The sequence below is a fragment of the Carassius carassius genome, chromosome 32, assembly GCF_963082965.1.
Source record: "Carassius carassius chromosome 32, fCarCar2.1, whole genome shotgun sequence".
NCBI lineage: Eukaryota > Metazoa > Chordata > Actinopteri > Cypriniformes > Cyprinidae > Carassius > Carassius carassius.
In genome coordinates, this window is record NC_081786.1 from 15,076,531 (window position 1) to 15,334,581 (window position 258,051).

Consider the following 258,051-nt stretch of genomic DNA (forward strand, 5'->3'; position numbering starts at 1 on the left):
AAGGACATATGTAAATTCTCCTTGCAATGTTATTCACTATATTATTAACTTAGTCAGTAAAATGTCCATTTACGAAAAATCTCAATAAAAGGAGAGTTCACTCAAAAATGCTGATAAAAATGCTTTCAATTCAGTTTCCTCATCCCATGTCTGTACAATCCTGTATGAATACCTTTCTTCTGTGGAACACAAAAGATGCTATTTTGAAAAATGTCTCAATTATTTTATGTTCTACAGAAGGAGGAAATACAGGTTTGGACTTGCATGAGGAAATAAGTAAAGGTGAGGAAATAAGTAAATGCAAAAAAATACAAAAAATAAAGAAAGTAGGTCATTTTAAGTAATTTAGTCCCTGGCATTCCCATACACTGCAATGTTGTTTGAGTAAAATGGTAAACAGCTAAAAACTGTTCATGTACCATTAAAAATGACAGCTAGAATGCTAAATGACCAATGAGCATCCCGAACCAGAACTTTAATATATTATAGTGTGCATGTATATACAGACATATGTGTAGTATATTGGAAACCACAAATCTTTTACATTCACACCATGCATATTCTATAGTTACACCTGGAACTGTTTTGTTGTTATTGTTTAATTTTGGAACATTTTGCCTTGACACCTGCTCTGCGGATATTTTCTTTTCACTGCTTTTGGTGCAAACTGTCACAACAGCCTTCACGTTTAGTTTTCTCTTCCGGGCCTTTGGGTGGTGTCTCGTTGCATTCAGTTATGAATCCAGATGAATTTATTCCAGTCCCTGCTTTGTTGTTTTAAATGGGTTAAAAGTTGAAAGATGAGCAAACTGTCATGTCAGCATACTCCACCGGGGCAGACAAGGAGACGAACCTGCCTGAAAAAAAAAATGCCTGTTCAATGAGGCCTCAAATTCCAAAACAATTTATCACCAGATTAAATATCCCTGAAGAGGAGAAGGACTTGTCCATGGGCTGTTTGTAATTCAATGCAGCAGCAACATTGTCAAGTGCCAAGGCTGAACTAAGAGACTTATTACTCCTCTGTGACAAGTTTAGCCCCCGGGTGTCTGCAGAAAACCTCTCGTTACACCTAAAAAGTAGCCCCCTTGTAAAAGCGTTGTCTGCGAGTATTTAAAGTGATTATCGCACAGTATTTACAAAACATCCCATCAGAACAGTTTGACATTTGACCGCCTATTTTGCTGATTGTGTACTATAGAGGTGTCATGGTGCTCAAAAAGAGCTCTTTGGAATGTGTACAAACTTTGGTCAAAGTTTAGGTTATCATGTAGCACTCAACAGAAATGAAGACGTGCTAAAAGAGAGATAAGACGGGAGAGAGAACATTCTCTCCCACATTCCTTACCTGCACTTTGTGGTGAGGAACCAGTTCACTGACACATGATGAATTAGCTCGCTCATTACCAAGGACAGGAGTTTTTCTTTCTAAACAGAGGAAAGGGCTTAGAGCGGCAGCTTTCCAGGCGTTTGTCACTGACTTAATGACTCTGTTGAAATGTGGAAGTACATACTGGTAAAACAAATAAGCTAACACAGGCAACAAAACGCCAGTGAGAACTGAATGTGTGTGTCTGTAAGTGTATGTTTGTTTATGTTCACTGCATACTAATGCTATATATATATATATATATATATATATATATATATATATATATATTTCATGATATAGTAACAGCTTTGTCATCTTTTTTTTTATATAAGATTATAATCATCATTTTTAATGTCAGTTACATAAAAAGTAGTTGGTTATTAATATATATAAAATAATATAAAAAGTATTTAAAGAAAGTAGAATTTATAATTGTATGTAAATTTCATCGTCTTCCTCCTTCTTCTTCTTATTTATTTTTTTACAAGTGCTTTTAAGATTGTTTTCCATGATTTTCCATGACTTTCTTAATGTTTTTTTCTCCTAAATATTTAAGATAAAAAAAGCTATAGATAAAACATTATATACTTTTTTTCTGTAGTCCTCAGCATATTGTATATGATCTTTTCGAATAACTCTCTTATTAACTACCTTTGCTTTTCTAAGAGTTTATAGATACTAGAAATAAGTCTCCTTGGTTTTCAATCAATGATGTTTCATTTAACTTTAGGCTGTGTTGTCGGTTATCGTCTAAGTGGATAGATAGAGATCTTGTTGCCTTTATACATCAATAAGATAATGTCACAAAGTCAAAAGTTGAATCAGTCAAATGTAGTTATCAGAAAATAAGGAAAAGGAAAGTAAGATAACAACAATATCTGATTTCCGAAGCAGGAATGTTTCATAACAGTCGACATTATGCGCATGAATGAAGTCTATTGTCTTGAACAGGCTCGAATATGACAAACAACTCCGTTTTATCAGTTCTAGTAGTCATCTCAAAGACGTGTTTAGCAACAATGCATGTCAGGATCACGCAAGAGAAGAGGAAACAGTTCAAATATACCATGCATCTGTGATATCCATCTGTTTAGAATTAGGCTTGGGATTTAGGAGGCGGTCAGTCATAATATTTGCCTATCTTGGACTTTTTTCTCTGGAAGACCTCCCCCGCTCCGTCCTGGGAATCGCCCTCCATTTGCTACTACAAATAAACTTTGGATTCATTCACCAAGTTTGGTGACAATTGGATGTAAACTGTTTTCATCACTTTAAAGGGAGATTTGCCTCCTTGCCTCTCTAGTGAAAACACCTTTTGACTTGAGCCAACAGTGCAAATTATCGAGGAAAAACAAACATTCTGGGAGGGAGCGGACCTTTTTGTTCCGCGCATAGATACGGATGAAAAGCCCCTGTTTTGGCGGATGAAGGGATGTCATGGACATGGTGTACACACCTGTTATTCCATCTCTTTTCCACTATGAATGCCTTCACAACGACAAAGCTGCTCCATGCAAAAGACACCACCCTTTCTTTCGTCCACTGTCGTGTTTTCTCCACAAGACTGAATAAACCCCATTAGCACCTTTAGCGTAATTATATCCTCTCAGGTGTCGTTTAATGCCTTGACTTGACAGGTTTTCAAGTCTCCCTGTCATGTTCTAGAAGGTCAGATCCCTTCATCTGACGTCAAAGGATGGGGCATTTACATTTCGACAAAAAGACATAAAATAACAGTAACTCTAATGATCATTTCGGTGTTTTAAAGTGTTTGGGTGTGGCCCAAGAACACATGTATCATCATACAGACACACACACATTGTTCACCTGATCCCAGCCCTTGTTATGGTCTTTGTTTCCCCTCCTCTGAGAAAGAGCCCCAACAAACCGTGTTTCACCTGCAGAAACACAATGTAAACAAGTGACTGATGGCTTCTAATAATGAATGTAAAGAGCCATTGTTCTGTGTGGAGTCATTGCTTCGTGTAAAGATTTAGTGTCGGGCCTCAGGGTAGCTACCTAATGCTTGTCTCACTTTTCCTCATAAACATCAAAGAGAGCTTGTCTTCAAAAGTCACAATAAAGCACATAGGTAGAGCCCTGGAGTTTGCAGAGCACTCATTCAGCAGACACCCACCCGTGACATTGTGCCGATGGGTAGATATCTTAGATGTCAGGGGATGCCCTGCGTGGTTTGCTCCAAATGAACTCAGCAGATCTGACAAATCCCTAAAGGAAAGGAAAAGGATGTGTGTTTGTTGATGTGAGGAAGGCTTGTCTTTTGTGAAGGTAATTATCCAGTGTGCAAACACAGTCCTTCAGTTGCACTCTGAGTACAGATGTGTGTTTTGTTTGTCTTGTTTGTGAATATGTAAGCATCTCCTAGGGGAAGAAAAAAAAATCAAGCCACAGGCCTCAAGGTCAGAAGTTCAGCCGTGATCTCAGCCTGATCATGATATGATTTCAAATTGATGTTTGGGGGTGGGTTTTTTTTCAACTTCTGGCAGTTGTATATCTAGGGGGTTGATTTCTACTGAAAACAAATTGTAATTATTTTTTTCATACACAAACACACACACACACACACACACACACACACACACACACACACACACACACACACACATATACACACAGTGGCATGCAAAAGTTTGGGAAACCCTTTCAGAATCTGTGAAAAATGTAATAATTTTAACCAAATAAGAGAGATAATACAAAATGCATGCTGTTTTTTTTTTTTTACTTTCCTGAGTAAGATATTTTACATAAAAGATGTTTACATACAGTCCACACTACAAAAAAAAAAGATTAAGAATTAAAAATAACCCCTTTCAAATGTTTGCAAATCCTTGGTGTGTGGTTACCTGGATGATCTATGAGTTTTTGTGTTTTTTTTTGTGATACTTGCAGTGTTGTGCCTGAACGCGTTCATTGAACGATAGTTCATGAACTCGTTCATATTTGGGCGAACGTGAACTGAAAGTGCCGTATTAATGCCTGATGAACGTTACTGTGAACTCGTTCATTCTGGTGTCTGTGAACGGCACGCTCTCTCAGGTTAACTTCGTTCAATAGGGTGCCAGATTTCTATAGAGCCTTCCAGGCGAAAACCCGGCTAAAACACACCGTAAACGGGTCTTAATATGTAGCGGAAAAACACCAATCTGGCAACACCATGCGTGACGTGTCATCAAAAAAAAAAACAGCAAAGGACAGCAGTATATAGCAAGAAGGCGTATGATCATTTAAAAGAATTTTATGATGTTTATGACAAGGTCGGTGAGAATGGGAGACAAAGCATTAAAGCAACAATGGGGAAATGCTGTCTCCTCAATGCTAATGTAAACCCTGGTTGGATAAGGATTCAAAATTGGATATGAAGATGAAATCTGACGCATAGCTTCATTGTCAAAACTGATAAAATAATTGCCGTCTGTGATTCTATATGGGCTGTGGCAATAATTTTGAAAAATAATAGCTTGCAGCAACATATGGAAAAAAAGAACTATGAACTAGTTCATTTTTGGAACTGTGAACTTTAGTTCAAAATTTTGTAGTTTGAACTATGAACTGAACTAGTTCATTTTAAAATTTGTGAATTGAACTTTGAACTAGTTCATGTAGAAAGTGAACTTTCCCAACACTGGATACTTGTTCATGAGTCCCTTGTTTGTTCTGAACAAACTGAGCACTGTTCTACAGAAAAATCCTCCATGTCCTGCAAATTGGTCAGTTTCTTCAACATTCACTGATGCTTCAGAAGGAAACATGATGCATTAAGAGCCGGGGGGTAATAACATTTGAACAGGATGAAGATGTCCAAATTTTTCTGAACTTTTTTTTGTTTTTTTTGTATAATTTTTTTTTCCACTTGTACATTTAGGGTGAAAGCTTTGTGGATTTGAAGATCAAGGTCAATTGTACTTAATTGGTTTTCTGGGAAACATGCAATTATCTTCTGTTTCTTTCGAAGGGCAGTACTAAATGGAAAATTATTTTAACAAATTAAGAAAGATTTGGACATCTACAACTTTTCACATTTTTCAGCTGTGTTGGTTATTATTTTTTGGGACCTTTAGTTTTTTTTTTAGGATTCTTTGATAAAATAATAATAATAATAATAATAATAATAATAATAATAATAATAATAATAATAATAATAATAATAATAATAATAATAAGTTTATTCAAAATAGAAATGTTGTGTTGCAATATACCCTACTGGGGTAAATACATTCTTTATTTCTTTGCAAAAACATTATTATTTCAATCAAGGATGTGTTAAATTGATTTTAAAAAAGTGATAGTAAAAGATTTCTGTTTCAAATATATGCTATTCTTTTTAACTATTCTTCAAAGAATCAAAGAAAAAAGAATCACAGGTTCCAAAAAAATATTAAGCAGCACAACAGTTTCAGCACTGATAATAAATCAGCATGTTAATGATTTCTGAAGGATAACGTGACATTGAAGACTGGAGTAATGACTGATGAAAATTCAGCGCTGCGTCACAGAAATAAATTATATTTTAAAGTGTATTAAAGTAGGAAGCCAATATAAGAAATTGCAATAATATTTCAGAATATACATTTTTTTTCTGTATTTTTGATCAAATAAAGTTTTGATGAGCATAAGAGCAAAACATAAAAAATCTTACTGATCCCAAACTTTTGAACAGCAGTCAATATTTGTTATTTTTGTTGTGTTATATCATGAAGAATTCCAATATTTATTATGTAAAAAATATATTTATACGTTTCACAAACTACAACTCACCCACACTGAACACTTTTGCTTCAATTAAGTTTTATTGAAATCTAGTTTACTTATAAAGAGAAATCAAAGTAATTATCAGTTGATTATTTTTAATTCTACTTCATTTCCAATGAAGCTGTAGCTATAATAATGTGTATTTATAATACATAAACTGCAAAAACTGCCCATCAAAGCCATTTTATTCTAAAAAAAACAAACAAAAAAAAGTAATTTCCAAAAAAGTATGCTATTAAACACAATACATATTTTGAGGTGCGGTAGAAGTTTTCATTACTTTTCATTATGTAAATAAATGTCATTGCATTGTGTTATGTTTTAGGGTTAAAGCAATGAAATGCTGTTGGTAATTTCCCACATTATCCATTTTATACTTAAATCTGAATTTACTAAAATTTCATGCACTGTTGCTTATTCGTTTTGATTCCTTCTAAATATATTCACAGTTTGATTGCTTTGTTTAATTTTAGTTCAGTGTGAGTGGACTGCATTTATAGGGTATTTCTCTCACTCTTTTAGAGAAGGGGTGTGGACTCTAAATGCTGTGGAGGTAAAAACTGAGGTCGTGAGAGCTCACCTCTAATATGTGCTTTGGAGGACAGTTGGCTGTGGGGGCTACTGGTATCCGTGGCAACCACTGATAAGGATCATTAGTGGGGTCACTGGTTACTAAGGAAACCCATGAGGTTGTCAGCAGGCGGGGGGCAATTGGTCAGATTCGTGCTTCGGGAGCACAGCACATCCTGTGAAAAGACAGACTAGAGGTTAACCATAGCGGAGAATGTGCTTGTTGGGGGTCAGAGATACTGTCTCTGGTGAAACTGCACCCCTCTTGGAAGGAGTGCCAAAAACAAAGCTCTAATAAGTAAGCCCCAACAAGCAGCACACTTGATACCATTCTTTGTGGTGGTCTGTACCTGTCCAGGCATGCAGATGAAAACACAGGTCTGATATGAACTCATGAGCAGCCCTGAGCGAAACATATATGTTAGGAAACTATTAAAGTACAGGGGCGGTTGTGATGATTTTTTATTTTTTTTTATTACTTGTATAATAGGTATTTTGACTTGACCTGCCTGCATCCCACGGGAAAATGTTATTGCATACAGGTTGCTCATTCAAAACTAACTAAACTAATCAAACTAATGTCTTATTGAAGTACAGTTGTTTGTTTCAGATGAATCTCTTAAAATTAGAAAACAAATAGATACAAAGAAGAGATAAAATATAATTATAAAATAAATATATATTTTTTTAAATAAATGAGGTCTATAAGGAATTTAATTAGAAATGTTTGAGTTGATTTTTTTTTTTAATTGCAAACGTTTTATGTTTATTTTATCTGAGCACAGTTTCGGACATCATTGAGACCATTTTTGAAACTTCTGAGGAGACACATATTTTTTTTTTCTTTCTGGAATTTAAACACTAATGTTAAAAAAAAAAATCTTACAGATGTTTTACCTGTATTTTGAATTTTGCATTTCATAGAGTTGTGTATACGGTTAACAGAAAAAATGTCTCACAAAAATCTTGAATGTATCTCTGTTTATTTATTTATATTTAATATGTACATTCCCCATTTGCCATTAGTTTATTAGAATATATATTTTAGCAATTGCGTTAAAGGGATAGTTCACCCAAAAATTCTGTCATTAATTACAATTCCAAACCTGTAAGACATTTGTTCATCCTCACAACATAAATTAAGATATTTTTTATTAAATCCGACATTATAGACAGCAACGCAACTACCACCTTCAAGGCCTAGAAACATAGTAAGAACGTCATTAAAATAGTCCATGTGACATTATTGGTTCATCTATAATTTTATGAAACTACAAGAATATTTTTTGTGCGCAAAGAAAACAACAATATTGACTTTATTCAGCGATTTCTTTTTTCTGAGACAGACTGTCACCATTAGCGAGAGTATCTTATTTTTTATTAAGAATTTTATATAAGACTAAACAAGAAGCATATGAGTTTTTTAACATTGAGTTTTCTGTACTAACAGTGATGTACTATAGTGCAGCACTGTAGTTTTCGTCAGGGTGCAAGGCATTCATCAAGCACTCTAGACCTTTTTTTTTCTATTAATTTGAACCTTGCATGACACAGAGCATGCAAAGTTTCCATGGTGACGGAAACCACTGCTCAGCATCTCCTCTGTAAAAAGCCGCAGTGATTGACATGCGTTGAATACTACTAAAAGAATGTAAGGAGGACATGTGCTCATTAGAATATGCACATAGCATTTACCCTGTGACAACTCCCTGATGTGTTAAACCACAATTTGCCTCAAGTTGGGAAAGAAACAGACTATGTTTTTAAAACACGCACCCACCAAACTAGCCATACGTGATAAGAAAACTGATTAAACATATCTAAGCCGCTGTTTAGAATAACGACGCTCCACCGAGACAATTGAAACCTTCTGTAAACGCATATTACAGTGCCACAGCTAATAATAATTTTTACAGATTGTTGACAAATACATGTAAGGTGTTTGAACTGACAGCATTATTATAGATTTGTGACACTGCCTCTGAGAATTTGAAACAGATTGCATTGTCAGAAGTGTCATTTCTGTTAGCTGGATCGCTACGGTGGCTTTTATACCATAAATCCCAGTGTTCTTTGCAATCACTGTCATGACAACCTCAGCGCCTATGGCCATGTCTGAGAAATGGCCCCTGCTGACTGCCATCTTGTCTTTTTTTTTCCTGGGGGACAAAGACTGTTGTACCTTTCAAGGGTGATTCTAGGTGTATCCTGTTTCACTCTGCGCTCTCTCCCGCCCATTTGTAAAGGCAAAGATCATTAGCCTCTTAAATTACGTTCCTCCTTCGCTACATTTTCCAACAGCCCAGTTCTTCTCCTCTCCATCACAACTAGACAAATTAAACATGCTGCAAATGAGATGCTGTCTCACCATCCACACCATCTCATAGTGTTTATTTTCATTCAATAGCTGGGGTTATTCTAAGGTCTCTACCTCAGCTAATCTTTTAAATGGTTGCTTGTCTTTTAAATCTGGTTTGATACGACCCTCTGAAATGCCACCCACATAAGGAAACAAAATCGGTATTTGAGTGATCCGCTTAACTTATAAACAGTGCCGTGTTGAGAATCACCTAACAACCCTTTTGATTAAAAGAGACGATGATGTTTCGTGAAACTTTAGCTAAGTGTATTATGTGTGTGTGTAAAACCTGGCTATATAAGCTTATTGCAAAACTGAAGAATTGTCTGTCTTTCAGTTCTTGAGTTTGAATTTGAATTGGTCACATTCCACAGGAAGCTGAATTGGATTTTTAATGAGAATGAAAGGAAGTGGAATTTACTGAATTCTACTGCAAGTCGGAGGAATTCAGCAGCTAATGGTATTCGGGGAAATGTAAATTAAGTTCAAATTTCATTTGTTCATTCAGTAACACTTTAGAATTGGAAACACATATTCAATATTAACTAAGAGTTTTTCCTCAATAAAGTCATAATTTGCTGCTTATTAATAGTTGGTAAGGTAGTTGATAAGTTTTGGCATTGTGTCATGGTCATACAGAATAATAAACAGCTAATGTGCTAGTAATATGCATGCTAATAAGCAATTATAGTTAATAGTGAGAATTGGACCTTAAAATAAAGTGTTACAGTTCATTTGTTCAAATTTCAAGACTTGAAACTTTTAGACAAGACTTTTTCAATCCACCGTCTAAAGTTTGTCTTTTAACCAATCTTATTTTCTGTTGTTAAAAATTATGTTTACTGAAATTTTATGCATTTCTTTGAATTTCAATTCATCTTAGTTTTATCATTTAATTTAATTCAATTCATTCTTTATGTTTTTATTCATATTGTGTCAAATTCAAATTTGAATTGCAATCGGTTCCTAAATTTTTGAATTTACAAAGTATTAAAATTTAATAATTAAATCAATTAGTTCTATTTCTGACCATAATCGTCTAGTGGAAGGTTTTTTTTTTTTTTTTTTTTTTTTTTTGGCATTTTAAATTTAGTGAAAATGTATTATCTCTTGGAAGCAAACAAATATATTTTTATTATGATAATGTAAAATACAATCACTTTTTATGTCGTGCAATTTTATTTAAATTTTTTTGTAAGACATTTGTTGTCATTATCATGCTGCTTGATCTTACGATCCAACCATCATCCAACAACAGCTCTTTAACATTTTAGCAACCATGCACTTCAGTTAACCATAACCCTGCACATCCATCAGGAAACTTAAATGTGATTGGTTCTACCCTTTGTTTAGTGCAGCAGTGCACACATTACATTGCTTTAGCTCCCATGCATCCAGCTGCAGACCATAATATTGCTGCTATTTTTTGAATCACACCAATTTAGGTTTTTCATTTCACAGAGGTGCTGTTCAATTAGTGGTTTGTTTGGCCCATAGAGGTGCCACTTATACTTATTGACTGTGCCTGTGCAGTCCTGGGGTCAAGTTGTTTCAGTTGGTGATGCCAAGGCAGGTGCTAAAGATTAGTGCCGCCAAGAGTGTCTGTACCTTGAGGAGGCAGTGTTTTATTTGCAAACTGAATTGTACTAAGACGTATTCAACACAAACAGTCGGACACTGTAGTAATACTGAAAGGAATTTTTTGTTTATATTTCAAGCCGGTAATCTGGACTGCTATGAAACCAGCCATAGCTGTGAAACCATTTTACTTTTCAAAACAAAACCAAAGATAACATGATGTGTGCGAACAATCCCTAAGCTTTATAATACTAAATATGGGCTGTTTTGCCACAGCTTGTATTTTGCATGCACTTCTTGGATGTGATTTGAAGTCCCAGCGAAAACATTTTCAAGATCATTTGCATTTCTTTTTGCAGTCTTTTTCGTGTTTTTTTTTGCAGGTGAAATGTATGTTAAAACACATGTAAATTCTTAACTCTATCTGTGCATGGCAGCACAAGCTTTCAACAAACAAGCTTTTAAGCATATGTACAGTGACACTAAAACATAAAACACCACTTTGTGGGCACGGTATTCTGTTCTCTGAGGTTAGAGAGGGGACCAGGTGCTCTCTTCTGATCAGATACTGTATTTCTCGTTGAGGCCTGAGGGAATAAGGCTAGCCTTTGACTATCTACTGGGAAAATTATAATGAGCTGCCAGTTATGCTCTCTTGAGGGTACAACATCTTACCTGTGCCGTCTTCATTCTGCTGATTTGTGATGTCTAAGGAGGATGTGTCACTCTTTGTAGCTCACAGTAATCGTGTGTGTGTGGACAGACACACTGATGTTCCCCCACAGATTTGGTTATTATTTTAGGATCTCTTCAGGTCTTTGTCAGTGTACTGTAGCTGCGTACATACGAAACCTCAGCAAAGTTGTGAGCTACAGTAAAAATAGCTCAAATTAGGCTTTAGAAGTATGGTTTTACTGTTTGGAGTTTATTTCAAGATATTAAGAGAATCATTAGACTCTTTATTGTAATCTTTTTTTAAAGGGATAGTTCACCCAAAAATAAAACCGGTTGTCATTGGGTCACATTGTTCTAAACCTGTATGAATATGATTTTATTATTTATACATACACCACTGGTCAAAAGTTGAATAATTAAAATTTTGTGATGGTTTTAAAAGAAGTCTCTCATACTCACCCAGGGATGCATTTCTATCAAAAATACAGAAAAACTGTCATATTGTGAAATATTGTTATAATTAAAAATTATTGTTTTCTATTTTTATATATTTAAAAAAATAATTTATCCCTTTGATGGTAAAGCTGAATTTTCAGCAGCCATTACTCCAGTCTTTAGTGTCACATGATCCATCAGAAATCACTCTGATATGATGGTTTTGTGCTCCAGAAACATTTCTAATTATTATTATACAAATTGAAAACAGTTCTGCTGATTAATATGTTTTGGAAATGTTTAATCCATAAGACATTTTATTTATTTTTATTTATTTTTCTGTGTGTTTTGTTTTCTACAGTTTTGTACCCAATTCGATATCCTTATGAGTTTTTTTTTTTTTTGCTTATTATTTTGGTGGATTGAAAAAAAATGTTTTATTGATTATTTAAATATATATAAATTATATTACAATAATATAAAGGTCAGTGGAGTGTGCTATTGTTTTTGTACCCCATTAAATTTCAGTATATATCGGGGAAAAAAAACTGTGCTGATAAATAATTTGTGGATTATTATTTATTCATTTATTAATATATATATTTATTTATTTATTTATTTATTTATTTTTGCCCATACAGTAATGAAAGCCAGAGGAGTTTGTTAAAATATTCTTTGAAATATATATTTTTCCAGGAGTTCCAGGTTTGGAATAATATGAGGGTAAGTAAACAATGCTTTTTTTTCCTTCTAGTTTTTGGGTAAACTGTCCCTTTAATTTCTTGGCAGTGGGGAGAGAGTGGCCCATTCTATCATGTCTAAAGAAGGGATTTGTGGGATTTGCCATCATGGTTTTGCTAATGAGCACAGAAGGAATTGAAAAGTGAGAGGCATAGATAGGGCTAGTGCCCTCAAGCCATTCTGGAGCGGTGGGGATGGGTGGGGGGGCTGCCTTCTTGTAGGAAGTGTGTGAGCTCATTGGAGTAGATCCATCCTCAGCGCTCTCTGTCCTTTTCTCTGGGTGGATGGGTTTAGACCTTGGCTGCTCCATGGCCCTGAATGACAGGGTCCCTCTCACACGCACAAAGCCAACAAAGCTCCCACTGCCCTTCCCACCCCTCCTGACCTAGACAATGCAGGTAAAAAAACGTCACACATTCATCAGAGCAGCCTTTACCCTCATAGGTCAAGCCCTCTTAAGCCACTTGTTCCTCCTGTGTTAACAGCAATTAACTAGAAATGAACCAATTTACAAACAAAATGGACCGATCGTATAGGAAGCGTCCTATCCGAGTGCAAAGGGTTGGTAGTTTGGATCACGTTGTCATCCCACCTCATTGCCCTCACTCTCCCCAAAAAGAAAGGAATCCTCAAGCTGTGGAGGAGTGTAAATTAGTTTTCTCTTTCTTCTTCTTGGTTGCTTCCAAAAGCCAACAGAACACCTCTCACCCCATTCCTCCTGTAATGAGGAAGGCTGTATAAAGCTCCCCGAGTCTGTAAAGGTGCCATGTGTTGTGTAATCCCCAAAAAATAAATAAATAAAAATAAATTCAATTTTCTTGCATTTTGATTTCACACATTACATTATTTAAAAATAGTAAATCCATTATAGGTTCATATCCTTTTTGTAAATCTAATCAAAATGTATTAAATTAATTCTAAATAAAGATTAAAGTTAGTATGAAAATTAAATGAACTTGCATTAAAAGATTTCATTTGCATAAACCTTCTATTTGATTTTTCCCTTAAATTATTTATTTTATAAGCTCAGTCAATGTAGTGAATTCATAACACTTAGTGCCAACGATTAAGTCACATCGCTTTAAAAACTGCGTCAAATTACTTTATCAAAACCTACATAAAAACAATTAAATATAATCAGAGAAAACTGACACACCAAGCTTATGATATGCACATATTTAATGAGAGCCCATATTTTGAGTCACCGCACTTGCTTTGCTTTATATTTGTATGCTTGGAGTGTTTGAGATCATTTTAATTGTCACTTCTTCTTTTTTTAAATTAATGTTTGCATCTCGCAAGTTATTGCAGAGCTGTTTCCCTCAGAACAGTAATGTGTTTGTTATTTTTGTGCTGTCTTTTATTGGGCATTTTTAGTCTTGTCCCCTATCCCTGAAGGTGGATCCATACGGCTAGCATCAGGAGTGTTGCCAAAACACCTATCAAGATTGACAGGCCAAACAAGTGAGGCAAGCGATGTGATGCGGTGACCGGAAAGATGTGTTGAAGGCTGAAAGAGCAGGTGATGTCTCGTCTTCAAAAGCAGAGAGAGTGTGGACTGTGGGAAAGAGAGAGGGGAGGCATAGATCCTGATTTCGTTAGATTTGAAGTGTGAATGTGTTCTTGGCTCAAGTTGTAAGGCAGTTCACTGCTGTCATATTCCGACGCTAACCACTAAATAACTCCAGCTTGTTGTGGTGAGGGGACATCTCCAGAGAGGCTATTAATTTTTTACCTCCTGGTTTCCGCTGTCAGCAGGGCTGAACATAGCATATGCAACTGAAATGTTCACTTTAGAAGAGTTAAGAGGCTAATTATTCGATTTTTAACATCACCAGCATTAGATTTCTCATGGAGTTCGATATATATTGATGAACAGGTGGTTTTTCATGAAGCAAATCACTGGAGAGCTGTTTTTTCTTGTCCTCCAGCAACTATGTAGAATATTGGGATCAGGAATGTTGCTTTATAACAATAGTAAACCTTTTGAAAATAGTGATATTGTAGATAATTGAATATTCTGGCACAGTTGAGATTAAAACTTTTCAAACACTCCGCTGGGAATCACCTTCCAAACAACTAGGTAACAGTTTCTTCCCTGTCATTCCGAATGTGTGCGCACAAACTGGGGATTGTTATTTTCAGGATGAAAAAAAAAAGAAAAATGTGTGCAAATATTAAAAATGGAAAATAGCACACACTCATCCTCCCAGCTCCCACGGGGGCAGGGTGATATTGGGCACACCACTCTGGTGTCAATTTATGCAGTCCATGCTTCTGTTGCCTCGATTCATTAAGATGATTCACGCTGCTGAAATGCTGTGAGGAAAGAGACAGAGTGCAACAGGGAAACATTAATTACATGTGACTTAATTCTCCCTACTCTTAAAAAAACACCAAAAGTGTATACGACCGTGTTTTACATTTAGACCGAATTCTTAGAGGAATACAAAGCGATAAATAATATGCCGTAAGGTGTTTTGTGGGCTGCATCAAGACATATTTCATGAATTTGCTGCTTTGCTTTAGAACGCCAGTTCAGCTGTCCCAAAGGATTGCTCTGTGAAGCTGTGGGGGAGAAATCAATGCAAAACTGTTTGGAAAAAAGGAGTTCATAAAAGGAGTTTCTTAGAATACAGTGGAGAATCTAATTAGGATCTAATAAACACAGTGTATCAAAGCCCACCACTGAGAGAGCAATGCAAATGGAGCTGGAATTCATACCAAACCACTCAGACAAATGAGCTCTGATCAATGAAAACAAACATCAGGAGGAATCGTTAGCAATATTTCAGCTCCAGATAAAAAGCCCAAGACACTGTCTTATACAAGTATTATGGCCATTTGTCCATTTACAGTTTGTTTTGCTTTCTGATCAGGTTACAGTCTTTGCTCCTCTTCTGCTTGTTTAGAGTCTTTAGGATAAATATGGTAAGAGTGTAGATTATTACACACACATATATATGTGTGTGTGTGTGTGTGTGTGTGTGTGTGTGTGTGTGTGTGTGTGTGTGTGTGTGTGTGTGTGTGTGTGTGTGTGTGTGTGTTTGTGTGTGTGTGTGTGTGTGTATTTATATAGACACATACATACATACATACGTACATATATACATACATACATGCAGGTATATATTTCAAATGCTTTGTAATTATTATACAATATTTTTAAAAACAAATGTGAATCAGAAATGTTTTGTCTGAGTTTTTTGTTGTTGTTGTAAGAAATCTTCTACCATAATGTTTGTAAGCTCCTCTCATTGTTGAACTTTGGTGTGTTTTTAAAGCATTTGCACCAAAATATTTATCTACTAACTCCTTTAGTATTTACATACATAGTTAGATATACAGTATAATATTTGTATGTAATTATATCACTATTAATATTATTTACTAATTCTAAATGTATACTATACTTTCAGGTTTACCTTTCGAAATGAATGATTTTGAGAGACTTCTCTACTGCTCACCAAGGCTGCATTTATTTGATTAAAACTGCATTAAAACAGTAATATTGTGAAACATTATTACAATTATAATAACTATTTCAATATATTTCGAAATGTAATTTGTTACTGTGCCTTCAGTGTCTCACGACTCTTCAGAAATCATTTAATATGCTGATTTGGAGCCCAAGTAACATTTCTTATTATCATAAATGCTGAAATAGTTGTGCTGCCTAATGCCTCGAGAATATTTTTTTAGGATTCTATATTATATTATATTAATATATTAATATAATACACTTTACTATAGTAGTATATTACTAGCTTGGATATAATTTCTTTTTGTGCTTTTTCTTTTTTTAAAGCTAATTCTCTCGAAGTGCTTGTCCTTGGTGAATTTGGAGTGGTGTCATCATAATTGCAAATAATTGCCTAAATATTTTCCCCCTGATCTCAGAATAGTCTGTGCTTTAACTCTCTTGACCCCGTCTTTTTTATTCATTACTTTATCACAAGTAACAATGTTTTGCAATGTTTGGTATCATCCTTCTTCTGTTGCATGATAAATTCCTCCTCTGGGATTTCGAGCTAATACTCTCAAGCACAATCCAGCCCTCAGCCTGCTCTTCTCTATCAACAGCCACTTGTTCAAATAATTAGAAAGCAATATCTCACTTTACCTCCTTCTTTTCTTTCAAAACTTCTTCCCCGAGCCTGTTGCTCAGTGTCAGCCTAAAGTCCAAACCTCGTGCTGCCCCAGGTGTGCCCTTTCAGTGTTTCTTCCATCAGCGTTTATGCTAAAAGTGCACGTTGAGGACAGGATGGTTAACAACACTGTGTCTGGCCTCTCTGTGATGTTTAAACCTTGAAGGTCTGCAGCCAACCATTAGAGCTCAAAATCTGACCTAAAATCTGACCATCATCCTTATTATAACCTCAAAATGCAATGAATTTCCTTTTTTCTGTGCACAAATACAGAAAGAAAGAAAGAAAGAAGACTATTAAGGTATCATCCAGCTGGGATTTTTCACCTACTCTGTTTTTGCTAGACTTTGTCACCCTCACACTCTTCACCTCTCCAATCAGCCAATCCAGAAGGTCCTCATTCTTCATTGCCTTGTATATAACATCTGCCTTCTAAGGCTAAAGTTGATTCATCCATTGCACAGAGGTCCAATGTTTAGATGGGAAACTGGGCAAACTTACTTTCAATGCAAAAAAAAAACATGTTTGTCTTTTTGGCATTTTGTAGAAAAGTAAATGAGTCAATCAAAGCTCATCCAGGACAAAATAGTAACAATAACAGCTTTGGATTGGATAAACATTTTGGTGGAAGATTTGGTGGAGTCCAATAAGTTAACACAATGATTTATTAAGCCTTTTATTCATGCTTTTTTTTTTTTACAAGCACCAATAATTTCTTAACAATCAAGTAATTAAGTAAAGATGATGTCATTATTAATGAGAAAGGAAATTCACCTTTAAGAATGACTTGAGAAATTTTAAATAATAAAACAAAATATGACATGAACAGCAACCATAATAATAATACTGACATCTAACCAGAGCAACTTGAATTGTAGAGTCATAAATTACCAGTTACATGGCTGCAGCCATTTGTATACATCTAGAATGATTCAAACGCTTGTATACTTTATATACTGTATACTTCTCCACACCATATCTGCATGATAATGTTATGTATGCTTGACTGCTCTCAAAAGCAACTCCCCCAGGAAAAAATATCAACCACAAACAATTCTTAAGCACTTTGAGAGCAAGAAAATCTATTCCACTTAACAAGCTGCTCGATTGTTCAGCTACAACTATTGTCCTAATACTTTCTGCTCTGGTTAACAGCGCACCGTTTCAGATCTTTGACTTCTAAAACATGACATCTTTCAGCACGAAAGAAATTCTCATCACTCTCCTGCAATTCGTGACAGTTTTAAAGGCTTAAACGATGCTAATGTATGCCCTCCTTCGCCGTGTGAAACCTGAAAAATGGAGTGTAACAAAGCAAAATGTCTTTAAGAGTCCTGTAAAATAAAACATATTCCTCTTACAAAGGATCCTCACGGTACTTTGGAATTACCACTTTCCCAAGTAAAAAGTGACTCTGGTCTGCTAAGGAACATGGGAATAAAAAAAGAGAAAGTGAGCGACCAGGAGCAAAGTGTTTTTTGGCAAAATTCATATCTCTCAGAGCCACTGAAATATGTAAAACTAGCAGAATGTCCAACATCTTGTGAAACAGATCTAAAAAGTATTAGCATAATATAAATCTTCAATAGAACTTGCACTATAATCTCATCTCCGATCTTTCTCATGCATTGTTTGCTTCAATACCTGGTGGATTACACTAATGGACAAAGCAATCTGTCAGTGATATCCTTATCTCACAGCTGTTCCCAGGTCAGTCAGGGCAACCAGTTGAGTGGTCAGTGATACACCACTCATGCAAGCTGCAAGGGACACGGGCCCCGGGACATGAGTCCTAAAACTGCTCGAATATCGCCCTTTCTGACCACCTTATCTGTCGCAAAAGAGTAAGATGAATTTGGACATCTACCTAAAAGCACATCTGTGAGCCTGGAGAGTTTGTGTGCATTTTTGTTTGTGTATGTGTGTGTGTGGAGTATCACTGAAGAAATGCATTGCCTCAATAATCATGCACAATATTTATTAAACTAATCAGAATTAGTGCATGAACAACATAGGATGATAATATAAATAATTAAACGCTACATTCAGCAGTTCCATAACATTGTTTAGTTGCATAACAACGAATCTTGTTCTTTCAAGATGAGTTCCACAAAGATTAAAACAGATAAATATTATTATTCATACATGTTTGTAGAAGAGCAATACAAAAAAAAAATCTGCTGTTTTGATACAATTAATATCGACTAATAATAAACCTTAACGGGATATTTCATCCAAATAAAATCATTTACTTACCCTCATGTCATTACAAACCTCTATGCCTTTCTTCTGTGGAAGACCAAAGAAGATATTTTGAAGAATGTTGTTAACCAAACAGTTTTGGTTTCCATTGACGTCCACTGTATGGATATAAATACATACACATCAAATTTCTAAAGAAGAAGAAAAATGACATGAAGGTGTACTAAATTATATTATAATTTATTTATTATATAATTCAATTTTGTATATATTTGTATATTTATATTATTTTGTAAGTTTTAGAAAATCTGTTTTGTTGTTGACACATACAGTATAAATGTACAGTATGTGATAGAAAGTTGATTTATACTTCATTTGTACACTTTATTTGTATTTGAATACACTTTAAATGCTCATGTAAGATAAACATTGTGAATAATTTGCAAATGTGTGCCAAAATGTTTGAAAATCATGCTTGCTGATTTTACTAATCTGTCATGAACCATCAATATAAATAAAATTTGTTTTAAAATACATTTTTGCTCCAGTTCTTTAATATTTATTATGGATAAAGAAAATGGTTAAACAGAGATAACCTCACATTTTTATTTATAGCAAGTATATACAACAAATACAAAGCTCACTCATATAAATCACCTACTGTTAACCCCTGGCAAATTACAATACATGCTGTTATGATTCATCCATCAAGATATTTATATTAACCATATTTATATAAATGCAACATTCTTAAATGATAGTGTCTGAGACATCGTAAATGTTTATGCACGGCAGCATTGCATGAAAAGCAATGCTAACAACCTTTATCTTACCAGTACAAAGCAAAAACCTCATAATCCATTTTTATGTGAGTTCTTGGAAACTGAAACATGTTGGACAACCTTTCATGTACTCCGTCTGTAGACAAAGCCCGTTATTTTTAGGTAGCCTATTATATCCGTTGTTTTCCATATTTTACACAATTACAGGCTGACTCAACTGATTTAAGACAAATGCTTTGAAATGAAAGCTCAAAACATTCATTCTGTCCTCTGGTGGGATGCACAGTTTTTCAATTACAGGCCATTGTTGCTTGTTTGCTTGCCTGTTCATATTCTTACAGTTGGTAACAGTAGGCCTAAGTGTGGCTGTCAATGGTGTCATCAGTTTTCATAAATATTCTTCTCTGTATAGACACTCGTGCTAAATCTTTTGCCTTCGTGATACTAGTTACACCTCTGAGATGTCAGGTATATATGAATCTGTCACATAGGGCCTTGCAGGTCACTTAATTACTCTCTAATCAGATGTATTTCAGTGGCTGAATGACAGATGTACACTATTCTTACTGATGTTATTCCATTAGTGGTCTTTATGACATACTGGTCCCTCCTTCCATTACATGCAGCATATGATTGTCATTGCATGATAACCGCACAGGTGCTTTGTTACTGTGGTGCAGGTGCTTCTTGTGTGTTTGCAGCAAGAGTAATGATCAGGGCTTTGCAATAATTGCAGACAACACAGCATCAGTTCACATACACATAAAATGCATTCTAATAAAACAAAGCTTTTGATGATGTTCCACTTGCCGCATGTCTTCTATCCACCCTGACCCAAACTCTGTTGAACCCCCTCCCCCTCGTGACCTCACAAAAACTCCAAACGCATTTGATTCATTATTTGTCTCTGCTACTCGCAGATTAGCTGTCTGAAAACAGACACGCATTGCGCGGGCCTGGTGTATTGCAGCACATCTGTTTTGAATAAAGACTTCTCCTGTGGTCTCGCAAGACTCCCTGGATGAATCCAAGCCTAATTTTCAGTATGACACCCTGAGGTATCGCTTACTGGGCTTTAGCGGTGGAGCGGCGGCTCTTTGTGGCCAGCAGGTCGATATATGAGAGTGTTCCTGCTGGAGCTGGGCACAGGCGAAAGCAGTAGATTAAGATAATGAGAAGAGTGAGGCTAGGCTTTGTGTCCCCTGAACACATTCAGCATGTGAGAAGGTGGTATGTGTAGTTTAGCTGTTCTGTGTTAGAACGATGTACCATGGAGGGACACCATTGTGTACATTTGCAAATTAAAAGACAGGACAGATTTATTGGGAAACCATGCATGTGTCTCCAGACCCAAGGATGTAGCTAACCAAAGGTAAAAGTTCAAGATGAACTCATGTTGATTGACCACAACATAAATTTGGGGGGTGTTGGTGTTCCCCTCAAAGTCTGTGGAGAAAGGAAAGATGAATATTAAATCGAGTTTAATACATGATCAGAAAACATTGGTTTATAATCATTAAAACACATCTTATTAATCGTCAGAACCTTAAACCATGAAAATTAATCATGGTTTTATTAAAGTAAAATTGTAACCATGTTTTTGGCATATTGACTAACATTGTTTAACCACAGTTGTACTACAAATACCATGGTAAACTATGGTTAGTGTTGCAAAACCATTGTGGTTACCATGGTTTATAGCCTGACAATGTTCATTTGGTTTTATTTGTAGTAAAACCATGGTTAATTTTTGTAAGGGAAATTTGCATAGTATTTCGAAATGGATTTCTGTTCTTGTTTTTATGTTCCAGGCAATATAGAACAGGAATAAACCCGTTGTATTTGTACACTTGACTCGAATAAACGCCCAAAACAAGTTCCACAGCTCATAATGTGGAACCTAGGTTCGACTCTTGTCAGTGTACGTCTCGCCAGCTGAAATAGCAGTGGTGGAAGGCTATTTCTATTTCAGCCGACCACGACAAAATCCAGTTCAGTGGAGAGCAGCTCTCCCTCGTTTTCCGCGAGTCGACAATCATCGGAAGCGCGCACAACTTCGTAAGTGAGGGGCTGCCAGCTGCCGCGGCGGGAAAGAGCATGTTGCCATGGCAGCCGCGTTCGGAGGAGAGCTGCAGATTGGCAGGAAAAAGCGTGTCAACAATTGCCCTGTTGCAGCGCGAGAGAGGAGCCGCTTCGTAGCCCTGCACTCCTGACGGCCCCGTGCCTCGCGCCTCAGCCACCCCATGCTGTTTAATATTATCCATTCGCAGAACGTGATTGATCCTGGACCGTGTGGTAAAGATCAGCAGTCAGAGACTTCCCATTTTCTTTGCTCAAAACTCTCCAAACAAACATAACTGCCGCAATTAGTAAACAAAGGCCTGTCTCAGCGCTACTAACGCTTAAACGCGCGGGCAATTATAAGCGATCTTCGCCACGTAGCTACAGTGACAAACTGAAGACTGCGCAAAAAAAACACACTTTATTTTGTCGACTTCTGATCGAATTTATCAAGCCATTGTCAGTTTAGAAACGGCTTATGAACGAGTCCACAGGACCAACTCTCTGCTTTCCAATTCACAAGGTGTTCACTACAGCACACTGAATGCCTTCGCGGCGTCATCGAACACTTGATTAATAGAATTTATCATAGAATTTAAATTCTAATAGGCCTACATGACTGTTGTAACGTTGTAGGCTATTTGAAAACCAATGTGAAGGGTTTATTTATTTATTTATATTAATGTTTTTTGTTAACTGTTACTGCTTATTATTACAGACAGGAAGCTTTTGAAAGGTCGTCCCAAGCGAAAGTGAGCAAATTAATCATTTTACAAAGGGCACAGATCTGTTGTAGTGCATTCCGTGGTCACGTATGAAATTCTTTTTGCGGTTTATGATCACGTGGTGCCGGGTGACGCGTTCATTTTGAAAATTTGAGATGTTATCTTTAGGGAAATGTTTCATAGGCTACACGTTGATATTTTATATTTTTGACTTATAAGAATAAGTAAACTTGATACAAAAAAAAATCTATAACAATTGTAAAGAATGTGTGCACATAATTTCATTTTAAACTTTTGAAATAAGTGATTTTAGTGTCTTCATCTGAACTGGCCATAGCTTTAAAAATGTCAGGTGGTGCGACCGGGATCTAGCTATCTTAAAATTAATTAATTTCCTTAAAAAACAATAACGTATTTAAACATTCCCAGTAATTAAGGTGTTTAGAAACAAAGTATTTGCAGTTTTTTTTGCGTTTTGTAAATTATGTAATATTTTTGTTCTACAAATTATAGAATTAAAATAGATATAAATAATTATTTACAAAAAAGCGAATACTTTGTTTCTAAACTTCAAAAAATGTTAAGCATGTTAAGGAAATTTATTTTAAGATAAATCATGGTATCACCAACTGATATTTTTTATTCGTCTAGATGAAAAACAAAACAAACAAACAAACAAAAAACACTAAAATCACTTAATTTTAAAATCTAATATGGAATTATGTGCACACAACATTCTATATGTTTGAACAATTGTAATGGATATTATTTTTGTACTCTAAAATACTTCTCAGGAACTGCACAAACAAACAGTAGCCTAGGCTATACGTTTAAATAAATTGGAAGTAGCAACGAGATTATGAGGCAAAATGTGATGTCTACATTATAATAGGCTAGTTGAACATTAATTTATTAATGTTATCAAGGTAACAACAAACAAACGATTAATAAACAAACAAGTAGGTAGGTAGAGGGGCGTGTTTTGGTCTGTATCCTTAAGTGCTCCCTTAATGTAGCTACTACTAACTTAAAGTGATATGCCCATTTAAGTAGGGCATGATGCTCATTTTCGACTGGAATTCGCCCAATGACATACAGTATGGTACTGTAACACTCACGCCCAGCGCATAGAAACTAGGCCTACACACAAGGTGAATTCAGGTGAATCAAATGCCAGTTCACTTCGCAAGGCACTATGGGGGATTGGGACGTACCCAGAGAAGGTTGTAGTTATTTTCTCAGTAGTTTTTCGCTCACATTGTCCTTTTTTTAACGGACGTCCTGTTTTATCACGAACAACGAGGTAAAATAGCAATCTTCTTTCCTTTCTTCTTTCTGTCTTTATTTTGCTGTATTTGTTCTCTGAGGTCGATGAAACCAAACCCATCGGTTAATGTGGGCCTATTCATCGACTCCATACACAATTGCTTTGAAAATTGTCAAAAATATTTTTCATAAAATGCTGGCAAAAAAAAACAAAAAAAAAAAAAACAACCCGAATGTGCTCGGTACCCTGCAATCATTCCGGATTTTTGCACCTTATAAACAAAGACGGGGGGATTTTTCCTTTGTGTGCAGACAAGTGCGACTTATTTGCCATACACCTCGTGTCTTCCTGAACACTCTCGGTTGAAACTGTGAATTTGCTGTCATCGGTCTAATCACGGTGGCATTGATTTTTTGAGCTCTGGAGCCATATCTGCCCTAATAGCCAATTGACTGGTCTGAGGATGACAGACTGTTGATGTTGTTTATTTAAAGCAAGGCAAAAGAATATGAATCATAATTGCTATAAACAACAGCAGCATGGCCACGGATCAGCACGCAGAACTGTTCGGGTGAGTAATTAAGGCTAAAAAGATGCATAGCATGGATATAACACATGTATAAAATGGACACCTGTTTAAAGACACAAAAATAATCGATAGGCTACATAGAGGCTAGGTGATGAGAGTGTAGGCAGTGTGATCATCGACGGCGCTTTGTGCAGAATTGATCCGGACCGCAGCCTGAGAGTGGCGCAGCGGGGCTGCCGTTTGTTTAGTAAACTCCCATGAATCCAACTAGATAATTGCTCTGTGAAATTGGTGGCGAGGGCAGCTTGGGTTCCGGGTTCCATGTTCCGCCCACCGAGAGGACCGAATGAACGTCTGCATCTCTTTATTTTCTCAAATTATCAGAAAGCATCGCAGCATGAGTACGAGGAGAGATTTGCTATTTGTTTCATGAGGGAAGAGGACCGCGCGCAGGCCGTTGTGTGACTGGCCTTCGAGCTCTGCTCCTCCGTGTAGAGTCTTTGTGACGAACTTTGTGAAGATGTTTATTGACTGTTTATTGTATGAAAAAAAAACACGCACACACATACGGAATAGCTGCATCCTTCCGATACCTCCATCCATGATTGTGTCCTCATTCATTCAGAGAATCACACAGAGCGTTTGTTACACTGTTGGTTTATTTTAATTACTCGTGCACGAACTATTTAATAACTTTTCTAATAGCCTTCTCGTCTTTTTGTGTGTGTAACAATAGATAGATAGATAGATAGATAGATAGACAGACAGACAGACAGACAGACAGACAGACAGACAGATAGACAGATAGATAGATATATAGATAGATAGATAGATAGATAGATAGAAAGTTATGGCATTCTGTTATTATCTGTAGGCCATTCATTGCATCATAAATTAGGTTTTATATTTGGATGGATCATTTACTGTGGTGATAAAATACATTTAGAAATAATAATAATAATATACATGTAAAATATGTAATATATATCATATATTTTTATATTTACATTTAATTTAAATATATATATATATATATATATATATATATATATATGCCCACTTTGTATTTAGTGTCTTAACTGCTGCACCTCTCTCATTTAAATAATCATAATTTGATACAATGCATTTATTGTTTACCTACCTACACGTTTTAACATTATACTTATATTTTTTAATACGTATTATTACATAGGTAATTAATTTCTGTAGTTGCATCTATAATTATATTATCTATAAATGTAACCTTTCAACCAACCCTGTCCCACCATAATCTTAGCCATATCCTTCCTCATTGGTAGAAATATTTGGATTTTGATTTTACAATAATATACAATGTTGTTACTATATATATATATATATATATATATATATATATGCCCACTTTGTATTTAGTGTCTTAACTGCTGCACCTCTCTCATTTAAATAATCATAATTTGATACAATGCATTTATTGTTTACCTACCTACACGTTTTAACATTATACTTATATTTTTTAATACGTATTATTACATAGGTAATTAATTTCTGTAGTTGCATCTATAATTATATTATCTATAAATGTAACCTTTCAACCAACCCTGTCCCACCATAATCTTAGCCATATCCTTCCTCATTGGTAGAAATATTTGGATTTTGATTTTACAATAATATACAATGTTGTTACTATATATATATATATATATATATATATATATACAGTACAGACCAAAAGTTTGGAAACATTACTATTTTTAATGTTTTTGAAAGAAATTTCTTCTGCACATCAAGCCTGCATTTATTTGATCAAAAATACAGAAATAAATGTAATATTGTGATATATTATTACAATTTAAAATAATTGTTTTTAAATTTATTATACTTTAAATTATCATTTATTTCTGTGATGCAAAGCTGCATTTTTAGGATCATTATCACATGATCCTTTTGAAGTTATTCTAATATGATGATTCATTATCAAAGTTGGAAACAGTTCTGCTGCTTAATATTTTTTCAGAACATATGATACTTCTTTAGGATACTTTGATGAATAAAAAAAAAAAAACCTATGTTTTTAAAATATAAATATTTTGTAATAATATACACTACTGGTCAGTAATTTGGGGTCAGTAATTTTTTTTCTTTCTTTTTTTTAATAAAATCAATACTTTTATTCAGCAAGGATGTGTTAAATGGATAAAAAGTGATAGTAAAGACAATATATTATTAGGATATATATTATTAGAATTTTTTTTTTTTTTTTGAATAAAAGCAGTTCTTTTTAACCTTTTATTCATCAAATATATTAGACAGCAGAACTGTTTCCAACACTCATAATAAATCAGAATATTAGAATGATTTCTAAATGATCATGTGATAGACTGGATGTTGCATGTGACACTGAAGGCTGGAGTAATGATGCTGAAAATTCAGCTTTGCATCACAGGAATAAATTATTTTTTTTAAGAGTATTCAAATAGAAAACTATTATTTTAAGTTGTAATAATATTTCACAATATTACTGTTTTTTCTGTATTTTTGATAAAATAAATGCAGGCTTGGTGATTAAAAGAAACTTCTTTATATATATATATATATATATATATATATATATATATATATATATATATACTTACATTCTGAGGCATAACAGTTTTTTCACACTTTTCCATTATGATGTTTTCTCACCTTAAGAAAGCAACGCAAACCCTCATTATCTCCTCCATGATGTATTAGTTGTCTTTCAGTCAGACATGTGTTGTTTACTTTTAAAACTGTAGACAATAAAAGACACCCTCAAGATGATATCTCTGGAGACCTGTAATGTCTACAGTGAGTGAAGCCTTTGGGTGTTGAAAGTGTGCAATCTTAAACCTCTCATATCACATGGGGGAAATGCGCTATGGCTTGATAAACATTTTTGTTTTAAATAAATGCATGAGATCTCTCAATTAAAAAAGCTGCTGTGACACTGATCCACTGCATTCCTTGTGTGTGTGTGTATGTGTGTTTACCTTTGTTCTAAGTTTCCTTACGTTTACAAGCTGACAAACACAAACACACACACATCTGATATTATTTAGGCATCAATCTCATTTCTGTCAGCAAACTGGCCAAATGTTGGGAAACATTTCAGCAAATACAGAAATCTAGAAGCTTCAGAGGTCATGCAAAGGCTTTTCTCCCCAAAGGAATCAACGACAACAGATATGTTTTTATCTCCCAAAGTAACAATTTACTGGGTCACAGTAGATCAGCATGTTTCCTCCTTTACAGCAAAAACATTAGCAACAGGGGAATACTGTCTTGACAACAAACAAAACGTCACAAAACATTGCTTGTAAAATATTTTTTCTATTTGAATTTAAATAATAAGATTGTCTAAAGGGGGAAAATTTAATCTCCTTATATAAAAGGATGCAAAATAACAGTCTAGGTTTTGTACAATGCTTCTGTTTTCTTTTTCTTTCTTTTTTGTACTGACAGCAATTTAATCAAACTGTGACTTCATGCCCTACTATTTGCAAATTGTATAGCACCTCTAAAACATAAAGGCAAAACATTTCACAAACAAGTTACATGGACCTTGATTACAACTGTAAACATTCTCAGCATGGGTGAGTAACGCATCACAGGGTGGATTCAGGCTACTGCAGCACACACTGCCAGACATCTAGGAGGAAGACAATGACAAATTTAAGACTGTTATTTCTCTTTTCAATTTATGCACATCCCTCTATCCCCCCTCCCCTTGCCTCTTTGGCACTAAAAGAAATGGTGACACAGTAACACTAACAGATGCCAGATCATTCATCATAAGGCAAGATAACAGTAATATAGCTAAATTTACCTTATAATAAAAAAAGAAAAGAATAACATACGCTACTAAAATGATACTGAGAGCATATTGACAATAGCAAATGTAGGAACAGAGCAAAGCAAAACTTATTCAACATCTGTACAATTTAAAATGAAGATAATAAAGTATAGACGAATTGAAACAATTTGAATTAAATTGGGCATTTATTAAGTACACAAAATATTTTGATCAGAAATTAATAGGACATTATATAGGATATCCAATCTATATTCTCAATAGCAGATATAATGCAACAAGTTAATGTAGAATCATACAGACAAAAAAAAAACATTCAGAGTCATATGATCGCTGCATTGATGGATAACTCAAAGAAATTATATACTTTTTCAATTATTCAAGAAGTTTACGAATTTAATTCTATTTTGTCAAATCTACTTTAACTAAAATAAATAAAAGGGCATTTAATCACTTGCTTTTATTTTTATTATTTTCTTGTAAAATTAGTTTTCTGTCTGTATTTTCAACAAATAACCTTTTCAAAGGTCTGTTTTGTAATATAAAATAACTCTCAGTGAACCTTAAGCTAGTAATAATATTTATTGCCAAATAATGCAGTGTTTTTCTGCACTGCTGAATAATGATCATATAATTTAGAATTGTACCGATGATAATGAGACGATGTGCGATAATTTTCTGCCAAGGATACCAAAAATATTTAACCTGATGCTAATTCAAATAGAGTTATATCCTTCACTATTTCTGGCACAATGCACATTTTAAATATATCGCCATAACCCGTATACGTATATTTATACATATCACTGATTGAGCTTGTGCAAGTTTTCATAGCTTAAAGATTATATCCTCGTTATATACTGTAGAAATGTCATTTTCATTCAGTACTATGATTTACTTTCTAATACTGAATTCCACATTTGTGTCCAGTGTCTATGACCATATGCCACTCTCGACATCATAATAGTCACGTCCAAATAATAAGTGTGAATTAATCTCTCTGTCATCCTTCTTTTTTTGTCTCCCTCCCTTCCTCTGGTCCTTCTTGAAGTGCAGTCACTCTGACGAGGATGAATAGTGAAAACTATTCAACGAGTCACGGGCTTGTGCACAGAGCATCAGGGGGACAGAGTTGAGGTCAATAGGAGGCACCTTAAACACCCTTATTTCCTCCCAGCCTCTGAAACTCAAACTCATGCGCTCTCATTTGGACAACCTAATTTATATGAAACTTCAAACTAAATATGTCGCAATTCAGTTTACATGTACACTGAGTAAATTTTAACTTTAAACTAAAGCACACATTCTTATTTACTTAGTGTTGCAGAGCCTCACACCACTTAATACTGCCATTATTGTTTCTTCCAAATAATCTCTCTTGTACCTCAAAGCAAACAGACAGATTTTCTCACAATATCAATACTCGCATTTCCCCCTTATACCTTTATTTAACCTGGGAAAACTCTTAGAGAACAGTTTCTCTCAGTGCCCTGGATGGAGGAGGGGTTAAGGGGACCAGAGTAACATGATGCAGCACTCAACTTGGGGTTAAGTGCTTTGCTCAGGTGCACAACGGCAGTACTATACACTAGGACCCTTCTCTTGCCCATTCATTCTCTCTGGTGCCCCACTGGGGAATGAAACCCATAGACCCCCAGTTTGTAGTTGGTAGTGTGCTCAGCTAGCTATCCTATATAGACACACATGCTCCCTCAGATCTCTGCATCTTTCCTCCCAATCCGTCCGGTGGAATTTCCCTTGATCTCAGTCAACAATGCCTCACAAATTAGAGCGCAATTGGTTTGCAATCTCATCTCAAGTCCTTGTGCCTAAATCCTTTGGGCCTGTCTCTATAACATCCTCAAACAATCAGACATCTTAACACATCTTTCTGTATACAATCTCCTGCGGGTTGGCAACAGAGCAGTTTGCCTTGTTTGTTGAGCAGCCAAAGTCTTCTTTTTCTATCAGTATAAAAAGTGTCCCCTCCTCAGAAAGCAATGCACTGATGAGATACTCGATGGGCACAGATGACCCACATCTATCTGCTATCTTTGGAATGATGCCACAGCCACCATTTAGAGTATTGTCCATTCATTGTATTTCACAGATGTAAGGATGATCATCAAGAGCAGTGTTACATGCAGCCCCCACAATTTGCATATCATTCGATCAGGATCTCATATGCCATTATTTACTTAAAATAAAGACAGCAAGTGCAAAAACATAGCGGGACACCATTGCATTGCTTAGTGGTAGGCTAAATGTAATTTTTAAACATGAAATCGATAAGGGAAGGTAAAATAATAAACAAAGAGAACATCTGCGTAACTTTTGTAATTTCACGAATAACGAGTAGGCTAAACTCTTTATGGTTTTACATTAAGCAGAACAAGAAAATACAATAGGCTATATATATTTATGCTTATTATTCACTCTGTAGTTCGTGTGAAGCAAATGTAATTTTTTCTTCACCATCACATAAGATGTCAAAGCATGCGTCGCGTGCCACTAAGGTCTGGCACCTGTTCGTTGCGACTTATATTTGCGTATAAGCTGTGCGTGTGTTCAAATGAAATCTGATGAAAAATTCTCGCTCGTGCACATGTTGTAAAATATTATGGCTCTAACAAATCCGCATGCATTTGCATCCGAAATTGACAAAGGAATTAAATTAGCCGAGGCACCGTTTTCCTCTCTGGTTAAGTTGGCTGTCTGTCAGCAGCGCCGTGTTCAAGGCATACTGATACAAGAGGTGGGCGCAGGGCTGTATGAATAGTTGTACAAGATCAGAAAGTAATCTTGATATGTTTAACAAGCAGCCCAAAGCGAAGTCTGATAAATAATAAAGGAGCTTTTAGTGGATCCAATTTATGAAACATTAACTCTAGGGGCATAATGGAGTAATTAGTTTTATCTCACGTTGGATGTTATTGGACACTGCGCCGCTGAATGAAAACTTTTATTTTCAGGCCTAACTGTAAAGACAACGGGGAGCAATTTTCTGCACCGGGAGAGAAGGGTGGTCTTTAATGCTGCTGGTGAAATCTGGATGTTCAGGTAAAACACAGTGTTTATGCAGTACTCCCAAAAGTGTATCAAAGTTCTGATCCATGGAAATAAAAGAAATGTCAAACAAAACAAGTATTAGACTGCATAAAATAAAGTATGGACAAGGGAAACAGGTGAGGCTTTGTTTAGGTGGCTGAGGTAGATCAATATCTCGGCTTGCAGGCCAGGAATCTTGCCCATTTTTCTCTAGCACTCTGCAGATCAGCTTACGGCTTGTAGACAGACTGTCGCCTATACCTCACTGACAGACAACCTGCCTCACCCCAAAAGACGGAATAGAGAAAATATCTTCATTCTCTCCTGAAGGAACCGGTCGAATTAGTTCGTCCAACATTTTTTTTAAACAACGTATAGGAATAGATCGAGTGAAATAGTCAACGTTGTCTGTGCTCCTGTAAACAGCGAGGAAAGACACGGCTTTGTAGCTTTATACGCGTGTTCATGATGGGACAGTCTTTAAGACCAGGCCCATCCTCCTCTGGGCCTCCTCCGCCTCCACTGAATAACCAACATAACATCTTCAGTGTTTGTCTAAAACAGCCTAAACGTTGGTTTTAAAAATAATAAAAAAATTTGATTAAAAAGATTTTGCGTTCAGATTGAGTCTTTCAAGACACCATGGCGTGTTGTCCGTTGTCCACCAGCAAGGGCGGAAGTCAAAAGAATCAATAAATGCATCTGTGCTCGAAACGGACAGCGAACGAATCTTCTTTCTCTCTTTCTTTGTTTCTTTCTTTCTTTCTAATATTTCCATTGCTTTTGTAATGTTTATTTTGAAGATGGATTAAAGATCTTCAAGGCGATCTAGCTACCATTGCATTAATATTATTAGGCTATTATCATTATAATTATTATTGTTATTGTTGCTTCGTTATATATTTTTTGTTGTTTGCTTTGTTTTTTTATTATTGTCCAGCAGTGTATCGCCATTATCTATTTCTATTTTTACTATATTCGTTTTGTTGTTATTCTGAATTTCCCACAATTTCATTAGGTATTAGAATTATTAAATAGCTAGGAACTGGCACTATATGATTTAATAGACCAATTTGTTACAAAGGCTTTATTAAACTCCATGTGTCTATGTGTTTACACAGTCAGGATCGCTTGTGAACTCTCCAAATTATAATAAAAGGAAGTTATAGTATAGTATAGTATATATATATATAATTTTGCCTACAAATTATTTTTGACTATGAAGGTTAGTGTTGCATTAAAATAAACAGCATTTACTCAACAACATAACGCTGTGCACACATACTAGCCTATATGTTCATAGAAAAAAAAGAAAAAAAAATCATTTGAGAATAATGTCTAATATAACAAGAAGCTCACACCGATGTGACATCACAAATAAGAGCTTGTTGCATTAATCCATCAGTCGTTTCAGAGGCGCGAGTGGGAATTCATTACAATCTGCAGTCCTTGTAAGCCTGTTGGTTCCGTCTCGGACACCCAACCCGCACTGGGAGTTTGCAATTTGATAGCACGAAGGCTGTGATTCTCCACGCATTGTCTCGAGGCTGCTTTTGATAGATAGTGCTTTACAACTGAAGGAGTGATGTCAGGTAACAAGAAGAATTTTGGCACCTGTTGGTAACGTTTAATCCTAAAGAAAACTTTTGTTTAGGCTACTTAATAAATAATAAAACCGACAAAAGCATAGTGGCAAAATAACATTGGTGTAATATTTAAAGTAATAATAATAATAAAATGATTTATTTAATATATATAGTTGTTGTTCATTAGCTTGAATGAATGTTATTACATCATGCCTCCCAGGTGGTGTTTCCTTCTTGAGACTAAATACACCAGACTAGACATATTGCTTTAGCGCATGTCTTTTATGTGTCACACAACTCTCCAAAAATGGTTTTGAGGTCTGTTTTAAGAAAGAACAAACGATATTAAAGCTCACACTATCACAATTAATAGTAAAATAATTCGGTTGAGATAGATAGATAGATAGATAGATAGATAGATAGATAGATAGATAGATAGATAGATAGACAGACAGACAGACAGACAGACAGACAGACAGACAGACAGACAGACAGACAGACATATCCCCCCGAGGGTAAATGTAAGCGCAAAACAGCAGAAACATCAAAACTACATGATATAAGAAATATTTAATAGCTATGTGCCTTTGGCGTTTAACAGTTTTGCAATACCAGAATATATTTGAGAAAATAAAGATAAAAATAAATCAATTAAAAAAGTTACAATTAAAATAAATACATACACACATACATACATATTGTATCTTAACAGGCAATAAATTATTAGTCACCAAAAGCTGTCTACATCGTTATAGTTACAGCCAATGAGGTGAAATGACTTATACCTTATAAATGACTTGACGCATACTCCAATTGAAAGCTTCTATTTCCCCCATTTTACTACTATTCTGATCTTGTGAATTATATTTCCGATCAGGTGAGACAGCAATCGGCTATTGCGCGAGAAAATATTGGCAAAATTATGAATTTAAAATCTTTTATTGAGAAAAGATTTCATGTTCACCAGCACGCGTAATCTAAGATGAGAGATTGAGAGTGGGGACAAATATAGAAATAACGGAGAACTGGGGTGAACGCACAGGCCAAGGGACCCAGAGCGCAACTTTAGGAATAAAACTTTTTATAAAACATTAAATCATTAAAATGAAACAATTCACAACTTTAATGACTTTTTTATTTTTACTTAAACTAAATATGATGCACTTGCTGCTTATTCCATTGGGGTTAACGTCCAAACACAAATAGTCTCTCAGTGGAGACTTGCCCCTCCATGGTGATTAAAAACCGTAAAAAAGCAAGAGTACAATTAAGACCAAAAACATACAAGGAATTAAATGAGTGATACTGCTCTTCTGATTGTAACCCTTCTCATAGTCACACCTTTGCCTGCTTACAAGAGAGTAGCATTTTTTTTCGCCACAAGATACAAAAAGCCCCAGTCTGATAATATGATAACAGATCAAATTGGAAAATTAGCTTAAATGTTGTATTTTAACTAAAAATAATTCGATATAGAATTTTGTCAAAAGAAGTATAAAAATATGTAGGCTATTTTAATTTGCGATATTGTCTCTGCTTGATATGAAAAGCTTCTTTATTATCTGCTTGTCATAAAAACGACACGCCTTTAAAACACTAGGATCATCATCACTATAAGTATCTGGAATAACTAGAATTCTGTATACAAAATTCCAGAGAGACAATGAATTAGGAAAAAAATTTGCTTTTAAACAATATAATTTCATCATGGTACAAGTTGTTTGTTTAACTCGACAGTTCACTTCACTAAGTCGGGAGCTTTACACACTCATTAAAACGATTATTCACGATCTGTCGAATGTTTTCTTTCACTAAGCAAATATTTTAATATAGACCGGGATATACCACAAACCCCATTCCAAAATAGCATGTTGACTCAAAGACAAAGAAGATTAGCCTACTTGGTCTAATAGGAAAGTAAATCTAGTTTTATATTGCTAAAGGAAAAGTGTATTTTTTTTGTGAAAAAAATACAAATAAAAAATCATGGAGCTGTATGACACGATAACCTACATTTGTACTCACTGTTCTGACAACAGTGTGATTTTTATTTATGGTTTTATAATGATTAATATTTTGTTAAAATGACTGGTTTTAATGTTACTGATTTATCGAATAATGATAATAATAATAATAATTATTATTATTATTAAACATTCCACAGCTTATTTGTGTGTTTTTAATTGTTAAAATATTAGAATGCTGTTTAGTTGGGGCAACTTTCTGTATTAGCTCTTGTGGGGGTTTTTCACAGCTTGTAAATGATATTACAGTTCCTCTTGCCACAGGGAAAACTAAGTTTACAATAGGCCATGCATTTTGCAAAGATATGAAGTTAATGTCACTACAGATCTGCGTCATTCTAGCGCCCTCACTCTGCCTGGCTCGTATTACTCAAAGAGAGGAAACGTCCTTTGCATTTTACAAGTATTGTAATGCTTCAGAGTTGGATCAGCTTCGTTAAAGCTTCGTTTCACCACACCATTATCTGCGAATTGGTCAAAGGGAATAATCAGTAGAACTCTGAGTTATATCACATGTTCTAATCTGGCCTCTCCATATGGTTGTATAGAGACATTTATATGACAACTCATACCAAGCAGCAAAATTAAACTATATGCGCCAAGGAAGGATTTTTTAAAATAGTAATTTCATGTGCAAATAGCCGAACGGAATATTAAAGCACAAGATGTCGCAATATTCATAACAGTTTTGTATGAAGTGTATTGGAATAGCCTAGTTGATCGTACGTGTAGCACTTTTAGTCACAGAGCAAATAATTATTTCAGTGTCATTTAATGAGCATATCAAAATGATTTAAATTCGGTTAGTGACATAATTATTTATTTTATAATTTTTATTGTAGCCACATATTGTTTTATATTTACTATTTTGTTGAATACTTCATTTTTAGCAGGATACTGCGGTATTGGGATGCTGATGTGCTTGCGTGCTGTCCCCAGATCCCCCCGCAGTGTCTCTGTGCTTCGGGGTAATAGGCAGAAACCACGCCTTTTGTGTAGCCTGTGACTAAACCCTGCTTACAAGACCTTGTCAAAAGACACAAAGGAAAAATAACTATTATTTCAAGGGCATCGCTTCATTAAGTCCAAGTACAATTCAGTACAAGCGATTCGTCCTAACTAGGGTCCACAGCGTCGAGCCGAAAATGATTCCCTTGCAGATATCAATTATTGGTGCGATTCTAGGCCTCGTTTGTGCTTCAGGTAGACTGGTTGTAAATCTTTGTGGGTTGAAAACTGACACTGTTGACCGGAAGCAGATGCAAACCAATTAAATAAACTCATAGATCAAAGATCATAATTTTGCAGTAACTACTTCCGACTAAAAATGCTTTGTTCGTGATGCTACCATTATTTAACACCCACCACATGCAAGCTCTGCTTTAGCCTACTCTGTTTGTAATTACAAATGCTGAATAAAAGTGTGAACATAAAATAATTACAACTGAAAACATTCAAATGGAATTTCAGCGAAAATATTTCGTATAAATATTACATTTAAATCATCATAATTATTTTGCAACTGTATAAATATATATATGCACCAATATGCAGGTTAAAAATAAAAGGATTTTGCATCTCAGTAAGTATAGGCAACACCAAGCTAAATTATCGTCATAAGTATATAGCCTAGACTATATATATATATATATATATATATATATATATATATATATATATATATATATATATATACTTTATTTATATATATATATATATATATATATATATATATATCTTTTTTTTTTTTCTAGTAAGAGAAAAAAAATATTATGCTTCTAAATTTGACCTCTCCTTTTTTTGCTTTTGTTTTTGAGTGGTCACCCCGTTTAACATTTGAGCGATAACATCTTGCGAGGAGATATTGAGTTCCACCGGTCTATTGTATAAAGCACAGAGGTTATTGCATTACGTTTGGAAACATTTAGCAAAACGTCTCTTTTAAAAACATGAACAAAAATCCCTTGACTTCAAGTGTTGAAAGCTAAGTTGTTCTGTACTACAGCAACTAATGAAAAACAAGAGCTGACAGTGATTATGAAGTGTTGTGCATTGCTTTGTATGGCCTCTACAACCAGGAGACGCTTGTAATAAATGTGTAATAAGCTACAGCAAACTAGTAGGCTATTTCAGAACAAAACAAAATAAAGGAACCCGAAGAAATGGAAGAATTTGTTGTTCAGTCACATTATACAGGTTTGTTAGGCCTACGATAGTAATATAGCCTAATAATATTTTAGTATATATCGACTTTCATTATTTGCTCTTTTTATTTATTTATTCATTTTCTGTATCGCTAAAAGAGTAAAACAACCCAAAATATTTTGTGTGTGTGTCATTTTTTTCGTCCCCCTTTCCTAAAATAAATATGCAAATTTAAGTTTGTAACACCTTGCAGGCCTGGCCTTCATGTAGGCTATACCCTCAGACTGTCGTTTAAATGTTTTATTAAACACACTATGCTAATCAGTATCTTGTCAGACAGCTACTATAAATGCTAGCTCTCCAAAAAAGACAAAATGTTCGTAATAAATGTACTTAACCTACTTTTTTTTATTTTGTTCTGTTAACAGTTTAAGCGACAAACACGGGGCATAAGACCACAAAATCACAACCATGGAATTTAAAGACGACATAAACAATCACTCAATATTTTATGAGGCATTTACTCAACACGGGTTACACGTTCGCAAAGTTAACCTATAATTTCAACAGGTATTGACATTTCACTAATTACAAAAAGAATGTGACCTGCATGGTGGTGACCACATACAGTAAATTTGCAAACACAAGCTAAAAGCATTCATTACGTCTGTCTCCTTCAGAACTGTCTGTAAAGTTATGAATACTGAAAACAAACTATATTTTGTTGATTGATACCCATTCTTTGGTCCACAAAGAAACTGTATTGTTAATATATGTATAAAATGCACTACAGATGCATTATTCAGTTTGTATTATTAAAAGAACAAAACAACAAGGAGCCACGGATTTGAACGGGCATTGTGCACTTATAGAACATTTATTTAAAAATGAAAATAAAACTTTGTGTTAATTTTTGAAAAATCTCACCCACCAGTGCTCATGACGTGATAATACTGCAAACATGATGACTGGAGGTTGTTCTGTAACGTATTATATATTTTAACATTTAAAATTAGACAAAACTCCAACCACTATTTAAATAAACATTCGAAAGTAATCATACTGCCTTTCCCCCCCAAAAAACAAAAAAAAACTATGCTTAATCCTTTTTTTTTTTTTTTACTCTGGTCACATTGCACGTTGCTGACAGTGGAATAATAAACAGTTCGGCGACACTTGACGTTTGTATACAGTCAGAAATAAATGCATAATAATAATAATAATAATACAAAATACCTGGAATTCGGCTTGCATTGTCCGTTCATTCTCCTTATTTTTTTTAATTTATATATTACATTGTAAATTGGTGTAAAATGTTCACTTACAGTCTGATCCTGTGGATGCTAGTTAGTGTATAAGTGGATTTGATGTTGACCCTTGATTCTGATGTGTGAAGTAGTCAGAAAGTCCGCTGGAAAGTCCGGAGGAAAAACTAGTAAGGGAAGGCCTTAAGGAGTCACACGCGAGAGAGGAGGCCGTTTGCGGGGAGGAGGAAGAGGCGGCCCGGGAGCTCATGGACGTGCTGCTCTGGGAGGTCATGGATGGGTGAGGGACGTGGGGGAAGAAGTAACTGGTCTGGCCCGCCAGCAGGTTCACTGAACACGGATTCAAAGAGTACGTCCCGGAGCAGGGCACGGAGAGCCCACATGGCACAGAGGCGGCCAAAGCGGCCGCTGTGAGGTGGTGTGTGGCGTACGGAATCTCTCCATTCACGAGTCTGTCAACAGTCAAGCCATTGGAGGCAGGGAAAGAGTGATTGCTCCCCAAACTGTTTTGAGTCAACATTGTGCTATAGGACATCGGATGACTAGGGTAAGCCGAGGACGTGCCGTTGTAACTCAACGCGCTGCTCGCCCTCGGATGGTGGAGCGAGAGGAACGGCGACATGGGCCAATATAAAGAGCCAGCTCTATCCATAAATGTCAGTCCGGTGGAAGTTAGCCTCGCGCCCCTTTTAAACGCCAGCTTTGCCCTAGAAGTGGTCGATCTCCGCCGAAGTTTGCCCGTTGTGCCGCCAATGAACACGTCGTCGCTGGAGGGGTCAAGCATCCAGTAGTTCCCCTTCCCGGGGTCATCGTAGTGCCGGGGCACTTTGACAAAACACTTGTTCAAACTCAGGTTGTGTCTGATGGAATTCTGCCATCCCTGCTTGTTCTCCCGGTAATACGGGAAATTTTTCATAATGAACTCGTAAATGCCGTTAAGGGTTAACCGCTTCTCCGGACTCTGCCGAATAGCCATCATAATCAAAGCGTTGTAGCTAAAAGGAGGTTTCTCGTACTTGCCGTTTTTCTTGTCGCCTTCTTTGCCTCCTTCGCCCTCCTTCGAGTCCCGTTTCTCTTCCTGCTTGTCCTTCTCGTCCGTGCACGAGGAGTCGTGGGATGAATTGTCACTTTTAGCGCAAGTGTTCTCCGACTTTTGCTCCTGTGCTTGGACAGGTAAAGGAGTCTTCTCCTCTTCCTCATGCACCACTCTGTGGTGCTGGTGGTGTTGTTGGTGGTGGTTGTCGCTTTGCACGGCTTCGGGAACCAGACTGTTTATACTGAACGATGATTTAGGAATCATTTTGACTTCTTTCCTTTCTCCCATATCCAACATCACAAGTAAAGACAGAGTAGCAACAACCAGCAGCAGCAGCAGTTGGACTTCAAATCTCAAGCTCTGGCAGACTCCTCTAATTAAAAAACACAACAACTATTTCATGTTCCTTAAAAACACGTCGATATGAGACAGCTAGCTACAATTAATTACGGAGCCACAGACACTAAGCTGTAAAAAAATAGCTTGAACCTTTTTAGAGACTGCAGCCAACCACAGCAGCATAAGTATTAACCGCGCAGCCAATCACTGAGCAGTTCTTAGCGCCTGTTTCAGTGCGTAAGGATACACAAGATCCACCAATGCTTATGCCCAGTCAACAATGGCTTTCATTTCCCCCAGCAAACTCCTAAGGAGAAAACAGACCACATAACCTCAATCAATTTTTTTTATAATTGTAGAGTGCTGTTTCAACATATCCATGCGTCCTCAATTTGTTTTCATACCGCAGAGGGAAAAACAAAAGGGACTAAAATGTAGCCACAAAAAAACAGGTACTACTTCCTGTATCGGAAATATATGGCTTTTTAATAAACATGAAGCTACAGCACATAGCCTATGTATAACATTAATTGATAACCTTATACTCGCTGAACAGCGACGGAAGATTTGTAGCGTTTGCATTAAATACTGATCCTTTCTGGCGATCGGCTATATTTAGGCTATACGATGTTATAGGCTATAGGCTAGTACTTATTCGTTCTCGCGTATATATCACATTGAAACTGTTTTTCCTAAAAGTGTCAAGTCCGTAGCTACATGTAGCGATATAGGCTACTTAGTCACACGTTTAGACAGCTAAACGATTCTGAACATAAACTATATTGTGACGTTCATCCACATAGTAAAACGCTCAAGCATCTTTATTTCTAGCGTGTTAATAATAATGCTACTAAGCACTGCCATTAACAATATCATATCATCAATTACGAGCGAGGCAGTTGATAAGAACAAAGATATAATACGAAAGCCTACACTTTTTTTTACTATTAATAAATAGGCTATAATAATAATAATAACGCAAGTAGATGATCTTTTATTTCTGGGTACGTTTATAGATGATTAATTTAAGGTGATAAACCTGAACGCATGCATTTTTATTGCTTTAGCTATTTACAAGACATACGATAACAAATAAGCTAAATAAAGATGGTCTATTATGATCAGAAATGTCCGCATACAAACTTCTCGCATGAATGGAGGAAATATAATATTTAGGATGAGAGTAGGCTATTTGTTATAATAATTTAGAGAAAACAAAGAACTCCCAAACACAAAACAATGACTTTATATACCAGAATAAAAGTAGTTAAGGCCCTTAATATTTTTATTTTTAAGAAATAGATACAGTCCAAGATAGTTTTAAAATAAAAAAATGATAAATAAAATCAATCTTATTAAGGACGCAAGAATAACATCGAGAATAACGGCAGCAATTAGTTGCTTTATATTTACGGTTGATGTTTGTCTAGTAATGGAAGGGCTCATATGTGTGTATTTGTGCTGGGGACGTTGCAGGGGGGTTGACTGAACAACAGACACACGCATTCACATGTGCAAACAAATCGTACACACAGACACACGCAAACAAACAAACAAGCGTAGCTACTGGATTGCCACAAGTGAGAATTGTAATAATAAACTCAGGCCTGCCTATAAACATATAGTTTCATATATATACATTCAAATCAGTCAAAAAAATTATTTTACCAAATTCAGCCTATCATAGAAACATAAATAATATGAATAATAATAATTAACATTCTATTCCCCCCTCCTAAAACTGTTATTATTATTTATGTTGTGTTTGTTTTGCATTATTAAATAACCCTTTATTTCCCATACTCTAAAAGTGACCAAATGCATTAACCCACACCAATATGTGATGTTAGCCCCAGCTTATGCGATATTATTTCATTTCAAAATGTAACATTTATTCAGATATTTTATAGAGAACATACCAAAGGATTACTGGTCGACATTAACTGTTTGTTGCATAGGATCATATTTTTTTGCACTGCACACATTTTTTTTTTTTTTGCATCCATACATTAAACTTGATATCCAACAAAAACATTCAACTCTGGCACAAGTTGCACAGTCGACTATAATCATTGTGAATATGACATCAGTGACTGCATATATTTCAGACCATTTGTATCAACACACATCCCACATGTTGCTTTTAATGTACTTTGATAAAGCTATTGACCCTTCCAAGCCGAAGAGAAAATAACAATTTGAGCGGATGATGCTGTGCTCGATCATATCAGGTTGTTTTTATAAATGACACATGTTTGTAGCCCACCTTCAGCAAACAATAATGTCTCTTCGTCACTGTCTGACTGCGACTGAAGTGCATCATATAGGCGGAAAAATCAAACTGATTAGAAATAGGTAGGCTATGCGTATAATGCACAGGTTTACAAACTTTCCTCATTTGATTATAGTTGCCCACACATTTTTCTTTAATTAGCCCGTTTTCACTATTGAGAGCTATATTGTTTTAGGCAGCCCATATCAAACATGAGCTTTCGTAGCACTGCAAAGTTCATTTTGGTTTGCGACGGGCCGTTAACAACATCATCTGGTTAAATTACATAAATATGGCATATTATTGTATCTAATGTAGTCTATTGTGTTTGATAAATTGTCATAAATAGCCTATATTAATCGGACAATTTTATTGTTGCTTTTTTATGAAGCCCTGATCATATTATGTCAAAACTATGGCCAATTTTGGTGCTAACGAATTTTAAAGTAAACGGGGATGGGATATTTTAATATTTAGGCTATTTATTTCAATATTTGTTTATCTGCATTTAACTAACATTAAAGCATAACATACTGAGGTTATGCCTGCAACAATAGGCTAGGCTAAAGTAAAATATTGATGGTGCTATGAGTATGAAGACAGTGTTTGATATTTTCTGAAATGTTTAATGAATTTTTTTCTAATAAATAATGTCCATTAATATATTTATTTAGACTATAACACGTTCCCAATCTTTAATAGCAGTAGCCTACGGTTGTGTTGATGATACTGGGTTAATAAAGTTTTGCATAGTTATGTGGGCTCTTCTTAAAATGACTGAAATGTTCATGAACACGTCGCTCAAATAAACACAGTTGTCACTTACCTTAGCAAACATACGCCTGTGTTGAAATGGGATCTGAAACAGGGAGGTAATCCTGCACAAAGTCAAAGCCGTCTTCTGGAGCTTGTCTTTATAAGAGTGCCCTCTAGCGGCGAGGGACAATTACAGCACATTCTTCTCTTGCGCTGTTTGGGTAAACTCGCTGTTTTTTCCATTATAACAAAATATACTTTATTTTATTTTTTATTTACAATAGGCTCCTAAATAAAACATAAAATGACACAACTCATGCAAATATGCATCTCATCGATCCAGCTAGAGAATGATTTAAAGTAGGCTACAATGATTATTCTCTTTGTAAAGACAAAAAAATAGGTAAACGAATACATTTAAAACTTAGTCTACTTTTAGGCTTAATTTCCTCTTCAGTCCTTTAATTAACTAAAATCTTGAGAATCTAGCTACTCTTAAATGTTTTTTTTTTTTTTGCAATGTTGTGGCCTATAGGCTATTTCATTGATCGAGATATAATTTTGCTGTGTGTTGCTAGAACAACATATAAGTACATAAATAAAAACAATGAGAGATGTATTTATTCATTATACGTTAGTGTTCTTGCCAAAGACGAGCACACTGACAAAAGAAAAAAAGAAATTGAACTCGTGAAATGAATCGCTCGTAATCATTATCATTCTGTTCATGCATTATTGTTGTGCGACGCATACATTATAACTAAGTTAATAGCTTATGATAGACTAATAATAATGTTTTATGTTAAAAAAGTTGTAAATTCTCTTACTGTTTATACAATAATAAAAAAATATATAATTTGTTTCTGAATTATCCCTAATATGATCAAATGTTTAGAAACTTGAACACGGTGGCTTTATGTGGAGTAGATATTCTCAAAGACGGAGAACAATGTTTTTTCATAGTCTGTAGCGCCATCATGTGGTAGGTAACTAACAGCATAATTGGGCTATTACGAGGAAAGCCCTACAACACTATCAAATTATTTATATGATCTGATTGTATATAGGTTACGATATGCAAAAGTGGGACCAAAGGTTTTTGATAACTTAATTATGGAGCACAGATAATGCTATTAGATTTCGTTTTTTTTTTTTTTAGATAATGTAATAATTGTAGACCTGTGAATACAGTAAGCACTGTTTTAGCTTGCTTTTTGTTCTTATTTATTTTATAACAAAGACACATACAGCAATTATTAATGACAGTAATATTTGATTGTTTACTCGGGTTTAAATGGTAATAATCATGCAACCTTTTGTTCCATTTTACCCACTTTTCAACCCACCCTACATAGCATACATTTTCATCAGCACTAGAATCTTGAAATTTAATACAATCAGAAGCGAGCACATTATTATTATTCATATAACAAATATATATATATATATATTCATTTATGAAAAAAAAAAAAACCCTGATCTGATGGATTTTAGTTTTTAACATTTGCATTTTAACATTTAACATTATTTGTGAAACATTTATTTAGAATATATCTTGGAATTCTATACACACAAACAATTATTTATGAGCGATCATTGCACATCTGTAATCACAAAAAAGTTATTGATTCTACCAAATATGGATTCTATCAAATAATAACAATAATGTATAATATTAGATTCAAATATAAATAGCCTTTAAAAGAAGTAAATGTTCAACTACTGCCACTTCAAGGCAGAGAAGGTCAATCTGTGATGTAAAAATCATTTTTTGAAAAATTTCATAAAGGTGCTCCTGTTTTTGGACTTGTCCTTGGCTCCATTCTCAGCCTGGTTTTGTGGTGGAGGAGGTGGGGCGAATGGTGGGGGTTGGTTCCCCTGTAGACTTCTTACACTTTGGGTCACACTTACTGAAGAGAAAAAAAAGTTTTTTATTTGTATTTTTTTATGATGATTCAGACAAACCAGTGACCATCTATAAGATAAATAAAGCTTTATCCATCACAATAAAAATACATTTTCATTTTGATTGACCACCTCGTTGCATTTGAAAGTAATTTATGATCACAGTCCAAGCCTTGATACTACAGACCAATTCCCCTTCAGCCACACTTTGAGATGCAGGACTCATAGCAGGTATGGGGTCTCACCTGAGTCTTGGCTCTCTCCTCCTTCAGGATAGCGGTGTTTGTTGTAATAAGTGTGGGGAGGTTTAGGTGGTGGCTCTCTCTCTGTCTCACAGCTCTCTGTGGAGTCTTCTGTTAATACAAATCCACAGTAAGTGTTAAGCAGAAGCACACACATTGGCACACATAAACGCACAGAAGTACTCGGGCTCTGTTTGTTCTCTCACCCTTTTCCTGGTTCGACTTTGTGGTGGAATCTTGTGTGTCAGATGTGTCGGCTGGCACAGACTCACACTGCTCTGTGCTTTCTCTACTTGCTTCTGTGTTCATTCTGTGTGGGGACAAACATGACAATCATATGAGCATGTGAGAAAACCGAGTTGTCCAGTAATCTGATTTATTCAGCAACTGATAATATGTAAATGGGTCAACACAAATTACATGATAGAGGAACAAAGAATTATTTAAGTGAAAAACCAAGAAGTCAATAAAAGTTTCAGTTTAAAGAATTAATAATGTCCAGCTAATAAAAGTGTTTATATTTTCCTTACACTTTTAAGAATATGCAATCTCAATCAAATAATGACTCATTGACTCAATGACTTAAATATTAAATCTTTGGGTTAAAATCATGAGACATTTTACAATCTGAGGTAACCTTGCCTTGTCATAAAAAGGTAATATTATTTCATAAGTAATTTACTGACCTTGACATACCGCTATGGGGGCTTGCAAAACCCCTTTACAATGTCATTTCCTGTGTTTTTTTTTTTTTTTTTAAGGTTCATATACATTGGTTGCATCACACCCACCCCCGAAAATAAAATAAAAAAATAAATAAGCAGAAAAGCAGTTTTGATAATATGAACACCACTGTTCATAGCAGGGTTAGTACAGTTTTTTTTTTTTTTTGTTATTAATAGAATTAATACTTCACATACACTTATATACTTAAAGTGACAGTAAAGATATTTGAAATATTATAAAAGATTTGTATTTCAAATCAAAGCATCCTGAAAAGAAATGTTTGTTAAGCAGAAAATCAGACAATGTTGATTAGGATCATGTGACACTGAAAACTGGATTATACATTACTTTATTATGGATTATAGACATACTGTAATTATTTAAATTCTTTTAAATTGTAGTGATATTTCACAATATGTACATTCTACTGTAATGATCAAATAAATTGCCACAAAGCTGGTAAGCATTAGAGGCATCTTTCATAAACATTAAAAAATCTTACAGACTGCACACTTTTGAATGGTAGTATGTTTATGTATCTATATATATATTTATATATTTATATATGTATATATATATTTACAACATTATTGTTGTCTATATAATTTTACCCAGGACTTTCTGAGGACACCGTTGAATTTGTGCAGCTCTGAAGCTCCTCCAACCACTTTTGCTTTTCTTCTTGAGAAGAGGCGGCAAACAGATAGTGACTGCCATCGCTCAACCTAAACCAGAGAGTCAAACAGATTATAGATTTGTTTTCATCTGACACGTGAGCAGATGATCCTTTCACAATGGCAGGTGGTGTGAATCATAACTCACATGATTTTGAACGTGTTCTCTTTTCTCCTGTAGTACGGATTGTCTTTACAGACTGCTTCAGCCAATGTGATCGGTGGCCAGCGTGTAGAGTTCTGCATCAAATGACATGAATTAAAGTGGAAAATAATCAGAGTCCACAAAGTCGACCACAAAAACATCTTCTTGAAGTGATATAATTATTGTCATCATGTGGTGGACTCACAGATGCATGGTCTGGATATATAGTTAATTAACAATAAACATTCCTTCACTGGCGTGTCTAGCCAAGTGTGTGTGAGACCATGTGTGTGTAGACCCATACCTCACTGGCGGCATCTTGGTCTTTAAACAGATAGAGTGTCTCCTCTTCCAGTAGTGCATAGACTGTTTCCCAGTGATCCAAGCCCTGATCCAAACCAACAGATCAATGTTACACCATTAAGGGCTCTTACAGAAACAAAACCACACTATAAACAAAGAAGTGGAGCTAAGGATGTCAGAGAAAGCTTTTTAATCAATATCACCATTGGTGTTGGTTGGAAAGCTTACTTTATTTCCTCCTTGCTTCAGTTTAATCTCCAAGGTACCCTCTATTTTGGCACGTCCTGCTCTGATCTAGAAAAGTACACAAATTATAGACCAAAAAATGGTGGAATCTAAAAAGCAAGGCACTTAAATAGCATATACCTTGGTGACAACAGTCGTCCCTATTGGAGATTCGTAAGAAGTGGATGATTGTACTTCTGCCTCTGAAAGGGAAGATGGAGGAGATGACTGAGGTTTTTCTGCTGGGGTGGATGAAAGAAGGCTTTTATCCTCTGAGGTTTGGCTGTCCACCATGTCTTCATCTTTGGTGGGTGGCTCAGGGGGTTTTGACGTAGGGGGACTCAGTATTTCTTTATCCGAGGTTGATGGTTTCAGACGTCTAGGAATGATCTTTGGTTTAGTAATGACATCGATGGAGGGTTCGTTCTGTCTCAAAGTATCGACCTCATCTTCAGATGTGGTATGGTCAATCTTGGGGGCATTGTGTAAATAATGGGGTTTGTAATCAACTCTGGAAATTTCTGAGGATGATTCTGGGCTGTCTAGAACAGAGGTGGATGGTTTTTCGGGGGCAGTTATGGTATCACTGTCGCTGCTGCTGTTTCTCCTGAGGCCTGATGCCACTCTTGACACCACAGAGGATTCATTTTTACCGCTGCTGCTTCTCGGCGGGATGGCAGACCTGGCTGTAGGGACTCGGGAGGGTGTGGATGAGTTATCAGTCATGCCATCGCTGTTCCTTAGGACAGGACTGGTCAGCGAGGGACGTGGGGGCAAAGCTGGTTTCTCAGATGGCTTTCGCTTTAGGGAAGTTACATGAACGGGCTTGTCACTACTGCCACCGCTCTGAATTTCTTTGATTTTCTTTTCCCTCTGAGACACCAAAGAAAGAGCAGAGGAATTAAAAAAGGTGAATCAAATCTGATAAATGTGGATGTTTGTATCCTTAGTTCTGTTTTTGAAACACTTTTGCAAGAAGTGATGCAAATATGCAGTTAAAAATCGAGAGTAATGATGGTATGAGTGAGCTATTTTATACTTTTACCTGTATTCTTTTGGCTTGAAGGGTGTTAAATCTCTCACTCTGAGCTTGAATCATGGCCTCCAGATCCTCCTGCTTCTTCATCAACTCTAAAACATCTGAAACGGAGTCCTGTCCACACATTCAGTACAGTTAGATTTGATGAAGCCGTTTTTGAAGCTAAAGCTGCCTACATATATGTAAACATTTTTCCCAAAATCTTCCCACCCCATATTCCTCTGCTTTGAGCGCGCTCTCATAGTTGTTGAGCCAGTGCTCTGCCTGCTCCAGCTCTCTCTGCAGCTGCTGCAGTTCAAGGTCTTCCTGATATTGATCTCTCCTTTCGGCCCATGCTTCCAGCACTCGCACTTCCAGGTCCTGAAGCTCAGCTAGACGGTCCTCCAGCTGCACATACATATAGTGATTTCACATCATTTTTACAGGTTTATTGTAATCTGCTTTGACCAACATAATGCTCTTATAAGTAAGTTCACAGTGAATACTGTACATGTGAATCAGGTTTCGTTGTTAACTAATACGTTTTTTAAAGCATCTCAGACTTTCAAATTAAATCTGAACCCCCTGAAATGTGCACATGGACTGGTGAAACTAGCGCCAACTCGTCCTGACTGAAAATCAGGGCAAACGATGTGTATTGTATTCCAGCCTTTAGGCGTGACTGTCATACCTCGTGACTCATGAAGTTCCCCTCTTCCATCAGACGTCTCCCTTCATTTTTAACCATTTCTGATTTGTCTAATTGCCTGTCAATCTGTGTGCGGTACTCTTTGTGTCTTTTAATGAGCTGCTCCAGGTCTTTAACCTCACCTCCAACCCCCTCCCCTGTCACTAGAGACAGTGTCTCCTTAAGCCAGCCCCTAAGACACAATCAACAACATCAATGTAAACAGCAGAACAACACATGGAAAACAGCGAGAGAGAGAGAGAAAACATTGCATACATCAGCTCTCTCCATTCAGTCAGATATCTCTGAACAGCCTCTGCCTGTTGGAGTCTTTGTCTGCGCTGGTTGGCCTTTTCCAGCAGGCTCCTCCAGATCTCCTCCACCTCCTGCAGCCTCTCGCTCAAACTGTCCCTCACTCGAGGACACTTGCGGACCAGAGCTTTGCCTTCCTCTTTTCGACGAGACACGTCTTCTTCTATCACTGCAAGGTCTCTCTGATGAAACAGATGGTTATACTATTTTAAAAATCCACCTGTGGTAGCTGAAATGTTTTCAGTTGAACATTGGCTGCTATCAACAGGTGCGTATGAATATTGGGTACCTCCAAGCCTTCATGTTGGCGGATGAGAGCTTGGACACTGAGCAGGTCGTATTCCTGCTCCTCAGAGTCCAGAGTCACCTCTTTCTCATTCATCCAGCTCCTAAGCTCATCCAAGTCATGGTCAAACTGGTGAACCTCTCGAGCGGAACGCAGGTTCTGTCAAAACATTTCCTTTTAACTCTAAGAAGTGGCTCAATTTGCAGTATCACTTCAAATAGAAACAATGAGCTGCCTTAGAAGAGTCCCAGTTGTTGTATATTTTTAATATTACCTCTGCTCTTGCTTTTATGGCCTTATTTAAATCCTCCCAGAGCTTGAGTAGATCTCTCTCTTTCTGCTGTGCCTCTGATGACTGCACCGTCTGCTTCAGCTTTTGGACTGTACTCAGCTTATTCTGGCCCAGAGTGCCGACCTCTTCTGCAAAATCCTCAAACTTCTTCTGCAGTGCCTAACAAGAGCACAAGTTGATTTAAAAACAATTTTGATGATTAAAATAGTTCTTACAGCTAAGAAGATTGTAAAACCTGACAAGTGCTAAGTATCTTTTTATAAGTTACCATGATAGAGTTACTGTATATGAATATAGTATGACTTCTATTCCAAAATCAACAAGAACATATTAATCATAAAACTGTATAGTGTTTCTACTCTCTATTTTTGAGCCAATCTTACCTCCACCCCTTCCAGATCTTGACCAAAGTCATCAGACTCTGCTGTGGTTTTGCGAGAAAGCAGCCAGTTCTGAAGGTCTTTGGCTTCTCTCTCAAATACATAGAGACTGTACTGATTCTCCAACTCTGTGCGACGTTGAGCAGACAGCTGCAGTAGTGTCTCAAATCCACCATGCATATCTTCAAGGCTCTTACTCACTAAATGACTGCAAAGACACATTATAAATTCAAAACAGCATTATTTGAAGTTTTCAAATTCAAAGCTACCATTCAAATTTGGGGTTGGTAAGGTTTTTATATATTTTTTAAAGAAATTAATACCTTTATTCAGCAAGGATGGAATAATTAGATTCAATTAGCAATTAGCTCAATTAATCAACGCTATCATGACCCGATAACTGCACCTGTTGGGATGTTGGGTCTTTTCTAGGTCAGAGCCAGTTTTCAGGAGTGCTTCTACTTTTCCACGCTGGCTTTCCAGCTCCAGGTCAACTGTGTCTAGTTTCCTGAGGAACGCTTCAGTGGCCTCCTCACTCTTTCCATAGTCCTTGGACTCTAATACAGGCCTCTGCTCCTCCATCCATTGCTCCAGTTGGGAAACCTGGGTCATTGTGAAGAGACGTCAGACATCAGATTAAATAATATGTATATGAATCAAATTACAGTGTGAACGGGTAACACACCTCTGAGAGAAAGTTCTGGATTCTCAGTGCTTGTTGAAGCAGGCGATCTTTATTCGCTGACTCTTTTTTCAAAGTGTCAAAGTTCTTCTTTAACTCGGCTAGTTTTTCACTGATCTCACGTGATGCAAAGTGTCGTCCTCGCACCAGGTTTTGTCCTGCCTCCTGCACAGCCATTATTAGAGGCATTCGGCTCTCAATTTCCTGCATCATAATCTATAGGAAAAGATATAAGCTTATCAGGAATGGCTCTTTGTGCTTGCTGACGAGTCTTGTAACAAAGCAAAACATCAGTTTAAACATGCATACAGTAAGTATTCCTGGACCAGACTAACCAGATGTTTTTTGACTATGGCTTGTATACTCTGCAGGGAGGTGCCCCAGTCTTTTGTGGCTGTGGCCTGCAGCTTGTCCTGAATCCACAGCAGCTCATCCTCTAAGTCCCTGTAGAACTGGAACAGCAGCTGCCATGACTCCAGAGTTTCCCTGCGGGCCTGAAGCGGCTCAGCCAGCCCATTATACCTGAGAGAAATGATTCAACATCAGTGTTTTCCACTCAGTCTGTCAATCAGATGAAAAAAAAAACATAATACCACATGCTATGGAATTACATTTAGTATGACACAGCTATTATGTGGCGTTTTAGATCATTTGACTGACATTTCAAAGCTTATGCACATTAAAGTTTAATCTTGGAACGTCAGTATAGCTCTTATCAAATAATCCACGTACATAAGAGCTTATCAAATCATTTACTTTCTTCATTATCAGTTTTCGTGACCACAGGATTTGGACTGTGGACTTCTACCACATTTAAACGTCATTCAAATCCATGTGAAGGACTCAACTAACTTTCTACAGTAGAATGAAATTGGGGCTGTACGAAAATGTACCTGTTAACCACCTCCCAAACCCTCTGCTGTATATTTTCTGCAAGGAAGTTGCCTTGCGAGCTGAAGGCTTTGGCTGTGTCCACCAGCCCCTGGACTTTCTCCATGTGTGCATCTACCATTTCCTCCAGACCCTGCAGGGCCTTAAGCAGCCTGCTAACTGAGGCCAGGTCATTACCGTAGTCCTTATTCGCCATTTCAATCTCTACTGTCCCAAGCCACTCCTCAATATCATCCAAAGAGCGCTGGAACTGCAACGCCTACAGGAAAACCAAGTTATTCAAGATGATATTTCAGACCAGCATTAGTAAATCTGAATCAGCTTTGTCTGAAAGTCATGAAGATATGTTGGTGTATCTATTATTCATTGTCAGGGAACAATGTGTAAGCAGCACCTCTACGTAATATCATGAATATTCAGGAAAAAATCGTTTTCATTGTGCACTCTTATGCTTGGAGCTTGAGTTTTAGCATGCTGTACCTGATATGCTTGCAGAAGACGTAACTTCTTTTCCTTGCAGTTGCTTAAAAGCTGGTCCCAGCTATCATCAACATCCTTTATTCGTGGTTTTATCTTGCCTTTAGCAGGATGACTGGAAGCTAGCATATTATCACCCTCCTGAGGAAACAATTCATGTTTTAGCAGTGGATGCTCCTTTAAGTCTGAATTACACGCATACAAAAAGATGAAGAGATATTCAGACATTCTTTAAGAGTTCAATGCCATACATTTATGAGTGTCTGCACTCTGTTGCGGTTGGCCAGTATCTCTGCCTCAAAGCTCTGGTGTTTTAGTAGCTTAGCCTGCAGGTTAATAGGATCTCTCCAGCTCTCATCAACAGCCACAGAGTTCTTCTCATTCAACCATGAAGAAACCTGTACAAAAGAGAAACTGACTTTGTAAAAGAGCTATTGATGTGTAAAATCAAACTGCGTACAATAGGTCAGTGTCATCTCTTTATGTTTCACATTTAGCAGGAGCTGTTTACTTCACACACCTCATAGCTTCCTTCCAGGAATTTCTGCAGCTGTAAAGATTCTTCCAATGCTTTTCGTCTGGCTTTGCTCATTTCCAGTATTTTGTCCTTCCTTTAGGAAAGGAATTTTACTTTTAATATTTCTGATCTATAGACCTTTGTGAAAAAGAAGTGTGCTTTATTGTATTGAATGTGCACTTGAAGTGTACTTCAAAACTTAAAAGTACGTTTGTACTTTCAGATAATAAATTGATGCAATAAAAGGCCATTTTGTAATAATATGATAAATAAAAGTTGCACTTCTTGATGATGCCAAATGAAAGTATATTTTTAATAATTATGTTTTAACAATCTTTTGTCATGTTTTAAAGTAAACTTATTATGATGGTGACTTAGGCATATGCAAAGTACTTAATATTTTAACTGTACTCAGTTATTTAATATTATATTTAAAGTTATATTTTAAATGTACTAAATCGAAGCTTCATCATTGAAAATGTGTAATTACAAATATATATATAAATACATAATATACAATAGAAATGATGCTAAAGTATATTTTAGTTCACCATAAATGCTTGTCAGCACACTTGTCAGTACACTTCATCAATGTTTCAGACATCAGAATTAATTATAAAATTACATATAAAGATATGTATATGTAATATGTAATTTATGATATGTCTTAAGTGGGTTTTCTTGGCTCACTGCATACCTGAGCAGAATAGCTTGAATCTTCTTCTTGATGTTATCAGAGTCATAGTGCTGTGCCTGTATGAGCTGCTGAGCGTATCTGTCAACCTCTGCCACCTGCTCCATCTGAGCTTCTAGAGAGTTCTCAAACAGAGCGTGCTTCCTCTGAAGAGCCTCCACTTCTGACACTGAACCCTGCAATGACAGTGTGAAACACCTTTCTGCATCCATTTTCAAAGTTACAGAGGCAACAACCAAGGGCATTTTGTTTTCTAGTGAAATGTTACTCTGCCTTTTAAATGAGGTCAAAGAAATTGATCGCTTACCCCAAGATCTTCATTGATCAAGAAAGCCTCCCTGTTACTCATCCAGCTCTCAGTCTGGTCAGCATAGCCCAGGAATATCTGCAACCAATCGATATCTCATTATGCGTCACACAACACCTCACAGAATAAACAGAACCTCAATGAAGCAAAACCACCTGCTGTTATCTTAAGTCACCTGGAGCTTCAGAGCTTGATCTAGAGTTTTCTTTCGGTCCTCCCAAGCTTGAGAAAGCTTTGTTTTGGTGTCCTCCATCTTGCGTAGGGCTTCTTGAATTTCTGCTGAGTCGCTGTGTCCGGACTTCACAAGATTTTGTCCAAAACTCTTAACCGAATCGATACGTTCACTGCGAGCATCAATCTCAGCCTGCAATCATTAAATGTTGATATAAAACATGTCTGGTATCATATAACATTACAGTACATCATCGTATGTAAAACATTATAAATTACTGTATAATTCACTGTATTATAAGTCACTGTAAATGAATTCATTTTAGCATTGTATTTTGTGACAGAAGAAGATAAGAACATACAAAACAACAGCAAAACAGCTACATAATTTAATAATGTATATACATTTCAATACCTTCCAGTTCTGGTGATCTAGTATGAAACTCTCAGCTTCGGTCTTATTCTTAGGCAGGCCTTTCTTCACCATCTCAGCACTCTGCTTCAGGGTCCAGTCCAACAGGAGGCGCTGGTTAGCTTTAAACAGCTGCAGCTGATGAGACTCTTGCAATCGTTCCTTCCTACCAAAACAAAATATATTCAAATAATTTTCTCATTTAATGTATATTTTAAATACATTTCACCATGTTACAATATTTAAACATAATATTGTTATTATAATTATTACAATAAATTACGAATATAGCAACTAATGGTTGCATACCTTCGTTTGATTTCCTTTTCTAGCTTCACTAAGGCAATGTTGACCTCTTCCTGCTTCTTTCTAAGTTTGTCAGCCAGATCACAGTGTCTCCTTAACCGATCTTTAGTCTCCTTCTCCAGGGCCTGGTTTTACAAATTGAAGCAATTATGTTCTTTGTAACCCTTCTTTAGTGAGTTTCACAAACCCTCACTCTACAGCACATAATACACCATGAATGCTTTATTTAAAGGCTTTTGTACAAACAGCAGTTACTAAACTGGAAGGTGCTGAGTTTTTCTAAAAAGCTTTTAACCACACAGCCAGCACGCACAATAGATACTGTATAGGAAGTGCTACCCAAAGTGCAATGATTAATATGGATGAATGTGTTCTCTTAGTTTAACAGCTGTCCAGTCTACTCACAGTGCCTCTCTCTTGAATGACTCTGGTCTCCCTCTCCATCTCCTCATGCCTGCGAATAAGGTTTTCCACACTCTCCACATCCACTCCACAGCCCTGTCCCTGGAGCAACAGCATCTGTAACCGAAAAATTCAATCAAATATGTAATTCAGCTTATGGCATTAGGAATATATTTAAAATATAGTTATATTTTTTTTAAATGAATTTCAGTTTTCTCACAAATTATGTTCAAAGCCATGTAATCTGACAGCTATACAATTTTCTCTCACCTTCTCTCCAGCTCTGTCCCGGACTTCTTCTAACTCTCGAATCAAGGCGTGGATCTCTAGCGCTGCCTCCAGCTTCCGTTTATAGCTGCTCAGATTGCCATAAAAATTACTCCATCTGTTGGGAAAGTGACAAGAAGGTCAAAGCAAACAACAATATGCCAGATATAACAGAGGATGAGTGTATTTTCTTAAATGAACATTGGATCTCAGTTGAAAGGAGGATGTACCGTTCATTTAGCTGCTGCCTACGCTTTCTCACAGTCGCCAGCTCATCACAGTTCTGTCTCTCTAGCCGGGCTGCCAGAGTGTCGATTGTCTTGATGTGAGCATCATCAACAGTCACATCCTAAGGGGTGAAAGAATGTTACCGCACCAGGCAATATGTTGTATACCGCTGTTACAAAACCTACAAAATGTAGATTTTCTTTGTAAGGTTCATATTTTCCGAACACCAGACTTACTCCAGAAACTGAGCCTCTGAATTCACTGAGCCTTTTTAGCAGCTGCTGACCATGTTCATAATCCTCCCCAACATCGCCAACATTTATCATCACTTCCTACACAGAAAAGAAACCGAGGTCAGTGAAGCCAAGCATTAATTCAGGGTAGGCTATACCAGCACTTTATATCAAGGCATGTTTTCAGCATTTTGTTATGGAATGGCCTCATTTATTTACCTTCTGTCTAATCCACACTTCAACCTGTTCCACTTTCTGCAGGAACTCAAGAAAATCACGGTTATCCTCAAGAAGTTTTCCACGGGCTGCAACCGCTTGCTTCAGATCTTCCCAATGAGAGATCAGCGCAGAGACGGTCTGCTTTATCTCCTTCGATTTTGGGTGACGCATGGTCACAAGCTCATTTCCAGCCTTTTGATAAGTATGTGACAAACTATGTTAAATATATTTATAGGTATAAATATAGGATTATCTCTAACTGACTACTGAGTCAACTTGTGACTTGGGTACAGCGACTTACCTGCTGGACAGATTCAATGATATTTCCATGGGCCAGAATCTCTGCTTCAAACGCCTGATGCTTCTGCAATATCTTCATTTTAGTCTGAAGATCGCTCATGTCTATTTTGGAGTCTTGTGTTTTATTCATACGGTCTGTGATCCATTCCTCTTGCTAAAATACACATGAATATCACAAAGCAACCAATTAATTTGTTTGTTTCACTTTGTTTAAGATCACCAGGGCTGAAAATTACAAGTACCGGTAATGTACCTCTGACACATCTCGGTTGAAAATACAGAGAAGCTTTGAGATCTCAAGATCCTCTCTGCGTTTATCCGACAGATCTTTAATGTGCTCCCTTCTCTCCTGGAGAGCTTTCAGTTTGTTCTTAATGTTGCTGCTTTTTTCTCGGTTCAAACCTTCTGTCCTTAAGCGTTCTGCTGACTCCTGAAGAGCCACCATCTACATGACATGATAAGATTCATTCATCTATACTTAATCTGAAAATGTAATGTGTAATGTGTTTGATACTTCAGGCCATACTGTAGGCTGAAGACCAACCCACCTTGTCTTCCTGAGAATGAAGAAGTTTTTCAAAGGCTTCATGGCGTTTGATTAAAGTTTCTACATCATCCACTGTTGTTCCCAAACCACTGTTCTTCAACTGGATCTTCAAAGAAACAGATGTTGCTAGCATTAACAGTCTGAATAAATGTCTAACTACAAACTTGATTCTGAAATGCTTGTGAACTGAAATGCATGTGATACTATATGTATATTTATATTAAGCGGTCACCCGACCAGATATTTCATACATGCTGAAATGTAACTCAAAGTGACTCCTGGTAGTTTATAGGAGCACTAACCTCTTGGGAATTAGTGATCTTTTCCATGTACTCAGTGTCTCTGTAAAACACCTGCTCCAGATAAGTGCTCTCCAGCCGTTTCTGCTTGGACTGCCAGTTATCAGAAAGCTTCTCTTTCTCTTCTTGCAGAGCTTTCAGTTTCTCCTGGATCTTATGGCAACACAGGATGTTTAAACACATATTTTTTATGTATTTAGAGTTTATATTTATGTCAATTTAGTTGTAGTTTAAATCAGACATATTTGAGTTTCCCACCTCTTTAGGATTAGATGTGTCATGCTCTAGCAGGTCCTGGCCCATGGATTCAGCCTGAGCATATGTCTCCTCACGTGCCACGATCTCAGCCCATAGCTGCTGGTGCTGAAACAACTGCAAATCGCAGGTGGCAACATCTCGGATGGATTCCTCTGCCTTCATCCCACTCAGCACCTGCGAGCACCAGAGGGAGTAGTCCTGTGCCTGCAGATCAAAGCAATATAAATGTATTCAAAATGAGTTTCAACCAATATTTTGGAATTTTCCAACAAATCAAAAGGAGTTTAAAATCTTTAACGTATGTCAAAGTACTATGAACTGGGTGTTGCGTACTGTGTTTAGGAACATGTAGTGGTCCTTAGCTGACCGCAGCTCCTCCTCCCTCTGCTCCATGTGCATTCGGAGACTTTCCCAGCTCTCCACCACCTCCTGCTGCAGCTCCTGCAACCCCACTCTCAGCTCAGGAGAGCACATGTCCAGAATGGCATCAGTTCCGTCCAACAGCTCCTGCAGCTATGAAAGAAATCAAAAAGTTTGAACAGCCTGAGAACGAGCTTGTAAATTATGTATTTATTAACTTTTTTTGCTGCAGCAATTGTTTCTTAAACCCTTTTTTTGTTAAGGTTATCTCTCTCTTCTTATCTTAAAATAACATGTATGTTTTTAAGTTTTCTTATATTGATTATGCTTATGTATGATGTTGATTGTTGTGTAATCCTGCTTTGGGTACCGGGAATGATTGAGGATGTCTTTAGTTTTGTATATTTGTGTATGTACATGTTTTGTATAGTTGTTTTGTTTATCTTGTTGTAATATTTTTTTTTGTGTGTGTGTTTTAGAACCACCTTGAAAGTTATAACTAAATTACGTAAGCTCTCATATGCTGTCGACCAATCAGACGACAGGGCGGGAAAAGGTTCAAGGTCAAGGCGCGAAAAAAAGACACAAACTCATAGGAGCAGATATAGGAGTGGGAAAAACACGGGGGAAATTATCATTTGTGCCGAAGAATTTGTCAATTATAGTATTTCAGTATTTTGGACAATGGAGTCAGGTAAATCGTTTTCCAGCACTTCACACCACAGACAGAGAAATAGGCAAGATAAGGAAAATATCTATCAAACCCTTACAGATACAAACTGAACCAGCAAAATAAATAAAAATCCATCACTTACAAGCAGAAATCCGAGTGAGGCGAGCTCAAAGAGACATAACCGAGTCATCACTTATTATTCACACCCTTTATGTCGTTATTTAAGGGATTAATTTTCACCACAAGTCCCCTGTTCCTCAAAAACTATAGCCTATATAGGGCTATATAAATATTTATATAATAATTCTAATGCAAAAATAAGTTTGTCGAAATGGTAGTGGATAGTTGTATTAGTATGAAACAATAACTTAATAATTTTTCCCTTTGCACAAAAGCATCCATGCCACCCACTAGGTGTCAGTATACTGTAAATTCAAATAGCCATTTCACCAATGCAAGACACCTGTAATGTAATGAGTGCTCTCACATCATACCTGTTGTTCTGTTCCTGCCAGCTCATGGACAAGAGCTTCATGTTTCCGTAGCTGAGACAGCACTCCCCTCAGATCTTTGGCAATGTCATCAGGAATGCTTTTGTGCCTCTCCTGGTACAAGATACGTGACATGTGAGCACCAGGGCAGATATGTATTATCGTATTATTTAACAGCATGACTAAAAAGCACAGCTGTAGTGGATACCTTTATCTGTCTTAGTGCATCAGTCAAGTCTTTGTAGAATTTGTGACATTCCTCAGATTTACGTAGCATTTCTTTACGATCTTTAGATAAATCCTGCAGCTCTTCCCATGATTCTCTGTCATAAATTAGACTTCATGTAAGTATGAACTGCAAATGATATCGGTAGACTGTAAAATTATGTCACTACACAGATCTGATACATCACAAACAAAAATATTTTTATTTGACAAATATGAGATTCCAGTATTTATTAGTTTGTAATATTTTGTTTCCCCTATCACATGCCGTTACCTGAGTAGATTCTGTGTTTCACGGATGAAGCGGCTCTCAGGATGATTACTTTTGATGAGTTTGTCAGCCAGCTCTTCACAGGTGTGCATCCTCTCCAGTCCCACCTCCAGCTGCTTTAAGAATACCTCAAATCTCCCACACAGTTGCTGTCATGAAACAAGAGGTACTTAGATCCAAAAGCACAGACAACATGCATATCTGATACATGTTCAACTTGATTAATCATATTGAAATGTGAAGAATTTTATGTGTTTAAAATAGGAAATTAAGGTTTCAAATATAAGATGCCAAGGAGCCCAAAATATGATAATTTCTAGGGTCAAATAGTATGTTTGAAAACAATTAATAATAAGACAATAAAAGAAGAAATATATACAAATCTGAGAAGTAAGTTTGAAGACAACAGGTTGTAATAATTGGCTTTTATTTTTTCACTGTGCTAAAGCCTTAAATGTTAAAATATTAAAAGGCATAAAATATTATCTACAAAATGTTAATTTATGTTGATGGTGTATTTTTCTTATACCCACTATTGAATTAATGTGGAGGTATAAACTTATAAAACAAACAAACGGATTTGTTTATTAATTTTGACTATTAAGACTGGCTTTCATTAGCATGTAGTGTAACGATTAGTCCCTAGATTTCTGACCAAACAAATAAAAAATTTGTATCAAACTTAGTAAATGTTTTTAAAATTGTGTTATAAATATTTAATTATTATCCTAGCTAAAACTATGACCACCATAAAATACATTGCCATTACTTTTTTTTTTGACCCTTTGAAGGTAAAAATACAGGACAATGAAAAATCATTGGACAAGTCTGCAACAGATCAAAAGTCTCACCAGTGCATTTTCATAATCACTCCCAAAGTCATAAGAGGAAGCAATCTGTGTCTGCTGAGCAATCCATTCCTCCAGTTCAGCAGACTCACGCTTAAATTCATGTAGATGTAAAGTCTCTCGCAGCCTCTGCTCTCTGTTGTAATGAGATATGTTTGTTTTAACACAGCAAACCAACATGAGGGTGTTTACTTCTATTAATTGTGCTGCTTTATTAATGATAGTTATTTTACCTGACTGTCGCTGAGTGCTGAACCTCATTTAGCTTAGATTTAATGTGGTTGTAGGGCTTGTTCAGCTCCTCTAAACCCCACACACGTACAGCCTGCTTAACGTTTGACTTGAGTTCATCTACTTGAGCAGCAAGTACCTCAATCTGCCCCTCCACTGTCTGAAGAAACAAACCAGAATGTGTTAAGGTTATGTGTTAAAACCTTAAGCCATTGCATTAGTACAAGCCAAAGATTACTCACCTCGTGCTGCTTTATTAGACTCTGCGTAGCTAATTCAGTCTTGCCATAATCAGTGCTGACCAAAGCTGATGTTTCTGACAGAAGGGCTTCTAGCTCAGTGCAGTCAAGCAAAATCTGAACATCAGAACGATAAGCTGTTAAGATGTTAATGGCTTGAATAATTACTTGATCAAAAAAACTGCAGACACTCCTACGCTTTTACCTGCTCCCGTGTAACTGCTTTGTTAAGTTCCCCAGACCGTATCTCACATAACTCCTCTAAATCCTCCCATTCTGCAGTCAGTTGCTCACACCTGTGCTGCACCTCCTGACCATTCCACTGATTGGACCGGGCCATGGCTTGTCCTCTGTCCAGTACTCGTTGCAGGTACTGGCTGTGGCCATTTACCTCTGCCTGCAGATCCTGGAGTAATTTGAAAGTTTTAACAGTTCTAATGAATACACCTTCACTCATGAACTTTACAAGGAAATGTATAGTCATTTATGTAAATTTATTAAAAATATTTTTGTATTCATACACTCAAATCTAATTGCACCTTGTGTTTCTGAAGCAGGCTAACTGCCCCTGCCAGAGATCTTTCATAGTTTGTAGTATCAGCTACAGGGTGATGCTCTGATATCCAGTTTAGCTCTAGGTCAACATCATGGTAAAAGCTATATAAAGCCACATCTGCCTCTAATTGGCTCCTGCGATGATCCAAGGGTTTCTGTAGAGACTTAAATCTGGCAGTTAAAACAGAGGTAAAGGTATCTTAAAGTATGCAGATAAAGCAACAGTTTTGTATTGATTGACCGTGCATATACTTAGAATTGATCAGTAATTTATTAACTATTATTTCCCTAAAAACAGGAAAATTCATGCAGGTAGGTTTTGATGAAAACTGAGTACTAACAGTTTCAGGTAAGTGTCAGTCTCCCTGAGAATGCGTTGAGAGTCAAAATGGTTGGTCGCTAGGTGTTTGGCACGGGTGACAATGGAGTTGATTTTTTCTGCGAGTTCTTGAGCCTCCTCCTCCAGCTGCTTGTGCTCCTTCAGGAGCTGTCTGCTTGAACGAAGGTCATGACCCCTGATTGCATTCTGTAACATTCTTTCAATTGCCTCAATCTTCAATTTTGCGTCCTGAAAATATGCAGATACTTTATAATAATGAGAGCACACTTATTTTTTCTGTATAAATTGGTAATTTTAACTGATTTAATTCAATGATACAAATTCACATAAGAACATATTTAAAACCTAATACTAATGTTTCAGTGTTAAAAAAAAAAAATCCTTCATTGTTGTCCTTTAGTAGTCAAAAGAGTTTAAGTACCTGAAGCAGCTCCATGAGTTGCTCCTGCTGGCCGGCCTGTCGTAGTTTGTCTCCTCTTTCGGCCATCTTCCTCTGGAGTTCAGTCCACCTTTTGCGAACCTCTCGAGTCTTTCTCTGTATGCCCTGGCTGTTGAAGTGATCCTCTGCTAACATCTCCTCTCCAGTCTAACCACATAAAATCCAATAATCAGAATGGACCAAAAGCATGGCAGAGTACTTACTGTATGTTGCTTGAGAAATAATAAACAATACATGTCATGTGGTGCTGTACCTCAGTCAGTCTGTCTACGCGGACTTGATTGGCCTGCATCTCTTTTTCTGCCGCCTCGTGTTTTTTGAGCTTGCGAAGGATGTTGGTTGGATCTCTGTATGATTCGTCCTCAGCAATCTCAAATTTCTCCTCCATCCACAGCAGCATTTCCTCTGCATCTCTTAAAAATTCCTTTGCAGGGGAAAGTAAAGTATTTTAAAGCACTGTAGTTGTTAAGACAATTTTCTTGTCTGATATATAGCTACTAACACATTTTAACTTCCATTATTCACAAATTATGCTGTCACTTTCCAAAACAAACTGAAGGTCTACCTGGTACTTTTTTGAAGCAAGTAAATCAAGCCTCCTTAATTTACAACTTTCTTTCAGGTTCTTGTATCGATCTTGAATGACCTTTGATCGCTGTTGCATTCTGGAAAGGTGTAAATGCCAGAGTGAACTAAAATAATATCACTAAGAGACAAACAATTATAATTATTTACTAATAATATTATAATATGTAAAAGAATACACTCACTCTTTGGCAGCAAAGTTACGCTTACTGACGAGCTCCTGGCTCTTGTCTTGAAAGAGGTAAATGGATCGCTCTAGTGCCTCAAGCAGAGCCTCAAGCTCTTCTTGTCGGCCCAGTAAACTGTGAACGCTGTCCACAGAGTCCTGTACAGAAATTATGCATTAAATCTTCACAAATGTGTATCTCTTGCAACAAAATGTACTTGGAGACATGAAATGGATTAATTTAATGAATTTATTACAATAATAAAAGAAATTAAATGACACAGTATTATTTTTTTTTTTCATTTACCCCCAAGTCTCTGACTTTCAGTCTGGCTTCATGACCAGAAATGGTGGCCTCTATGCGATCTGCTTCCATATTCAGCTTTTGAAACTCCAGTCCTTGCTCAAGCCGTCTGTTGCGACTAGACCACAGTTTGTCCAGCTGGCTCCACTCGTTATCCAACTTAGTGAGTGTCTGCTGAACATCTTTAGCTCCTTTCTCTCCTGATGCTACCTCCAGAGATTGACCCAGTTTCTCCATATCTTTCAATCTGAAATAATGTTACTGTCAATCATAGGCACTAAATACGGATTACAAGATTACACCAAACACAACTAACTTTGCTCTCTGAAGTTTAATCTCTTGCTTCAGATCAAGGTTCTCCTTCAGCAGGGCTTGAGCAGATGCCACATCAGATCCAGTGTCCTCTTCCAGAAGGTGCTCCTTTTTTGCCTCAGCCCATAACAACAGGTCTCTTGTCTCTTTCTGAAAGAATTGCAAGTGTCGGGCTTCCTCAAGCATCTTTTGTCTCTGAGTGGCTTGGGCTTTCAACTGCCGCAGCAGGTCTTCCAAACCACGTACTTCTTCCATGATAGCGGCACTCTCTGCAGGACTACAGTCCTGTTTCCTGTAGCATATCAATGTGATGTACAGTTAAAAGACATATTTATGATTGATTTGGTTTTACCACTTTATACATAACATTGGACATTCTCCTGTAAGCTATTGTTGATGAAGGTTACGAGTTGTGCCAAGGTTAGAAATAAGATGTGCCAAAATACATAAGTGGTATTGCAATAATTTTGTAGCAAAACGTACATCTTAGCCACACTTTTAAGGTATTCTATTTTCCTTTCCAGGGCTTCTATGTCCCTCTCAGCTTGGGCTTGTCTGTGTTCCTCAGCCTTCAGGGCTGATGGTGAGCTCCCCACATCAGGTGTGTCAAGCTGGACTAACTTATCCTGGAGCTGAGCCTGGACTTCTTGGCAAGTCTGCAGGAACGATTTCACATCAGCAGAGCTAAGCAGCTCATGAGCCATCTCATCCTTTAGTTTCTGAATGTGTTCCCATCTGGACATGCAAAGAAACACTTTAAGTACACAAAAGCATGGTTGGATGGCTGCACAATGCTAATTTTGGCCTTCGTACCTGCGGGTTACGATTCCAAGCCTAAGCTGAATCTCTTTTTTCTGACTGAGCTGTTTTTTTACAAGCTCCTCTCCAAGCTTGGTAATATCATCAAGCTGCTTTCTACCACTGGCAAGTTCAGTGAGAAAATTCTGTGTATAATATTGAGAAAGAAGTTAATGGTTTTAAATCAAAATACCACCATGTTATCCAAAGAACACAAGTAAATCTTATTGAGTTACTTCTCCAAGCAGCTTTGAATGGCTTTGAATGTTGTAAAGAATTCATGATGACTTGTGTTATTCTGCTTGGCATGTGTTTTCAACTGACCTCATACTTGGCTTGTACAACCTCTAAGTTGTTGGAGTTGGAGTTAAAAGTGTTGAGGACATTCTCCTTGTCTCTCATCCAGGACTCAAATTCCTCACAGGCATTATAGAACCTATGTAGTCGAGCAGTGTCATCCAGTGCCTTATTTTTTGACTGATAGGAGAAAATGCTATTTAAATGCCTGAAAAATGTTTAAAACCATCAAAAATGGTACAAGAGTAAAGGCAAAACATGAATATTCACCTGTGCTAAATTATAAAGGCTGTTGAAATCCTGTTCCAGACTGCTTTGTGTGCTCTCTATTGTGTCTTTTTGGAAGTGTGGGTCAGGTAATGATGAGGTAGATATTTCAGCTGTGCCACGCCGCATAGAACGAGTGCGGCGAGGTCGGCTAACATTCTTTTTTGGACTATCAGGTTCTCCATTTGTAGGCTCAGGTGGTGCTTTCTGCATTAAATTGCATAAAAACAAGCAAGCAAAAGCTGTCTAGTAGATGCAATTTAAAGAATGTTTATGACTCATAAGATTTTAAACTCAAGTAGATTTTAAAATCGTCTTACAGAAGATGGCATTTCCCTAATAAATGTGGAAGATACAAGCTGCTCAATTCCTCTGCTGTCTCGAAGAAGAAACTTGTCATCTTTTTCCCTGCTGACAATTGTCAATATTTCTCCTCTTTCCCAGGTACATTTAGGACCTGAAAAATGGTCAAGATGAGAAGAGAAAGAGGAACTGGGTCATTGTACACACAAACCAAACCAGTAGGAATTTTTTTTTAGCACTTAAGGATGCTGTTTACCTCTATATCTGAACCTAATCGTTGCTTGTTCTTGAGGCAAAGCCTTGCTAAGGACTTTTCCTCCTTTGTGAGCTTTTTTATTCGTCTCATCTTCACCGTCTGATGAATCACTGTAGTGGACCATTCTACTCTGCTGGGTTTCAGTCTTAAATTGGTTAAAAAATGTGTCAGTGCCATTGAAGCTTTATCAGTAATTTCTACTAGCAATGATTCACATTTTTTTCATGGATTTCACCATTACCCTTCCTGAAGCAATATTGGAAAAATATTTAGACAAACTATGTGCTGTAATTGCATTGTAAAATATTTTTTCTTCTGTACATAATGGTTTATTTTGGTTGTTACTCACAGTAAGAGGAGCAAGTTGGGCAGCACTCTTGGCCTGCTCGCCCAGCCGTTTAACTTCTGAGGCATATGCTTCCATTTCTTTCTGCAGTCTTTGGTGACGCTGAAGCAGAGCAGTAGTGCTGGCCTCATCCTTTCCATAATCCTCATCAGTGAGAAGTGGTTTGCGGTCATCAAGCCATGAGCTGGCTTCAGTAACATCTGCAAAATACTGAGGGGAAGTAGGAATGGCATTTAGAACACATCTTTATACCAACCTCTGCTTAATCTCCTGAATCATAATTTCTCACTTTATACATAAAGGAACCTATACATAGCTGAGTTTATACCTGCTTGATGACATTGGCTGCATGCAGCCTGTTTTTTCTGATGGTGACTTGATCTTTAAGCTGCTGCCATTGTTTCTGAAGAGTCCGAATCCACTTTTGGATGTCTCTTTCATTGGGGTGTCTGCCCTTGCACAGCTCTTGGCCTCTGGATAAAACCCCAGAGCACAGTGATTCCTGTGACTGAATCTCTGCCTCTAAAGCCTGCAACATACATAGCAATTTTTGCTAATCTTAGCAGCTCTGATCCAATCACACTGAGGTTAAGCAATGTTGGCCTGTTCTCCCTTATACTGTAAAAGTGCTTAAAAGAGCAAGCAGTAGTCCATAAAAGTTATCAACAAGCACGTAACTGTTTGAAATATATCTAAAATGTAGGCAGTAATGGGTTTCTTCAATACTACAATCTTCTATAGTATCTGAAAGCCACATACCTTGTGGTTCGGAATTGCCTGCTGAATTTGACTGAGGTCTCTCCCCAGAGATGCTGCCTGTAAGAGGACCCATTTTTCATAGATCCATGCTTCTACTTCTTCACAATCATAGAAAAATTCAAAGAGCTTCAGCTGTTCCTCCAGAGCTTTTCTCCTTTTTTTCACAAAAAAAGATCATGTTATTGCTGTATAGTATATTTGCACAGTAGTTTTTTTTTTATAAAACAGTAAAACTATGCTGAATACAATCCTGTCTGTATTTCTTATGGTTAACTTTTAAAACACAGTTTAGCTATACTGTAAGGATCTTTAAGTATATATATATATATATATATATATATATATATATATATATATATATATATATATATATATATATATATATATATATATATATATATATATATATATATATATATATATATATATATATATATATATATATGTATATATATGTATATATTTATATGACGAGTGGGGTGGGGCTGAGAGCCGTGGGAACGGATCGAGGCCGGTGGAGTGATTGGGAAATGAGCGACACCCGCTCCACTCGCCGGTCTCGCTCCGTTCCCACAGCTCTCAGCCCCGCCCCACTCGTCACTATATATTTGTGTGTGTATATATATATATATATATATACTTTTTTTTCAATTTGTACTCATTTTAGAATCTTACAAAATTTTAGTCTCACAAATGTCCACAAACAAAATGGCTTCTGGTATAATTAGAAGGATTTAAAAAAGTTTACCTGTTCTTGCTGACAACCAGCAAAGAGTTGTACTGGCTGTTAAGATCTATAACTCCTCTCTCGACTTTTGTGGCACCTTTGTGTTTATCCTTTAAGGCACTGCCACTCATGGCATTCAGAGTTTCTCCAAGTGAGATTATTTGGGTGTCTAGTAAGTCCTGCTTTTGCAGTAGGGCTACCACATCTGGCAGCTGTTTTCCTAAGTCAGAGGAATCTGCCTGGGCCTAGGAAAGCAAGATTATGCTCAAGTGATAATGCTCAGTGGTAATGTCTGAGGTAAAAATGATATATATATATATATACTGTATAGGACATTTGAGTTGTTCACCTGTAATTCCCTTAGGTCGAGAGATATTAAATCAATATCTCTGAGAACAGCAAATGTATTCACAGCATCTCCAGCATGTTCTCTCTGCTGCTGCAGAAGCTGCTGCAAAGCTTTCCATCGGTTCATGATATCCATGTTCCTGTCACATACAAGATATCAACCACATATCATCTACTATTACTGCCTATTAAATGCTTTCACACCTATAAAGGGGTTTTACTTGAATAATGTTATTTTCAACTTCCACATTCCCAAAGATCAACAAACAGGAAATTATATTTTACTGTGCCAGCATTAGTGGAAATGTTTTACTAGAAACTTATTTTTGACATGTCTTTCCAATGCATTTTAATCGAACATTACAAACCGTCACAGCTCACATCCATAAGTGATTACGAACTACCTACTATTCTTTGCCCTCTCACCTGCGAATCACTTGTGCCTTGCTGTGGTAGTTCTCTTTTTCAATAACAGCAGCCATTTTACTTAAAGCACGGAAACGCGGTTCACGAGCCAGCACATCCGCTCCCAGGGCCTCTAGTTTGCGAGATGCTGTCTCAGCCTCCTCCAGTCTCTGCAGACCTCTCAGGTCTTGTTGTTGGATCAGATGCAGAGTGTCCTCCAGGTAGCTCTCCCTCAGTGTAGCCTTACGGTCAAACTTCTGGGCCAGCTGTTCCAGCTGCTCCAGCCGCATCAGCGCACTCTGGAGGGCTCTCTCTCGCAGGTGTTCTGCTCGCTCTAGAAAGGTCCAGTTCCTTTCGATATCCCCTAAGGTCTTGCCTTCCGGAGGAATATAGTCCCACTGGTTATTTGCTCTTAGTTTGGTTCGCAAGTTGAAGAGGTGGGCCTCGATAGCCCCTCGTTCCTGGTACTTGGGAGGCTTCTCAATAGTGCGATATGTCTTGAAGGCAGAAACCAGATGCTGCATTTCTCGCAGTGAGTTGGGGAAAGAATGGTCATTGAGCTCCATCACCTTGGTCTTGATCCAGCGTAGCAAATCAGACACCATGCTCTCATACATGCGCTTCATATCATCCAGCTCTTTCAGAAGGTCCACAATCTGCAGGCATAGATAAACTATATATTTTAGAAAACACCAATGTTGAAGCAGATGAATGAAATTCAAAAGCACAGATTTTATATAACAGTTACATCAGTACTAAACATTAAACATCATGATTTAAAAAGTAAATAATAACAGAAATAGACTATATTTTGATCACAAGTTGTATTTCTTCGAAGGATGGGTGATTTGTGAGCATTTGCTCAGCAGCTACACTGACATCTATCTACTTAATACACACCTTTCCCACTTCTGGAAGACTCCTCTCCGGCTCAATAATTGTTTTTCTCATGTTCTGCCATCGCAGCCACTGACTGCTGAAATAGCCACTGAAAGCCATTGTCATCTAGTGTCCCAACAGCGTCACACCTAAAAGATGGCGGTCTTACCATGAAATGAAATTTAGAGTCTTGACATCTCAGAGCCTGGCCGGGCTCAACTTCGTCCCATCCATCCATATATCCAACAAGATCTCTCTGTCATTGTTTCATACACTTTTGTGACAGCTAACACTACTCCACAGCTGTGACCCATTCAACACATACCGGTATTTCTATTCACACTTGTAGACATGGTGGTGAGTGAAAGTGTCATACTGCACAGGAAGAACAGTACACTTCACACCCCTGTTTCTCTCCATGTGTATCCTGCCAGCATGTTAATGGCATCGCCTGAACTCTGAGCTCATCTTTGCTAGATCAACTCCTCCTGTCGTCTAAAGAGCATCTGAGGACGTCTTCCTCCATATTGTCAGCATTATCCGAAAAGCTGTTTCTTGACTACTCAGTGCAGACAACTAACTTTCAAGTTTAGCAGCATTTACTGCCTAGAGTTTACACTGATCTGATTAAGCCCAGGGCTCCTCCTTCTGACCCACAGTCAAATCCACTAATCCTAAAGGGTTTGAGATTAGAGTCCTGATTCAACACCACAGTAGCTGCAGTTCATTCTTTCACAAACAGAGTGCACCAGTGTTTAACATTTCCCGAAAAAGCTGTAAGGACATGTTTATGTGACATTGCATTGTCTCGGTGGACCAAATCAAAGAGTGTATATCTTTTGTTATAATAATCACATCTACTCCAAGCCCAGTCTAGAAATAGACACCCTAAGGAAATACATCTTATATCACTAATAACTATTTTGCCATTGGTAATAGTGCAGTTCATAGTATTACTGCTACTACCACTTAGTTAACGTCTGTGTAAAAGCAAGTCAGATAATTGTTTATAAACACATAAATATTAGAAATGTATTGTTGAAAACACCTTACAAAGACTGTGCACTATGTAGTACTGAATTCTGGATTTAGACCATTAAACAGTTTTTCACCATTTTTGTGTTCAGTATTTTTCGGGCATGCCTAAGATAAAGTCTTGATGATGCAAAGGAGCCACTGAGCATGGGTCCTCCCCAACACAATAATAAACTTGTTCGAGATGCATCTGCGCTGTGCAGACCAATCGGCATATGGCATTAAAGTACCACTAGATCCATAAGAGAGCAAATGTCTCTTTATGCTTTTTAATTTTCACGCATCTCGAATAAGCCTAATAAGTAAAGTGCATTAGCGCATGGTTCACCTGGTCAATCAAGAGTTACTGTCATTACTGTTAGTTACTACAGTCTACAGTTTGCTAGCTAGCTATGCCTTTGTCACGTAAGTGCATATTACCAAACATGTCTGGCTGTGTAAATTCATTAAAGAGGGAACATCTATTCAGGCTGTAGTGGTATTTGACAGTTGAAAGAGGCATGGTGTGGCTGGTATGACGCTTTTGAGACACTAGACAGCTATCCCGTGAGTGGGCATGGTTCAGCACCAACATTGGACAAGCCCCCAGCGTTTGAGAGCAGAGAATACTGCTCATTTTATATTATTTGCTTGCCTTTTTTCATTTGAATTTCCTGGGTGGTTGATAACACATTTTTCTGTGAATTGACAAACTCAGAACACATAATTAATATTGCTTTACATATACTTTATGTAAATTGCCTACATATGTCGGGACACTCCATCAATATAACTTTTTAAATATTTTTCTGCCTGTATTATCACCAGGTAAAAAATCAAGTCTAATTGAATAGAATTGAATACCTCTTCTCAACAAACTATAACTAGACTATTTGAGGTATCATTCATGTTTATATTGTCCTACATTGTTTGTAATAAGGCACTGAAGTCTAATATTCAAGATCTATTCAAATCCTTCATATCTGAAAAAAATTTACCATATCCTTTCTCTAAATGCATGTTATTGATCTTATAAAGAACAATTCATCCAAACATGCTGTACTGAGACATCTCTCTGGTGTGTTCTTATGTCCCAAACCACACCCCTTTCTTACGTCCGACTGTAAGTTTCTATTCGGATCTGCCTCCATCCAATCAACAACTGATGCCCTTGTTCTGCACTTTTTTCTTTACAATAATCTGTTTCACTTGGATATACACCACAATATGGAAGAAAAGCTTCCCATTGCATTTTACATTACTTCAAATTACATGTCAACTAACCTTAGCTATCCTCTTCTGGATAGTCTGACCTTGCTTCATTTTGGAGAAGTAGTGATAGTACAGGGAGACATAAGTCATGATAGACTTCTCATCAGGATGGGGCACCATGACATCTTCCACATCCAGTAGTTGCATTATCCCAAACTCATCCTCTGCCAGAGTGAAAGCATGGGTGAGGCTCCGCATCGGATCATCCTGGCGTAGTCGGTTGTAGTCAAAAAGATCAGGCCTGGAACAGTGTTATCAAAACATCATGAGACTGAAGTAGTGGAAAGGGAACATAGTCAAATTCCGTTCCTTATCAAAAGAGAATGCTATCCACTGAAACACTACCGATGGGCATGAATAAGAGCATTAAAGGCTAGTCCATCTCTCCAGCTGCTTGAGAAGTCTTGCACATTTACATTGGCGTAACCGGCAGTCTTACGCTGACACCATATCAGTAGAGCTTCTTTGGCAGAGCGCTGAGCACCACTGGCATCACCACCAGCCTGAAACCAAAATAGGATGTGAACATACTGATAATTGCACTTTTTGCATTATAAAACATTTATAGAGGCCACTTGCAAGGCCTTACCTCAACAATATTGATGGCTCCAATCTGGAAGCGGAGAATGATTATCCAAATTAAGCCCAGGATCAGAGTTCTGTCTCCATCCACAATATTTTCTGGACCAATCAGATCGACTCTGATCTACAGGAAGATGAGCAGAGTCCTACAATCATTCCATTTTTCAATTATTCCACAATTTAAAGATGTTACATAGTAGAAGTAATACTTTTTAAAAGGTACATGTCAGAGATTTGCACAATGTATTTTTTCCAGAGTACCTTGGTTTTAAGGAAATTAATGGCAATGCTGTTATTTTCCAGACAGTGAACTCTTAGGGTGCGTCGACTGGGAGTGGGCAGTTTCTCCCCAGAGATGAGCTCCAAAAGTCGCACGAGATGTACACCAGTTCTTAGATCAGTATATACATCAGTCAGGTCAACCTTTTCCTTTAAAGTGAATGCACATTAAAATAAAATTACACACATTTCCTTTACACCCAAGTATATCAAACTATATACCAAACTATAAAGTGGGAAGACATCAGCTAACAAGCATGTTGCAGGAAGTGATATACATGTTCTTATATCCTATAACTGCATTTGCTTTATGCATCATAGGCAGTTTGAAACAAGCATGAAATCAGCAGCTGGCTTTGTTTTACCATTGTTTTTGGCTAATTGCCACTGTATTCCACTATGACGTGACTCACTCACACTTCTCTCAGTAAAGCCATCCTGCTCTCAGCTTTCAAGCAAGAGACTTGCAACCACTCCCTAATCCATGTGTTGTGGGAATCTGATGTCTGTCAACAGATCTGCTTATTGCCTCCAATAGGCTCTGCTTACCCAGAGAATGAATCGAGGGAGCTTAGAGCTTAGAGCACACCCTGCTTCTCTGGTGGGCCTTCAGAGAGCAATGATAAAAGTAAAATGTGCTTGCAATTACTGCAAACCGTTTTGCAGCTTTCATAATTGCTTTTAGCTAACTTGCATGTAACTGATAACCAGCTAGTACAAGAGTGGAATAGATTTTCTCAGAAAGCAACATTTAGGTTTTTAATGATAAGTCTGATCTTTTATAATAAACAAGTTATGAACAGTGTTGTTTGATACAGAACAATACACAGGAGCAACTGAGGAAGGGGAAAAGGAAAGGGAAATGTTTAAAACACATTTTTTTCAGACAGCTGCCTGTATACAGCTATTAATATATTTGTGTGCCCTAACAAGCCAAGGAAGGTTGTTGTTACACCACTTGTCTGTTTTAACATCTTCCTGCTGTTAGTGTTTTATGTAAGTTAAGTCTCTCAGTTGGTTCACAATACAATGGCAATAAGTACGAGAGGAGGTAATATGTAACCACTGTTAAATATAACACTCAAAAGGAGACCAATAGAGTGGAAGAATCTGGGATAAAACAATTTTTTACGATGACAGTCAAGATGGTATTATTTTCTTCCTTCCTAAAACTAATATTGGTGATGTTGATGTAATACAAGGTAAAATATCTTTGTTTTTCCCTCCCCTATTCTGATCTGTAAAAAACAAAAGGTTTACATAACAGTGTATAAAAATTAACTATTGAGGTTTCCTTTGTCACTTTGCCAATTTCTCTCACTTTCCCGCTTTCTCTCATCATTATTGAATTCAATCTCAGAGTCTGTATACAGAAAACAGATGTCTAACTTGTTTAAGTAAGCAACTAAACGAACTGTGCACTTATCATGAGACAAGTACATAAAGTGTGTGGTAATGTAGTGGACAATGATAAAATTATTATGACCTTAACTGGGTTCAAGGGTTCACAACTAGAGGCAATCATGCTGGAGTGAGCATATCATAAACTAAAGTAAGTCACAAGAATAGAGTCAGGATTACTAACGTTAGATATCATCAAAGTTATCTTGATATCTTGTTGTGTATCATAATTTTTTGTGTAATCAAATTGCTGTGTCGCCAGCAGATATCACTGATTGAACTAAGTGGATTATTAATATATTTGTAGATAGACATAGCATACATTTGAAATGTAAGCTTTAGTTTAAGTTTTGGTGCTTAGCTGTGTCTCTGATTGTAGATCTTGTTGCCTGAACTAGCCTTGAGGTTCAGGAAGGCTTTGGATGGACTTATTCATACCCCATTCTTTGAGAAGACACTGTTCATCCATTTTGTGTAGGTCTTCTTCTGTACTGTCATCCGCTGTTCCTGGAGCTCTCGGAATCGGCCATCCGACTCCTCTCCATCTCCCTGTTTAAACATCTCCTGACTGTGTTAGTCCCTGAAAACAACACATGAAAAATGCATGTAACTCTTTCAAAAATACAAAAACCAGAGACCACAGATTGTTCATTTACAATAAGTGGCTGCCCACAATGAGTTTAAAAATTAATCCATACACATGATTTCTAAGGCCTTTAAGTTTCGATTTTTGAGCTCTGTCGGTAAGTTAAAATAAAATAGGATAGTACCAAGAAAATGTCACTGTGAAAGTTAAATATGACTCAAGATATGTAATTCTCCATTTATAAATCAACTTTGTTCTCTTATGTTTGAGGAAGTGAAAGCATAAGGGCAATCATGCCTCTCCCGCTGACAGTATAATTATGTACTTCTAGTCTGACTTTACACACATATTTAGATGGATCATAAAAATACCTAGCATTTCCAAATCAGGTGATAAATTGAATATATTGTGATCAAGGATTACAATATTACTTTGTAAACTGGCCAACATTTCTCTTAATACTTTTCAAATATAAATTATTTATTCAAATTCAAATGCTATGGTGCTATATATATATATATATATATATATATATATATATATATCGACAAAATATATTTTTATATCCATATTTATAATTCAGTGAAACAGACATTTGTTTGAACCTAAAACAAATATGAACAATTAAACTGTAATATTACACATCTCTGTAGACAAACTTCATTTCATTTTTGCATAATCTGTATTTTATGTTTCTAAAATGTTGCAATTTGTAAATCCTACAACTATTTGAAACACTTGCAAAAAGTATTACATTTGTTAGATTGTGATGCGCGCGTAATTCAATATTTTTCAAATTCACTTACCCTTCTCAAGGTTTGTTTTCAGCACTTAAGCACAGTCAATGCGTATCAGAGACTTTCATTATAGGCAAAAATTCATGATTTGAGAGTAATCTGATAAATCCTCTTTAAGACTGATCAGTGTTAAGGAACTGAACTGAACTTTGATGCTGTTTTAATGGACTGAAAGGGAGGGTACTTCTCACTCACCTGACCATGTACTACATGAGGGGTAAAGGTTGCAGTCATATTCAGTATTTCATACAATTCAGCAGCACACGCCTCTCTACAGGCCCATCCAGGAACAGCCATGCTAGTTGTATATGCAAATTGATTTGGGGTTGAAAAAAACGAAATTACTGTAATTTAAAAAAAGACTGTTCAAGTTTTTTTTTTTACGAATTTCAAAATAAAGTCATTGAGAAACAATACATTTTCATTTGAATTAGAAACATTTATTACGTTCCCTCATTTCATTTAAAATGGTATATAAAATTTGCTAATTACATATTAAAGTATAGGAAGCACCATCAAACACCTATATAAATGTACTTAAGTGTATGGGAAACTTCAACAGAATGGCTTTAATCACATTTTACAGTAATCTTAACTTTACCTGCACATAAACACAATGATTTTTTCATGTTTAAAAGCCTTAAGAGTAGGCCTCATGTCAATTAGTTACAGACTAGTTCATATAATCCATCTCTGAGCTGACAGAAACAATCTCCGTATATAAGTTAAAATGTACATATGGTTATAGTGACAGTGTTAACATACATAATTACATTCATCTGCATATACGGCATAAAGGAGTTTCATAATGACTTCATAATTCAATAGCAGTTATTTGCGCCTCAGAAATATAAACACTGTGTTTAATTCAATGTTGTTTCTTACTGTCATTGTATATAACATTATTGTTTGTTAAATCTTTATATACATAAAGTTTTTTTAATTTATTTTTTATTAGAAGGCAGATAATAGAGTTGGATGGCAATCTTTCCAGACTGACAATCTCAAAAAAAGTAAATTAGTAGTACTGAAACACTCTTGAATACTGAATTTGTAGAATGTTTTTACAGGATTATATTTTAAAATGTAGATGTTTCCCATTTCGGTAACACTTTAGAATAAGGTTTCATTAGTTAATGTTAGTTAACTACTTTATTTAAAATGAACAATCCTTCTACAGCATTTCTTTATCTTAGTTAATGATGATTTCAACATTTACTAATGTATTATTCAGATCAAATGTTGTGCTTGTTAACATTAGTTAATGCACTGTGAATTAGCACAAACTAACAATGATTAACTGTATTTTCATTAACTAACATTAACAAAGATTAATAAATACAGTAATAAATGTATTGTTCATTTGTTTGTTCATGTTAGTTTATACATCAACTAACATCAACTAATGTTGCCTTATTCTAAAGTGTTACCCACATATAAACTAATTTAACTCTTCACAATCTATGTAATGTCACTGTAAGACAGAAATATTATACACAACAAAAAACTTTGGCAAAAATCAGAGCTTTCCAGTATAATGCTGTTATAAATTTGTACATTTAACACCCAGTGTAAGAAAAGAGTATGTAGTATTCTGTGTATGTATTATTGAACATAGTTTTAATTGCATCATGAAACACTGAATTAATCTCATTTTCTCTCTATTTCAGCATTATGATGTAGTTATATGAAAAGTGTACATTCATGGAAAAAAGACTATATTGTGTTTCAAAATTAATTTAATTGATATTCCCACTGTCAAAATGAGTGAAATTAATAGATGCTTCTGTGATAGTGTCACGTATGTGTTTTATTTTTGGCGGCTGTTATGCATACTTAACTGAAGTTGTTATTTATTATGAAGTACAACTGCACTACCATCAATTTTTGAAATAACACATGGTCAGGGACAAAATTTAGAAGTAATCAATTACATGGGCTATAATTTTAATATGTATGTCTTTCAAAAGTGTGCACGTATATTCAAACACACTTAATCTTGAGCATGTGAAAGTCACAAATGCCTGCTGATGAAAGATGGCTTAACCAATAAAGCTCCATCCCTTTCAATGAAGTAAGAATTAAGTATTCAAAGGCCACTTTGTTCTAGCAGCTGGCTGATAAATATGAAGATATGAAGATGATCAATCCTCCTGGTGGTTGTACAAGATGTCTGCAGTGGGGTTCTTCCTGTGCGATGGAGGCACTAGGTGATTTGGTAGCTCTGTAGGAAGCTCAAATCCCTCTAGTTTTACTTTAATAAGATGCTGAGCCAGAGCAAATTCTTCATCATCCAGCATGCCGTCCTTATCACAGTCTGCCAGCTTCCAGATCTTTCCCAGTACAGTGTTGGGCAGACGAGAATTCATCAACTCCTTCTTGGCATTGATGCCAGTCACCTTCCCATTGATGGGCATCAGTGTGTAGAAGATTTCGTCGTAGCGATGTTTGTCGCGACTCACAATCCAGTCCTCAGTATCAGCCCCTGCACTGATACCCTCGCCATAACCATGGCCAAAAGGCCCGTCGGACGAGTCCTCAAAGGCTCCACCCATTACCACCGGAGGAGGCTGTTTGCTTTCTTCCTCTCGGATCATGTTCATCAGACTTGAGATCTTGGTGGACAACATTCTGTCCACAGATTCAATCAACTTCACCTTCAAAGAAGGGAACTTGCTGAAGTCGTAGTGTAGCAGTTGCTCCTGCATGTTAGCAGATGTGAGTGACAGAAGGAGACATTTTAATGTCTTATTAAAGTGTCTGTAATAATATAGCATAAACAACTGAAACACACTGGGTTAGAGTTTTTGTTTCATAATTCATTATTTTTTTTATAATGTGTTTAAAGATCATGACTGAAACATTGATTTAGAAAGTAAGGCCTTAACAAATGAGGCATCCAAGTACTGAAGTTGTTATTTCAGTGATATGATGTCTAATTCTGGAGTGAATCAATGTCACCTACAGTCTATTAAGAGCATTGCCTTTATCTTTCAAGTGCTGCCTGGAAGCTGTTAGGTTGGAAAGTTCACTGAGAGCATGTGTGCAGTCAGTAATTAGCAATGGTATTATAGGTAATGACTGCTGTGTCATTCTGTATCAAACCAACCAAATTTCAGAAACTTTTCTCAATATTTTTTTCTGAAGAAAGATAAACATGTATAGTGATGACAGTCAATATAGCTTACTATTTTTCAGAACCAGATTCACAGGGGTGTACAAATGACTTTAGAAAGAAGGCAGTATCATTATGTTATTTTTACACAGAGATTAGTAGGTCTGTTAGTAAAATCTGTTGACTTTAGCCGTCTTTGTTGCATTATATGCCAGTGGTGACCATTCAAAAATGGATAAAAGCACTTTTCAATTTTTTTCTCCAAAGTTTGCATGCCTGTATCTCAAGAAGTACTAAAGATATATTAATGCCTTTTTAGATTTTGGGTCTCAACAAACTTTCCTTTTGGCATCTTCATTTTTAAGGCCCTATTTGGTTTACTTCCAGGGATATTGAAATCTCAATATGGCTCAGGAGTAAAATGTTAAATTGTTTTCAGTGGTCAAAAAACTGAATGTGGGTCACTTTGCATACAAATAATACTTTATTTCTTTTAAAGAGGAATGTCTGAAGAACAAATATTTTTTGTTTTCAACTTTTTCATCTATCAAAACAAAAGTATCTGTATGCAAAGGAATTTTTCCAACAGACCTACCAATCTCTGTGTAAAAGCACAATGCTGCCATCTTTCCCCACTGAATCTCAGGTGAAAATTGTCATTTTAACCCCCGCTACAAAATAGTGGATTACTCCGTAAATAGTCATCAATGATATTTAATATTTTGGCTTTCCTCACTATACATGACCACTGGTTGAGTTGACACGGAATGACCCTGCGGTTTGTTCATAGCAATTGAAATTCTGCATGCTTGTACGTTAAGTAAATGTGAAAGACCCGAATGTGTTGGAAATTTTATTAATCCAAGAACAGCTAGTGTCTCTCTAAATAAAACAAACACCCTGGTTAGTTGTGTTTAGTTTGTAAGCATATCTAATATTTACCCATGTTCCATAGAGACAGGCCAAGTCTCACCTGCATTTTAGTGACTTTAGGAAAATCTCCAGGTGAGATGTGGTGCTCTCTCTGCAGAATCTGATAGATCTCAGGCAGGTGGGCAATCAGCTCTTCCTTTTTCTTCTCTTTTCCAAACAGGGAAGGCATATCCTTCTTCAAGTAGCTGATGATGTAAGCATGCACCTATAACACACACAGCAGATTATCTGTAAATTCATGAGAAGATATGGTGGATCTGTGCTTCTAGAATAATGTGTACTGGTAATATAAGCCTACATTTAAGATTGATTACAAAAACAAAAGAATATAGGCATACATTTTGAAAATGATTTTAATAATAATAATAAATGATATATTATTGTTTATAATTATAATAATAATCTTATTTTTTAGCATTATTTTTTAATTTATGACATACAGCATAAGTTTAAACTAAAAATTATGTTTAAAATGAACACCTAAAAGTTACAATCCAATTAAATTAATTGAAGACCTCAAATTATATCACAATGCATTATGTTTTTTAATGTTACAATAAAATAAACAGGATCAATTTCACTATTATTTTACTATAGACAGTTTTTTTTCATGACATCCACCACCTGATCTCTATCTCTAGAACGGTTACATAATCAAACACCATCTTTGTGTTTACACCTTGGAAATGTCCTTGCCAAAGGAACATTCAAAAGTATTTACACAAACTTTTTCCTCAAAATAGAGGAAGTACACCGCTAGAGAGCCAAATTAAGACTGGGCTTTTCCCTTTTAAGACATGTTTATTCCTCTTACGGATGATTGGCGGCTTGAGGAGGACAGGAAAGGCGTAAACATGACGAGTGACAAGACTAAGTGGGGTGGAGAGGTTAGGAAAAATAAGGGCCGTGCTCTATCTAGGCCCGTTACACACATTCCTTTGTACCATGGAAAGGGACTTTTCTGGGCTTTTCCAGGAGATGGAGAAGGCATTTAACTGCCTCACATGGCTTTACCATTACAGGAAGGCATGCACAGGGCTTCAGGATTCCTGTTTGCTGGGTGTGTTTAGAAAATATTGCGGAAGAGATAAGACGCACTTTCTGTCATAGTTCCATGAGTGAATTGTTTATATGTCCATATTTAAGTGCTAAGGCACAACCAGGTTGGGTTAAATGGGGCTCATGTGGTACAGTGTGTAAGTTTAACAGTGCACACAGCCAGAAACAATAGTAGTTGAACTAAGGTCAAACACAAGACAAAATAACAGACAATGAGCAGCGATCCTGGAAAGTTTATAAGGCAGATTATTAATACTTATTATACTTATTAAATATTAATAATTATTTCCAAATAATATTAATACATCAACACTTAAAATATTGATATCTAATATGTATAAACATTATTTATAATTAACTAACTTTAACGAAAAAACTAAAATAAGATTAAAATGATAGAATAGGCCGATAGGTATATAAACAGAATACCACTATTACTATACAATAAAATTATATGACAAATCTCAGGCATAATATACAGCATTTTATGCATTTAATTTTAACATACATACAATAACATAAACAACAACTAACAATTTTTTTTAAGTGTCAAATTGCATTTCTAAGTGGACTGCTAAGTTGTAATGTTAAAAACCTTTACCTTAGCAAGCCGAGCTCTTTTGACGAGGTCATTCAGCTTCCGCAGGGCAGCGTTGCGAGGCAAACTCTGGATATCTCTGAAGAGATCTTGTGTTTCAGCTTCAAACAGACGCCGGTTTTCTGCATTTTGGAGAGGTTTGGCCCAAAAAGAACCGAGATAGACCCTCACTACCTCTGGAGTATTGATCACCTTCCCCAGCGACCACATCAGCGCACCATAAACTCGCATCATCTGCTGAGTGTCCACCTGGTCAGCCTTGTTCAGCACCACACGGATTTTGTCATCCTGCCCACGGAAAGACTTGATCGCTTCAGAAAACTCATCAGATATGTCTAGCTTATGGGCGTCAAAGAGGAGAATGATACGGTCCACTCGCTCTCCAAACCAGCGCAGAACCTCTGAGAAATCATAGCCTGTGGGGGAAATAAGTCAATAGAACAGAATTAAAATGTACTGCATTGCCCTGCTTGTTGGAGAAAACAGATTGAGTGTACTGCATTCAGTACACACTATAGAGATACTAAAAGTATATTATTATTATTATAAACAAACAATCTTAAAATATAAAATACAAAGATCTAAGACCAAACTTCACTCATGGAAACATTACACACAAACAATTCATTTGAAATTGCTTTTTCACAAATGGAAAATGTGTTCAACTGTTAAAACTTCATGAATAAATAATGGTTACTCCTCTCCTTCTGTAGCTGGAAGAAATGGGCATAGAAAGCGAGAAGGACATAAAGATCAGCTTTCAAGCCTTGTGCACAGGTCACTGATCTGTCATAACCTTGAGAACCTCATAGAGACAGGGACACCTGTCTGACAACTTCAGTTCTCATTCACATATATAGATTATTATGAAACCAGTGCAAATTCAGATTTTAAAGCAATGAGACCTGCTTATCCAACCACCCAGCAGTCATGAGGAAATTACACTGTTCCAACAACAACGGCATGGATTACACATTGCTATAAAAATTTAGCAAAAAGCTCTGCCAAGACTTCACAAAGGAGGAGCTCAGTGCCTAGAGTGTGGGAGCCATCAATGCAGTTCCATGTAAAGCAACTATGTACAGAATAAGGACTCTAAATTAACTTTTTATTCTAACTCAAAAAAAAAATGTATTAAACAAAAATGTAAGTTAAAATTTACATAAATGTAAAGGGAACATAAATGTATAGTCTCGGCTAATATACCAAGTTGCCGAGTTCAGTTTAATTGATCCTACAGTGCGATGATAACATTTTTAAAAGTACAAACAGACTAAACTTCATGCATTATAATTATAAAAATCAACAATATATTGTTTAAAATTGTAAAAAAAAAAGTAGATGGTTGTTGCATGTCACACCAGAGGTTGTCAACTTACCAGCATTATTTCCCATAAATATTTAATCACTTTAATAAAGAGCAGCCTAAATATAAATATGCTGCTCATTTATAAAATTTTGAAACTGGAAAGATTTAAAGCGGGCACAACACAAATGTCTGGGTGTAAAATTCAGTAATTTTCACATTTAGAAATATTCAGTCGTATTAAAAATGGAATGGGATTAAAGCATAAGGTTAATGGTGCATCGTGAGATGTGTCAGAGACGCTAACGTAAGAGGAATGTAACCTCAGCTGAGAGGAGCTAAACAGGAACAGATGTGGAACGCCCGTGCACATTGTTATCCCTCATGGCCGAAGTGCTGTTCTACATTTGTGCCACTAGGCCTAATCTGTAGTCTGCAGACCCTCTGAGTCTGCGTACACCCGCGGTGTACCTCTGCTGCTGTGCATTTTCATAGATAACACTTTGTGCAGCATCAACAAGCCTATGTCATATCTCATGATTGTTAAAAATTTCTTGGCCAGGTCTCTGCCTTAAAAAAAAAAAGTTAAACAAATCATGTAGCAGCTTGTTTTGTTAATTGATTAACTAGTAACACATAAACACCAGCTACATGCTGAGGTACCAACCAGTATGCTGATATAAATCCTGAAGTGTATTTGGCAAGCTTAACACATGCTTTTAAAATGAGGAAAAAGATAGTGAGAAATGCTGACTTCATAACACCACAGACCCATCATGGTTTCCAGCGTGTCTGCTGGTATCATTTAATGGGTGACAGGGAGGGAAACGACAGGGGAAATGTATAATGAAACAGGCCATATCTGGTGACTAAAAAGAAAACTAATGACTTAAGCATTATGATTGTTCCTTATACTGGGAACATGCATCACACTAAATGGGAAATTTTCAATGAGAAATAACCACATAGACTCCAGGGTGAAGAATTCTGCCAAGGCTAAACAGCAGATTTCATATTGTTATGGTCATGTGACATTATTTTCCCTTTACTAAGCATCCAGTTGTCACTAGGTTTACCTTGACAAACTGCTCTTCTCTGATTAAGCATCTTTGAAGGAGTACTTCAGAGGAATCAGGTATATTTGATGGTGTCTGATTTTTCATTTGATATCCCACTGCATGTGTGTGGCCATGTGACAGAGTCTGGCCTTTGTTTGTAATACAATACTACAAAGACTAGAGTGAGCAGTCTCCTGTACAGTAAACACTGACCTCTGCTTATGCGCTGCTTCTCGCCAGACAAGATCCCTGGCGTGTCAATGATGCTAATGCTCTGCAGAACTTGGTTGGGCATTTGTGAGCAGATGAACCTGGTGAGACAGATGGAGAGAGTTCATCACCTCATGTTATCACCGGAAATGCTGGTAGTATCACTACATTTGGTGATTGACTCATTTGATCTGAGTCATGGGAAAATATAGCAGCTGAGAAACATTTTCTCTTTAAATTGTTTCAAAGAATAAAGGTAGAAACAAATAATAAACTACAGGAGAATAAAATTCCAAATAAGTTAAAGCCACTTTATAAAAACAAAAGGAGACTAACATGCTGTATATTTAACTTCAGATTAAACAGGGCTTACTAAATAAATAAATGTGGTCACATTTGCCATTGCTCTGCGAAATTTCACAGAAACTGTACTTCATGTATTGCAAAACCACTAACAGTGGAACTTTTTTGCCCACAGATTTTTGCATATATTTTGTAAATATGACCACATATTAACAGAGGCAAACTTTCTATATATTTTTTTATTTGCATCCATTCAGAAGACATGCATTAATGCATGAATAATATTCATAAAACTAATATTTAATCTCCATGTGAGGGAATATTATAGTGATGTTAAGATTGCAACACTGTCCCAAGTGAGTTGAAGGATGTCTTTTTTTTTTTTTATAAAACCTTAGAGGAAATTGTAACATCTGTAAGCAAACATCACCTGTCAGCTGCAGAGCAGAAGGACACGCTGAGAAATAGAGGAAGAAGCATTTGACCAAGTTTCATTTTCAAGTAAATTACAAATGCATTTTATTCAAAAGAGCCAGTATATAAAAGCGAGGAGAGAATAAGTAAAAGAAACTGCTGTGCCCATACGTGTTATCATATGACGCACAACAGGGTCCACAGGATACAAAGTGTATTGTTTTGAGGTTCCTTTGGAGGAGAGGAGATGTTCTCTGTCAAGTGTGCCTTTGACCTCTGTAGTGGTGACTGTGAAAGAAGTACTTACCAATTTCCCTTCCACATAAATATCCAGCAAACAGGAAAAAAACCTTTGTCTAACTGTCTAGGTACTAAAATTAAACATTAAAACTTGTGGAAGCTCATGCAACAGCTATAGTTACCTAAAAGGAGAAGTAACCAAGCCCCTTTACACAGTTTTTGAGACACTTTGTGGAAAAAATTTGCCTGTAATAAAAAAGCGGGCAGCGTGAAAGGAAAGGAAGAAATGAATGAGCAGCAGAATGAGATGGGTAGAAAAACATCTTAACCTGTTAAGAGTGTATAATGACAACTGCATAGCATTGTGACATAATATATAGTGTGAAAGCATGGTCTTAATATAGTCTTTTTATAGTTAAACTGTAAATCTTAAACTGTACTTAGGCCATTCCAGACAGTGTTCCATATCCTATACCACTGCAAAAGCAAGATAATGGAAAAATCCTTGTTTTGGCAACGACCCGGGCAAGAGGGACATCCGTTTCAGAATGTAGCGAGGACGAATATGTGCCCACATCCTAGAATTCCCTGCTGCATGCCATGATGTCTAACAACTTTCCTCCTTGCTCAAGCTTGACTGAACACTGGAATATGGTGTTAATTGATTCAGCCCATTTTCTTCAGAGGTGTTGAATAGGTTAGATCACCCAAAAATAGGTAAAAGTGCACTAGTTTTATCTGCAAGATCAAACTTGTGCTTTATATGCATTTATAATTTACAATGACTTGGACAATCTTTTACACAGACTTTTACAGTCTCTTTTAAAGCATCCAAATTCAGGTGGAATGGGGTTTTGGTGGAGGGACAGAAATCTCTGTGTTCATTAGAATATCTTAATTTATGTCTCAAAGGTAAATGACAGTCAGAGATGACTGACAGTCTTCAGTTTGAAACAACATGAGAATGTGTAATTGGTGACCAATTCCAAGATTTAAATATTTTGAGCAAGCAAAGAGCCTCTGAGTAAGATTGTATTTAAGACACTTGATTGAAGAACTAGTCATAAACATTGGAGCTCAAATCTAAAGAGTAGGGATTGGGCTCTTGATATTTACCTATTTAAGAAGGCATTTCCAAATGCATTGAGCTTGCGGAAGGGTTTCTTGGGGTCAACAATCAAGGCATTTCCAGGAACAATCCCCTCGTTCTCATTGTACATCACAGCTATGAATCCATCCGTCGTTGGTTCAGGGCCAATTCGCATTCCTGGAAAATCTTGCTCCAGAAGATACCTGGAGGAGGAAGAGGTCAAAGAGGTCAAAAACACTACTTGGTTAATTTGAGTGGCATGATCATGTGACAGCACAGGCTAACAACAAAATGTCATGGTTGGGTGAGAATAAAAATGAATGGAACAAATGCTGCAACAATTTATTTAAAATGCTACCCAATAGCCTTTAGGTTGAGACAAATAAACATCAAGGATCAAAGCTAAACAGTGGCACTTAACCTTTGGACAAATGCTAGAATGTGAAAACAGACCTATTCATTAGTCTCACTCTTCCTGGATCCCTACCACATCCTGCCAGAGGATGAGAATGTGTCAAAGGTTGCCAAGCAAAGAAACACACATGGCTTGCGTTGTCATTAAAATCTATCAAAACATAAGGGAACTATGAATCGGACTGTATTCATTGTTAAATATGGCTGAATTACTCCTTTTTGTGCATGTGTGATTTAAGAGACATGAAAACCATTTTACGAGGGGAGGTGAAAAAAGCAATACAAACAGAAGTTGTCTCTCAAACTCATATAATTAGCAACTTCTTATTCATTCAACTGCAATAGTGTTTAAATATTCTTAAATATCCATCATTTTCAAAAAATGACCTTATGACATTATAAATGGCTGATTTGGTAATAAGCCAGTTCTAGTTTGAGAGGAGTTCAACATGAAACAGTTATTGGATTTTCTCATTCATTCAGAGACCGTCTAGAATAGGAGCTGATGAGCAGCAGCACAGACATCAAAGCTAAATGGTATTGACCTACAGTGAAAAGCCAATAAGAAGTATAATGATGCTTTTATGAGTTGTTTACATACTGACCAGCCTTCTGCACCTTTTCACAGATGAATGGACTATGTGAGCTGGCATGAGCTGTTTTTACACACACCCCTTGCCAGGGTTTGCAGCAACCACAAAGAGCTGACTGTACTGAACTTAACACGTGTACATGCTGTTCTTTGGGAAATTAAATAAGTACGTGAAAAATAAATTCTCAATAAATATACATTTCATGCGTTTCTTGACTTGCCAGACATTACGATTCATTCAAGCTAAGAAAATTGACAGAAAAGTATACTGCTTAGTGTTTTGCTGACACACACACACACCTATATGTCAGAGCCATGCATTACCTGATGAAAGTGGTCTTCCCTGTGGAATACTGTCCGACCAGAAGGACCATAGGCTTGCTCTGGAAGTCCGCCTCCTCCAGCGCCGGTGAGTGGAAGTCATGGAAGAGGTAGGTCTCTTCCAAAGGCAGAAGTTTTTTAGTATAAAGACTCTGAAGTCCTTCAATCACTGTTTGAAACATGTCTCCCTCCTTGTTCCTTCCACCCTGTTCCTTATTTACCCAAGTGAACATGATGCCGTTCCTCGCAGAGCTCTTTTATACGTGATGCAACCTTGGTTCCCTTTTTAAATGTGAGGAATTTAAAACTATCCCAGTTATTTTTTTTTAAATCCTTTCTTTTTTTTTTCGTATTGGTGTTGACACTAGCCCGTCTACCGGCCTCTGCGCGGACTGTCCAGCTGTGTGCGTCGCCGTGACCTCACCTGTATCGTTTTATGTGACGCTCTCTTTCTCGTGACGCTGGTGTGAATATTCATGAGCTGGAGAGTTCCCGCTGCTGAGGGCGGCTTGTCAGGGTTGTTGGGGCGGAGTGGCTGCTGCTCACTGCTAGGACTTTGGTAGGGACCAAATTGCTGACATGGAGAAAACCAAAATCCGCAATTTAAGAAATGAAATGCTTACTCAATGCCATCCCGTCAATGCATAATATAAGCCTAATTGAAATAATTTTTAAATAAGTATTTTAAAACAAAATTTGACCGAGCAGATAAGCGTATTAACAGTATATCTGTTTTGAACAAATCCTTTATGGAGTGCCGTAATTGTACGTTGTTTCACCGAGACCGAAATTCCCCTTTATATTAGCTCAGCAGACAGCGGGAAGTCAGGCTTGTACATTTACGCCACCTAGTGGTTAGTTATGAAATAACAGTATTCTGTTTTAATACAGGCCAAATAGCAATTATAGAAACTCACGAGGTTATGGGCAAAAATGACTCCGAAGAGTGACCTAAAAAAAAAATTCCCTGTTTTTTAAATCTGTCATCTAATATTTTATAAATTTCATAATATTTTATTCTAGGCATTTGAGAAATATTGAGAACAATAGAGATGTTTAAAATGCTCTTTGCTCCTTCAAAAGGCATAAAAAAACATAAAAATGATATACATGTCAAAATAGGTTTGTTGTCTTGTTGTCAGATAGGATGGGTCTTAACTGTTAATAATAATTACCTCTAAAAAATCTGCATTGTTTATTTCCAATGCAAAGGTTATCAGATTTTCCTAAATACTTAATGTCATTAGTCAGGTGTAAATTATTGTTTAGACCTCTTACATATAACCTGTTATTAAAGAAATAATACAGATAAATGATTGTTGTTGTTGTGGTCTTGTTTTAGCATTATCTCAAGATGAAAAAGCTAATTTTTGACCAATAGGAAATAGATATTACAGGTATTGACCTGTTATAAGACATCGGAGGAAAAAAAATAATACACTGCTATTAGTCTGTGAAAAAAAAGTTCTAAATTCATACTTTTTCTAGCAAGACATTTACTTAAATGCACACTGAGGAATAAAAGCAGTCGCATAGCCTAAGGTAAGTTTCAGTTCCCCCGAGGTCAAAAATAAATTAAAGTACTTCAACTTGACACATCCATAAAAACAGAATCCAGAATATTTTCCAACAATTTTATATTGATATATTTATACAGATATTACACATTCAAACAATACTTGTGCAAAAACCATCCCTACCATGAAAAATGATCTGGATTATTGTATGTGTCTCTGGCAGCATGGTTGGACGCATTTATTTTAAAAAATAAAGATACAAAACACAAAAGGACAATAGATTCTGATGCATAGCATCTATTAATTAGAACATTACAAAAAATAATGTGTCAAAGTGGTAAACGCAGAAAAGGTTAAGTCATGTAAGAATAGGTTTTACATGCATAAAAACTGAGGTTTTGCTTTTTGACAATGGAACCCTTGCAGGGTCACTGTTTAGTGCCGATGTAGTCCTTCATGAATGCTCCATAGTCAGGTCCTTTATATCTACTATACAGAAACACGTCCACCCCTGCCCACAAAAACAAGACTTTCTAATCCCAAAACTCCCGTCCACATCAACTGTCCATCAACAAACCACTACAACACAACAGATGTCAGTTCCATATTTGCATATTGTACAAAACCACCAATACAAAGCTTGTCAGGATTACCAAAGAGGAAGGGTTACCTTCCAGACTTAAAAACCAATATAAGAGATGATCTTTAGCCTCAAACGCATTCATACTCATTGAAGGCTAACATGAAGATGAGTGTAAACAGCTTGATTTTACTCTGGGCTTGATGTTAGTCAACCAATGCATCATCTAGGCCTCGACATTAACATTCTTTGGGTTGATTAGAGTTGACGTATTACTCTTGACTGCATTTTAGAAGTGGCTGACATTGGAGATTCATCTACTCAAACATCCTCCAAAAGGCAGTAACTATCTAGGCCAGCAAGGCACTGTTGTTTCCCGAAGAGCGCACCATCTCTCGAGCACAAGCTGACGGCTCGGACTGTTAGAAATCCAAACTCAGCCCTGCTCTTCGAAGTCTTGGCTGGGAGGGCTACATGACTTGATATTATCGCGACCCAGCGGAGTTGATTTCAAGGGTCCGGGAGGTCGGAGGTGTCTACAGTCACCTTAATGAAGATGGTGTCGTCTTTGATGTAGGTTCCGTTCTCCAGGACAGTTTGAGCCACAAAGAGTGGACAGCCCGAGGCGATGTTCATTTCAGCAGTGGGCCGGCGAAAGCTACTGCTATTTGGGTCCGGTTTGAAGGCATCGCCTAAGTGTTTCCTTGCCGGCCCCTGGTCCATTAGCATTAATGTTACTTTCTGTTTGAATGGCCACGGCAGCAAGGCATCGTATTCCCCACGCATGACCACGAAGAACAGCGAGAGATGGGTGCCTTTACCCATTCCATCCCCATTCAGATAGACGCGGGCACACATCTTGTAGCCGAAATAGCCCGTGTAGAAGGGCTGACTGTAGAGCGAGAGAGTTTTTGAGGCCACGGCTTCCTGTTTCCGTCTTTTGTAGTCACGGATCTTCCAAATGAGCGTACCGTTAAAGCTGGCCGTCTCCAGCACCTGCAGCTTCAGGTCCATCTCCGCCAGGCGGATGTCATGGACACTCATCAGGTCATCGTGACGGGAGAGCTGCTGCTCTAAGGAGCCTGGTGACAGTATTGAAATGTGTTTAAAACAATGTTGTGAACTTGGTATAATGGATAATTACTGAGGTGTATATGAAGTTTTCTTACCCAGCGTGTGAGATCCAGAACTGGAACCAACACGACCCGGGTCGAGAGAAGATACAATTGAACGCATGTTCTCCACGGAGCCTCTCAGAGCCTCCACCTCCTCCCTCATGGCTCGCAGCTCCCGCAGCTCCATCTCGACCTCAAGAAGTTTCTCTGAGTGAGAGCTCATCAGCATCTACAAACATAAACACACGCAAACATATAGAGAAGTGTTTTAACCACACGCTGTAATATTTCATAGCTGAGTCCTTGGGTTTTGAAAATAAAAAAGAAATAAAAAAAGGGTTTAAAATTTAGATTTTAAGTCATGAATATTAATGCAATTATTTTGAACATGAAAATTCATCAATAAAAATGTAACTAAAATGAATACTTATTTAATAAATTGTATAGTACATACTTTACCACTCAAAAGCTTGGTGTCTAAAATACTGTTTTTTAAATTCTCTAATGGTCAGTAAAACTCCATTTATTTGATAAAAATACAGCAAAAACAGTAATAGTGTGAAATGTTATTATAGTTTAAAATAGAAATAAATTAAATGTTGAAATATATAAACATAGAAAACGATTGTGATGGCAAAGCTGAATTTTCAGCATCCATTACGCCAGTGTCATATCACATGATCCTTCAGAAATAATTATGATGAAGAAACATAATTTTGTGAAAAGCGTGATATATTTTTGTAATTTTTTTTTTTACTTACAGACATGTATTTTGCATTGAGGTTTTACATATTCATTGTCATCTAATAGCAGGAAAACATGTTTTTTATTATTATTATTAATACCAATAATAGGAAAAAAATGGACATTTACGAAAACACTGCACTGAAAATCACTGTACACTGTATCATCATAAGAGTTTGAGTAAAAGTTTGAACTGAAAAATGCACATGAATTTCAGAACTTTGAATATTTGGTATGTCCCCGTTTTGGTGGTTATTTAAAAAATGTTCTAAAGAGGATCTTCAAAAGGAAACAAGAAATCTAATAACCTTTTATACAAAGGTTAAGGGAACTATCCCTTTATTTGCCTAAAACATGGTAAATGTCATTTTACCTAATTTGAACATTGACAAATTTTCGACAAGAAATTGAAGGGTTTCTTAATGTTTCTTTCTTTTTATTGTTCAAAATCCAAAAGCATTAATTATTACCAGGTTTAAATTATATCCAACTTTGAGCCCACTGTAGAGGGCCTGTTACAAAGCAAAGGCATTAAAACGTAAAAGCATGTGTCATATTGCGCAGTACAGGAGACTTTATACAAATAAGGAGTTATTATTAGCTTCACCAAATGACACGAAAGAAAATAAAACCACTACTTGGTGACAGCTCTCACCTGCATGCTGACTAGCTTCTGCTCCAGCTGCCTGTTCTTCTCTCTCATCTCCTCATACTGAGTCTCAACCTCTGCGAGACGACTGCTGAGGCTGGGAAGGACTTTATAACGCTCCATCAGCTCGCTCTTAACATCCTCTACCTACACACAGATTAATCAGCATACATGTTTAAGCTGACTACATGCATGGTGGAAATATGAATAGGAAAAGGCATATTCATTTAGACACCGGAAAAAAGTTTCTGGTTTCTGATATGTTAAATGTAAATGTTTATAAGTGTCTACCTTGGCTTCCAGCGTGGTGTTTCTGGCTGCCATCATTCTCAGGTGCTCATACGCAAAACTGGACTCATGTTCCCTCATCGCTTGATTCAGCCCCTTTAAAATCATTCCAATTTGAATCAACATGGAAGTACTATACAAATGTATTTTAAATCAATGGCTGCTCAAGAACACCACCTTAAAGGAGCATCCGTAGCGAATAAAGGAGCAGGTCACTTGAGCCTTTGGACAGTCATGCTGATGACTGGACAGCTATAGGAGAAACATTCATCCTAATTAATCTGCCTTTATCATTCACTTACAATTGAAATCACTGTTCATGTGTTTAAAAGCAAAACACACGTTAGTAAATCTAAAGTAATGCTCAATGCACTCCGAGCCTACCTCACTTCTTAGAATGGAAGAAAACGAGCAGTGATTAGGGCATGCTACAGGAAACGCAGGACAGACTGTATCTTTGTGTTTCTGTAAAGAGAGAAGACGGTTAGACTGAAATGCACTAAAACATACTGCATACGGACACACTTTCATGGTTCAAGACGCTCATGGTTAAAACAAAACTGTTAGTGTGTGGAGTAATAATGACAGGATCGACCAAGTGGAAAAACAGATAGCGTTCTTGAAATGAAAACATACATCGATCATTCTCTAAATGACAGTCATAAACATAACGGGAGATTCCCTCAAGTTCCCTGTACAAATGTGAAACTCAAAGGCCATGGGACATTAATGGCAGAACACAGGGGAATACTTCTCATAGAGGAACTGAGATGTCCACTAATTTCAATCAAGGAAAAAAAACTCAAATGATAGCTAAAAAAAAAAAAAAAAAAAAAGATCTCACGAATTTCTAAGTACTTTCCATTAGATTTCAGGTCCTTTTTATGGGAATTGGGGGGTTTTGGGTAATGCGTGTTACCTGTAACTCGGTGAGGGCCATCTTGTGATTGCAGAATTCACAGGTGATCTCTCGGTGTTTGCATTTGCGGCTCAAGTGCTCAGACATGTCTTTCCTCATCATCTTCTCCTTACACTTTCCCAAGGGGCATGGCACCTCGAAGTACGGACAAACTTCCAAGTGGTCCTGTTCAAACGAGAGAGACAAAATTTTAATTTTGTGACCTTTACCAAAAAAATCTCTTCTTAATTAGAATACACATGGCATGTAATCTATCAATAAAACTACATTTGTCCATTCTCACACTTATAAAATGATATGCAAGTCTGTGCTCACATTTCTCTGCGCTTGAGGCAGGTTCTATTTGGAAGGAATTTACCATTTGATATGTAGACCATTGTGTTTAAGAATCATATGACTTACCATGACCTGCTGTAAACTCATTTGTTCTTTACATCCATTTTTCTCACTTCGGCAGTAGACCTTCAGAGCCATAATTTCCCTATTGCAGCAAACATCCCGGAATATCTAACGCCATAAGAAAGAAAAAATAAGCTGTTACATGGCCTGTATAACAGAGATGTGTTGTGTGCCAGTTACATGGCCCACATTACTTTCACTTGGAGCTGTGAGAGTGAGATTTAATATGTAATGGAGTGGGTGTGTCCTTGTAGGTTTTAGCTTCACTTTCTTACCTTATCTTCAAAGAGTGGTTCTAGATCAGCTGGACAAATTGGGTTGGGCTTACTGAAAAAACAGAAAAAGTAGTATCCAACTGTAAGTAAAATGTATTCGTAGTTCAAATGACCTACATTTTGAAATGAAAATAATGGGAATAGCACAAGTTTATTTTGGAATGCTATTTAGATCAGTGGTTCTCAACTTTTCCATTTGTTTGTGATTTACTCAATAAGAATTAAGGATACACATTTAAATAATTCTACTTAATAAAATAGTTTAAAGCTGGGCATAACTAGAAAAATCTATATTTATTATAAAAATGCAAAAAGTTGTATAATTGTATTCATTTACATGACTTTTCCAGGTCTAGAAAAAAAAAGTTGATTCAGGTTTTTAAGACAAAATAAACCCTGTTTTTTTTTTTAGCTTACATTCTCTCATTTTCGGAACACAAATTAAGATGTTTTTGATGAAATCTAAGAGCTTTCTGACCCTGCATAGACAGCAATGTAATTGCAATGTTCCCAGACCCAGAAGAGTAGTAATGACATCTGTAAAACTGTCTGTGACATCAGTGGGTCAACCGTAATTTTACAAAGCTACGGGAATTATTTTTTGCAAAGAAAACAAAAATAATGACTTCATTCAACAATTCTTCTAAAAGAAGAAAAGACTTTAACAACTGGTGTCTGGTGTCTATTTAAATGTAAAGAAGTGTGAACTTAAGCCGGTTAAAGAATGTTCAGTGGCATCTTATTGTAACATTCTTGTCAAAACAGAAGTCAAATACCTTCATTCTTCATATTCTTAAAGTAAGTAAGAATCAACAGAACAGACATTTATTACATTTTGATCTTATTATTCGAAATACTCATACAAAATAAGTTAAATCAGTGGCTTTCAAGAGATTTATCAGAGCAGAGGGTATATCCCGGCTAACTTGTACAGCTATGGCTCTTCACGTAGATAATAAAATATCATAGGAGATTGATAAGATGCTCTTTAATTTTGTTAGGAAAAATAGGATACATTATATAAGACAAACTATTTTAATGAACTCATATGATAATGGCGGCCTCAACTTCCTGGACTTTACGGTCAACTGGATTAGACAATTTGTTCAATATCCAGCCTCTATTTGGAATATTATTCCCTTTCATGTTTTATCCAGTCTGTGTGCCGTACATTTTTGTTCTTGTTTGTAACTTTGATAAACAAAATACCACTGGTGCTTTTCTTGCATGGAATATGATTTACAAACACAACTTTTCACAACACCGTTACATTATTTGGAATAATCTTACAAAAACAAAAGTCTATTTTCTTAGAAAACTGGTTTCGAAATAATATTTTTTGGGGGGTAGATCTACCATTTAATTCAGGTAGTCTTCTTTTTAGGGAATTCATAAAAAAAGTAATTTTCCATAACGCCAAAGGAATTTTTATTTGTTTTTGGTGCGATTTCTTCTAAAATATGTTGTTTAAACAGCAAAAAAAAAAAAGAGTTAATTATCAGCAACTTCCATGCCTTTCACCAAATCACTCCCCTGTAGGTAAAATATGTTTCTGCTGTAATAATTATAATAGATCAATAAGAGCCCTTTTCCTGATTGATGTTGTTACGGAACCAAAAGTAATTGCATATTTTAATAAATTTGTAAGTGAGAAGCCGGAGACAGCTGTTCATTTATTTTGGCACTGCCCTTATGTGTATTTTATCTGGCAAAATGTACGCTCTTGCAGTATGCGGTGTATGCTCTTCTGTGTCAGACGTGCTGCACAGATGCACTGTTTTCATACAAATCAAAGTAAATACATGTAGAAAACGTATCCTTGTGTCACGGCTGACACAGAAGAGCGTACACAATTTGCGCTCAGTGGATATTCCCCAAAATGGCACTACAGTGATGCGGAGAGACAATTGTTATTTTAGTTTTCTTCGTGTACAAAAAGTATTCTCATCGCTTCTTAATTTTACGGTTGAACCACTGATGGCAGATGGACGATTCTGACGATGTCTTTCATACTTTTCTGGACCTTGACAGTGTAACTTACTTGGCAGTTAATGGGACAGTCAGTCATAAGCCCATGGTTTTCATCCAAAATATCTTAAATTGTGTTCCGAAGACCAACAAAGCTTTTACGGGTTTGGAACGACATGGAGGTAAGTGATTAATGACAAAATTTTCATTTCATTCATTCAAGTCTTTTTAAGGCCTTTTATTAGGAAATAGTTATTCAAGACTTTTTAAGGACCCGTGGACACCATGCAATCATATTTAGCAACACTGTCCCACTGTACTCCTGACAATAATATTTATTTTCATCAATCAGATCACAATCAAACATTACTTTACCATATTAAAATCCAGGTGTAAATGCACCCAAGACACATTCGCATTCCAATCAATGAAACAAGATTTGCAGATGGTGAGGTATAGTTTCTAATCACATTCCATGATGTTTTTATTTATTTTTTTATGTTCTTTCAAAATGGTAAAATAACCTTTCAATATTTTATCAGTTTTTTCATCTGACCTCTCATTATTGATTCCAATGAACAACATGTCTATTATTTTAAAATCACCCATCTATTTCTCTGTTTAAAAGCTTTATGTTTTTCTATTTAACCCCTACTAGCATACAGCATAAATGAAATAGCCATTTAAAAAAATTTGTGCAGTTTTCCATTTTGCGCAAGTTAGTACTAAATCCAACCGAGATAAAGTATATTCAGACAGGATAAGAAATTTGTTGGAAGCTTTATGGAAATAAATATTTGATATCGCTTGGCATATGGCACTGCAGCTGCCCTATTATTACAGCATTTGTATGAAGCTCACTAATGAACCATTGCCCACCTGAGCAGGTCTGTGATGCAGCTCTCGCAGAAGCGATGTCCACACTCAGTTTGGCGAGGGGAACAGAGCACAAGCCTGCAAGACTCGCAGCGATACTTGGCCTCGGGCGTCGTGACAAAGTGGTCCCTAAATCCACCATGCAGGGGAAAGAAGCCTGGCTCTGCCCTGGGCCGCTGGGCCATGGAGGGCATGGCAAGAGATGGAGGACGCTGCTGCAGGGCAATCTGCTGTTCCACATTACGCCCTGCGGACATGACCTGAAGAAAAACAGACAGGTTAGGATCTAAACTCTACACCCATAACATGAACATGAGAGATATTGAAATGCTGAATATCTCAGTTAGAGGAAAAAGTTCCCAATGACTTCCAAAAACACAACATCGTGAAGGAAGAAAAAGGATAGCCTACTGTCATCTTTGGCACATTCAATTCTTTCTTGTTCAGATTGAAGCTGTCAAGAATTCTGTATTGTCTGGGAAACATTATTGAAATATAAATGGAATGGGTTGGTGTCTGATTGGATCCAGACCCCCTTGGCTAACACCAATTTGTGGCCGCCTCGCTACCATTGTTTCCAAAACACAAGTGCTGTTAAGTGTTTAGCAGGAATACTGTTCCAACTTTATGAAGTCGGAAAAGTTTGATGGATTTAAGGCGTGACTACCTGAAGCCCCCAAAAGCTTTTGGACACTTAAGACATACTTAAAATGTCAGCAATGCATCAAACATCAAAGTGGCACTGCAAACAAATGATGCTTGACTTTCAGTTGTCTAACTTCACTCCTGTAATTACTTTTACCAGTCCCAAGATGATTTTATTGGATGAATGAGTCAGTTCCTCTCAAGTTCACACAGGTGTCCTTCTAGAAAAACCACCGGTGTAGTTCAACACATCAGCTGTGGAAATTTATGGAAATGCTTGAAATTAGCTTTGCAGACAAATATAAACTGCCCATGTTAAAAAGAAAAATCAAGAACAAATAATAAAAAAAAAAAAACAAATCAATAAATGCCAGTGCACAGCATATAGGTACTCCTTCAGATGTACCATTACACTGTGGAATATAAATATATCATTCAAAAGTTTGGCATCAGTAACATATTTTAATGAAATTAAGAGTTTTATTTAAGGACACATTAAACTGAACAAAAGTGACAGAAAGTACATTTATAATACTTAAAAGAAATGCTTTTCTTTTGAACTTTCTGTTAATCAAAGAATTCTGAGGGGAAAAAAAGTCTATCACCGTTTCCAGAAAAAAATATTAGGCAGCACAACTGTTTTTAATATTGATAATAATAAGCTAAAATGCTTAGCTTTGCCATCACACGAATACACTGATTAAAGGAATAACATCACAGGAATAAAGTGTATTGAAGAAAAAATATAATACGTAAAATGTATTTTTTTATATATATATATATATATATATATATATATATATATATATATATATATATATATATATATATATATATATATATATATATATATATATATATATATATATATATATATATATATATATATATATATATATATATATATATATATATATATATATATATATATATATATATATATATATATATATATATAAAAAAACTGTATGAAAAAAAAAAGACTTGCAATGAACTTGAGTGTACATGAAAATACATTTTTATTGCTTTATCATTAGGTAATAAGGATACACCAAAAATACAATTCTGGCCAAATATACTGTTAAGTTGATAAATGTCAAGACAATAACTAGCCCAGAAATATGTTCACAATTAAAGAAAATTGATATCAAATATATATCAGTAATATCCCTATTCACCATCTATCATTGTTCTACACTTATTTATTATTCAATAAATGAGTTCATTTTTATAAAAAGTGGATTTATCTATATCCACCTTTACAAAAGCAGTATTTTCTGACACACAAAACCAAATGATTATAAAACAACGTCAGCATTTTCATTTCATATTTGCGTATGCAAAACATGACTGCAAAGTAAGTTATGACTGAATCATCTTGACTGCGAGTAAATGACGAGTGCGTCGTCAGACCTATTAACCTCTTAAAAGCCGTCTGACATCACAATGGCTTGACGTCTGCCTCTCTGCCTGTTTCACATCTCAAGCCAAGGTCAGACCGATAGAAGTTAGTCATCTTCTCTTACATTTTCATATTCTAATACTTGCCACAAAGGCGCCACTTAAACAGTGTGCATACATTGCCACATCAACAACTCCTGACCGGCAGCTCTCAAACTGGGAAATCCCTTCATAACAGGCATAGCTCTCTAGCTCTAATAATATCTCCCCTATAAGCCAGCTACACAGCAACCACACATGCGGGAAGGTCCCGGCTCCACTGCTGAACGCTGCTAGAATTCCTTTAAGCAGAGGATACCACAGTTATTCCACAAGAGTGACTGGTAGCCACCGCACATGCCTCCTCTCCAGAACAGAGACTTTCCGACACAAAAGGAAACTGAAATTATAGCTATTTATGGTACATGTTTATGAAGGTAGGTAAACCTCACAAACAAATATTTTCAATTGGGAAATTAGAGCGGTTATAGATCAGTCAAGACGGTTTGGCCTAGCATCCAGTGACAAACATCTGCTCTTCACAATAAAACTTTAGTAATGTTGTTTGCTGAGCCTTATTCGAGGTTACAAATCTGAACTAATTACTAACACCAAGTAGTAAACTTCAACAGGTTACTCATCCCACGCAGACTACTATGGACAAAACACTACCTTAAATTGTGAGGCTTGTTTAAAGCAGGTGTGCTATGTATTTTTCAACCAATCAGCTTTATGATTAATGCCTAATGAATGACAAAATGGCTGAAAAATCCCATGAATTTACACTGAAAAACAGACTCGAAGATTAATTAATTTTTTTTTTTTTTTTTTTTTTTTTACAATTATGGCTGCCAACAAATATGTAAAAAAAAATATATAAAAAATTATATATATATTTTTTTTTTTGCCATCATGCTCCTGTTTGGGCAAACATACAATTTAAATGTCAAATATATTTTTAAATATACTTAATAAATGTTTAGCATTTATTAATTAATTATTTAATTAAATTATCTATCCATCTATGTCTATAGAACTTTTTTCATTTGCAATTTATTGTCATTTATTACTATTGCACTATGTATTTAAATGTGTATGGGCCTATTTTTATATTATGCAATATAATTCAAATATCCAGTTAAAAAAAAAAAATCGATAAATCCATGATGTTTCCAAAGTCACTGAATAATAATTTCAAATAATCTTTATCTCAGTGTTGACCAAAATAATTGTGATTATAATTGTTGCCATAATAGCAACATGCCAAAAAAAACATTCAAACTTTTTTGGACAGGCACTAATTTTTTTTTTACTGATTAATGCTTTGTTGCCCAGATAAATGGTTTTTGGGAGTGTTTGGACAGCCATGTGCGATGCTCACACACAGTCACACCCAATTACATTATTCACACTCTCAGCAAGAAAAGTTCAATCCCATCTGACGTATGCAACACGTTACAGCCTTAGTGACGGTTGGGTGTTTCACAAACGCTCTCCACGGCCCAACATGCCTTTTGTAAAATTACGACGAAAGTAACTCAACTGATTTGAGCTCTATCTTTACTGGACATTATCACAGAGAAAAATCCAGAGTCACTCACGAAAACAAAGTGAATATTCTCAGTTAGTTGTGTTGGAAAGTTCAGTGTATCTCGTCCCTGGTTTTGTGTCTGTTTTACTTAAGGAACAGGTATTTCCCTATCTCTTGTCTCGTGAGGTCAAAAATAAAACTAACTACCAACAAGTGTGGATGAAACTGTCCCTGAAATAAATACACAAAAATATCCAACTACACAAAAAAATAAAAGAAATATTCAGAGTAGAAATAAAAATCCATGTACTGGTGGCTGACCAGAATGTGCAGTTCTCTAGGGATTTCCAGGAATATTTAAGGGGCTTTTTCATTTGCTGCCTCATCCTTCTCTGTCACTGCTGACAATACACATACACACCCACACCCACCCACACACACAAGCACGTAAACACTCATTAAGAAAAAAAAAAGATGTTAGGCAGCTGCTAGTAAACTATTGTTTATGGCAGGAATTATGTGACCTTATCCAAATGTAAAAGAAACTAAACAATTAATTAATTGTATAAACAAAAAATCATATACAATCAATCATTCAATACAAATTCAAAGGTTTGGAGCAAAAATCTTGGATAAATAGTTTTTTTTTTATGTTTCTGAAATAAAATCTCATATGCTTTTATATTTGATATTTGATCAAAAATACAGTAAAATAGTAACATTGTGAAATACAATTAGGGATGGGTATCGTTAAGGTTTAACGGTATTACTACTCTTACCAATACTGCTTAACGGTCCGGTACTTTAACGGTATTCTTATCGGTACTTTGTGCTGTGTTACTTTGTGTTGTGTTAGGCAGTTGAAAACTTTGCATTTCTCTGTCTGCACATAATGCACTTTTGAAAGATGCTTTGACAGATTGCACTTATGACAACCAGCATTGTCTGCATCAACTCTAGTGAAGTATAACCACACTTTGGAACGTTTTACTGTCTCCGCCATTGTCACTCTTTGTATTAAGCAGGAGTTTTCGTACTGTAAGGGGCCGTTCACATATCGCGTCTAAAAATGCGTGGAAAACGCTAGGCGCGCCGCTTTCTGAAATCCCCCCCCCAAAGCCTTCGGGCACTTGCGCTCCTGAGGAGTCTGCCGTTGCTAAGCAACCATGACGTGCTCTCTCCATGAAGACGCGGAAATTTCGGCAATGGATAAATGGATTTGCAGCTCTAAAAACTGCTTGCAGTAGCTCTGCTACTAAATTAATTTAAAAAAAAAAAACATACAGCTATCAGCTGTTCCTTCATCTTGGCTGAGCTTTCAACATTGTTACGGAAAAGGTGAGGAAGCTACATGACCTGCGGTGCGCATGCGGCATTCTGAAAAGTTGAGATGTTTTTAACTCGATGCGTGTCACGACCGCGACGCTTCCATTACGAGTTCGCATACCGCGGTCCTACATTTGAAATAACGAACTTGAGCGCGCAAAAGACGCGATATGTGAACGGCCCCTTATGCGTGTGTGTGTGTGTGTGAGACTGACAGCCTCCACGGCGCGCATGAGAGATCTCGCAGATCTCACAGACAAACTTAATATGATCACACATTAGAAATGTTTGGTGAGATAAAATGTGCACGATAACATTATTAAGCAAAAATACATAGAACACTAATTTTTTCCCCCCCAGCACCGAAAGCAGAACCGATACTGTCAGATCTTACTGATACTACGGTCTTTCATAATTTAGCCCCGGGGCCATTTTAATATCGGGTTCCGGTACCCATCCCTAGTTACAATTTTTAATAATTTTCCATGTGAAAAGATTTTAAAATCTAATTTATTCCCATGATGGCAAAGCTGAATTTTCAGTAGTCTTCAGTGTCACATGATCCTTCAGAAATCATTCTAATATGCTGATTTGCTGCTCAAGAAAAAAAATGGCATCCAAAATAAAAGTAATTGTACATTATATATGCATGTGTACTGTGTATATTTATTATGTATATAAATATACACACAGATATAGTATATATTTTGAAAAGGTTTACATTCATATATTTATATGTTAATTTCCTTATATTTTATATTATATATAAACAACATATTTTTCTTAAATATATACATGTACGTTATTATATTTTTATATAAGAAGTATACACAGTACACACAAATATATTGTATATTTGTGTGTACTGTGTATACTTCTTATATAAAAATATAATAACGTACATGTATATATTTAAGAAAAATATGTTGTTTATATATAATATAAAATATAAGGAAATTAACATATAAATATATGAATGTAAACAGAAACTTTTCTTTTGGATCCAATTAATCGTTTGACAGCAGTAATATTATCGTTTTCAATTTTGAAAATAGTTGTGCTGCTTAACGTACTTGTGGAAACCAGCATACATTTTTAGGATTCTTTAAATGAACACAAATTTCAAAAGCACATCATTTATTTGAAACTAATTTTCTGCAACATTAATGTCTTTACTGTCACTTTTGATCAATTTATTGTGTCCGTGCGGAATAAGATGCAGTCATATATAAATAAATAAAAAAATCACTGACCTCAAACTTTTAGTTTAAGTTGCTTCATAGCACAGTTGAAGTTAACTTAATGGTGAAAAACTACTTTTTTTTGTGATCTAGTGAAATTTGGACCTAGTCTAAGACATAAAAGGATAGTTCACCCAAAAATCACCCGTTTACTCACCCTCGTGATCCAAACCTAAATGCCTTTATTTCTTTTGTAGAAAACAAAAGGAGATGTTTAGCAGAATGTCTAAGACTCTTTTTTCCTTTCAATGAATGACCGTTTTACCATTCTCTTTCAAATTATAGAGAGAGGTTTAGAATGATGTTAAGTAAATAAGGACAGGATGTTCATCTTTAAGGTGAACTGTTGTTAAAAATTTGTAAAATTTAGAGAGGTATGTCCCAAAAGCAAGATGAAGGACAAAAATGTGTCTCATAGTATCGGTACATGCCACTTAAAACCAAGAACGAATGAGACAAGACTAAGCAATGTCTTAGCAATGTCCATCTCATAAAAAACATAATACCAGAGATAGCTACAGGTGAAAAGTGTAACACGATACATTTCAGACTGTTAGTTTAGAGCTGAGGAGCGTCAAGGTAATACAGATTCTTTGAATGTATTTGCACTGCAGAAGATCTCATAACAAAAATGAAAGAGAAGTAAGAAGGGGAATATCACCTCTTTCTGGGCTGACCTTTTACTAGAGGAAGACATGTGTGACTACTATAGATCACTTACAGGAATAAAACACCATTTCAGATATGAACATATGATGAAGATGTGATGGGTAAAAAGTAATGGGGTTACTTTATGTGAAAATGCAAAGGAAGAAGTTGGGCTTATGTCATCTTCTCAGCCCCCTTCTGCTTTCAGAAGATCATCTGCTCCAACTTCTGTTGAAATCAGGCCCCAAATCTGTTTTTTATAGTGCATCACAACACTTAACTGTGTTATTCTGAGAGTGAAACTATGCTGGATTCAAACAGTCTCAGTTTTGATCTGCACACAGCAGCACATGTTGGACTGTTTTAGATTTTCAAACTGCTTCTGTCTGCTGGGTATGTAAATAGAGACAGACTGAGAATCGGTATTTACACTTTACTACTTTGTCAGTCATCTTTTTATTGAACATTGAATTTACTGATATATTTAATATTCTTCTTCTTGGTACAACATAACACAATTTACATAACAGTCACCACACGTATCCACATCTTGCAGAAAAGTTCAATAGTGCCAAACTCCCCACATAATAGTTGCTTTGTTTTTAGCATTAAACTTAATTACATTTAATTACAACTCACAAATCTAAAATCAAGAGCTGAAGTTTATGCACATTATTGTTCAAAGGCTTGGATTCTGTATGATTTTCTTTGAAGAAATTAAACTTTTATTCAGAAAGGATGCATTAAACTGATCAAATGTAAAATGTAGAACGTTATTGCAAATGAATGCGGTTCTCTTGAAGTTTCTATTTAAAGAATACTTAAAAAAAAAAAAAAAAAAAAAAAGGAATGCATCATAGTTTCCATAAATACTTCTGTTTTCAGCATTGATAAGAAATGTCTCTTGAGCACCATATCAGCATATTAGATTTCTGAAAGATCACGTGACATTTAACACTTGATTAATGCCTGCTTGAAAATTCAGCGTTGCCATCAAATAAATAAATGACATCTAAAAAGTATATATACTGAAAACAGCTATTTTAAATTGTAATAATACTGTAAATAATTTTAGCAAATAAATGCAGCCTCGGTGAGCAAACACATTACAAATCAACGGTAATGTATAAATATATGCGATTATTATTAGCTGAAATTATTTGTGTGTGTTTAATAACCTATTTCAAATTCTATGTTTTATGTTTGTGTGTTTTTTTGTAGAAAACACTGCAAAATATATATATATATATATATATATATATATATATCGGTTCAAATCTACATTTAGGTTTATCATCATATTTTCTGTGAAAAATCAGTACTGGTGGATCTACATTTAAAACTCCTTTCTGATTAGGATGTGATATGCAAGACAGAAGTACACCCATTCTCTGTCTCATAATGCATCCAACAGTGGAATACAGTATGCCATCATGGTTTTTTCCATCAGTAGCGTAACGTTACAGGCCTAAATCATGCAAGAATTTTGCAAGTTAGGTATTGCCCCCAAGGAATAAGATCACAGAAGATTAAAGAGCAGAAAAACATTGAAGATCACACTGTATGAAGGTTATACAGGCTTTAGTTTAAAGACAATGAGCTCTTTCTATACAACAAAGCCAACATATAAAACGTACATGTGAAATTTATAGACCTTTAAATGTAAAAAAATCACGATTGTGCTCATAATAAAAGCAAAAGTGGAAAGTACACCACATACATGCAAAGGTGAGAGGGTCTTCTACCAATAATGGCAGCACAATCATCTATCATGAATTTGTAAAGCAGCTGTTAGCATGTTGATAGCCTAATGTGTTTCACAACTTCAAGAATCAGAGCCCAAACGATCCCCGTTTGTCCAGGAGACAGTAAAGAGAAGCAGGAGAAGCTCTCGGATCAAAGCAAGACACACTTTGATTACTGAAGGTGAAAACATAGACTTCGGGTTTGTCTAATCTTATCTTTCACTAACATGAGCTACACGTTATATGTGGATCTGTGAAATTGCCATCAACTTACATGAATCAGTTGGTCAACGATGTCGTCCGATGATCCAACCGTGTTTCTCTGAAGAATTTCACCAAAAGAGCCACGGATGGTCCACTCATATGACAGACACACCGAGACAACAACGTCCAAATTTACGCGGCCACAGCTCCGTCCTCGCTTCTCAAACAGGCTACAACGGCCTTAGGATCAAATCGGATCATTTTGACATCAGAATGTTCCAAAAACGACTCGGTTGAGGTACACGAAAAGGTAGAGAAGCCGCCACTGTGGCAGTGTGCTGTTGATATGAAGTCTAGTGACTGGAAAGCCCCCTTGGTCTGACTTCCTCAGGAAATCCCCGTCATGAAAAAAATCGTAGCTGGTTGTAAAAGGACGCCATAGAGAAAGAACAGGCTGCTATGTGCTGTTCGGCCGCTGGGTGGAGCCTGTCACCTCAGCTGCTCTTATCCACGTGTTTCTTTCTATTAGGTGATGAGAAGGGTCTGTACACGCTTGGATGAACTTTGATGCATGCATTACTGCTCAAACACACAGACATATCGAGTTGAATAAATCTAATCGGATTCTGTCCAGAACAACACCCGTAAGACACTTGTGATAACATTTGATGGAACTACGTGTGTGTGTGTGTGTGTGTGTGTGTGTGTGTGTGTGTGTGTGTGTGTGTGTGTGATAACCCACTATATGGATTAATATATATTAACAAAATATGATAAACACAACTAGATTACTAACAAAAAAAAAACGAATTCAGAATTGTAATAAAAACTATTGGAATCTCAGCCATACTAAAATAACATCACTATCACTATTATTAAAGTCTTCAAATTATAGGTTTTTTTATTATATCAATACAATTATTACAATATTTTATCACATGTATCAACATCAACAAATATTTTTTCTTTGCAACATGGCAATGATTTTCTTTTTCACATTACGAGACCTCTGATAATACACCGAATTGTAGTAACAATATCATGCAATGTAAATAAATCCTAATTTTTTTCAAGCAAATCTTTTTTTCTTCATTTTGTGATAAAATACGGTTTTATTTTTATTTTTTATTCATCCATTTTTGCCAATTCCTTTAATACTGAAATCCACCAATAGACTTCCAAGCTTCTCATCACAAATAAAAATGGTAGCACTTTAGATTAGGGAACAATATTAACTAAGTGCTTATCAGCATGCATATTAATAGCATATTGGCTGTTTATTTATACTTATAAAGCACACATTATAGCCTAATTCTGCATAACTATTGTAAATCCCTTAACGCTACCCAATACCTAAACATAACTACAACTACCAATAAGCAGCAAGTAAGAGTTTATTGAGGGAAAACTCTAGTATATAACATTTAGAGTACGGTAAGTAATATAAAGTGTGTTACCACTGCAATTTAATATTTAAAAAATTAACAGACTAAATATAACAAAATGTGATGTATAGAGATTGAACAACACTCAATGCATTTGACAGTATAAATCCCTTAAGTTTATTATGACTAATGTGACAAACTGATTACATATACGGACCACAGTCTAGGACCACATTAGCTCCCACCCACCCACACACGCAGACACACACAACTTCACCCCAACCATGTACATTATCTGCACGCATAATCAGTTTAAAAGGAGTTCACACATGTAGGGTACCATTACAGTTATTAGAGGGAAAGATTTGGTCGAAAAAAGTAAGAGTGCATGTATTTTAAATAACTTCAAATTAAACAAACAAAAAAAAAACAATATGAACCCATCTAACATCTCCAAACACCATCATAAATTAGGATTTGTGGAAAAACACATACAAGCATGGAATAGTAGTAGAAATTTAGATGTGCTGCCATATTTTGAAATTCTTACCTACACACGGCGATCCATATATGCTTAGACACCCCTAAGAGGGTGAAAAGCTAGACCTTGGCATGAACTGTTCATGCATGCAAAACACAGTTCGAAATAAGATTAAAAAAATCCAAGCAAGAACAAAAAATACTTCCCATTCTGTTACAACACTCTGCTGTGCCTGTTCTCACAGTCAACAGCCTCAGCCAAGAAACCTTTGAGATAAAATGCATTTCAAATACACATGTACAAGGGTCCATGATTAAACGGTATATATTATGACCTAATACTAAACCAACTCACTTAATATAAGAGCTGCAAATCATCTCATATTTAAAAGAATAATATTAAAATTGGTATTAAAATTATTGAAATTTCATCTACACTGGCATTTCACAGTTTCTATACAGAGCAGTTCGTATAATTCACGTTTTATGCAAATAAATAGCTTAATCCAACCAGAGATCAACTAACCCCCCCAAACTATTTTAAAATAGCAAATCATATATCTAGATATTATGCTACAGCAACAAAAAAGTAACTGGAAAGGGATGTTGGACTAGGACCAAGTCAAAGTCCTATGTGCATATCAAGAAAGAGAGATGGTCAAGTGATATTAAACTCCTTTAGACTCCTTAAGAGATCTTTCAAGATCACAATTCTCTGTCCAATGATGTTGGGATGGGTATATGGTTGTTTTGTTCCCCCATAACAGACCAATTACCATTTGTGGAGAATATAACTGTTGGAGCACCAGACTGGTAGAGACCAGACAGGAACTCTACTTCTGTTGGCAGTGATGATCCTAGTTCCGTAGAGTAGCTTGGTGACCTGTGAGAGTCCTGGGTCCAGTAGAGGGGTGGGAGTCAGAGGGACCAGGATGGGGGTGGGGGTGGGGGCGGGGGAATGTCCATTGCGAAGAGACTTCACTTGAGGCAACCGAAGCCTTAATGCTTCTTATGCACAGCTGTGATATTAACTGATCTGAGCTCATCTGACCACTGATGGAGAACTCATGAAACTGAAGGGTTCTGTGTTTCCATTGCCGTTGGTTCCTGAAAATGACGATTTGATGATTAATCTCAAATGACACTGAAAAACCAAAACCAGATGCAGGAAAAAGAACTTCAATTAGAATGAGAATTTCCAGCCTGACTGGAATCTAAAGCCCTTTAACTAAGAGTTACTGATGGGAAACTGACCTCTGCCTGGTTTTCTGAAGGCCCCGGGGTGGTTCCCTCTTCAGATGACACTTCCATCTTCTCTTCATCCAAACCCTTCCGTCCTTCCACTCCGTGCTCAGCTTCCCACTCCTGCAGTACCTCGTCCAGGTTGAAGCGCCGCCGGTAATTCACAAAGAAGTTTTTCACTTGAACCACAGACTTGTTTCCGATCACATCAGAAATGGCTTGGAAATCCCGCCCGTACTTCCTTATAGCTGAGAGAGGAAACCAAGGATTGTCCAGAATTTCACTACTTTAAACTTGCCGTTTAAATAATCACTCATTATCCAGTAAGCCCTGCAAACATCTCAGAAATGTGGCCAAAAATACCTTGTACTGCAAGCAGCTGTTCTTCTGTGGTCCAGCGGGTATTAAATTTCTGATTAGCCTGAGGAAATCAAAGCACATTTACTGTATATCCTCATAAAAATGGCCCTCTATCAAATAAGTGTGGTGGAAAGTAGTCATAAAGAATATTATTACCTCAGATGGTTTAAACTCATCCACACCTGTGTCCAGCTTTTCTCTGAGGGAACTATTGTGCTGTTTAATGCTCTGAATCTGTAAAAATAGGTAAGTTTTTAAAAAGTTTTCAGTTTTAGACAATCACATACTTCAAAACTACATTGCTCTCTGTCAGATTTACATCTAGTTCTACTAATAGTCTCAATGAAATGATAGTGCTAATGAATAAAATGCTAACCTGTCGTTTTATAGTGATGAGCTCCATATCCAGCTGTCTCAGAACACTAACTGCTGCCGGGCCGCTGCTAGACATTGCCGCCACATCATCAGAGTTTAAATGCATTCCTTTAGGAGGTTTCTTCTTTGCCCGGTGTAGGTTCCTCCCAGCAAGTCCCTGTACTTCTTTCTTAACATGCATTGACTTTTCTGCAAGATTTGCTGGCTGTAAAAAACAAAAAACAACAAAAAAAAAACATCGAAAATAGAGCTATTTAAATCTGTGACTGATTTCAACTGTGCTTATTGATGTAGATTTACTACTAATGTAGAGTCAATGAGCATTCCATATTAACAAAACAATAGTTTATAAAACATTACATTTACATTTAATCATTTAGCAGATGCTTTTATCCAAAGTGACTTACAAATGAGGACAATAGAAGCAATCAAACCAACAAAAGAGCAATAATATCTGTGCAGTGACAAATCCCGGTTAGTCTAACAATGCATTCATCCATTTTTTTTTTTAAGAAGTATAGAAAATAGAATAGAGCTAGTGTTGGAAGGTCAAGTTATTAGTTTTTTCAATAATTAAAAAGAGAACAAGCAGATAGAATGGAAATACAGTACAGACCAAAAGTTTGGAAACATTACTATTTTTAATGTTTTTGAAAGAAGTTTCTTCTGCTCATCAAGCCTGCATTTATTTGATCAAAAATACAGAAAAAAATGTAATATTGTGATATATTATTACAATTTAAAATAATTGTTTTTAAATTTATTATACTTTAAATTATCATTTATTTCTGTGATGCAAAGCTGCATTTTTAGGATCATTATCACATGATACTTTAGGAATTATTCTAATATGATGATTCATTATCAAAGTTGGAAACAATTCTGCTGCTTAATATTTTTTCAGAACATATGATACTTTTTTAGGATACTTTGATGAATAAAAAGTAAAAAAAAAAAAGCTACGTTTTTAAAATATAAATATTTTGTAATAATATACACTACTGGTCAGTAATTTTTTTTTCTTTCTTTTTTTAAAATAAAATCAATACTTTTATTCAGCAAGGATGTGTTAAATTGATAAAAAGTGATAGTAAAGAAAATATATTATTAGAATATATATTAGAATTTTTTTTTTATTTTGAATAAATGCAGTTCTTTTTAACCTTTTATTCATCAAATATATTAGACAGCAGAACTGTTTCCAACACTCATAATAAATCAGAATATTAGAATGATTTCTAAATGATCATGTGATAGACTGGATGTTGCATGTGACACTGAAGGCTGGAGTAATGATGCTGAAAATTCAGCTTTGCATCAAAGGGATAAATTATTTTTTTAAAGTATATTCAAATAGAAAACTATTATTTTAAGTTGTAATAATATTTCACAATATTACTGTTTTTTCTGTATTTTTGATCAAATAAATGCAGGCTTGATGAACAGAAGAAACTTTTCAAAAACATGAAAAATAGTAATGTTTCCAAACATTTGGTCTGTACTGTAAATAGAAATACATATTTAGTACTGTACCTTCTGCACAACTGCGGGTTTTGAATCTTGTTTCTCAGGTCCAGACATTCCCTTAAAAAAGAACAAATATATATTTTTTTTTTTATGGAGGTAGATGGTCTATAAGTTAAGTGAAGAAGCACTTACAAAAGTTAATATATCCAAATAAAATAAAATACGTAAGTACATGTAGTTAATTACTATTACGCAGTGCTTAAATGTACGATTATGCTGTAAGAAGGGCATCATAAAATAAAGTATAACCTTTAGTATTAAGTATTAAAGTAAGTAAGTAATAAAAGGATTTTATTTAATATATAGTTTCATTTTAATTTAAAATCATCTTATTATGTTAATGCATAACTGAAAAGTTGTAAAAAATGTGCAGAAAAAATATCCATTTAGATTACCTCTTTCTTCTCATCCTTATTTGGCTCAAATTCTGCATTTCCTGGAGAGATGCAACTATTTACTTCATCATCACTACACGAAGAAAAAAAAAGGATTAAAAGTTTCAAATATGACATTTCCCTTTTGTAACAATGACAACATGTTCTAAAAATAGATCATGCTAGCATTCCATGACACCAGCAACTCATCTTTGATCAAGACTTTTAAAACAAACAAAAAAAGACACACAAAAGGAGACAGCAAACATCCTATTAATAACTTCATGTCCTAGCTGACCTCTCCTCTCTGTCTCTCTTCTGTTTGCGCACATGGCGGTCCATCACACTCGTTTTACTGCGCGTTTTCTTCCACGAGTAATAGAATCTAACCAAGCTTGCAATTGACTTGTCTGGAAGCTGAAACAAACAAAAAAAACTTGTCTGTAATCAAGATCATAAGTGATGGAAACATCTGACATACCATAAGGATACATCATTATTCATGATCAAAGCTGACACCGATCCATTTGTAACAGTCAAAGTGAACCCATTTGGTCTTTATATGCACCAATGAATATCCATTAATGAGCTGGATTTCTGAGGCTCCTTATGATTAGTTGTCACTTCAATACATGAAGATGCCGCTTCTCTCAATTGCATGTTTTATTTGAATGTTGAGAGAGGTTTCAGCCATCTCACTCACCATCTGCTGGATGCGGTGAAATGTCTTTCCATGAAAGCTGAAACCTTGTTCAAACAGCACCTTGTCTTCAACTGTCCACTCATCTGGAAAAGGGGTGAAGTTGGGGAGATCTGCCAAAGATTTCTCAATGTTGTGTTTGTGCCAAAACAGCATGCCCAATGCCTGTTAAACACAGAAAGCCACATCATGAGACTTTAATGGAAAGAAACAAACTATTTGAAATGTCGGACTTTAAAAGACAACTTCTGTTTGACACTGTGAAACTGTAACTACAAGAGAAATTTAATTAAAGCAGCAGGGCTCTGGACATTTTGAGACCATTTTATTTGCCAGTGTGACTAAATTTTGCAGCCGTTCGCACTGGCGTACCCACATCATAAGTGCTGCCATTTCTGTTGCATATGAGGAACATCAAATGCCAAGTGCATTTGATCAGAGCAGTGCTGACTATTTAACGCAAACAAATTTGTCCATGCTCAGGATAACTCTTATTAAATATTGGAATTACCTAAGATTAATAAATGGTTAGAAGAATTAATGAACTAATGAAGCCCTAATGTAAAGTGTGACCAAACAATAAAGAATCAAAACACCTTAAACAATATCTAGGGCATGTTGTAGTCCAGATTAGAATGTAAAACACTTTGAAAATAAATAGCCTATTAAGTCTAAATATTTAAGTATTTGGTGCTGTGATGAACACCATAGCAAATACACAAATCTGAATGGCTGTTTAAATACGTTTCAGAAAGGAATATAGCAAGTAGTGGTCGACCGATATATCACCAAGGCCGATATATCGGCCAATATTTGGCCTTTCAAATATCGGCATCGAGAGCTGCACATGGATGCCCAAGAGGCATTTCAAAGATGGCCGCAGAGTGACATGATTTGTCTCAAAAAAGAGACTTTTGAGCGACTGTGCCTTCATCCAGATCGTCTCTTACACATTCTGCCGTGCTCCTCTCATCTGTGTTTGTTTACATGAGAGAGCACATGCATCATTGACGCAGCATACAGCGGTTGTGCACTGTAACCAGTGGGAAAAGAATTCTTAAAATGCATTCCAAATTCGTAATAATTTGTAATAGATAATTATTCTTGGTATTTTGAAGTGCCCACAATAACAATAAAATGCATTAATTATTGTGAATTATCGCATTCCCTAATAAATACCGGCACATCTATCCAAGATCTAATGAAAAACATTCAAATTCTACACAGAATTCTGTTATAAACAGTTAAAACAGCACTTACTGTATAGAGAAAACCAAAAGTAGTATTTCTAACTATAGTGTTTTGGTGGAAATAGTCGAATTTCATTCGATGCATGACCTTATGGATTTCAGGGTTTGTACAACCTTTTGAAATGAAAAAATTCAAGCACTTAATTATTAACTACTATCCAAATTATCCAATTTTATTTAATTTTTAAAGGGATGACCAAAATATACTTTGTGGTAAACAAACACTTAAATGTAAAAAGATCATCAAATTACCACTATAACCTGCAGAATGGGGACTTACAGGCTTATTAGTCATTAATTTTTACTTTTTGCTTAATATTTTGAAATGATAAAATATAAAATCATCAAAAAATAAAATTTTGTAAAGGTTTGCTCTTTTTTTTGTGTGTGTGTATGTTGTAAAAATCACAAAGTGTCATGAAAAACACAAACTTTTCTGTTTGTGACAATCACACAAATCAGGAATGCTCCTATAAATAAATCACTGAAGTTATTGGTCAATCCTGCATAATACTGCAGAAGAATAATGGTACATTTAATAAGATTTGAGAGAAAACTAAGATTTTGCATGTTACTGTTGTTTGGTACCACCCATGCTACCAAATCTGCTTCTGGTGCCACCATCTGTAGAACTTAATGGCGCTGGTGACATTGCTCTCAAAAGTTACTCTGGAGCCCTGTGCAGTAAAAAATGTTCTACCTTATCTTACGAGTCACAATAGGATACATCAAAAGAGCATTGAATTACTAATTGAAACAAATCACTAATTGAACCTACAGTGTCTATAAAAATATCTGATTTCCTTTATAAAAAAAAAGAAGAAGAAACACAACAAATATGCATAGCTTTCAAGCACAATAATTTTACCTGCTCCATATTGTACCCATGTTTTTCTTTGGCTATTGCAATGTACTCATCCACTGCAACAAACAAGGGAAAAATCATTAGAATACAACTAAAAATTAAATCATGTCTAAAACTAAAAACCCTTGAAATATAAACATTTCACATATAAAATACATTTCTTTATAGACTGAATGACATATCTTATACAAAAAAAGATTTCCTCCTATATTATAGCCTTCTCAGTGCTATTGCATGCCTGACTTAAATAAGATCTATTTTGCCCCTTTTTATAATATGTATACAAGTCTCAGGTATCCCTAAAATGTGTCTAAGGTTTCAGCTCAAAACACCCCACAGATTATAATATTTCATAATTTGAGTGGAAGCAGAAACTCTTTAAATGCAAATGAGCTGCTGCATCCCACCCCCTTTTCCAGAATAGGGTTGTGCCTTTACAGCTCATAGATCCTCTGCTTAAAAATGTGTTTGACTTTTGAATTATGTCTATCGCACTGAAATCAAGCATTTTAAACCATATTGTTTTAAACTTCTTATATACGGTTTTCTGAGTTCACATGTACAGAAAGCTGCTGTCACACAACACACAATACTAAACCAAGTTCTCTTTCATGTCTTATACAAACGGTCAAACACACACAAGTTTGTTAAAACACAAGTTACAAAAACAGTCATTTATGTCTGTGAAGGTAAACAGTTGGGAAAGAAATTGCATGTTTATATTAGATCGGTGTGGCAGCAGCGAAATATACAGCAAATCAATAAATCCACTGCTCTCTGTCTACTCTGGAAAAGCATACTATAAAACTACTAATATTCCTGAACTGATGCGTATCGCACGATTTATTAAAAAACTAAACAAAAAAAAAAACAGAAGGTATTATACAGTAATCGTAATCCAGGGTTTTATTTTGAACAATGTGTTTCATTGGCTGCGTCAGCACAAGACTGCATGCTCAAATGGATCAAAATTTTGTGAGTGTTCACTTTTTTTTTTTTGCATGAATCACACAACATAATTGTCTGAACAATACCACGGTGTACCATGGAGTGCCAATATTTACATGAAAAAAAAAATTGTCACATTTATAGAGCCAATTAACATACTCATAAATGACTCACATTTGGCCTCTGGTATACTTGGATTTGGAAACCACACCAGCATTCCCAAATTATCTCTCTCTTGGCTTGCCTTTGCTACCTCTGGTGAAAAGAGAGAGAGACAATGGTGGATTAAACAAGAATGCATCCATCTATTTTAATTTCAAACAAAATCAATTTTAATACTAATAGCTTTTTTTTTTTTTTTTTTTTTACACAAAGACCTTTCCCTACAGAGCATCTAATAAATCCAAGAAATCAAATATTTTGACATTTAAGTAACAATAAAAATTAAATGTTTAAAGTTTGGGGAAATTAAATATAAGTTAAATGATAGCAGAATAACATATTTCTTTTTTTTTTTTTTTTTTAAATGCGGACCTGTTTATGATGCAGACACATCAGGTGCTCATTATCATCACCTCATGTTTCAAACAATAGTCAAGTTTTTTTTTTATTCCATATTTTGTTTTAACCTCTTTTTCATAAAAATGTACCACTTTCACTGTAGGTTGCCAGCGAGACTAAATAAATAAATGAATATTATTCTTGCAGAACATGAAGTGCACTAAACGGACGAACTATTCCGGGCAGTGTTTGAGGCTATCACGCCATCCACCCTGTGTTGTCAAAGAACCTTCCAACACTCAAAACAAAAGCCACAAACCAGAATCATAATCAGGAACAACTGCCTGATACTGCGATCCAACTCGCATCCCGCCCGCACCTTGTGAGTGACAAAAGAAAAAGTCAAATGAACTGAGTGCATTCATCAGAAGTGTATGAACTTGTGAAGAGCGACCGAGGCTACCACCATGACTTACCATGCTCGTCATCACTTGAGGAACCCGAACTTCCTTCCTCCCATGAATTGTTACTGTTCCCATTTGAAGTAAAACTTTTGGTCGGATTATTCACAGAGTGTCTGCCCCTTCTTTTACCCGATATCTCAGTGGTGCCCTTCTCCAACATCGCAGGCATCTTGACAACGAAACGCAAAGGCGCTTGAAGGAACTTGGGCTCGCTGGCTGCTAAGCTAACTCAGCTCAACTGCTCTGATCGGAAACAAATAACACCGTCCTGCACTGACGCAAACTCCCCCAACTGGCAATATAGATTTATGAACACTCAAAAAGGTGCACCGAATGCATAATATTTCCCCCAGTCTCGTTAATATGTAAAGTTTAGCTTTGGAGACAGATAAAGCACATACGGCTGCAGTGCTAGCAGAGAGTGCGGTTGCTCTAGCGTTAGCTCGCTCGCTCTCTCTCTCTCTCTCTCTCTCTCTTTCTCTGATTGACCTGCTTTAGCTAACGTCAGTTCCTCTTCAAGGCAGAAATTCAAAGAACTTCTGCAAACAAACAACCAAGCTAATTATTTCCCCAGACCAAGCGTCGAAGCAGCGTTTGTCTAGAAAACATATATGTGCATGAAAATCAACTTCTAGACAGCCACAATTCGTTGCATCAGCTGGCACTCCGTACTTGTGGACTAGTTTAGTGAAAACCAGCAATGCATCACTATAGCAAAAATATCCTCTTTATATTTGATTGTCTTGATGCTGTTTTGCAGCATACCATTAACCATCACACTGCTTTATAAAACTCAAAATGAGTGAGAGTTATCATCCACCGAATTGAGTCATATAATAATAATAAAATCATTTAAAATTCTAGTTTATCTTTTTGGACAAGAAACCCTCAAGTGTCTGGTTTGCTCAACAAGTTGAAAAACAGTTCAAATAAAAATGAAAAAAAAAAAAAACCTAACGTATTTTCTAGACATAGTTACAGCCTTGCATTTTTGTCCACTGACTAATATGTTAAGTCTTGTTATTACATACTAGTACATAGGCTATTTGTGACCCTGGAGCACAAAATCAGTCATAAGTAGCACAGGTATATTTGCAGCGATAGCCAGCAATACACTGTATGGGTCAAAATTATAGATTTTTCGTTTATGTTAAAAATTATTTGGATATTTAGTAAAGATCATGTTCCATGAAGATATTTGGAAAATTTTCTACAGTAAATATATCAAAACTTAATTTTTTGATTAGTCATATTGCTAAGTACTTCATTTGGACAACTTTAAAAGTAGATTTTCCCAATATTTTTATTTTTATTTTTTGCACCCTCAGATTCCTGATTTTCCAATAGTTGTATCTCTGCCAAATATTGTCCTACCCTAACAAACCATATACATCAATGGAAAGCTTATTTATTCAGCTTTAATAAAGTTTGTATTATGTAAAAAAAATAATAAAAAAAGGACACTTTTGACTGGTTTTGAGGTATAGGGTCACATTTATGTGACACCAGATCTATTCCAATTGTTACTTAGTAACATTTATTTTCTTACTACATACACATATAGGCTATAGGTATTTTTCTATTGAAATCAGATTAAAATAAAATCGTAAGACTACAATTATACTAGTAACAACTGGAATGCACAATTGTCTAAACTACTAGCACTAGTGTCTCTTCAGGCTAGTGAATATTGATACTAACACTGGAATAGAGTCTAGTAACCATTTGAATAGTAACTAGTTACATAAAAAAAAGTTATAGTGTGCAATGAATATTTAATATTGAATTGATATATTCTAGTCAGTAATGGATTGCTTACTATAATATTAGTTATTACAGTATAGCCTATTTGGAAGGGATACATGTAATTTAATGTGATGCTCATATACATTCTGGCTGACCTGAGCTACATCTATCCAAAGACTACTAAGCCATCAGGATATCTGTAGCATTACACAACCTTTATCATGCCAAGTCTACATTGTGTTTCTTTGTGTATATGGTGGCATCCAGTGTTTGGGGTAACGCATTACAAGTAACTTGAGTTATGTAATCAGATTACCTTTCTTTCAAGTAACTAGTAAAGTTACACATTACTTTTAAAACTTACAACAACATATTACTTGTTCAAATAAGAAACACAAGTTACTATGTTTACCATATATTGATTGAGATCTCTCTTGTTTTACGTTGAGAGAATTCGGGAGTAAGCGCAGAGTCATGTGCATTTGCAAGTTCAAGTTCTAGACTAAACATATTTACTCAATTTACCTGCTCAAAAACAAATTCAGTATTCAGTATAAAATAGTGAAATGCAAACTCCGAATATTGCACAAAAATTGCAATAATCTGTTCAAATCTGTTAGATACAAATATACTTTATGTATTAATTCAACCATACAGATAAGCAAAAACAACTGACAAATTACTTTTCATAAAAGTAACGCAAATATTTACTTTTTTTTAGGGAGTAATAATATTTATAAAGCATTACTTTTAAAAGTAACTTTCCACAACACAGGTAGCATCTCAAAACAAATTGATATTTTTTATTGCAGATGTGGTGACATTCCTCTGAGACCCAAAAAACAGCACACAGATGCAAATTAATTTGTGTAGTGTAAAATGTATATAACAATATTCTGAATAATTAAATCTAAACACCTGTCAATTCCAAACAATATAATTTTAGCAGTAATATGATTATACAGTATTGCTACCCAGGCTTTAATTACATGTTGTTGGTTGTCATATCTGATTACGGTTCATCTGATCACCTGTTTGGAGATAAAGTGATAATATTTTAAACAGATTTAAGTGTCCAGGATTTGCAGAAACCGTTTGTTTTTCATCATCATCATTAAAAAGTAGCGATAGTCCAATATTTAAATAAGGAGAAATTATTAAATGATAAACAAACCATCATAACAGTTATCTGCTAGATGGCGCACGTGTTCCACATTTCTGTCATAATTTTTATGAAGCTCCATTTGAGTACAGTTTAGTCTGATTGTCGACCAATTTTATACATTTTTATTTAGACATATTTAACCCTTTAGTTCTTCAAAAATCTCTTACCTTCAAACCTTCAATAAATAAATAAATACAATTCTTAATTGTGCATATATACAATTATATGACCCAACGTTCACCCATAATAACGTTTACAGAATGTCATAATAAACAGATCAGGTAGATCACCCAGTGCAAGAGCGCATGGCTCGGTCTGTGAAATAACAATACTCGCGCTGAATGTACTGAATGCGAGGGTCACTCGATAGCGCCCAAACACACGCACACATGCCTTCTACTACACTAATAAGGAGAAGTTGGAGGCACTTCGTACCCTGGTGACGTGCGCCAGCGTCCAATGGCAAAGAGCGCAGCGATAGGTGCAAACCAACTCGGGCTGCCCATCATATATAAACTCTCGGCTGAGTTTGTAGTGGGGTTTGAAGGCGGGTTTGAAACGGTTTTAGACAGTATCGTACGAGATTACTGCCTAGTTTTTTCATTTATTATTCTGCCTGGCCTTCTGGTTTACGCATTTATATTCTCACAGATGGTTCAGTAGCTCTGCCTGCACTGAATATCCACGTAAAAGCCTTTAAATCTTCATTTTAAATCCAAACGGTCCCCCCAAAACGTTTATTATAACAGTGGAACTCACGATGCCTTTGGATCTGGGGATGTACGAGAGCCGCGCGGATTATAAATCCCAGAAACAATGCCAAAAATCCTCTTTTGCATTTTATCAGGCTGTCCGGGACCTGTTGCCGGTGTGGGTCCTAGAGGACATGCGGACAATGGAGGTGTTTCACTGGGAAGATGACGGACAGGCGTGCGCGTACTCCCCGTCGGAGGCGTTTATGTACGCGCTGGTACATGATCACCAGCAGTACGCGCGTTATTTACTCAACAGGTTCTCCACCCGCGCGCTGGAGATGCCCAGCAGAAGCTTCTGCTGCTGCCAGGCGTCCACCACACCGCACTTGGCCATAGCCGTCCGCTACAACCGCATCAACATCCTGAAAATGATCATGGCCACCATTAAAGACCTCACAGACTGCGAGAGACTGAGCTACCTGAACCGTCACGGATGCGTCCACACCGACGGGAGCAAAACCGCGCTGCATCTGGCGTGTGATCTGGTGCGTCCCGAGTGCTTGGCACTGTTGCTGGATCACGGTGCGTGTCCTTACGCAACGGACCTGACAGGGAACACCCCCCTGGACTGTTTACTCAACCAGATCTGCCAGAGTGACTTTGACATGCGGGCGAAGCGCATCTGCCTCGGTTACCTCATTTTATTCATGCCCACATTTCTCTTCCGAATGAAGAGACAGTTGCAGGAAAGGGGAGATGTGTGGAGGGCGCTCATTGGAGAGCAGGCCTTCCAGTGGCTTTCAGGGACATCGCCTCCGTCTCTGTTCGTTCAGGCCATGCAGAAGCTCAGCCAGTCCATTCCCACAGATCAACTGGACTCGCTGCCGGACTTTCTGAAACCCCTGGACTTCAGACTGGATCAAGCTTAATGTGCACAACTGGAAATCTAACTAAGTACACTGTTTGACTCAATTCTTTCTTGAAATATTCAGGTTTGAGTGTATGTGGAAAGCTCTGTAAATATGTGAAAGACACTGTAAAATTATTAAAATATATATGTTTTTGCATCTGTTGCCTTGGAGCTTAATTTGTCAGTTCCTTCAAGGTGGATCTTGGGGTTTATGAAACAAAAATCCCAAGACATCCTCTGTCTTCACATGAACACTTAACAAATGTCTGAACATATAGGCTATGCTGATCTTTAATAGTAAGACTTTCTTCATTTTAGGATGAACTAAATAACACAAATGAAAACATTTGCAGTAAGAAATATATATATATATATATATATATATATATATATATATATATAAAAATCTAAACCATCACATTTGAGCTTCTGAGTTCCAAAGCTCCTCTTGACTTTTTTGCATGGGACAGGCAGACAACTTCATGGGATCCTTTTTAAAGACAAAGGGTTCTTACGTATGCTGGGAACTTGTTGGTTTTTTAAAAACTATTTGATTTGATTCATAGGAAAAAAAAAAAAAAAACAATTTGAAAAGTGTAAATTAATATCCATGCATTTTAAATGTGCCTTTATATATTGATTTCAAGCATTTAAGCATATACATTAAGCATCTGCACAGAAGATAGATCATGATAAACATACACTACTGTCCAAATGTTTGGGTTTGTCGAGATTTATCAATAGTTTCAAAAGAAGTCTCCTGTGGGCTGCAACTATTTGATTAAAGGTACAGTAAGACATTACAATTGTGAAATAGTATCATAACTTTAAAATAACTTCTTTCAGTTGTGCTGCTTGATAATTTTGTGAGAACTGATACCATGACATTTTTTTCAGGATTCTTTAATGAAAGAACAGCATTTATTTAAAACAGAAAACTTTAATAACATAAATGACCTTACTGTCACTTTTGATTCATTTAAAAGTATGAATTTCCTAAAAAAAACAAAAACAAGAACATTTGAAGAGTAGTGTAAATTCAAGTGTATCTGAACATTTGGAAGTGTACATCATCTGTAATATCAGATTGTTGCAAATAAAGCACAAAATGCAGAGACGCTTTCTGTAAACGTTTTATTTGTAAGTTTGTCATGACTAAGCATGGAGTAAAGAGCGCATATTTTAATATGGGAGTTCACATTTAGCTGCATCACCACTTAAACCACACTGGCTTATCATTACATGTCCAGTGTAGCACATTTATCACTTACAATATGGTCTAAGTGCACAACTGAAACTAGTGGGGCAAAACAATGGCAAATGTAACAATAACTAAAACAACTTGCAGCAATGCTTACATGGTCATTTAAATCGATCTGCATATGATGCATTACTGAGGTTTCAAAATCTCAAAGAGGAAGATTTACAAACACTTCACAGTCAGACACTAAAGAGAGAGAAGAGAAAATGAAACATCGGACCAAGCACTGAATTTTTATTTAGTTATCTATGATAGATTACTCATCAAGATGCTTTCTTTATATGGACGTATATGAAGAATGCTCGTCCAGCATTAATATACAGTATTTTTCTATGATAGATTCTATCAACCAAGTAGTAAGTTCAAATAGTTTCAGTTTTAAGAGTTATGAGTCAAACCATCCTTTTAAAATACCTCACATTAAACTCCAAAACGTCACTAAAGTGTAGACAGAGGCAAGTCAGAGACCATGCTCTCTATACGACTCACAGATACGTGCCAAAAGCTACCGTGATTTTACTCCTGTCAAGTATTTAACAAGGTACAAGTGTATTTACAGATAAAGCCGAATCCCTTCTTTAACTAAAGCCAACTTATGCCTAGCTCCCTTTCACATAACAATCAGATAAAAACACACACACAGCCTTTCCAAATGCCCTCATGTTTGTTAGTCTGAACTATATTGTAGCATATATTTCCTGTTCCTATAATAATAGAATGTGTTTGGTCAAATAAGCGATATTTACATAATCTACCCCTTAAAGCAGTAGATCATAGCTATAAACGGATTAACATTAAACATTTCCCTATTTTGTGAGCAAAGTGCATTAGTATACACTACCATTCAAACATTTAAGGTTGGTATGATTAAAATGTATTTTAATCTTTTTAAATGAAAGTCTCTTATGCTCAACAAGGCAGCATTTATTTGATCAAAAACACAGTAAAACAGTAATATTCTGAAATATTATTACAATTTAAAATAATTGTTGTGATTGCAAAGCAGGCATTACTCCAGTCTTTTGGCGTCACATGATCCTTCAGCAATCATTCTAATATGCTGATTTACTGCTCAATAAACATTTATTTTTATTATCAATGCCGAAAACCGAAGTGCTGCTTAATAATTTTGAGGAAACCATGATAGATTTGGTTTCAGGACTGTTTGATGAACAGAAAGTTAAAAGGGAAATAAATATTTGGGATCTTTCGAAACATTAGAAATGTCTTTACTGTCACTTTTGATCGCTTCAATGCATCCTTGCTCAAAAGTATGAACATCTTAAAAATAATAGAATCTAAAAAAAAAAATCTTACTGACCCCAAACTTTTGAATGATAATGTATAAACGGAACCTCCTTCTTAAATAAACATGAGTTCAAAAATAACCGATCTAACCGTGTATGTGGATATTAAAACGTAATAAATAATGGGCTAGATAAAACAAAATGGGTAAACAATTTCAGTTCACAAGGTATTTAAAAAAAAAAACTAAAAATAGTGTAACATACGTACAACATGACATGAGTAAATGATGACAAAATGTTCATTTTTTCAGGTGAACTACTCCTTTAAGAAGAAATGAGTAAAGTGCCTAGAAAGAAATTTCACAAACAGTGATTCTGGGATGATTTGACATAATTAGTGGCATCTAAATCACCTCCCACTCGTCCTCCAGCTCCTCTCCACTCAGAGATCCCGCATGACCATGGTTTTGGCTCCTATAGTTTTGAAGGGTCTTGGTAAGGCGCTGGTTGAGGGCACCAGTAGGAGCAACTGCCCACAGTTCATCCATCAGGGTCACTGCAAAAGACAACTCCATGGTCAGTTTTTAACATTTACATGTGCAGATGTTCATTTACTAAGGAACCGGTTTTAAATACACACCTGCGAGCCAGCTGACCAGTCCTGGGATCTTCTTCCAGTAGTCTCCAGCTGGGTTCTTCTCTGTAATGCCGTATCGACGAGCCACTTCACCATTATAAAGGCGAACCCAAGCAGTCCTCATACTTAGAACCAGTTGACTTGCCTGTAGTCCTACAATTTTGAAAACAAAAACAAAAAAACACAAGCTTGAACCAACGACCAACGAGTTCCTGCTCTAATTAAACATCTATGAAAATGAGTTAAATAATAATAAAGTCGGAATACAAGAATAATAAAAACAGCAGATGAGATTATGTCATGAAGGTATACCAGGAATGTGCTCCCAGGCAGTTCCCACAGGCATCTCCTCAGAAAGGCCGACACGCACATGCACATTGCCTCTGTTGTCCAGTGCCCACAGCATGCGGTCATTAGGACTCGTCTGAATTTTCACCAGATGAAGGCCAGCAGGCTGCTCAAAGAGAACATGAGAATAAGAAAAGTGCATAAGGTTGGTGAAATAATCACATGGTGTATTCCAAGGGCAAAATTATCCCTCACTGGTCATGGTAGGAACGGTTCAAAGTTTTTTTTGTTTTTTTTTACTGTAAACAAGAATTTTAGTATGCAATCAGTATTCAGGCGGTCCGATGCTTTTTCTTTACAATTTGAGGACATCAAACTAGTATTTTCAAATGAATTATGATAAGAGTTTGATAACGGTTCAAAAGTTTGGAGTCGGTAAGATGTTTTAATGTTTTTCAAAAGTCCCTCTCTTGCACATCAATACAGTAAAAACAGAAATACTGTGGTATATTATTAAAATTTAGAATAACTGTTTTCTACTTGAATATATTGTCAAATATCATTCCTGTGATGGTAAAATAGCCATTACTCCAGTATTCAGTGTCACATGATCCTTCAGAAATCAATCTAATATGCTGATTTGCTGCTCAAGAAATATTTGTTTTTATTATCAATGTTGAAAGCAGTTGTGCTGCTTAATATTTTTGTGAAAAAACCTAATATGCTTACTTTTTTTTCACCGTTGATTTTTTTTTTTTAAACAAAAATGTATTTTCAGTTAGGGCTGCTCGATGAATCGAAATTAAACCCGGAAAGGCGATAAATCTCGATTAGGCAGAAACTGTGATTGTCATGCATATTTTTCAGTGAAAGACGGTTCTGTGATCAGATGTAAATCTCCATCCAAAAGCCAGAGGGTGCTCTCGCACTGAAACTCTAAATACGTCTCGCAGACGAAACCCAGGAAATCCTTATAGCGGTTGCTGAATAAACAGAAGTTTTAACCGCTTTCATTAATTTAACGTGACTAATAAACACACGACTACGACAATATATGGTTTATTGGAGTTTGTCGTCTTATTATTATTTTTGTTATAATAAAGTATATAATAATGCAATGCTAATCGACATAGCCTTTATCACTGCTTCGAATACAATGTAATATTTTGCATGCCTTATTCTGTCTAAGAAGCCAAACCATCTCACAGAAGGATTTATTACACTCGACTGACGTTATGAAGTGAGTTCAGAATAAAAACGTTATTTAATGTGGTATTTTCATGTGCTTTCAAACTGGAGCAGCATTTACTACACAGAGCCATAGTTCACTGACAGGCTAAGCAAAATCGTGTTCATAATCACAGAACAATGTCTTTGATTTCATAAGCGCTCAATTAAATCTCCTGCGATTATGAACACGATTTTGTGTAGCTTGTCTGTGAACTACGGCTCTGAAAGCATGTGTTGGAGATTTTCTACTAATCCCAAAAACCGGCTTTACTGACAAGATACGCATGACAATCACATTCAATTAATCGTGCAGCCCTATTTTGATCAATTTAATGTATTAAAGTATTAATTTCTGACCCCAAACTTTTGAAAATTAGAGTATTTAACTGGAGGTAAGCTTGTGTATGAGCTGAAACGGCATTAGAGTTAGGATTTAGCAGACAGTACAGTCATGTCATGCTTGTTTACCTGTTCAGGAGGTTCGATGCAGATCCAGGCAGGAAGCATCATGCTGGGGTTCAAAGGTTGAGTTCCGACCCGAAAATACACCATTCCATTACTATCACATGCCCAAACATTCTGACCACCACAAGACAAACTCAGAAACTTCACATGTCCTGTGAGGGAGTAACAGAGAGAGCAAAAGATGAGAGGATGTCCCATGTCACTATGATATTCCAGTGAAATATGACTGGATAAAGTTAAGGGAAAATACTTCGAAACTAGCACACCTTTTATTAATAAACCATATGATTGGTCATTCATGTGTGTCAACTACATGAGTTAAATGACACACGTAAGTTTTGAAAGGTTTATTTTGTTCTGGAAATTTCTTAAATGCCTCACTGTGCCTGGAAATATTCACAATCCATCTGAGGGTGACTGACAAAAAGGACTGTGACTTTGTGCAGGGTGTCCGAGTTAAGCTCTACTACACCATACATCACATCTAGCACCATTTCACTAATGTATACGTCAAGGACATCCAGGGCCATTTTCCCAGACTCTTTAGTGTGCAGTAGGACTGTGGGGGGAGTCTTGTCTGTAAACTATGATATGATAGGGAAACCTTGAAATGACATTTATACGTCATAAGGGCTTTGTTGAGGACTTAGATAGCAAATCTTAACATAACATGTGATACACTAGCACACATTCTCTCCTTTTATAGCTCATATCGTCTGCCTCACTTTCATAGGCATTATTCAATATATATATATATGATCTAAACACACTATTTAATATTTACACTACCGCTCAAAAGTTTGGTAAGATTATTTATTCATGGAAAGAAATTAACACTTTTATTCAGCAAGGATTTATTAAACTGATTACAAAAACATTTTCAACATTTATAATAATGAGAAGAAATGCTTCTTAAGCACTAAGTCTGAGTAATAATGCTGAAAATTCAGCTTTTGCCATCACATTACATTTTACAATATGTTAAAACAGAAAATGCTTAATTTAAATTGTAACAATATTTCACAATATTACAGATTTTACTATATTTTTGATCAAATAAATGCAGTCATTGTTGATCATAAGGAACATATTTAAAAATCTTCCCAACCCCAAACTTTTGAATGTTAGTGCATAAAAAAATTATACACAGAACATTTAAGATAAAAATTAAGATAAAAGTATTTACATTTTTGCAGGTTTTCAAACAAATAACAGCTAAAAAGAATGGTTAGAAAAATAGATTTTTTTTTACATGTCAACTAGTTCAATATTTTTTTGTATAAAATGTATCCTTTTTAAATGTATTTGTTTAAATATAACGGTCACCTAAAGCAAAACTGAAAAACAGAAAACTTAAAATGCATTTTTTCTACTATTGATGTGTTGTTGCACATTCATTCGCTGGGTTAGATAGAACAAAACACACATATCTACCAAATCAATGCAAAAAAAAAATGTTGTGAGGGCTTGATGAACACATTAATGAAAACAAGAGATACTTAAATGTCGTCACACCCGTGGCCTTTGGCCACAAGAGCTCTTTACATACTGTGCTGATTCATTACCAATAGAACAAGATAAAGCAAAGCTGACGCTTCAGTTCACTGGATGGCCTTTTTCTAAGCCATTAGTGTTTTCCTGCTGTAGCGTTTTAAGAGATTTCCTGAAACGAAACAACTCATTGAGGACACGTAAAACAAAACCAGTTACATGAGACTCATCTAGACTCTAAAGAACCAGTATTTCAAGATGCTTCATTAAACCTGATGAACTCCAATAACCCTCTCTGAGACTTGGTCCATAGGCCTGAGTCTAAAAACACTAGAAACATCATGTGCCCGTCTGTACCCGATCTAAAAATGCCCATAGATCCAGGACTTGCCCAAGACTCTATCTCATTGCCACTCAAACGAAAACAACCCGAGATGGACAGGGCTACAGCTGTTCCATCACATGGCTTTGCCTATTTGTGTCTCCATCCTGTCACATCACAAACACACGCACACACACACACTTGTGCTCAATAAACAAAATCCTTCCACTCACAGCACTGAAGTGCAAGCCATGTAATTAAAATATGTCTTATGTAATCAGATTAGATCAGCCTGCATTGTCATTTTAGCAGAAAGCTGCATTAATTGCATTTGGGAGAACTTGCTTCTTGACACCAGATTCACTGATTAAATGTGTGTTTAATGCATTCCTAAAGCCTAATCACTGCAAAATTCAATACTAAAGGACTGATCTCTTCATCTCATGACCTTTGATAGTTAGCTTACCAGCTTTATTACAAAACATGTGTTATGCAAGAACCACCTGCTTGAATTAAAAATATAAACAGCACCCCTAGCAACAGGTGGTTATGATACATAAAACCATGGCTTGCAATTTAACCTGCTGGAAGCTCAAGATTCCAAGAAATGGAAATTAAGACACGAAAGTGAAAGATATGTGTGTTTAGTAGGAGTATCGCTTCTGTGGAAGTGGGAGTGGGCTGGTTATGCGTGAATATGACAGAAGTACGTCAGCGGCAGACCATGTGGACAGCCAGGAGACATGGTAATCTGAACTAGGAGAGGGTCCTCAACAAGGTATGCCCAACATGCGTCATTCTGTCACACATGACCAGTGTATACGGCACTTGAGACCTTTAGGAGCAGCGACATTTGAGCACATTATTTAAATCATGTGTCAGACACATCATCATAAGGACGACTATTAAGTAATGCATATGTGAGAAAATGCAAACAAAAATGGATTTAGCAAAAAAACATGTAATGAGAATGTGGAGTGCTTCATTTTCATGAACACAATGCCACAAATGCATTATTATATTAATTTCATCTAAATGTTTTTTTGGCATTCTCACATTACAAGTGCTTAAATTTAGCCGGCACGTGATCCACTGATAAATCCATTGTCAATGGAAAGAAATTCTCTCACCAAGCTGGCTGAGGTCCAGCAATGTCCAGTGCATTCCTGTGGAACAACTTGCTGATAAAGTGCGGATGTGGACACGACCGAAGTGATCCAAACCCCACAGAGCGTCACGACAGGCAGAGAGCTGCACCATCTCTACGTCTGGGGGAAACTGTATGGTGAAGGGCCGCATCTGGAGGTCTTGGTCCCAAATACAGAACAGGTCTTTCCTGCTCTGACCTAACCACAGGAAACTCCCTGTAGAGACATCAGTGAGATTTTAATTGTGTATAATAATAATAATAATATTGAATTGCTTTCTGCATGACAACAGATCTCTACATTCTGCACGATCTCTACATACCCTCTTTAGCTGGAACAGCAGAGGAGAACACAAAGGCCCATTTTGTGGCAGAAGCTGTTCCTCTGGGTACAATACTTTTCCAAAATGTTCCTGCATTAAGATAAACATCACTATAAAATAATGACATTTTCAAACAGAAGAGCATATTTCAGTGATAAGCCACCATGATTCCCCATGCTCAGTGCATCATACCAATGAGGCTGCCTTTGGCAACGTGAAATTCATTGCGTCCAGAAGCAATCCACACGCCACTGGTGCTGACACTGATGAGGCTAGGCTGGCACTGGGAGTGGTGGGAAAGGAAGGCCACGCGCAGACGTTCAGCTACTCGCTCAACTGGAGCTCTGGTGGCTGAGGCGACAGTCTGTGTAGCCTGGATCAGAGTCTGGAAAAGACTGCCCTGATCAAACACCACATAGTCTGTGATGCTCACCTAAATGAAAAAGTAATAGACAAAAAAATATGGTCATTGTTTTGGAAAATCTGAACCATTTCTGCTAGGAAGCATTAGGAATAATTAGCATTTTTACACAAAATGTGTGATTCATCGACAGTAAAGGTGTTAAACACACTGTAGAAGATGTGTATGTTACATATATGTACCTGCCACCAGTGGTCATCTTCACCCTGGGGGTTTTTAGCCGTGACCCCTGTTCTGAACCATAAGTTTCCACTGGTATCCAAGGCCCAGACTGTGTTATTCTCACCCAAAGCAATACAGATGGGTTCCAGACCTTGGCTCTCACTATGGACACACATAATCACATATCTCAATGTTTACATTTATTTCTACAGCAAAAGCTAGCATAAAAATGGTCATTTCATGCACAATATACATCAACAACATGCTTTGAAATACATTAATTAACAAAGCACAATGTTGGGGTTGGCAGGCCATAAATCAAATATGCATAAATCAAATTGTCAAACTTGTGTGACATTTATATAAACATATTTAAACATAACTAATCTATTGAAAACATATGTATACTTTACATAAATACTATACATGTACTTTAAACAAACACTTTTTTTACGTTACACATTCAGTACTTCCGATTTGCAAAATAAGGTGGACAAAACTCTGACACTTCATTATGTGCCAACTTGATGTAAAATCTTAGTAAATCCAGTCCGGAACCATTGTTTTATTCATTCACTAAAGTGAATTTGCTATCAGCTATGAGAAAACCACGCTGGCAAACATACCTGACGGTGTCATACTTCCAGTGCTCCCCCTCTGCACAGTAGCTGCTGAGACCCTCTCTGTAAAACACGCCCCTCTGCTCGCTCAGTGCCCACACCACACTGCCCCGTGCTGCTATCTGCGCCATCGGACACGGACAGTCCACCTTCACTGACCGCGCACATGGCCTGTCCACACTCAGCCCTGAAGACACACATGGAGCAAAAGTATTCCAGCTGATATATGCATATTTTCATGGTTCCCAATGAAACCACAAACTGCTACTAGTGAACATTTTTTGTAGTATGATCACAGTACTAATGACTTCAAGTGGACTGGTAGGGGTCATAAAGGGATGAAAAAGCTTTAACAGAGCTCTACAGTAACGGCAATGGCCAGCAGGAGTTGACTATGCTTTTCAATATTACATAATACCAAAGCAGAGCCCAGCCCAAAGTTACATTACTTTAAAGCAAAATAATTTGTGACAGCAGGAAACACCCAGAATTGCAAAATCTTCCCGATTTTGTTCGCTATCGCTTTTCGTTTTAATCATGATATATCTGGTTTTTTTAGCAGTTTAATAGTGTTTTAGGGTATAAATAAAATTTAAATAATAGTGAGACCTTCCCAATTAATTCGGCTGCAAGGGCACTTTGAGTTTCAGCGTTCCCATTTAAGTTAGCCTCAGGTTGTTTTCGTTACCTGGGAGGTATAGTAATGAAGAAACACTTCATTACAGTTTTTCTTTTCCTCATTTATAATAACTCTCTGATTGAAAACCACAAAGTTAAACTAGAATAGCAAAAACAATACCACACGTGATATGATCTATTTTGTCAGTTAAGAGGAAAATGAAAGTGTCATCATTTGGTCACACACCCATATTAAGTATTTTCTTTCTTTTATGCAACATAAATGGATAAACTGTGGTTGCTTTTTTTCCTTTCCATTACACTGCAGTATAAATAAATTTATACCATTTCTGTTACATTGGACAATTAAAGTCACATGGAACAACATAAAGGGGAGTAAATAATTCCTGAATTTTAACTTAAAGGGTTAGTTCACCCAGATAGCAAAATTATGTAATTAATAACTTACCCTCATGTTGTTCCAAACCCGTAAAGACCTTTTATCTTTGGAACACAGTTTAAGATATTTTAGATTTAGTCCGAGAGCTCTCAGTCCCTCCATTGAAGCTGTGTGAAGCCTTCGGTTTACCCGCTCTCATAACACTAGCACAGAATCAGTTCAGAATCAATCACCAAAAGAATCAGTTTGGTTCAGGCGCTCTGTGTGTCAGTCTGCTTCATGCCGAATCACACATGCGCAGTATCATCAGCTCCTCGGTTCTTCTTATCTGGCTCGGCTTGGTGTTCATCTTCAGTTCTCTCTTCACAGCAGTTCAGTCAGTGTACTGTTTGAGTGCATGCATTACTCCGGGATATTGGTTTGTTTTAACTCAGAGGGAGTGTCAGCCACATTAAAAAAGTTAACAGTTTAAGTCATTTGTGGATTAATGCGTATTAGAGATGCGAACCGTCTAAAACGATTCAGTTCGATTTGGTGAACTGAATGATTCGTTCGCGAACCGGATATCCAGACTGCTTTGTTTTGAACTCTCTCACACAAAGGACACGGAAGAGAAGACAATGCTGAATAAAGTTGTCGTTTTTGCTATTTTTGGACCAAAATGTATTTTCGATGCTTCAAAAAATTCTAACTGACCGTCTGATGTCACATGGACTACTTTGATGATGTTTTTCTTACCTTTCTATGACATGGACAGTATACCATACACACAGTTTCAATGGAGGGACTGAGAGCTCTCGGACTAAATCTAAAATATCTTAAACTGTTTTCCAAAGATAAACAGAGGTCTTACGGGTTTGAAACAACATGAGGGTAAGTTATTAATGACATAATTTTGCTATCTGGTTGAACTAACCCTTTAAATACAGTGAGTTATTTTTAGTACATACAGCACTCTCTAGTGGTCCAACAGTGAAATACCATCTCTCTCTGTGGTCTTTGAAGTTAAACTACTTTCTTCTATCCCTGCTAAATAAGCAATGAGCCATTTGTTGGTTAATTTGAAGTTAATTTTGTTAGTTAATTGTAAACACTCAGGCTCTGTGCAGCTATCAATACACTGCTCTGTTCATTTGAGCATATTAAACGTTTCAATTAATGTTGTGAGTTTGGGACAGGACTATCCGCTTTTCCAAACAGTGTTCGGGAAACTCGTTTGAAAATAATAACTTGTGCAATTCTGTTAAGTGACATCAACTATGTGCGAGTTATATAGGTATAAAATTTTATGTATTAAAAGTCGATACAGATCTGTGCTCAATTTAAGCTTTTCAGGGTTATTAAGTAGAATAATTGTAATGTGAGATCAGTATGGTGTGTGTTGTTCTCCCACACCTGTCTGTATGTACAAGTCTCCATTAGTGCGAATAATCCAGGCTGTGTCATCACCAAGTGCTACAAACGCTGTGTCGTCCAGGGCTTTGTACCAGTGTCTTTTCCCCTTGATGGTGACTTTCCCACAAGCGTAAGCAGTCATGGTCTTCTGCTCCACCTTCCACAGCAATGAGCCTAAGAAAACACATCAGCACAGGACAACGCTTAGTTTAGAACACCAAAAACTAATATTTGTTTACACCGTTATACTTATTTTATAACAAAACAAATCTATACCCCTTACCTGTTGGGGACAGGGCCACCTGATGGACATTTTCCTCAAACTTCTGCCAGCTCAAGCTACCGTTAGGAAGAGCACTACAGAAAAGACCTCCTTTAAAGTCCAAACACCAGACATACCTGTCCGTCACTACTAGACTGAGGATGCCACAACCAGGCCCACTGTAGCCCATCCAGCTTTCAGCCAACTTCAAACAAAGAAAAGAAAAAAAAACGAGATTAAAACAGAGAACACATGACATAAATATAATTTCATATGCTGATTCTCACAAAGACTTTTAAGAAAGTTATACTGCTGTTCATATTTTTACAGTATATGACAGTTAAGACATTTATAACGTTACAAAAGATTGCTATTTCAATTCATTGCTATTGTTTTGAACTTCCATTTATCAAAAAACTGTCAGGGTAAAGAATAAAATAAATAAATATTAGCATAACTGTTTTCAACATTGATAATAACACGAAATGTTTCTTAAAAAGAAGATCTGCATCTTAGAATGATTTCTGATGGATCATGTTACTCTGAAGACTGGAGTAATGGCTGCTGAAATGTGACCCTGGAGCACAAAACCCGTCTTAGGTAGCACAGGTATATTTGTAGCAATAGCCAACAATACATTTCATTGGTCAAAATTATCGATTTTTCTTTTATGCCAAAAATCATTTGGATAATAAGTAAAGACCATGTTCCATGAAGATATTTTTTAAATTTCCTACCGCAAACTAATCAAAACGTAATTTTTGATGAGTAATATGCATTGTTAAAGACTTAATATGGACAACTGTAAAGGCGATTTTTTAATTATTTTAATTTTTTGCACCCTCAGATTTCAGATTTTCAAATAATTGTATCACGGGCAAATACTGTCCTATCCTAACAAACCATACATCAGTGGAAAGCGTATTTATTTAGCTTTCAGATGATGTATCCTTATGACTGGTGTTGTGGTCCAGGGTCACAAATTAGCTTTGCCATTATAGGAATAATAAATGTCTTTTTTTCTATATTTTAGAAAAAAAAACATTTAAATTGCAAAAATATTTCACAATATTATTGTTTTTACTGTATTTTCATCAAATACATTTCTGAAAGGTAGTGTATTTTACACAACTATATAAATTACACAAGTATCTTTCTCCTGATCTACTACAGCTCTCTTATCTATTAGTTGGTTAGCTCTCTAACCTGGTCAGCTTTGAGGAGCTGCATCTCTTCGTCCTCGTTCTGCTCAGCAGACGAGCTCTGCAAGCTCAAGGCGTTCAGTCCGTCCCCAAGACTAGCACTGGATGGCACTCCATGTGCGTAGATGTCCTCCTCGTCACTAGATGGCGTTGGCTCGGGTTCCGGGGAGTAACCCAGCGGCCTTATGGGATCATAAGATAAATCCAAATGAAAGTCTCCATGTAAACTCTGATTAAAATGTTCCTCCGAATCCTTTAGGGTGTCTTTGTTCTCCTTCACATATTCCTTCATGATGTCTTGCTCCTCAGCTGCCTGCATGTATGAGAAGGTACATTCCAGCAGCATGTCCACGTCAGGCGTAGCTGCAATTTGCTCGTTTTCTGCAAACACGTTTTCACTGTACACCTGACACACCATGTCTTGTAGTGACAGTGAAGTAGGGCAAGGCAGAAGGGTCTCTGCTGTTTGCTTAAGTGGATCCTGACGAGGCTCTTCGCTCTGTAAGGGTTCGGGTGGGCTCAGAATGGGAAAGGCATCAGAATTGTGGGATTCCCCACAGACAGAACCGTCCTGGTCCGGTGAGCCGGCACTGTGCAGGTCGAGGCTGCTGCAAAGGAGGCTGGTGTGGTCTGAAGGAGGCTCGCTCATGGGTGTGTTTAGAACGTCACTGCTTGCACCTTCCTGGCTGAAAGCGCTCTCTGACCAGCTGTTGCGCTCGTTGACACGATTCCCACTATCTGCAAGTATGTATGGAACATCAGTGAATGGAATATAATCAAATTTACACACCATATCATGTGATACTGATCCGCTTACCATGCCGTCTTCTCTTGCCTTTCTTCTTCAGCTTTATAGCCTTGACCACCAGCTCCTGCTGGAAGTCTTCTTGGGTGATGGTGCTGTATCGGCTGGAGGAGAGCTCTGAGGCCTCTGTGGTGGAAAACATGCCCTGCGTGCTCTCCCATGAAGTGATGGAGCTGCTGCGGCTGCGGGACTCCACTGTACCCAAACTGGCCATCTGCCGCTCTAAGTTCTCTTCCACCTCCAGAGCCTCTACCACATGACTGAATTCCTCAGAATTCTGCTCCTCATGAACCTCCTCGGACTCCTCAACCCCATCATGCACTTCATCTGAGTTAGGACTGGCTTGAGTCTCCTGCTCTGTAATAATGGGCATGGTCCTGATTGGCTGAGCCATTTCAACGGAACCATTAGGAGGCAGCAAAATCGTGGGTGTGGAAAGAGGAGATGTAAAACGGTAGGAGTGGTCTAATACTGAGAGAGAGAGAAAAAAAACATAAGAAAGATATGTATGTGAGATACAATGGCCCTAAAAGGAATGTGGACACTCAAGCAATAAATACTTAATAATGCATTTCTAGCTAAATGTATATTTAAAAAAAAAAAAAAAAAAAAAAACTTTTTTTTTTTTTCCTCACATTCTACTTAAGTCAATGGGGACCAGCAACTGTTTAGTGTTCACCAATCTTGAATATACCTTCTTCAGTGTTCATCAGAAGAAAGAAATTCATACAGGTTTGGAACAACTTCAGAGTGAGTAAATGATGACAGAATATTAATTTTTGGGTGAACTAGCCTTTTAAATTGATCAAAAGTGACAATAAAGACATTTATTATGTTACAGGAGGTTCCTATTTCAGATAAATGCAGTGTATTCAGATAATAATAAGAAATGTTTCTTATGCATCAGCATATTAGAATAATTTCTAAATTACAGTTTAAAATACAAATGTGAAGTAAATAAAATATGTAATATTTTAAAAATAACATTATTTTGTTTTATTTTTAATCAAATAAATGCAGTAATTCCATACCAATTGACCCTAAATGTAAAAGCAGTAAAGTAAAAACACTCCCATTTTTAAACTGCCAAGGGCAAAAGATGCTTTTCCCATCCCTTAATATCTGAGTACTGCTGATGGAGCAAAGTGCATGACTAAAACAACATCAGTACTGCAACTCACAGTTGGAAACCAATCCCTCAGGGCAATTTGAGATCCGCAAAATGTCCCGATCTCCTTTCAGAATGAAGATTTCATTCTCAGTGCATGACACAGACACAATATCTCCACTGCTTTCCAATCCTCCAATGATGACCTTAATGAGCAAATGAAATAAGTGAGAAAAACAAAACAAATTAAGTTTGCATTGGAAACATTTTTATTGTATATAATTAAGATTCAAGGCGTGCATTCTTACTTGATTGGTAGAGTCCACAACATAAACACTATATTCGTTCCAGCTGAGGACCCAGCCCTCCTTCAAGAAGCAGCTGACCATTCCCAACTGTCTTTCTGAAGGTCTGTAGCCAGCAATGGGGCCTGAACGAGGGAACAGCTCAAACTGAGGTATATCCTGATTAAAAAGTGGCTTTAGGACATGGGTCTCCCCGACACGTCCCCGCACATCCGTCCTCCACAGACGCAACCCTGGCCTGGCTGCATAAACCACCAGATCGCTCTGCTTGCACAGAGCTGGCTGGAAGCAGGCACCAAACTTGCCATTGCTGTAAAAAGAAAGCCAGATATCAAGAATTCAGCAAACACTCAGTGCAGCAATCCTGACAATAATAGACATACTTTCGGGTGAAGATGGACTGAGGGTTCCCTCTCGAGACGGGAACTCAACATTACGTCAGCTAAGACGTATATGGGAACTCCTCCCTTCTCCACTTTTGCTGAAATCTTATTGGCTAATGCCAGCTGAGGGGCAGCTGGCCAATTGATGCGAAGCATGCAAATACTGACAGGTTCGCGGGCAGTATAAATTGCATGGGCGCGAAAATTACGTCAGAATCTCTTTCTTCACGCTAGGAGTCTTATCTAAGTCATCGTGGAAGTTGCAATAGAGGACTACTCACCCTGTTTTTCCTCTCCGCATCCGATGGCTGCTAATGCTAGATTCGGACCTTCACCAGTTCTGGGTGACCTGCCTGGGATTCTCACATGGACCACACGTGCGCCCACTGTGCCGAGCTGCCAGTGCGCGCCCTCAGAGCCAGAGTGGCTCGGAAAACAGCGGGAATGAGGCCCACTGCCGCCAGCGAGCCGCTGGTGGGCCCTCCCTCGCCCGAAGACGAGTTTGACGTCGGCGTGGTGGGCGATAGCTTCCGCCCCGCGAACTTCGTCCTCTTCGGAGCTGGCGAGGAAAACGACTCCATGTCGCTTTCGACGTCGGAAAAGGTTTGGACCTCTCAGTAAAGAGGGATCGCCCCGACCAAGAGGGCCCTGCAGACCTCCAGGAGGAGCTCGTCAGGGTCTTTGGAAAGGCCGTCACGGAGCTGGGTCTCGCTTGCAACGCACCTGACGAGCCTGTGAAAGGTAATTGGACTCGTGGCTCCTCCAGTCGAGCTGCTACCAGACGGCATTGAGGCATGCAAGAGCTCGTGGTGAAGTCATGGGCTGCACCCCAATCGGCGCGCACCCACTCTGCTACGCAGGCCATGTTCACGCACGTGGATTGGGCGGAAACCCTCCCCCCGTCGAGGAGACTGTGCACCTGTGCCCGTCTCCCTCTGCATTTGGTTCTGACCACAGCCTGCCTTCCAACCCGTGCGGTTCACGGCCCTTAGACGGACAAAGCCTATCTTCTGAGGGAAGGCAGCTTCTGCTCTTCATGCCAGGGCAGTACTCAAGGTGTTTCAGGCAGACGGCGGCACAGTAGCGCTGACGTCATCAAGGATCTGCGCGCGGCAACTGATCTCGTGCTGATGGTTACTAAGCGCTCTGCTCAGCCGTTTCATGGGGCTCATGGTCGTCCTTACAGGCACCTATGGCTTACCCTAGCTGTCCTGGAAGACGCGGACCGTAGGACGCTCCTAAACGTTCTAGTTGCTCCCTCCGGCCTCTTTGGTGACGTCATGGAGCTTTTCTCAGAGACGCAGAAAGCGCGCCAAGGCGATGAGCCACGTTATACCCCGTCGCTCACTCCAGTCTTCATCTGCGAGGTTCCGCTCTTATGCACCTCGTCAGGCTCTAAGACCAGCTAAAATAGCCCACCGTGACACCCCGCTCTGAACTGGACGCTCGTTTCGGCCGAAACCAGGAGTGGTAAGAACCTGGGAGGAAACGTCAGGGTCGGTTGAGGACCCCGCGCAAACCCATGATTATAATGGCCTCTCGATGGCGCAAGAGTGTCACACCATTACGCGTCGCGACCCGCCCTCCCCCCAGTGCTTCCAGCCTCGCGGGGGCGGGGCCCTGGTCATAATAAGCCATCCGTGGCTGTAGAGGTAACGCATCCGCGGTGTCATTTCATGGACGGTAGGAAGGCTATCCCGGGCGTTTCACCGTGGATACTGGGAATATTCACGATGGATATTCTCTCTAATTCAAACGCAGACCTCCCCGCTTCAATGGCGTGGTCCCGTCACTGACTTATCCCCAGAACCGTCCTGTTCTGCGACAGGAAGTTCTCAGTCTGCTCGATAGGGAGCGATAGAGCGAAATTTCCCCTCCGATCGAGTGGAATTCGCATGTTGAATTATTTGGATGATTGGCTGATTTTAGCCCACTCAAGAGATGTGCTATCAGTCACGTGAAAACAATGCTTCGCCGTTTGGATACGCTGGGACTGCGTGTGAATAAGCAGAAGAGCGTGTTTTTACGAGTCAGACTGTAACATATCTGGGAATATGTTTGGACTCGATGGCGATGCGAGCCCATCTCTCTCTAGAGCATTTCATCGACTCTGCGCTGTTTCAGACCGGGCAGGTCGTTTACACTGAGGGAATTTCAGAGGCTTCTGGGACTGAATGGCTGCGGCTTCTTCAGTGCGCCATCTGGGTCTGCTACATTGCGGCCGCTACTGTTTTGGCTGTAACTCGAGTTCAGCCGAGGACGTGGTCTTCGGTCCACAAACACATACGGTCATTCACAGTTGCGTCAGCACTCTGAGACCGTGGAACAGCCCGGATATGTTCAGCCCAGGAGCTCTTTTCTCTACGAACGTGTCTACTTCAGGCTGGGGAGCAGTGCGTCTGGGCGTACCTGCCTCAGGCCTGTGGTTGGAGTCACAGAGAAGGTGGCACATAAACCGTTTGGAATTGGAAGCGGTGTCCTTAGCCCTGCAATCCGTTCGGTCGAAATTGGAGCGGCAACTTGTACTGATTCAAACCGACAACACGTCTGTGGTTTCGTACATCCAGAGCTCTATTCAAACAGGCAGCGAGTCTCCTGTTGTGGGCGGACCGACACTTAATCTCCATAAGAGCGTCGCACATCCCCGGTACTTTGAACCGTGGAGTGAGCATGCTTTCGAGGAATGGGATTCCTCAAGGAGATGGAGGCTTCACCCAGGATCAGATCTAATGATTTGGGAGGGAGGAAGTGGATTTGTTTGCCACGAGCGAGAACACACACTGTAAGACGTTTTTCTCGCTATCTCACTCCCCCCTGCCGGGAGATGCTCTGACATCGCGTTGGCCGGAAGCCAGGCTTACACGTTCCCTCCGGTGAAGATTCTGCCTGTGTTGGGCAAAATCAGGGAGGAGAGAGCGTCAGTTATACTCGTGGCCCCGAACTGGCCGAATCAGCCCTAGTTTGCGGACCTGAGAGAGTTAGTGATGGCTCCCCCATGGCGAATCCCCCTCAGGCAGGACCTGCTGTCTCAGGTGAACGGCACAATATGGCACCCCAGCCCCGAGCTGTGTAACCTTCATGTGTGGCCGCTGCGTGGACCATAATAAGCGGGACGCTCTGCACTCACGAGTGCTAAACACACTTACAGAGACGCGAGCACCATCAAACATTCGCTGCTACGCACAGAAGTGGGGAGTTTTCACAAATGGTGCAAGGACATTTATGTTGACCCGGGGACCTGTTCCGTGTCGGATGTTTTGCGCTTTCTACAGCACAGTATGGATAGCGGGAGTTTGAAACCATCCACGCTGAAGGTGTATGTGACCGCTAGTGCCGCTTTTCGTTCCCCGGTTGACAGGCAAGCAATCGGTAAGCACGCTCTGGTAATCAGTTTTCCCAGGGGAGCAAGGAGATTGTGTACTTTATGGCCGCCCTCTGTGCCGCCGTGGGATTTAGCTCTAGTTTTGAGGGCTCTATCTCTTACTACCCTTCGAGCCCTTAGCTTCGATTGCGGTTAAGGAGCTTCCCTGAAGTCTGCTTTGCGTTTGGTGAACGATATTGCATCGGTTTCGGACCTGGCGACTGTAACGTCACTCTCCGGCCGAGACCGGGTTTCGTTCCGAAGTCACTCAATACACCGTTTTGTTTCCCTGCCCGCCTTATCTGTTGAGCCGTCAGCCTCGCGTGACGCTGATACTCAGAGCGCCGAGACCCTGTTAGGGTTTTACGGATGTATATGAATCGCTCGGCCACCTTTCGTCAGTCAGACCAGCTGTTTGTGTGCTTGGTGGATGTAATAAGGGACGTGCTGTTTCTAAACAGAGACTTTCTCACTGGATCGTGGACGCTATCGAATGCCAGGGGAAGGATTATCCCCTCAACATCAGAGCTCATTCTGCGAGGACAATATAAATGCTTCCTGATGGGCCTGGTCTAGAGGTATGTCGGTCCAGTATTTATGTTTTGCTGCTGGCTGGTCTTCCCAGAACACAATCGCCATTTTTTACAAGCTGGATGTACCCTCTGTAGCGTCACATGTACTTTCGGTGAGTTAAGTTTTATTCATTCTGTTATAACCAGCTATACAGTAGTTACCATGGCTGCTAACTCTGTGTTATGGTTTAAATGGTTTATGCAGTTGTCACCGCTAAGCTGTCGACTCTGTGTTTACTCTCAAGCTTGAGTGCTTTTGTGTTGTGTCTGCCCTGTTTAGTGCGGGCTTCACATTTATTGCATGAAGATATGCAAATTTCGTTAGGGTCGGAGCTGATGTCTCATTGGTCTAGTTCCGCCTATCAGATGCAAGCACTCTTAGCGACACGGCCATTGGCTAGAACTGTCCTGCTTATGTGTGGGGGTGATTAACTCTGTTCAGGGCTTATCTTCACTGCTCTCACGGCGGGATTTTATACAGTTCCCATATACGTCTTAGCTGACGTTATGTTGAGTTCCCGCCTCGAGAGGGAATGTCTCCGGTTACTATCGTAACCTCTGTTCCCTGAGAGGCGGGAACGAGACATTACGTTAGCCGCCATGGTCGCTGTTTGATCAGCTGTGCTAGCGTTCAGTCATGATTCTGACGTAATTTTCACGCCCATGCAATTTATACCGCCCGCGAACCTGTCAGTATTTGCATGCTCCGCGTCAATTGGCCAGCTGCCCCCAGCTGGCGTTAGCCAATAAGATTTCAGCAAAAGTGGAGAAGGGAGGAGTTCCCATATACGTCTTAGCTGACGTAATGCCTCGTTCCCGCCTCTCAGGGAACCGAGGTTACGATAGTAACCGGAGACTTTTTGTACCTTTTACGTGGTTTAGTGCCCAGCTGATGATGCGACTGCTCTTGGGTGTAGAAGAGCGTCGAGCGCTGATGGGAAGAAACCAGAAGTACTTTCTGACTATATTCCAACTGAACTATTGCTGAAGGCTCTTCAAAGAGGATCACTGGATTACACACTCCCTAAAAGACCAATGTGCGCACAAACAGAAACACACACACATATTCAGTCATTAGACAGTAAAACAAAATCAGATTTCAGACAGACAGAACTATACTGTCAATCTAACTGCAAATATCTGAAATACACTCAACTGACTGCTTATAAAAGTCTTACTTGATCCAAGTCCACAGCAGAATAGACCACCCTCCCTTTATCATCACCAGAGAAGAGCTTCATGCCATTAGCACTCCATGCTAATGCAGTAATTGTGCTTTTGTGTAAGCCAACAACATCAAACCTTCTCAGCTGTAATAGGACAACAAAAATGAGACACATGGTCCATTGACTAATAAGATTTATTAATCAATAATCAGATTAATCAGATTATCAATTTTCTTGTAGGGACACAAGAAACTGGCTACTTTGGACATACACAAACCTTAAATAATGTTAAAAGCTAAATAAAATAAATGCTTGATCGTTTATCTTCTAATTACACAGATGGAAAGTAAAAATATTGTATTATATAGTCAATATAGTGTATATTGAGTTTAATTATAACTAATCACTTATTTAATGAAACTCTTGCAACTTGAAAGCTGTAATCAGAGACGAATTTGTACCTGTTTATTTCTACCAGGCAATGGTGACACAAGCTGAAAGAAAGCAACCCGGCCCGATGCCGTCCCGACAGCCACAAGATCATCGAAACAGCTCAACAATTTCACTGCAGTTATGGCCTCACATTTGCCCTATTAAAACAGATTATAAAAGATATATTGTATAAAACACTACCTAACCAGATGAGATCAACAGTGAGTGCTGCGGAAGAGTGAGGAATCACTAAGCAGACTTACCTCTAAATTGTATTTGTTCATTTGGCTTACTCTCCTGCAGTACAGGTACAGCATGCCGATGCTGCTGCCAATGGCTATATAATCACTGTTGCTATCCAGTGCAGTCAAGTAGACCAGGACCGAACGGAAACCTTTCTGGACTTTAGCAGGGATGGCATTGAGAAGGTAGTAGAGAGGGCAGAACTCCCTCAAGGGCAGTTGTGCAGGATGGGTGGCCATGGTCATGGATCTGTGCTTCCACTGATGATGAAATCTAAAAAAGCCAATTTCAAAAGTCTATTTCCAAGTACAAGATTATAAAAGTTATAGTTTCTGATCATAATATAAAAGTTATTATGAAGCTTTATTCTTTTATTGCTTAACGTAATCACGTGGTGTACAGTCAAAAATACAGCTAGTCATTGATCTTTCTAACACAACGCGTTGACACTTTAAATATCAATAGCATCCAAACATCTGAATAGTTAAGTAAACTAAATAGTGAACACACCAAAAAGATAATATTAACAAGCTTAACCACGCCTCAAATTCACAACATAAGAGAGCATCTTCTCCCATTTTACAACATTACAAAGGTCTCATCGTGTTAAAGAAGCTAATGCAGGACAGTACGCGTCCAACTGATTTATCTGTGGCCTAAGCACTTTGAATAAATATCAAAATCCAATAACAAAAGAACAGTCGTTTACAATTTGCTGTAAGAGACGTGCATGTTTCCTAGTTAGCGAACTCTACGCGATAAACCACCTGAGCTTTTCAGTTTCCACAAAACTTACCACCGTGAAAGGTTCACATTGATTATGAACAGTAAAATTTTTTATAGTTTAGATGAGGGCGAACTGTTGACATTTCTGCTGCTTTGACAGATAACGTTCTCTCTTGTTGACAAGCTCGTGTTTTTCTTCGTTCTGTTCTGGGTTGAAACAGAAAATGAGCTCCAGCGACACCTACAGCAGCGGAAGTGGAACTCACGTCGCTTCACTTCCTTTTCAGAATCAGAATCAGAAGAGCTTTATCAAGTATGTTACACACACAAGGGTCTTGTATGATGCTTGGATTTATTGTGTTTGTGTTTAACAATGATAACGCCTGCTTGAAGATGTTTGATAAACAAACAAACTCTGTGGACTGTATTTACATGAATCCGTTTGGAACTTGGTGTTTTAAACCAACATAGGTCTACAATTCTCATTTCTGCAAAACGAGAAGGAAATCATGCACAGCTAATGAAATTATAGCCTATCATTATTGTATGGAATGACAACACTTGTTGAATCACCATTATTACAAAGGGCAAAGGTCAGTCTGTATTTCATTAACTCAGATAGGCTATGCACTCAAATTTAATAGACCATACTCTCCTCTGCTTCAGTTAATTATCTCTTTCTTCTTGAGCATTCATACAAAACATTATCTATTACAACTGTTTGGGCCAAGGATCTTAATGAAGATGAGCATGTTTTATTTTCTGATCAGGTATGGGGTATGTTTAAATTGTCTTCTAAAAAACCCTAATCCCCAAATGATTTATTGGAAATTGCTGCATAGGGTTTACTTGACTCCAATGAAACATTTTAATATGAACCTGTCGTCTTCTCCTAAGTGTAATCTTTGTTTGCAAGAATCTTTAGGCACGTTTTTGCATTTTTTTTTGGGAGTGCCCCTCTCTCACACCTTTTTGGACTCATATCATATTTGTTGAGTACTGAGATATGTTTGACTCCACGACATTTTTTCATGAATGACTATTGGGACCTCACCTTGTCCAATAAAGATGTTTAATGTTAGCTGCTCTCACGGCAGCAAAATAATTGCTAGTCAAGCGTTGGAATCCTCCTCACACAATGGACAGACAAACCTGGACTGTGTATTTGTTGGACATTATTTCAACTCTCAACTTCTCATATACTGTAAATGGATCTAATTTGAAAACTGTAAATTTATGGCATTCAGCTTTTAATGTTATGACAGCTTTTCTAAATTTGTAAAATCTTTGTAAAAAATTATTTTATTGTTATTATTATTTAAAGTTTTCCAGGGTGGGGTTGGGTTCTACATTTGCAGATTTGCTATAAGTTTTATATTACTATTACCAGAAGAAAATTCAATAAACAGATGTTAAAAAAAAAAAAATATATATATATATATATATATAATAATAATAATAATAATAATACTAATTAATAGGCCATAGAAAAAGACAACTATGGATCTGAAATGGAACAAACAGTAACATTCACAGACCATGTATATATATATATATATATATATATATATATATATATATATATATATATATATATATATATATATATATATATATATATATATATATATATATATATATATGTTGTATATATATAAAGTCTGTTGAATGGACTGTAGACTGGCATTATTATAATGCATAGAGCACCGCATCTTTTAACTGAGCCTGCTGGTCAAATACATAACAGGAAGACAGGATCAATACCTTTTTCAATCAGTATTTAGTCATAGCATGATCATGTATTCTACTTGACTAGAGCATAATGTTGTATGCCTAATAAAATATAAGAAAATGTTTATCAATTATCAATATAGCCTAATTATTGATTTCATGGACACTGGATAATGCCATGTAGTCACAATCAAATCTATTTAACAATTTCATCTATTCCTCAGTCCTTCACAGATAGCAATTGAGTCTGGGCCAAATATGGCTTACATTAAACAACTCTGGCTTTATTTTTTTCTTCCTCACAGACTTGTGTCAAGCAGCAATAAGCATTAAGTAGATCTCTGGGGTCTGGCCAATCAAAAGAAAATACAAAAAGGCTTCTGTTTGGCTTAGTTGAATATGGTCAGCCAGAAAAAGAAAATAGTTGGCTGAGATCTGGATTGGTTAAACAGTCAGAGATTGCTGGCCTAGCACTGGTGTCCGCTATGGACAACAGTCGGGGCCTAATGGTTAGAGAATTTGACTCCTAACCCTAAGGTTGTGGGTTTGAGTCTTGGGATGCCAATACCATGACTGAGGTGCCCTTGAGCAAAGCACTAAACCCCCAACTGCTGCAGCATAAATAAAACGCGCGCGCGCGTGTGTGTGTGTGTGTGTGTGTTTGTGTGTGTGAACTTTGGATGGGTTAAATGCAGAGCATGAATTCTGAGTATGTATCACCATACTTGTATGTCACATTATTGAGGGGAAAAGACATGAATACATTTTAGATAAAAATAATAATTATAATATATATAATATATAATTATTATTTTTATCTAAAATGTATTCATGTCTTTTTCCCCCAATAATTTTTTTTTTAACTCCCCATATTTTCGCTGTTCGGCCAGCATCTAAAATAATAACATTAATTTGCAATGTCCCATATCCAGAGGACATATAGATGTGATGACCGACTGGGGAAAATGTTTCCACCATAAAGGAGCGTGACGCACGGAGGGCGCATCATCATCATCTCACGGCAGGCACCGGCGCTCGTAGACTAGTGAGGAGGGATCATCACAGACACTATCTGCACAGCATCCTAAACAACACTCAGCACTGAGCACTGGATTTTACCGACACTTTACATGAACCTGGACATCACACTGGTAATACTGCAATTATTACTTTGCAAAATAGAGTTCATTTATCATTAGCATTGTTTTTCTTCAGTATAAGGATGTTTTACGACGGTTTCAGTAACGTTCGTGATAATGAGTTCGAAATAATTCATTCTCTCAGCATCGCACATTTCGTCGTTTACTTAAATTTACGTAAACACGAAATTTCGTTAACCTGTTTACGTTTTATGTCTTTGTGTTTACTCTACAGTACATGCGTTTACTGTAGGTAGTAATCGTAAGATTTGTTTATAAGGAACACGAGTCAGTGGGTTGCGTTTCAAAACCTATTGAGCTGCCTGTCTAGACAGCATTTTGCGTGCAGTATTTTTCAGCTGTCTTGTACCGCACCTATGTTGCCCCAAAATGTTGCACACGCCTAAGATGCTCAAAAAATGTTGTAGCTCTTACACATATATATTAACCCTTAAATCGTTTCTGTAGCCTATACTAGGGGATGCGTAAAGAATTGAATTAAAATGATGAAAGTAGGTTTCTAAAAATTCTCGGGCCACGTTAATAATATATGCAATAAAACATGTACTACCACATTGATCTGAAAGTAATATGGCAACATCATTACATGTTATTTTCATATTATAAACTGACAAAAATAAAAACAATATTTCGAAGAACAACATAAAACATAGGAGTTCTATTATGCAGGAAATTGTCAGAATCCTAATTCTATGTTTTATTTTAATTATTTTATGTTCCTGCACGTTTAATGGTCAAACAGGGAGGAAGCATAGTGTTATTGCATTATTGGATCAACATCCTGTATTTACATTAATGACATATAGATTAAAAGAGTTGACTGACCTTTTCGTCACTTGAGTTATTCCTTTATGGAACATAAACAGTTGCATAAGGCAATTCTCATGAGTCTGTTTGTGTGGATGTGATGTTTGGAAAAAGAGGCCGATAGATTTTGCCCTGAGGGTGAAGCAGAGAGTGATGCCATTTGTATACTCATCTCCATTCTTGCCACAAATACGTTAGAGCCATTGTAAAAGATGTTTAGATGTGAAAACTTATAAATGAACAGATTGTATTAAATTCAAAATATTATTTAATATTCCAGAATCAGCCAGATTCCATTAAGATCCTTCATTAAAAAGAATTATTAAGTCTAAGGTCAAGTAGAAATAATATACAACTAGACTTTTTATAATGTACTCTTTGTCTTTTAAACTGTACTTTTACTCCAGAACCCAGATTTTCTATTATCATGTGGTGACCCACTGCACTACACATACTGAAGCAAACAAAATACCTTCATAATCAAATATTAAAATGTATTAACACTACTACAAACATCACAAACTCAACAAAAACAAATAAAACTTTTTTTATATATATTTTTTTCTCAGCGTTTAAAAAAAACTGCAATAGCTGTAACAGAATTGTCGATTTAAACAACATACCACATTCCTTTTGCACTCAAGACCCTATCAAAATAGACCTGCAATCCATTTTCAGCTGGGAATGACTGTGATCTACAGGCTATATTAAACCACACATCCACTAGAGTAATAGTTTCCCAAAATCCAGATTATTCATTGATAACCATTTTTGCAAACATCTTAAGTCATAAATCTTTCCATCCCTTCTCTTACATTTGAATATTTTCCAGCTTTTAGCCTTTTTATCTCTCAGAGATTAAAGCAAAGCTGTTTAAAGTCTCAAAAACATTCCATAGAAAGCACACTGTGTATTTGAATCCTGTTATTGCGATGAATAATAAAAAAATGGATTTAGGAAAATGGATTTTAATAGTATGAGCATAACTCATAGATGCATTCTTCTGAAGTTTATGCAATATGTATAATATTGGTCTGATATGACCTTGTTTCTGGTAGAGAGAGAGAGAGCACAGCCAGCAGGATTAAAGCGACATGCGCTTAAATGGAGATTAATTTCAGAATTACTTGTGCACAGCACTCTAATCTGAAAACTTAAGATGTTGGTAAACTCTCTGGTTTTAAGACCCTCGTAGCTGACAAGGCCAAGAGGTCAGTATAAATGAAATGGCAGATTTAAATGATTGTTCTCGTTCCATAATAAACTCAGGTAAGCAGATATTTCACAAGAACCAAATGCCTCCGACCTTTTCCACTAAACTGATTATGTTTCAGGTCTCTTATCGATTTTATCTTATTATAGGACATTCGATTGCATGTGAGTAATGTGAAGTTGTTACAAATCATTTTGCTTCTAGAGATTCAGCCAAGATTATGGATTTTCGGTCTATATCGTTTTTAGGAGTTATCCATTACTGATGTGGTAAACCACATTTGTGAAGGTTAAGTGAATTTTAGATAGATAATTTATAGAGTATATGCACATAAGAAATTAACAGAAGTAGAAGCTCTCATGGAAGAGGCTTTTTACGATGCATCAGCATTTGCATTTGTTCTGCATTACATGCATCTTGAAAATAAACGCTGGTAGTCCCGTTCTTGCATAGAGGTCAGTTATAGTGCAGAGTCAGCCTTCTGTGTGCTGTTCAGCATCTCTCCATGCGCAGCTAACACCTCCATCCAATCTGTTTCCTGTGTTTGAAGAGACTACATGGTTACTTGGACCCATGTTAATGTTTACACTGCAATCATTTTTGCTCAGAGAATTTATTAATTGATGTCATGAATGAAAACCAACACTTTGATGTCCAGAATGTGTTTTGAATGTGCTGGTGACACAAAAATTAAACACTGAGAGGTTCTGGCTGTAGTTTTTGAAAATTCTAACACTATTCGAGTAGGATGTTATTTTGGATTGTCTTGAAAAGCAAAAAGTCTTAATGGACTATAAGCAACAATCAGTAAAAGGGAGGCAACATCCTGGCTATAGATCTAAAGCCCCTCGATTAACAGAGGAAGTCTATTGGATTTGAAAGCTAAAATCTCTTCCTGTTTTGTACTCAAAGGCCCTCTTAGAGACTGCATCTCTTAGAGACAGAAAAGTGTGTTTTGTTTCCCTCTGCAAATGAGTGGGAAAATGCGTGTCTGAGATTTATGTAAAATATATACATAATACTAACAAAGAAAAGTAGTGGCTGGATTATATAAATGTTACAGGCACTTCCTCCTGTCTTAATTCATCAGTGGTGCTCTCTTCTCCCATTGTTCTTTATGCAAACCATTAAGCACCAACAATATGCATTCAATTCCCATATGAAAGATCTGCAGAGCGCAGCAACATGCATTTCTCAAGGTCACAGCATGTATTGACAGTCAGATCAGGTTTTACTGCTTGAGATGCTGCTTGTTCCTTGTAGTGTGTCAGTATGTTGTTTCTTCTTTCGGGGGAGTGTTTCATTTGGTGTTGTTTGCATGATTTTTTTCATGAGAATTCGTCATGAAGTCCATTGACTCATACATTAGAAACAACTTCCAGATGGCCAGTCTGTGTTGACTGAGCAGTGCAATCCACAGTCAGCTCATAGGAAGATCATGAAAAAAATAAAGAATGGTTGTATATCTCAAATAAGGATTTCATGATATGCACATATTCTGTTTAGCTAAATGAAAATGTATGTCCATCCAGAAATGAGTTAAAGTCGAATTAATAGTAAAGTGGACAGTAACCAGATATACTAAATTAACCTTAATTTAATGTATACGCATATGGCTAGACAATGTCATTATTCACAATAATGGTACATGTAAAAATGATGTTGCTGTTAGAGCCTGAGTAACTGTCACTTGGTTTTGATTGACAATGTTCTTGATTTTATTTGCATTCATGTGATCCGGTCAGGGCCCTGAGATGACCAAAAGTGACTAACCCAGTTTTACACAGTATATTATGACCAGGGTTGTTACTAAAATTGGTATGGGTGGGATGCTTTTCCTCCTCGCCCATAATGATCAGAGCTTTTGCGCTTTTGCATTCTTTTAAAATGCTTTATTTCTTATTTTCAGATTTATCAAAAAATTATAAATAATTGAACAAGTGTGAAAAAAAATACATTTATAAATACAAAATAATTAAATATATATTAGTTTACTGTGGTATGATATGAAATGCTTATTATTTGCTGCTGTAGAGTCAACGCTTAATTACAGCATCACTGGTTAAAATCAGTATAGGTATTTCAGACTATAATAGTCTACATTAAAAGGTGTATTCTGTAGATAAGTTTAGCTATGCATGCTCTACTTCAGATTGACAGTTTTCCAACAGGAGTAGATCTTCTCAAACTGATTTCTGGGTGACAAATCAACTGGCCCAGTTCTAAAGGAGAGATTTAAAATGGATCTTTTTGATTCTCTCTCTTTCCACAACCCCCTCTGCCACTGCCTGTCCTACACATTTTATGAGGTTTTTAAAAAAGAAGACAATTCTCTCTTCTAATGTATCCTTATTCCTTGTTCTTTGCAGGCAGTGGCTTTCTAAGGATAGCCCACTCCAAGAGGACAATGAAAAAACCTGCTCTCATATTTTATTGAAGGACAGAAGTGCCTTCACAGATATCATGACTCCTGGAGACCTTCTGGAAAAGTATCATAATAATTAATGTCTCCTCTCTTGAAAGCTATGGACTGAGAAGTTGCCTCGAAGTGAGACATATTTCAAATTTGTGAGTATGCTTGTGTGTAAGGCTGCATTAATCCTTCATGTTTTCTTTTCTAATCTCTATAGACAGAGTTCATAAATGTTTAGTGGGAGGTAGATTTTCTATTTCAGTTTAGAAAGGATTAATATATGAAATCTCTCTTCGGTGGTATTGAAAAAGTTACAGGGGATCAATCACATATCGGCTATGTGACAGGTTTTCTATGTTGGGTGATTTGCTGGACATCTACAGTATATATGCAGTTGTCTTATTACCACTCACTTATAAACCAAACCACATTAATTTCTAATTGAATATTTCAATTATTCATTTAAAGGGTTAGTTCACCCAAAAATCTAAATTATGTCATTGATAACTCACCCTCATGTTGTTCCAAACCCGTAAGACCTCCATTTATCTTCGGAACACAGTTTAAGATATTTTAGATTTAGTCAGAGAGCTCTTAGTTCCTCCATTGAAACTGTGTGTATGGTATACTGTCCATGTCCAGAAAGGTAAGAAAAACTTCATCAAAGTAGTCCATGTGACATCAGAGGGAATTTGTTGAAGCATCGAAAATACATTTTGGTCCAAAAATAGCAAAAAAAAAAAAAAAAAACTACGACTTAATTCAGCATTGTCTTCTCTTCCGTGTCTGTTGTGAGCGTGTTCAAAACACTGCAGTTTAGTGATATTCGGTTCGCGAACAAATCACTCAATGTAACCGGATCTTCTTGAACCAGTTCACCAAATCGAACTGAATCGTTTGAAACGGTTCATGTCTCCAATAAGCATTAATCCACAAATGACTTAAGCTGTTAACTTTTTTTAATGTGGCTGACACTTCCTCTGAGTTAAAACAAACCAATATCCCGGAGTAATTCATTTACTCAAACAGTACACTGACTGAACTGCTGTGAAGAGAGAACTGAAGATGAACACAAATTAATTCTGAATTTACACATAATCCCTTTTTAGATATAAAAGTGCAATGATATCTGGAGTAGAATGTCTTGTCCTACTTCTCTCAGTTGCTGCTGGTTGTGTGCGGTAGATGGTACCGCATCTCCAGAGGCCACAACTTTCTGGACCATTAATTGAAATTAATTTTAGATTTGATCATGTAGAGGGAAGATTCTTACTGAATGGCATGAGAAAAAGATTGATGGATTTAATATAGGTTAATTGAATGTCTTGTGAAGCCTTTGCACATTTGCAGAATTTTGTCAGAAAAAGTCATTTGTTCGGAATAGTACTGCATTATAAATTCTTAAAACTATAGTTCACCCAAAAGTGGAAATTCTGTCTTTATTTACTCACCCTGATGTCCTTCCAAACCTTCGTTCTTCTTCTGTACTTTTGATGAAATCCGAGAGCCTTCTGACCCTGCATTGACAACAATGTAATTAAAACGTTCCCAGACACAGAAACGTTAGCAAGGACTTTGGTAAACCAGTCAATGTGATACTTTTTGTGCACAAAGAAAATAAAAATAACTTAATTCAACCATACTTCTCCTTCAGGTCACCCTAGGGCACCATTATGGAGAGTGCATTTCTCTGCACGTAAACAAGGCACAGCGCCTGCGTGTTCTACATCAGCAGCATCACACACATGCATTGTTTACATGCAGAGGTAATATCGATAGTGGTGAAAGACGTGAGAAGATGGAAAATGCTGATTTTCAAATAAAGTTAGTTGTCAGTTATATACTCTTTTTCCAGGACACTCAAATAGTTGTTTGTTGTTTTTTCTTCTTATGTGCAGCCATGATGGTCCTGTTTCTAGTTTCAGCAGCTCTCATTTCAAACAGTTCCTCTCATGGAAACCTGACAACAGGTATATCATGTTTTTAACTTAAAATTATTCAGAAACATGTCGACACGCAATCTGTACCCAGAACTTTAATTTCCATAGAATTGGAATGTCTGGAATTGGAACGTTTCACATTTTAAAATATGAAAATGCTTTCATCTGCCAAATTGACTAAAGTTATATCCAGTTTTATCAGGTTTACGTTCAGAATTCCATGCATTTTCATTCTTGAATAAAGCCTGCATATTCCATCTGGGCCTGCTGAAAAGCCTGTTGAGAATCTTACTTCTCACTTCCATTATCTTTCTCTTTGTTCAGAGTCTCCAGCGCCTCAAGGCTCACATGTCTTAGCCTCAGGCCTCGTCACCTCTCTCCTGCTTGTCATCTTTCTTCTTCTCATCGCCTACATTCTGAGGTAAGATAACACACATACCCCAAAAACGTTCTATCCTAAATAACACATTATACATTATATGCAGAGATACAATTATATATATATGAGAGAACAGCCCTTCTTTTGACCCCCACTGTACTCAGCTCTATGTTTTATAGGTCTGGCCTACAGTGTTGCCAAGTGCTGTGATTCCATTCCTTTATTAAACCTCTTAGGCCCACTAGGCCTGTACAAATATCTATTGATAGGGATTGAACTTCCTATTCTCGCTACATGAAAATTGCAAATTTGTCCAGGCCAGAAATTTCTTTATCAAAAGGTTCCATTATTATCATAACATTAACTCAGCAGTTTCAATGATAATTATACCTTTAATAGATTCACTTTCTCTAGGGCTCCTCGACATGTTGTTTGTAGTACCTACAAAAAGTGTCACCCCTCACTGTTCCTACCTGTAGAACTAACACTCGTTCCCCTCTAGTGTTCTTCTGTAGTTGTAAGTGAAGTGCAAATTACCTTAGTTTCAAACTGATTATATAGAAATATATATATATATCAAAATATTGAGAAAATCACTTTTAAAGTTGTCCAAATTAAGTTCTTAGCAATGCATATTACTAATCAAAAATTAGGTTTTGATATTTTTACGGTAGGAAATTTTCTAAATATCTTCATGGAACATGATCTTTACTTAATATCCAAATAATTTTTTACATAAAAGAAAAATTTATAATTTTGATCTATTTTTGGCTATTGCTTAAAATATACCCCGGCGACTTAAGACTGTTTTGGGGTCCAGGGTCACAAATGTGAAAGCAGTTGTGTTTGTGGGTCAGTGAGTCATTTTCTCTCAGCTGCTCTGAGGAATAACTAAACAATCTCCCATGAGAAAGAACTTTAGATTTTGGTGTGTACAGTATTGAGAACTTTTGTCATTTTTAAACTTTTTGTTTTGTTCTATCTCTCTGTAAATGTCTTACTTCAAAATCTCTTTAGGTTTAGAGAGCAAAGGAAGGATCTTGTCGTCTCGGTTGACAAAAAGTTGCCAAATGGCTTTTTGGAAGATCAAGGTACGTTTTTATTTGTCAAATTTTTTGCTGCCATTTTGTCTATTTGTACCAAGCCTACATTTTCAGAACAAATCTTTTAGAACTTGGAATCTGCTTGAGAGACATAAAACAGTAACTGGAGAAGAATGACTCTCTTTCAGTCTGTATGTTTTTCTTCTCTCTCTGTCAGAACAAACGTTGGTGCTCCTCCCCAGATCACCCTCTCCATCAAAGCGTTATTTCCCCATCCCTCTGGACTCCTTGGAGGAAGAGTTTCGCCTACGCATGGCAGATGATGGCAAACTGTTCAGAGAGGAATTTAATGTAAGAGCTTAGACACACACAAACTTTATCATTCTCTGCATGCACACTAACTCCATTTTGTTTTCTTATACTCACATAATGTTTCTTTCTTCTGCTGCTTCTATTTTAAAGTCTTTGCCTTGCGGTTTTGGCTGTGGTACCTTTGAAGCGGCGAGCAGGGATGAGAACAGAGAAAAGAACAGATATCCCAATATTCTGCCCTGTAAGTGTTCCACACACTTGCAAACTTTCCAAACACTGTGGAAGAGCTTGTTTTGTGTCATTTAGGTTTAGTATAATTTTGTAATCGTTATTGTTGGACTTTGAAAGGAGGAAGTTGGTCCCTAGAGTTTAATAAAACACATCATTTCATTCTCAGATGACCACTCAAGAGTGCTGCTTTCACACATAGATGGATATATGGGCTCCGATTACATAAATGCCTCTTATATAGACGTGAGTACTTTCTCCATGCTTTTGAAAAAGAAAAAAAGAAGTAGGAATTAAAGTGATAGAAGTTCATACAAAAATGGAAATTCTGGCATTAATTACTCAATCTCATGTCTTTCCAAAACTGTAAGACCTTCATTCATCTTCAGAACACAAATGAAGATATTTTTGATGAAATCTGAGAGCTTTCTGACTCTGCATAGACAGCAATGCAAATGCCACATTCAAGGCCCAGAAACGTAGTAAGGACATATGTGACTATTCTTTCAATTTTTGTTTTCTTTGTACACAAAAATATTCTCGTAGCTTCATAAAATTACGGTTGAACCACTGATGTCACATGGAATATTTTAATGATGTCCTTGCTACCTTCCTGAGCCTTGAACTTGGTAGTTACATTGCAAGGTCAGAAAGCTCTCGGATTTCCTCAAAAATATCTTAATTTGTGTTCTGAGGATGAGCGAAGGTCATGGTTTGGAATGACATGAGGGTGACAACATTTTTGGGTGAACTATCCCTTTAATTCCTGTGATCTTATACAGTATGTATATTCTTATAAGACTTTAATACTTCATAAATAACACATTGTATAATGCCTGTAAAGCCTTGTATCTTGACATTGCACATGAATGTACTTTGCTGAATCTCAGGATTGATTCATTGATTTTTCCCATAGGGCTACAGAGAAAAAAACAAATTTATTGCAGCTCAAGGTATGCACAAATATTTTCCCTCTTCCCATTTGTAATAAACATTAAGAAGGTAATTGAATCTATCAAAAGCAAACATGTTCACCTCAAGTGACCTTTCATTCATCTATGTTTAGATTTCCAAGATGTTTGTCTTATTTTCAGGCCCAAAACCAGAGACAGTGGGAGATTTCTGGAGGATGGTTTGGGAGCAGAAATCTGCTACTATAGTCATGTTGACCAACACAAGAGAGAGAAAAGAGGTAAGAAAAGACGTCTTACAGACGTTTAACATCTAAATAGAGAAAGTTATAAAAAAAGGGGACAATATACATTTTTTTTCAAAACACTACTAATAAATTGCAGTAATCAAGTATTTGGTTAAATATGTGTGATGTCTGTGTGTGAAATGTAGGAAAAGTGCTATCAGTACTGGCCTGAGCAGGGCTGCTGGATCTATGGCTGTGTGAGGGTGGCAATGGAAGATGTCACAGTGCTGGTGGACTACACAATAAGGAAGTTCTGTTTGCAGCATGTGAGTGGTCATTTCCCTTAGAAACATTACATCATCAGTAATCAAAGGTTCTGCATAACATACTGACATACCAGTACAACTATTCCTGTAATTTAGTTACTTAGTAATTTAATGTCATTTTAACACCCTTGTGTAATCAGCCAGGCAGTATTTGCTAATACAATTTAAATATATATGTTTTTTGACTTATGCAAGCTGGTGTGATTTTGCAGCATGCTGCTGATGGCTGCAGACCTCCAAGGTTGGTCACTCAGCTGCATTTCACCAACTGGCCTGATTTTGGTGTACCCCTTTCCCCTATTGGAATGCTTAAGTTCCTCAAGAAAGTCAAGACTGTCAACCCTGCCCATGCTGGACCAATTATAGTGCACTGTAGGTAAGACTGCAGGCTATTCTTAAAATATATTCACCTACAAACTAAGGGGTCATTCACAGAGAATGCGTATTTCCATTCCACAGTGCTACTTTTCCATTGTTTTTCTATATACTGTAAATACATTAGAAGGACGAGTTTAATTATTTTTGTCTTTTGCAATATCCCGCACATGACTTAATCGGAGTCATTAGACATCTTCAAGAATCGAAAAATAAAAATACATCTCTTCCATCAAGCACTTATAGCACTTGTGTATCATTGCTCTTTTGTTGATTTCGATTGCTTCCATCATCCTCGTTTTTAAGTCGCTTTGGATAAAAACATCTGCTAAATGTCTAAATGTAAATGACAGTTTTAAATGTAAATAAAAAAGGTGTCTTGAGATCTTTTGTTTTCCCCATTCCACTGCCTGCATTTCACTTGTTTCAGAGCAAAAACATGTTTTGTGTGTAGAGTATATAATAGAAATGTGCAACATACAACAGACTATTAGATCTATAGGGATGCACTTGTGCATGTTAATGAGTTATGCGCTATTTTATTGGGCGAAACATTTGAAATCATGAACATTTCAACCACAACAAACAGTCTGAAATGCAAAGTATGCAGAAACAACCACCAACGCAGATGTCTTGAGACTCAGCTGTTAAACACCCCCCTCATGTGGGATTGTTACCACCTCAGCCAGAACCACAGACTTTCCCACTTGTTAAAGTGTGAATAGTCGCTTATTGCAGTGAAATGGCCAACCTCAACTTTTCCTGGTATGCTGTATGGTAAAAACCTGCAACATTCACAGCATTGTGAATGTTAATATCAAATTGATCCCATGTTCAGGTGGACTGAGATAATTATCTAGCCCAAAATAGTAATTTGATTTTCAAATAGTAAAATGAAAACCCAGCAGTTTTTACTACGTTATCTCATTATCCCTCATTTCATGCCCTACTTCACATCTCACGACTCATTATCTTTCTGTGTAGTGCTGGGGTTGGCAGGACTGGGACGTTCATTGTGATTGACGCGATGATGGATATGATGCATGCTGAAGCAAGGGTGGACGTGTTTGGCTTTGTGTCCAGGATAAGAAAGCAGCGCTGTCAGCTCATTCAAACAGACGTAAAGGACTTTGTGCAGTCCTTCTTCTGTATTTGACTCATTTCAGCAAAGACTGGCCACTGATTTCTTCTCTCTCGCCCACAGATGCAGTATTCATTCATTTACCAGGCACTTTTAGAGCATTACCTGTATGGTGACACAGAGTTAGACATTGCTTCTTTGGAAGGCCACCTCCACAAACTCCACAACACACACACACAGATGGACCGAGTGGGTCTGGAGGAAGAATTCAGAGTAAGAACCACATTACACACATTACAAGGATTTGCTAAGCAAGAGTATGGAATCATCTCTTGATTTACTATAAACATAAAATGACAAAAATAAAAAGTTATTTTTAACACATTGTTTTGTTTGGAATCTCCTAAGAAATTGACTAATGTCCGAATAATGAAGGAGAACATGAGAACCGGAAATCTTCCCGCCAACATGAGAAAGAACAGAGTACTGCAGATCATCCCATGTGAGAAGAGGGATATATATTTATAGATACAGATTCAGAACATTTCAGTGCTTTTTCTTTCTTTCTTTCTTTTTGTAATCAATATCCTGTCTTATTACTAGATGACTTCAACAGGGTAATATTATCTATGAAAAGAGGGCTAGAATTCACAGACTACATCAATGCATCTTTCATAGATGTAAGTATATGTTTCATAAAAAGTTAAAATATTGACTATAATAATAATACATTTATACATTATACAATAAAACAACTATTGGCTATGTTTACATATTATATTATTATCATTATCACTATAAGACCACATGCCACTTGACATAAATAAGGGCTTAGGATAAAAGCATTTGTACAATATATATATATATATATATATATATATATATATATATATATATATATATATATAAACAAACAGAGCATTGGGAAATGTACTCATGACTTTACCTTTGCAGGGTTATAGGAAGAAGGATTATTTTATAGCTACTCAGGCACCTTTGGCTCACACTGTGCAGGACTTCTGGCGCATGGTATGGGAGTGGAAGTGCCACTCTATTGTCATGCTGACTGAGCTGAAAGAGAGAGAGCAGGTACAGTTTAATGGTTTATATTTATCTTTTTATTATTTATATATTAATTAGTGCTGTCAAACGATTTATTGCGATTAATTGCATCCCAACTAAGTTTTTGTTAACATAATATATGTACGTGCACTGTTTATGTATTATGTATATATAAATACACACATACAGTAAATACTTACATGTATATACATTTATATTCTATATAAATATAATTAATATATAGACATAACATATTTTTCTTATATATATAGAGTACATGCATGTGTTTGTATTTATATGTACATAATAAACAAAGTATACACACATATATTATGTAAAAACAAAATTTATTTTTGATGACAGCACTAATATTAATCAACATAAAGAAATGTCCAGTTACTCTTCCACAATTCCATGTCATGTCGGACAACTCCCACTCCAGGAGAAGTGCGTGCGTTACTGGCCAGCAGAGGGCAGCGTTTCATTTGGAGATTATGTACTGGAGCTGAAGAGAGACACACTCTGTGAGACTTTCAGCATTAGAGACATGCTGCTGTCATATGCATCAGTGAGTTAAATGTGCAGTGAATTTGACCCTTTTATGCTTCAACACACGCTTCACTTAGGAGCTTCCTTTATTTTACACAAATTGAGGCTAAATTGAGCTGTTTGCAGGAAAAGCAGACCCGTCTAGTCAGACAGTTCCACTTCCATGGTTGGCCAGAGATTGGAATCCCATCAGACGGAAAGGGAATGATTGATATTATTGCTGCAGTGCAGAAACAACAGCAGCAATCTGGAAACAACCCTATAGTGGTGCATTGCAGGTGCACATACACTCTCAATCACTCGTTCACTTACACACACACACACACATCATATTGTTAAATATAATTTTTTTTCAAATTGTTCAACAGCAATTTTTTGTAGAAACTCTTTAAAACCTATCATAAAAGTATGTTTTGTATTTTTGTGTGTGTGTGTGTGACATCAGTGCTGGTGCTGGTCGGACCGGAACCTTCATTGCCCTAAGCAACATCTTAGAGCGGGTCAAAGCCGAGGGGTTACTGGACTTATTCCAGACAGTGAAGAGTTTACGCACTCGGAGACCACATATGGTCCAAACTGTGGTAAGAATGCAAAACACTGTGCATAATTCACATAGATCTGATGGATTCACTGTTATGTAACAATATGAAAAATAGTAATAATAATAAAATAATAGAGTACATGTTTTGGCTTTTGACTGAGTGAATTATGATATAATGTATTTCCATTTGTCTTTTCAGGAACAATATGACTTCTGCTACAGAGTTGTGCAAGATTTTGTTGACATCTACTCAGACTATGCTAATTTTAAATGAGTGCAGCTTACCAACACACATTTATATTATATTTAGACTGAAGAATATTACTGTGGCTTAGTGACACTCCATGCATTTGACATTTACTATTCTTGTTATACATGCATGCAGTAGGGTAATATTTTGGATATGACCAGACTACAGTTGCTTAACCACGTCATGTCTTTTGCATTAAGTTTTTGTTACATTTGTGTAAGTATTAAGTATGAAATATGTTTTTAGTTCTTTTTAATATGACCATACTATTTAATTTGTACATTAACGAGTTTATTTTTTTATTTATAAATTCTGTTCACGAAAGTTTGAAGCATTCCATTCTGAGTATTTGTTCCTTCTATTTATTTTCCAGCTTGCTTCCCAGAAAATTTTTGCATGGGTATTTGTGTGTACTAGTGTACTAAAATGAATTTAGATACTTCCAAATTTGAAATGTATAGCAATTCTTGGCCAGACTCTAATTTGCATCAGCCCTGATAAGTCACTAGTTGTACCATATACATGCTCTTCACCTTTCACATCACCTTCATAACCTGACTGAGATGTCCAACCACTTAATGAAACTTTAGGAGGCTTTAAAGTTTCTGTGATGATAATGCTGTTTATTCTTATGACTTCATAAGCCAATCAAATACCCAAGAGGCTAAAACTGTGACGGAGATAAGGATATGGATTAAGCATACAACGTTCAAAGGAAATAGTAAAATCCATAATGATATTTGGTTGAGGAATTAATAGATGCCATTTAGGGTTTAGTGAAACCTGTGAACTAACAGGAATAGTTTTCTTTCATTATTCCCTACAAACACGATACCTTGTGTTTTGGTCTGCTTGTTTGAACAAGGTCAGTGCTGAACACTGTGCTGTCACTGCAGTGTTACTACAACAGGGTGAGAAATTCTGGAGAAAATGAGGAAAGACGTATGCCTTAATCCCGAATAACACCATTTTCTGCAATAAATGTTTCAGTCAATACTTGTGCCTGGGTGTGTGCAAATTTCTGTCTATTATTTTACTATAGAAAGTTAATATAAGCAGTTTTTAGTAGTTGCATGCATAGTAGTTTTGCAGGTTGTAATACACATCATTTTTGCAGTTGATATTGGTAATGCATAGTAGGTTTATAGTGCACACTCTAAAAAATTTGTACGGTCAGTTGTTTTTACTTACAGCAGTCTTTACCCATAAAGAAATTAAAAAATAAAATAAAAATAGGCTACTTGAAACTTTTCATGTTCACTTAAATGAACCTAATACTTTGTAAAATCTGTTTTATTTTACATCGACTAAGTCACCTCGCCTTGAGCACACATGTAAGTCACTAAACATATTACTATGCTAATTATTATTAGTGGTCAATTGCATGACAGCTGGTCATGGAAGGATTGTGGTACTAATAAGTGGCGACCCGCTCCCTGTAGATTAAAAAGTGCCTTCATCTCATACTAGTGTATTTCAGTGTACATGTCCTTTTATATTGTAAGTGTTGTTCATTTCTTTATTTGTAAAATCTTAGTAAGTAGCCAAAAAAAAAAAAAAGTAGCCTATACCTTTAAGACTGTGTAGATGAGATGTTCAGCTTTCTCCTCAAGACACACTGCCAAAACACTGGAACACTGGGCGTGGTCTGCGTCCTGTGTCAGGAATGACGCCGCTCGATTGGCTGACGCTCTGATGAGTCCACAACGTTCTAGCATCGCTCTATGGCGTCCACAACACTGAACGTAGCGTTCCCAAGTCCCATAGGCTACAGAAAAAGGCCTTTGATAGTTGAAGGCCGTGTTTTGAGTTGTTTATTAAAGCTCTGAATATGGAGAACACTGTGTACGAACAGTTCCATCTCACACGTCCTTCTCGTGACGCATAATTTATCGCTGGGTCGTGAGGAAGATTAAAGAGAATCTTGAGGAATCGATGCACAAACTGGATAATCAAATCGCGTGTAACGTTATAACTGTTCGGAATTAGACGATGGCTGGAATTGGGAACAGTTCAACACCTGGAATGGGTGACATCATCCAACTGAATGTCGGAGGAACGAGGTATGCTGACGTCATAACTTCTTTACGCGAACTCGAAGTCAAAACAGTTTTATTTAAGATCAAAGGTTACGTCAACGTGAAGAGGATTTTGACTTTCATATGACGTAATCAGCGTTACGGTACACAAAGTGTCTCCGTTAAAGGCCCGTTCACACCAAACACGATAACTATAAAGATAACGATAAAGATATAGTTCTAAAAATCATTCTCAATGTTAAAGAATAGCAGAGTCCACACCACAACTATAACGATAAAAGCACAGAGAAATGATATCGTTGGAATCACTTTCAGAACGATTTTATTTTCCTGATGAACGATAAAACATTGCCAACCAATCGGAATCAATCCTGCTGTAATGAGCTCGAGAATTTAAAGCAGCAGACGCGCGTCCGCTTAGAATACACAGACAATATCGTTCGCTGGTGTGGACGCTAATATCGTTATCTTTATAGTTATCTTTATAGTTATCGTTCTTGGTGTGAACGGGCCTTTACAATGCCTTAAGCTATAAAGCACATAATTTTGAGCTCAGACTACACATCTTGAACCACAACTATTATTGCGTTAATGGGACTAAGTCTTTTCAGTTCCTTATTTCATCCTCAGCTTCCACATGCTTGACTACAGTCATCATAACCTCCAAAAACCCCTAAACTACCATCATAATTAAACATACATGTATAAACAGAAGAAACACCCTAATAGAAGTAACAAATTCCCCCGTAATAGCATGGTTACATAAGTTAATATAATAAAACTGTGCATTAAAAATATTATAAATACACGAACGCTTCTTACTGTAACAATAACTGTAAACTGGATTTTACATCAGTTCTAGCTCACTGAGTGAAATAAAATGACTTAAAAAATTTATTGTATCATTAATCTTATCTACATATTTTCAGATTTAGCACATCAAGGCAGACTCTGACATGGATTCCTGACTCATTCTTCTCAAGGTAAGATAAGATTGTCTGAAGCAGGGCCATAGCATGTTGTTTTTCTGCTCTTTTTGTGTGTGTGTGTGTATATATATATATATATATATATATATATATATATATATATATATATATATACACTAAACCTCTATCCATTCTTCTCTGTCCATGTATTTTTGTGCTCAGTTTACTTAGTGGAAGAATATCAACACTTCGGGATGAAACTGGAGCTGTGAGTAGAAGTCCTGAAAAGTAGTTTTATCTACTTTTTTTTTTTTTTTTAATGAAAGCATACCAAAAAAAGTATATATAATAATAATAATAATAATAATAATAATGAATGAATATTGAATAACCATGTTTTGTGTGTTCTTTGTTAAAAATAATTTAACTGTTTTCCAGAAGCAAACAAATTAGAAATGTATCCAGGTCTGAAAGTGATCTTTTTTTTTTCTATAAGATATTTATTGACAGAGACCCAACAGCATTTGCACCCATTTTAAACTTTCTTCGAACAAAAGAATTGGACTTGAGGTGAGATATAACATATGCTTATTTGTTATCCATTACATATCCCAAAAATATATAGTTTATTGTGTGTAATCCCCATACTTTCTCTGACAGGGGGGTTAACATAAGTATCCTTCGACATGAAGCCGAGTTCTATGGTATTACCCCCTTAGGTATGTAATAGAAAAAGAAATGTGACTGAATTAGGTGCAGCACCTAATTTATGCATGTATACTTCTTACCTTACATCTCTATTTGTCACTGATATGTTTAGTCCGACGCTTACTGCTTTGTGAAGAACTGGAGCGATCGTCATGTGGAAGTGTGTTGTTTCATGGCTACCTCCCTCCACCAGGTAGGTTGAGAGTAGATCTGTGGAAGATAGAGAAAAAACAGTCACCGTTTCCTCCTCTGTGCCAAATATAACAGATCAGGATGAGGCTGGTATCTTTGTCCTTCAGCTCTCCCAGCGCGGAGCAGTGCCGGAGAGCAGGGTGCAGCTGTTGCAGGTCCAGAGGAGCGCTCAGGCCCCAGTGGCGCAGAGGGGGGTTACCCTCGTTCTTGCCCTCAGTCTTCTCTCCCTGGACCTTCTGGAGCAGATGGACCTCGAAGACTGGGTGAGTAAAAACCGTGCTGTTACTTCTGTGGTTACACTGAAACTGAGACATTTAAAGATGCTGTGCAAAAAAAGATATATTACATGTATGTAGGGTTGTAACGATATACCGGTATGACGATATACCATGATATAAATATGAACGATTATCATACGGTGTACATTTGCTTATCTACGGTATTGAGAGAAAATGACAAACACAGAATCTAAAATGCGCCTAGGCAACAATGTTCAACCTAAGGGGACGTTCACATATCGCGCCTAAAACACGTGGAAAACGTTAGACGAGCTGCTTTCTGATTTTTTCCCAAAGACTTCTGGCACTTGCGCTCTTGAGGCGTCTGCCGTTGCTAAGCAACAATGACCCGCTCTCTCCATGAAGACAAGGAAATTTCAGCAATGGATAAATGAATTTGCAGCACAAAACATTGCTTGCAGTAGCTCTGCTACTTGATTTATTTAAAAATGGCAATCCATATACAGCTATGATCAGCTGTTCCTTCATCTTGGCTGAGCTTTCATCGCGTCGGAGCCTGGAGCACACGTATATTCTAGCGATTCAAACTTACATCGCAGTCTGTTCATTATCAAAACAAAATACAGTCAACTAAACATTTAAAAGGTTACAATGGTCAGTTTAAATAGACCGTATACCGGTCCTCTCTGCTGTTCCAAGGATGTTTTTGCTCATATGAAGAGGATCATCTTTTCTGTGTATGTGCAAATGTGTAAGTAGTTTACATTATAAATAATAGTTTAACATTCAGATACATTTTGAATATGGAAACATTTGGATTTGTGCCGAATGAGACATGAGCAGTAATCTCCAAATAAATGTAGTCAACGCCGCGCTCGCTCGTCCTCGTCTGCACGCATGCGCTGTCATGACCTAATGCACTGTATGCTGGATTTTTAAAAACAAATAGGCTAGGCTTACCGGAATGCAAAAATTCTAAATCTGACATTTTCTAGAACAGAATCCAGCAGGATCAAATTAATGTGAGCAACAGTGTTTTGCTGCAGCAGCGCCGATGGTTGCGGTTCACTTAATGCATAGCGCAGTCACACGCTCGCCACAGTTACATTTGGGATCATTTTATTTTAAATGCCATAATGTCAGTTGAAAACATTGCAATTGTGTTTTAAAATACAACAACGAGCACCAGAAAACCATTTAAAGAGGCGCGTTCAGCGGTCTCCGTGCGGGATAGAAAAGTCAACAAAGTAAATTGATCTCAAATGTATGGCGCTCTCTCTTCATTTTATAAAATAATCCTAATCACATCTATTCATTTTATAATCCTTCTACTAGCATTTTATTCAGACTAAAACCCCCTTTAATTCAAGTGAGAAAGCGTTTTGTGTGTGTGTGTGTGTGTGTGGCTTTTGCACATCCTGTCATGCCAGTGACTGCTGCCTGCAATAGATCCATTTTGCAGCATTATGGTTAACGATTAATAGAGAAATTGATTGTTAATTTAAACGACAATCGATTATGGAATTAATCGATATTTTGCATCCCTACTTTCAAACATTTGTTCAACCCCCCCCCCCCCCCCCCATAAAAAAACAGTTTTGATTGTTTAATATCATATACCGTGAAACCGTTTAACCGCGGTATTTTCTGAGACTATTATCATACCGTGAAAATCTCATACCGTTACAACCCTACATGTATGTATGTATATAAAAATACTTAAAGAAGATAAAAGAATCACCACTGACTATGAATATGATCTCACATATTTGTGTTAACAGTTTTAATAAACCATGTTATAGAATACTTTCATAAATGTATTGTGGATTTTGAAAGCTGTATTAGATGCAGCAGTAGAGAGTACAGAGAACATTAGAACTGGGTTGGTTGTAGCTGTCTCAATGCAGACTGGAGAATAACATGTGCTCCATTCTGGTATGGGCATGTGGGGGGAGGGGTTGGGGTGCCATGAAGACAAAGTAAACCCCTTATAAGCAGTAGTGCAGTAGGCAGGGTGAGGTCATCTTAAAAGGCCTTTTATATCCTCTGTGCCCAGTGAAGTCATGTGAGAAGAATGATGAAAAAGAGATGGAGAAAACAAGTTAATGGACAGGCCTCCCTTTTATAACCATTTTTATTGCATTTTGGTGCATTTATTTATCACAGGGCAAATGTACTGAGCCAATATCACAGAGAATTTGGATAATAATTTTATAAAATTAACAGAACAGGGGAAAAAACATTGTTGTAATGGTACAAAAAGAAGTGTTTAGCAAAAAAAATAATAATAATAATGTCCAAGTGCTCACATCCAGTAAGCAAAAAGCTCAATGTGGGTGCTCCACCAAACAAGAATTTGAACCAAAAATTCAAAGTAGGCAGACAACAGCTACAGAGATAGAACAATATGTATTTATGTTCTCACCACAGGTGACGTTTAGACGCTCTTCATCAGTCAGATTTTTTTCTTCTATCTCTGGAGCTCTGGTGTGCCTACTTTGATTTTTTGGTACAAAAAGAAAAGTGACAATAGCCACTAATAACAGGCAACAGCCAGTAGATATAAAAGGAAACCAAAATAAAATTAAAAAGAAAATAAATAAAATAAAAAACACCAAATGAGCTTATTCTGTCCTAGATGCGTGTTCCATCTACGCAACATTGACAGATAGCTAACAGGAGTCAGAAAAGGGCAGACGCAGTAGTAAAGTTGAAAGTTTTACTGTTTTGTTCTTTCCTCTTCTTTCTCTTTTTTTGTAAAAAGCAAAGCCTTTCCGAGGCACAAAAATGTAAAGAAAACAGAGAGATGACTTGTTGGCCCACCGCACGGAAAGAAACTGGAACACAGCGGCTTTTTCCTGGTTAACCTCTAACCCAAGAGTCACATGACCTAAACCAACCACTAAGAAAATGGTTTACAATAATCAATTTCTTTGTTATAACACCAAACTGCCACAAGATGGTGCTAGCAAATAAAAAACAAATGTGTGTCATGACACTCCCCGCCTGGTATTGTTTAGATACCACCATATAACCTGAGAATGTTCACATAATACCTCACAAATATCAGTCCTCCGTTGGCATGAGCTGAACTGTTTCCGATATAGGTCTGAGGAATGTCTTGATTGTCCCATTCCTTGCAACTCTTAGTTCAACCGTTCTGACTCTTTTGTCACTGCTAGGAAAAATCTTGGTCACAAGAGCCAAAGGCCATTCATTGCGCTTACTTTGAGTATCCTCAAGAAGGACAACATCGCCCTCTCTTAGATTTCATCGTTCCTTTTGCCATTTGCTTCGGCTTTGAAGCGTTGAGAGGTATTCACGCCTCCATCTATTCCAGAAAGTATTAGCAAGATGTTGCACCCTTCTCCATTGCTGTCTATGGAGATTGGTTTCCTTGAAGTCACCTGGAGGTGGGAGGAGTGTATGACCCTTTTTAAGTTAGGAGCATGGGTCTGTTGAAATAGGAACAAGGGGTCTTGAATTGACAATTCCTGTAACCTCTGCCATCAAGGTAGACAACACTTCATGTGTCAAGCGGGAAGGACTGATCTGTTGGAGCATGGAATCTAGTATGCGCCAGGAGACTCCTATCATCCGCTCCCAGGCTCCTCCCATGTGGGATGCGTGAAGTGGATTGAAGACCCATGAACAACCCTCTCCACCCAGGTACTTCCTCACACTAGGCTCTTGAGGATCATTTACCACAATTTCCAGCTCTTTACAGGCTCCTTCAAAATTGGTCCCGCAATCAGACCGGATTTGTCTGGCAGGACCTCGTAGAGCAAAAAACCTTCTCAAGGCGTTTATAAAGGTGGATGAATCCATACTGTCAATCAGCTCAATATGTATGGCACGAATACTCATACAAGTGAAAAGAACAGCCCATCTTTTCCTCTGAGCTTGTCCTCCTCGCGTGCGCCTTGCGACAACTGTCCAAGGTCCAAAAACATCAAGACCGACGTGCGTGAAGGGAGGTTCAGTGCTCAGGCGATCAATGGGCAAGTCCGCCATCTTCTGCTCAGTTACCTTCCCACGAAGCTTGTTGCATATGATGCACTTGTGTACAATGCTGTTGATGCGCTGTGCCTCGGGATGTCATCTCTTTTGGCGATGCAGGTGAGCTCTTCTTGGTAAGCTTCCCTCTGAACGCTCTTGATTACAACTTCCTCTGCTTATAACAACTCTTTCACTGTACGAGGCTTAGCACAGTAGTGCCATGAGCTGCAGGCTCTTTCTATATCATCAGACAACTTGTAAGTCTGGGCGACATGTATGAGAAAAGCTATGGCTCTGACTAATGACCTCCAAGAAGAGAATCGCTCAAATCGTTGACATTCAAGATGAAAATCATCGGATACAGTAGTAGCAAGAGGACGAACTTCTGTGTCCAACTCTAGCCCGAGGAGGTCAAATTCCCTCTCCTCCAGAGACAGATTCTGATCTATTTGCGACAGGAAGGCAGGTCCTGTAAGCCAGGTGGTGGTGCCCAACAGAGCTGCAGGAATGGAGCGGGTGGCATGATCTGCAGGGTTATGCTTAGTAGACACATAGTGCCATTGCATTGGGTTTGACACTCTGTGGATACGCTGCACTCTGTTGGCTACGTTTACATAGAACCATCTTGTCTGGTTATAGATGTACCCCAGGACGACTCTACTATCCGTGTAAAACTCCACAGCATCTAAAGTGAAGTCCAGCTCGTTTGTGATTATCTCTGCTATCTCTGCAGCTAAAACCGCAGCTCCTAGTTCCAGCCTGGGAATGGTATGAGCAGCTTGAGGAGCTAATTTGGCCTTCCCTAATACGAACTCAGTGTGGCATGCTCCTTCGCCATTGATGACACGAAGATATGCCACTGCTGCAATCGCTTTGACAGAAGCATCAGAGAAAATGTGGAGTTCCTTCCTCAGAGCTGTAGAGAGAGTAGTATAAACATATGTTCTAGGAATCTCCAGCTGTTTGAGATCCTCCATGCATTGCATGCTTCTTCCTTGTCTTCAGGGAGGGGAGAATCCCAGTCACAAGTCTCACCTGAGAGTTCTCGTAGCAGGAATTTCCCTTCAATGATGACAGGGGCAAGGAACCCAAGTGGGTCGAAGAGACTGTTGACAGTAGCCAGTATCCCTCTGCGAGTAAAGGCCTTCTTAATGTTGGTTACATGAAAGTAGGGATGGGACGATAACCGGTTTTATTGATAACCGTGATAAAATGTGCTGAAGGTTAGTAATATCGTTTAAAAATGAATTATCATTAAAACCGTGTTTGATTATCGCGGGTATTGATGATATGAGTATTGATAACTCACTATTAAATCATGTCCAGCCAGCAACAGTCTGACGCAAGCGCAGCGCACAATGTTTTTTTTTGTTTTTTTTCGAGAAGGAATGGCGAAAGTCAGTGACTTTTCTATGCTTCTACACTTTTCGTTGTAAGGAAAGAAATGCCACAGAATTTAATCTTTCTTTAAATTAAGTGCATAGAGTTGCTTGTTTTATTAGTTGTTTGTTGATTATTAAATATAAAACTTGCTGAAATGTTTTCAGTGTGAGCATCAACTATTTTTGAACACTTTCATCTCGTTTCAACAAAACCGTGATAATATTGATAATCGTGATAATTTTAGTCACTATAATCGTGATATTAAATTTTCATACCGTCCCATCCCTACATGAAAGGTGAATGTGTCCCCCTTCACATCCCAGCTAAGTCCGAGACTACGTTGGATGGGAGTAGGGTCAACTTCCAAGTTGAGATCTTTGAATCCCTTCGCATGATCTTCGGTCGGAAATGCATTCATTACTTCCTTGCTATTAGAAGCAAACTTGTGCAGTTTTAAATTTGAAGTGGCCAGCATTTTCTTTGTTCGTGTCAACAGATCGATTGTTCCCGCAGCTGTGGGTGTTGACAAAAGTCCATCATCAATGTAGAATTCTCTCTCTACAAAGTGTCTGGCGTCTGAACCATATTCCTCCTCACCATAAGCCGCTGCTCGTCGAAGACCATAAATGGCTACAGCAGGAGATTGACTATTACCGAACACATGCACCATCATGCGGTATTCAATAATCTCTTTGCTGGTGTCATTATCCTTGAACCAGAGAAAACGAAGGAAGTCTCTATCTTCCTCTTTCACAATGAAGCTGTGAAACATCTGTTCGATGTCTGCAGTTACAGCTACCAGCTCCCTTCTAAAACGTAGTAAGACTCCCAAGAGGCTATTATTTAAGTCAGGACCAGAGAGAAGAACATCGTTCAAGGAGATGCCCTGTTTTTGCGCGCTGGAGTCGAAGACAACTCTGATCTGACCGGGCTTCTGTGGGTGGTACACCCCAAAGGTAGTTAAATACCAACATTCCTGGCCTTCTCGAAGAGGAGGGGCTACTTCGGCATGGTCACGATCAAAGATGTTCTGCATGAAGGTAACAAAATGAGACTTCATCTCAGGCAAAAGCAAGGTTAGGCGTGTAAATACCTGTTCTCTATTATTAGGGAGTCGTTGGCGAGGTGTTCTGAATGGGAGTGGTGCGACCCAACTATTGCTCTCGTCCATGAACATCTCTTTATCCATGATGTCCAAAAAACGCCTGTCTTCAATAGACAATCCAACTTTATTATTCTCCAAAGATGGTATCTCCTATTGCATAGTCATCAAAGATGAAGGTGCCATGCGCCAGAGATATCTCAGGCAGAGGCTTGATGTCAAACTTGTCCCTAACGCTGAGTTTGTTGGGACATGGAGGACGTCCATTATCAAGAACATGGGTACGGTAAGCACTAAGTGCTGCAGACCTGTGGACAGATCCTAAGCAGACGTCTCCGACTACGACCCATCCTAGGTCTAGTCTTTGCGCGTAGGGTGCGTTATTAGGACCATTACGTTGCTCCCGTACTTTATGAACCGAAGGATGTCACGACCCAAAAGGAGAAGAATTTGGGCTTCTGGATCCAAAAGAGGAATGCAATGAGCGATGGGCTTTAGGTGAGTGTGCCAACGTGCTTCATCAGGTGTTGGTATCTCGGCCCTGTTGTCTGGCATATTGTTGCATTCGATCAACGTTGGCAATTTCACTTTCATTACTCCATCTAAAGACTCTATAATGAAACCAGTAGCTCTTCTTCCCACAGTCTCTGTCACACCTGCACAGGTACGTAGAGTATATGTTGACTTCTCTCCTTTGACATGCAGCAAGTGGAAGAACTTGGTTCTAGCGAGCGATCTATTGCTCTGGTCATCCAGGATGACATAAAGCTTGATTGCTCCTTCTGGGTGGCCTTCTGGGTAAACCTTAGCCAGGCAAATCTTAGAGCATGACCATGAACATTCACCGTAACCACAGACTTCTGTACACTTGGAAGTTATAGCAGGTTGAGGCGTGTCTATCTCTCCCTCCCCGCCATGATCATATAAGTTTGAAGGCGGTGGTCCTGGATGAAGCGCTGCGATATGAGCATCACTGCCACATTCCTTACATTTAATAGCTGCCTTACAGTCCCTGGCCAGATGAGTGGTTGTTGCACAGCACCTGTAGCAAACACCTTTCTCCTTTAGAAAAGTCTTGCGCTCATCCAGAGGTTTGATCCTAAAACCTCTGCAATGATTGAGAGGGTGGGGCTTCTTATGAATCAGGCAGATTTTATCCACATCATCCAAAACTCATAGTTTGAGCTGTGTGTCTGACTCACAGTCGCTGCTGACACTTCCGTCTTGTGAGTATAGACTGAGCTTTTCATTTGTCTCTTGAATTGCTGCTCTGGTTTCAACACACTATGGATTCCTGAAGACAGAGCAAAACTTGGATCGTTGCGTGTTCGAGCCTCTCTGCAGATGAAATCACAGAAGAATGAAAATGGAGGAAAGGCGACTTGATGTGCTGTTTTGTACTGAGAACCTTGAGCCATCCACCTCTCCTGAAGACTGTAAGGTAACTTATCTACGATGGGAGCAACACCACGTGCGGTGTCAAGATAAGTAAGTCTGGGTAGGTAGCCTTCATGTTTCGCAGACTCCACTTCCTGTAGAAGATCTCCAAGTTCTCTAAGCTTTTTCGCATCTTTGTTGCTGATTTTTTGAAAGCTATCAATCCTGTCAAAGAGGGATTTCTCAATAATCTCTGGAGAGCCATAGCAATCTTCCAAGCGCTCCCATGCTTTTCCCAAGCCTGTGTTTGGATTACCTTTGTGCACAGCTCTGATCCTTCGCACATGTTTTGAAGACTGTTCTCCCAACCATTTAGACAGAAGGTCTAATTGCTCAGCAGCTGACAGGTGCAAACCTTCAATTGCGTTGATGAAAGAGGACTTCCACGCCCAATAATTCTCAGGACGATCATCAAACTTGAAAAGACCTGAATTAACAAGCTCTCGGCATGCTAAGTACCTGGCGACCTCACTCACATTAGTGTCGTTGTTGAACGATGGTTGTGGTGTTGTCTTATATGGAGAAGAAGTGAACGGTGGAATTTGGTATTTTTGACTAGTTGTTTGCACTGTCTTCTGAGGATGCTGCGTTATACTCTCAGTATCAGGTTTACTGTTGGAATCTCTGACATCCCAAGATGCTAAGCGATGATGCCTTGGAGGTGTCTCAGGCCTCAACACATGGACAATGGGCTTTAGAGGTAGTTGACATGGCTCATCTCCAGCTGTAGACAATAACCTCAGTTGAGACTGATTCATGACGTAATCACGAGTGCGATCAGAAACTTCTCTCACATCAGAAATCCTTTCTCCAAGTTCACTATCTGCTGCTGCCTCCAAAACCTTTGTCTCGGCAATGGCTGCTGCCCCCTCACTTTCATGCTTTATAGCTGCCAGAGACGCTTCCATGCATGCCTCTGTAACTTTCATTTGAGCTTTCTCAATCAAGATTTCTGATTCTTTTTTAAGGAATTCAGTCCTGGCCCGTGCAGCTTCCAGTTTAGCGCGAGCCTTGGCAGCAGCAGCGCTAGCCGATGAGCTTCTAGATCTATTAGTCGAAGCAGAAGCTATAGATCTTGTTTCAAATGCTTGACTTCGCTCTGTAGCTTCCCCAGCCTCCATAGCTTTCTCAGCCTCCATAGATTTCTCCGCCATCATGAATTTATAATACTGTCTAGGAGTACAGGGCGTGATGATGAACGAGGAATGATGGAGTTAAAGCTTGCTTTCCTTGAACTTCAGTACCTACTGAGCGGTTGCCTTTTTACTATTCTGTCCTAGATGCGTGTTCCATCTACCAAATATTGACAGATAGCTAACAGGAGTCAGAAAAAGGCAGACGCAGTAGTAAAGTTGAAAGTTTTACTGTTTTGTTCTTTCCTCTTGTTTCTCTTTTTTGTAAAAAGGCAAAGCCTTTCCGAGGCACAAAAACGCAAAGAAAACAGAGAGATGACTTGTTGGCCCACCGCACGGAAAGAAACTGGAACACAGCGGCTTTTTCCTGATTAACCTCTAACCCAAGAGTCACATGACCTAAACCAACCACTAAGAAAATGGTTTACAATAATCAATTTCTTTGTTATAACACCAAACTGCCACAAGATGGTGCTAGCAAATAAAAAATAAATGTGTGTCATGACAGAGCTTGTTGTATTTTCATATTATAACTGTTTTTTGTTCTTTTTATGTTTTTGCATAAACTTGAAAAATTACTTAATAATGAATGAATTAAAATTCTACTAACAAATATTACCGGGTACACTGAACTGAATGTTTTTATGTTAATTACTTTTTTTTTGATGAATCCATGATAATTGTTTTTTTTACCAACCAAACAGACAGTGAGTGTCTGTTAATTTAGATTTTTAAAGGGATAGTTTAAATCTGTTTACACATCCTCAAGTTGTTCCAAACCCATATCGATTCATTCTTTATTTTACCACACACACAAAAAATATGTTTTGAAGAATATGGGTAAACAAACAATTGACTGTAACCATTGACTTCCATAGTATTTTTTTTCATACTACAGTCAATGGCTACCATCAACATTTGAGCCTACTTATCTATCAACATATTGAGGTATTGTTTTGGATTTTTTTTTAATATTACAACAGGATCACCAGTGGACCCTAGGAAGGTGCTGATTGTTGCTGGCCATCATAACTGGATTGTAGCTGCTTATGCTCATTTTGTAATTTGCTACAGGTAAAGCTACAGAACACACTTTGAAATGTAAAATAATAAGGGTTATACTCACCAGACTGGGATTGTTCTTTAGGATAAAGGAATCATCCGGCTGGCAGCAGGTGTTTTCCAGTCCTTACCTGGACTGGGCCATTGAGCGGGTGGCCCTCAATGCAAAAGTTGTAGGTGGCCCACATGGAGATAAAGACAAGATGGTGGCAGCGTCATCAGAGAGCAGCATTATATTGTGGAGTATCCAGGATGGAGGGAGCGGAAGTGAAATAGGTAGAAGGACAGAACAAAAATGAAATGCGCAGTCACTCATGCGTGTCGATTTAAAGATAATGTTTCGCTGTCTTTGTAAAGGTGTGTTCAGTCTTGGAGTACCAGTTGACTCTCTGTTCTTCATTGGGAGTCAGCTGGTTGCCACCAGTCACACGGGGAAGGTAGGAGTGTGGAACGCTGTCACCCAGCACTGGCAGGTAAAGCAATTTCACTTTTATACTATATCCAGACATATTATCAGTGTTCCTATTTGATAACCTCATTTGCAATGCATCACTTGTACAGGTGCAGGATGTAGTGCCCATCACGAGCTGTGACACTGCTGGCTCCTTCCTCTTGCTGGGCTGTAACAACGGCTCAGTTTACTATATTGGTAAGCTGCTCATCTTCTCCTGGATTGCATTGAATTCATTTTTATATGATGTGAGTGGTTAATGAGATGTGCAACCGGCAGTACCAGAATCAGTGTTGAAAACGTAATTACAATTGCATAAACGCATCAGTGTAATTAATTTGACAGAGTAAATAGGTTAAAAAGTCTTATGCAATTCATCATCCTAATGCAGTGCTGTGATCCACGTGTGTTTGATTTTTTGTGAGATTTTAGTGTAGGGAAATGTAGCCTTATAAGATGTCATTTTAATTACTATATACATTAGCATTCAAAAGTTTGGGGTCAGTAAAAGTTTTGTTAAATTAATACTTAGTAAGGATGCATTAAAATGATCAGTAAAGATATTTAGTGTTATATATTTATATTTCAAATGAAAGCTGTTTTGTGACCATTCTATTTATCAAAGAATCATGAAACAATGTATCATAGTATTAAAGGGATAGTTCACCCAAAAATGAAAATGATGTCATTAATAACTCACCCTCATGTCGTTCCAAACCCGTAAGACCTCCGTTCATCTTTGGAACACAGTTTAAGATATTTTAGATTTAGTCCGAGAGCTCTCAGTCCCTCCATTGAAACTGTGTGTATGGTATACTGTCCATGTCATAGAAAGGTAAGAAAAACATCATCAAAGTAGTCCATGTGACATCAGAGGGTCAGTTAGAATTTTTTGAAGCATCGAAAATACATTTTGGTCCAAAAATAGCAAAAACTACGACTTTATTCAGCATTGTCTTCTCTTCCGTGTCTGTTGTAAGACAGTTCAAAACACTGCAGTTTAGTGATATTCGGTTCGTGAACGAATCATTCGATGTAACCGGATCTTCTTGAACCAGTTCACCAAATCGAACTGAATCGTTTTAAACGATTCGCATCTCCAATACGCATTAATCCACAAATGACTTAAACTGTTAACTTTTTTAATGTGGCTGACACTTCCTCTGAGTTAAAATAAACCAATATCCTGGAGTTATTCATTTACTCAAACAGTACACTGACTGAACTGCTGTGAAGAGAGAACTGAAGATGAACACAGAGCCGAGCAGGATAAACAGTTGAAAACAAGATAAACAGTTGAAAACAATTGTGCTGTATCGACCAATATGGGTTTTTCTATAACCGATGCTGATGTTTAGAGGTCAGTCAGCCAATGGCCGATATGTGCTGCCATTTTTTAGGGCCATCATTTATTGAACACTGACTTGAACTATCTCTCGAATCTTAATTTTGTGCACTGCATGGTATTAAAGCTTAATATTTATCCAAAGTTAACCAAACAAATCAATAAACTGACCAAGTAGAAAATATATAAAACGGGTAAAAAAAAAAAAAAAATCAGTTTTAGAGCATTTATCAATCAGAATTTTTCAAGTTTTTTGGAACATAAATTTAAATATACATTTAAATAAAATAAATACAACTTTATAAATAAAAATCAGTTAAACTGAAATTTTTTAAAAATGAAATATATAAAAAATAAATAATAGTAGTGCTGCAAAACAACTAGCAACATTTGTGTTTGGTATAAATGACAGAAAATCTAAAGTGCATTCTAATTTCAAACTTACATAGCAGTCTGTTCATTATTAAAATAAAGTACAGTCAACCAAAAATAAAATGTTACACTGGTCAGAATAAATAGACCTTATACCGGTCCACTCGTTTTTGCTCATGTGAAGAGGATGATGTTTTCCGTCTATGTGCAAATGCGTGTAAAGTACAAGCATAGTTTACATAAAAAAATAAATAAATTGTAGTTTTACATTCAAATACACTGCGAATATGGAAACATTTGGATTTGTGAGAGCTGCCACCTTCTCCCCATGCACAGTGAAATTCTCCGACTCCGATACAGGAAAAATAAAACCGAACTTATAACATTGGTGCTAATTCAATTCAATTCAAGTTTATTTGTAAAGTGCTTTTTACGATACAAATCATTACAAAGCAACTTTACAGAAAATTACGTTTCTACAATATTTAGTAGTAGCTTACAGCTTGCTAATATGTTAGCAAGAAGGCTGCTGATAGTTTTCGACTATAGTCCTTAAAGTTAACTGCAAGTAAGCAAACCTTTAACCAGCTGTATCAATATGCCAGTTCCCGATGGTTCTATGCTATTTGTTTTTTCTTTCACTAAGTGAAGCAACACGTCATAGTTTACTAGTAATATATAGTTAATATATGTCCATAGGACTTTGAAATATCAGAATTTAAGCCTTACCTGTTGTTGAATTTTCTAAAAGGTTTGGCTTGGGGTCCTTCACATGCGGCAGCAACACTTTCCACCGCACCATTAACACGGGGCTGCCCGCAGACATGCCTGACTTTAAATCGGCGCTACTAAACACGGATATCGGCCGATGCTGGTATATATATATATATATATATATATTTTAAAAAAACAACAACAAAAAAAAGGCAAATATCGGCCTGATATATCGGCCACTCGATATATCGGTCGACGTCTAGTTGTGCTTAATATTTTTATGGAAAACCATGTTGTTATTAAGCAGCACAACTGTTTTCAACAGTTAATACTAGTAAATGTAATGTAACAATAATGTCATGGATGGATCATGTGACAATGAAGACTGAAGAAATGAGTGCTGAAAAAAATTTAGCTTATGTTTTAAAATATATTAAAATAGATATTGTATTATAATTACTAATAACATTACCGTTTCTAATCCATTCGGAAACATAAAATATGTATTAAACGTACATTTGAAATGCATTAAACCCAGTTTACATTTAAAATGTCACAACTATAACATTTGAAATACCTCTAATATGTCCACGTAATATGTGAAATGAGAAGATGATAAAAAAAAAGAGCTAACCATATTCTCTTCACTCTCAGACATGCAGAAGTTTCCGCTGAGAATGAAGGACAATGACTTGTTGGTGACAGAGCTGTACCACGACCCATCGAACGATGCCATCACGGCCCTCAGTGTCTACCTGACTCCTAAAACCAGTATGTCCAAAGATGGTTAACTAGTCTTACCAAGATGAATGAAGTGGTTAGTGTGGTCAGTCACTGATCTCACTGTGTTTGCAGGTGTGAGTGGGAACTGGATTGAGATAGCCTATGGAACCAGCTCAGGGGCCGTGCGTGTCATCGTGCAGCATCCAGAGACCGTTGGATCTGGTCCACAGCTCTTCCAGACCTTCACTGTCCATCGCAGCCCTGTCACTAAGATTATGCTCTCTGAAAAGCACTTAGTTTCAGGTAAAAACTACTCCGATATAAGATGATATAACGCAAAATGGTGGTGGTCTGTAATTTCGGCCTGTTTTTGTTGAAGTGTGTGCTGACAATAATCACGTACGCACATGGACGGTGACACGCTTCAGAGGCATGATCTCCACTCAGCCAGGATCTACTCCGCTGGCCTCCTTTAAGATCATCTCACTGGAGGAGACAGAGAGCCACAGCAGCTATTCCTCCGGCAATGACATTGGTGAGAGTCTTGCCTTATATCGGTACACTTAGAACTGAAAAGCTGCTATTGTCCTAACATAGTCAGTTAAATATCACTTCATCTGCTGTTTCCATTCAGGCCCATTTGGAGAGAGAGATGACCAACAGGTGTTCATTCAGAAAGTCATTCCTATTACCAACAAACTCTTTGTTCGTCTCTCCTCTACAGGAAAAAGGTACATTTTGAGACCCGTTTAATTCTTAAACAAGGTGCACACTGCATAATAAGCTTAATAAATATCTCATGATTTAGTGTTGCTATTCATGGGTATTTAGAGTACTATTAAAAAGACTCATTCCAAACCTGTATGTTTTGTGGAACGTAAAATTGATTTATTTTCATACCTGTATTTCAGGATCTGTGAGGTGCAAGCTGTAGATGGCACCACCATCACATGTTTTACAGTGCGAGAGTGTGAAGGCTCGAGCCGCATGGGCTCCAGACCTCGCCGTTACCTCTTCACTGGCCATGCCAACGGCAGCATTCAGATGTGGGACCTCACCACTGCCATGGACACGGTCAACAAGAGTGACGACAAAGCCAAGCGGGAACCAGGTCTGATTATTACTGTGGACAAAATAAGGACAATAAATAGTCTGTTTGATACAGTTGTGAAATGATGTTACCTGTCTGCAGAGGTGGGAGGTCCAACTGAGGAGGAGCTGCTGAAGCTGCTTGACCAATGTGATTTGAGCACATCTCGCTGTGCCACGCCCAACATCAGCCCCGCCCCCTCTGTACTGCAGCACAGCCGGCTGCGAGAGTCCTGCTCCAGGTACTACAGTCCAAAAGCTTATTAACAAAACTCTGAAACTCCGAAAGTCTGAAAAATTGTAGTGCAGTGATGTGTAAGCTAGATGAACTTCTAATTGTTTAGATCCTGAATTTGCTGTCATTCTGGTATTCAAACTCAAACATTGATAAAATTCAGTACGTATGAATAGCTGTGGTATAAAAAAAGTTTATGTTTTATGTCGACATGAACGGACCTTAAAGGTTTTGTTCACTCAAAAATGAAAATTCTGTAATTAATTACTCACCCTCATGTCGTTCCAAACCTTTAAGACCTTCGGATCACAAATTAAGATGTTTTTTGATGAAATCTGAGAGCTTTCTGACCCTGCATAGACAGCAAGGGAACTACCACAGAAAGGTAGTATGGACATTGTTAAAATAGTCCATGTGACATCAGTGATTCAACCGTTGTGGTACTGTCATGAACATGTTGAAATCAGAAGAGAAGAAATTGTTGAATAAGCACAAAATGTACTCTCGTAGCTTCAAGAATTTACGGTTGAACCACTGACGTCACATGAACTAATGTAACAATGTTCTTACTGCCTTTCTGGGCCTTGAATGTTATAGTTACTTTGCTGTATATACAGAATCAGAAAGCTCTTGGATTTCATCAATAATATCTTAATTTGTGGTCTTAATGGTTTGGAACAACATGAGGGTGAGTAAATAATGACAGAATTTCCATTTTTAGCTGAAAATGTAAATGTACTCCATAGTGATGATCACAGCTGTTAAAAGAGCCATTGAACGATATGACTGATGCTATAATTGTTTGAAGGCACTTATTTAAAAAATTACAAATGATTATGGCAATCACAAAAAATTATCTCTGAATAACATCCTATATTTCAGTCCGTTCCTCAGGGAAAGCTTTCAAATGACTAAGATTGTACAGCACATTACACATGAGCTACTTTTATGTTTTTTTTGGCCTTGGTCACTATGAGAAGTTGTATGGAAGAAGTCTGCAGAAATATCAATTCATAAGTAATATTGTAATCAAGTAATGTCAAAATTGTAATTATTTGGGTAAACTAATCCTTTGTTAATGTTCTTAATGAATTTTAAGATTAAATGTTATTTCGTCATTTCTACAGTCTTCAGCTGCAGACTCAGGAGCCCATCGCTGAGACGGCCACCTATGGAGCCTTGCGGCCGTACCGAGAAAGCCCCTTGCTGGCCCGTGCTCGACGCACAGAGAGCTTCCACAGCTACAGAGACTTCCACAGCTTAAACCTGACCAAGGCCCTGCTGGAGAACCACGGACAATGTGGATCCATGGAGGACGAGAACAACGCTGAGGACCCAGACAAAAGGAACTCCACCATGGATCTCTGGGGGTCCAGATCATCTGAAACCCAGTCTGCAGCCACACGTAAACCCCCAGACAGCCCCGGAGACCAGCAGCGAAGGGCCCATTTGATGGAGGAAGGGGCTGCTGACTTTAGACCGGATGGAGCCAGGAGGAGGGGTGCATTTGAAGCTAATTTTCTAAGCAGGAAAAAGGGCCCTCCGGTTCCACAGCTGAGCCCCCCACCTGCAGGAGCTGATGGAGGGGGCAGCGACTCGTCCAGCACCGCCTCACCCTCGCCAACTAAAGTGTCCACATCTCCACGCCATCGCAAGGCTCCTGACGCAGCATGTGAGTGATGGCTTACACAGATTTGTCATACGCAGACGACGTACCAAATACAATAATCAATGACAGGTAAAAGAAATTGAATGGATGATTTCAAAAGTGAAGTGTTTCAGAAGGTAGACGTGAAGGTCTGGCAGGACGGCAGCTGGCAGCTAAAAAAAACTCACTGTGGACAGATTTAAAGGGAAAATGTACAACACAAATGCCATGTCAATTTCACATGTCTGTTAACCAGTTAAAATGAATTTAGCTTTTGTCAGACAGATGACACTTCAGCTTTATGCACCTAATCCTCTCTTCGCTGCTTTTTCCAGGCTTTAAAAAAATTGTTTTTTTTACTTTTAATTCCTTAGAGAAAATTAATAAAGAGTGACTAGATGAATTATTATTCTTTAGCTTTGTACACCTGCACTGCAAAATGTAAAAAAAATTTTATTGATTATGTCCATTAGATAGTCCACCCTAAAAAACATGAAGAAAATTTGAATAAAGAATTTATTCACCTTTATGCAATTTATAAGCCATAGGACTTTCTTTTGTGGATCAGCAAAGGACAATTTTACCAGAATGTCTTTGCTGCTCTCTTCCATACAGTGAAAGCAGATGTAATCCTTTATATTCAGAGCTCTGAGTACAGTAATAGAATTCAATTGGTTAATATTAATAATCTTTTCTTGATAATCCTTCATGACCTCCATGATTTGAATTTGCTCTGATTGTATTGAAAAGATCAGTTTGGACACTCTGCTACTTTTGTTTTCCATGAAAGAAAGAAAAACTGTCCTTGGATTGAAAGACCTCAGATTTTGGGTGGATCATTGCTTAAATGGTTTGCTATTCTCTCGTAAATTAAGTTTTAAAACGTAGATTAGTGTTCTGATGCTACTGGCCACTAACGGTACCCTCAAAACTCTGACGCACTTTATTGTCTGTCTTTACACTCATCCCTTTATAATGAAAGGACTGAACTTCAGCTATGGATCAGGTTTGAAGTGTAGGTTAATAGACTCCACTGCTGCCGTGAAGGCTGCAGGAATCAGAATCCGTTTCTTTCTTCATTAATCCTTTCAGACGATTTGCGCTCTGAACTTTAAGCATGCATCCACGGGGGATTTTTACTCGCTCTATCCATTTTTGGGATTTATTCAGTGCCTTTTGCCAGTTTGGATAGATACTGCTGTGAGAATTCAAAACACACTTAGCTTTTTTCTTTCTTTCTGATGTGAGAGTTGTTTGGATTATCACATTATGCAACTGATTTAAGTGAAGCTGGTTCAGTTTTTACTGACAGGATAAGACACTTATCAAGATGAGAGAAAAGAAAAAAGGTATAAGGTATGTTTTACAGACAGTTGCCAGATTTAAAGGTGATATAAAATTGAAAATAGAAAAAATAGAATTTGTACTAACAGATTAGTTCCTTTTTCTAAAACGCTACAGTACAAACTTCTATTTGAATTAACGCGTCTTCATCAAGTTTCATTTTATCACTTGCATTTTCACTTCTGTTAATAATATATTGTGAAGAATTATTTATATGTGACATGAAGCTAATTTTGCATTGTCAACTGATAAGCATGGTCACTTTTTTTTTTCAGCCATAACACCTTGTGTACAGGTTACAGTATATATCCTGCCAGAGAATATGTACAGTATATATCTAGCAATTAATGATACATATCCAATATAGGCTATTAATGTAGTTATATGTTGCTAAGTGAGATTATTATTGTAATTGCAACTAAATGAAAGCCTTTAACAAAGTACTTACTTTATATAAAGGAAATGAGATCTCATTAATGCTATGCAATCAGTGATAGTGCTGACAGTAGGCTACATAGCCTAAAACATGAAAATGAATAGTAAAAGGTGCTTTTGACAACACCATGAAGCTAGAAAAAATTAGCCACAGATACATCTGTTTCAATTATGTTGCTCATAAATCTGTAAAATACTTCTAATTACATAATACATCTACTATACATATATTTTGTGAGCAAGCTAAAATAAAATATTTTTACATATATTTCATTGAACGTTGTACTTTAATCAGCTACTTGTGTCATTTATTTGCTCTCGGAGATGTTTCAGTGTTGGGGGATATTTAATTGACAAGAGTATGATTCTTTATGCTTGCGTTCAGAAATACAGTCATAACCTGATTTGTGTTTTAATATTATCTCCAGATAAGAGTCTTTATTTGTGTTTTATCTAACAAGACTGGCTTACCTGCTGCACAGATCATGACTACAAGGGCAACATGACTACAAGAGGAAAGTTTATGCTACATGAAATATGTAAAAATGGAAATGGTACATGCACTACAGATCGGTACTCAGCTTCTGTACATATCCGGTGGCACAATAAAGTAACCAAGCAAAGCAAATCAGTCTCAGAATCTTTGATTTTTTTTTAAAAATAAGCATGGTAACATCAACATTACAAACAACTTACTTTTACATGTCACAACTCTCTATAACAACGATTGTCCACAAACCTCTGACTTTTATATATATATATATATATATATATATATATATATTGAAAAAAAAAATTATTGCAACAATAAATAATACTGACACTCCTAAAAAAATGATTCCTAGGATAGCGCGGTTTCATTTTTGCTAATATCTTTGAAATAATAACAACACATGTATAATTAAATATATTCACACTTCACCGGTTTAAGACAACCTCTGATAATAAAAACACATTCACATGTAACAATGATGACCATTTTTTGTATTTTCAATACAGGACACGTCTTCCTCATTCATGTGTCAGTAGAGACAGAAGAGATAAACTTCCTCTCTATGTTGGCATGAATAATTTGGAGACATTAATACTTTATGATTGCGGTAATATTTCATAGCTACACAGCCAGTCATAAGACTCCATATAAAGCTATAATAATACAGTGCTATTTTCAGAACAGTTTGCTTCCTCTCTGCTTCAGTGCTAAAAACAGATTACAGCAAAAGATAATCTATGTCCGGTAATAAAGTACAAGAAATCATAAAAAATAAAAAGTATATTAGGGCTGCAACTAACGATTATTTTGATAATCGATTAATCTGTCGATTATTTTTACGATTAATCGATTTATGTACTTATATTTTAGTTTTTTTCATTTTTTCCCCAAGTAAATTATTAATAAATGGTCTTTATCCTTCAGCATAGATTTTTAAGAGATTTTAACCATTTTGCACTGTCATATCCTAATCAAAAATATACCTGGAGTAGTTTTATTGTGTTAGTAATCCTTTGTCGAACTCTTCTGCAATCAGAACACTGACCCATACTCTAGCAAATTTCACAAGGAGATTTCAAATAATGTTTTCACCGTGGCAGTCCTTAGAGCTCCTAAAGTAGTTTAACATCCTGAACAAAGCTTATTAAGGAATCTTTCAGAACATATTTTCACGAAGAATAAGGATAAAACAGAATAAGATTGCAGTGCGTTGTATTTTATTATTTACTGGGAAACACCTTTATAGCTTATGCTGTGAAATTGTAAACAATCCTTCGAATAAAGTGCCAGTGACATGAAACCTGAATGGAACTCACAATTTAAAGTAAAATCCATCAGAAGGTTGTCCAGAAAAAAAAATTGGACAGTCACACACAAAAAAACCTGCTGTGTGAAAAAGAGCAGTGAATACTTAGAAAAAAAGTGCATTTCAAATATCTTTAAACATTTACCTCTCTCATTCAGTCATAATTAGGCTGCACGACTGAATTTTGAACTGGTAAACGACAAACTGATCACAGAACATGTTTGTAAAGCTTTAAATGTTAACTGTTAAAAAGCAATGTTATCAGCTTTTACGACTAAACATTTGCAAACAACATTGTACTGGAGAATCTGCACAAATAAAAGTCTTAGGGGCCGTTCACATATCGTGCCTAAAAACGCGTGGAAAACGCTAGTCGCGCCGCTTTCTCCTCCTTTCCAAAGCGCTCGTGCAGAAGCGCCCCTGAGGCGTCTGCCTTTGATAAGCAACCATGACGTGCTCTCTCCTTGAAGACGCGGAAATTTCAGCAAAGGATAAATAGATTTGCAGCTCAAAAATCGCTTGCAGTAGCTCTGCTACTAAATTTATTTCAAAACGGAAATCCATATACAACTATGATCAGCTGTTCCTTTCATCTTGACTGAGCTTTTAACGTTGTTACGGGAAAGGATGAAGCTGATTGGTTAGTTCTTGTCACATGACCCGCGATGCGCTTGCAGCATTCTGAAAAGTTGAGATGTTTTTAACTCGATGCGGTGCTGGAAATAACGAACTTGAGCGCGCAAAAGACGCGATATGTGAACGTCCCCTTAAACAGTTCAGTAGTGCAGAGTTTACAGGTTACTCTTCTGTTTTGAAGGCTCAAAGTAAAGTACTCCCAGTCTCCCACATCCCGCTAAATGCTGCAGAGACGCTGTTCGGGAAGCACGTGACATAAAACGAGGCCAGCTATTGGCTATTCGCTACTTCTCCTGCTGTACTGGCTGAGTAAAACCTCCGGTGGCTCATTACTGCCACACTTTGGTCACCGCAGATTTGAAATATGCACGAAATGAGCCGCTTACGGCAAATAAAAGTTATTTAGCAACGAATCGATGACTAAATTAGTTGACAACTATTTTAATAATCGATTTTTATCGATTAAATCGATTCGTTGTTTCAGCTCTAAAGTATATTCTACTTATCCTGTCTTTACATGTATATCTATACATGTATCTATCTATCTATCTATCTATACATATATATCTATATCTATATATATCTATATATATATCTATCTATCTATCTATCTATATCTATATATATATATATATATATATACACATACATACATAAAAAAAAAATATATATATATATATATTTAATGACGCTTCTGGGTCAAGTCAAGGCTGTGAGTATATGTATATAGGCAAGTAGAGACAATGGGTGATGCCTTAAAAATATGAGATTCAACCACACATTTCTTTTAAACAAAATAGAATCAATATGAGCAGACTGTAATTTAAATAAACAAGTCATACAAATACTGCTAATTTCTCATTGCATTCCAATGCAAAGATTTGTCATGTTCAAATAAACCGAATGAAGGTGGTCTCCAAACCATTTCTTTTATAGTTTATATATACTGCATTCATTTGTAACTGTCGCTGTTGTTGTAAATGTGATATTCACTCAGCTACATAATAAGTTGAAGAAAAACTATATTACCAAGAATGGTTTCCACAGTTTTAGGTGTGTGTTAGTCTGTGATCGTGTCTGTAAACATGGTTTGCTCCATCTTCACTCATCCCCCACATACTGCAAAAAATAAATCAATCAAAAATAAACTGCTGGAACACATCAGGAATGTTTACATTAATATAATATGTTTATATTAATATAATATGTACATTACATGTAAAGTTGTTTGTAACATTTGGACTTTTTACATGATTGGTCATTTGTGCCATTCTAGAGTTATATTTTACTAAATGTGTAAATGTGTAGTTTGTATCATGTCCACTGAACTGTAAATGACCATCATCTATGACCAATTTCCCAAAGTAACATTCAAAACACTAAAAAGTTTTTGAAAGTTGTCTGTTTTCAGCAGTCATTACTCCAGGCTTCAGTGTTACATGATCAAATCATTCTAATATATGTTGATTCCATATCAACGTCATCTAACCATGCCGCTGTCAGTGCCGTGCAGGTCAGCGTCCCACGCTCCATCACCCAGAGACTTCTCATCCTGCATGTCGATCAGCTGACTAACACTCCGATGCAAGGAATTCTGGGAATCGGCATGGCTGAGCTCAGCTGGCTCTGGCTGGGAACACGCAGCACAGACATGCTGGCCTGATAGCTGTGGTTGCTTGTGCCTCTGATTTTAGTGTCAGTCAAACCCTGATCAAAACATGTTAAATCAATATAAAGGACAAACACACTCAGTCTGTCAATCACATGCAACAGAGACAGTCAAATCCATCTGATGAGCAAAAGTCAAAAACAAGCCATTGAATGAGAAGGGTTATGCATGAATGCAAATTGCAACCACATTCTGCATGCACTGCCACTCAACAGCAAAACAAAACCCAAAGCATGATGGAAAGTGAATGCAATCTCTAGTAAGTGGTGCTTGGATGTGCAAACAGACAAGTAGAACAAAAGACATTCGTGTCACATAAGTATTTGTAGTTAGCATAAGAAACAGTCATAGTGACAGCTGCCTTAGCAAGTACCACTAATGAGGAAAAATGCAAAACATGCCAATGCAGCAGGCTATAGTGATAATCTATTCTGAAGTACATTCCAGAGCCTGTACCTCAGTGTGCATGGCGAAAAGCTTTAGTGTTATACTGCAGGAGGACTCCGCTATATTGTCAAACTGGGAAGAGGAGAGAGAGAGGAGAGGAGCGGGCTTACCATCAGTGCATCGGGCTGAAGCAGACCTGCAGAAGCATGGGGAGAGCCAGAGAGGAAGGTCTCTGGAGCAGCCAGAAAAGCACAGGCCAGAGTTCAGTTACTTCAGTTCACAGTTTATTGATGGACTGAAGTCGTGTGGATTATTGTGATGTTTTTGTCATATCTCATACTGACGGCACCCATTCACTGCTGAGGATCGATTGGAAAGGAAGTCAGGAAATGCAGTGGAATTTCTATATATCTTTTCTGATGAACAAAAAAAAATCTCATCTTCATCTTGGATGCCCTTGAGGGACTTTTCCATTTTGGGTTAACTATTCCTTTAAATGTTGTGAGTTTTTAATCTGGCTCTTAGCAACCAGACAGCAGCCAAGGCTAAATTTATTTAGATAAAATTTTACAGGAAAAACAGTAAAATATTATTAAAATTTTCTATTTTAATACATTCAAAAATGTAATATATTTTCATGATGGCAAAGCTGAACTGTCAGTAGCCATTAATCCTGTCTTCCAGAAATCATTCTAATATTCTGAAAAAGGAAGAAGAAAAAAAACCCCTTACTGACCCTAAACTTTTAAGATGACTAATATGCTAATCTGAACAGAATCATTGCCTTTATGACTATGACACTGCCATACAGTTGCAGTAGGAAGAGCAGTGTTATTACTCTCTCTTCTGGACATTTAAAGGAACTGCATTTTGCAGCTTTGAGCGTAAACCTCTACAGTCTAACATACATCTTTGCTAATTGATTAAAAATGGTAGAAGGTTAGAGCAAGCTTTACAGACCTAGTGAATAGTGAATTAGAATACAATTTTCTCTCACAAGATAGGTGTCATTAGGTGGATACTTGGTGCTTCTCATCTGAAGGGGCACTATTGGAGGTCTCTCCCTGATGAATGGGGGCTTGCTTAGGGCTCTTCTCTTTTCACTGATCTCATGTTAACTAATGTCATATAGATGACTTTCAGGTAGTAGAGACAGGCTGGTGACAGGTGATTTTCAGCTCGCACCGCACTATGGGTCAATTAACTGTTAGCAGCAGTGATTAGCATGTTAAGTAAATGTAAAATGAAGCTTACTATTTATAATTCTTACAATTACATATAGTAATATAATTATGTATTATAAATAATATATCTTTTATATCTAGTATAATTCTTACAATACTTATTCATGTACACAATATATTTAGGTTTAAAACAACTTAAGCATACTCGTATATAAACATGTACACTGCCATTCAAAAGTAATGATGCTGAAAATTCAGCTTGGCATCACGAGTATATTACATTTTAAAATAGAAAACAGTTATTTTAAATTGTTATTATATATTACGAGTTTACTTTTTCTTTGTATTTTTATTCAAATAAATGCAATTAACTATTTACAGCAATTCATAAATACATTTCTAATAAATTTAATAGCATGCCAAGCATTTTGTATGTGTGCTTTGTTTCATGTTGTCCTTGCATAGTATCTACCATGGTTTGCTGTACTGCATGGGGATGCTCCACTCGGTCAGAGAAAGGTGTGTGAATGTATGGCTTCCCCGCTGACATGGAGAGGAGAAAATAATGGTTGGCTCAAGTCAGCAGGAGCAATCTAAATATAAATAAAAATTACAACAACAAAAAATTGTTAGTTAATTATACTTAAATTTATTTGCACTTTTTTACATTGAAAATTATTTACTAGAAATAAGGAACAAGCAAAGCCTTGCAAAACCCAGGGAGCTGAGACTCATGGTGAGACATTGCAGGGAGTCATCAGTGTTTCCTATAACTGTGCATTTAACCACCATGTGATATGTACCATATGTGGGTAGACAAAAAAAAAGTTGTGTGTGGAAACTTAACTCAAGTCACTCTGCAGGCACATTTTGAGGCAAACCAATTTGTCGTGACCAAAAAATTCAAGAGTAGGCTGAGACCAGATGTTATTCCCACAATCTTTGTACATCGTCCTGTGGTCAAAAAGAGGAGGGCCCTGCACCATGATGCACCCCTAGACCTGTAAACATGCAAGAAATGGCTGCTGATCACAGCTATATTATTTCAGGTGATACATATATAAGTACAAACTCATACTAGTTGAAGTAATATTTCTCATTTTGAAGTGATGTGATATATTCAATATTTAAATTGTATGTATTCTGCCTCTATCAGTTTCAAAGGTTGAGGGAAAAAAGAATGAGGACACTCAGAGAAGGGAAAGTGATAGTGAAGAAATAGAGGACATGGCTAGAGAGGAGAGACGGGGAAAGGTGACACTGCCGAGTCAACCAGCAGCAAGTCAGTCAGCACCCAGTCAGCATTCCAGTGAACCATCAGCCAGTTACCTGCGTCTATTAAAAAAATTAAAAGAGACAAGAAAAAAAATATCAAACAATGCAAAGGCAGCACTAAGAAAAATAAAGAATGAAAATGCAGCTTTCAAAAAAAAAAAAAAAGGTCCCCTCAGCACTCCTGACCTGCATCCTCACTGATGCTCCATCAAAGAACAGTCCAGTGGCACCACTAATCCTCCACCTACCAGCACCCACAAAATGTTACAGTATGTTACTTTTATACACTAACAAGTTTAAGTACATAATACAGTAGTATTATATAATATAGACAGGTTATATAATATAGGTAATAGTATATGAATAGGTAATAGTCAATGAATCACAATGACTAAAAACACCCCACCCATGTTTTTGCAAACTCAATTCACTCAAAATTTATATCAATAGGGTGCATTTTATTATTAAGGAATTTAATACGTGTAATAAGGAACAAACGTTATAACCTCATTTTTACCACTTCCACTCACTGCTGTCACACGTGATCAAACGTTATATTGAACTAACGTTAGCTAACTTTCCCCACCCTGCAAAAAAAATATGTTTAGATTCCTTTTTTTCTAATTACAAACACGATGGATGAAACTGAATTAAGAGAACAGATTTTACAATTAATAGGGTGTTCGTTACTAACTTTATTCAGCTCCAGCCTAATCTGTTAGTTATCTGATAACATCCCTTAAATCTACTCATTTAATGAGTGATAATCTACTAGAAGGTTTTAATTTGCAATTCATTGTTATTAAGATGTACTGATAATATACAATCTTATTATTTAAACTTCTTACCTTTTAAAAGTGCGTCGCAAACGGTTAATTCTGCTGCATCTCTACGGCGCGGCATCGGTTTGCTGCTACTTCCGGGAACTATTTAGAGGCTCCACGAGCCGCCATTGCTGTAAAAAAAAGCGTTCCATTGGAGTCAATGGAGTTGTCGCAACTCTCTCTCGATATGGCTCTGGTTTCACCACATGAAGATCTTGGAGCTTTGAAAGTGTTCAAATGTCTGCAATGAGACAAAAAGTGTTGCTACATGCACAGATTTAGTTGTTGTCATCTAGTTCGACCTAAACCATTCGTTATATTGGAATACCTAAAAAAGTTATTTAGTGTTTATTTACTCAACAAAACCAAAAAAAAAAAATAAATAAATGAATGAGATTTCGTTTCGTTTCATTGGCTCTGCCCTTAGAGAATGGAGATACTGCCCAATCACCAACCGGGTCAGAGTAAACGTACCTATACCAGTAACTGTGCTGTATTTAATGACAGGAGAGCTGGCGCTGCCACTGTCAGTGGTTCAGGTAACTTAAAATGCAAAGGCTGAAGAGAAAAGTGACAAAAGAGATTATGAGAATAGGGCACAATGAAAAAGAACCACTAAGGTCCACAATAAGACAGAAAAAAATCGTGCCCAGCCCGAGGTCATAGTATAACCCTATGGGCATACTTTTATCAGAGGTGCGTGGGATGTACAGCAGTGGCGGATCTAGAAAATTTTGCATGGGGGGGCAAAGGGGTGGCAAGAGGTCTTGGCAGGGTGGCAGGGGTACATGGAATCCCTATATATGAATTGCTTTAAAAAAAAAACACAAAAACACTTTTAAACTACAGTAGTTATTGTTTAATCATGCCCTTACACACTACAACGTTTTTTAATTCACAACACACACACCAGTTATGTTTAGACTACTTAATTCTATTGTATTTGTTATTTCCCCAGTTGTAACCTGGTTTCATTGCTATGATATCTGAGAGGAATTGGATTTAATAGGACTGCTTAGGCTTAGCTAATGAAATGATCGATCTCCTAACTGGCACTGTATTGTGTGTTGTAACATAACAGCCCAAACTAAAATTGGCTACTTTTATTTAAAGGAATTAATTAATTATTAAAGCGATTTAAGGGAATAAAGAAAAAGAAAGGCTTGTTGTATTAGTGAAATAATTGTAACTATTTGCAACTAATATTTTATTTGTAATTTACATAAATGAATCAAGGAAATTATAGCATATTTTCAATTCAAAAAGGCAAAATTTAATAAATAAATAAAAAAGTTGAACTTTTCTATTGTAAAACAGTCAAATATTAAATGATCTACTTACATTTTACCAGGCATTTGTTAACTTATTTAATAATTTTGACATTGATGAGCTAGACCGCTGAACTTTTAGTCTTCCTAACAACAAACAGAGCGTTGCGTAATGTAGTGCATCAGAGCAGCATCAATAATAATATCAAGTGAATCTCTTATCTGCATCTTAAGTTTATTGCCAATAATAAAGACAGGTTTGCGAACGTGAACTCGGTGAGCTCGCGCAAAACACATCTTCAGCACAGCGACTCATTTAAACGCCTCTGATTGGCCGATGTGATCAACAGACATGTCTGTGATTGGCTACAATGCTCAACGTTGCAAAAGCACGTCAAAAGTACCTTTAATGCAAAGGGGAAAATATAAATAAAAATGTAATATGCACTGTTCATGATTAGTTAATCGCGGCCGTTGTAATCTTATTCACATTTGTTTTTCTGATGAATTGTTTTGCTCTGTGAGAAAGACAATTTAACAAAATATTCGGGCCTTTACTAAAAACTTTCGGGGCTTAAGCCCCATTAGCACAGCCCTAGCGCTGCCCCTCAATATTTTATATTTTTTATTAAGCTGTTCTTGTCTTTACTAAAATCAAAATCAGACTAATCAAAGAGAAGAGTGCTCTTACAAATCACGAGGGAGCGATTTGACCGCTGATTTTGCCTAACGTAATAGACTCGCTGTTTTTGCTGATGCTGAATCGTCTTTAGCATAAAATACAAATGTAACTTTAAGTTAAACGTGTGTTTAAACTACACCTGGGGAAACTCACTTCACCTTCAGAGGATCTGTCCGGGGCAGCTCAGTCTCTGGTTGCAGGGCCACCGCACCGAAGCAGCCAGACTCGCTGTGTGTATGAGCCAGACTGAGCGAACGCCGCTCTGCACGTTCGAATCAGGGACGTAACTAAGTATTTGAGGGGCAGGGGGGAAGGGCGAATAATACATTTAAAATTAAAAATTAAATTGTTCACTTTTGGTAAATGTATTGGACATAGTGGTGGGTTGTTTTTGTAAGTACAGTTTTTGGATCATTAAAGTTAGGGGGGCAGCTGGGGGGGCAAGGCTCTAGAGTGGGGGGGCACCTGCCCCCCCTTGCCCCCCTGTAGATCCGCCCATGATGTACAGTGAGCTGTGGGAGCCGCTGTAGATGTGCAGGTTGTTCTCGGTTAGGCTGTATTCTCTCAGAGGCCCATTCAGAGAGAAAGAGCCACTACAGTCCACAAACACTGTGGTAACCACTGTGCACCACAAATGGCTCCTTATACTGTGGAGCTGAAAAGAAACAGCAAGAGAGGGGTTTGATTTAGGTGCCTTAATTTAACAGTTGAAGAATTTTAGATGGTAATAGGAATGAATTTTATGGCATTTATAATTTGTTAGCAACATATAACCAGAACCATACGAGAGTCCCGAGTCTTCTTTGAGTGTGAAGATGAAAACCCAGTCAGACCCAGTCTGCCCATGTTATTGTAAGACTTGCCATAGGGCAGTAGGCCAGTGACGTTGAAGCTCTGCTCCAGTCCAAAGAATGTGATTTCCACATGGCCGATGACACCGCTTACAGGGACAGGCTGCAGCGGCTGAGGACAGGATGATCGCACATGGAGCTCACAGCTACAGAGATGAAAGTGAAAGGGACAAATATACTATATATACTACTACCTTAATACACTACCATTTAAACTTTTGGGGTCAGTTTGATTTCTTTTAAAAAGACTTTTATTTGTGAAACAAAAAAGGATAAAAACCTTGACTATAATAATAATTATAAAGTTTCATGAACACCACATCAACAGAATGCATTTTGAATGGAGAATGAATCTTGGATCACGTGACATGGAAGAGTAGTAATGGCTGCTAAAAATTCAGGTTTGCTGTTGTTATTTCTTTTTATAAATTACATTTGAAAATTTATTTTAAATTATAATAATATTTAATATTGTTTTCAAACACCACCTCAGTCTGCCGTTGCTTAGAAAAAGAGTCCTGGAGTCCTGTCTAAACTCACGCCATTGTTGAATATTTTGAAACTTTGAATACGCTGCATAAACCACACTTCACCCTTAAATATTAATAAAGAATTTTAGCATAATCATGATTATATTAAGTTATCTGTTTTTAATATTATGCAAAATCTGTACCTTTCAATGATGCCATTGGGCTGAAGAGGCACCAGAGCTGAGCGGGAGGTGAGGGCGACTAGACGTGGTGGGGGCTGCTGGGCCGGGGTGGAGGCCTGGGTGCGGTGCACACTTAAGGGACCTCGTCTGCTGCACAGGAAACAGGTGCAGGCCTCCACACCTACAGAATACACAGTGAAGGGCCTAAGACCCTAAGTGGAGAGGGACATCTGCTGGTGGGACGTCCCCTCAGACAGCTGCAGTCAAAGAAACAAAAGAGCTTGTTCCAGTTTGCACTAGAAATTCTAATAGTCTAAATTCTTAGTTGCTTATATGTAATTGTTATAAATATTTATATGCATAAGTAAAAATAAATCTATTGTATTTGATGTACCAGCAGGTATGAATCTTTATTTTGTGTGAAGACTCTGTAGAGGCTGACAAGGCCATTAGCTTGCTGGGTGGGCTGATATCCACCACAGCTGAGGTGGCTTGGATGTGCAGGAATTTAGGAGAGCTTAACCCCTGTGTGACCTTAAGCCCTAGGGCTACCAGCACGACCTGCTGAGTTTACAGCCCACACCTAGATAGTCAAAATTAAATAACACATGAAGTCAGGTATTTATATATATGTATATTTGATATTTATATTTATATATATATATATATATATATATATATATATATATATATATATATATATATAATAAATGTATAAAATAAAAATAAAAATTATATAATGCTATATTGTTATTATTATAATAATAACTTATGGTACACATATGCAGTGGTGGCCAAAATAATTAGAACACTTTATTTAAGAGGTTTCACTTGTTTTTGTTGAACTGGCCACATGCCCATAAAACAAACTATTGCTGGAACTAGCTGCGATGGAAGGAATCTGCTGGAACATTGCAAATGATGGATTGGCCCATTCAAAGTCCAGTCCTCCAATTTTGGGGCGAGTTGGAAAATAAACTAGACAGATCTAGTGTAAATTTAAAGGAAAGTTTCATGAGTGTTGAAGTTCTCAGGAAATAAACTGACACACGTTTTACTTGCTAGACCACAGCTCCAACATTTATCATGACCATAGACCAACTAGTATAGACATGCACAAGAAAATAAAGGAACTTTGGTGTTCAAAGCTACAGGTGAGTGTATCGAGACGCCTGTGGTCTCTCTCACACCTGCAGGGCCGATATAAGACCGGCTCTGATACCCACACCGGCTCTGAAATGGCCCAGCAGACAGAACGGAGACTCGACACCATCCTCCTCTTAAGAGAAGTCACCTTCACCTGATGAACCCTCCTGGCGCATTTTGCAAAAGCAAACTACCCATTCAACTACTTTGAGGAGTCAGAAGTCTTACGCTCTCGAAGCCCTGCTGTCATTAATAGCCAAAACATCAGCATCCATTACAGAATCACTCCAGCCTGAATCTACATGAAAATTAAATTTCACCTTCATCAAGGAGTAAATGAACACATGGAAAGGTGAAGTAATCTTATTTACTAGACGAGCTGTTTGTATAATTACACAGGAAGAGTAGGAAAAGGTCAACTGGGGTCGCTATTTGCATGAGTAAGTAATTTGTAGATTGTCAGTTATAATAGCAGCGGCAGATGGATGTTCCTGTGGATAGGGTTAAATTAGCCTCAATAATAGGCAATTACACCGTGATCAATCCAGATGATAGATCTAAGTGGCAATACACACAGACTGCACGAGTCACCGGCTGATTTCACATTCCCATCCGAACCTGTTCCACTGCCAAAGTGACGACTAGAAGTGTCGGAGCGCAAAGGGGGCGACAGAGCTGTGACAGAAGAGAAAGAGGGCGGTCACAAAACAGCCTCTTGTCACCCGAAAAGAGAAAAGGTCATGTTGGCAGGAAGTCAGTGAGGAGGAAAGAGTGACGGTTCGCTTGTGCGCCGTTATGAATGAGCACCAGGACAAAGAAACGTGATAACCTTAATTTCTCACTGATAAGTCATTCCGATTCTCAGATAGGAATTTGGTGAAAAGAGATATGGCTGCTACGTTTTAAAGTGGAGTCAGCCAGGACATCTTCATGCCCTTGTATCGGCGCAGACGTTTTATTGCCACTGAAGCACTTGCATACAGAGCTGTAATTAACGCGGGAAAATAAAACTATTTCATGAGCGAGCTCTAATGGATGTGGGCCGAATCTGCCCGGAGACAAGCCCTCATTGGCTGTGGCCACGCCCCCCAGTCATGGACACGGGGCCAAAAGTTCCCTTTTCTGTTATGAGCACTAGGCTAATTAAGATTTGACATAAAAGTGTCAATAAAATATGTAGCCTCTTAACATGGGATGGGTTTGATTTCACAGGGACACATGCCCTTGTGTAAGAACGAGTAAAATAAAACACAACAAAAAGGGAGACATCTCCACGACATTAAGACAAGAACATTAAAAAAAGTAGAAGTCCTGACTCCTTCAAAAATACAAATGGTCAACAAACAGTGATTCATACTGTTAAACAAGCAGACGTAGACATAAGCTCAGTGACGATTCCAGGATAGTTAGCAACCCCCCCGGGAAAGCCAATAGCATTAAAAGGTCTTTCCAATACTTGTACATTTGGGAGGCCTTACAGCTAATTCAATGACTTCGATCGAAATCATCAACATTCAGCCAGGCCCAGATTAATGGCCCTGTCGCTTGTCCGTCATCACTCAGCTCCGCCCGCCAGCTGTCATAAATTACCACTCATAAATAAGATGGAACAATCAGGCAAACTCTATCAATTTAGTCCTGATCAGCCCAAGCCTCTTAGGCCTGACAGTAAAATGCTAATGTTATTTTGCTCCAAAGGCTAGGCTGTCAATTAAGAAAGGTCTCGTAAGGCGACGGCGGTGCGATGAACATGTGAATGAGAGAGTAGAGATGAGCACTGAGCAGTACGTTAAAAACAACCGCAACAAATAATCATGCTAATTAAATATTCCTTGAGGACAAGTTTATATGGCAGATTTAATCATGTTTAGTTGCATGATTATGCTAAAATATTATGCATCACAAGAACAAAGTATGAAGCATCACAAAGTGTAGAGGGATGATTTCATATTCAGGATGCATCATGCTAAAAACTAAACTTGCTAAAACTAAAACTATTCATTTTTTTTTTCATTTTATTAAATGAAATAAAGCTGAAATAAAACAACACATTATATACATATTAGATGAAAAACTTAAATCTTGAATGAAACTGAAATTTTGTCTCAGCAACTAGCAGAAATTAAACAGGTTTAAGTTACTAAAAAAAGGACTAAATGATTAAAACTATATATTATAACTATATAGCTAAATAGAACTTTTTAAAAACTATTAAACAATTCATATTAAAAATACTAAACCAACCTATAATTAAATTGAAAATATAAAACTAAAAGCCAACTCAGAATACTAATAAATACTACAATATAGTATAAATAGTACACTGTAATATTTATTTTATTGTATAAATAGCACTAACTTAAAGCAACCATTCAGAACACCTTAGCAAATGTATGGCAACCCTCTGTCAACTATCCACAAGCTTACAGACAACAGTCACACTTCTTGAGAAAATATAAAAAGTCTGTTCATTCTTTGTGTAATATATTAATTTTAGGTATAAAAAGTTCAACTCAAATGCACCAATGGCAGTAAATTCTGCCATTTGGAGTGTAAAACACATCTGAGTGAAATGTGAAACAGCAATGTGACCTGGTATTCGTAGGCTGTGTAAGGCAGAAGTTTGTCATCTTGGTAGGTGGTTGAGGAGTTGCGATAGATCAGTGTAGTTACAGATTGGCTTTCCTTGTCTAAAGCGAGTTTTCGGTACAGCTGGTAGTGCAAAAGTTTCCCATTGGGCTCAGCTGGAGGAGACCAGGACAGCAGAAAGACTTGTATGCCCGAAGGGTTAGTCTGCAGCTCCAGCAGCGGGGCAGGTTGTCCAGCAGGAGGCGACTCAAGCGTCTGTACTGAAGAACAATCACTAGCTGCTCAGGCCTCCACTCTTACCTCATATCTGCAAACATACACAAAAAAATAATGAAAAAAACATTAAATAATATCTAAAAATAAATAAAAACAATATCAATAAGGAACATATGAAAATAAATATTAAAACATTACACCAAAGAAATAAATAATAAACACACAAAAAAACCCTGTTTTATCAGTGCCATTTTTTTGTTTTACTTTTTAAATTAGATTTTGAATATTTAGGACTATAAACATAATTTAGGTGCTTATCCTAGTAAAATGTGCTGTTATTTATCAACACTATAGAGAACGGACTAAAGGTTTTCTCCTTCAGAAGGTCACCAGACTGAAGGAGAAAAGGGAGAGAAGATAGCGAGCAAGAGAATAAAGGGAAGGTCGTCTGAAAGAGGCAATGAGTGGCGAGTTGATAATGTTGATGAACCATTATCATCACCCCACTTATCTGGATTTTCACTTCAACATACATAGAGAAGCTCCAGACTTTAGCCATCCCTCATATGAGAGCCTCCTCCTTCTGACCATCTTTGTCCATGCCGAAGATGGAAACATTAGAATAGGCTCAAGGTTGACTCCCTCCCCCTTTAAGATTCTCTCTCGCTCCTTTTCTTCCTTCGCTCATTTGGTTTTATCAGTGTGTCTGTCTTTGGTGCAGCAACTGAAAAAGTCTGACCAGCTAATTTAGGTTTGCAGCTAGACAATATAACAAGAAAATATCTACTACTAACAATTCTATTTAAAGATGCTTTAAGTACTCTGTTAGTTGTTTATTTATCTATCTTCAGCCTCAAATACTTGGGGTTGCCTTACAATATACATTACGTATCAAAACTCCAGAGTAAACAGTGTTAGTGCTGTATGCTGGTATTTTACCTGTAGTAGGGCTTTAGTGCAGTAATGGAGAAACATTGGCTTTGAAACGCACTGTGTGAAGCAAAATTTAAGCATTTAAGGTTGGGCACAGCTGGGAGCCATTTTTAAAGCGAGTAGCTGTTGATGACCCCATTAGGTTGTGCAAGGGGGTCCCACTCCACCATAATGCTGAATGGTAAATAGGAAGTGACATCAGACACCATAGGTAGCGCTGTGTTGGCAGGGACGGCTTTAATGTCCTGATCTGCATAGGCTTATTGGTAACGCACCCAGCCAAAGTGCAGACAATGACTGCGTAACTGTAGAGAGTGTACGTGGTTAAATCCACATCAGTGTAGTTGAACACACTTGAGTCGAAGCTGAAATGGAAGTCAACGTTGTCCCTCTGAATCCTGTAGGTCAGAAGAAAACCATTGGGCTCCAAAGGAGGCGTCCAAGCTACAAAGACTTCATTAGGCTTTCCCTCTACATGACTGACAGCCGGAGGAGCCAATCCTCTAGGAGGAGCTTGTTTGGTTTGAACTGTGAGCCACGGGCTATTGGTATATCCTGCCACATTTGAAACACACACTCAAAACTTATACCTGCTCCAGGGCAGAAGGCCAGACAAGTTATAGGAGAAGCTGTTAGCCTGGGTGTCATTCTGGATGAGAACAATCTTGTCTCTCATCGAGTCATCTTCATCACTCCGTACCCTGCCATCTTCTAGACTTACAGCCAGAACCTGGTACTGCAGGATCCTGCCGTTGGGCTGGGCAGGTGGAGACCAGCGGAGCTCAGCGCTGCGGGATTGGACCTGCTGAACCGTAGGAGCCGATTGAGAGAAGGGGCCAGCTTCTTCAATTGTACAGCCTGCTTCGGTGCAAGCTTCGAGAATGAGCGTGTACACAGTGTAGGGTTCCAGACGGTAGAAGAGGAACTGATTTGAACTCCAGGTTGTCCTCATTGAGGATAAAAATGTATAATCCATATACTTATATGGATATAAATATGGTAAATTATAGCAGATTCTGGAGCTGATATTGCAATGTTACTGTCATTGAGGGTTGCATACTTTGATGACTCCATTTGGAGAGGATGGTTTAGCCCACTGTAGCAGCAGCATTTGGCTGTGTTCTTTCTTCTCCACACTGAAGTTAGCCAGGCCATGTGGAGAGGCTTCAAGGGTCTGAATGGTGGTCCAAGGACTAGACACCTGACCTTCTCCATTAACTGCTTCTACACGCACATTATATATAGTGTACGGCTCCAAACACTTGAGCTTGAAAAATGTTACCCTGCAACACAAAAGACACAAATAAAATTAGTTATGTTATAACATTGTATTAATTGTATCAATAATAATGATAATATTACTATTAAAATACAATTTAATAATTCAAATATTATATTTAAAGTGTAACTAAACCCCTGCTCAGAGCCTGACTCCACCCACTGACAATATTTGAAAAATGCTGAAAAGTGGGCAGATCACAGCGGAGATAGAGGGGACGAACCTAGGGCGGGGCTGAGCGAGTGCGGCGTGATCCTGAGACTCGCAGTGATGGATTGATTGACAGCTGCTGTCAGAGACGCTAAAATGGAGAGTGACTGTAATGACGCAAGTAGTTTTGCAACAGAGCGATCATTTGAAGTAGAGGACTTTTCTCCCCCACTTTCACCTGAAGTGGAGGGTGTCGAGGTGTTTGTTCATATCAATTCGAGCCGCTGGCTCAAACTGCGGTCTTAACTCCCGCACAGCGTCGCTTTTCAGCGCGAGCTGTGTGGAGAAGTCCATTTCCACCTCCATTGCGTTGGAGAAGCAATCCCGCGTAAAACGCAGTTTGCACACTCGAGCTCTAGGCGGGAACTTGCGGTCTTCCAGGCCAAATGCATGCAACCACTGGCGCTTAATTTTAAAGTCTGCTGGTAAACTATGCAGTCCAGCAGTGCTGTCGCAACCAGCAACAACCTCCGTACCATCCTGACCACAGTACTAAATACAGATAAATCTAAGCTAACTTGAAGATCTAAATAACTATATAATTGCTATGCTAAATAGATGCTATAATAGTCTATCCTGGTCGTTACCAATACTCGCAATTCCAGCTCCTGACTCACTACAGTGATTTTGATGGTTTTATACTACCAAGGGCGTGGTAGCTCGTACCAAGGGGCGTGGTGAGCTGGAAACCGCTTACGTCACCTGCCACCGCTTACGTCACTTGCCACCCCAACATCCAATAGGAAAAATCAACTGCAGTAGCCACCGTTCAACCTGAAGAGGGCAGCACTCACACGTTTTTACACCATATATTGTAGAATTAAAACACTTTATACTCAAATGTCAAAAAAGTTACTCGAATCAATGAACAGCACTAATAAAGCCCCATTCTTATAGATCATTAACTAAAAAAAGTTGGTTTAGGGTTTAGTTACTCTTTAATGTTATATATTATTATCATCATCATCATCTTCATGACTAATAATAAGAAATTATTATCTACAGCATACATTACAGTACATAATGTATATTTCATTAAGTGCAGTATATAATTTTTTTTGTGAATGCAGTACTCATGAATAGATCAAAAATTGCAAAGATGGCAAAACAAAACAAAAAACAACGCAAAGCAAAAAACCAAAACAAAAAAACAAAGCAGAAAACACAAACAAACAAAATAGAATATAAAAACCTTATAAATCACCATATGGAGGCTCAAAAATATCAATATTAAAAAACAAAATATAAATTGATAACTAAATAAAGACATGTAACTCTGTCGGCATCCATGCTGAATATTAGTTTTGTAAATAGATGTTTGCTTTTTTAACAGAAGATTTATTCATTCCTTAAAAATAAAAATTAATTTGACCAGAAAAAAAAACACTACACATAATTCTTACCATCAATAATAAAGCTACAGAAACCTCTCTCAACTGTCCCTATGCAGATTTTACACCCTGATACATTACATTGCTGGGAGGCACTGAAGCATTTAAAACGCTACCTTTTTACGTGGTTGAAAAATTGAGAACATTTGGACTATAAACCAGCAAACATATGCACATTGTCAATAGAGACAGCTGTTTCATTTCACTTTATTTCAGCACAGAGACTTATATCCTGCCCCTAGATGGCAATGCTATCAAACACTTTCCTAAACATGGGCACCAAGACATTAACAAGCAGGCGCTCCCTCATCCAGGATACTCAAGGCAGCCATTAAAAAGCGACTAAGAGAATTGATTTTTGTTATAGATTTACAAATAAATGTTTATGGCACAGATCCCTAAAATGGGAAGTGTTTAAGTTTTGATTAAGAGAATTGGTTATGCTGCCTTTTGGGATGTGCATATATCCACCATACATCAAATTCTCAACATTACAGAATTACATTTCAAAAGAGAATATGTCAGGCATTTAAATGATGTAAAACACACACTTTAAATTCTAAACAATCCTTTATATTAAGATCGACTGCATACGAACTTGGACGTGTAAACCTCTGTACGGAAGCCAACAGCAGCCAGGCTTCTGGACAAAAGCACTGAATTCGGACTTTCTGTAATTGAGGCAGAAAGAGGTCTCGCTGGTTTAAACATTAAAGAGGTATCAGAGTCAGAAACACATTTAGCATAAGCTCAGGGAATCAGGGGAAAGAAGTCTTTTAAAGCCCCTTTTCTTTCCGCTTTTCCTCTTTCAACTGAGCACAGGTCTCCCTTGTCTCATCAGCTGCTTACATATGTGTTATTTCCTGTGACAGCGCTGGGGGCTGCTTGGGCCAGGGGATGATTTTAATTAAGAATAACCATGTGGATTTGTCACAACAATTATGCTGATTAGATGAAAGTGGAGATTCCTGACCCTTCAAAGGTGTGGGACTGCTTCATTTGCATACAGTAGACATACTGTCCCGGCCTTCCACTGCTGACTTCAGCCTGAGCTGGATTTTATTAGTATCATGCTAACAGCTACAGGGCCCGGGAAATGCCTCATCAAAAAGCATCAAATGGAGCCTTTGGTCATGTTTTAAGCAACCTACATTCAAACAGATGAAATAATGCACTGATGCATTTTTTTGTAAGTATTATCATTCATTTCTGAATATCCCTGAATGTTTAATGAATGTCTAATGTTTATTTTTTTAATACACATAGATTCTTGAATATAATAAAAATCTTCTCTACACTGGTATATTAAAACAAACCGAGGAAAGGTTTTCATGATGCACATTTCAAAACCACCATTCCTGTGCTATTCACAGGCCGTTCACGCAAAAATGAAAAGTCTGTGATTTTGTCCATATTGAGAGTCAATTGGATCCAAAACAACATTAAACCACATTGACTTTCATTATATAAACAAAAAACTGTAAATGCATCTTCTGTGATATGCAGGATAAAGACAGCCATACACGTTTGGAAAAACATGAGGGTGAGTAAATGATGACAAAATTTTCATTTTTTGGTGAACTATCCCTTTAATTTTTCGACCACTCTATGGCTCTCGTTCACTTTCAGTTTAACTGTTGAGAAAGTCAACAGAATTTTAAGCATCATTTCAATGAATCTGCAGTACTAACAACTGATGCCTTGACACAATTATTTGTGGTTTAGATGTAAAGTTCTGTTCAAGCCAAGCCTCAATCAGATGGAGGGCTCTTGAATCACTGAGCTGTTCTTCAGACTGGGCCGGTGTCTGATGAAGGAAACCCCTCATGCATGCAAACACACACATAAAGAAAAAGACGAAAGTACCACATACCTCGTCCGAATGTGGCAATCTGTGTATGCATGACAATCAGGACTGTGAATGATGGAAGTTGTTTTCAGAAAATAAAAGCACTTGCAGTCAAGTACTGTACACCACTAATTTTAGCACTTTAAATAAGAAATTAGATTTAACAAGCTTTCTTAGAGTGTTTACTTAGTACTACAATCCCAATATTGACAATATAATAGCAGAATAATGCTGTTTGGCCTTCTATATTATAGAAGATGTCTATATAATAATTTATAAAAAATATATATATTTGTATATAAAAATATATATTTATATACTATGTAAATATATACATGAACATATACAATATACGTGTCCATACCACCATGCAATGACTCCTTTGACACCTATAAACATTTTTGAATCTTTAAGCTACACAAATAAAATCCTCAATTGTGTCACCAGCCTGGTCTGAAACTAGGAATGAGATTAAAGTTTGTGAAAGCTCAGAGGAATCCACTATCAAAATCCACAGGCCGTCGGGAGCTCCCCTCTGTGTGTCCTTTCGGCAAATGAGCATGGGTTCAACCAGGGCCCAAAAGAGCTACTCGCGGTTCTGCTTCAACAGTGTGTATACGAGTCTACACAAAGACACGGCCCAATGCGCCGCCATCATGTTTATGCACTCTTCACTGTGTTCTTAATGATAAACTAACAGATTGTAAACATGCTGCCGGAGTTTCAACATCCCCCCCCCCCCATTTTTTTTTAAACAATGTCCTTCATGTTAGAGTGGTTACAGGCAGCAGAAGGACATCATTAGAGCCATGGTTAAACTGTAATTTACACCATTAGGAAGGCAGGAGCAATTTTTATTGCCTAGTAAATTTCAGCTCTGAAATATTTGGACCATATGGCTCAATTTGTGTAATAACCTTAATTTCTTGCACCCTTCAGGTCCGCCTGCATCTCCGCTTGCTACTCCGACAGAGTCGGGCTTCTGTGCACAAAACGCGAAGCGTCTATAGAGCGGCGGTTGAGATTAATAAGGTGTCACGTCCTGTTTGGGTGAAGGCATTGGAACAGCAGCCAGATGGTATCTCTGCAAATGACTGTCAGGGGTCCTGATCTAATCAATAGGATGTATTAATACATCTCCCATCGCTGGGGTTCTCATGGGGCTGCTGAGCAACATCTGGAAAGATCAGGAGGGGGAGAGAGAGAGAGTACGAGAGGCAGAGAGTGTGCTGGAAGCTACGTACAGAAAGCAGAGGAAAAAGGCCATAGCGTTAAGAAGAAAGAGAAAGTGTGAGAGCAAAAAAAAAAAAAAAAGGAAGAGAGGAAGGGATGGGACAGGTCTGGTGCTGGCTGTGACTGGGCCTGCCTAATCTCTCATGTAGGCTTGATAAGTGTTCGGTAATGAGGGGCGTCTGCACACATAGTGAGGGAGAAGGCTTTTGGCGGCTCAGACCGCCTGTGCTCCATAGCCTCATTCAGTCCCGCCGTCATGACGTCCACATTAATCACACGCACTGGCACGAGGTACGGCACACAGCACAGCCAGGGATCAATAGCAGCCCCATCCACCCAAAAAAAAGAGGATGGGCATGCTCAGACCACAGAAGACCACAAGCTTTACTCTCTGCTAAAGAGCTACTGAACAGCATTACACCATCTGCTCCACGATCTGACTCCACTCTACATACGATGTGTCTAAGCAACGGTTTCTAAAACCAAATCAAAGACAAATCTAGCACATCTAGCACAAACTCTTTTTGGATTGATTTGATACCTACAAGCATGTTTACTGCTCAGGGCTCAACAATAAGGATGACACATGATTTTCTGCATTCCAAATAAACTACATTTGGTTTTAATAGCGTATTCAAGGGTTGTTATCATTAACTAAGACTAAAAATCGAAAACCATTTTTAAATGAAGCTAAAATAACAAAAAAACATAAATGACCTATTAGATGTACAAGTCCAAATGTTTCAGAAATAAGTATGATTAGGCTGAATTGCTAAAACTAAAAACTGAAATTAAAGTTAAATATATATATATATATATATATATATATATATATATATGTGAAAAAAACAAAAAATGTAAAACCCATCAAATAAACTAAAACTAAACTAAAACTCATACAAAAGGCTAATTACAATATAATAGCTATAACCAGCTATTAATGTGCATACTGCAGCAATTAAAAAAATATATTTTTATATAATTTGTATATAATATAATGTAATTTGTATATAATATAATATAATATAATATAATATAATATAATATAATATAATATAATATAATATAATATAATATAATATAATAATATTCCTTACATAATAATAATAATATATAATATAATATTCCTATAAAAAATATGCAATATATAATAGGAAAAAACTAACTGGAATATATAGGTTTTTTAGTTCATAGCTACAAAACAGGTACAGCTATCATAACAATATAATATACAAAAATAAACTGATAAAATATAATGTATAGCTTGTTGAGGATTTTTCCTTGTCAGATTTACAAGTGCATGCACTAGCAGGAACGACAAGATTTTTTTTCCCTTATTCCTTCATTCTCAGACATGAAAACAACTTCACTCCACCAGAGAACATTAACCTGTAGCCACTCAACAGTTGGCAACAGCTAAATCAATATGATGCCCCACTGCAGGCCAAGTATTGACATGGCAGCGGACAGCTGATATAGCACAAAGTCAGTATCCAAAAAAAGATTGTGCAGGATTGATGGATTATAAATGTAGCTGTGAGAAATTGCACTAATACCCACACTACAATTTCCCTGTGGCAGCTGTTATACGATTGGGCAGTGTCTTCAGCAGATGACCGTGGAAAAACTCAGAACAGTATGGGTAAATTAACCTTTATATTGTAAACTACAAATAATTAGCCTGGTTCTAAAAATGCAAAACTGAAAATTCTAGTGCTATTTCTATTTCAAAATATTTTTTTCCAAAAATGTAAAATCATAAAATTCACATTATACATTAAATACTCCATAAAAATACAGATTTTAATCATAAGTTATATTATAAAATTACAAAAAAATTTACAATTTGCTAAATAATAAATTTGCATCAGCCATTAGGAGGCCAGGGTCATAACTCAAGAGGGCTGAGGACACATGGAAAATTAATTACAAGCTGATTAACTGCAGTCTGACGTCACACATTCACCACTGAAGCCGACCTCTGGAGGTCAAGAAAACCTGAAAGGACTGCCAAGAGAATAGAAGCGGAACTGTAAATTACTCTCAAAGAAAAGAGGGGTGCTGATAAAAGGCCTATCCCGGATGACGTTCATTAATTGCTATCAAAATAATTAATTTGTCTATTAGGCAGGCATCTATCTGGCGCTCTGTGGGAGAAGCTGAACTCCTCAGTGGGTTCTGGATTCTTTCCCCTGTGGTGGTGCTGCTATCAGGGGGCAAGTTGGCTCTGTTCACACTTGTATTGAACAGGAACTCAAGCTGCAGCTTTTATTTTTGGCCATGATGCAGTTGCGAGCATCTGCGAGGAAAGCAGCACACAATTTTTCCTCGGTGTCAAACATGAGAATGTCATGAATCACAGCGGCTACTTTTATAGGTGGAGACATCAGCGAATGAGGAATCTGTTTAAACATGCGAGCAATGGGCTGATCGCTGAAGAATGATCTCAGACAGATGCTGATGCTGGAATCTTCAGGTGCTGAAGCTGAGAAGCAGCCAAAAACACAACAATGGGACAATATGCACTCAAAGTAGGCTCAAAATAAATAATACAAATAATCTAAGCAAACAATCTAATTCAATTCAATGAAATAATCAAAATGTTGGAGCATGCTGTCAAACATTTTAATTGTTTATTAATTTACTCTTCAAAGGTTTGGTCTGTAAGATTCTTAAATTTTATTTATTTTTATTTTTGAAACATTAGGTTTATCAAAGCTGCATTTACATGATCAAAAAGACAGTAAAACATCAATATTATAAAGTGTTATTACAATTTAAAATAAATGTTTTCTATTTTTATTTCTATTTCTTCTTTTAATATCTTTTTTTTGTCATCCTAGAATGCCAAAGCAGTATTTTGTGTCACATTAATCCGTAAAAGTGAAAATAAAACTATTATTAAAAAATAAAAATAAAAACTTACCTGAACTTCTAAACAGTAGTTTATACAATGTATTAATTGAAATATTGCAAGTTTGTATTTGTTTTGAGTAATATATTGTTTTGTATTTCATTATTAATAAACTCTTTTTTTGCTGAAAAGTCTACTGTAGGCTACTTAATTGCCATTGTCAAAACTTACCTCATTTATTGTGACAAAATGAGTTCAGCTATTTGTATTTAATAACAGTACGTTTTTTTTTCATGGGTAATAACAGGGAAAATGTCCAAGACCTTTGTTTTGGTAACCAAAATTTAAGATATGTGCCTACACAGAAAATGACTTTAATTTTACCAACTCTCAGAACTATTCACTGATGTAAAACCTGTGTCAGCTATAGCCCCAGTCCCCCTATATTGTCTTATATATCATATTATTTTTCACATTCAGAAAGAAGCATCATAGTTGGCACCGATAGCCTTGTGGGCAGCATGTACCATACAGCGTCGTTGTGCTACAATCATCTCGAGTTTGAATCTCGGCTCGAGGATCTTTTCCGATCCCGCCCCCCTCTTTCTCTCCCACTTTGTTTCCTGTCAGCTCTACACAGTAATCATTATAAAGGCAAAACATTTTTTTTTTAAAGATAATAGGAAAGAAAAGTGTTGCCTCTCTATTCATTTGATAGATTTGAGAAATTTTTTTTTTTGTGGGTGCTAGTTCATACATCATTTCTCAATTGTCTTGCTTGTTTGCACATGGTTCATTTATAACTTCTCACACAATGTTGTCTCACACAAAGTAACAGTTGTGGAGATCGTTGTGTAGTTTCTGGTACACCACTTTGTACTTGGTGATCACTCCGTTTGGCATGTTAGGCTGGGTCCAGCTCAGCAGAAGAGAGTCGGCACTGGTGGGGTGGGCTGAGGGAGTTCAGACGGAGGTCCAGGAGCTGGAGGTAGAGCCTTTAGAGTTGACGGCAGTGACTCTGTATTCATATTCACTGAATGGTAGAAGGGAATCTGAGGCATCGATGAACTCTAGGGGACCTTCGGTCCAGATGAACACTAGCAGTTCCTCTTGAGTTCCAATTGGCTGTCTGGAGGAAACAGAGTTAAGATTAAATGAAAAACCAGAAATACTTCATCTATCATAGAGTGAAAGATTACCCAAATATGACAAAACACATAAAGTGTCTTCTTTAAAGACCCTTCAAATGCAGTTGCAGTTAAAATTATTCCCCAAAACAAACAAATCCAGTGGGAGTGCCAAAGGAAGGTTGCAGAGATGAGGAAGAACACACAGAGGAGGGTGAGGAGCAGGGGCAGAGCGCTGGGCTTTGCTCAAGCTTCGTTAATTCCTCCACATTAGAGGCCTGGCTTCCATGCTGCTGGAGAAAATGACATTCACTGCTCTAATGTGGCCCCTGCCGGCCCCACTCGCACCGCAACAGCCTAATCTCACCCACCGCATTAAAATAAAGCCAAACAGAGGCTGGCAGGGGAGAGGAACGTCTCACACCATGGCGCTAAACTACAGCACACAGCTGCGATCAGCAGTCTGTTCCACACACATACCGACACTGCATCTGGAACACAAGACCTTCTGCTTTAGGAAGTCAGGAAGTAAACGTAGTAACAGGCATTTTGTTTTTCATACATTTGAGCTGATAAAAAAATGTACTGTTTAAGACTTTGATCTAAATTAATCACCCTCTCCAATAAAGCAAATGCTAAAATATTTACAGAAGAATAAGATGGAAGGATATGGACTCTCCTACACACAAAAACTCTTTTTTAGGAATTCTGGATATGACATAAGCAGGGTCGCAGGTAAGTCGTGATGAAGTGACTACAAAGAAAGATGCATAATAAAAGATCTTATTATTAGCAGACCGAAAATGTCATCTTTGACTGTTGAAGGGTGGAAAATTGGTTAAAACTTTTTGTAAAACTTCACTTACACAATGCTTTGCTATTTTCTTTGCTATTCTACAGAAATCACTGTAATTACATACTAAATATATTAAAGAAAACAGTTATTTCATTATATTTCACAATATTTATACTACATTTTAATGACACAATTACCTATATATAAATTTGAGCCACTCTTTCATAACATTATGATCCACTGGATGTACATAAAGAGCACTAAGTGCTACACATAGACAGGAAGAGTACAAGGTTTTCCAAGTTTTCCTCATATTTAAAATTAAATATCTATCCTGCTTTCTCCTTATGAAGTCAAAAATCCAGCTTTTTGGAACTGAGAAATTTTTGATGATTAGTCCCAATACTATCCGTTTACATATCAATAAATCAAACTCTTTTACTTTAAAACATCAACAAGAATTTGATTTATCATATGACATGACCCATTTAAGAAGTCCAGCGTTTTGAGGCTGTAACAGCTAGATGAATAAGTAGTTCATCAATGCTTGCATTGTATCACCAGCATTGTCTGCATGCATGCAGTATGAACGGATGAATTCTTAGGAAGTGATTTACAGTAATTCTGTACAGCCTATCTATACAGGACTATCCCAGGTAATACCTCACTCTCCTGTGTAATATAAGTTAAATGCATGGAGGACAAACATCCCCGAGGAGAGGACACTCACTTCACAATCTCAGATAAGCTCCAATGAACTGAATACATACACAATAGCACATTAAACCGATTACATTTAGCGCAGCGCTGATCGCCGGTATTAAGATGTGCAGATATAATAATACACCAAATCATTTAAACCACGAGTGAATTCTCTGCCACCTGAATGTGATGTATTTGCCTGAGTTTATCCCGCTCCCAAATCAGGGCTAAGATTAAATCTAGTCACGTGTTCGTCAGAATACCCCAGCATCTGTGGCTATGCTAATGATATTTTCTTAAGATTTATGCGGGCTTAGACTGATCTGACCTTGCATATGAACGACACTGGTCAACAAGCTGCATTGCCCTTGACTAAAATCTTACCTTGTTACTAACACACACACACAATCACGTAGATGCCGTAAACACTGTTTTTGCTGCCATCCAAGAGCACGAATGTTGGGAAGACATCTCAATTTATGGTTTAATATGATCATTGTCTGGAATCCTACAAGTCAAACCTGAATGATTTAAATTGGCGTTCATGATGTGCAGCAATAAAGGTTCAAGCAGGGCTGGCTGTGTTGTTTCCAATGATGGCAGCGTAATGATAGAGTTAGCTACTCCCCGGCGCATTGCTCTCCGTTCTCCTTGAAGGATGATTCTGTAACAGTGGAGCAAAGCATTCTGATGTGATCGTGCCATGTCAGTCTTAGCTTTATTCGCTTTGTGCAGGGTGCAAGCATCATGGCACTCTGTTTCATATTGCTCTCAAACTGCTCTGAATGTGCCTGGAATAATCAAAGTCAGCAGGGCAATGTCATCTTCTATTTAGAGTTGCTCTCTCTCTCTCTCTCTCTCTCTCTCTCTCTCTTTTCTGCGCACAGATACCACAGTCACTGATATACAGCTGATATCCACATAAGCACTCCACACTCCATTCTGCATTTTCCTGCTGTCAGTTAGACAGGAACTAGAGAGGAAATGTTGACAAGTGTAACCAGCAGTGATTGGCCTGTTCACCTCAAGGTCACGGCATAATTACTGTTTGTGTTCGACTATGTTTCCGGTCTTCCTTTCAAACATGCCCTGACATGGACTCACATCTACACACACATTTATCCTGCTCTGCACTGACATAAGCCTGACAGCATCTTTGTATGGAAGTGCATTTGCAGAGACTGAAAGAGGAGTGCTAATAAATAGTACTGGTTAACATGGAGTCAAAACATGTCTTAAAATGGCACTATGCTGACAGGACCAACTTCATTCAAGTACTGTCAACTGTAATTCAGGCTAATATAGCTATGAGTACTCAGATCTTATTCTGATAATTCTACTTTTTTCAAGTCATTTTTTTTTACTGATTTATGCTTTTGTTGCTCAAATAGTACAGCATGGTACTAGAAAAATACATTGCGGAGCAAAGAGAAAACTAAGAACGCCAACAGACAAGACAGAACAGGTTACTTCTGGTATGAAACAAAGCCTCAGCTTTCAGATTTTGTGATTGACAAATTAAAAACAATAAATACCATTTTGTGGCTCTTTAATGTTACATGACAGATCACAGTAGTGCCTCGGCTCAAGCGGCACACGAACCCATCATCTTTTCATATTTACTTAAAGCACGAAATAAAGGTATTTTATTTCAACAGCGTAAAGGTATCAATACACAGCATTCTTTAAATTTAAGTTAATCTACTCTCCTTTCTAAATTGTTTGTCATAATTTTGCGTTATGATTGGTCAGATCGCACATATAAATCAAGCTCCCTGTGAAGGGGCAATTATGAGTAGTGCTGTCAAAAAAATTAATCGCATCCAAAATAAATGTTTTTGTTTACATAATATATGTACGTGTACTGTTTTTACTTATTATGTTTATATAAATACACACACATACAGTATATATTTTGAAAATATTTACATGTATATACATTAAATATTTAAATTATTATATTTTATATTATATATAAATATATTTAATATTAGTGCTGGGCAATGATTAATTTTTTTTTAAAACTGTGATTAATCACATTATGGTCTGCGATTATTCGCAATTAATCGCATTGTTATGCACAAAACTAATAATGCATTCAAAAGTAGTGTTTTGTGCTCTTTTTTCAGTATAAAGTAGGCCTACTGCTATATGAACAAAAATTTAATAACATTTGGTTTGCAAACACTTTAAACAAATAAGGTGCTTTTTACAGCAGTGTTTTATTTACATAGTAGCAGTTAAAATATTTATTGTAGCCTAAATCTCAACTTATAACATTAATGTAATTAAATTAAATATAAAACCAGCTATTTGTCACTGCCAGGACATTAACTTTTTTTTATAGAAAATATTTTATGTTCAGAGTTATGCTCAGAGTTCAGAGCCTTGATCATGACATTATAACAGGCACCTTCTGAGTGGAGACCTGCAGGATTGGGGGACCAATCACAGAAGAGTGTGACGTGGGGACAACACTTGATGTGCGGGTAGAGACTCGTGTGTGGGATGAGGGAGAATAATTAGGGTGTGCTCACACTAGCCGGAGCGCGTTTGACCCCCAAAGCCTAGCAACAGACTTACTTAATAATAAAAAACTGAGTTAACGCGAGATAAAATAACTGTCAACATTAATCAATGTATTAACACGATAACGCGCTAACTTGCCAAGCCCTACTTAATATATAAACATAACATATTTTTCTTAAATATATACATGCATGTGTTTGTATTTATATATACATAATAAATATACACAGTACACATTCATATATTATTTATTAAAAAAAAAAAAAAAAAAACTTTAGTTTGGATGCAATTAATTGGGATTAATCTTTTGACCGCACTAATTATGAGGCAATGTATGAAAGGAAATTCTGCTCAATTAATTTAACATTTCTATGCCAAATGTCTCCATCCAAATGTCTTACTTTTGCACAAAGGATTTGAACCCCTTGTGGATCATAATGGAACTGCAAGGGATTTTTGAGATTGTGACAAAGTAATGCTAAAGTAAATTCAAATAATAATAAATGAATATAAAACAATTAATTAAAATTATTTAAAATGTATTTAATATTTTTAAATACATGTTTGTAATCTTTAATTTGAAATCATTAATTACAAATTAAATCATTATAAAATAAAAAAGCATTAAATATAAAATTCTATTCTGATCTACACAAAAATAAGTATTTAAATGTTTCATTCATTATATTTATTTAAGAGTTACAATTTTCAAAATCAGTGGGCGCTACAGTAAATCAGTCGTTTAGGCAGATTAAGTTGACAAAATAACCCTGCTCGAGCAAACAGACTACCACAGGTAACAAGGCACAAGTTTACCGCCTATCAGACAAAAATCCTGATGACGAAGTGTGTTAGAGTGATCAAATGAGTCTTTCATTGTGCAGTGAGCAGCATGGTATGAGTTACCAGGAGGTTTTGTTGATCATATGTTGGAATGAGTGCCTTGTACCTGTATGTGAAGTAGTGATGAGGCCGTTGGGTTTGTGTGACAGACTCCAGTGGACCTCAATAATGGCCGCACCTGCAGCTGTGAGAACTGGAGGGTTCTGAGCTAACGGAGCAGCCTCAGGGGTCCGAACAGACACCCCCTGTCCTACTCCACAACCATCTGCACATACAAATATTGACATGAAAGCATTTGATACGCAGGTAACAATGACAACTAATACAACATATTTAAAAAGACAGAAAGGAAAAATGGTTAGGACTGTTCAGGTTGTAGAGTACCTGGCTCTGGTCCAGCAGGGCGGATGAGGGGCCACACAGTACCTGCATTGAGCAGGACGTTATATTCCAAAGGGGCACTTGCATTATACACACCTTAAAGGGAAACAGAAACATATTAAAGTCACATTTTCTTCTTTTCACTAAACAATATCCAATCACATCTTGTTTAAGCAGAAACGTAACACCAATGCAACCACTCACTAAACTGACAAACTAACCAAAAAGATTAGTTCCAATCCAGCATGAAAACAAACACACAATCAGCTCACCCAGTCCACAATCACAACATACGAAGAGACATATGTACTCCAGTGCAAGGACTGACATACTGTACAGTGGACCTGACACTTTGGGAAGCTTTGCCCTTGATTCAACATCCTTCTGGGCAAGAAGGCACTTCCCCCTGTTCCGTCTATCCCAACACTGTCCGAAACACACAGACATGCACGCGGTCTTCGGTAATGCATCTGAACTACGGAATGTAGAGTCCCGGCATCCACGGTTTGTTAATATTCCCATCACTAGCGCCTTTCATAATTTACGGCAACTGGAGGCTGATAGGTTATTCAACATTTATGAGACCCGAGATGTATTCAGAATGGGCTGATTATCTTTACAAATGAAAAAGTTAAATTATTCAACTTCCTTCATTGCGTCTCCCTGAGCAGATGTAGTCTTTTGCCTGAGACACAAAAACCCGCTGGAATTAGACGGCGCTTTGATCAAAGCTTCCTGCCTGAGAAGTTCAATCGCACAGGTCTCTAAGTTCTATTATTTACAACTAATCACTGACTTTGGAGTTTTTGCACTTTCAACTTGAATGAGAGTCTAATAAGAAATAATGGCACAAAGGAAAAGAAAAGGAACATGCTATCAGATCTGATCCATCAAGCACAGGTGCAGCTTAAAGCCGTGCCCGTTTCTGCATTCGGACTTAACCAAGCGTGAGATATTGTAGTTTGAAGCCATAGATTTTCCACTCGCCTCTCTCGGAATGTAAAGTCAATAAAGGATCCGGCCTATGTAAATGTTTTCTGTGGGTATCAGGGCTGTTTAAGGGCTCTTATGGTGTAATTGAGGTTGTTTAAGGGGATCCTCTCACAGGAGAGAGGCATAATGGGGCAATAATAGCAAAAGATGGACCATCTGAGGCAGACAATCAGAACCGCTTGAATGTAGCCTGTGAAATCACTCTTGAGTGTGCGAATATGCACACACACTCTTTAACACCCATGAAACCTCCTCCCCTTTTTTTGAGGGAAACAAATACATGCATGCAGATTTGCTTAGGACACATGACCAGGTGAATACATACACACAGATCTGACATGCACAGTGCAGATGCTGCACATAGATGCTCTTTTGCACATATGTGCAGCAGGTGGGCTGGGTAGATGCTGCAAGCATGCATAATGGGGTGGTAGAATCTATGAACTATCATACAGTAGCTAATACCATAGGGAGAAAGAGAAGGAGAGAGAGTTTGCATTTGCTCTCCATGTGGGAGAATGTTCAGGCCACATGCACAGTGGAATGTGCAGATGAGACTAGTGCTGCAGTCTCAGAGTGTAAACAGAGTGATTGATTGATCAGTGGAGTTCGGTGGGCTGCAGTCTGCAACAGACATTATGAGAAGATCATGCAGGACCACAGCAATGACAACACACTCTGGATGACTGAGTGAACCACAGCATGGCCGCACAAAGAAGCACTCCCCAGAAAAATGATAGCAGAATAATAAAAAAGTTATTTTCTGTTCACTATCTTTCTGTTTGACATCTTAATAACCTAACTGGGATAATGAATGGTCTTAATAAACACATTTGTTACTACTGATTATGAACTCTAATAGTGAAATTCATTAAACTCTAACAAAATTCATGCATACAAAGGCCTTTATGTATAATGAACTAAAAAGGGTTATTAAAGGGTATTATGCATTACAGTTATTCATAATGTGCAGTTTGTAATACATTACGGGCCCTATTTTAACGATCTAAACGCAAAGTGTAAAGCGCACGCCGCAGGTGCACTCAGGACGTGTCCAAATCCACTTTTGCTATTTTAACAACGGAAAAACGGTCTGTGCGCCGGGGCGCATTTTTGGAATGGGTTGTCCCTATTCTCTTAATGAGTAATGGGCGTAAGATTCAATAAACCAACCAGAGTGTCTTCCATTCCCTTTAAGAGCAGATCATCTACGGGACAAGCAGGAATCCACCAAAGCTCGGCGCGATCAGTCAGTTAATATATATGTGTGTGTATTGGCACAATTGTTCAATTAATTAGCCAATTTCATTCATCATTATAAATAGTAATAGGCTGAATTGCAAATAGGTAGCCTAATTCTAATACACGCAATGACTATCCATCATTACATTTTTATATTTATGTAGCCTTTACAATAATGCAGCCTTTTACACTGTAATCCTTTTGTTTTTAATATTTGGCATGTTTGTGTGATGTGCATACCTGTGTGTAATAAGCAAAGTCAACCCGTGGACCCGCCCAGAGGCGCATTTTCAACCAACACGCTCTTTAAATAACAAAAAAATATTGCGCCATTGACTTTAGGCCAGGTTTGAGTTGGTCTATGGCGCAGTCTATTTTCAGCTCCTTAAAATAGCAATGCGCCAGCAATGAGCCTGAAGACACCTCTTTTTTAGACCAGCACGCCCATGGGCGCACAAATGGGCGCAAATGCATTTGCTAATTAAATGACGTGGAGCTGGATGGGAAAATACAAATGGCGCCGGACTGAAACTAGCAAACACACTTGTGTCGCATTGCGCTGGGTGTATGATAGGGCCCTATATCTTGTTGTAAATAATTATAACTGAATTTAAAATGCATAGCGTAACAATGAATTGATAAGTGTAAAAATGTATTAACTGTGGTTACAATTATTCAATGCATTATAAGGTGCATTACAAAGCATAATTAATACATTAAAACTAGTGCTGACAAATGATTAACCACGATTAATCGCATCCAAAATAAAAGTTTTTGTTTATATAATACATGTGTGTACTGTGTATATTTATTATGCATTTATAAATACACACACATACCTGTATATATCTTAGAAAAATATTTTATATATGAAATATATGTATATATAATATAAATTATATGACTCATGTACATGTAAATATTTTCAAAATATATACTGTATGTGTGTGTATTTATATATACATAATAAATATACACATGTACACACACATATATATTATGTAAACCAAAACTAGAAGACTCATTAAAGTAAATATTATAATATTTTGAACAATAACTGTAATTAGCATTACAATATTACTGTAAATACTAAATAAGTAATTTGTCTGAACAGCATCCGAACAAACACAATCATTAAAATGAAATAAGCTCCCATTGTTTCATAGGAGTGTGAAAAACAAATGGCATTAAGTTAATATTAATGTGAACTTCACCTCAACTCCACAGCAACAGCGGAGACGGAGAGAATGAATGGGACACAATTGGACAGTGATGGCAGAACACACGCAGGTGAAGGGCGAGCGCATCTCAAACAACTCTCCCCTAAATCACACTCGAGGTAAGAAAAGCTGTCACTTAGGTTTGAATGTTAATTGATTGGTGGGACCCATCTACGTCTGGCCCGCACTGATGCATGTACACCAAGACCATGTTGGGCCCCTGGTAAATTACACACAACGCCACTCGTAAATCCCTGCCTGTGTGCCGTCACTCTCGCAGGCCTGAGCAGGGATAAATCAGCCTTGCGTGAGTGCTAAATAGAGAGGCTGCATAGTGCATTAGGTTGTAAACATTACCTGGGGGTGACCAGGCAACAAAGACGGAGCGAGAACCGTAGAGGCTGACATTATACAGAGGAGGAATCCTTTCCGGGGAGGAGATGGGGGTCTGAATGACGTATCTATCACTGAGACTGCTCCCACCGCTGCTGCTGGCCTCAAACTTGTACACATATCAGTGAAGCAAAGATGGATAGGAGATAAATAAGTCAACTGCGAAACTAAATTATGCTATTAGCTTAAAAGTCTCCTGTCACAGAAGTTAAATTTGCCTCTGTTTCAGCGATTCTCCATTTCAGGTGGGAGTCGACGCTGCGTTTAATTATTCATTGTCCGCGAGAGAGGCGGGTGCATTGATTCTGCCATTAAGCCATGTCTTTCACAGCAAGCGCAGTTTTGTTTGAGGTTGTTCGTCTTTCATCAGAGTCCTCAGAATTGAGGCGTGAATGTCGGAGTAACAAACCAATTGTTCTTTAAAATCATGAATGCAAGCTTAAAATAATCACTCGCATTGCTAGTTCAGAATGATGTCATATAGAGAAATTTTTTACAAATTTGTAGCAGTTACAGCAGACCTTACCATAAAAAACAAAAAAAGATGAAGTACTAAAATAACTAAAACTAGATAAACTAAAACTGAAACTACATAGAAATATTGAAAAAAATCCTAAATATAAAACTATAAAGTTTTTAACATATTAAAATGAAATCAGAAAATATTAAAATAAAATCTAATAAAAAATTTACAACAAAAACTAAAATAAAATAAACTGTAAAAACTTTAATAGTATATAATAGTATATCAATAATAATGTAAGACACTGTTCACTGCATTGACAAATGAAAAGCTAAAAGGAATTCTCTGTGTGATTGGTGTTTCATACATCACTACACTATTGACAATAGACAGTGGACCTTTACTGCATTCAAAATTTTGCCTAAATTTAATGAATTAGACCACAACATAGTAACTGTTAAGACAGATGGTCATTTTCACAAAATAATCTCCCAGCATTTTAAACAAACAAACAAAAAACACCCATTACTTTTCAAAGGTTTCACCAGTATAAAAAACAAACAAAGAAATAAATAAATGTAAAATCTGTCATCTACTCAGATATGAACCACCATGAAATGTAACAATTTTAGTTCTGATATAAATGGAGAAAAGAAAATGCTCATATGACTAAGCCTTCTTGTAATGCTGCTTTTACATTATATGATTCATTGGAAAAGTCCCCGCTGGATCGATATGGTGTGATACTATTTAACAGATGACATTGTAAATGCAATGCTGATCAGCCCCTCCACTGTGATCTGTGACAGGTGTGACAGATGCTCTGAACGGACATGCATATGAATAGAAAGGGATGTGTGTGTGAGAGGGGGGGGTGTGTGTACGTGCATGTATTAACGCCTGATGTGGGTTATAAAAACACTCTGCGGAAGGCTGTTTTAAGACATACATGACTTCACAAGATAGATTTGCCTTTTAAACAGAGATGGGTGTCAGTGCAAAGGTGTGCATTAGCAATGTATGTGGGTCATGTTCAACATTAAAGGCTTTTAATTTGCCATAAACTCCACAGCCAGCCATTAATACCTCCACATTAACTATTGTTCCAGCACTATCCCTTTAAAATAGTCACATCAGTTATTATATACCGTGCTCATCATGTGTAATAAAAGCATTAGTGATATTAATCAGAGAACATGTGAAGAGGCTCACAAGAGAACAGCTGTTTATAACAACACGGCCATTGTGTATGTTGCATACTTTAAGTCAAATAAACACGATGTGGCACATCAAAGGAGGTGGCGAGCAGCTAACCTGTTTCCCCACAGGGAGAAAGGTTAATATTTCTCTCGTCAGAGAGACTTTCTACGATGGTGAGGTAAGTGACAGCTAATCAACATTGTCATAAATAATCGATGAGCAGGAGTGCTGGCAGAACACCCCCAAGCACCTTGCTTAACTGTTTCCCACATCAGCCTATAGCCTCTCCGGATAATGAACCACTCGTCTGCCACTGTAACGCTCCTTACAGGGCTAAATTGGAGGAAGAAAGGGAAAGGGAAGAGCACGGGAGAAAAGAATGCCTTTTGGCAGGTCATCTGGAATTACGGCAAATTAAACGTCAAGGCTATCCCCGACTCCGTTTGAAGCTACACTATAAACAAAAGCAATGAAGGGACAATGAGAGGGAGATCAGGTGACCAAATGACCTGTCTAAACTGTCCAATCAGAAGACACATGGTTTTGACAGTTCAAATCAGTGTGGAAGATATAGATTTGCATGTTGAAAAAGGTTTAAACACTCTCTCTCTCTCTCTCTCTCTCTCTCTCCATACATACTTATATATATATATATATATATATATATATATATGTATATATACACTCACACATACACACACACACACACACACACACACACACACACACACACACACACACGTGAGAGAATGCAGTGAGCAATCTATGAATCACTGATTGTAAAATAATGAAACAAACAGATTTATCCTGTATCTTAAGCAGCTTATGAGACTGAACCATTGCAAATATTTACACAAAATATTGCACAAACTAACCAATTATTTTTTGCACACACAGCGTCCCTGTGTGCATTTTTTGATTACAGCCAACCAACAGATTTCACAGATGCTAAGACCGAATATATTCATGAATAACGAGGCAGTGACAAAACAGGGCAATTTCTATAACATCCCAATTTTCTTTCCTCATATTTACTTAAGTAGAACATTAAGCAGTTTTTTTTTTTAATTCAGCCCATAAAAAAACATTAATTTAAAATCTACATTTGTTTACAAAACTGACTTCTAATATAATACAAAAATACTTATATATAAAGAGTTAAAATATTGTAAAATATCTAAATACTTCTATTTATATACTTTAATTGCAATGCCCTATTTAATTACATCTTAAAATATTTAATTTAATTAAATGATTTAATTTAATGTTAATATACAAATGTACAAATATTTCTAATATTTTAATAAAATAATTATATTTTCTTATATTACAATGTTATAATTATTATACAATATGTATAATTTATTGAATAGATACAATATATATACATATATATATATATATATATACATAGAGAGAGAGAGAGAGAGAGCGAGAGAGAGAGAGAGAGAGAGAGAGAGAATTACATTTTTTTCAAACATTATGCAATATTATTACTATATAAAATATTAAAAATGCAATCATGTAATATTTAATTATTTCTAAATGTATGCTAGGAAAAAAAATCCTGTAACTATCTTAGTCTCACTGTCCATCAACAGCAGAAAAGTTTTGTTGCTGTCCTATCCTGAGTCAGAAGAGGAACGCGATCAATGTGACTTTCCAAGCCAATGCTGCTGCTCATTAGCTAGCCTCCCTGCTCGCTCCTCTTAAAAACTTTTAATGATTTGGTATCAGAGCAGCTCTGTTATTGTAGAGTCCCAGGATTCTTTAAGACACACATAGGATTAGATGTCATCGATTATCAAGTGCTAATGGCTTGTTAAAGATGGCTGACAGATAGAACCTGGTGTTGGGCTGAAGGCCAGTGTCTGTGTAGCTCATCTTTCCTCTGTCACCGCTGAAGACGAACTCTCCGTCACGCAGCAGCCGATACTGAGAGAGCAGGACGTTGGGTTTGAGCGGCTGGCTCAAGTAAAGCTCCACTGCTGAGGAGTTCACCTGGATATGCCTGGGTACTGCCCACACATCTAGAGAGAGAGAATAAAGATGATAGGATAAGACAAGTGTTGACAGAAGGCCAGAATGATTTATCATAATTTTAGACATATAGAATAGGGTTACAAAAAGCTCTGAAACAGAGCTGTTCAGATGGCTTATTGTGAAAAGATTGCATCTATATGTATGTAAATGTAACTGTGATCATGCATTTAAATCAATTTTTTAAGGTTCTGCTATGTTTTTACTGTGAGATATGTTAGAGTGCCTGTGTGTATGTGCCTGTGCATTAACCTGCTGGTGCATCTTTCAGCGTATGGCCCATAGATGGCTGACTTGCTCCGTAACCAGCTGCAGTGCATGCAACAACATTGAAGCTGTAGTTTGTATGAGGCTCCAGACCTGCAAAAACAGTCGACAGACATGTTGCCTCTAAACATCACACGGAACAATCACCTCCTCAATTACATATCCATAGGCACTAATTATTATTATTATTTCCTTTGTTTAACCAGGAAAATTCCACTAAGATATTACAATATTCTACAGAGAAACCAGGTCAAGACATTAAACAATACTAAATATGAATATAATGTAATATATTTAATACTTAAAATTGTAACACTTATAATATATATATATATATATATATATATATATATTTACTGTATATAAACCTATCAAAATACTCTTAAAACTACTAATTCAGCTAATTTAAATATATAACAGCTCTTATTAATATACTTCACATGACAACAAAGAATTTTCTGGAATGATTATTCTTGGACTGTTTAATTTAATATGACAGAGTGGCGTAATAGACAGCTAAATGTAAACAACAGAATAAAAATAAGATTTTGTTTAATTAAAAAACAGTTTATGCAAGTATAAATAGATTAATAAATTATTATTTATAAACTTCAGATAAGTTAAATCAGTTAAAATAGAGATATTAAGTTTAAATTATTTAAACAAACAAATAAATAAATAAAGATAAAGTGTGAGTAATATGGTGTCCAACACAGCACCTGTGACAAAGATGCAGCTTCAGCAGTCAGAATTTGAAATCTGGTTCTAATCCTGAAGCACTTTAAATCTCACTCTAATCCTGAACTCTGCGCACCCCAGAAAGCCATGCCTGTGTCCGTGGAGCACTGCCTCTACATCTGGAGGAACGCATGCACCCGCGCTCCTGCTTAGTATGCCTGACGGCCAGTGTTGGGGAGTAACTAGTTACATGTAACGGCGTTACGTAATTTAATTACAAAATTATTGTAACTGTAATTAGTTACAGTTACTACGAAAAAATGAGTAATTAAATTACAGTTACTTATGAAATTTTTAACGATTACAAAGGGGATTACATTTGAATATTTAACACGTCCACATACAGATTTAACTGATTTCTTTCCCAAATTGCACTGACTATTCTGAGACATACCGCCCTAATAATTTCCGGGATGCGGAAATACAGTCTGGATCGTAGAATCCAGTCATAAAAACGAAATGCCTAACGCGGACGGAATATGCCACATTTTGGATGACTAAATCAAAAGTAGGTCAGTACACTTGAATCAAAACATGACATCGACTAGTGTCTGTGAATATAAAGCCCCAAAAATGCAATTTATGACTTGCACATTCTGCGTGTCTGTGGAAATCGGCGCGGACTGGACACCGGGAGAACCGGGACAATTCCTGGCAGCCGATTTTGCCCCACTATTTATTATAATTATTGTATAATTGCCTGCCGAATGTACTAAAGCGATCATTTACGAATACGCCATTTGATAATTAAATCTCTAATAAATCATGAAGTGTTAGTCATGACTCGCGCGCTCTCCGCGCCTCCGCCAAACAGTTTGGATCAGACTCAGACTAATCAATGCGAGAGAGAGAGAGAGAGAGAGAGAGGATTGCTGGAGCAGAGAAGCTGAACTACTGTTCAGGGTTTCAGGTCAGTTTCATTTGTAAAGATGCTTTTTTGTGTTTGTTTTTTTATATATTTAATCAAGCAGTAGCACGTTGCTCATCAGTCATCACTCAAAATACTATATAAAGCACATCATTATTATCTGTTGTAATGTTACAGTAGTAATTTAGCTGAAAAAAAAAATCTGATTTTTTTTATAGGTTTAGGGGGAGCTACGACAAACAACAACACAACCCTTACGAAAATTTACATTTTAAAATTTAACTATAAATCCATTGTGTTAACCTAAAATTTACAATTATTTTACAAATGTATTTATTTAAAAATAAATACAAATCCATTTGCAAAAAAACTAAACAAAACAAGGTTATTTTACTTATATTTATATTATACTTATATTAATTATATATTTACTTATATACTTATATAGGCTAATAAAAGCATGGTTAATTTTTGAAACATGACTCGTGTACAGTATTAGGATTTTTCTATAAAGATATTGTAGAATATTGTATTGTAAAGTATAGTTTTGTTCAATCTTGAGTATTAAAGTCATGAGAGAGATGGATAACAGAACAAAATAAAGAGACTGAAGAGAAAAATGGAAGTGAAGGTGCAGTTCAGGAGAGAATTTTAATTATTTTGCATGTCCCCAAATTAAAGATTTAAACCTTTTTTATGTCAGGTCCATACAAAAAATAGTTTTGTCCATGAATTTGTTTGTATGAGTTTGAATTGTCCAGTCTGAATTTTTTTCCCAGTCCGCCCCGCCTGTAAATTAATGGCAAAGACATGGTTTCATTTACTACACATAGGCCTACTGAAGCTCGCAGTGTTTTCAACTTCTGCTGCCTCAATATAGGAGTACACGAGCACATAAACATCATTTCTAGAACTGCTCTGTGTCACTTCATGTGCATTTGACTTATTTTGAGAAAATGATCATCATATACAAAGAGACAGCAGTTTAAAAAAAAACACCAATGTTTAGGAGTTTATTACACAGAATACGTCACATGCTTATTAGATAACTTTATTTAAGTTGATGTATATGCTTTTATTTATTATTCTTTAATTTTCACAAATTTAGAAAAGTAATCAAAAAGTACTCAAAAGTAATTAGTTACATTACTTTAATAAAGTAATTGAAAAAGTTACACTACTATTACATTTTAAACAGGGTAACTTGTAATCTGTAACCCATTACATTTCCAAAGTAACCTTCCCAACACTGCTGACGGCCTCTCTCATTTAACCCAAACACAGATCAATGTTTTCAGAACGTTGAGCTGTGTTTGGGTTAAGTAAAGAATTCTGTTGAGCATACTAAACACAGGGGACAGCCGCTGAATACTGCCTTTAAAGCTTCACTTCACACATCGCCATGCAAAACATGTCCAAGTGTGTATTCTAGAAGGGCTAGGTTATTATAGTGTTGAGGGGTAAGTTATTATAGAATTAGGTGTTCAGGGGGATGATGGCATTTGCATGGCGTAAATTCAACCTAATTTAGAGATCAATCTACTTGGGAAACTAACAGGAAGATTACATTATTCCGAAAAAATCTTAAGAATGAATCTTATGGAGGTTAGATATAGAAGTAACATTAGTAAAACCATAAATACTCCAATTTATTATTATTATTACTATTACTGTTATTATTATAGGAAGGAAAGGCGACATTAAATAATTTGCAATATTTTATTTTCCTTTTTTTTTTACATGACAATACTATTTTCATGGCCTCAAATTTGTATTAGAAGGAAGAATATGCTGTCTAATCATAAGCAGGAGCTGGTAATTATTAATATGCATGTATATTATTCCAATTAAACTTAAACAACAATGATAAAATAAATACAAAAATCCTTTAACAACCTCACCCTCGGTAAGATTTTGAATTCTCATACAAACTGAAGGGGGCACTCTTAGCCTATTAAAGACACATGCACCTTTAATCAAAAACGGCAAATAAATAAATATATAAATAAACTGGAGTTAAAAAAAAAATCAACCCCTATAAGCACACAGCAGCCCATTTGTAGCACATGGCTAACACAAAGTGAAACAATGCCGTAACTGTCATCCAAATTGCTCTGTACAGCACCGTGAGGAAGTGTGAGGTAATAAACGATATAAAAAGGTATTTTATTGACAAGCTGCCATTTACTGTTTGCATTAGAGAATATGAAAAGAGGATAGGTGCAATCACTGAACGTGGCGACCTGATGAGAAATGGCCTGCAATGCTTACTCACTTTACCTGCCACATTGATAAAACCTCTAAATAATTAAGTGCCCACTTCCTGTCTACAATTACTTAATGTTTTTTTTCTGTCTGGAGGGGATTATGAAGCGATCTGTGGGCTCCACGTGTCGGCCAAGCTAGGAGACTACCCCGATGCCTTTTATAGGATCAGTTTCCTCCCGCTCACGCATAATTTAGGAGGCAGAGGTTTTTCTCTTCTATCAGGACATGGGCAGACCTCTGTGAACCCTGATAAAGCAGCTGCACACGGGAGACAGATAAGCCAGGTAAAGGGAACTCGGGATGATGCTGGTGCTGGTTAAAAACTAACCAGTGACTTTACACACTGAGAATGTTGCTTATTATAACAAAGTCTTTCTGGTTTTAATTGTGTAAAATATGTTACAGTTACCTAGCATTACACTTTATTAAGATTCACTGCACTCTAGTGGGGAAAAGGAATGCTAGTACTGTATATTAATAAATTATTAATTCATTTACAAATGTCCAATTAAACGCATGGCTTGCAACATAATTTATATAATTGAGAGCAATAATTCACATCAGTTAATGAAAAGCTATACATATTTTAGATTCTTTGGGGATTTGATAGTTAATTTAACAGAAGCTAATTTGCAATGATGAAGTGACTACACAATATTAAGAGTTTTCACTCACAGGCATGTGTAATTCTCTCATATTTGCACAAATAATTGACACATTTAAATTAAAATACAATCCTTTTTTTGGGATAAATTAAATATTTAATAAATGCTTTATGCATTACTTTAAAGCACATGCCATGTTGAAATTGTTTATCATATATAAAAATACATTAATAAATCACCCCTTTTCTGCCCTATTTAGGGGATATGATGTTTAATCTATAATCTTAATGCATCTAAATAATCTAAAATATATTAAATCCATGAGATTGACAAAATTCCTAACACTATTTGTTTTGAGTTATTAAAAAAAACATTTAAGCTTTAAACCTTCTTCTTGCTCACTGCATTTTCCCAATTTGTTGAAGTCACAGTTAAAAACCAATGTTTTTAAAATGAATAATGCTTTAGTTATTGATACCTTTCATTTATTTGGTCTCCATTCATTACAATAACAAAGGGGACAGGAATGGTCTTCGTCACTAGGAGTGCTGTCATATGAAAGGACCGGCTCTCACAGTGCGTGTGAACGTGCACACAGCTTCTGTAACTACAAACGGCAGCAAAGAAGAGTTTGAACGTGATCGCTTTCAATTCCATGCGTCATGCACAACTTCAGTTAGTTTCAGTCTTTGACAGTATGGGCAGATGTAAACACGCATATATAATGATTACATTACATTAAAGTTTTAGTGTGAGTTCTTTCATAGGTATCACATAGAAAAAAGCTAAATCTCTAATCCAGTGACTCTAATGTGGTGTTTAGAGTAGAGGCTTTGTTGCCACAGTGAAAGCAAGCAGGAGGCTTGAGTGCTTTGGTGTGTGTGTGTTTAATCATGTCATTTGAGGGAGGGGAGGAAGTTTGGGGGTTTTAAGGAGCACAGAGTTGCTTCCAAGCAGCAGTCGGCACTGAAACACAGATGCTCAGGCCGGTCGAGTCAGCGCACGCCACAAAACACTGGTAGGATTTACCAGCTCCGCGCAGAGGGACATGAAAGTCTCAACGCGGATTTAGAGACTCTCCACAAAGGAAACCCCGAGCAAAGGCATTTGCAGCCGCTGCCAGCGTTTGAATGGCATCGCAGCCACCTCACATCCCAGCCAGCGGGTCCGCCTACGCCTGCCATCACCCCCAGCCAAGTCTTAAACACGCCACACTGCCAGCCAGCCAAATCTGCCATCAGATCCCCTCCCTCCCTGCTCACCCCAGGATCCCGGACTGGCTGATTGGTTTGGTTTGTTCCTCCGCTGCCAACTTCAGGGCCTTCAGAGGAACAGAGAGAACTCCGAAAGCCCCTCACGGCCACTGCTTGCTGAAATATCTTCGGTCGACAGCGAGTTGCAAAGGAGCTTCCGCCATTTGAAGGTCCCTGCTGATTTCAAGCTTATTTACAAAGATGTGGTGCTTCCCAGCAGCCCCTCTGCAGTGCGCAGACAGAAAGCCAGTGGCTGAGCGCAGCTGAAGGCAGGGAGGTCTGAGCTTGTGTTCGGAGAGGAAAAGCAAGAACTACGCGGCAGGAGATTTCTCACAAAGAACAGCAGCACAGGAAACCTGCTGTTTAAACATCGCTTGCTTTCAGTAAGACTCTGCCTACGAGACATTTAAACAACAAATAGACAGAGCTCAAACACAGGACATTTGGGATGTTATGGGATGTTAGCATTCCCAGAGTCAGCTACAGTACCTCTCTCAGGAGCGGCTCCCTGCATGCGATTCATTTAGATTAATCCCGACTGGAAAGACATCAGATGCTCCTCAGAACGATGTGCCCGACTCAGGTTTGATAATCATGTCAGTGATAGTGTCGGCAGGCTGGAGCGAGAAACATTCTCACTTTTTCTCTCTGCATTTGAATATGTTTCATATGGTCCGTAAAGACAGACACTTACACCTTACACATCTGAACAGAAGCCTGTTCAAATGATGATTCAAAGGAAACAAGACATATTCTACTATGACTAAAAATCAATAAATGAATAAATACATAAATAATATTATTATATTTATTATTAATATTATTACTACCACTGCTATTATTATTAGTGCCACCAACTGATTATCCACCGATTACAATACATTATTATATTAACAGCAGTTTCACATCAATATTTGCTGAGAAAAGCCTTCAAACGTTACATTATAGCAGACATTATGAGAAGTGCCCACATATTCGTGTGCAAAACACAAAGACAGTGTGTACAAAATAAAATTAAAAATGTAATTATTCTTCTTTTACAGAAATAATTTAATTTCATTATATATTGGTTATAACTGTAAACTGCATTATTGCATACGTCAATATTTGGTTCATAATAACAACAATAATGGTTACACTTTATTTTAAGGTGTCCTTGTTACAGTGTAATTATACAATTAAGTACAGAATAATATTAATTAACTACATGTACTTATTACATGGTTAGGGTTTGGCTTACAGTTGCTTGCATGTAATTGTGAAAAATTTATTGTTATTATAATAGTAAGTACATTTAATGAGTAACAAGGACACCTTAAAATAAAGTGTCACAATAATAATAATAATAATAATAATAATAATAATAATAATAATAATGCTTCCAACTGATTACACATTTTACCTGAATTTACAGAATTGAATTACATTACATATTAATTATAATAATAATAATCCACATTAATGCAATATTTAATGAGAAAATCCTCAAAAACCTCGAAACAGTACATTATTATTGCAGACATTATAATTAGTGGCTATGTAATAACATTGTGTACAAAAATGTAAAATAAAAAACATTTGATCATCAAGATGATGATTATAATTATAATGTTAATAATAAAAATAACTTCTGATAAAGAAAAAACTGATAAAATAGATACCGCTCAGAGAAAAATGTTAATCTTCCTTAGAACGATATTTGTGAGCACTTAATCTAAATCCCTCTCTCTGTGTGTGCTGGCCGTTGTGCAGCTGTCCATTGCCATGTGCTGGGCTGAGCCGAGTTGGGCGGCACTGAAAGTGGGAGTGCGGCGTGTGCGTACCCTTGCGGTGGTGACGGATGGCTCAGGGCCAGGAACACTGCTCCTCTCCCAGGCAGATAAAAGAAGCCCCACAAATCAGCGGAGGCCTCAGGAGTGATGGGCAGGCCGGCTACTCATTGCGGGAATCAGGTGTAAATTCAGTCATTAGATTGCTTCCAGAAACAGCATGCATAAATAAAGGCAGGGCACGTGGAGGAGACACGGCGGATCCTCACTCTCTTACTCTCGCCGCTGCTGCCGTCAGGGCCAGCATGGGGCAGCGTGTAGGGGGCGGCTGCTCTCTGCTGCTAAACTGATTCATCACTCGCTCTCTTGACGTTCCTCTTTATTTCTCTCTTGCATTCAGTACTTTCAATACCTCCATATGTTAAAGTTCAACATAACACTGAGTGTTGCTGCTTAATAGTCTTAATAGTTAAAAGTTTTACTCCAATGTTAATACATTTTACAGTTCAAAATATATACCACTATTACTTAATGCTACATAAATTCACATTTTGGGTTCTGTGGACTGTAGCATAAGAAATGCACATGAAATATTAAAATTATTTATATTCTGGTTCTAAAACAAATAATTGAAATATGTACAAAAAGTACAGACTTTGGTACCAGGTGCTATCAACATATCTGTTGAACGCGTGAACACAATGGCCAGTCAATGGTGTTTAAGAATCCACTCGGCAGCACACAAATTCTAGCGGGAAATACTGGTATTCTCCCATTTTTTTAAATTCCTGGTGTCTTTACTTTTTTACAACCCTAATGAGAAATAAGTAAAAAAAACAAAAAAAACCAAATGTATCTACAGATCATGAAAATAACCTTCAAACGTAAAGTAAGAATTAATGTACATAAAAAAATTTTGTTTCATATGTTTCATATGGTCCGTAAAGACAGACACTTACACCTTACACATCTGAACAGAAGCCTGTTCAAATGATGATTCAAAGGAAACAAGACATATTCTACTATGACTAAAAATCAATAAATGAATAAATACATAAATAATATTATTATATTAATTATCATTATTATTACTACCACTGCTATTATTATTAGTGCCACCAACTGATTGTATTTATTATTTACACTACCATTCAAAAATGTTGTATTTGTAAAATTTTAAAATGTTTTTGAAAGAACACTCTTATGCTTACTAAGGCTGATTTATTTAATTATAAATATAGTAAAAATCTTATAATTTAGAATTACAGCTTTCTATTTTAATATGTTTTCAAATGTAATTTACTGTGATGCTGAAGCTGAATTTTCAGCAGCCATTACTGTAGTCTTCAGTCACATGATCCTTTAAAATCATTCTAAAATGCTATTTGGTGATCAGTAAACATTTATTTTTAACATATTTGGGGGTAACGCATTACAAGTAACACGAGTTACGTAATCAGATTACTTTTTTCAAGTTACTTTTCCAGTTACTTTTTCAAATAAGTAACGCCAGTTACTTTCTCCCCATTTATTGATTGACAGCTCTTCTGTCCCCATGTTGAGAAAAATCAGAAGTAAAATGTCACTATTTTTCTAGAATAAAAGTGAACATGCATTAATTAATGAGATTAATGCATTAATCTCACTCACACACATACACACAAAAAAAAGTATTCCTCAAAATGAATGAAAACAGCGAAATGCAACTCAGAATGTGATGCAAACCTGCAATAATTAAATGTTAAACAACACAAATATCCTTTATGTATTTAATCCCATTTTAAGTCTTTTTTTAATGATCCAATTCAACCAAAATAATAAGCAAAAATTACTCTAGATAAACATTTGTGCTTCTTTTTTTTTTTTTTTTTAAGTATGTTGAACTTTCTTGTTTTGTGTTCTATTGTACGGATGTGAATTTATTTTCTCTTCAGCCTGAGACTTATTCATTTAGCTTTTGGTGTGAAAGGGATTTTACATTTACCAAAATTAGAACTTTTTATATTAAAAACCAACAAGCAAGCCCTGCCTAGATTGAGAAAGTAATGCAAAAGTAACGTAATTCATTATTTTCTATAAAAAGTAACTAACGTAATTAGTTACTTTTTTAGGGAGTAACGCAATATTGTAATGCATTACTTTTTAAAGTAACTTTCCCCAAAACTGATTTTTAATAATAATATTAAAAACAGTTGTGCTGCTTAAAATGTTTGAGGAATTTTTTTAGAGCATTCTGTCTACAGTATGTGTTGTGAGTCTTACTGAAAGCAAGCAATGTTTAAACAGAAGGTTTCCTGTGCTGATGTTCTTTCTGAGAAATCTCCTGCCACATAGTTCCTATCCTTGCATCAAAAAAAAAGAAAAAAAAAGAAAAAAAAAAAGAAAAGGAATTTTATAGGTGATACCTGTGTCATTGTAAGGCACCTCCCCCTCTGTATGAATGTAGATGACTGCAACGCCACTCTGATGTGGTACTCCCGGATGATCCTGTTCTGTTTGGATGGATCTGCCCAGTTGATTCTCAGGGCCCTGGGCCCCAACGCACTTACCACCGGAGAAGTGATTCCCTCTGGCTCCCCCTGGACAGTCACTGCCACAACCTGCACACATACCAAAAAGAATTACAGAGCAATTTGCCCTAATGGAGGCTTGGATATCCTGCTCTAATAGAATGTCACTAGTGGTTTCAACTCTTGTCTTTAGGAGTGGCAGACTATTAGGAAAGGGCCGCGAGAGGTGGTTAAGGTGTTTTTTTTTCCCGGCTACGTGTAGGCCGGCCCGGCACTGGCCTGATGTGCTTGTGAGCCTGCAGAGTGTCCACAAAGATTAAATCAGGTTCCTCATTCCCACCGACAGAGCTGGCTGAGCAGGGTCCTGCTGAGCGACAACAGGGTGCCCGTGGTAATTGCTCCCCTTGTATTGGGTCGGACAATAATTCCAACTGTTTGGGCAATGCTTGCAGGTGTACAAGTTAATCCTGCTCCACTTAAAAATGATCGTGCAAGGGGGAAGAAGAAAGAAGTAGTGGATCATTGGTGGCCAATTGGTGTGCTGGGCAAGACCCCGGAGGTGTGTGGAAAGAAAAATGGACCTAATGCTGCTCTGGGAGGTTCTTTTTACTTTGCCTCTAGCAGATCTGTGCAGTTTTTGATAATCGGATCCTAAATTAGACATAAAGAGAAGATAGACAGGTTAATTTGCTCTTTCATCAGCTGAGCTTCTGACAGCTATTACAAGGAGACAACAATTATGGCAGGAAGTCAGCCGTTGCTCTGCTTCCATTAGCTTGCCAGTAAAAATATCCTGCTTACTTGGCACTAACTACATATCATATGAAGGGGGAGTACAACTCCTACAATACTTTACAAGAGTTTTGTAGCACTTCAACACAATGCTTGTAATACTTGCAGGTAGGACTGTAACAAAATCCTATTTAAAACGATCTAAACGCAAAGTGTAAAGCGCATGGTGCAGGTGCACTCAGGGCATGTCCAAATCCACTTTTGCGATTTTAACAATGGAAAAACGGTTGGCGCACCCGGGCGCATGGTCTAAACGGGTTGTCCCTATTCTCTTAATGAGTAAGGGGTGTTTTTTGGGCGTAATGTGCAATAAACCAATCAGAGTCTCATCTTCCATTCCCTTTAAGAGCCAGTTGTACTCCTGCCATGACGGATTTGCTATTTACACGGTGGGATTTGGCAAGCGCAAAGACAGAATGCGTCTCTGAGATGAAACTGAGCTGCTCGTGTGCGAGCAAATACATAGCCTAATTCTGATGCATGTGATGACTATCCATTATGACATGTAGGCATATACATACAGTATATATATATATATATATATATATATATATATATATATATATATTTAGCCTACAAGAAAAATCTTATGCATTGCAATCCTTTAATTTTTAATATTTGGCATGTTTGTGTGCTGCTGTGCGTCCCTGTGTTTAATAAGCAGCGTGTATGCTCTTTAAATAACAAAGAAAAAACATTGCGCAGGTTTGAGTTGGTCTATGGCGCAGTCTATTTTCAGCTCCTTAAAATAGAATTGCACTAGCAATGCGCTTGAACACACCTCTTTTTTAGACCAGCATGCCCATGGGGGCAAAAATTAGCGCAAATGCATTTGCTAATTAAACGACGTGCCTCTGGACGGGAAGATGTGAATGGCGCTGGACTGAAACTAGCAAACACACTTGCGCTGCGCCTTGCGTCGCTTTGCGCCGGGTGTATTATAGGGCCCAAAGGACGATAGGATAATATGCAGCGACTATAAGTACCTTAGAGGTGCACCATTTTTTTTTTTCATTTGAAAAGTACCTTTGACAAACATTTTTAAAGTCAGTTCTATCTTGACTACTCTCAGAGAGTTTAATATGGTCATGTGCATGACAATATTAATGTGTTCAGTCTTGGCGGGGATAGATTTGCTACATTGCTGGTGCGACAAAGCAAAGACCAAGACTTGCTACTGCCAATACATTCACAGACATGCTGCTGTGAATATGTAAGAAATATTGCTGCTGCACATATAACATATATTAAATAACTCCCTAAATACAACATACATGAATCAGATCTATACAGGTGGAGCTGGGGAAGGAAAAGGGTTTCTGAAGTGTGCTGCAACTGCTACTGCAAGCACTAGCCAAGTATTTAAATGTTGAGCATTAAGTTCATTGGTTCTTTCTGTATCAGCAACCAATCAGCTGCGTCATGTGATAATTATGTCATTATGTCAGCTTGAATTAGACCTACTGGACTGTGCCATCTAGAATTCTTTGAAAGAACTTGGGATTTATACTCATAACATATGTTAAAATATTTTCTTCTGTCCAAGTTCAATAAGCAGAAACTAGAAGTCATTTGTAGAATAATTTCCCCAAAAAGTGTAACACTGTGTCACTTTGGTGGACAGACCAATATTGTCTCATAGGGTTACCTATTTGGTCAACAGATGGCAGGCTGTGTTTAGGAAACCTGTTAGGGAACAGTCATTATTTTTGCAATACCATTTGGAACCACTAGAAGAACAGAAATTATATACTTTACTGCTGCATTGTACACGATTTTCTACAAGGATTAAGATGAGAGGCAGAAGAGAAACAGACTCACTTTTTAGCTGTCTGTGCAGCAATTGGCAGTACAGGCTCTGAACTCCTGAAAAGGTTGGATTCCTCCTGCATCAGTGCCAAGGTAGTGCTCCTGTCCATCACGCAGGATCACATAGTGACTTATCACACCTATCATAGTACAATAACACACAAAAAGTAGCTCTAACACCTATTCCACTCAGTATAATAGTGTAACCGGTTAACTAACTTTCTTTTAAAAATCACAACAGATTGGGCGGCAAGCCGTTTGATTAGCACACAGAGTGAAGTCCTAATGAGCAATCAGCATGTTTCTTTACATATTAAGTGGCACAGAAGTTCCCTAAAATGAAGCTTGTAATTCTCACTTAATGTTTATGCACATGTGAATTTTATTCTTCATAAATTATTCTGCCGAGCTATGCAGATTACGCATAATAACAGGCAGGTCTTCAGAGGAGAGATGATAAAACAATCAGCTAGTTTCACTCTGTCTGAGTCATATCATTACAGCCTGAAGAAAAAGCCTGTCTTCTAGTTTGTTGGGGGAAATGTAAGTAAATCTTCTGAGAGTCACGACTTCAGGCATGGATTACCCAAACTGATTCACTCCGTGATTAATCATTTACATAACCAAACCTTCTACTGAATAAACATATGACAATATTACCATGAGAGCAAGAAACCACAAAAAAATGATGTGCTCTGATTTGATCTGATTTGAGGCGGAAAAAAGAAATCAAACTATGTAGGACTGATTATTAATCTAAAAAGTTCATAACTATAAAGACATTACATCTCCAAGGTGCTCAGTCAATTACACTACAGTTGTGGCCAAAAGTTTTGAGAATTACATAAATATTGGAAATTGGAAAGGTTGCTGCTTAGGTTTTTATAATAGCAATTTGCATATACTCCAGAATGTTATGAAGAGTGATCAGATGAATTGCATAGTCCTTCTTCGCCATGAAAATTAACTTAATCCCAAAAAAACCTTTCCACTGCATTTCATTGCTGTCATTAAAGGACCTGCTGAGATCATTTCAGTAATCGTCTTGTTAACTCAGGTGAGAATGTTGAAGAGCACAAGGCTGGAGATCATTATGTCAGGCTGATTGGGTTAGAATGGCAGACTTGACATGTTAAAAGGAGGGTGATGCTTGAAATCATTGTTCTTCCATTGTTAACCATGGTGACCTGCAAAAAAACGCGTGCAGCCATCATTGCGTTGCATAAAAATGGCTTCACAGGCAAGGAAATTGTGGCTACTAAGATTGCACCTAAATCAACAATTTATAGGATCATCAAGAACTTCAAGGAAAGAGGTTCAATTCTTGTAAAGAAGGCTTCAGTGCGTCCAAGAAAGTCCAGCAAGCGCCAGGATCGTCTCCTAAAGAGGATTCAGCTGCGGGATCGGAGTGCCACCAGTGCAGAGCTTGATGAGGAATGGCAGCAGGCAGGTGTGAGCGCATCTGCACGCACAGTGAGGCCAAGACTTTTGGAAGATGGCCTGGTGTCAAGAAGGGCAGCAAAGAAGCCACTTCTCTCCAAAAAAAACATCAGGGACAGATTGATCTTCTGCAGAAAGTATAGTGAATGGACTGCTGAGGACTGGGGCAAAGTCATATTCTCCGATGAAGCCCCTTTCCGATTGTTTGGGGCATCTGGAAAAAGGCTTGTCCGGAGAAGAAAAGGTGAGCGCTACCATCAGTCCTGTGTCATGCCAACAGTAAAGCATCCTGACACCGTTCATGTGTGGGGTTGCTTCTCATCCAAGGGAGTGGGCTCACTCACAATTCTGCCCAAAAACACAGCCATGAATAAAGAATGGTACCAAAACACCCTCCAACAGCAACTTCTTCCAACAATCCAACAACAGTTTGGTGAAGAACAATGCATTTTCCAGCACGATGGAGCACCATGCCATAAGGCAAAAGTGATAACTAAGTGGCTCGGGGACCAGAATGTTGAAATTTTGGGTCCATGGCCTGGAAACTCCCCAGATCTTAATCCCATTGAGAACTTGTGGTCAATCCTCAAGAGGCGGGTGGACAAACAAAAACCCACTAATTCTGACAAACTCCAAGAAGTGATTATGAAAGTATGGGTTTCTATCAGTCAGGATTTGGCCCAGAAGTTGATTGAGAGCATGCCCAGTCGAATTGCAGAGGTCCTGAAAAAGAAGGGCCAACACTGCAAATACCGACTCTTTGCATAAATGTCATGTAATTGTCGATAAAAGCCTTTGAAACATATGAAGTGCTTGTAATTATATTTCAGTACATCACAGAAACAACTGAAAAAAAGATCTAAAAGCAGTTTAGCAGCAAACTTTTTGAAAACTAATATTTGTGTAATTCTCAAAACTTTTGGCCACGACTGTACAATGTAAATCAAACATTGGTTTCACTTTACTAAAGAGGGATGTTATATAAGTTAAGTACCACTTTTATGAGATAATTTTTGTTGTAAAAGTGTGTTTGGGGAGTCATGGGTGTAAATCTCTGAAATGGGTTTCATCAGACAGGCGGAGGCACTTACAGGAGTGACAGGATGACAAAACTCCCTCCTCAGAGGACAAGAGACAGTCTCACTAAGTTAACCAAGTTAAATTATTATTATTATTATTATTACTACAACAAAAACAACATACAGTATGTAAATTCAACTTTTAAAGTTCCATTAAAATAAAATTACGTAATTTTATACATTAAATAAAATGAAGTTCTATTCATTTGCTTGTACATTAAGCAATACCAATTTACTTTTTATGTTATATTAAAAATAATAATAATAATAATAAAAATTTATGTTTATTATTATTATCATCAAATTTAAACAAGCAAGCTTATTTATTTAACAACAACAAAAAAAATCAACATATGTCAAATTCTACTTAAAAACATAAGCAAAATTTGTATACATGTAAAGAAATAAATATGTAAAGATATATATGAGTGAAATTGTTCAAATTTTTGCATTTGGTTGTATACCAACTAGGCCTACTACTACTTATGACTAATTAAAGGGTTTAATTTAAATTTAATTTGAAATAGAACTGGATTCAGCTGGAATGAATCGTAATGGAGGAAGTTCACAATTCCTTAAAAAGGACCAAAGGGTGTTTGCTATACAAAGTCAGGAGGAAGTGAAATCGTTCCTATTTGTGTGGCTGGCAAATCAATGCTTGTGCAGCATTTGTCCGAGAGCACTCAGTGTCATCTTTCTCCGGGGTGCGGGTATGGGGGCGTGAGAAACATCTGGAGGAGTGCAGGGCCACGACAGGTTTATACGCTTCTGCCCAGATGGTGGCACAGCGCTGACTAGAATCACTCTCCTCGTGCCAGCCAGCCCCCTCAACTCCGGCATTAGTCTTGATTAAACAGACATAACTAACCAAATAAATAACACCTTGGATGAGGTTGAGCCAGTACGAGGGGCCAGCACTCCCCTCTGAAAAGATAAATATGTGCGAGTCAAGGGGGCGCTCTAAACGCTCTTAAAGTTTTAATGATGAGTTTGAAATAGCAGGTGAGATTTATGACTCACGACAATTAATACACACTAAAGCATCTGGTCTTGTGAACACATGAAATGTGCAGATGTTTACAGTGTGAGGAACATCCCTGAAATGACTGACTGTGTGTGCGTGAGCCATTCAATTTGATGTCTTTACATAAAAGAGCATGTTGGGCATATACCAATTCTTGTTTATTAGATACATTTGGCTCTCGTTTGCAGGACTGTTGCTTTAATTCACAGGATTCGGGGAAAAAAAATTATGGCCCTGGTTTTATATAAATTTGTATTATAATGTGACACACATTTTCATAAATTCATGTCTCTACATATTAGAAAAAAAACAATACCAAAAAAATAAATAAATAAATAATAAAACAGAAGAGGGCAACACACACACCCACAAGTTGAGTTTCGATTGGGACATTCCATAGGTGTAATGATTTTTATACTTTACAAACTGTATTTTTTATTGCCCTTCACCAACCACGCCTAAACCTACCCCTTACAAGAAACTTCCTGCATTTTTAAATATAAAAAAAAACTTAATTCTTGTAATTACAAAAACATATTCCCACAAGGACAAGGATTTGGATATAACGTAGGGTATACCCGAACAACAGAGACAGACACACACTTTTTATTACATTTTATATATTTATGTAATTGTATGTATTATGTGATGTGACCTCTTATCTGTACAAATTTGGTAAATTACAGTTATTCTGTTATTTTTTGTATTGTTTATATAGTATTTTACATATACAATATTAGTATTACATTGATATTTCTATAATATTAAATATATATGAACAAAAAAGAAGCCAGTGTGTAGACTGTTTACCTGTGAAACTGTACCGGTTTGCCACTCCACTGTACATCAGCTCCTCTGAGGATGGGCAGAACTGGATGTGGGCGGCAGCAGAAAGACCTTCTGTTTAGGTGGTGGCAATAGCAGAGGGAGATGGAAAATGCGCGAGGACCGGCTCGCCTGGTACCCATGTACAGATGGACTGTGCCGGGCTAAAATCACACAGGCCGCAGTAAGCTCCTGCAGCCACCGACACAGGACACACTGTACTGGGGTGGCATTTATCCTAAAGGACACATACGCACACACACTCTCATTAGTGACAACAGTCATCAGACAACTGTTGTGTGTCAAAGTAGCTCTGCCAGCGGGTGTGTATGGAGTCCTCTGTCTCAATAAATAGCATGGATGCCCCTAATGACATAATTACAAGTTAATGACCGCTATCCCAGTTTTCTTTTCTTGGTCTCTTTCTTTTCCTTGTGAGCTCAAGCTGGGTGCGCGATGAGCTTGTGTTACAGCGAGCAAATCTGATTAATGAAGTGTGACTGTGAGTGTCTACTTCCTGAGGAGAGGAGCAGATACATCACTGCTCTGTGCCTCATATTTCCAACATCCACTTTACATCATGGCAGCTTGGGTTTAAAACATAACTATTTTACTAAAACACCTATCCACTAACGGTCTTTAACACTGATAATTTATCAGCGCTAAATCTAACAGCTAATTACAGTCTCTTTGCTGATTGTGTGATGCATACTGAATATAAAAGTCTGGATCAGGCAGCTCTGTTACAGCAATTACTGTATGATGATTGAAATCACGAAATGGCCTCAAACAATTAGTAAATAAACTGCAGAATGTTATATTTTCATGCACGCACGAATTAAAAGTAAAACTTTCAGTGTTAAGTAAATCATTTTAAATCGTTGTTTTGTAATTGATTTTTAATTGAAAAGCAGGACAAAACAGTTAAAAGCACATTTTGGTTATTTAATTTATGTAATGGTAAAAAAAAAAAAAGTCAAAATAGGCCTGCATGGGGGGAAAAATGTGAAAAACTGTGTTCTGTATTCGGCTTTTGGCCCAGTGTTTAATTTTTTTCAGCTTCTGCTTTGGACAATAATTTTAATTTCGATGTATCCCTAATATAATCAAATTTGTGTTTATAAGATACTGATTTTCTACAATCAACACTTTTGATGATAATATAGTCACTGATTTGGCCATCAGAGTTTGGTTTGAAATGCTTTATAGTAAGTTACCTTAGACCTCTATGCTTTCTGCTTTCTGGTAAATTTTAAGTACTTACTGCTCTCACAAAATTTAAAGTACTTACTGTTTTTGGAAAATCTGGTATTTTAAATGTATTAAATAGCAAAAATTAGTAATTAAAAATATATTTAAATATGTGTCATATTTCAATTAAAATTATATTAACCCTTAAACAGGCAAGAGTGGAAAATGATAAGCAAAAAATATTTTCATGTCATTTTTTACATCATCTGAGCTTAAGTAAAACATATCCAAAAGAATTTTTGAAATATTTGATATATTTTGGATTTTATGAGTTGTGACTCCCAGGTCACGTTGCCTGATTAGGGTATAAAAAAAGGACCAAGTCATTAATCTGTTAACTGTTACTGGCCTACTTGCCACTGCATGCTTAAAACAATTATATCCTATACTTTCCCTGATGTAATGTTGACAAATTATATATCATTCAAAAACTTACAAACTCAAGATTCAGCCTGTGAAAACAATTTTGAAATCGGACCTTGCTTTACCATAAAAATGGTACTCTGTTTCCCCCCATTTTTAAAATAGGCATTAAAGTGCACTATCCAAACTTAAATTGCTGTAATTTATGAACACTTTGGAATATAAACCTAAGGTTGGTCTCTTTTTGAAGAAGAAAATTAGCAGATTCTGGCAAAGTGGAATTTTTACAAGAAATTAAAGTATCAAAAGGTTATAGAAGTTTAAATGTACTGTAAATAATATGCGCTATATTAATTTTATTATATTTTATTTATTATAAATATTTTACATAACAGGTTTTACTCCAAAATTGGTATAAAATTAAAGCCTTGTGTCTAAATAAGTTATGTTACAAATTTGAAGTTGATATGAAAAAAATTGAGGTTCCTGTGAGATTTTATTTAGGGCGTCATTCCACACATAGCCACTGGGAGTCATCAAAACTATTTAGAATTTTGCTTAATTAATTTTTCTCTAGATTTCTCTGTGAATTTTACTTCTATCTCAACTATCTCTTCTATATAACCACCAAATATGAAATCCTGAGACTCAGACCTTTCCAATGATATGTTTGTTGCCAAGATTATAAAAAGTTTTGGTTCTAGAAGACCGTAATGCATAATGTTTTATAACACTTGACCCTGCCCACTAAGGGGGAGGTGACCGCCATTAGATTTTAAAGTACCATTTTCATGGTAAAGCAATGTCTGATTCCAAAATGGTTTTCACAGGATGAATCTTGGGCTTCTAAGCTTTCAAATGATATATGATTTATGATGATTACTATTAGATTTAGTAAAAGACAACAGAGAAAAAGACAACAACAAAAAAGAGTGGCAAGCGTCCCACAGGTGGGACAGTGACAGTTATGGGGTTAATTTATTTTACCAAGCTCCTCACCTAGTGGGTGGTGTCAGGTTTTGTATTAAACAATTTATTTGAACTACTTTATAAAAAAACAAAAAACAAAAAACAAAAAAAAACTTTTCTAATCTTGACAAAACACATATCATCAGAAAGTTCTGAGTCTTATGGTCCCATCTGCCAACTGTTAAACTATGTGACTCGTGGGTCACGTTGCCTGATTTAGGGTTAAAGTATATTTTAGTTTACCATAAAGTACACTTTAGCCATATTTCAAAGACAATAGAAGTAATTATTATCAAATCCAATATAAGGATGTACTTAAGGCCTACTAATCTTAAGTAACTTCATTTAGTTGGCTGCAACAAACAGTTACATATAGGTCACACTTATATATATTTCCACAGTAAATTCTCTTTTTAAAAGAATAAAGAGCACATGTTTCTCACACAGAGCTGATTAGATTACATTTGAAATTTCCCTCTGTTATAGTGGGATCAATAAACCTGCACCTAAACCTAACAAACAACAGAAAAAAGCAGTTTTACCTAAAAGTCTAGCTACACAGTGCTGGTGTCTGTTTGGGCAAATTTTGCCAAAGCGCTCCCTTAATCTGAGTTTGAGAAACTGGCGTGACACTACAGAACAGCTTGAGGGCAAAGTCTTCACTAAGTCTTCATCCTGAAGAACTATTGCTGAACGAGCATACAGCGAATATGTCACTCTGAGTGAAAGTGTTAATTACCGGGATGAGGATGCTGGCTGGGGCTCTGTCAGCACACACAAATGTGAGCGGATTGAAGCCCACTCCATTACAACACTCTTCCTCCTGATCAATCACCTCTGACCAGCAGCACTTCAGCAACGCCGTCCTGTTCTCCTGTTCTTTAGGCTCTCTGCCGGGACAGATGCAAAACCAGGAAGTGGATGTGTTAATGTAGTGCTCTCCACAGCAGATGAATCCTACGTAAAACAAATTATACATGGAAGATGTTGATGCTTTTTAATAAGCAGGAGAGCCTTAATCATCACAACCCATTATAATAGTGCAGGAAAGTTATAAATTGCAGTTTAGAGAGAGGGGAAAAAACAACATCCTTGTCTGAAAGGCACATGGAGTTCATTCAGACAACACTACTTCACTAAACCAATAGACAACTAATAATGCATAAGGAAACATCTTTGAGATATAAACATGAGCGTAGCCAGCACATTTCTAAAATCAAAAATATGACATCCAACATGTGGCCATTACAGCTCATGGGATGTTTCTAGTGGATGTCAGAGAGCTGCATGTGCAGCTGACATGTAAAAGATGCAGACGGCTGTGCTGAATGTGGAATCAGCTTCACCTGGTGATATGGCCACTGTCTCCTCCCATCAGCCATCAGCGCTCAGCACCCACATCTGCATCCTCTCCTATTACCTCTAAAAGCATCACAGCGTTCTCAGAGACCTGACTCAACATACACGCACCAGTCCTGCAAGCACAGCTATGTTTGAAGGGGGTTAAAATACCCGCCTTTACACTAACATTCAAGAATCTGGGGTCAATAACATTTTCTTCTTTTTTTTTTATTACTAGGCCTACTTTTATTCAGTAAGTATGCATTAAACTGATCAAAAGTGGAAGTGAAAACATTCAGAATATTACAAATTATTTTTATTTCAAATAAATGCTGTTTTTTTTACTTTTCATACGTTTCATAAAGAATCCAGAAAAAAAAGTTTCATTAAAAATATTAAGCAGCACAACCACAGAAATAAATTACATTTTAAATATATATTTAAATACAAAACATATAGTGATTATATTTTTTTAATATATTACTGTATTTTTCATAAAATAAAGCAGCCTTTGTGAGCAAGAGACTTTCTGACCCTATACTTTCAAACACTAGAGAATACATTACATATGTATTAATATGAAAACTATAAAATTTTATTTTCAGGCTTATACCATCAACTGGATTAAGGACCAAGAAGGTGAAACTGTTCGAAGACACTTTTTTTTGTCATGCTCTATTTAAATTATTTTACATTTGCATTTTCATTAGAATTTTCTGAAAAGCAGTTAAACATTCTTCTAACAGGAAGTGACTCCTGGTTTATTTCCTTGGGTAAACCATCACTACTATAATTACCATCAACCCCCAGTATGATAAATTGCTAATTGTTTAATACCCTAATCAGCGTTCATTCTTTGCACAGATAAACTGTGACAGCGCCATTAATTTAAATAGTAATTTCACTTAACGGCCAAAACGCCGCAGCAGATTTTTATGCAACATTTTCTAGGGGCCGCATCCATCACGGCTCTGCAGTGACATAAAGATGTCTGACGTGCTCTAACTCACTTAGGGACAGCAGATGTTGCAGCGCTGCGTTTGGTGGCAATTCCCAGGGTGCATTACTTCAGCTCCAATGACTTGCAAATAAACAGCTCAACAATTTTTCCAAAAGAGCTCATCCCATCCCTGCCCAGCGGCATTTTTCATGATATTTCATTTAAAGACCAGTGAACTTTGACACCCTGACCTCTTGGCTGGGGATGTCCCTCTATTTTGTTTTCCGCACTTTACCTTGGCCTGTCAGCTAAACCAATAAATTTTCCTTCATCTCCACCTTTGTCGTGCTATGAATAGGAACAGGAGGGAAATCCAGTAGACCCTCTAAATCTGGTATAGGTGTGGTGCAAAAACACAAGCACCCTTTAAGCTCATGCTTTGTTTTATTAAGCACCGCAAAATGATTTAGCTAATCTTCAGATTTATGATGGATTTGCATACATTCATTAGAGTGCGAGTGAATGCAGGCAAGCATAAGGTGCTTGTGAATTAAGGTTCATTCACTTAATGAGAAGTAAATATTTAGCTTGCAATGAGTAACTGATAAAAATGTGTGCTGTGGCTTACACAAGCCTTTGGATAGTAAAACTAAAACTTCGAACAAACAAACGTACTTTAAAAAAATGTCTTAGCACATTCAAAGTCATACTGATGGAGCAAAAGAACTTCATAGTGCTCAATCTTTACATTTACATTACAATCTTTGAAAGAAAAGGTACTTTTTTGCTTTATTAATCTTTTTTTTTTTGCATTTGCATTTGCAAGCATCTTTATCTCATTTGTCAGTTGAATGTGAATAATCCTGGTATAAGTGTATAAAATACACTTTAGCCACGGGAGGAATAGAAACAAGGAATGTTTCAAAGCTATCAAATGGTCGGTTTAAAAACACTGTTCCCTGGCTTTTTTATTCATTTATTTATTCCAGGCATTCCTGAGGGAGAGGTGAAAGGACAACACATTAAACTGACTTTCTTCGTTTCATCCATTGGCCGCGGTTGCATGTGACAGAAAGTGCTTGGGCAGCAGTAATATTTTCACTGCTCTTTGGGGAATCTGAAAGGAGGAACAAAAGGGGGGAGATTTAAGTTTGAACATAAAACTTTTAATGCACATGACGGAAACGCAACAAATGGTACTTTCACTGGGTTGCTCGCATTTTTTTTTTCTTCAGGACCTCATCCTGACCTTAAACCAAAACCGAACCTCTATTTTTGGAATAAAAGAAAATTATGAGATTAAACCGTAAGGAGCCATTCACAAAGAATGCACATTTGCATTCCACTGCACTGCCTTTCGATTGTTTTCTATTTAAACGCGCTACACGGCTGTGTTTGACCATACTCAAGTCTTTTTCATGACATATCGGTCTAAACATAAGATTCTCAGTTTAAAAGTCTCTAGACCTTGCATGTTTCATTCCACTTCCCTGTGTTTTTATTTTTTATTTTTTTTTTTATGCAGAACACAGGCCCTAACACAATATACAAGGTTGTACTGTATTTTGTACTTTGTATTCATGCGAGTGACAAGAAAAACATCCCGTGAATAATCTAATGCGATAAAAAAATCAGAGGCAGTAACAATTTAAACTAAATATTTTGTGAACTTATGTTCAGCTATTCTTTTTAATAGTTAACTTATAACTATTTTAACTAACTTTTACACTAGATTTAATTACAGTATATCGCATGGAATCGATCTTACTGATCTAGATATCGTACCCCAAAGTGATGATGTTACAGACCATTTCCTTGTATTGTGCATGCTGCATATCCCTGATATTAACAGTGTTACCATCTGGGCAGAACTATTGTTCCAGCCACCAAAGACAGATTCGCAAATAACCTGCCTGATCTATCTCAACTGCTATTTGTACCCAAAAATAAAATTGAAAAAGGTTAGAGAAAAACGTACTGTGCCATGGTATAACAGTAATACTCACTCTCTCAAGAAAGAAACTCCTAGTCTTGAATGCAAATGGAGAAAAACTAACTTGGAAGTTTTTAGAATTGCATGGAAAAACAATATGTCCAGCTATAGACAAACTCTGAAAAACTGCTAGGGCAGAGCATATACACAAACTCATAGAAAATAACCAAAACAATCCAAGGTTTTTATTTAGCACAGTGGCTAAATTAACAAATTACCAGACGCCACCTGATTCAAATATTCCATCAACGTTTAATAGTAATGACTTTATGAATTTCTTCACTGATAAAATAGATAACATTAGAAATACAATAGCGAATGTAGATTCTACAGCGTCTAACACTTCAGTTTCCTTTCAGTCGGTCACTCTCGACGCCACGTCGGTGACCAACGAATATGGGATATTTCTTCGATAGACCAATCTACTTCGAGTGTAAACTAAACGAGCCAATGCATATTGGCATGCAATTATTGCATCCAGCTGCCGCTGATCACTGCGTGAGTATAAGGCAGCAGCAGGTGCAATGCATTCCAGCTTTTCGCTTCGGAGCCCGAGCGTTAGTATCGCTCTGCTTAACTGTGTCTGCTGTGAACTACGAGTTCAGCACGCTCTCGGAAGCTTCGTGTGTTGGCGAGACGCCGCTTCAGCAGCGGTCGTTCCTGTGTCGAGTGGATTGCACACTTCAGGCTGCACTACCCCTGTCGTGTTGCAAACGGCCAATTCCCCTGTGCGCCTCAGCACTAAAAGAGCATTTCCTAAAGAGCAAATTTCTCTAAAAGAGCTTCACGGGTGCGTCTTTGTAAAGACGACGGATCGTCCTTATAAGGATGCCGTTTCACCCGTGCATTTCTGGGTGCGGTCGTTACCTGGCAACGGGTGATGGTCACTATCGCTGCCTCATGTGTCTGGGCGTCGAGCACGCTGAGGTGGCTTTCGTGGATGAGTCATGTTCTCACTGCGGGAATATGACCATCTCGGAGCTCCGAACCAGGATCCGCTACCTTAAGGGGGGGCGGAGTCCCGTTGCCGCGACCGTGATCTGGGGCTCGTTCTGGCGGCCGAAAGACGAGAACCACTTCCGGCAGTAGCGAGGGTGGTTTGAGGGTCACAGTGGTGGCAAACCCCGCAGGGAACCAACCCTCTGGGGACCACCACTCCTCTTGCTCCTCCGTTCCAGTGGAGCAACCCACGGAACGCACTGGGCCCTCTACAAGGAGCGTACCAGTGGTATCCAGTGGGCCTCCCCCTGATCGGATGTTGATCTCAGCATCGGAGGGAGAGCTGTCGGATGAAGATTCGGCTGCGCTGCCGCCCTCTGGGATGGTGGCAAGGCCTGAGTCGGAAATGTCAGCTATGCTTTCCCGGGCCGCCGAAAGGGTAGGGCTCGAGTGGAATCCTCTACCGCGTCCCGAGCCCTTGCGGCTGGATGATTGGTTTCTCGGCTGCCCAGTAGCATACTGAGGCGATCCGACACATCCTGCCCCGGCGGGCAGCTGCTGCCTCCACCCACCCGCCGGCCGCAGTGTCCCAGCCTGCTCGTCGCCGAGGGCAGCCCCCTACATCCCCCCGCTCACGCGGCACATCTGCAGCAGCCTCCAAGTGGTGCCATGGAGCTGGGCGCAGGCAGGCTGCCCCTCCCGTCACAAGCCGCCCGAGTTGGGTCCCTGTGTTCCACCTCGCTGCCCCACTGCGGGTATGGCTGTGGTTCCGCTGGTCCCGCTTGTACGGTTTTTAAGCGCCTGGTCAGCACTACCCAGCCCGTCTCGCTGGCTTCTGCGAACCATCAGCCTCGGCTATGCGATTCAGATCACCTGGCATCCCCCCAAGCTCTGCGGTGTCCGCTTCACTACAGTGAAAGCGTCCGATGCCCCTGTCCTGCGGGAAGAGATCACAGTCCTACTTGCGAAGGACGAGATAGAGCCGGTCCCTCCAGCCGATATGAGGACGGGGTTTTACAGCCCGTACTTCATTGTACCCAAGAAAGGCGGTGGGTTACAACTGATCTTGGATCTGCGAGTTTTGAATCGGGCCCTCCATCGGCTACCGTTCAAAATGTTGACACAGAAACGTCTTTTTTGGGTGCGTCCGTCCCCAAGATTGGTTTGCAGCGATCGACCTGAAGGATGTGTACTCTCATGTGTCCATCCTTCCGCACCACAGACCTTTTCTGCGGTTTGCATTCGAAGGACTGGCATATCAGTACAAGGTCCTGCCCTGCGGGCTGTCCCGGTCTCCCCGTGTCTTTACGAAAGTCACGGAGGCATCTCTCGTTCCTTTTAGAGAGCAGGGTGTTCGCATTCTCGACTACTTAGACGATTGGCTGATACTAGCACAGTCTCGAGATCAGTTGTGCGAGCACAGGGATGTGGTGCTCCGGCACCTGAGCCTGTTGGGCCTTCACGTCAGCTTGGAAAAGAGCAAACTCCCGTGACAGAGGATCTTTTTTCTCGATATTTCTCAAGTTGGATTCGGTCGAACAGACAGCACTCCTCACAGAGGAACGTGCGCGGTCGGTGCTAGCCTGCTTGAATAGGTTCAAGAGAAGGACAGCGGTCCCACTGAAACTCTTTCAGAGGCTCCTGGGGCATATGGCGGCCGCGGTGGCACTTACACCGCTCGGCCTATTACATATGAGACCGCTCCAGCACTGGCTTTATGGCCGAGTCCCGAGGTGGGCGTGAAAGCACGGCACTCACCGGGTACAAGTTACACCGGCCTGTCGCCAAACCCTCACTCCGTGGTCAGATCTTGCATTTCTCCGGGCAGGGGTGACCCTAGAGCAGATCTCCAGGCATGCTGTGGTTTACACGATGCCTCCACCACCGACTGGGGGGCCACGTACAATGGGCATGCAATCTAAGGGGTTTGGACAGCCCGCAGCTGCAGTGGCACATCAATTGCCTAGAGTTGCTAGCAGTACACCTTGCCTTGAACCGTCTCAAAGGTCTCTTATGAGGCAAGCATGTGCTGGTCCGAACGGACAACACTGCGACCATTGCGTACATCAACCGACAAGGTGGTCTGCGCTCCCGTCGCATGTCGCAACTCGCTCGCCGACTCCTCCTTTGGAGTCAGAAGGTTCTGAAGTCACTTCGAGCCGTTCACATTCCAGGCCTGCTCAATCGTACAGCCGACAAGCTGTCTCGAGCAATGCTCCCGGGAGAATGGCGACTCCATCCCCTGACAGTCCAGCTGATTTGGAGACGTTTCGGAGCCACTCAGGTAGACCTGTATGCTTCTCCAGAGACCTCTCACTGCCAGTTGTTCTACTCCCTGACCGAGGGAACTCTCGGTACGGACGCACTGGCACAAAGCTGGCCGCGGGACCTACGCAAGTATGCGTTTCCCCCAGTGAGCCTTCTCGCACAGACACTGTGCAAAGTCCGGGAGGACGGGGAGCAAGTCTTGCTAGTAGCGCCGTATTGGCCCACGTGGACCTGGTTCCCCGAACTAGTGCTCCTTGCGACAGCCCCTCCTTGGCCAATTCCTCTGACGAAGGATCTACTGACTCAGAGATGGGGCACCATTTGGCACCCGCGTCCAGACCTTTGGAAACTCCATGTCTGGTCCCTGGGCGGGACGCGGAGGTTCTAGGTGACCTACCCCAAGAGGTAGCGAACACCATCACTTTGGCGAGAGCACCGTCTACGAGACACGCTTATGCCTTGAAGTGGAACCTGTTCTCTGAGTGGTGTTTTTCTCACCGAGAAGACCCCCGAAGATGCCTGATTGCGGTCGTGCTAAACTTTCTGCAGCAAGGGTTGGAGCGAAGGCTGTCATGTAAGCATGACCTCATCGTCAGGTTCCTTAGAGGGGCCAGGAGGTTAAATCCTTTCCGGCCCCCCTGTATACCCTCTTGGGACCTGTCTCTAGTGCTTAAATCACTATAGCAGGGCCCATTCAAGCCTTTGCATTCAGTTGAGCTAAAGTTTCTTTCATTGAAAACTCTGCTCCTGCTTGCACTGGCCTCCATCAAGAGGGTAGGGGACCTGCATGCATTTTCGGTCGACGATTCGTGCCTAGAGATCGGGCCGGCTGACTCCCAGGTAATCCTGAGGCCCTGGCCTGGCTACACCCTTCAAAGACCAAGTGGTGAACCTGCAAGCGCTGCCCCTGGAGGAGGCAGACCCAGCCCTGGCTTTGCTTTGTCCCATCCGAGCATTAAGGTGCTACGTAGACCAGACACAAAGCTTCAGGACCTCAGACCAGCTCTTTGTCTGTTACGGAGGCCGGCAGAAGGGGAGTGCCGTCTCTAAGCAGAGGATGGCCCACTGGATTGTGGCACAGGATGTGCCCTGCCCGTTCAGGTTACGAGCTCACTCAACTAGAAGTGTTGCATCCTCCTGGGCGCTGGCTCGTGGTGCCTCGCTGACAGATATTTGTAGAGCTGCGGGCTGGTTAGTGTTGGCTTGCTTAAACCGCTCCAGAGTGTCCGTACTGTAGACCCTGTTGAGATCCTCCATCACCCTAAGCAACTGGACGCGGCGGAACGTCCGGCACCAGACCTTCATGATGAATCCGTGAGAACCATGGAAGGGTGGGTTCCATATTGAGACCTAAGCGGTACTCATATGTGTATAGTCCACGGTATAGCCTTAAAACCTGTGTTTCCCCGGCAGACTTCTGCCTTCCCAAGAGGGTTTTAATCACCTCAAATTTCTCTGTATACTCCTAGACGGATGCTATATGTGTATTTGCCTCCGAGACCTCCTTCGGGAAGGATGGGGCTTCCGCAGCGTCCTGGCTCCAAGCGGACCAGGTACGTTTTCCCAGTGTTATCCAATCTCACCCAGTGAGGTAGTGCTTTGACAGCGGTGAGTGGAGCTACTTGTTCTGAGCCCCGGCCTACACCTAATAGGGGCGCAGGCGGCTCGCACAGGGCACTGGAAGGGGCAGCACCCATGGCGCTTTGATAGGGATCCCAAATTCGTCGGTCACCGACGTGGCGTCGAGAGTGACCGACTTAAAGGGAACGTCTCGGTTACGTATGGTAACCCTCGTTTCCCTGAAGGAGGGAATGGAGACGCCACGTCCCGTCGCCATGGTTGCTGTACCGCCGCTGAGCTGCCGGGTCCCCGGCTCGGCTCCTCAGTGAAAAACTGGAATGCATTGCACCTGCTGCCTTCTTATACTCACGCAGTGATCAGCAGCAGCTGGATACAATAATTGCATGCCAATGTGCATTGGCTCGTTTAGTTTACACTCGAAGTAGATTGGTCTATCGAAGCGATATCCCATATTCGTCGGTCACCGACGTGGCGTCTCCGTTCCCTCCTTCAGGGAATGAGGGTTACCATACGTAACCGAGACGTTTCATCCATCGCACCCAAAGATAAACTGCAGTGCTTTACAACTATAGGATAGGAAGAGCTAAATAAACTTATCACTGTATCTAAACCAACAACACGTTTATTAGATCCTGTACCCACTAAATTACTGAAAGAGTTGTTACCTGTAGCTGAAGAACCTTATCAATATCATTAACTCATCGTTATCTTTAGGTCACATCCCAAAACCATTCAAGCTGGCGGTTATTAAGCCTCTTATTAAGAGACCAAAACTAGATCCTAGTGAACTGGCAAATTATAGGCCTATTTCAAATCTTCCATTTATGTCTAAAATTTTAGAAAAAGTTGTGTCTGCTAAATTGAGCTCCTTCCTGCAAAAAAATTATCTGTATGAAGAATTTCAGGTTTCAGGCCCCACCATTGCACAGAAACTGCACTTGGTAAAATTACAAATTATCAGAGGTGGAAAGTAACGAATTACATTTACTCGCGTTACTGTAATTGAGTAGCTTTTTTGTGTACTAATACTTTTTAAAGTACTTTTTAAAATCTGTAATTTTACTTTTACTTAAGTATATTTTGTTTGAAGTATTGTACTTCGCTACATTTTAAAACACATTAATTACTGAGTAAAAAAATAAATAAATAAATAAATAAATCGCTCCCTGGAAACTACGGCAGTAAATTATGGGCAGGAGGGCAAACTGGCGCTAAAATCACGAGAAAGATGCAGACGGACAAAACAGGCGTTAGTGGTGCAGACACCGCTGAAAACGAAACCCCGTCATATTCTGAAGTTGAACTCGAAGGAAATGAAGTGAACCCTGGCCATATGTATGCTCTATTATGCAGTGTAAGCTGTACTTGCCTAGGAAGACCAAACTAGCAGCTTATAAAATCTCGACAAGGCATCAACCCTTAGCAAGAAGAGGTAAGCTAAATAATTGCATCGTTGCATTGGTGGTTAAAATGAAGCTTTGACATTTTAGCAAGAGGTTTTGCACAAATTAGCCAAAAAGACAGTGGTGAGGAGTGTGCTATTTTTGTTTTAATGATGTGCGCGCGCATTTATAGTGCGTTCTTTCACTGTGTGATTCAGTCTCCTAAAATGCATTTAGAATGATCACAAAATTGAAGATATAGGGGCAGAAAATTCACATATTTATATAATTTCATATATTAAATCAAAATCACACAAAAAATGCCATCTTTTCCTCCAAAAATCATCATGAATATATACATACATATATATAACAGTTCAGTAATAGGGTGACCACCCGTCCCGCGTAGCGCGTGCGCGCACAGCGTTTGAAGCCCAATTCATGCGTCCCGCAAATTGAGACTGTGTCACGCAAAATCAATGCTTGCTCAAAAAAAGTTGATGGCTCTATATCCTCGAGCCCCAGGCAGCCAAACGAACATTACTTGACACTTCAGCACGCTACTGCGAGAGCGGGAGCGAGCGAGTTTGAATGAGAGATGAAGTTTACATCTTTATTATTTCTGTTTTAACGTTTTTCCTACATTATTTATATTAAAATATGTTATGTAGGTAATAACTCCGTTTACTATTTGACTAATTTACTGAGGTGGCATCGTTGTTAACTTACAAAAATGATAATTTGGTGGATAATTGACATTTTTCCGTTAATAACAGTGTATTCCGAAGTAAAATTAACAGTCACCTGTGGACGCTCAACAACCATCTTATCTGAGCTCAAAACGCTGCTTGAGCAAGTGTCAAGATACTAAAAGTAATAAATACATAATTATGAACGTTTATGTGTGTTTATTTTTGTTCTCAGTACGTTATTTTAATAGCAATTAATGATTATGAACATAAAGCATTACAATATATATATATATATATATATATAAATATATTATTACTATATACTATCGATGAAACCACAAAGCTGACGCAGAGGTATGTATAACTGCAATATAAAGTAATTTTGAGTATTATTGCTATTAGTATTATTTTCTAAAATTAGGTAGATGTAATATAAAAGTACACATGGCAATGTTTTTGCAACAGCTCCAAGTATCACGCGCAGTGTAGGTTATACGTCACTGTCCGAATCCGTTCACTTATTTATTTATTCACTCCTTCCTGATATAGTGAACTCAACTGCCATACACTATATAGGGATTAGTGAATGAGTGAATTCCCTTCCCTTGAGTTGTGATGTCAGACTTTTTTTTTTACTTTTCCTGTGGTGTTGAGCAACTACAATTCATTTTAATCCTATAATTTTATATTATAATTTATTTAAAGTGAATAAATTGTAATGAAAAATTAATAAAATAGCTAAAGTAAATCGTAAGTGGAAGTGCATCTGTCAATTCTGTCATGAGCATACATCAGCAATTACACATGTTTAGGGGAATAGGGCATTATTAATATACCATGTAAGGTGGTATGTGCTAGAAATGGGTAAACCACTATCAGTGAGTCTGCCCATGGGGTGTCCCACATTGTCCCTCAGAAACGTACCCCTTGTCCCCACTTGGGCTTATTAGCAGGTGGTCACCCTATTCAGTAAACATGTTAATTAAGAGACTTGCGTTTTAGACACCATATTGCCTTTTTTAGCTCTATTTCTACAACAGAAAATAATTCCAAACACAGCCACCAAAGCACAGTTTTGCGTCTCTGAGCAACGTGACAGTGTTTCGTTCCGGAATGAATCAACCGTTTAAATGATTCGGTTCAATCGCAATGACTCACTTATTAACAGAGACTTGCTGACACATACTGGCCATTTTAATTTCACATTTAAAGTATCTTTTGATTATTTTTAAAATAATTAATTTCTTATCATTTCAAATGAGTATTCAAGATTTTATGTCTTGTATATCAAAACATTATTCATGCATTTGTAACTGCAGGTTAAATGCATTCTTGTCCTGCACTAAACAGTGTAATACATCTAAATGCCACTTCCAATGAATCTTCTGCATTTCCTCTGCATTAAAAGATGAGTTTGTTGATACTGATTTGCCTGGTAACAGCCCAAATGTTTTATTATTCTTAACAACTGATTCCTTTAATTAAAAACAACTAGTTTGAGATTAATAGACCTATCCCAGGGGTGTCAAACTCAGTTCCTGGAGGGTTGTAGCCCTGCAGAGTTTAGTTCTAACCCTGCTCCAGCACACATATCATGTAGTTTTCAAATAAACCTAAATGATAAGATGAGCTGGATCAGGTGTGTTTAATTAGGGTTATATCTAAACTGTGCAGGACTGTGGCCCTCCAGGAACTGAGTTTGACACCCTTGGCCTGTCCCATTTTGACTCCCTCCCACTGTTAAAATGTTACTTAGTAATTTTTACTCTGACTAAAGTTTAAATGAGCTACTTTTTACTTTTACTTGAGTAGATTTTTAGACTGGTACTTTTACTTGTACTTAAGTAAAATTTCATTAATGTAATGGTACTTTTACTTGAGTAGAATATTTTTGTACTCTTTCCACCTCTGCAAATTACCTGCTTCTTGTGTCAGATCAAGGCTGCATCTCATTGCTAGTTTTACTTGATCTTAGTACTGCGTTCGACACCATAGATCATGACATACTCATAGATAGATTACAAAACATACAGGTATTCAAGGGCAGGCTCTAAGATGGTTTAGATCCTACCTGTCCGATCGCTACCATTTTGTTTATTTAAATGGGGACTCATCTCATTTATCACCAGTAAAATATGGAGTGCCACAAGGATCCGTCCTAGGTCCCCTTCTATTTTCAATATACATGTTGCCCCTTGGTAATATTATTAGAAAATACGGAATTAGCTTCCACTGTTATGCTGATGATACTCAGCTATATATCTCAACGAAACCAGATTCAACTTCTAATTTATCTAAGCTAACAGAGTGTGTTAAAAATGTAAAAGATTGGATGACCAATAATTTTCTCTTATTAAATTCAGATAAGACAGAGACATTAATTATTGGACCAAAAAACAGTACACAGAATCTTGTAGATTACAATTTGAACAAGACGGATGTACTGTTACTTCCTCTACAGTCAAAAATCTGGGTGTTATATTGGACAGCAACTTGTCTTTTGAAAATCATATTTCCCATGTTACCAAAACTGCCAAGCTACGAAACATGCTATCTTTGTCTGATGCAGAAAAGCTAGTTTATGCATTCATGACCTCTAGACTGGACTATTGTAATGCACTTCTAGGTGGTTGTCCTGCTTCTTCAATAAACAAGCTAAAGGTAGTCCAAAATGCAGTGGTTAGAGTCCTTACCAGGTCAAGAAAATATGATCTTATTACCCCAATTTTACAGTCTCTGCACTGGCTACCTATTAAGTTCTGTATCAGTTACAAATTATCATTACTTACCTATGATACCTATGATGCTAACCCTGAATCAACAAACAGAACTAACAAATATTGCTACAAGTGTGACTGCATCATATAACATTTAACATTTAATCATTTAGCAGACGCTTTTATCCAAAGCGATATAATAATTGCTGTTAATAATGTTCATCGTCCGGCTGACTCTGTCTTGTATTAATTTTTCTGAAAAATCCTGTCATACGTGCACAAACTGACAGTCACCACTTATAAGCTACTACTAAATATTGTAGAAACATAATTTTCTGTAAAGTTGCTTTGTAACGATTTTTATTGTAAAAAGCGCTATACAAATAAACTTGAATTGAATTGATAGCACAATGCAAATATTCACTTTGCTTTGGTCATGCACACACAATAAATGTGTGAGTTTACTTACTTTTAAAAATTCCTCTTCCCATTATTGCTATTATATTGTTCATTCAGACTGATTTGTAAATGCACACAAACACAAGAGGCATGATTTATTGCATTAACCATTCACAGCGGAACGTAACAATCTTACTGTAATGGACGCATCGACTCCTCCCACGTCACTTTCCCCCATTAATTCTCAATTACCCCCTCCAAATTCAAGGCATGCTATGGGGGTCTGTTAAAACTCAATGTGCTCAGGGGAGGCGAGAGAGACGTGGACTCCCGCTGTAAATTTACCTGGTAGTGTCTCTGCTGGACAATCTTTCTTAAGAAAAACAAGTGATTTATACACTTTTTAATTTTATATTTTGTATTATTGGCATTGTTTTGTTTTTTATACTATATTTTCCTCATCCAATATTTTGAAGAAGCAATGAAACTCTATTATATATGTTACTAGTTAATGCATTACTTAATGCATTACTTAGTTAATCTTTCTATCTATCTTAACTTTAGAAAAATATTTAACATTAACAATTAACGTCTTTAAAACATAAACTACTGCACACATTCTTGGTATTAAAACAACACTAAAACATCAGAAACGTCACCATCAGTGGTCTGACACCACTATTCCCAAACCAAACATGTACAACGCATTAGGAGTCTGTACTTTGTGATAAGTAGTTGAGCCATGCAAAATGCTTTAATTGCTCAAGGATATTAACTGAGATTATTAGCCATGATTAAAGTAAGAAAAGCTATCATCATAACTGTGTTAAAAGAAAATGGTCTTAATCTGTATTATCTCCAATTCGTCTCAGCAAAAAAGATCCAGACGTGTGTGTTCAGAATGATCCCCTCTCTGGCATTCATGTCTTGTCATTTGCAAGACAGTTTTGGCAGAACAATACGAGGACATATGAGCCATGATGAAGCGCTCGTGCAGTAACAAATACAATGCAGACACTGATGCATTCAGCTACCGGGATCATTTCCACTCGCAAATGGTCATTGTGTCCTTGAGAACATATTTAATTATTGCACTTTTTTTTCACAGCCATTTCCACACCCACTCTTATGATCCTCCGCTCCCTCACTCACACATACACAGCTCTAAAGCTTTTAACACTTAAATGGTGTAAAATATTCAGATTTAACCTTGACTGCGATACAGGCACCGTGCTTTTAAGCAAAGCTCTGTACATAAGCAGATATTAAAAGAGCTCTCTGTATGACACCAAGCCTCCAGATGCAGAAAACCCTGTAATCCAAATCTAAACTTTAAACAGGACAGCGGGACATTCGCATGTAATACCCTGCATTACTCAAGGCTATTGTCTAAACTGTTTCTCATGTCTCAAATGGAAAAATTCAGAAGACTGGCTTTCGTAACTTGTCATGGAGGATGATGAAATGTTTCACAGTTCACCTTCAAACAGATGTCTTTGTTTCTGTAACTGGTGAGAAATATAGGATATAATTTGGGTTATAATTAAGCAACATTGTTAATATTGCGATGATTGCTATGTGTTTTATAATTATATTTAATAAGCCTGTGCCTTAGAGTTGCAAAACTGTGTTAGAGTTGGAAAGATTGATTCAACTGCGTTGGTTGACACAAAAAGAGTTTGCAAAATGAATGGAAAACAGATTTTTTTTTTATTGTGATTTACTTATTTTGTTAAATATACAAAATATCAATATAAATAAAAATATTTAATAATAATAAAAAAAAAATATATATATATAATAAACCAATGACAAATAGCATTTATAATATCTAACATTTTATTACAATATATTATTTATCATAATATAATAATTTTTAATGTAAAACATGACAATGATGCTGTAAAATTTGGTTTAAAAAAGTGTTTATTATCAAACAAAACTCTGTAATCATCCATCAAAAACCAAAATAGTAGAGACTTAATTTGGCACATAATGTTGTTCTAATTGATTTATTATCTGGCTTATTGATCGATCGATTGTTTCTTTAGTGATTTATACACTGTGGCCAAAAGGTGACACTGTTAATTTTCTTTTTGTAATTTGACTAATAGCAGTTCTTTTGAGACTAGTTAAGGGATTGGTTCACAGGCAGCTTTTCAAACAGCTGATGGCTGTCTCCAACAATTCCATCTCCGCTGCGCCGGAGCGCTGCGAGTCCTGACAGGCTAGAGTGTAATGTGTGACAGATCGCACTTTGGGGACCCGGTAATCACATTTCCATCGGCCATCAGCTGGATCTCGATGGGACATCCTCAGAAAACCGCCTGTGATTCTATTTCCACAATCTGGAGGAGCACATGCAGCTTAAACACAATGTCACAGCATTTCTGAACAACAGAGTTCAGAAATACAAATAGAAAAACAGACACATTTTTTCTCTGACAGCCCACTCTTGAAGACAGGTTTGAATATATATTGAATCTATGCATCCACTTAAAATATCCGAAATGCACTAAAATTTGATTGGTTGAGTCACATTTGTTGTCCATTCACAACTTAAAATGCTACTCTAATGAACTGAAATAAAATGAAAGTGGTTGGTGACATTTTTAAAATGTTTTTAAAATGTTTTTGTCTCTTAAGTTCACCAAGGTTGCATTTATTTGATCAAAACTAAAAATTACAAACTAAAATAACAGTTTTCTAGTTTGATATGTTTTAAAATGTAATTCATTCCTGTTATTCCTTTTTTTTCTTTCAGAAATCATTTTGATATGCTGATTTTAGAAACATTTCTCATTATAACCCATGCTGAAAAATAAATAAATATCATATGATTTTTGTAATTTTAAGATTTTGTATTTTTTATTTATTTATATTTTTGTATTTTTTATTTAATAGATAGTTCATAATAATGTCATTTATTTGAAATTGAAATGTATTAGGTAATATGTGAACCTAGACCACAAAACCAGCCATAAGAGTACATAATCTGAAATCTGATAAATACTTCAGATAAATAAACAAGCTGATAAATAAATAAGCTTTCCATTGATGTATGATTTGTTAGGATAGGACAATATTTGGCAGAGATAAAACTATTTGAAAATCTGGAATCTGAGGATGCAAAAAAATCTAAATAATGATAAAATCGCCTTTAATGTTGTCCAAATTAAGTGTATATTGTGCAATGCATATTGCTAATCAAAAATGAATCAAATCTCAATTAGAACATCAGTGTCTTTTGCAGTTGTTGGCATTTTATACAAACAATGTGAGGTTATGCGTTACAGTGATTTTACCATAGTAAAGTTAGATACTATAAAGTTAGACACTCCACTTCATGGTAAACAATGTTAACATAGTTTAACTATGGTAAAATCCCTATAACACTTGGCCTCACATATAATATATCATCATCATCAAAAATGAAAGAAATATGCAGCTATATGCCTAATAAATCTAATTAAGCACCTATTAGACTTTCGCCAAATACCAATTTGCCACAGTCTATACCACATTTCAGCTCTGATTCACATTACATTCCATACTCCTCAGCCAATAGAAGAGGATATCAGCTCATGACATATGTGGTGTTATCTGTTCATTAACTTATATTTGCAGAGACACTCACCACTGCTAAAGGAGACAGAACCTTGAGGGAGTCGTGGTGTCTTTATCAAGGTTAAGTAGCTCATTCAATAACAGAGCAGGCTGACAGAGTCAGGAGCCAGCGTGGAGCTCGCGGCGTGAGCCCCCAGCACCGTGCACCAGCGGTGTGGCTACCAGGCAAATGGTCTTTAGTTATTCTAACGGTACTATCCATCATAACATATGCTCTCCCCAGGATGCTTTCTTTAATGAGCGATGACTTCTTCATCTGCCTTATTTCAGTAAGATGAACCAAAGGAAGAGAAAATCAAGCGAGGCAATGTGAGTGAGCGCTGTGGTTGTGCTGTGTTTTAATCTAGAGGAAAAAGTTTCTGCTAGCTTCTTAAAAATAACTCCAGGTAAGTAGTGAAACGAATGAAATGATTAAGTTGCCTTAAAAAGGGGGACAGCTTTGAAAACTGTATATCAAGGACAGGGTGATTAACCAAAGCTTGAAAATGATTACTGGACCCAATCCCAGGATGGCACGGAAGCCACCGAACGACTTCGAGAGTGTGTTTGTATGATAAATACACTGGTGCCACTGACCTCATGGTGACCATTAGTTCTGTTGCATCCTGGGTCCCTGCTGTGAGCTTGGCACAGCTCTGGTTGGTGCTCAGATAGACTCAGCTCCATCATCCAGCCTGACAAAGATGGCTGACACCAGGGCCAGTGCCCATCCAGCCCATCTGTGCCCAGGTGCCCACTTTAGCGGGGCACTGCGGTACCC

General features: G+C 37.4%; 9 protein-coding genes, 3 long non-coding RNA genes and 1 pseudogene across 16 annotated transcripts; 4 read left to right on the forward strand and 9 right to left on the reverse strand.

The window, feature by feature from the left end:
• Window positions 1-19,459: 19,459 nt before the first annotated feature.
• On the reverse strand, window positions 19,460-39,784 carry LOC132112808 (forkhead box protein G1-like). Of its 2 annotated transcripts, none has more exons than XM_059520482.1 (2): window positions 38,154-39,784; window positions 19,460-21,078 (listed from the first exon to the last, which is right to left on the reverse strand). In XM_059520482.1, exon 1 carries the CDS (start codon window positions 39,424-39,426, stop codon window positions 38,176-38,178), a length of 1,251 nt encoding a protein of 416 aa, XP_059376465.1. In that variant the 5' UTR covers window positions 39,427-39,784; the 3' UTR covers window positions 19,460-21,078; window positions 38,154-38,175. The 2 variants fall into 2 exon arrangements, with proteins under 2 accessions (XP_059376465.1, XP_059376464.1); XM_059520481.1 differs by lacking the exon at window positions 19,460-21,078 and adding an exon at window positions 27,545-27,863 and having other exon boundaries at window positions 38,154-39,782.
• A 3,909-nt stretch (window positions 39,785-43,693) lies between these two features.
• Window positions 43,694-75,814, reverse strand: sptbn5 (spectrin, beta, non-erythrocytic 5). The gene is made up of 71 exons (XM_059520483.1): window positions 74,267-75,814; window positions 73,313-73,454; window positions 71,456-71,623; window positions 71,202-71,318; window positions 70,958-71,115; window positions 70,625-70,853; window positions 67,469-68,103; window positions 67,044-67,182; window positions 66,716-66,939; window positions 65,968-66,121; window positions 65,537-65,737; window positions 65,212-65,418; window positions 64,863-65,007; window positions 64,624-64,760; window positions 64,307-64,510; window positions 64,064-64,216; window positions 63,755-63,885; window positions 63,425-63,676; window positions 62,946-63,233; window positions 62,633-62,876; window positions 62,345-62,484; window positions 62,140-62,239; window positions 61,828-61,998; window positions 61,557-61,721; window positions 61,137-61,363; window positions 60,780-60,966; window positions 60,446-60,646; window positions 60,244-60,357; window positions 60,004-60,161; window positions 59,774-59,906; window positions 58,926-59,071; window positions 58,635-58,749; window positions 58,430-58,540; window positions 57,236-57,415; window positions 56,903-57,106; window positions 56,648-56,797; window positions 56,347-56,451; window positions 56,052-56,243; window positions 55,800-55,952; window positions 55,499-55,690; window positions 55,283-55,378; window positions 55,049-55,167; window positions 54,822-54,936; window positions 54,555-54,668; window positions 54,153-54,274; window positions 53,847-54,009; window positions 53,436-53,624; window positions 53,261-53,338; window positions 52,957-53,129; window positions 52,263-52,353; window positions 51,994-52,140; window positions 51,746-51,883; window positions 51,268-51,524; window positions 50,710-50,896; window positions 50,378-50,590; window positions 50,099-50,295; window positions 49,696-49,900; window positions 49,295-49,471; window positions 49,024-49,179; window positions 48,699-48,916; window positions 48,426-48,615; window positions 47,966-48,142; window positions 47,762-47,869; window positions 46,858-47,589; window positions 46,720-46,785; window positions 46,493-46,576; window positions 46,192-46,283; window positions 45,981-46,094; window positions 44,850-44,953; window positions 44,647-44,754; window positions 43,694-44,406 (listed from the first exon to the last, which is right to left on the reverse strand). The coding sequence occupies exons 2-71, from the start codon at window positions 73,433-73,435 to the stop codon at window positions 44,261-44,263; spliced, it is 12,129 nt and encodes a 4,042-aa protein (XP_059376466.1). The 5' UTR covers window positions 73,436-73,454; window positions 74,267-75,814; the 3' UTR covers window positions 43,694-44,260.
• Window positions 58,419-80,202, forward strand: LOC132112813 (uncharacterized). Its single transcript, XR_009425047.1, has 4 exons — window positions 58,419-58,561; window positions 58,721-58,770; window positions 58,934-59,088; window positions 80,064-80,202. It is a non-coding gene; the product is annotated as an uncharacterized LOC132112813 (long non-coding RNA).
• On the reverse strand, window positions 76,188-86,376 carry LOC132112811 (EH domain-containing protein 4-like). The gene is made up of 6 exons (XM_059520485.1): window positions 85,914-86,376; window positions 84,610-84,786; window positions 82,540-82,637; window positions 79,966-80,378; window positions 78,346-78,510; window positions 76,188-76,959 (listed from the first exon to the last, which is right to left on the reverse strand). Exons 1-6 carry the CDS (start codon window positions 86,141-86,143, stop codon window positions 76,402-76,404), a joined length of 1,641 nt encoding a protein of 546 aa, XP_059376468.1. The 5' UTR covers window positions 86,144-86,376; the 3' UTR covers window positions 76,188-76,401.
• A 1,154-nt stretch (window positions 86,377-87,530) lies between these two features.
• On the reverse strand, window positions 87,531-104,512 carry LOC132112810 (TNF receptor-associated factor 3-like). The gene is made up of 11 exons (XM_059520484.1): window positions 104,091-104,512; window positions 95,244-95,500; window positions 92,397-92,448; window positions 92,125-92,229; window positions 91,723-91,887; window positions 91,188-91,268; window positions 90,981-91,055; window positions 90,807-90,899; window positions 90,522-90,662; window positions 89,177-89,351; window positions 87,531-89,089 (listed from the first exon to the last, which is right to left on the reverse strand). Exons 2-11 carry the CDS (start codon window positions 95,495-95,497, stop codon window positions 88,518-88,520), a joined length of 1,713 nt encoding a protein of 570 aa, XP_059376467.1. The 5' UTR covers window positions 95,498-95,500; window positions 104,091-104,512; the 3' UTR covers window positions 87,531-88,517.
• A 1,046-nt stretch (window positions 104,513-105,558) lies between these two features.
• Window positions 105,559-115,222, reverse strand: LOC132112814 (REST corepressor 1-like). The gene is made up of 13 exons (XM_059520486.1): window positions 114,504-115,222; window positions 114,347-114,406; window positions 113,701-113,781; window positions 112,582-112,634; window positions 110,467-110,628; window positions 110,062-110,180; window positions 109,785-109,857; window positions 109,396-109,446; window positions 107,864-108,067; window positions 107,644-107,721; window positions 107,491-107,548; window positions 107,140-107,375; window positions 105,559-106,992 (listed from the first exon to the last, which is right to left on the reverse strand). Exons 1-13 carry the CDS (start codon window positions 114,658-114,660, stop codon window positions 106,951-106,953), a joined length of 1,374 nt encoding a protein of 457 aa, XP_059376469.1. The 5' UTR covers window positions 114,661-115,222; the 3' UTR covers window positions 105,559-106,950.
• Window positions 115,223-117,856: 2,634 nt separating this feature from the next.
• Window positions 117,857-119,164, forward strand: ankrd9 (ankyrin repeat domain 9). The gene has a single exon (XM_059520487.1). It carries the CDS (start codon window positions 118,163-118,165, stop codon window positions 119,024-119,026), a length of 864 nt encoding a protein of 287 aa, XP_059376470.1. The 5' UTR covers window positions 117,857-118,162; the 3' UTR covers window positions 119,027-119,164.
• A 2,602-nt stretch (window positions 119,165-121,766) lies between these two features.
• tecpr2 (tectonin beta-propeller repeat containing 2) lies at window positions 121,767-141,848 on the reverse strand. Of its 2 annotated transcripts, none has more exons than XM_059520489.1 (20): window positions 141,670-141,848; window positions 140,894-141,133; window positions 140,660-140,788; window positions 140,211-140,342; window positions 139,899-140,056; window positions 134,720-135,026; window positions 134,485-134,617; window positions 133,316-133,774; window positions 132,503-133,236; window positions 131,318-131,501; window positions 131,035-131,208; window positions 128,628-128,808; window positions 128,022-128,163; window positions 127,611-127,851; window positions 127,419-127,508; window positions 127,079-127,312; window positions 124,139-124,287; window positions 122,465-122,606; window positions 122,156-122,305; window positions 121,767-122,071 (listed from the first exon to the last, which is right to left on the reverse strand). In XM_059520489.1, exons 2-20 carry the CDS (start codon window positions 141,116-141,118, stop codon window positions 121,920-121,922), a joined length of 4,116 nt encoding a protein of 1,371 aa, XP_059376472.1. In that variant the 5' UTR covers window positions 141,119-141,133; window positions 141,670-141,848; the 3' UTR covers window positions 121,767-121,919. The 2 variants fall into 2 exon arrangements, with proteins under 2 accessions (XP_059376472.1, XP_059376471.1); XM_059520488.1 differs by having other exon boundaries at window positions 140,894-141,146.
• Window positions 141,849-144,359: 2,511 nt separating this feature from the next.
• Window positions 144,360-159,143, forward strand: ptpreb (protein tyrosine phosphatase receptor type Eb). Of its 3 annotated transcripts, none has more exons than XM_059520491.1 (21): window positions 144,360-144,481; window positions 148,880-149,078; window positions 150,822-150,893; window positions 151,188-151,284; window positions 152,260-152,333; window positions 152,503-152,636; window positions 152,748-152,838; window positions 152,995-153,071; window positions 153,742-153,778; window positions 153,920-154,017; window positions 154,170-154,289; window positions 154,502-154,665; window positions 155,649-155,784; window positions 155,869-156,018; window positions 156,154-156,247; window positions 156,349-156,425; window positions 156,700-156,834; window positions 157,250-157,375; window positions 157,483-157,634; window positions 157,802-157,937; window positions 158,097-159,143. In XM_059520491.1, the coding sequence occupies exons 3-21, from the start codon at window positions 150,824-150,826 to the stop codon at window positions 158,169-158,171; spliced, it is 2,043 nt and encodes a 680-aa protein (XP_059376474.1). In that variant the 5' UTR covers window positions 144,360-144,481; window positions 148,880-149,078; window positions 150,822-150,823; the 3' UTR covers window positions 158,172-159,143. The 3 variants fall into 3 exon arrangements, with proteins under 3 accessions (XP_059376474.1, XP_059376475.1, XP_059376476.1); XM_059520492.1 differs by having other exon boundaries at window positions 148,880-149,058; XM_059520493.1 differs by lacking the exons at window positions 144,360-144,481; window positions 148,880-149,078 and adding an exon at window positions 150,582-150,689.
• Window positions 155,778-157,423, reverse strand: LOC132112820 (uncharacterized). The gene is made up of 3 exons (XR_009425048.1): window positions 157,208-157,423; window positions 156,692-156,816; window positions 155,778-155,910 (listed from the first exon to the last, which is right to left on the reverse strand). It is a non-coding gene; the product is annotated as an uncharacterized LOC132112820 (long non-coding RNA).
• Window positions 159,144-159,762: 619 nt separating the features above from the next.
• On the forward strand, window positions 159,763-180,373 carry kctd3 (potassium channel tetramerization domain containing 3). The gene is made up of 18 exons (XM_059520490.1): window positions 159,763-160,210; window positions 161,116-161,169; window positions 161,338-161,383; window positions 161,612-161,685; window positions 161,776-161,834; window positions 161,936-162,016; window positions 162,123-162,278; window positions 172,292-172,382; window positions 172,456-172,646; window positions 172,728-172,843; window positions 172,932-173,019; window positions 175,907-176,023; window positions 176,108-176,278; window positions 176,355-176,510; window positions 176,610-176,706; window positions 176,887-177,086; window positions 177,168-177,306; window positions 178,427-180,373. Exons 1-18 carry the CDS (start codon window positions 160,140-160,142, stop codon window positions 178,977-178,979), a joined length of 2,460 nt encoding a protein of 819 aa, XP_059376473.1. The 5' UTR covers window positions 159,763-160,139; the 3' UTR covers window positions 178,980-180,373.
• A 7,176-nt stretch (window positions 180,374-187,549) lies between these two features.
• Window positions 187,550-188,698, reverse strand: LOC132112821 (uncharacterized). The gene is made up of 3 exons (XR_009425049.1): window positions 188,525-188,698; window positions 187,863-187,920; window positions 187,550-187,736 (listed from the first exon to the last, which is right to left on the reverse strand). It is a non-coding gene; the product is annotated as an uncharacterized LOC132112821 (long non-coding RNA).
• A 2,401-nt stretch (window positions 188,699-191,099) lies between these two features.
• Window positions 191,100-258,051, reverse strand: part of LOC132113384 (usherin-like) — a 219,745-nt pseudogene continuing 152,793 nt past the window's right edge.

Excerpts from the sequence above, each read along its gene's own strand:
- LOC132112808 (XM_059520482.1), bottom strand. The coding sequence starts at position 39,426 with ATGTTGGATATGGGAGAAAGGAAAGAAGTCAAAATGATTCCTAAATCA.
- LOC132112810 (XM_059520484.1), bottom strand. The coding sequence starts at position 95,497 with ATGTCCGCAGGGCGTAATGTGGAACAGCAGATTGCCCTGCAGCAGCGT. Across the intron at positions 91,269-91,722 it reads TGGCCCTCACCGAGTTACAG|AAACACAAAGATACAGTCTG; the intron begins GTAACACGCATT and ends CTCTCTTTACAG. Across the intron at positions 90,900-90,980 it reads GCTACGGATGCTCCTTTAAG|GGGCTGAATCAAGCGATGAG; the intron begins GTGGTGTTCTTG and ends ATGATTTTAAAG.
- tecpr2 (XM_059520489.1), bottom strand. The coding sequence starts at position 141,118 with ATGACCATGGCCACCCATCCTGCACAACTGCCCTTGAGGGAGTTCTGC. Across the intron at positions 131,502-132,502 it reads AGCTCCTCAAAGCTGACCAG|TTGGCTGAAAGCTGGATGGG; the intron begins GTTAGAGAGCTA and ends CTTTGTTTGAAG. Across the intron at positions 127,852-128,021 it reads AAGATGACCACTGGTGGCAG|GTGAGCATCACAGACTATGT; the intron begins GTACATATATGT and ends TTTTTCATTTAG.
- LOC132112811 (XM_059520485.1), bottom strand. The coding sequence starts at position 86,143 with ATGTTCACTTGGGTAAATAAGGAACAGGGTGGAAGGAACAAGGAGGGA. Across the intron at positions 82,638-84,609 it reads GGAAATGCCTTCTTAAATAG|GTTCATCTGCTCACAAATGC; the intron begins GTAAATATCAAG and ends CTGTCTCACCAG. Across the intron at positions 76,960-78,345 it reads CTAAAGTCACTAAAATGCAG|GAGCAACTGCTACACTACGA; the intron begins GTGAGACTTGGC and ends GCTAACATGCAG.
- kctd3 (XM_059520490.1), top strand. The coding sequence starts at position 160,140 with ATGGCTGGAATTGGGAACAGTTCAACACCTGGAATGGGTGACATCATC. Across the intron at positions 172,647-172,727 it reads AGGGAGCGGAAGTGAAATAG|GTGTGTTCAGTCTTGGAGTA; the intron begins GTAGAAGGACAG and ends GTCTTTGTAAAG. Across the intron at positions 176,279-176,354 it reads TGAAAAGCACTTAGTTTCAG|TGTGTGCTGACAATAATCAC; the intron begins GTAAAAACTACT and ends TTTTTGTTGAAG.
- sptbn5 (XM_059520483.1), bottom strand. The coding sequence starts at position 73,435 with ATGTTTAAACAGGGAGATGGAGAGGAGTCGGATGGCCGATTCCGAGAG. Across the intron at positions 56,798-56,902 it reads ACACATCTAATCCTAAAGAG|ATCCAGGAGAAACTGAAAGC; the intron begins GTGGGAAACTCA and ends TGTTGCCATAAG. Across the intron at positions 44,755-44,849 it reads AAAGTCGAACCAGGAAAAGG|AAGACTCCACAGAGAGCTGT; the intron begins GTGAGAGAACAA and ends TTGTATTAACAG.
- LOC132112814 (XM_059520486.1), bottom strand. The coding sequence starts at position 114,660 with ATGCCTGCGATGTTGGAGAAGGGCACCACTGAGATATCGGGTAAAAGA. Across the intron at positions 107,549-107,643 it reads ATGAGTTTAAACCATCTGAG|GCTAATCAGAAATTTAATAC; the intron begins GTAATAATATTC and ends TGATTTCCTCAG. Across the intron at positions 106,993-107,139 it reads CTTCAGAAAACCAGGCAGAG|GAACCAACGGCAATGGAAAC; the intron begins GTCAGTTTCCCA and ends CGTCATTTTCAG.
- ptpreb (XM_059520491.1), top strand. The coding sequence starts at position 150,824 with ATGATGGTCCTGTTTCTAGTTTCAGCAGCTCTCATTTCAAACAGTTCC. Across the intron at positions 156,248-156,348 it reads AGTACTGCAGATCATCCCAT|ATGACTTCAACAGGGTAATA; the intron begins GTGAGAAGAGGG and ends TCTTATTACTAG. Across the intron at positions 156,835-157,249 it reads AGCTGAAAGAGAGAGAGCAG|GAGAAGTGCGTGCGTTACTG; the intron begins GTACAGTTTAAT and ends CTCCCACTCCAG.
- ankrd9 (XM_059520487.1), top strand. The coding sequence starts at position 118,163 with ATGCCTTTGGATCTGGGGATGTACGAGAGCCGCGCGGATTATAAATCC.